Raw genomic sequence first — 259,029 nt, forward strand, 5'->3', positions numbered from 1 at the left:
CACCTGAGTCTCCCAGATCAGATTCTCACATTTATGGGTCTCATCAATATCATTCTACAAGTGGCCTTGTCCTTGGACTGTTTCCCTATTGAGACAAACTTCTAGACTTCCTTTGCCCGGATCCACCTTAGTTGTGTTGGGCTTGTGATGTTCTTGGTCTTCAGCAATGTCTGGCTGACCTCTTGGCTTTCCATCTTTTACTTCTTGAAAATTGTGAATTTCACTAATCAAATCCTCTTAATTTTCAAAATGCTAATTTTAAAGGTTTTACCAAATCTCGTTGTGGTGTCTATTGGGGCCTCCTTTACTTTGGCTCTCCTGTCATTTTGGAACATTTACCCTGTAATAAAGTCATCAGGTAACTTTACCAACAATCTGACCAATGGAGGAGGCTTCATATCGGTAACATCTGGACACCTGATTTTGGGGGGGTGTTTTACCGCTCGTAGTGACTCGTATCCCTATAGTTTTGACTCTGAGTTCCCTCTGGAGACACATAAAAAGACTGGAACAGAATAAGCTGGACTTTTGTCATCCTTGAACACAAACCCATGTGATGGCATCCAGGACCGTGGTGCTTCTAGTGTGTCTACACACCCATCTGCTTATAGCAGCAATTTATCAATTATCCAAAAATTTCAATTTTTATGATTTTTTGATTTTCTTGTTTTGGTGATTTACTCTTTTCTACCCGGCAGCACAAGCTCTTGTTATTATAACAGGTAGTTCCAAACTGAGAGGAGCATTCATCCCCAGGTGTCCTCCCTGAAAGCACACTCAACTTTCATGGACCATAACATCTTCAGAACATTATCATAGTCATAACATAACCACCATGTTCTACATAGAGCACAATCCTCTCTGAGTCTACTTCGAGAGTCATTGCCCTTAAGAGGCTACTAATAGTCATTTGCAGACCATGAGGAGCTTTTGAAGTCGTCTTGGTACCAGATCTTAGTCAGAGCCATTGATCTTCTTAAAATAGAAGCTGGATGTGTAATGTACAGTGTAGAAAGGTCAATGACTTTGACCCTGCCCTCTAATGATGATGAGGTGACTCTCGTTCCAATTTCCATAGTTTTATGTAAATGTGTAACTGAAGCTCGGCAGATATTTGCATTTGTCCCAGTCCAAGCACCGAGCTGCTCACTTCCAGAAGACACAAAGCTCTTGGCATCATGGCTGCTCCAGAACTCATCTTCTTGATTGTTGGCGTAACCATTGAATTTATGGTGGGAATGGCCTTAAATAGTCATATTCTGCTTGTTTATATAGGAAACCTAAGAAATGGACTCCCTTTGGGTGTGTCGGAGAAGGTCCACATCATCAAGGCTCTACTAAACATCTCTCAGCTCTTCATAATAACCACACAAACGATCATCTATGCTTTTTGGTCTCATCTGTTCTTTGTTAATGAAAGTTTCCACTGGATGATGATGGTGAATATGGTCTTGACCTCTTATAGTTATTGGCTGATGGCTTTTCTCTGTGTCTATTACTGCACCAATATCACCAACTTAGGTCACCAGACCTTGGTTTGGCTGAGGAACAGTCTCTCATCTTACCAGCATCTTATCCTTATTGGTTCAGGATTTGGCTCAGTTGCCATAAGTTTTCCAGTATTTTGGTATTCTAGTATAATTCCTGCCACAAACACAACATATCAGTCCATGATGATTCAGGGCATTAGTCAAAATATCATATACAAAACTATAATCTACATCCTGAGCTGCTTCCTACCCTTCACTATAGCTTTCATCTCCACCATCATCTCCTCTTGGTCTCTTATAAATCACATGTGGACAATGAGACAGAATAATAAGGGATTTACACGTTCCAAATTCCGGACTCAGATTAAGGCTACGAGAACCATGATCCTGTTTCTCGTCACTTGTGTCATCTACAATGTGATACAAATGTTCTTCTTCACCATTACAAGTATCTATCGGGTCACGGTAATACTGATGTGGTTGGTAATCATATTGTATCCGATATCAGAAGCCACCATCATCATCCAAAGTAGCAGCAAGCTAAGGAAGACCCTTCCTGGAGAAATATGTGGTAGGAAACGACGGAGCGTCGAGACTAAGACCTAGAATCTTCTGGTGATTCATCTAGCACGGAGGCTTAAAAAGAAATTTTACAAAATGTAACCCAATTCCTACTGTAAAATGTAAATAAACTTTCCTTTAATTGAGAAGGTTATGAAGCTTGATTGCTTGGTGGAGCATCAGAATCCTGAAGTTGGCCAGAAAATTATTTTTAATTGGGTTTGCCTAAGTTTGGGGGTCCTACTGTTCCCCTCTTGTTGAGCATGGATCCGGCCATTCCATCCAGTGTGTATGGGAGTTCTGGAAATAACCAAAGACATCACTTACTCATTTAAGATGCACAATCAACCTGCCCCTCCATCAATACATGGGAAACGGACATGGAAAATGGACCCCCTGATAACGGTGTAGAAGACTAATAAATCTGGGCCAACCCCATGGAGATTCATGCAGAAGCTGAGGCTTTTATTTTTCCTTGAAATAATGTATGAATGGATATTCCCATATAATGTATAGATGTCATCGTGATATCAGCAGCTGTCCGAGGTATCACTGATCCACTGTGTACAGACAACAGAGCGGCTAATGCACTTTATAACCCTCCCCTGATGATAGCAGCTTATCACATCTTCTGCTGGTAACGCCTCTGGATACTCTTTTTAGGGTTTTACCAGGGCATCCTAGATCTCCTCAGGGGACAGCGTTGGTCCTGCCCATGTAAGACTACAAGGTCTAGGAGTAGAGGTACCCAGTGAGGCCGGTGAGGGTGACCTCTACCTGCTTTGTCGTATCCACCACTGTAGACCGATCCGGATCTTCTGGAACCCAGTAATACTGAACCTTTCCATGCATGTTTTTGTGTGAGCTCATTTATGTTCGACATTTAAATGGCTTTAGTAAATGTTAAGTTTTATGACACCCACTTTTTGATTAAAGTGAACCTATCACCAGGAATAACAGCCAAACAGCACCTTCTGTGATTTATAACTGTTCGTATGATGCTTTTATATTGTTTACTACAGCCAAAAACACTTTTGGCTACAGAAAACTATATAAAAGTATATAAACAACATTAAACTACAGAACAAGGTACAAGGTGCTGTTTGCTGTTGGTGGGGTATATCTGCTGACAGGCTCCCTTCACTATTTGATTTGTTTGGTGATAAGTTCTCCCGTTTCCTGTGAGTTTTGGATAAGTACTTTTTGGCGATACCACTTGTACTTCTGTCTTGTGAGATCACAACATTTTCAGCTGAATGTAATACATATCCCGTCCTGAGATGTCCACCCTATGATGTACGTGTGTCTGTGCATCCTCTCAGTCGTGTCATGAATCATACCCGGTATTATGCTCTTGCATTGGACCATTCATTATGGAATTAGTTCTATAATATTATGGATCCAATACACAAATTCCGCCTTAGATAAGTGTAGACACTGGGGCACATTTACCAAGGGTCCGAACACCACATTTTCGTCGGGTTTCCCGATCTTTTTCACATTTTCCCTGAATGGCCCCGGGTTTTTGGTGCATGCGATCGGATTGTGGCGCATCGGCACCGGCTTGCATGCGACATAAATCGTGGGCCGCCCCGTTGGACAACCCGACTGATTTGGACAAACCGCAGAATTTAAAAAACCAAATTGTGTCGCAATATGGGCACTCACATGCACCGGGAAGAAGATGGTGAACTCCGGGGACCTCAGCGGGGGAAGTGATGGATGCAGGAAATTGGATGCACAATCTTAGTGAATCGTGGCAGCTCCAAATCCTCGTCGGACATTCCGGATCAGCAGTGTCAACGGGACGGGTAAGTAAATGTGCCCCATTATGTTATAATAAAAAGCTTCATATGTTGTCAGTATAAACAATGTAAAGTGTTAATACGGGAATCAATGGAAACAAAAAGGAAAAGAAAAGGATCTTGGTGGAGCCCATTGACCAAAATGGGACCTTTTGTGCGTCTATTGTCAATCAAGTATATTTTTGCAGTGACTGAAGAGGTTACAATGACGATATGAAGACCTCAAATACTACACAAAATAGCAGAAAGTTATGTGGTCAGGGGGGCACCAGCCATGAGGAGTATCGAGCCTCTCGCCTCAGGCAGCACCACCTGGTGTAAGATGGGGGGCAGTATGAGGGGTGCAGTCAGCGGCTACTAGCAGGACCTGACACTTAGCAATATTGTCTCTTCCACCCGACGGGACACTACATGGAGAGACACCTGATATCAATCTAATGGGGGAGCAGAGGGGGCCATTCCATAGCTCGTCTCCGGGAGCAGAGAGTTTAGGGTCACCCCTGCCCCTGGTAAGTATCAGATCTTCCACATTTCATCTCTGAAAACTACAGATTGGACATAGACAGGAATGAGAAAGACTGAGGAGAACCTCAGGGGCCAAACATGGATTTATTACGGGCAAGATTCAGAATATCCGGACATTTTTATTCTATTTATGTTCTTACTTGGTTTCACCAAATTCTTTTTAAGTTTGATCACCATGCCGACATTTTTATCACTTTTTTTTTCTCTTTTTGTAACTTTTCTGGGCACATTGGTGGATTTGCTCGGCAAAGTTTGTTCCTGAGATTTCCAGTGTTGCTGATGTTTTAACTCACAACATTTTGTGTTGGACACATCAGGACTATTTCCCATCAATTCCAGGAGATATGACAATAATTGCTATAAAAATAAGAAAATGTACAAATGTTATAAACTATTTCATTTCTGTTGTTATAAATCTATTTATTGTTCATTCATCGTCATCATCAATGGTGTTTTTCTGCTTTATTAGATTTGTTCTTAGGATCATGTATTTGCTTCTATCTATATCTCTGTTACTCTGTATATACTTTGTTATGTTTTGGGTAATAAAGTTCTTTTAAAAGTCGTTAAAAACTTCTATTAACCTATTTGGAGCTTATTCATCATAAACTATTGGTTACTAGGTAAATACTTGATATCATTCAGTACATAGAAGGAGTTCGCATTACGGAGACTTTGCCCATTACGGCGCCTTGTAGGGGTGAAGACTTAATACTTATCTCCTCCAATAGGGGATTCTGGGAAAATATGCAAATAAGTTTTCCAGGATGGGAAAAGGAAAACCTATTTGCATTTGTTCAGAACAAAAGGACAAACACTTCATGGATTTATGGAAGGAACAATCTGCTCTAGAAAATCTCTTTGGTGGAGCCTGAGGTTAAGGAGAAGATATTTTACACTTTTAAATGCGATACATTCTTGGACATCATAGGAAAACATTGGGAAAAACTGTAGTTACAGAGGATCTTGGGGGAAATTGTAAGACCAAGACTAAGACAATAACAAGAGCCGAGGTGTAGAAGCTTCTGACAGGGACACGGTTTGCCTTATACACATATACACATCACCGGACAGACCCCACATCACCGGACAGACTACACGTCACCGGACAGACCACACATCACCGGACAGACGACACATCACCGGACAGACCACACATCACCGGACAGACCACACGTCACCGGACAGACCACACGTCACCGGACAGACCACACGTCACCGGACAGACCACACGTCACCGGACAGACCACACGTCACCGGACAGACCACACATCACCGGACAGACCACACATCACCGGACAGACCACACATCACCGGACAGACCACACATCACCGGACAGACCACACGTCACCGGACAGACCACACGTCACCGGACAGACCCCACATCACCGGACAGACCCCACATCACCGGACAGACCACACGTCACCGGACAGACCACACGTCACCGGACAGACCCCACATCACCGGACAGACCACACATCACCGGACAGGCCACACGTCACCGGACAGACCCCACATCACCGGACAGACCCCACATCACCGGACAGACCACACATCACCGGACAGACCACACATCACCGGACAGACCACACATCACCGGACAGACCACACATCACCGGACAGACCCCACATCACCGGACAGACCACACATCACCGGACAGACCACACGTCACCGGACAGACCCCACATCACCGGACAGACCACACGTCACCGGACAGACCACACGTCACCGGACAGACCCCACGTCACCGGACAGACCACACATCACCGGACAGACCACACATCACCGGACAGACCACACATCACCGGACAGACCCCACATCACCGGACAGACCACACGTCACCGGACAGACCACACGTCACCGGACAGACCACACGTCACCGGACAGACTACACGTCACCGGACAGACTACACGTCACCGGACAGACCCCACATCACCGGACAGACCACACATCACCGGACAGGCCACACGGACCACACATCACCGGACAGGCCACAGAGATTTAGATATACTGATACAGTTCTACAGTAATGTGCTCATATGTACGTATATATATATATATTATATATATATATATATATATATATATATATATATATATATATATAGATCATGTACATACTAGGCATGCACACCAAAATACACAAATGTATACAGTACTAACACAAGATATACACACAAACATACACCATATATACACACACAGCATACACACAAATACATACAGTACCACACATACCATACACATACACACCATAAAGCATATATAATAATACACACAGCATACACACACAAATAGACCCATACATCATATACAGCATATACACACACCATATACACAAATACACACTCACCATATACACACACACATGCACCCATACAGGATATTGACACATAAAATATATACAAAGACTCTTATACAATATACATACATCACATATACATCCATACATTTATACACACATGTCTATACTCACTATCAGGCAGTCTTCTTATCCCGGGAGGGTCAGAGGCCACAGATCTGACATCATGCAGCCCAGTAGTTGCTGACCACATGGGGGAGACTGCAAGTAGTCGACTTATCTGAGCTGCCGGCCCAGCCCTGTACTGCAGTAGATGTGCACTATATATGTGTGTAGGATAATAGATATAGAATAATTCATCATGGATCAGCTACATGGAATTCCTCCGTAGTAGATGCAAAACCAAGGAGAAGCCACACCCGATGCTTTACATTCAGTTTGACAACACACAAAGCGAGCACCTGCCATCACGTAGGGGAAGACCCTGGAGAACCAGCGCTATGGATCCTCTGTTAGGAGTCAAGCTATTAGTGGGCATCGGTGCTGGAGTATCTGGACTTGTCTTCAATTCATGGATTGTTCACGTCAGCTCTAAAGACTGGAGGGGAGTCTCCCACCTGAGTCCACCGGACCTGATCCTCACCTTCATGGGTCTCATTAATATCACACTGCAGCTTGTCTTGTCTTTGGACATGTCATCAATTCAGACCAAACTTTACTCAACGTATGACCAGATCCACATCCGGTTTCTGGGGCTCTCGATTTTCCTCGTGTCCACCAATGTCTGGCTCACGGCTTGGCTTTCCATCTACTATTGCTTCAGAATTGTACATTTTACAGGTCGAATCCTTTCACTTTGCAAAGTGAGGATTTCTAGATTTTTACCAAATCTCCTTGTGGTGTCTACTGGAGCTTCATTCCTTTTGGGTCTTCTATCATTTTGGAACATTCATCCTGTGAGAGTTGTAGATATTTTTGGAAACTCTGCGCACAATCGCACAATGTCTCGATCTTCTCTCTCGGTATCATCTGCGTACGTCACAGCTGCCTTTGTAGGGAGTATCTTACCACTCATATTGACTCTTATCCCTATAGTATTGACTCTGAGCTCCCTCTGGAGACACATTAAGAGAATGAAAGAGAATAAATCAGCCTCTTGTCATCCTCAGACACAAGCCCACGTGAGGGCGGCCAGGACCATGGGGCTTCTAGTGTCTGTTCACACTTGTCTACTTACAGCAGCAATTTATCAGCTTTCAAGGACATTCAATTTCAATGACGCTGTGATGCTATTTTGTTGGTATATTAGCCTTCTCTATCCCACCCTACAAGCCCTGGTTATCATAACAGGCAACTCTAAACTGAGAGAAGCCATAAAGAACATGTTAAGCCTCGGGTCCTTCAGATGCCACCAGAATGGACCATCATTGCCCGCGTAGCCGTATACAGTAGACTTAGTCATTAGGAGTCAATTATTAGAAATTATTTGCTATTTTTGTTTATGTTTCTCATAGATTCTAAATAATTGTATGACAATCTAAGTTGTGTTGGGAGATGTCGTCATGGAACAGATGGAGAGCCTAAGATTGGAGTCTACTAGATTCCCTTCATACATTCTTACACAAGTTTCTGCCACTTCATCTAGAACCTTTCACCACCTCCGGCGTCTTACATCATATAATATATATTATTCCACCGGGTACAATGTACTTCTGGAATGGGGGGGTCTGGCGCTGAATGTCAGGGTCCTCAAAAATGGACATGGATATTTTCGGAATGGTGATGGCACAAAGAAAATCCCAACTATACCAATGGAGCCGCCCATTCCTATTACAGAGAGTTATAGATGGGGAAGGTGATGATGGCTCGTCCTTGATGGGATGTTGCCTGAATAGCACAAGGTTTACCGTGCTTGGTCATCACGACAGGACCATTACAGCTGCTACAAAGCCAGAAATACATTTAGAATCTCTGTTCTTTCTCCAAAATTGTCCATAAAGAGATTTACATCCATTGATCATAAAGTCAGGATCCAGTATAAACTACGTATCCCGATCCAGTGTATGTGGGCTGGTTGATCACGAATGACCTTCTGGGCACAAGGTTGTCGATATGTTATGTGCACAACTTATCCCACATGCAAATTTCCTGTTTTTGTAGCGTTTCGCTGTGTAATCCCTCAGTACATAAAGTTATGAATGTAAATCTGTAGACAAGAAGGCACCAAGTACAATAAGAGAAACAAATGAACCATTTGCATGGAGCTTAAGTGAGCATAAATTATAGTCATCCTCTACGAGTCATCCTCATCACAACCCATATAAGGCAGAAATCTGCAGGACATAGGACTCAGTTCTCCAGTTGAGCAGTAAGTTAGTGAGTTTTGTTGCTGGAGTCCTCGGGGTCAGATGTGACTCATGGATTGTGGGTAATCCGGAAGTACTGGAGACAAGGAGTCCACCTGAGGGGAGTTTACATTTGTCCACATCAGTCACATCTCCACATCAGTCACATCTCCACACCAGTCACATGTCCACATCAGTCACATCTCCACACCAGTAATATCTCCACATCAGTCACATCTCCACACCAGTCACATGTCCACATCAGTCACATCTCCACACCAGTCACATCTCCGCACCAGTAATATCTCCACATCAGTCACATCTCCACACCAGTCACATGTCCACATCAGTCACATCTCCACACCAGTCACATGTCCACATCAGTCACATCTCCACACCAGTCACATCTCCGCACCAGTAATATCTCCACATCAGTCACATCTCCACACCAGTCACATGTCCACATCAGTCACATCTCCACACCAGTCACATCTCCGCACCAGTAATATCTCCACATCAGTCACATCTCCACACCAGTCACATCTCCACATCAGTCACATCTCCACACCAGTCACATCTCCGCACCAGTAATATCTCCACACCAGTCACATGTCCACATCAGTCACATCTCCACACCAGTCACATCTCCGCACCAGTAATATCTCCACATCAGTCACATCTCCACACCAGTCACATGTCCACATCAGTCACATCTCCACACCAGTCACATGTCCACATCAGTCACATCTCCACACCAGTCACATCTCCGCACCAGTAATATCTCCACATCAGTCACATCTCCACACCAGTCACATGTCCACATCAGTCACATCTCCACACCAGTCACATCTCCGCACCAGTAATATCTCCACATCAGTCACATCTCCACACCAGTCACATCTCCACATCAGTCACATCTCCACACCAGTCACATCTCCGCACCAGTAATATCTCCACATCAGTCACATCTCCACACCAGTCACATGTCCACATCAGTCACATCTCCACACCAGTCACATCTCCGCACCAGTAATATCTCCACATCAGTCACATCTCCACACCAGTCACATGTCCACATCAGTCACATCTCCACACCAGTCACATCTCCGCACCAGTAATATCTCCACATCAGTCACATCTCCACATCAGTCACATCTCAGCACCAGTCATATCTCCACATCAGTCACATCTCCACACCAGTCACATGTCCACATCAGTCACATCTCCACACCAGTCACATGTCCACATCAGTCACATCTCCACACCAGTCACATCTCCGCACCAGTAATATCTCCACATCAGTCACATCTCCACACCAGTCACATGTCCACATCAGTCACATCTCCACATCAGTCACATCTCAGCACCAGTCATATCTCCACATCAGTCACATCTCCACACCAGTCACATGTCCACATTGGTCACGTGGCCACAACAGTCACGTGAAATACTATAAAAACTATGTTGCTCTGTTTTTTCCTTTATAAGCCGAGGTTTTTCAGCACAAAATGTGTGCTCAAAAACCCTAACTCGGCTTATACTTGAGTCAAAACTTACCTTTCCGACGTCACCCGTAGGTCCTATGCTTGTTTCGATGATCTGGTGCAGCCTCGGGTCCTTCGGATCCTCTTTGGGTTCTTCTGCTCCTCTTCGGCTCCTCTTCGGGAAGTTCCGCTCCTCTTCGGGTACCGGCAGCTCACAAACAATAACGTTCGCAAGCCGAAGAATCCGAAGAGGATCGAAGGACCCAAGGCAGCACGGAGCATCGGAGACAGAAGAAGACCTACGTGGCAGGCAGTATACTACAGGGGCTGGGCAGACTATATAGTACAGGGGGCTGGCTGGCTATATACTAGGAGACTGTGAACATTTCTAGAATGTGGCTTCTCTCTATGTTGTGAGGAGATCATTACATTTTGTGGATTATGTAATGTTGTGTTGGTATTTTACAGTTTTTTACCTACATTACAAGCCCTCATGATAATAACCGGCAATTCAAAATAGAAAAAAGCCACCAGAGGTTTATTGAGGCGATGGAGGTACCCGGGGCATCGAGCTTTTTGTAAATCTATCACTGATCATTTGAATACCAGAAGCATTTAAAGAGTTCACACGTTGCTTTTTCTACCTTCTATCTTGTTTTATATGTTGGAGGGAGCAACAGGAGCGGCTAATGAACACATTTCTAATGTAAGGAGTGAGGTTGAGGGTTGAAGGACCTCCTTGGTCGAGGAGAGCTCTAGAAATTGTTGGAATATATCAGGGGATTATAATAGATTTTGCGAAGGGTCTCCTGGAGACAGAAGAAGAAAACTGAGTGCTCCCGAAACTCGCGGAAAGTTCTCTTCTTCTATTTGAACCCGTGATAACTCTGGAATCCTTTATGAAAATCATGGAAATGTCCTGTGCTGCGGTGTAATCCCTTATTGTAATAAGGAGACAATACAAATCAGGAGACCAGAAGGTTCAAGGAAAAACGTCAAGAGAAACAAATGAACTGGTTTGCATGGAGCTACATGGACCATAAGGTCATAGTCGTCCTGCACAAGCCACTTGTCCTGATCCATTGAGAGCAGAATGAAGATTACGGATGAATCCGTTCTTTTTCCAATAACCATGTTAGTAAGTTTTGTTGCTGGAGTCCTGGGGGTCGGATGTAACTCATGGATTGTGTGGGTGAACCTGAGGGACTGGAGACGAGGAGTCCACCTAAGCCTCCCTGACCAGATCCTCAGCTTCATGGCTCTGCTGAATGCTGTGATGCAGAATCTGTTCTGCTTCGATGTCTCCTGCCTCACTACGGGGTATTATGATAAATTCCACCCGATTCATCTCAAAGTCGTGAGCATCTTAATTTTCCTTGTTTCCTGTAACCTTTGGTTCACCGCTTGGCTCTCCGTCTACTATTACATGAGAATTGTCAGTTTCTCTGGAGGCCTCCTCTTGGCTTTGAAGATGAGGATATCTGACCTTCTCCCGAAGCTCCTGGTGATGTCCATTGCTGAATCTTTCATAGTTGGTCTTCTATCGTCCTTGAACATTTACCCTGAAATAACTGGAGAAACTATTGGAAACGCCACCTACAATTATACAGTAGAAATTCCCTACATTGTAATAAAATCTCCATTTCTCATCACAGCAGGTCTGGGGGGTTTCGTCACCTTCACATTGACTCTGCTTTCTATAGGACTGACTCTGTGCTCACTGTGGAGACACGTGAAGAGGATGAACACCAGTGATGGAAGCTTCTCCAATGTACAGGCCCACATAACAGCGGTCAGGACCATGGTCCTCCTGGTCACCCTGCACACGGCCTTTAGCGCAGCTTCTTTCTATATTGTGGAAAAAACCTTCATTGCAGGTGATTACTTAACGTTATTCTGTTGGTATTTTATCATTATTTATCCAAAATGTCAAGCGCTGGTGATGATAACCGGTAACTCAAAGCTGAAAAAGGCCACCAGAGGTTTCCTGAGGCCGGGAGGTACTGGCTGCACCCCACGCCTCACGAGTCCATCACTGATGAACGAGAAACCAAAGGTGTAAAGAATAAATGACTTATTGTAATTATTTGGCCTTATAATGTTACACAAAACTGCTGTACATGACACACAAGGTGTAAGAAAGACCGCACTATTCTTCATGTGATACAAATTTCTGCGCTGAACAGCGAGCGGCTGACGTCATGGTGCGTGCGACGGAGCCGATGCCAGAGCATCAGTGGCTAGAAGAGGACCTGCCAGAGCGGCGTCGGAGGGTGAGTACACTTTTTTTTTGGTTGGGGAGTGGCAGGTGCTGCTATACACTGGGGTATGGGGCAGGGGCTGATGGCTATATACTAGAGCAGAGGTAGGGAACCTATGGCTCGGGAGCCAGATGTGGCTCTTTTGTTGGCTGCATCTGGCTCTCAGGCAGATCTTTAATAAATAGTGATGGCTGCTGTGTCTCTTAGGCTGATCACTGGACACAGGCAGCGATGTTACCGCTGCCAACGTCCTTTGCGCAACCCAGGTGCCATCGCTGCCCTAATGGGGAGCTGGCTGCAGGGAGTGCTGGGAAGTGAATATTCGTTTTTTTTGGTTTTTTTTTTTGCTGTGGCTACCTATCTACTGGGAGGCTTGTGGTGGGTGTCAGGATTTGGAGTAGTAAGCCCCTGGACCACCGCGGATGATGATATAAGCAGACACCTTGGACTGGAATCAAAGTGGCAGCAGAGCACGCTGCAAAGCAGGATGGTCTTGCTACAGCGTGGTACAATCAGGTCATTCCACAGGTGCAACTTGTCCACGGTGGCAGCCAAGGTCAAGATACAGGATCTCTAGGCAGCCTCGTGGTCACAAACAGGCAGACTGTCAAGGCAGGTGGCAATGATGCGAGGTCGGGGACGGTCAGGAGGTCAGGGCTGGCAGCGAAAGAGCAGAATCAGGAACAGGTCCAAGGTCACAACGGGAGGTCAATAATTGGGAAGGAAACACTGTGGAAAGCTTCCACAAAGGCATGAAGAACTAAGATCTAGCAGTGAATGCTGGGAGCCACCGTCTTTATAGGATCCTGGGAAGTGGGTAGCGACAATCAGTGCGAGCTGGCCCTTTAAATCTGTGGGTGCCGGCGTGCTGGCCAGCCGGGATGGGAGCTGGAACGTGGAGAAGTGAGTGAGTTCGGAAAGGAGAGGGGCCACAGAGAGGGGCACGGGTGTCCCTTCGATCCGAGAAGTAGATTGCAGGGGGACCCTTGACACTGAGACTACCAATCTACTGGGGGGCATGTGCATATTGTACGGCTCTTACGGAATAACATTTTAAAATATGTGGTGTTAATGGCTCTCTCAGTCAAGAAGGTTCCTGGCCCCTGTACTAGAGGCAGGAGAAATGGGCTATATACTGGGGGGCAGGGGCTACAAGCTTTATGCTGGGAGCAGGGGCTGCAGGCTATATACTGGGGGGCAGAGGCTACAAGCTTTATGCTAGGAGCAGGGGCTGCAGGCTATATACTGGGGGGCAGGGGCTACAGGCTTTATGCTGGGAGCAGGGGCTGCAGGCTATATACTGGGGGGCAGAGGCTACAGGCTTTATGCTGGGAGCAGGGGCTGCAGGCTATATACTGGGGGGCAGAGGCTACAGGCTATATACTGGGGTGCAGTGGCTGCAGGCTATATACCAGAGGCAGGAGAAATGGGCTATATACTGGGGGGCAGGGGCTACAGGCTATATACTGGGGGGCAGAGGCTACAGGCTATATACTGGGGTGCAGTTGCTGCAGGCTATATACTAGAGGCAGGAGAAATGGGCGATATACTGGGGGGGGGGCGGGGGCTACAGGCTATATACTGGGGGGCAGGGCTGCAGGCTATATACTGGGGGTTATAGAAAGCAGGCTATATACTGGGGGTTATGGAAAGCAGGCTATATACTGGGGTGCAGTGGCTGCAGGCTATATACTGGGGGGCAGGGGAAGCAGGCTATATACTGGGGTGCAGTGGCTGCAGGCTATATACTGGGGGGCAGGGGAAGCAGGCTATATACTGGGGGGAAGGGGCTGCAGGCTATATACTGGGGTGCAGTGGCTGCAGGCTATATACTGGGGGTCAGGGGCTGCAGGCTATATACTGGGGTGCAGTGGCTGCAGGCTATATACTGGGGTGCAGTGGCTGCAGGCTATATACTGGGGGGCAGGGAAAGCAGGCTGTATACTGGGGGACAGGGCCTGCAGGTTATATACTGGGGGGCAGGGAAAGCACGCTGTATACTGGGGGGCAGGGTTAGCAAGCTATATACTGGGGGGCAGGGCCTGCAGGCTATATATTGGGGGCAGGGGAAGCAGGCTATATACTGGGGGCAGGGGCTGCAGGCTATATACTAGAGGCAGGAGAAATGGGCTATATACTGGGGGGACAGCGGCTATAGGCTATATACTGGGGTTATGGAAAGCAGGAGAAAGAGGAGGAAGATGAATAAATCGGAGGTCCGTAGACTTCTGTAAGGACACTAGGACCATTGTGTCTCCAGTGTCCGTTTACCCAGCCGGCATTTAGCAACTTTCAAAAATCTTCCATTTTGGGGCCATTTTCATGTCATTTTGTTGGTATTTTATTCTTTTTCCTCTATTTTACGTCTTTATTACCGGCGCCTGAAGCCTTTGTAGAATTACGTGTCACGTGTGGAAAGTGGATGAATTTTCAACATTATAAACTTTACAATAAAGAGAAAGTGATTGAGGACCCGGCACCTTATTGATGTAGGATTTGCCCTCTTTAGATTTTTTAGGAACTGGAAAGGTCTTGAGCTAAATGGAGCGACAGCGTCTCTTGTACCTCATCTCCAGGGGAAGAGGTAGATCAGTGTTTAAGAAGTCAGAATACTGTATATACTCAAGTATAAGCCGACCCAAGTATAAGCCGACGCCCCTAATTTTACCACAAAAACCCGGTAAAACCGGGTAAATTTTTTTTACTCGAGTATAAGCCGAGTTTGGGTTTTCAGCACATTTTTTTGTGCTGAAAAACTAGGCTTATACTCGAGTATATATGGTAACTAAATATCATGTAAATCCCAAATATACTTTTACAGCCGTTCGGAGATTGTGAATGCAAATAAGTAACACAAATGAAGTGGTTTGCATGGAGCTTCAGGACCATAAATCTTGGTCATCTTCCTCGAGCCGCTTGTCCTGATCCATTTACGTTGGGAATCCACAGAAAATAGAAGAATGTACGACGCAGTTGTGATGCTCATCTGCACGTTAGCGAGTTTTGTTGCTGAAGTCCTGGGGGTCGGATGTAACTCATGGATTGTGTGGGTGAACCTGAGGGACTGGAGACGAGGAGTCCACCTAAGCCTCCCTGACCAGATCCTCAGCTTCATGGCTCTGCTAAATGCTGTGATGCAGAATCTGTTCTGCATCGATGTCTCCTGCCTCACTATGGGGTATTATGACAGTTTTAATCCCATTCGTATAAAAATAATATGTGGATTCGTTTTCCTTGTTTCCTGTAATATTTGGTTCACCGCTTGGCTCTCCGTCTACTATTACATGAGAATTGTCAGTTTCTCTGGAGGCCTCCTCTTGGCTTTGAAGACGAGGATATCTGACCTTCTCCCGAAGCTCCTGGTGATGTCCATTGCTGTATCTTTAATTTTTGCTCTTCCATCATTCTGGAACATTTATCCAGAAATCCATCAGAAAAATTTTGGAAATGCCACCTACAATTATACAGTGGAAATTCGCTCCATTGTTATAACATCTCCATATCTGATAACATCAATCCTGGGGGGTACAATCACACTTACATTAACTCTGCTTTCTATAGGGCTGACTCTGTGCTCACTGTGCCGACACGTGAAGACGATGAGCATCGGTATCGGTAGCTCTTCTCGTCCTCAGACTCAGGCCCATATAACAGCGGTCAGGACCATGGTCCTCCTGGTGACCGTGTACTCCGTCTACAATGTGGCTTCTCTGATAGTTGTGATGAGATCGTTCAATTTTCAGGATTATGTCGTTTTGTGTTGCTGGTATGTTACACTCGTTTACCCGACATTACAAGCCCTCGTGATGATAACCGGTAACGCAAAACTGAAAAAAGCCACCAGAGGTTTATTGAGGTCTGGAGGTGCCCAGTGCTCCAAGCTTCTGGTGAGTCCATCAATAATCAATAACTTATCACATCAGTAAAGAATAAATTATAAATCACCCTTTGACGATGGACGTTCCTCTATGGTCTTCACGATCATCTTTTATGCTGTGTAATTACTGTATCATTATCTACAAAGTCTTATTGGCTGGAATTACAAAGACTAGGATAGGATCTTCTTCAGATTGGGGGACATTTACTATGCCATGTATTCTGGAGGGCAAGGCATGTAAAAAGCCAAGTTTCCGTAATGTTTTTTGGTTTTCTATGACGCATGACGCTCTTTCAGAGATTTCGGCACTACAGGGTCGGGGCATGGACACCCCGGTCCACTATACTGAACATAGTCTCCACCAGGAGACCAGAAGAGACTTCATGTGATATCTCCATCAGTTCTGACCTCATTTCATTCTGGTGGCAGAGCCCAGATTATCTCACGCATCTTGTGGACATTTACCAAGACCAAAGGTCGGACGGCCCTGATGACTTCTGCACTACGAGTTTAGGTTCTTTTCATGATAGAATTTTAATACATGAATATTAAGTCGATCCTGATCGCCCACTGACAAAAGACGAGAAGAGAACAGATGAGTGGGATTAGTTTTTTAGGTTTGGGTCCAGGATTCAGGTGCAGGAGGTGCCACCGATCAGGCAAAATGACGCCTCTAGCTCGTAGCCGCGGTGGTGAGAGGTTACATGTCTATAAGGTTTTCTTTGTCTGAAAATTCCTTTTATTAGAAAGTGGATAATATTACATGAATAAAAAAGATACTTTTGACCCAATTTTACATATTCTGAGCACTGGTCCTTTCAGAATACGGAAACATTGTTATATCAATAGTTGAACAGTTCTAGTGAGTTGGTAAAAAGTAAAAAAAAAGACAATGGAACATTGAGGGAGAAAAGGGACTAGAGGTTGAATTTTTGGATAACGTTGATCGAGGAGGAAGCACGGGTCCAGAAATGTTATATTTCAGATCTGGTGGGAGGAGTTTCCTCTACGCAGGAGGATTGGTGGAGGAGAACAGAGGGAAAACATCTTCTGACTAGACCTCCACGACCAGTAGACGTTGGCGGTCACTGAAAGATATTTTACACTTTAGCAGTGTCTCAACATTTTAACATTTACAAGGTTTTAATTTTAGGACATTTCTTTCTGTTCCTGATAAAACATTTTGGAGAAGGGCTGGAACAGGAGGGAACAGAAATGGGGAAGTTTTGTTAATTTTTTAGACACACAAAGTGGTGATAAATCCCCCCCCCCCCAATAACTTTACTTTTGGCCAAAATTGGAAACAGAGTTCAGTAGGCGGCTGCTCTTCCCATTATCTTTGTGCCCATCCAGCTCCTGCCTTTGGGTGACTGTAAGTTACACGTCTCATATATTTATTGCACATGAGATTTCAGATGTTTCCTATTAAATAACATTTATTTCAAAAGGGAAGAAATTTAAAAAAGACAAGATCTAAGACAAGTTAATATATTCGGGTCTTTTACCCCAAACTTGTAGAAACATTCATTTCCTTGTTGTGTTAATCACGAGTTTTTCTATGACCCAAAGAATTCACAGGGGGTCATTTATCATATTTATCAAATTTTCTTGCTGCAGCGAGTGGTCAGACACAGGGACAGGAGCACCCCACGCCGGTCCAGTCCCCGGGGGCCACGACCACCCCCTGGCTGGCCGCTCCCTTTCCTAATGCTGTGAAGGGGGCAGATTGGGGAAAATAATTGCAAGTGCCACAATAAGTTATAATCTAGCATTAGCGATTATTCCAGGGCTTAAGAAGTTATGGTCCATGCTAAACCAAGGCCAGACACATTTTTGGAATCGGTACAGTCAGGGTAACGCACACCTGTATCTCACGAGGTTCTCACAGTCTTGGACACAGAGATATAAATATCTCTGAATGGGAACATAGCAAGCAGATCATGTAATGAGATACAAAGAGACCAGAACCCTGACCCAATGGCTTTCCATTGGGAAGCTAGAACTCCTCCATGGTCCTGGACCTGATACCAGGTAGGAGGGTCCCGAGAGCCCTCCTATGGGTGCGCAGGGGTGTGTCTGCACCTATTATAATTAGAGCACCCCTTGTGCCCATCGTCTTTTGCCTGGGAAACGATTCACCATCTGAGTGCAGGAAGGATCATCAAGTGTGGACTATCTGCTTCCATTAGGCCCACACAAGGTAACTAACCTGCTACATGCTGATACTTGTCAAGCGACACATTTTTTTTTTTTTAAATACTGTGGTTTTTCAGAATCAGTCGGGTTTTCCAACGGCCACACACCACGATTTCCGTCGCATGCAACCTGGCGCCAATGTGACACAATCCGATCACGTGTGCCAAAAACCCGGGGCAATTCGGCGCAAACCGGTAATTTTCGGGAAACCCGACGAAAAAGAGCGATTCGGGTTTCGTAGTAAATGAGCCCCATCGGGGCAGATTTATCAACTTTGTCACAGTTTGCATTAAAAAAAAAACTTTCTTAAATGTTTTTTGCCACATTTACCAAGAGTTTAAGAAAGTTTTTAGATGCAAAAATTAGGCACTTGAGTTTTGGCGCATTTTTCTGGTGTTAACTAAGGCAACTAATATGTGCGGCATTTTAATCTGGTAGCAGTAAGTCATGTGGTTTTGGAGAACTCAGAAATCTATTAGCCGCCCTGATACAGTATGTGGCCTCCTGCCAGTCAGGGCTTCATTAGAAGCTGGAGTAAACATGTTACTCAATGCCCATGAGCAGCAATAAAGCTCCAGCTGAATAGTGTGACCAATACTATAGAAACTACTGAAGCTGTAATCTATAGACACAGGAGGAAAGTCCAGAAGTCAGAGCTGATCCTCCGTCACTATAACAAACCTTTCTCCATGTGTGAGACTTATAGACGTCCCATTACCGAGGCGACCAACGCCCTCAATTATTGCTAAACAAAGGATCAACCATGGTAAGACCAGAATGTAACGTCAGATCTTTCTAGTAAAAAAAAAAAATTCTATAAAAGATAACAATAGTAACACTGATAAAAATAACCGAAATAATATAATCCCAGTTATTTCCATTCCCCCCCCCCATATTATATACAAAATGTACAAAAGTCAAACAATTGACTCATCTGCTGGTGCAGCCTCATTCACCCCCATTAGCGCCCTCCTCCCGATATAGAGAGGAACAAATAATAATATCAGAAATCACACCGGCAAATCACCCCCAAAAATACTTCCACAATAATATAAGGAAATAACAATAATGATAAAGATATAACTACATTGAATTACGAGTATTGGGAAATCTCTACTTGGTAGGTTATTTTTCAAACTTTACAAGATGGGGCTAACGTGCCCCAAGGCAGTGGTGGCAAACCTATGGCACTGGTGCCAGAGGTGGCACTCGGAGCCATTTCCGTGGGCACTCAGACCATCACCTCAGGACAGAGTTCACCAAATCCACCATGTCCCAGGCAACTTAGGAGATGCTGCTCTCAGCGCTATATTTAAAGCGACACTTCATTGGCTGTTAGGAACTGCGGGAAAAGTGAGAAGGTGATGACAGAACTGCAATACCTTTGGAGGTCCTCCTGCTGGACCCACCATTCTTCCTTTACAGAGACCCTGCAGAGAAGCTACAATGAGAGTCTGAATTTGCCCACCTTCTTTCAACTGTATTAGTGGCCTCAGGGGCCGATACGATTGAAAGATGTGGAAGAAAAGGTAGCAATAAGTTACTGCCTTAAATTCCATGTTGGCACTTCACGGTAATTAAGTGGATTTTGGTTGTAGTTTGGGCACTCTGGGGCAGATTTACTTACCCAGCCCATTCGCGATCCAGCGGCGCGCTCTCTGCGGTGGATTCGGGTCCGGACGGAATTTATTAAGGTAGTTCCTGCGCTGTCCACCAGGTGCCGCTGATGCGCTGAAGTTCCCTGGAACGCACTGGAATACACCGATCCGGGCTTAGTGAAGGTAAGTGCAATTTTCGCGACACATTTTTTTGAAAAAATGCGGCGTTTTTTAAAAATCCGTCGGGTTTTCGTTTGGCCACGCCCCCCCCCCCAGATTTCCGTTGTGTGCATGCCAGCGCCGATGCGCCACAATCCGATCGTGTGCTCCAAAATCCCGGGGCACTACAGGGAAAATCGGCGCAAATTGGAAATATTCGGGTAACACGTCGGGAAAATGCGAATCAGGCCCTTAGTAAATGACCCCCAACGTCTCCAAAAGGTTCCCATCACTCCTAAGGCACCATAACCAAGAAGTAAAACTTAACCTTTATTAGTATTAAATTAATAGGCGATGAACAAAATTTGTGATTTACACAGGGTTGCATCAATGCCACGTGTAAGCGTATCCCAGTACTGCTTACCGGATTCGCCAGACTGGGTGTCATATGTATCACACATGTGTTATTGGGGCAGACTGTAGTTGTGGATGATAGATTTCGAGTGTCAGGTGAGGCTCCTATATGGGTTAGATATATCTTTGCTATGCAGGTAAATGTGCAGTTCGCACCTCCTGCTCAGATCAACAGGGTTTTTCCACCATATTGCCCACGTGGGTTCCTGGGGAGATCTTTTATTTACACTGTAACTCTGCGTGGGACCTTATGGTATGACCCAATATTTGAGATTTCAACTGTGGAACTTAAAGAATGGTGGGTAGATGATCCCCAATCGCCCTATCAACAAAATGGACTGCTTTGTCAGCGCCTAAGGCTGGTGCCACACGTATCGCTTTGTCAGCGCCTAAGAGGTGGTACCGCCTTGTCTTACATCACCCTGCATGTACTGATTATCCATAGTCCCAGTCGTCTCATACACCTGAAGGATGCATTCACACCACACCCTGCTAATTAAATCTTGCTACCAAAGCCCCCCAACATGTTTCGCCGAGTACACGGCTTCATCAGGGGTAACGGGCTTAGCTAATTAATCCATGCATCGACGCACGCGCAAGCAGGGAGAGGACGAGATACACCGGAATCTACGCGCGGTGAACTCCGTGCATGCGCACCAGGGGTGGACGCAGGCGCAGCAGACATAGATACAGGACGCACGGGAACCAATCACAACTAGGGGGAAGTACCCAAACGGAAATGATGATTGGAGGAGCTACACAGACACGCCCACAGAGTGACGTCACGATTAAGCCTTTAAAAGGCTCATAGACGCCATCCGGAGCTGCATTTGCCCCGAAACCCTGAGGACGCCACGCTAGGTGGTGAAACATGAGGGGGGGAAGGGGGGGCGACGTTAGGTTTTAGCACAGAGACAGAGGGGAGCCGAACAAAGTCAGCTCAGGATCTTATACGGAGAACCAATACACAAAACAGGTTGTATAGGGAGACGAGGGGAAACCAGCAGGTAAAAGATACCGCACATGAATCTGCCCTACCCCAATCCGAAATCTTCCCCCAACCTACTAATATCCTCCAGTTTGAATGCTGACCAGAATGATAGATTGCAATACTAACCAAGACATCTTGAAAGGAATGCGATAGATCAAGAGACCAAAATCAAAACAGGCTAACCTCCGCTCTCTGATAATTGGCTAACCTCCACTCTCTGATAATTGGCTAACCTTCGCTCTCTGATAATTGGCTAACCTCCACTCTCTGATAATTGGCTAACCTCCGCTCTCTGATAATTGGCTAACCTCCGCTCTCTGATAATTGGCTATCCTCCGCTCTCTGATAATTGGCTATCCTCCGCTCTCTGATAATTGGCTATCCTCCGCTCTCTGATCATTGGGTAACCTCCGCTCTCTGATCATTGGCTAACCTCCGCTCTCTGATAATTGGCTATCCTCCGCTCTCTGATAATTGGCTATCCTCCGCTCTCTGATAATTGGCTATCCTCCGCTCTCTGATCATTGGGTAACCTCCGCTCTCTGATCATTGGCTAACCTCCGCTCTCTGATAATTGGCTAACCTCCGCTCTCTGATAATTGGCTAACCTCCGCTCTCTGATAATTGGCTAACCTCCGCTCTCTGATAATTGGCTAACCTCCGCTCTCTGATAATTGGCTAACCTCCGCTCTCTGATAATTGGCTAACCTCCGCTCTCTGATAATTGGCTAACCTCCGCTCTCTGATAATTGGCTAACCTCCGCTCTCTGATAATTGGCTAACCTCCGCTCTCTGATAATTGGCTAACCTCCGCTCTCTGATAATTGGCTAACCTCCGCTCTCTGATAATTGGCTAACCTCCGCTCTCTGATAATTGGCTAACCTCCGCTCTCTGATAATTGGCTAACCTCCGCTCTCTGATAATTGGCTAACCTCCGCTCTCTGATAATTGGCTAACCTCCGCTCTCTGATAATTGGCTAACCTCCGCTCTCTGATAATTGGGTAACCTCCGCTCTCTGATAATTGGGTAACCTCCGCTCTCTGAAATTGGCTAACCTCCGCTCTCTGATAATTGGCTAACCTCCGCTCTCGGATAATTGGCTAACCTCCGCTCTCTGATAATTGGCTAACCTCCGCTCTCGGATAATTGGCTAACCTCCGCTCTCGGATAATTGGCTAACCTCCGCTCTCTGATAATTGGCTAACCTCCACTCTCTGATAATTGGCTAACCTCCGCTCTCTGATAATTGGCTAACCTCCGCTCTCTGATAATTGGCTAACCTCCGCTCTCTGATAATTGGCTAACCTCCGCTCTCTGATAATTGGCTAACCTCCGCTCTCTGATAATTGGCTAACCTCCGCTCTCTGATAATTGGCTAACCTCCGCTCTCTGATAATTGGCTAACCTCCGCTCTCTGATAATTGGCTAACCTCCGCTCTCTGATAATTGGCTAACCTCCGCTCTCTGATAATTGGGTAACCTCCGCTCTCTGATAATTGGGTAACCTCCGCTCTCTGATAATTGGGTAACCTCCGCTCTCTGAAATTGGCTAACCTCCGCTCTCTGATAATTGGGTAACCTCCGCTCTCTGATAATTGGCTAACCTCCGCTCTCTGATAATTGGCTAACCTCCGCTCTCTGATAATTGGCTAACCTCCGCTCTCTGATAATTGGCTAACCTCCGCTCTCTGATAATTGGGTAACCTCCGCTCTCTGATAATTGGGTAACCTCCGCTCACTGAAATTGGCTAACCTCCGCTCTCTGATAATTGGCTAACCTCCGCTCTCGGATAATTGGCTAACCTCCGCTCTCGGATAATTGGCTAACCTCCACTCTCTGATAATTGGCTAACCTCCGCTCTCTGATAATTGGCTAACCTCCGCTCTCTGATAATTGGCTAACCTCCGCTCTCTGATAATTGGCTAACCTCCGCTCTCTGATAACCGAAATTCCAGCACAGTGAGGAGCTGTACCCTATATACAGCACAGTGAGGAGCTGTACCCTATATACAGCACAGGGAGGAGCTGTACCCTACATACAGCCCAGGGAGGAGCTTTACCCTATAAACAGCACAGTGAGGAGCTGTACCCCTATATACAGCACAGTGAGGAGCTGTACCCTATATACAGCACAGTGAGGAGCTGTACCCTATATACAGCACAGTGAGGAGCTGTACCCTATAAACAGCACAGGGAGGAGCCGCACCCTATATACAGCACAGGGAGGAGCTGTACCCTTTATACAGCACCAGGAGGAGCTGTACCCTATATAAAGCACAGTGAGGAGCTGTACCCTATATACAGCACAGTGAGGAGCTGTACCCTATATAGAACACAGTGAGGAGCTGTACCCTATATACAGCACAGTGAAGAGCTGTATCCTATATACAGCACAGTGAGGAGCTGTACACTATATACAGCACAGGGAGGAGCTGTACCCCTATATACAGCACAGTGAGGAGCTGTAACCCTATATACAGCACAGTGAGGAGCTGTACCCTATATACAGCACAGGGAGGAGCTGTACCCTATATACAGCGCAGTGAGGAGCTGTACCCCTATATACAGTGCAGGGATGATCTGTACACTATATACAGCACAGGGAGGAGCTGTACCCTATATACAGCACGGTGAGGAGATGTACCCTATATACAGCACAGTGAGTAGATGTACCCTATATATAGCACCGGGAGGAGCTGTACCCTATATACAGCACAGTGAGGAGATGTACCCTATATACAGCACAGGGAGGAGCTGTACACTATACACAGCACAGTGAGGAGCTGTACCCTATATACAGCACAGTGACAAGCTGTACCCTATATACAGCACAGGGAGGAGCTGTACCCTATATACAGCACAGTGACAAGCTGTACCCTATATACAGCACAGGGAGGAGCTGTACCCTATATACAGCACAGTGACAAGCTGTACCCTATATACAGCACAGTGAGGAGCTGTACCCTATATACAGCCCAGTGAGGAGCTGTACCCTATATACAGCACAGAGAGGAGCTGTACCCTATATACAGCACAGTGAGAAGCTGTACCCTATATACAGCACAGTGAGGAGCTGCACCCTATATACAGCACAGGGAGGAGCTGTACCCTATATACAGCACAGGGAGGAGCTGCACCCTATATACAGCACAGGGAGGAGCTGTACCCTATATACAGCACAGGGAGGAGCTGTACCCTATATACAGCACAGTGAGTAGCTGTACCCTATATACAGCACAGGGAGGAGCTGTACCCTATATACAGCACAGTGAGGAGCTGTACCCTTTATACAGCACAGAGAGGAGCTGTACCCTATATACAGCACAGGGAGGAGCTGTACCCTATATACAGCACAGTGACAAGCTGTACCCTATATACAGCACAGTGAGGAGCTGTACCCTATATACAGCACAGTGAGGAGCTGTACCCTATATACAGCACAGGGAGGAGCTGTACCCTATATACAGCACAGTGAGAAGCTGTACCCTATATACAGCACAGTGAGGAGCTGCACCCTATATACAGCACAGGGAGGAGCTGTACCCTTTATACAGCAGCGGGAGGAGCTGTACCCTATATACAGCACAGGGAGGAGCTGTACCCTTTATACAGCAGCGGGAGGAGCTGTACCCTATATAGAGCACAGGGAGTAGCTGTACCCTATATACAGCACAGTGAGGAGCTGTACCCTATATACAGCACAGGGAGGAGCTGCACCCTATATACAGCAGCGGGAGGAGCTTAACCCTATATACAGCACAGGGAGGAGCTGTACCCTTTATACAGCAGCGGGAGGAGCTGTACCCTATATAGAGCACAGGGAGTAGCTGTACCCTATATACAGCACAGTGAGGAGCTGTACCCTATATACAGCACAGGGAGGAGCTGCACCTTATATACAGCACAGGGAGGAGCTACACCCTATATACAGCACAGGGAGGAGCTACACCCTATATACAGCACAGGGAGGAGCTACACCCTATATACAGCACAGGGAGGAGCTTCACCCTATATACAGCACAGTGACAAGCTGTACCCTATATACAGCACAGTGAGGAGCTGTACCCTATATACAGCACAGTGAGGAGCTGTACCCTATATACAGCACAGGGAGGAGCTGTACCCTATATACAGCACAGTGAGGAGCTGCACCCTATATACAGCACAGGGAGGAGCTGTACCCTTTATACAGCAGCGGGAGGAGCTGTACCCTATATAGAGCACAGGGAGTAGCTGTACCCTATATACAGCACAGTGAGGAGCTGTACCCTATATACAGCACAGGGAGGAGCTGCACCCTATATACAGCAGCGGGAGGAGCTGTACCCTATATACAGCACAGGGAGGAGCTGTACCCTTTATACAGCAGCGGGAGGAGCTGTACCCTATATAGAGCACAGGGAGTAGCTGTACCCTATATACAGCACAGTGAGGAGCTGTACCCTATATACAGCACAGGGAAAAGCTGCACCCTATATACAGCACAGGGAGTAGCTGTACCCTATATACAGCACAGTGAGGAGCTGTACCCTATATACAGCACAGGGAGGAGCTGCACCCTATATACAGCACAGGGAGGAGCTGTGCCCTATATACAGCACAGAGAGGAGCTATACCCTATATACAGCACAGGGAGGAGCTGTACCCTATAAACAGCACAGGGAGGTTCTGCACCCTATATACAGCACAGGGAGGAGCTGTACCCTATATACAGCACAGTGAGGAGCTGTACCCTTTATACAGCACAGAGAGGAGCTGTACCCTATATACAGCACAGGGAGGAGCTGTACCCTATATACAGCACAGTGACAAGCTGTACCCTATATACAGCACAGTGAGGAGCTGTACCCTATATACAGCACAGTGAGGAGCTGTACCCTATATACAGCACAGGGAGGAGCTGTACCCTATATACAGCACAGTGAGAAGCTGTACCCTATATACAGCACAGTGAGGAGCTGCACCCTATATACAGCACAGGGAGGAGCTGTACCCTTTATACAGCAGCGGGAGGAGCTGCACCCTATATACAGCAGCGGGAGGAGCTGTACCCTATATACAGCACAGGGAGGAGCTGTACCCTTTATACAGCAGCGGGAGGAGCTGTACCCTATATAGAGCACAGGGAGTAGCTGTACCCTATATACAGCACAGTGAGGAGCTGTACCCTATATACAGCACAGGGAGGAGCTACACCCTATATACAGCACAGGGAGGAGCTACACCCTATATACAGCACAGGGAGGAGCTACACCCTATATACAGCACAGTGACAAGCTGTACCCTATATACAGCACAGTGAGGAGCTGTACCCTATATACAGCACAGTGAGGAGCTGTACCCTATATACAGCACAGGGAGGAGCTGTACCCTATATACAGCACAGTGAGAAGCTGTACCCTATATACAGCACAGTGAGGAGCTGCACCCTATATACAGCACAGGGAGGAGCTGCACCCTATATACAGCAGCGGGAGGAGCTGTACCCTATATACAGCACAGGGAGGAGCTGTACCCTTTATACAGCAGCGGGAGGAGCTGTACCCTATATAGAGCACAGGGAGTAGCTGTACCCTATATACAGCACAGTGAGGAGCTGTACCCTATATACAGCACAGGGAGGAGCTGCACCTTATATACAGCACAGGGAGGAGCTACACCCTATATACAGCACAGGGAGGAGCTGCACCCTGTATACAGCACAGGGAGGAGCTATACCCTATATAGAGCACAGGGAGTAGCTGTACCCTATATACAGCACAGGGAAAAGCTGCACCCTATATACAGCACAGGGAGTAGCTGTACCCTATATACAGCACAGTGAGGAGCTGTACCCTATATACAGCACAGGGAGGAGCTGCACCCTATATACAGCACAGGGAGGAGCTGTGCCCTATATACAGCACAGGGAGGAGCTGCACCCTATATACAGCACAGTGAGGAGCTGTACCCCTATATACAGCACAGAGAGGAGCTGTACCCTATATACAGCACAGTGAGGAGCTGTAGCCCTATATACAGCACAGTGAGGAGCTGTACCCTATATGCAGCACAGGGATGAGCTGTACCCTATATACAGCACAGGGAGGAGCTGTACCCTATATACAGCACAGTGAGGAGCTGTACCATATATACAGCACAGGGAGGAGCTGTACCCTATATACAGCACAGGGAGGAGCTGCACCCTATATACAGCACAGGGAGGAGCTACACTCTATATACAGCACAGGGAGGAGCTGTACCCTATAAACAGCACAGGGAGCAGCTGTACCCTATATACAGCACAGGGAGGAGCTGCACCTTATATACAGCACAGGGAGGAGCTGTAGCCCTATATACAGCACAGTGAGGAGCTGTACCCTATATACAGCACAGTGAGGAGCTGTACCCTATATACAGCACAGGGAGGAGCTGTACCCTATATACAGCACAGGGAGGAGCTGCACCCTATATACAGCACAGGGAGGAGCTGCACCCTATATACAGCACAGGGAGGAGCTGCACCTTATATACAGCACAGAGAGGAGCTGCACCATGTATACAGCACAGGGAGGAGCTGTACCCTATAAACAGCACAGGGAGGGACTGTACCCTATATACAGCACAGGGAGGAGCTGTACCCTATATACAGCACAGGGAGGTTCTGCACCCTATATACAGCACAGTGAGGAGCTGTACCCCTATATACAGCACAGAGAGGAGCTGTACCCTATATACAGCACAGTGAGGAGCTGTAGCCCTATATACAGTACAGTGAGGAGCTGTACCCTATATACAGCACCGGGAGGAGCTGTACCCTATATACAGCACAGTGAGGAGCTGTTCCCTATATAGAGTACAGTGAGGAGCTGTACCCTATATACAGCACAGTGAGGAGCTGCACCCTATATACAGCACAGTGAGGAGCTGTACCCTATATACAGCACAGGGAGGAGCTGTACCCTATATACAGCACAGTGAGGAGCTGTACCCTATATACAGCACAGTGAGGAGATGTACCCTATATACAGCACAGGGAGGAGCTGTACCCTATATACAGTACAGTGAGGAGCTGTACCCTATATACAGCACAGTGAGGAGCTGTACCCCTATATACAGCACAGGGAGGAGCTGCACCATATATACAGCACAGGGAGTAGCTGTACCCTATATACAGCACAGTGAGGAGCTGTACCCTATATACAGCACAGAGAGGTTCTGCACCCTATATACAGCACAGTGAGGAGCTTTACCCTATATACAGCACAGAGAGGTTCTGCACCCTATATACAGCACAGGGAGGAGCTGTACCCTATATACAGCACAGTGAGTAGCTGTACCCTATATACAGCACAGTGAGTAGCTGTACCCTATATACAGCACAGGGAGGAGCTGTACCCTATATACAGCACAGTGAGGAGCTGTACCCTATATACAGCACAGTGAGGAGCTGTACCCTATATACAGCACAGTGAGTAGCTGTACCCTATATACAGCACAGTGAGTAGCTGTACCCTATATACAGCACAGTGAGTAGCTGCGCCCTATATACAGCACAGGGAGGAGCTGCACCCTATATACAGCACAGGGATGATCTGTACACTATATACAGCAAAGTGAGTAGCCACACCCTATATACAGCACAGGGAGGAGCTGCACCCTATATACAGCACAGGGAGGAGCTGTACCCTATATACAGCAAAGTGAGTAGCCACACCCTATATACAGCACAGGGAGGAGCTGCGCCCTATATACAGCACAGGGAGGAGCTGCACCCTATATACAGCACAGGGATGATCTGTACACTATATACAGCAAAGTGAGTAGCCACACCCTATATACAGCACAGGGAGGAGCTGCACCCTATATACAGCACAGGGAGGAGCTGTACCCTATATAAAGCACAGGGAGGAGCTGTACCCTATATACAGCACAGGGAGGAGCTGTACCCTATATACAGCACAGTGAGGAGCTGTACCCTATATACAGCACAGTGAGTAGCTGTACCCTATATACAGCACAGTGAGTAGCTGTACCCTATATACAGCACAGGGAGGAGCTGTACCCTATATACAGCACAGGGAGGAGCTGTACCCTATATACAGCACAGGGATGATCTGTACACTATATACAGCAAAGTGAGTAGCCGCACCCTATATACAGCACAGGGAGGAGCTGTACCCTATATACAGCACAGTGAGTAGCTGTACCCTATATACAGCACAGTGAGTAGCTGTACCCTATATATAGCACAGGGAGTAGCTGTACCCTATATACAGCACAGTGAGGAGCTGTACCCTATATACAGCACAGTGAGGAGCTGTACCCTATATACAGCACAGTGAGGAGCTGTACCCTATATACAGCACAGTGAGGAGCTGTACCCTATATACAGCACAGTGAGGAGCTGTACCCTATATACAGCACAGGGAGGAGCTGTACCCTATATACAGCACAGTGAGGAGCTGTACCCTATATACAGCACAGGGAGGAGCTACACCCTATATACAGCACAGGGAGGAGCTACACCCTATATACAGCACAGGGAGGAGCTACACCCTATATACAGCACAGGGAGGTGATGCCCCTGTTTGTCTTTCACTTATTCATTTACAGAGGAAATTGTGATTTTGTCTTTCATTAAATGAGAAGGGAAAACAATTTTTCCCACGTGTCTATAAGATGATCTGTGTTTTTTCTTTTGTTTTTTATTCTCTTTTCTTCTCCTCTATTTATCCTGATCACCGAGTTACAGGAAAGGAACCGCACCCGAATGTCGTCATAAACCTGAAAGTGAAAGGACAGAAAGAAGACAAAGCTCAGCCTTATATACAGACACCTAGAGAGGAAAGAGGTAGGTACTTCCACTGCACAGTACTACTTCTCCTGTATATATATACAGTGCACAGTACTACTTCTCCTGTATATATATACAGTGCACAGTACTACTTCTCCTGTATATATATACAGTGCACAGTACTACTTCTCCTGTATATATACACTGCACAGTACTACTTCTCCTGTATATATACAGTGCACAGTACTACTTCTCCTGTATATATACAGTGCACAGTACTACTTCTCCTGTATATATATACAGTGCACAGTACTACTTCTCCTGTATATATACAGTGCACAGTACTACTTCTCCTGTATATATATACAGTGCACAGTACTACTTCTCCTGTATATATACACAGTGCACAGTACTACTTCTCCTGTATATATATGGACAGTGCACAGTACTACCTCTCCTGTATATATACAGTGCACAGTACTACTTCTCCTGTATATATACAGTGCACAGTACTACTTCTCCTGTATATATACAGTGCACAGTACTACTTCTCCTGTATATATACAGTGCACAGTACTACTTCTCCTGTATATATACAGTGCACAGTACTACTTCTCCTGTATATATACAGTGCACAGTACTACTTCTCCTGTATATATAGTGCACAGTACTACTTCTCCTGTATATATACAGTGCACAGTACTACTTCTCCTGTATATATATGGACAGTGCACAGTACTACTTCTCCTGTATATATACAGTGCACAGTACTACTTCTCCTGTATATATAGTGCACAGTACTACTTCTCCTGTATATATACAGTGCACAGTACTACTTCTCCTGTATATATACAGTGTACAGTACTACTTCTCCTGTATATATACAGTGCACAGTACTACTTCTCCTGTATATATATACAGTGCACAGTACTACTTCTCCTGTATATATACACTGCACAGTACTACTTCTCCTGTATATATATACAGTGCACAGTACTACTTCTCCTGTATATATACAGTGCACAGTACTACTTCTCCTGTATATATATATATATATATATATATATATATATATATATATATATATACAGTGCACAGTACTACTTCTCCTGTATATATATACAGTGCACAGAACTACTTCTCCTGTATATATATATATATATATATACAGTGCACAGTACTACTTCTCCTGTATATATATATACAGTGCACAGTACTACTTCTCCTGTATATATATATACAATGCACAGTACTACTTCTCCTGTATATATACAGTGCACAGTACTACTTCTCCTGTATATATACAGTGCACAGTACTACTTCTCCTGTATATATACAGTGCACAGTACTACTTCTCCTGTATATATATACAGTGCACAGTACTACTTCTCCTGTATATATACAGTGCACAGTACTACTTCTCCTGTATATATACAGTGCACAGTACTACTTCTCCTGTATATATATACAGTGCACAGTACTACTTCTCCTGTATATATATATACAGTGCACAGTACTACTTCTCCTGTATATATATATACAGTGCACAGTACTACTTTTCCTGTATATATATATATATATATATATATATATATATATATATACAGTGCACAGTACTACTTCTCCTGTATATATACAGTGCACAGTACTACGTCTCCTGTATATATATATACAGTGCACAGTACTACTTCTCCTGTATATATACAGTGCACAGTACTACTTCTCCTGTATATATATACAGTGCACAGTACTACTTCTCCTGTATATATATATACAGTGCACAGTACTACTTCTCCTGTATATATATATACAGTGCACAGTACTACTTTTCCTGTATATATATATATATATATATATATATATATATATATATATATATACAGTGCACAGTACTACTTCTCCTGTATATATACAGTGCACAGTACTACGTCTCCTGTATATATATATACAGTGCACAGTACTACTTCTCCTGTATATATACAGTGCACAGTACTACTTCTCCTGTATATATACAGTGCACAGTACTACTTCCCCTGTATATATATACAGTGCACAGTACTACTTCTCCTGTATATATACAGTGCACAGTACTACTTCTCCTGTATATATACAGTGCACAGTACTACTTCTCCTGTATATATACAGTGCACAGTACTACTTCTCCTGTGTATATATATACAGTGCACAGTACTACTTCTCCTGTATATATACAGTGCACAGTACTACTTCTCCTGTATATATATATACAGTGCACAGTACTACTTCTCCTGTATATATACAGTGCACAGTACTACTTCTCCTGTATATATACAGTGCACAGTAATACTTCTCCTGTATATATGCAGTGCACAGTACTACTTCTCCTGTGTATATATACAGTGCACAGTACTACTTCTCCTGTATATATATACAGTGCACAGTACTACTTCTCCTGTATATATACAGTGCACAGTACTTCTTCTCCTGTATATATATATACAGTGCACAGTACTACTTCTCCTGTATATATACAGTGCACAGTACCACTTCTCCTGTATATATACAGTGCACAGTACTACTTCTCCTGTATATATAAAATGCACAGTACTACTTCTCCTGTGTATATACAGTGCACAGTGCTACTTCTCCTGTATATATATACAGTGCACAGTACTACTTCTCCTGTATATATACAGTGCACAGTACTACTTCTCCTGTATATATATGGACAGTGCACAGTACCACTTCTCCTGTATATATACAGTGCACAGTACTACTTCTCCTGTATATATATACAGTGCACAGTACTACTTCTCCTGTATATATACAGTGCACAGTACTACTTCTCCTGTATATATACAGTGCACAGTACTACTTCTCCTGTATATATATACAGTGCACAGTACTACTTCTCCTGTATATATATACAGTGCACAGTACTACTTCTCCTGTATATATATATATATATACAGTGCACAGTACTACTTCTCCTGTATATATACAGTGCACAGTACTACTTCTCCTGTATATATAAACACTGCACAGTACTACTTCTCCTGTATATATACAGTGCACAGTACTACTTCTCCTGTATATATATACAGTGCACAGTACTACTTCTCCTGTATATATACACAGTGCACAGTACTACTTCTCCTGTATATATATATACAGTGCACAGTACTACTTCTCCTGTATATATACAGTGCACAGTACTACTTCTCCTGTATATATACAGGGCACAGTACTACTTCTCCTGTATATATATACAGTGCACAGTACTACTTCTCCTGTATATATATACAGTGCACAGTACTACTTCTCCTGTATATATACAGTGCACAGTACTACTTCTCCTGTATATATACAGTGCACAGTACTACTTCTCCTGTATATATACAGTGCACAGTACTACTTCTCCTGTATATATATATACAGTGCACAGTACTACTTCTCCTGTATATATGGGCAGTGCACAGTACTACTTCTCCTGTATATATACAGTGCACAGTACTACTTCTCCTGTATATATATACAGTGCACAGTACTACTTCTCCTGTATATATATATACAGTGCACAGTACTACTTCTCCTGTATATATACAGTGCACAGTACTACTTCTCCTGTATATATATACAGTGCACAGTACTACTTCTCCTGTATATATACAGTGCACAGTACTACTTCTCCTGTATATATATACAGTGCACAGTACTACTTCTCCTGTATATATACAGTGCACAGTACTACTTCTCCTGTATATATATATACAGTGCACAGTACTACTTCTCCTGTATATATACAGTGCACAGTACTACTTCTCCTGTATATATACAGTGCACAGTACTACTTCTCCTGTATATATACAGTGCACAGTACTACTTCTCCTGTATATATACAGTGCACAGTACTACTTCTCCTGTATATATACAGTGCACAGTACTACTTCTCCTGTATATATATACAGTGCACAGTACTACTTCTCCTGTATATATACAGTGCACAGTACTACTTCTCCTGTATATATACAGTGCACAGTACTACTTCTCCTGTATATATACAGTGCACAGTACTACTTCTCCTGTATATATACAGTGCACAGTACTACTTCTCCTGTATATATACAGTGCACAGTACTACTTCTCCTGTATATATACAGTGCACAGTACTACTTCTCCTGTATATATATATGGACAGTGCACAGTACTACTTCTCCTGTAAATATATACAGTGCACAGTACTACTTCTCCTGTATATATACAGTGCACAGTACTACTTCTCCTGTATATATGGACAGTGCACAGTACAACTTCTCCTGTATATATATACAGTGCACATTACTACTTCTCCTGTATATATACAGTGCACAGTACTACTTCTCCTGTATATATGGACAGTGCACAGTACAACTTCTCCTGTATATATATACAGTGCACAGTACTACTTCTCCTGTATATATACAGTGCACAGTACTACTTCTCCTGTATATATACAGTGCACAGTACTACTTCTCCTGTATATATACAGTGCACAGTACTACTTCTCCTGTATATATAGAGTGCACAGTACTACTTCTCCTGTATATATACAGTGCACAGTACTACTTCTCCTGTATATATACAGTGCACAGTACTACTTCTCCTGTATATATATACAGTGCACAGTACTACTTCTCCTGTATATATATACAGTGCACAGTACTACTTCTCCTGTGTATATATATATATATGGGCAGTGCACAGTACTACTTCTCCTGTATATATATACAGTGCACAGTACTACTTCTCCTGTATATATATACAGTGCACAGTACTACTTCTCCTGTATATATACAGTGCACAGTACTACTTCTCCTGTATATATACAGTGCACAGTACTACTTCTCCTGTATATATACAGTGCACAGTACTACTTCTCCTGTATATATATACAGTGCACAGTACTACTTCTCCTGTATATATACAGTGCACAGTACTACTTCTCCTGTATATATACAGTGCACAGTACTACTTCTCCTGTATATATGGGCAGTGCACAGTACTACTTCTCCTGTATATATATACAGTGCACAGTACTACTTCTCCTGTATATATACAGTGCACAGTACTACTTCTCCTGTGTATATGGGCAGTGCACAGTACTACTTCTCCTGTATATATATACAGTGCACAGTACTACTTCTCCTGTATATATACAGTGCACAGTACTACTTCTCCTGTATATATATGGACAGTGCACAGTACAACTTCTCCTGTATATATATACAGTGCACAGTACTACTTCTCCTGTATATATATATACAGTGCACAGTACTACTTCTCCTGTATATATACAGTGCACAGTACTTCTTCTCCTGTATATATATATACAGTGCACAGTACTACTTCTCCTGTATATATACAGTGCACAGTACCACTTCTCCTGTATATATACAGTGCACAGTACTACTTCTCCTGTATATATAAAATGCACAGTACTACTTCTCCTGTGTATATACAGTGCACAGTACTACTTCTCCTGTATATATACAGTGCACAGTACTACTTCTCCTGTAACTCTTTTATTTTATATGAAAGTATAAAACATAACATAAATCATCAAAGTCAACAGAAACAATCGCTGGTCCAGCCGACACCTCGCACCTCGCACCTCACGCCTCACACTGACACAATACACATAATAATAACAGAAAACATCCCTCACCGGGATCATAACAGAAACTAAAAACTGACCCTGCCGGTCCACTGCCAGGAAAATGCAACACAAATAAACCAGTAATAAGCAATATAATATATACAATAAGCATAACGAAAATCAACAATGACGACAACATAATTTTTTTTTTTTTTTTTCATTTTGCTAATTTTTTTTTAAATTTTTTTTTTAAATTTTTTTCCCCCTCCTCCTCCCCATTAGCACCCCCCCCTCCACACCCCAAGTCCCAGTGTCCATTGTCCATAGTCCATAGGGTCCGACATACTCACCCCCCCCACCCCACCTAACACCCCCCTACTATCACATAACTATCACAAAAAATATATGTTAATTAATGATAATATAAAACACAACAATTCAAAAACTACACAAATTATCATTATTATTCCCACAAAGCCCAAGTTCGGCGCCTGCAAGCCCCACATCTACCGGATCCTCAAAACAAAACAAAAATCTGCAGTGTCAGCATCAGCCCAACACCAGGAGCGGAGACGACAGACTAAGGGACACTAAAGGAGAACCCCCTCCAAAAGAGAGAGGCCCTCCCCGTGCCCAGCCTCTCATACTCCAGAGAGCGCACCTTCACCAGGTCACCCAGAATGTTCCTAACCACCTCATCCACCGGGAGGGTTTTATTCTGAGCTGATACTAAGCACCGTGCGTTCCACGTGTGGTACCTGACCACTAGGCTAGCTAGAAATAAAGTGCATCGGTCCCGGCCACCCAGGCCTCTGAATGCTCCATAGGCCCACTCCGCATAGGAGAGACCGGCCAACCCGGGCCAATGGATGGAAGCACCCACCCGGTTGTACACCTCTCTGTTAAAAGGACAATGAAGCAGGAAGTGGTCCATGCTCTCCAGCAGACCACCGCACTCCTCCTGGGGACAACCCCTTTCCTCAGAGCTCCTGTTCTTCAAATTGTCCCTCACACACAGCTTTCCATGGAAGCAGCGCCAAGCCAAGTCCCAAAACTTCAAGGGGATCCTGATGGAATTCAAAAGTCTCAAACCCACCCCCAGATCCCGACTTGGGCAATCCCTGAGGGCCAGGGGCTTCTGGAAACGGGCAAACAGAACCCTCTTGTCAAGGAGTTTCCTCGACATGGTCCTGATCTCCCACATTCCCAGACCCCACCGGCGAATCACCTTCAGAACCGGGGTAGCGTAAGCCGGAAGATGCCCATGCGGTGCGTGAAGATCCTTCACTCGCCCTCCTGTCTCCCATTCCTGGAAGAAAGGCCTAAACCATCCCCTACAGGAATATACCCACGGAAGAAGTCCTCTCTTTCCAGGGGTTTGCTACATTGATCTTAAGAAAGGTATTCACTAGGAACACCACAGGGTTGACCATACACAACCCTCCTTGTCTCCTCGTGCGGTAAGTAACCTCCCTCCTGACTAGGTTCAGCCTATTCCCCCATAACAGCTGGAAGAACAGACTGTAGACCCGAGCCCCCTGGCCGAATTCGATGCCGAGAACTTTGGCAGAGTCCTGGGGCCCTGGAAAAGTGTCCGAGAGATCAAAGCCTGGATCCCCCTCTCCCAGCCAGAGACTCTCACACTTATCCCGGTTGATCTTGGACCCAGAAGCCTCCGAGTAGCGGTCAACCTCCGACATCACCCATTGCGCCTCCCCTCTCGAGGACACAAAAACAGTGACATCATCGGCATACGCTACCACCCTTAGAGTGGCTTCCGGTGCCGCCTGGTCCATCCCGACTCCCACCAACGGCCCACGATCAACCCTCCTAAGGAATGGGTCAATCGCGAACACGTATAGAAGTGGGCTCAGAGGACAACCCTGGCGAACACCAGACCCGACCTCAAAAGAGCGGCCAATCCAACCGTTCACAAGCGGGAAACTCTCTGCCCCTGCGTACAAAACCTTTAGCCAATTGACAAACTCCCCCGGCAGGCCATACCTCAGAAGGACAGACCAGAGGTACTCGTGGTTAACCCGATCAAACGCTTTTGCCTGGTCCAAGGAAAGCAAGTACCCCTTCCAGTTACCAGCCCTGCCCTGCTCCACTGCCTCCCGAACACAGAGCACAGCACTAAATGTACTGCGGCCTGGAACAGAGCAGTGCTGGGTCCCCGAAAGGAGCCGCGGTGCAAACTGCACCAGCCGATTAAACAGTACCTTTGCCAAAACCTTTCTGTCCGTATTGAGAAGTGCTATGGGACGCCAGTTCTCAATACGAGATCGGTCCTTACTAGAGATGAGCGAACATGCTCGTCTGAGCTTGATGCTCGTTCGAGCATTAGCGTACTCGAAACTGCTCGTTGCTCGGACGAATACTTCGCCCGCTCGAGAAAATGGCATCTCCCGCCGTTTTGCTTTTTGGCGGCCAGAAACAGAGCCAATCACAAGCCAGGAGACTCTGCACTCCACCCAGCATGACGTGGTACCCTTACACGTGGATAGCAGTGGTTGGCTGGCCAGATCAGGTGACCCTGGGATAGACTAGCCGCTGGCCGCGCTGCTCGGATCATTCTGTGTCTGGATGCCGCTAGGGAGAGAGCTGCTGCTGGTCAGGGAAAGCGTTAGGGTGTTCTATTAGCTTACTGTTAGGCAGGAGTGATTCTCAAAGAACCCAACAGCCCTTCTTAGGGCTACAATAACGTTCTACTTTTTTTTTTTTTTTATTTGCAGCTAGTACCATATTGTGAGGAATTTGCAGGGGGACTTGCTACCGTTGTGTTTAGCTCTTAGTGACACGCATATCCACCTCAAACACCAAAGTGGGAAAATTTATTAGGGGTTGGATTTCAATTAGGCACAGTCTGCCAGTTTCTTTTTATTTTACGTTTATTTTTTGATAACTCAGCGTCATCTCATCTGGCATAGCAGTGTGGTTTCATAGTTGGCTAGAAAATAGCCATAGGAGAATCCAAACGGCTTACTTAGGCCTACAATAGCGTTATATATTTTATTTCTGGTTGATCTGCTGGTGGCTGGCCTTGCTGTAGTGCATCTACTACCATATTGTGAGCAATTTGTAGTGAGACTTGCGACCGCTGTGTTTTGCGCTTAGTGACGCACATATCCATCGCAAAGACCGAAGTGGGACAATTTATTAGGGGTTGGATTTCAATTAGGCACAGTCTGCCATTTACTTTTTATTTTACGTTTATTTTTTCATAACTCAGCGTCATCTCATCTGGCATAGCAGTGTGCTTTCATAGTTGGCTAGAAAATAGCCATAGCAATAGGTTAGCATCGTTTGGTTTAAAAAACTAAAAAACACAAAAAAAAAAACAAAAAAAAAACACAAAAAAAAGTTTAAAAAAAATTAAAGTTATAACTTTCATTTTCAAAATGTTTAACCCGAGGGTTAGGGGTAGAGGACAAGGGCGGGGACGTGGGCGTCCAACTACTGCAGGGGTCAGAGGCCGTGGTCCTGGGCGGGGTGAGACACCACCTGCTGATGAGGGAGCAGGGGAACGCCGCAGAGCTACACTCCCTAGGTTCATGTCTGAAGTTACTGGGACTCGTGGTAGAGCACTGTTGAGGCCAGAACAGTGCGAACAGGTGATGTCGTGGATTGCTGACAATGCTTCGAGCAATTTGTCCACCACCAGTCAGTCTTCCACGCAGTCCACCCATGTCACCGAAATCGCCACTCCTCCAGCTCCTGCACCTCAGCCTCCTCCCCCCCAGTCTGCCCCCTCCCAGGAAAATTTGGCATTTGAACCGGCATACTCTGAGGAACTGTTTTCTGGACCCTTCCCACAGTCACAAACCACTTGTCCGGTTGCTGCTGAGCAATTTTCCGATGCCCAGGTTTTCCACCAGTCACAGTCTGTGGGTGATGATGACCTTCTTGACGTAGTGGAAGTGTGTAAAGAGGTGTCCGACGATGAGGAGACACGGTTGTCAGACAGTGGGGAAGTTGTTGTCAGGGCAGGAAGTCCGAGGGGGGAGCAGACTGAGGGATCGGAGGATGATGAGGTGACAGACCCAAGCTGGGTTGAGAGGCCGGGTGAACACAGTGCTTCTGAGACGGAGGAGAGTCCTCGACCTGAACAGGTTGGAAGAGGCAGTGGTGGGGCCAGACGGAGAGGCAGGGCCAGAGCTGGTGCATCAGCGCCACTGTCAACTAGTGAAGCTCCCGTGGTGAGGGCTCTTGCGGCGAGGGCTAGATCTTCAGAAGTGTGGAGGTTCTTTAAGGAAACACCGGATGACCGACGGACTGTGGTGTGCAACATTTGCCAAACCAGGCTCAGCAGGGGTTCCACCACTACTAGCTTAACTACCACCAGTATGCGCAGGCATATGAATGCTAAGCACCCCACTCAGTGGCAACAAGCCCGTTCACCTCCGGCCGTGCACACCACTGCTCCTTCCCCTGTGTCAGCTGCTAGTCAGCCCCCTGCCCAGGACCCTGGCACAAAAACCCCATCGTCGCCTCCACGATCCTCCACAGCATCCACCAGCGTTCAGCTCTCCATACCCCAGACGCTGGAGCGGAAACGCAAATATAGTGCAACCCACCCGCACGCCCAAGCCCTTAATGTGCACATCTCCAGATTGCTTAGCCTGGAGATGCTGCCCTATAGGCTAGTAGAGACCGAGGCCTTTCGCAACCTCATGGCGGCGGCCGCCCCTCGGTATTCGGTCCCCAGCCGCCACTACTTTTCCCGATGTGCCGTCCCAGCCCTGCACCAGCACGTGTCAGACAACATCATCCGTGCCCTGACCAACGCCGTTTCTGACAAGGTCCACCTGACCACGGACACGTGGACGAGTGCTGCCGGGCAGGGCCACTATATATCGCTGACGGCACATTGGGTTAACTTGGTGGAGGCTGGGACCGAGTCTGACCCTGCGGCTGGTCATATACTGCCGACGCCGAGGATTCAGGTCTTTCAGGCCTACTATGCCTCCTCCTCCTCCCACCCCTCCTCCACCTCCTCCTCCGAACTACCATCCGTGGGCATGGCGCCATCAGTCGCTAGCTCTAGGCACAGCAGCAGTGCCGTCGCTAAGCGACAGCAGGCGGTGCTCAAACTGCTGAGCCTAGGCGATAAAAGGCACACCGCCCAAGAACTATTACAGGGCATCACGGCGCAGACTGATCTGTGGCTGGCACCGCTGAACCTAAAGCCAGGCATGGTTGTGTGTGACAACGGCCGTAACCTGGTGGCGGCTCTGCAACTCGGCAGACTGACACATGTGCCATGCCTGGCCCATGTGTTAAATCTGATAGTTCAGCGTTTCCTCAAGACATACCCCAATCTGTCTGATTTGCTCACGAAGGTGCGCCGCATCTGTGCGCATTTCAGGAAGTCCAGCACAGATGCTGCCACTCTCAGGGCAGCGCAGCGCCGCCTCCAACTGCCCGCTCACCGACTGTTGTGCGACGTGCCCACGAGGTGGAATTCAACATTAACCATGTTATCCAGAGTTTACCAGCAGCGCAGAGCGATTGTAGACTGCCAGATGTCAACTTCCACCAGAACTGGTAGTCAGGTCAGTCAGCTTCCTCAAGTCTACAATGAGGAGTGGACGTGGATGTCTGATATCTGTCAGGTGCTGAGTAACTTCGAGGAGTCAACACAGATGGTCAGTGGCGATGCCGCCATCATCAGCCTCACCATCCCGCTGCTTGGCCTGTTGAAAAACTCTCTGATCAGCATGAAGTTGGAAGCTTTGCGCTCGTCACAAGAGACGGGGGAAGAAGATTCCCTTGTTGATAGCCAAAGCACCCTCAGGTCTGTTTCTCAGGAGGAGGTGGAGGAGGAGGTGGAGGAGGATGAGGAGGAAGAGGAGGAGAATGTTGGCGAGACACAAGAGGGGACCATTGTTCAGTCCTTCACTGTTCAGCATGTATGGGCAGAAGAAGAGGAGTTGGAGGAGTTGGAGGAGGAGGAAATGGACAGTCAGGCCAGTGAGGGGAGTGAATTCTTGCGCGTTGGGACTCTGGCGCATATGGCAGATTTCATGCTAGGCTGCCTATCCCGTGACCCTCGCGTTCAAAGAATTTATTCCAGCACCGATTACTGGGTATTCACTCTCCTGGACCCACGGTACAAGCAAAATCTTTCCACTCTCATCCCTGCAGAGGAAAGGAGTGTGAGAATGCATGAATACCAGCAGGCCCTGGTGCACAAGCTGAAACAGTATTTCCCTTCTGACAGCGCTAGCAGCAGAGTGCGTAGTTCTGCGGGACAAGTAGCGAGGGAGAGTAGGCGAGCAGGCAGCTTGTCCAGCACTGGCAAGGGTACGCTTTACAAGGCTTTTGCCAGCTTTATGTCACCCCAGCAAGACACTGTCACCTGTCCCCAGTCTTGGCAGAGTAGGGCTGATCTTTACAGAAAGATGGAGAGGGAGTACGTAGCTGACCATACCATCGTCCTAAATGATCACACAGCTCCCTACAACTACTGGGTTTCAAAGCTGGACATGTGGCACGAACTGGCACTGTACGCCTTGGAGGTTCTTGCCTGCCCTGCCGCTAGCATCTTGTCCGAGCGGGTTTTCAGTGCAGCTGGTGGCATCATCACCGATAAGCGTACACGCCTGTTGACTGACAGCGCTGACAGGCTGACGCTTATTAAGATGAATAAAGCCTGGATTTCTCATAATTTCCAATCCCCACCAGGTGAAGGAAGCTCAACCTGAATAATTTATGCACTCCTCCTCCTCATTTTCCTCCTTCTCCTCCTCTTTGTACACTAAAGCAGAGGAAACTGGCTATTTTTTGACAGGGCTCACTGTCTCTAGCTATAGTACTCTATGCATTTAATTTTTCTGGAGGGCCACCTACCCGGTCCTCTGTTTTAAACAATTTTTGGGAGTGCCACATACAGGCACTCAATCTATTTCATTTTTCTGGAGGGCCACCTACCTGCTCCTCTGGTTTGAAAACTTTTTTGGACTGCCACATACAGGCACTCAATCTATTTCATTTTTCTGGAGGGCCACCTACCTGCTCCTCTGGTTTGAAAACTTTTTTGGACTGCCACATACAGGCACTATCCAAATTAAATTGTCTCCATAGCAGCCTCCACACGTTGTCTCCATTGCTACCTCCAAAAGTCGTCCATATAGCTGCCTCCATACATCGTCCCCTTATCAAACGAGGTGTGTCAGGCAGAAATTTGGGTTGTTTTCTTGGATTCCACATCAAAGTTGTTAACTTTGTCGCCACCCTGCTGTGTTATCCACAAAATATACTGGCAAACTTTTATGATTAACCGATATTATTTCAGCGCTTCTTGCGCATCTGTTTACATTCCCCTCACCCGCCATATCCCAAACTTATAAGAACGCTACTACACTTGGTGGAGGCTGGGACCGAGTCTGACCCTGGGGCTGGTCATATACTGCCGACGCCGAGGATTGCGGGGCCTACCTCGGTCCAGGTCTCAAAGGCCTACTATACCTCCTCCTCCTCCCACCCCTCTTCCACCTCCTCCTCCTCCGAATTACCATCCGTGGGCATGGCGCCATCAGTCGGTAGCTCTAGGCACAGCAGCAGTGCCGTCGCTAAGCGACAGCAGGCGGTGCTCAAACTGCTGAGCCTAGGCGATAAAAGGCATACACCGCCCAAGAGCTATTACAGGGCATTCCACATCAAACTTGTTAACTTTGTCGCCACCCTGCTGTGTAATCCACAAAATATACTGCCAAACTTTTACCATTTACCGATATTATTTGAGTGCTTCTTGCGCATCTGTTTACATTCCCCTCACCCGCCATATCCCAAACTTATAAGAACGCTACTACACTTGATCTTATACAAAAGGTTCTTAGAAGTGCTGTTTGGGGAGTAGCCTAGAGACAGGGGCTTGGATTGGCGAAAGCTCATCTGGCAGCGGAGCGCCAGCTCCATCCCAAGATCCAACTAACATAGTTTTAACTGCAGCACCTTTAATCTACTACTAGTTCACTGCCTCCATACATGGTCCCCTTATCAAACGAGCTGTGTCAGGCAGAATTTTCAGGTGTTTCACCACATACATAGTGGAACTCGGCGCGTCTGTCGCCGCCATGCTGGAGACCTGCAGTTGCAATCATAGAAGCGCAATATGGATGCCCCATAGTGTCGCTCTTAATAATGGAAGTCCTCTCCATGGCTGCCTCCAAATGTCGTCCCCTTATCAAACGAGCTGTGTCAGGCTCATTTTTCGGGTGTTTCACCAGATACGTTATGGAACTTGGTCACTATATCGCCACCATGCTGTGTTATCGACTAAATATACCGTCAACCTTTTGTTCACAGAGGAAATAATTTCAGCGCTTCTTGCTCACCTCCTTTGGTTCCTCTCTGCCACCCATTGGTTTGAAGCCTGAGTCCATTTAGGGTATGTCGCCATGACACTTTCTAGCCTGCCGCTGCTGCCGCTGCCTCTGCATGCCGTCCCCTATAGTGTCAGGGTCAATTATTGGATGTTTTAGATGCTATCTAACTTAATTCTGTCACTCTGTCATGGCCATGCTGTTGCCCATAATTTTGGCATAATGGTGCGTTTAAGCAGCCTCAGAGGCATCCATGCATGCTGCCCCTGCTGTTTCCTGTCCATTTCCGTGGTGTTTCCATCCTTTTCTGAGGTTTCCAGGTGTTTGGCCAAGGTTCCCTGTGCAGAGCCTTGGTCCCCTTGAAAAATGCTCGAGTCGCCCATTGACTTCAATGGGGCTCGTTATTCGAGACGAGCACTCGAGCATCAGGAAAAGTTCGTCTCGAATAACGAGTACCCGAGCATTTTAGTGCTCGCTCATCTCTAGTCCTTACCCTTTGACAGAATGATCAGGGCAGACCTCCTCATTGACTTCGGCAGAGCGCCCGAGCAAAGACACTCATTGAATACCTCAGTCAAGAGGGGAACCAAGGCGTCCTTAAAGGTCTTATAAAACTCGGATGTTAAGCCATCCGGACCTGGCGATTTCTTGAGGGCGAGCCCTTCAATCGCCAGGCTGACTTCCTCTTCCCTGATCATCTCTGTCAAAACATCAAGAGAGGGGTCTACTCCTGGCTCAGGGACAGTTTCTGCCAGGAAAGCCGACATCACATCCCGATCTAGATCCTTCCTGCCGAAGAGGTGTGAGTAGAAGGATCTGACGACCTCCAGGATCCCTGATCTGGACCTTTTCAGGGACCCCGTACTGTCCACCAGTCCTGTGACAACTTTACTACTCACTGACATCTTGCAGTTTCTGTAAGGGTCGGGTGAGCGGTACTTCCCGTAATCCCTCTCAAAAACCAAAGATGCGTGTCTATCGTACTGACACCTCTTCAGCAAGGATTTCACTCTGGAGATGTCCTCACGACTACCTCCAGTCGAGACGAGATGCTTGAGTTTCCTCCTCAGGCCCTGATACAGGCGGTACCTGTCCAGGCTCCTGAGGCTCGAGAGCTGGCGGAAGAATCTCGCCACCCTTTTCTTGAGCATCTCCCACCACTCTGACTTACTGCTACAAAGGCCCAGCAATGGTACCTGGCTCTGAAGAAAGTCCTCAAACGATTGTCTTATCTCTGCTTCTTCCAGGAGAGACGAATTGAGCTTCCAGTAGCCTCTTCCCATCCGGGGGGTCTCTGTAACATTCAGAGAAAACAAAATTAGACAGTGGTCGGAGAACTCCACCTCAACAACGGACACTGCTGAAGAAATGGCTTCCTCCTTTAAATAAAACCTGTCTATTCTAGACCTGCAGCTACCCCTATAATAGGTGAACCCCGTGTGGCCTGGGGTGTGCCGGATGTGGACATCCACCAGGCGAGCCTCACTAGCTATGCTATTAAATGCTACGCTATCATAAGTCAGCGTGTCTATGGAACCTCCCCTATCTTGGAGCCTTGTGACAGCATTAAAGTCTCCTCCAAAGACCACCTGCCGACTTGTAAAAAGGTAGGGCTTGATCCTCATAAAGAGACACTTTCTACTCCAGCAAGACTGGGGACCATAGATATTAATAAGACGAAGTTCTTGTCCCTTCATGAGGACATCCAGGATCAGGCACCTCCCCATTTCTAACTCAATAACCCGTCGGCATTCTACCGGTGCGGTAAAAAGTACCGCCACTCCGCTATACGGCTCGGCCGCAAGAGACCAATAGGAAGGCCCGTGTCTCCATTCACTCTTAGCTTTATACACGGCCGCCAAATCTGGCAGCCTGGTCTCCTGCATAAATAAAATGTCGGCTTCAACGCGGCCGAGGAAATCAAAGGCCGCAAATCTAGCCGCATCAGACTTAATGCTGGCGACATTAATGGACGCCAACGTCAACGGAGTGGGTGCCGCCATCAAGAGTGATTGAGTTAGACGGCTTTCTTTTTCCCACCCCCCTCCTTACCACCGTCTTACGAGGAGCAACCTCTACGCTTTAGGGAGACAGACATATCCATTGCCCCCTTGGTCACCACACCGTCAGACTCATCGTCCCCATCAGCAGACTCTGGGCCAGTTTCCCCCCTCGAGGACCTTTCATCCTCCGAGGAGGGAGACTCGGTGCCCCGCACAGGACCTACCGCCACTGACTCCAGATCCTTACCCCCTACCTCCTCTTCCGAAGAGGAGATATCCTTGAGGGCTTGGAAACGGTTTGAGAGAACAATCAAAGGGGAGATGGTTTGGCCTTCCTTTGAAGCGGCTGCAGCTTTTACAGTTTTGCGTTTTTTCTTTTTGGCACCCTTCTTACGTTTTTCATTTAGCCACCTCCTATTGTCCTCATCCATACTCTCATAAAGAGAGGAACCAGTGGTGATGGCCTCTTCCTCTTTCTCCAGCCTCCTGACCTCTTCCTCCAAGTCCTGTTCCCCCAGGGCCTCAGCTGCGGCCGCACTTGTCTCAGGAACAGGGCTATGGCTCACCCCAGCAGCCTGGGGCTCCCCAAGCTCTCTGCTCCTTCGACGGCCTTCAAGTCGCCTCAACTTAGAAGGCGGCATGGTTTTGCCTTTCTTCCTTGGCCCCTCTGCCCCTTCAGCCCTAGCAGAACCCTCCACAGCAGGAGCAACACCTCGGCTCTCTCCCACTGGGGCTCCGACTATATTGGGAAAGGAGCGAGGGCAGCGACTGAACGGGTGACCAAGCTCACCACACAGATGACACCTGATCTGCTCACAGTTTGCGGCAAGATGACCAACCCCACCGCACAATGCGCACTTCTGCACATGGCAGTTGGCGCTAAAGTGCGTGGGATCACCGCATCTGTGGCAGACCTTTGGCTGCCCCTGGTAAAAGATCAGGATTCTGTCCCTCCCCAAGAAAGCTGAGGAGGGAATGTGGGTGACTGTGCCTCCTGAACGCCTCAACTTAACCATGAAGGTCCAGGCTCCTGACCAGATGCCAAACTCATCCAAGTTCTTTTTAGGAACTGCCACCACTTCGCCATACCTGTTCAACCAGGTCATAATATCCATGCATGAAAGTGACTCATTACATGTTAAAACGGTCACTCTCTTGACCTCATTTTGACAGGACACCGCTTGCACAGCGAAATCCCGCCAGCCGGGCTCATTGCGCTTAAGCTCATAATTCGACCAAAAGAGCTCAAGGCCCTCCGGCCGAACAAAGCTGATGTTAAAAATGGGGGTGCCATAGGGATGTATCAAGGCAAAGATGTCAACTGCCTTGAAGTTCATCTTCAGAAGGAGCTCTACTACTTTTGCCCTTGGAGGGCACGCATCACTGCCTCTCCAGCGAAGACGAACCACATTCCTACGAGTCCCCACTGGCCCGGCTGTCGGGAGAGACCACACAGTGTCTCCCCCTCTTTCCTCTCGGAAGGCTGACAGGCCAAACCTGTCTATCCAGAAGGATAAATCAACCTCCTGGAGGGCCTCCAGGAGGCGCCGTTGCAACATGCCGTCCCCAAAGTCTGGTGATGGGGAGAATACACCAGCAGCCCCAGCAGTGACACTCGCATAACTGCGCGCCTGAGATGCCGCCACCGGGGGGGCAGATGGACCAGCCCCCACTGACCCTACAGACCCACCACCTACAACAACATTACCACTACCACCACCATTCACACCACTATTCACACTACAAGATGGTACACTAGCTTCCACACACACAGTGGCTGGACCAGCTGCAGTCTTTGCCGCAGGGGATAGGACCATCTCCCCAGGACAGGCGGCCGACCCCTGGCTTGAGACAGTCCCATCCAGTCCAGCGTCCTTTTTTTCTCCTCCAGGAGGATCGGGTCCCTTTGCCCCAACTGCCCCATCACACAGCGGCAACCGCTTAGCAGCTGCCACAGGTTCCAGGGCAGCCGGAGCACTCACAGCGGGCTCTAGTGCCAGGCCGCCCCCCCTCTCACTGAGGGACGGACCTGAACACCAGAACCAGAACATGCCTTGCCTGCCACCGGGCCGCCCTCACTGTTCGGCCTCATTGCCAATGTCTGCCCCACGCCACCTTTGCTACCACAAGCAGAGATGACGTCCGTTGCCATTAGCGATGCCACAGGTTTTATCTTCCCACTCCCTTGCTCAGGGTCCACAACAGAACTCGAGCTGGGGCGGGAAGTGGGACTCGCACAACGGGCTTTCCCTGCCGCTGGCGGGGGGTGCACAGGGTGGGGTACATATACAAGTCTCACCTCCTCTCTGGCCGAGATCTTCTTAGCCTTGGTCTTTATTTTCATCTCCGGTCCCAGATCATCACCAAACGCCATGTTCTCCATATGGACCGGAGACTCGAGGAGGCAAATCTGCGCCATAAGCCTCCCACCCTGGCCGCTGGTGTCATCTTCCCCCTCACCAGCAGAGCTGGAGTCTGATGGTAGAGCCACCTGCTCTGCAGAGGGCCCGCTGTACGGAGTCTGCTGATGTTGCTGCAGACTATCAGATGGACACTGCTGATGTTCTGGTGCAGTCTCTTCCACCTCCTCCTCATCCATCTGCGACTGGAGGCCCCTCAGTCTCTGGGTTTTCTCCTCCTCCATGGCCCAGAACCGGTCATCATTCTCTAGCTTCACTCTGAAGGGGCCGCTGTGCTGCAGGATGATGGTCTTCCTTCCCTCCAGAGAGTTGATGTTATTTCTCAGCCGCTTTACAATCTCCGCTAGCTCCACCTTGCTGGTCCTGGTCGCAGTCGCCATCTTGGCCCGGGTCTCTCGCAGCTCCTCCCGGAGCCGCCACAAGGTCTTACTGGCTTCCTCATACTCACGGAGGTTCTCCACAATGCGGGTGCTGTAGGTGACATCAGGCTCCCGGGCCTTGCGCACCCACCAATCCTGGTCACCCCCGTGAGTACTTAGCTGTGAGGCTGCTCCAGAAGGAGCGATGCAGGATGTTTCCACCTCACCTCCACCTGGGGCCTTTCGGCGTCCTCTGCTCTCTGGCTGCGACCCGCGTGGAGCTGCACTGCTGCGACTCCGCTCCGATCTCCGCACCGCTGGCTTGGCCGGTTGCTGCGTCTCTCCAGCTCCCGCCGGCCTAGTCCAGGAACTGGAGGCCTTGGACTGGCATCCGCTGCTCATTCCCAGGACCTGCACTCTCCCTGGGGAGAAAATACAGGCCCTGGCTGGTCTGGGTTCTGCTGGATCTCACAAACACAGAGCACCTGAGCTTCAAACAGGACCACACCCACACGCTGACCACTTCCTTCTCCTGTATAGGTGGACAGTGCACAGTACTACTTGTCCTGTATATATACAGTGCACAGTACTACTTCTCCTGTATATATACAGTGCACAGTACTACTTCTCCTGTATATATACAGTGCACAGTACTACTTCTCCTGTATATATATACAGTGCACAGTACTACTTCTCCTGTATATATGTACAGTGCACAGTACTACTTCTCCTGTATATATGGGCAGTGCACAGCACTACTTCTCCTGTATATATGTACAGTGCACAGTACTACTTCTCCTGTATATATGGGCAGTGCACAGTACTACTTCTCCTGTATATATGGGCAGTGCACATTACTACTTCTCCTGTATATATGGGCAGTGCACAGTACTACTTCTCCTGTATATATGGGCAGTGCACAGTACTACTTCTCCTGTATATATACAGTGCACAGTACTACTTCTCCTGTATATATACAGTGCACAGTACTACTTCTCCTGTATATATGGGCAGTGCACAGTACTACTTCTCATGTATTTATACAGTGCACAGTACTACTTCTCCTGTATATATGGGCAGTGCACAGTACTACTTCTCCTGTATATATGTACAGTGCACAGTACTACTTCTCCTGTATATATGGGCAGTGCACAGTACTACTTCTCCTGTATATATGGGCAGTGCACAGTACTACTTCTCTTCCCCTTTGTGGTGGGTCTGATTCTCTGGATCTTATTCCTGATGTTTTCCTTCTATCAGTTGCGTTTTGTTCCCGTTACATTTGGAGATGGATCTTCCCGTGTGTCTGATCGAGGGCAGAACAGATGGAAAACTTCAGGTTAATGCAGAAGCCATCGGGATCTTGTCCAGGATCCGGCAGCCGGTGGTGGTGGTGGCCATTGTGGGTCTCTATAGGACAGGGAAGTCCTACCTCATGAACAAGCTGGCCGGATCTCAGAAAGGTGAGACATCTGCCACATCCCCCACCGGGGCCTTTTCTTGGGGCCTGGAGGCAGCCGGGGCCCAGAATACCGGAGTGGCTGGCGGTTGTGGCACCCTGATGTCACAGTGCTTGGTATGGGGGACTGGAGGGCTGTCCTACGGCCTGGCAGCTCTCCAGCAGGTGGTGTGTGCAAGAAATATGGAGGGAGAGGCTGTGGTACTGGTTCCCCCTGGGGCAACCCCAAGTGTCTGTAGGATGAGCCCCTGGGTAATGGATGGGGAGCCCGTGGTTGTAACAGCCATATACAGGGATCAAACAGAGGCAATGTTGTGCAAATCAACTTACAGTTTTTTATTGAACAAAGGGCAACAGCCAAACACGATTAACAGCAGATTCTTTAGCTGGAAGAGTCTTGGAGAGTTGGTCCACAGGAAGGTTATATGCAGCCCGGTAGAAGCTTCAGGCTGGGCAGCTGCAGATGGAACTTAGTGGTGGAGCTCAGTTCTGGGTTTATGTCTCCAGACTTGCCCAAGGTGACCGGCAGAAGGCCTGAGGTACTTAAAGGTCCTGGAATTAGGACAGTGGCTGTGGAGACAGATCATGAGGTCTGGTCCTGTCTGCAGACTCTTATGCTCTGAACAGAGAGCTAGGACAGACCATGTGCTTCCGGCCAGCGGGGGTTTATATACTCACTGGTCAGGTGGTAGCATCTCTCCAATCACCTTCCAGCTTGCATTGCAAGAACATCATTGGATAATCACATATTAACAAATGTTAACTGTCGCCTTACCAGGCAGTAGCTACAACTGCTTATTACGCAATATTCAAAGTTCTAGAAACACCCAAGAGGGTTCATGACTCCCCACTAACAGCTGCTGACCCGGAGAGGGCGCTATTCACAACTACCAGCCTGCCCATGCATTGACAGTGGTGTTGCACATCTATAATATACAGAGGGAGCAGGTCCAGGGCCGTCATGTATCACATTATACAATACAATAAAACTTTATTGATCCTTGTGGATATATTATGATATTATATAAGCTCAGTTTTGCTACATTATGTTACAGGTTTTGCTGTTGGCTCAACAGTACAAGCTCAGACCAGGGGCATCTGGATGCGATGTCTTCCTCATCCTACCAAGGAGGGTCTCACTCTGGTCCTGCTGGACACAGAAGGTCTGGGAGATGTGGAGAAGGTCAGTTAATAAAAGGAGAGGTGACATTTTTTGCAGCACGGCCAAAATGAGGGGGGGGGGGGGGGGAGCTTCACACCCTCGTCTGAAAAAAGAGCAGGAATAGGACCTTATCTATATCTCGTAGCTCGATCAGTTATTGTGAGACACATTGGCCTCGTCTAATAGAAGCCACAGTAGCTGATATAGTCACTGCACCTCTGCTGCCGCCACGTGTGTGCCGATGCGATGATGATGCTCTACGTCCTATTGCACCAGGTCACATACAGGTTCTGACCTTTGGCCTGAGCACTATGTGTTCCTGCACGGATGGATGTGAGGACATCAACATCTCCTCTAGCACTTTACTGAAAACTACTTTACTGAAAGAGATGGTGAGTAGAGGAACAGAGAAATATTGGCAAAATTAAGAGTCATACTTGTTTTTGTGCTCAGTTTCCAGATGTAGCCCATAGAGCAGTACATCGATAGCACAAAGCTCAGCACATTGATAGCCCTTAGATGAGGAAAACATTAGACCATAAGCCAAGCCATCGCATTGATAGCCTATAGCCCAGCACAGGAAAAGCCCAAAGACCAACACATTGACAGCCTGTAGATCACTAAAATTGACCAATGGCCAGCACATCGACAGCTAACATACCAGTACATTGATAGCCCATAGACCAGCATATCGACAGCCCATATACCAGCACATTGATAGCCCATAGGCCAGCACATCAATAAGCCAGTGTCACGGGTGCTCCCGCGATCCCTGTCACGGATCGCGGGTGCATCCGTGCTCCTGCATGTGCCCCCGCTGCTGCCCGGTGTCTCTTACCTCTCCCGGCTCCTGCGCTTCCTCGGACTGCCGTGCGCGCGCGTCCCCGCCTCCTAGGGCGCGCGCGCGGCTCCGGCCGAAAATTTAAAGGGCCAGCGCACCGCTAATTGGTGCACTGGCTGAACACCTCACCTTTAAGAATCTGCCTCTTCCTGTGTTCCTTGCCGGATCTTTGTGCCTCATAGCCTTAGAGAAAGCTTACTAGCGATTATTCCTGCGTTCCTGTGTATTCCTGCGTTCCTGTGTATTCCTGCGTTCCTGTGTATTCCTGTGTGTTCCCGCTCCTGAGTCCTGTGTTGCCGTGTTACCTGAGTTCCTCCGTGTTGCTGTGTTCCGTGTGCCTGTGTTCCCGTTCCCACCCGCCTGGACCTCCTGTTGCTGACCCCGGACTTGGACCTGACCTTGCATCTCTGCCGCCTGCCCTGACCCTGTGCCTGGACCTGTCTACGAGATTGTCATCCGCTAAGGTACCTCGACCTCGGCTGCCACCGTGGGCTAGTCACACCTGGGAACGACCTAGTGGTATCCTGCCGCAGCAAGTCCAACCCGCTTTGCGGCGGGCTCTGGTGAATACCAGGTGCCGCTAGGCTCCGGTTCCGGGTGTTGGCTAGTTACATCTCCCGCGGTGGTCCAGAGGATCCACTGATCCTAACAGTAAGATCCGGCCATGGATCCCGCCGAGGCTTCTTCTCCCAGTCAGCCTGATCTCGCCACCATCGTGATCCATCAGTCCCGGCAGATTGCAGCACAGCGGAATCAGCTAGAGCAAGTCACCGCCATGCTACAACAACTACTTGCTACCCAACATCAGCAACAGTCTCCAGAAGCGGCCGCTGCGACCCCTGCTTCCCCGGCTTATCATCCTGCTGCTGAACCCAGGCTACGCCTCTCTTTGCCCGGCAAGTATGATGGAGATCCTAAGATGTGCAGGGGCTTCATCACCCAGTGCTCCTTGCACATAGAACTCATGCCGTTGCAATTTGCCACAGAGCGGTCCAAGGTGGCATTTGTCCTCAGCCTTCTTTCTGGGAAAGCCCTGGCCTGGGCTACTCCGCTTTGGGACAGAGATGACCCGGTTGTGTCTAGCCTCACTGCGTTTCTGTCAGAGTTCCGGTCTGTCTTCGAGGAACCAGCACGAGCCTCCTCTGCAGAGTCTGCATTGTTGAACTTGCGTCAGGGCAACTCATCGGTGGGAGAGTACGCAGTTCAATTCCGCACCCTGGCTTCAGAACTGGCTTGGAACGATGCAGCCCTCATCGCTACATTTAAGAAAGGGCTCTCTGCGCAGGTCAAGGACGCACTGGCAGCTCGGGATCTTCCATCTACTCTGAGTGACCTCATCACCTTGGCCACTCGAATTGATGTCCGGTTTAAGGAGCGAGCTGAGGAACTACGATCTGAGTATCCCCAAGGCCGTGTTAGACGCATCCCTCGCCTGGCGCCAGTCTTCCAAAGGCCGCTCCAGGTCCCGCCTGAATCTTCTGTTGAGGAACCCATGCAGGTTGACCGAACCCGGCTCACTCTACAAGAGCGTTCCAGACGACGTCAGGAGAACTTGTGCATGTATTGTGCCAGCCCACAGCACTTCGTCGGGGCTTGCCCTGTACGTCCCCAACGCCCGGGAAACGCCAGCACCTAGGCTTCTCAGGAGAAGCGTCCCTAGGTGTGAATAAAGCTTCTCCACGCTTGATTCTCCCTGTACTCCTCAGCATTGGCACCGGCACTCCGGTCCAGGTTTCTGCTTTCCTGGATTCGGGCTCCACAGCGAACTTTGTAGATGCTGCACTGGTCGCCCTGCATCACTTCCCGGTGGTTCGTCTTGAGAAGCCCTTGTCCATTGCCTCAGTCAGTGGCCAGATTCTCTCCGTGCCTATCTGGTTTCGCACTGAACCCCTGCTCCTTCAAGTTGGTGCATTGCATAAAGAGAGACTCTCCTTTTTTGTGCTGCCACAGTGCACTTCCACTCTCCTGCTGGGTCTCCCCTGGTTGCAGCATCATGCCCCTGTTCTGGACTGGTCTTCTGGAGAGATTCTCCGTTGGGGTCCGGATTGCCCCTCACGCTGCATGACGGTTCCACATCCGCTTCCTGTCAGGACTGCTACCTTGTCTCCCAAGCCCCTGGAGGGACTTCCAGCTCCGTACCGGGACTTTGCAGACGTGTTTTCTAAAAAACAAGCCGAGATCCTTCCTCCACATCGTCCCTATGATTGCCCCATTGATCTGCTGCCTGGATCTTCTCCACCACGGGGTCGTGTGTATCCGCTCTCGGTTCCTGAGACTGCCGCTATGTCGGAATATGTTAAAGAAAATCTGCAAAGAGGTTTCATCCGCAAATCCTCCTCACCAGCTGGCGCTGGTTTCTTTTTTGTCACAAAGAAAGATGGCTCTCTCCGCCCCTGTATAGACTATCGCGGTCTTAACAAGGTCACCGTTAAGAACCGCTATCCTTTGCCGCTTATCACGGAGCTATTTGATCGTCTGCGGGGTGCAAGAATTTTTTCCAAATTGGATCTTCGTGGGGCCTACAACCTTATCCGCATCAGGAAGGGTGACGAGTGGAAGACCGCCTTTAACACCCGTGATGGGCATTTTGAATATCTAGTTATGCCCTTCGGACTTTGTAATGCACCAGCAGTTTTCCAGGAGTTTGTAAATGATATTTTCCGGGACTTATTGTACAGTTGTGTCGTGGTGTACCTGGACGACATCCTTGTGTATTCTGCCAATCTGGAGTCCCACCAGTCTCATGTACGGGAGGTTCTCAGCCCCCTCAGGACAAACCACCTCTATGCCAAGCTGGAGAAGTGCCACTTTCATCAGAGGAGCCTTCCATTCCTCGGCTACATAATTTCTGATAGGGGTTTGCAAATGGATCCTGCCAAGTTATCTGCGGTTCTTCAGTGGCCACGCCCAGTGGGACTGCGAGCTATACAAAGATTTCTGGGCTTTGCTAATTATTATAGGCAATTTATCCCACACTTCTCATCTCTGGTCGTGCCGATGGTGGCGCTTACGAAAAAAGGTGCTAATCCCCGTGTCTGGCCACCAGCAGCAGAAGAAGCCTTCACGAAATTAAAAACTGCTTTTTCCTCCACTTCAGTCCTTACCCGACCGGATACTGAAAAGCCGTTCCTGGTGGAGGTTGATGCCTCCTCCGTGGGTGCTGGGGCAGTCCTTACCCAGAAGGGTCCCAGGGGACGAACACTCACTTGTGGTTTCTTCTCCAAAACCTTCTCCTCCGCGGAGAGAAATTATTCCATTGGAGATCGGGAGCTTCTAGCCATCAAGCTGGCTTTGGAAGAGTGGCGTCATCTGCTGGAGGGAGCCCGATTTCCAGTCAGCATTTTCACGGACCACAAAAACCTTCAGTACCTTCAGACGGCTCAGCGTTTGAATCCTCGTCAAGCCCGGTGGTCCCTCTTCTTTTCTCGCTTTGACTTCCGAATCCATTTTCGCCCTGCAGAGAAAAATATCAAGGCTGACGCCTTGTCCCGTGCTTCTGATGTTATGGGGGAGGACTCTGCTCCTAGGCATATTGTTCCTCCACAGAGACTTGTGCTTGCCGCGCCGGTGGACCTCCGGCAGCTGCCTCCCGGCAAGACTTATGTGCGACCTGGTCTCCGAAAGAGGATTCTGACCTGGGGACATTCTTCTCGTGTGGCTGGGCACCCTGGGGTGCAGCGCTCTGTGGCCTTAATTTCCCGATTCTACTGGTGGCCTGATTTGGTCAAGGACGTTCGGGATTTTGTGGGTTCCTGTGCCTCTTGTGCCCGCAACAAGCCTTCACGACTTAAACCTGCTGGTCTTCTGTTGCCGTTACCCGTGCCTACCAGCCCATGGTCTCATGTGGCTATGGACTTTGTTACGGATCTACCGCCATCTTCTGGCAACACCGTTATCTGGGTGGTGACTGACCGCTTTTCGAAGATGTCTCACTTTGTCCCTCTACCAGGTTTGCCTTCTGCTCCACGTCTCGCCAGCCTCTTCTTCCAGCATATTTTCCGGCTTCATGGTCTCCCTCAGCACATCGTCTCAGATCGAGGAGTTCAGTTTGTGTTCAAATTCTGGAGATCTTTGTGCAACCAGTTGCAGGTGAACTTGGACTTCTCTTCTGCCTATCACCCACAGACTAACGGCCAAGTGGAGAGGGTGAATCAGACTCTAGGTTGCTATCTCCGCCATTTCGTCTCTGCCCGACAGGACGACTGGGTATCTCTTCTACCATGGGCGGAGTTCCCTTACAATTCCTTGGACTCCACTTCTGCCGGTTCTGCTCCCTTTTTTATTAACTATGGACTGCATCCTCGGCCTCCTCTTCCGTTACCTACGTCTGCAGATGTTCCTGCTGTGGAGGACCTGGTACGTGATCTGAAAGCCATCTGGGAGCAAGTCCACACCTCATTGTTCCGAGCTACAGCCCAGACCAAGCGTCAAGCAGACAAAAGACGCCGACCATTCCCTGTTTTAGCTCCTGGTGACAAGGTTTGGCTGTCCGCCAAGTATGTTCGGCTGAAGATCCCGAGCTATAAATTGGGACCTCGGTTCTTGGGTCCATTTGAAATTCTCGGCCGCATCAACCCGGTGGCTTACAAGTTGCGTCTGCCTCCCAGCATGCGCATTCCTAATTCTTTCCACGTTTCTCTCCTTAAGCCAGTTATCTTCAACCGCTTCAACCGACAAATTACTCCTCCTCCGGCACCACAAGCTGATTCCACCGATGTCTTCGAGGTGAAAGAGATCCTGGATACTAAGACTGTGAGAGGTAGACGGTTGTTTCTGGTAGACTGGAAAGGATTTGGTCCTGAGGAGAGATCCTGGGAGCCAGAGGATAACATCCTGGACAAGAGCCTGCTCCAACGTTTTCTCAGGCCCAAGAAGAGAGGGAGGCTGAAGGGGGGGGGGGGGTACTGTCACGGGCGCTCCCGCGATCCCTGTCACGGATCGCGGGCGCGTCCGTGCTCCGGCATGTGTCCCCGCTGCTGCCCGGTGTCTCTTACCTCTCCCGGCTCCTGCGCTTCCTCGGACTGCCGTGCGCGCGCGCGGCTCCGGCCGAAAATTTAAAGGGCCAGCGCACCGCTAATTGGTGCACTGGCTGAACACCTCACCTTTAAGAATCTGCCTCTTCCTGTGTTCCTTGCCGGATCTTTGTGCCTCATAGCCTTAGAGAAAGCTTACTAGCGATTATTCCTGCGTTCCTGTGTATTCCTGCGTTCTTGTGTATTCCTGCGTTCCTGTGTATTCCTGTGTGTTCCCGCTCCTGAGTCCTGTGTTGCCGTGTTACCTGAGTTCCTCCGTGTTGCTGTGTTCCGTGTGCCTGTGTTCCCGTTCCCACCCGCCTGGACCTCCTGTTGCTGACCCCGGACTTGGACCTGACGTTGCATCTCTGCCGCCTGCCCTGACCCTGTGCCTGGACCTGTCTACGAGATTGTCATCCGCTAAAGTACCTCGACCTCGGCTGCCACCGTGGGCTAGTCACACCTGGGAACGACCTAGTGGTATCCTGCCGCAGCAAGTCCAACCTGCTTTGCGGCGGGCTCCGGTGAATACCAGGTGCCGCTAGGCTCCGGTTCCGGGTGTTGGCTAGTTACATCTCCCGCGGTGGTCCAGAGGATCCACTGATCCTAACAGCCAGATCTTATTGATAACCTGTATGAAAGGAAAACTATAGCCCAAAGACACAAAGGCAAATTCATAGCCCATAGACCAGCACATCGACAGCCCATAGACCAGCACATCAACAGCATATAGACCAACACATCGACAGCCCATAGACCAGCGCATCGACAGCCCATAGACCAACACATCGACAGTCAACAGACTAACACATCAACAGCCCATAGACCAAAACATCGACAGCCCATAGACCGGCACACCGACAGCTCATAGACCAACACATGGACAGTCAACAGACTAACACATCGACAGCCCATAGACCAGCACATCGACAGCCCATAGACCAACACATCGACAGTCAACAGACTAACACATCGACAGCTCATAGACCAACACATCGACAGCCCATAGACCGGCACACCGACAGCTCATAGACCAACACATGGACAGTCAACAGACTAACACATCGACAGCCCATAGACCAGCACATCGACAGCCCATAGACCAACACATCGACAGTCAACAGACTAACACATCGACAGCTCATAGACCAACACATCGACAGCCCATAGATCAGCGCAATGACAGCCCATAGACCAGCACATCGACAGCCCATAGACCAGCACATCGACAGCCCATAGACCAACGCATCGACAGTCAACAGACTAACACATCGACAGCCCATTGACCAGCGCATCAACAGCCCATAGACCAGCGCATCAACAGCCCATAGACCAGCACATCGACAGCCCATAGACCAGCACATCGACAGCCCATAGACCAGCGCATCAACAGCCCATAGACCAACGCATCGACAGTCAACAGACTAACACATCGACAGCCCATAGACCAGCACATCGACAGCCCACAGACCAACACATCGACAGCCCATAGACCAGCACATCGACAGCCCATAGACCAACACATCGACAGTCAACAGACTAACACATCGACAGCTCAAAGAGCAACACATTGACAGCCCATACACCAACACATTGACAGCCCATAAAGCAGCACAACAACAGCCCATAGACCAACACATCGACAGCCCATAGACCAGCACATCGACAGCCCATAGACCAGCACATCGACAGCCCATAGACCAGCACATCGACAGCCCATAACCAGCACATCAATAGCCCATAGACCAGCACATCGACAGCCCATAGACTAGCACATCGACAGCCCATAGATCGGCACATCGACAGCCCATAGACAAGCCCACCAACAGCCCATAGACCAACACATTCAAAGGCCATAGACAAGCACATCGACAGCCCATAGACCGGCACATCGACAGCCCATAGACCAGTACATCGACAGCACATAGACCAGCACATCGACAGCCCGTAGACTAGCACATCGACAGCCCGTGGACTAGCACATCGACAGCCCGTAGACCAGCACATCGACAGCCCATAGACCAGCACATCGACAGCCCATAGACCAGCACATCGACAGCCCATAGACCAGCACATCGACAGCCCATAGACCAGCACATCAATAGCCCATAGACCAGCACATCGACAGCCCATAGACCAGCACATCGACAGCCCATAGACCACTACATCAACAGCCCATAGACCGGCACATCAACAGCCCATAGACCAACCCATCAACAGCCCATAGACCAACCCATCAACAGCCCATAGACCAGCCCATCAACAGCCCATAGACCAGCCCATCAATAGCCCATAGACCAACCCATCAACAGCCCATAGACCGGCACATCTACAGCCCATAGACCAGCGCATCAATAGCCCATAGAGTGGCACATCAGCAGCCCATAGACCAGCACATCAATAGCCCATAGACCAGCCCATCAACAGCCCATAGACCGGCAAATCAATAGCCCATAGACCAGCACATCAACAGCCCATAAACCGGCACATCAATAGTCCATAGACCGGCACTTCAATAGCCCATAGACAGGCACATCGATAGCCCATAGACCAGCACATCAATAGCCCATAGACCAGCACATCTACAGCCCATAGACCAGGACATCGACAGCCCATAGACTAGCACATCGACAACCCATAGACCAACACATGGACAGTCAACAGACTAACACATCGACAGCCCATAGACCAGCGCATCAACAGCCCGTAGACCAGCGCATCGACAGCCCATAGACTAACACATCGACAGCCCATACACCAGCACATCGACAGCCCATAGACCAGCATATCGACAGCCCATACACCAGCACATTAATAGCCAATAGGCCAGCACATCAATAAGCCATATCTCATTGATAACTTGTATGAAAGGAAAACTATAGCCCAAAGACACAAAGGCACATTCATAGACCATAGACCAGCACATCGACAGCCCATAGACCAGCACATGGACAGCCCATAGACCAGCACATCGACAGCCCATAGACCAGCACATCGACAGCCCATAGACCAGCACATCGAGAGCCCATAGACCAGCACATCGACAGCCCATAGACTAGCACATCGACAGCCCATAGATCGGCACATCGACAGCCCATAGACAAGCCCACCAACAGCCCATAGACTAACACATTCACAGCCCATAGACAAGCACATCGACAGCCCATAGACAAGCACATCGACAGCTCATAGACCAACACATCGACAGCCCATAGAGCAGAAATACAACAGCCCATAGACCTACACATCGACAGCCCATAGACCAGTACATCGACAGCACATAGACCAGCACATCGACAGCCCATAGACCAGCGCATCGACAGCCCATAGACTAACACAACGACAGCCCATAGAGCAGAACTACAACAGCCCATAGACCTACACATCGACAGCCCATAGACCAGTACATCGACAGCACATAGACCAGTACATCGACAGCACATAGACCAGCGCATCGACAGTCCATAGACTAACACATCTACAGCCCATACACCAGCACATCGACAGCCCATAGACCAGCATATCGACAGCCCATATACCAGCACATTAATAGCCAATAGGCCAGCACATCAAAAAGCCATATCTCATTGATAACTTGTATGAAAGGATAACTATAGCCCAAAGACACAAAGGCACATTCATAGACCATAGACCAGCACATCGACGGCCCATAGACCAGCACATCGACAGCCCATAGACCAGCACATCGACAGCCCATAGACTAGCACATCGACAGCCCATAGACCAGCACATCGACAGCCCATAGATCTGCACATCGACAGCCCATAGACAAGCCCACCAACAGCCCATTGACCAACACATTCACAGCCCATAGACAAACACATCGACAGCCCATAGACAGGCACATCGACAGCTCATAGACCAACACATCGACAGCCCATAGAGCAGAACTACAACAGCCCATAGACCTACACATCGACAGCCCATAGATTATTACATCGTCAGCACATAGACCAGCACATCGACAGCCCGTAGACTAGCACATCGACAGCCCTTGGACTAGCACATCGACAGCCCATAGACCGGCACATCGACAGCTCATAGACCAACACATCGACAGCCCATAGAGCAGAACTACAACAGCCCATAGACCTACACATCGACAGCCCATAGACCAGTACATCGACAGCACATAGACCAGCACATCGACAGCCCATAGACTAGCACATCGACAGCCCGTGGACTAGCACATCCACAGCCAGTAGACCAGCACATCGACAGCCCATAGACCAGCACATCGACAGCCCATAGACCAGCACATCGACTGCCCCTAGACGAGCACATCAATAGCCCATAGACCAGCACATCAATAGCCCATAGACCAGCACATCGACAGCCCATAGACCAGCACATCGACAGCCCATTGACCACTACATCAACAGCCCATAGACCGGCACATCAACAGCCCATAGACCAACCCATCAACAGCCCATAGACCAACCCATCAACAGCCCATAGACCAGCCCATCAACAGCCCATAGACCAGCCCATCAATAGTCCATAGACCAACCCATCAACAGCCCATAGACCGGCACATCAACAGCCCATAGACCAGCCCATCAATAGCCCATTGACCAACCCACCAACAGCCCATAGACCAGTCAATTAATAGCCCATAGACCAGCCCATTAATAGCCCATAGACCAACCCATCAACAGCCCATAGACCGGCACATCAACAGCCCATAGACCAGCACATCAATAGCCCATAGAGCGGCACATCAGCAGCCCATAGACCAGCACATCAATAGCCCATAGACCAGCCCATCAACAGCCCATAGACCGGCACATCAATAGCCCATAGACCAGCCCATCAATAGCCCATAGACCAACCAATCAACAGCCCATAGACTGGCACATCAACAGCCCATAGACCAGCCCATCAATCGCCCATAGACCACTACATCAACAGCCCATAGACCGGCACATCAACAGCCCATAGACCAACCCATCAACAGCCCATATAATTAAACCATCAACAGCCCATAGACCAGCCCATCAACAGCCCATAGACCAGCCCATCAATAGCCCATAGACCAACCCATCAACAGCCCATAGACCGGCACATCAACAGCCCATAGACCAGCCCATCAATAGCTTGTTGACCAACCCATCAACAGCCCATAGACCGGCACTTCAACAGCCCATAGACCAGCACATCAATAGCCCATAGAGCGGCACATCAGCAGCCCATAGACCAGCACATCAATAGCCCATAGACCAGCCCATCAACAGCCCATAGACCGGCACATCAATAGCCCATAGACCAGCACATCAACAGCCCATAAACCAGCACATCAATAGTCCATAGACCGGCACTTCAATAGCCCATAGACAGGCACATCGATAGCCCATAGACCAGCACATCAATAGCCCATAGACCAGCACATCTACAGCCCATAGACCAGGACATCGACAGCCCATAGACTACCACATCGACAGCCCATAGACCAGCGCATCAACAGCCCGTAGACCAGCGCATCGACAGCCCATAGACTAACACATCGACAGCCCATACACCAACACATTGACAGCCCATAGAGCAGCACAACAACAGCCCATAGACCAGCACATCGACAGCCCATAGACCAGCACATCGACAGCCCATAGACCAGCATATCGACAGCCCATATACCAGCACATTAATAGCCAATAAGCCAGCACATCAATAAGCCATATCTCATTGATAACTTGTATGATAGGAAAACTATAGCCCAAAGACACAAAGGCACATTCATAGACCATAGACCAGCACATCGACAGCCCATAGACCAGCACATCAATAGCCCATAGACCAGCACATCGACAACCCATAGACTAGCACATCGACAGCCCATAGATCGGCACATCGACAGCCCATAGACAAGCCCACCAACAGCCCATAGACCAACACATTCACAGCCCATAGACAAGAACATCGACAGCCCATAGACCAGTACATCGACAGCACATAGACCAGCACATCGACAGCCCGTAGACTAGCACATCGACAGCCCGTGGACTAGCACATCGACAGCCCATAGACCGGCACATCGACAGCTCATAGACCAACACATCGACAGCCCATAGAGCAGAACTACAACAGCCCATAGACCAGTACATCGACAGCACATAGACCAGCACATCGACAGCCCATAGACTAGCACATCGACAGCCCGTGGACTAGCACATCGACAGCCCGTAGACCAGCACATCGACAGCCCATAGACCAGCACATCGACAGCCCATAGACCAGCACATCGACAGCCCATAGACCAGAACATCAATATCCCATAGACCAGCACATCGACAGCCCATAGACCAACACATCGACAGCCCATAGACCACTACATCAACAGCCCATAGACCGGCACATCAACAGCCCATAGACCAACCCATCAACAGCCCATATACCAACCCATCAACAGCCCATAGACCAGCCCATCAACAGCCCATAGACCAGCCCATCAATAGCCCATAGACCAACCCATCAACAGCCCATAGACCGGCACATCAACAGCCCATAGACCAGCCCATCAATAGCCCATTGACCAACCCATCAACAGCCCATAGACCAGTCAATCAATAGCCCATAGACCAACCCATCAACAGCCCATAGACCGGCACATCAATAGTCCATAGACCGGCACTTCAATAGCCCATAGACCAGCACATCAACAGCCCATAGACCGGCACATCAATAGTCAATAGACCGGCACTTCAATAGCCCATAGACCAGCACATCAACAGCCCATAGACCGGCACATCAATAGTCCATAGACCGGCACTTCAATAGCCCATAGACCAGCACATCAACAGCCCATAGACCGGCACATCAATAGTCCATAGACCGGCACTTCAATAGCCCATAGACAGGCACATCGATAGCCCATAGAACAGCACAACAATAGCCCATAGACCAGCGCATCGACAGCCCATAGACCAACACATCGACAGTCAACAGACTAAAACATCGACAGCCCATAGACCAGCGCATCGACAGCCCATAGACCAACACATCGACAGTCAACAGACTAAAACATCGACAGCCCATAGACCAGCGCATCAACAGCCCATAGACCAGCGCATCGACAGCCCATATACTAACACATCGACAGCCCATACACCAACACATTGACAGCCCATAGAGCAGCACAACAACACCCCATAGACCAGCACATCGACAGCCCATAGACCAGCACATCGACAGCCCATAGACCAGCACATCGACAACCCATAGACCAGCACATCGACAGCCCATAGACCAGCATATCGACAGCCCATATACCAGCACATTAATAGCCAATAGGCCAGCACATCAATAAGCCATATCTCATTGATAACTTGTATGAAAGGAAAACTATAGCCCAAAGACACAAAGGCACATTCATAGACCATAGACCAGCACATCGACAGCCCATAGACCAGCACATCGACAGCCCATAGACCACTACATCAACAGCCCATAGACCGGCACATCAACAGCCCATAGACCATCCCTTCAACAGCCCATAGACCAACCCATCAACAGCCCATAGACCAGCCCATCAATAGCCCATAGACCAACCCATCAACAGCCCATAGACATGGCACATCAACAGCCCATAGACCAGCCCATCAATAGCCCATACACCAACCCATCAACAGCCCATAGACCAACCCATCAACAGCCCGTAGACCAGCACATCAACAGCCCATGGACCAGCCCATCAATAGCCCATAGACCAACCCATCAACAACCCATAGGCCAGCCCATCAACAGCCCATAGACCAGCACATCAACAGCCCATAGACTAGCCCATCAAGAGCCCATAGACCAACCCATCAACAGCCCATAGACCAGCCCATCAATAGCCCATAGAACAACCCATCAAGAGCCCATAGACCTGCACATCAACAGCCCATAGACCAGCACATCAATAGCCCATAGGCCAGCACATCGACAGCCCATAGACCAGCACATCAATAGCCCATAGACCAGCCCATCAATAGCCCATAGACCAACCCATCAACAGCCCATAGACCAACTTATCAATAGCCCATAGACCAACCCATCGACAGCCCATAGACCGGCACATCGACAGCCCATAGACCAGCGCATCGACAGCCCATAGACCAAAGCATCGACAGTCAACAGACTAACACATCGACAGCCCATAGACCAGCACATCGACAGCCCAGAGACCAGCACATCGACAGCCCATAGACCAACACATTGACAGTCAACAGATTAACACATCGACAGCCCATAGACCAGCGCATCGACAGCCCATAGACCAATACATCGACAGCCCATAGACCAGCGCATCGACAGCCCATAGACCAGCACATCGACTGCCCATAGACCAGCACATTGACAGCCCATAGACCACCACATCGACAGCCCATAGACCGGCACATCAACAGCCCATAGGCCGGCACATCGACAGCCCATAGACCGGCACATTAATAGCCAATAGGCCAGCACATCAATAAGCCATATCTCATTGATAACTTGTATGAAAGGAAAACTATAGCCCAAAGACACAAAGGCACATTCATAGCCCATAGACCAGCACATCGACAGCCCATAGACCAGCACATCGACAGTCAACACACTAACACATCGACAGCCCATAGACCAACACATCGACAGCCCATAGACCAGCGCATCGACAGCCCATAGACCAACACATCGACAGTCAACAGACTAGCACATCAACAGCCCATAGACCAACACATCGAGCTCACATAGACCGGCACATCGACAGCCCATAGACCAACATATTGACAGTCAACAGACTAACACATCGACAGCCCATAGACCAACACATCGACAGCCCATAGACCAACACATCGACAGTCAACAGACTAACACATCGACAGCTCAAAGACCAACACATTGACAGCCCATACACCAACACATTGACAGCCCATAGAGCAGCACAACAACAGCCCATAGACCAACACATCGACAGCACATAGACCAGCACATCGACAGCCCATAGACCAGCACATCGACAGCCCATAGACCAGCACATCGACAGCCCATAGACCAGCACATCGACAGCCCATAGACCAGCACATCGACAGCCCATAGACCAGCACATCGACAGCCCATAGACCAGCACATCGACAGCCCATAGACCAGCACATCAATAGCCCATAGACCAGCACATCGACAGCCCATAGACCAGCACATCGACAGCCCATAGACCAGCACATCAATAGCCCATAGACCAGCACATCGACAGCCCATAGACTAGCACATCGACAGCCCATAGATCGGCACATCGACAGCCCATAGACAAGCCCACCAACAGCCCATAGACCAACACATTCACAGCCCATAGACAAGCACATCGACAGCCCATAGACCGGCACATCGACAGCTCATAGACCAACACATCGACAGCCCATAGAGCAGAACTACAACAGCCCATAGACCAGCACATCGACAGCCCATAGACCAGTACATCGACAGCACATAGATCAGCACATCGACAGCCCGTAGACTAGCACATCGACAGCCCGTGGACTAGCACATCGACAGCCCGTAGACAAGCACATCGACAGCCCATAGACCAGCACATCGACAGCCCATAGACCAGCACATCGACAGCCCATAGACCAGCACATCAATAGCCCATAAACCAGCACATCGACAGCCCATAGACCAGCACATCGACAGCCCATGGACCACTACATCAACAGCCCATAGACCGGCACATCAAAAGCCCATAGACCAACCCATCAACAGCCCATAGACCAACCCATACACAGCCCATAGACCAGCCCATCAACAGCCCATAGACCAGCCCATCAACAGCCCATAGACCAGCCCATCAATAGCCCATAGACCAACCCATCAACAGCCCATAGACCGACACATCAACAGCCCATAGACCAGCCCATATATAGCCCATTGACCAACCCATCAACAGCCCATAGACCAGTCAATCAATAGCCCATAGACCAACCCATCAACAGCCCATAGACCGGCACATCAACAGATCATAGACCAGCACATCAACAGCCCATAGACCAGCCCATCAATAGCCCATAGATCAACCCATCAACAGCCCATAGACCAGCACATCAACAGCCCATAGACCAGCACATCAACAGCCCATAGACCAGCCCATTAATAGCCCATAGACCAACCCATCAACAGCCCATAGACCGGCACATCAACAGCCATTAGACCAGCACATCAATAGCCCATAGAGCGGCACATCAGCAACCCATAGACCAGCACATCAATAGCCCATAGACCAGCCCTTCAACAGCCCATAGACCGGCACATCAATAGCCCATAGACCAGCACATCGACAGCCCATAGACCAGCACATCAATAGTCCATAAACCCGCACTTCAATAGCCCATAGACAGGCACATCGATAGCCCATAGACCAGCCCATCAACAGCCCATAGACCAGCCCATCAAAAGCCCATAGACCCACCCATCAACAGCCCATAGACCGACACATCAACAGGCCATAGACCAGCCCATATATAGCCCATTGACCAACCCATCAACAGCCCATAGACCAGTCAATCAATAGCCCATAGACCAACCCATCAACAGCCCATAGACCGGCACATCAACAGATCATAGACCAGCACATCAACAGCCCATAGACCAGCCCATCAATAGCCCATAGATCAACCCATCAACAGCCCATAGACCAGCACATCAACAGCCCATAGACCAGCACATCAACAGCCCATAGACCAGCCCATTAATAGCCCATAGACCAACCCATCAACAGCCCATAGACCGGCACATCAACAGCCATTAGACCAGCACATCAATAGCCCATAGAGCGGCACATCAGCAACCCATAGACCAGCACATCGACAGCCCATAGACTAGCACATCGACAGCCCGTGGGCTAGCACATCGACAGCCCGTAGACCAGCACATCGACAGCCCATAGACCAGCACATCGACAGCCCATAGACCAGCACATCGACAGCCCATAGACCAGCACATCAATAGCCCATAGACCAGCACATCAATAGCCCATAGACCAGCCCATCAACAGTTCATAGACCGGCACATCAATAGTCCATAGACCGGCACTTCAATAGCCCATAGACCAGCACATCAACAGCCCATAGACCGGCACATCAATAGTCCATAGACCGGCACTTCAATAGCCCATAGACCAGCGCATCGACAGCCCATAGACCAACACATCGACAGTCAACAGACTAAAACATCGACATCCCATAGACCAGCGCATCAACAGCCCATAGACCAGCGCATCGACAGCCCATAGACCAGCGCATCAACAACCCATAGACCAGCACATCGACAGCCCATAGACCAGCATCTCGACAGCCCATATACCAGCACATTAATAGCCAATAGGCCAGCACATCAATAAGCCATATCTCATTGATAACTTGTATGAAAGGAAAAATATAGCCCAAAGACACAAAGGCACATTCATAGACCATAGACCAGCACATCGACAGCCCATAGACCAGCACATCGACAGCCCATAGACCAGCACATAGACAGCCCATAGACCACTACATCAACAGCCCATAGACCGGCACATCAACATCCCATAGACCAACCCATCAATAGCCCATAGACCAACCCATCAACAGCCCTAAGACGAGCCCATCAATAGCCCATAGACCAACCCATCAACAGCCCATAGACCGGCACATCAACAGCCCATAGACCAGCCCATCATTAGCCCATAGACTAACCCATCAACAGCCCTTAGACCAGCCCATCAATAGCCCATAGACCAACCCATCAACAGCCCATAGACCGGCACATCAACAGCCCATAGACCAGCCCATCATTAGCCCATAGACCAACCCATCAACAGCCCATAGACCAGCCAATCAATAGCCCATAGACCAACCCATCAACAGCCCATAGACCGGCACATCAACAGCCCATAGACCAGCACACCAACAGCCCATAGACCAGCCCATCAATAGCCCATAGACCAACCCATCAACAGCCAATAGGCCAGCCCATCAACAGCCCATAGACAAGCACATCGACAGCCCATAGACCGGCACATCGACAGGTCATAGACCAAAACATTGACAGCCCATAGAGCAGAACTACAAAAGCCTATAGACCTACACATCGACAGCCCATAGACCAGTACATCGACAGAACATAGACCAGCACATCGACAGCCCGTAGACTAGCACATAGACAGCCCGTAGACCAGCACATCGACAGCACATAAACCAGCACATCGACAGCCCATAGACAAGCAAATCGACAGCCCATAGATCAGCACATCGACAGCCCATTGACCAGCACATCGACAGCCCATAGACCAGCACATCGACAGCCCATAGACCACTACATCAACAGCCCATAGACCAATACATCGACAGCCCATAGATCAGCGCATCGACAGCCCATAGACCTGCGCATCGACTGCCCATAGACCAGCACATTGACAGCCCATAGACCAGCACATCGACAGCCCATAGACCAGCACATCGACAACCCATAGACCAGCACATCGACAGCCCATAGACCAGCACATCAATAGCCCATAGACCAGCACATCGACAGCCCATAGACTAGCACATCGACAGCCCATAGATCGGCACATCGACAGCCCATAGACAAGCCCACCAACAGCCCATAGACCAACACATTCACAGCCCATAGACAAGCACATCGACAGCCCATAGACCAGCACATCGACAGTCAACAGACTAAAACATCGACAGCCCATAGACCAACACATCGACAGCCCATAGACCAGCGCATCGACAGCCCATAGACCAACACATCGACAGTCAACAGACTAACACATCGACAGCTCAAAGAGCAACACATTGACAGCCCATACACCAACACATTTACAGCCCATAGAGAAGCACAACAACAGCCCATAGACCAACACATCGACAGCCCATAGACCAGCACATCGACAGCCCATAGACCAGCACATCGACAGCCCATAGACCAGCACATCGACAGCCCATAGACCAGCACATCGACAGCCCATAGACCAGCACATCAATAGCCCATAGACCAGCACATCGACAGCCCATAGACTAGCACATCGACAGCCCATAGACTAGCACATCGACAGCCCATAGATCGGCACATCGACAGCCCATAGACAAGCCCACCAACAGCCCATAGACCAACACATTCACAGCCGATAGACAAGCACATCGACAGCCCATAGACCGGCACATCGACAGCTCATAGACCAACACATCGACAGCCCATAGAGCAGAACTACAACAGCCCATAGACCTACACATTGACAGCCCATAGACCAGTACATCGACAGCACATAGATCAGCACATCGACAGCCCATAGACAAGCCCACCAACAGCCCATAGACCAACACATTCACAGCCGATAGACAAGCACATCGACAGCCCATAGACCGGCACATCGACAGCTCATAGACCAACACATCGACAGCCCATAGAGCAGAACTACAACAGCCCATAGACCTACACATTGACAGCCCATAGACCAGTACATCGACAGCACATAGACCAGCACATCGACAGCCTGTAGACTAGCACATCGACAGCCCGTGGACTAGCACATTGACAGCCCGTAGACCAGCACATCGACAGCCCATAGACCAGCTCATCGACAGCCCATGGACCAGCACATCGTCAGCCCATAGACCAGCACATCAATAGCCCATAGACCAGCACATCGACAGCCCATAGACCAGCACATCGACAGCCCATGGACCACTAAATCAACAGACCATAGACTGGTACATCAACAGCCCATAGACCAACCCATCAACAGCCCATAGACCGGCACATCAACAGCCCATAGACCAGCCCATCAATAGCCCATTGACCAACCCATCAACAGCCCATAGACCAGTCAATCAATAGCCCATAGACCAACCCATCAACAGCCCATAGACCAACCCATCAACAGCCCATAGACCAGCACATCAACAGCCCATAGACCAGCACTTCAACAGCCCATAGACCAGCCCATCAATAGCCCATAGACCAACCCATCAACAGCCCATAGACCGGCACATCAACAGCCCATAGACCAGCACATCAATAGCCCATAGAGCGGCACATCAGCAACCCATAGACCAGCACATCAATAGCCCATAGACTAGCCCATCAACAGCCAATAGACCGGCACATCAATAGCCCATCGACCAGCACATCAACAGCCCATAGACCGGCACATCAATAGTCCATAGACCCGCACTTCAATAGCCCATAGACAGGCACATCGATAGCCCATAGACCAGCACATCAATAGCCCATAGACCAGCACATCTACAGCCCATAGACCAGGACATCGACAGCCCATAGACTAGCACATCGACAGCCCATAGACCAACACATCGACAGTCAACAGACTAACACATCGACAGCCCATAGACCAGCGCATCAACAGCCCGTAGACCAGCGCATCGACAGCCCATAGACTAACACATCGACAGCCCATACACCAACAAATTGACAGCCCATAGAGCAGCACAACAACAGCCCATAGACCAGCACATCGACAGCCCATAGACTAGCACATCGACAGCCCATAGACCAGCATATCGACAGCCCATATACCAGCACATTAATAGCCAATAGGCCAGCGCATCAATAGGACATATCTCATTGATAACTTGTATGAAAGGAAAACTATAGCCCAAAGACACAAAGGCACATTCATAGACCATAGACCAGCACATCGACAGCCCATAGACCAGCACATCAACAGCCCATAGACCAGCACATCGACAGCCCATAGACTAGCACATCGACAGCCCATAGATCGGCACATCGACAGCCCATAGACAAGCCCACCGGCACAAGCCCAGCAGCCCAGCAGCCCATAGACCGGCACATCTACAGTTCATAGACCAACACATCGACAGCACATAGACCAGTACATCGACAGCACATAGACCAGCACATCGGCAGCCCATAGACCAGCACATCGACAGCCCATAGACCAGCACATCGACAGCCCATAGACCAGCACATCAATAGCCCATGGACCTGCACATCAATAGCCCATAGACAAGAACATCGACAGCCCATAGACCAGCACATCGACAGCCCATAGACCACTACATCAACAGCCCATGCACTGGCACATCAACAGCCCATAGACCAACCCATCAACAGCCCATAGACCAACCCATCAACAGCCCATAGACCAGTCCATCAATAGCCCATAGACCAGCCTATCAATAGCCCATAGACCAACCCATCAACAGCCCATAGACCGGCACATCAATAGCCCATAGACAAGCACATCGACAGCCCATAGACCAGCACATCGACAGCCCATAGACCACTACATCAACAGCCCATACACCGGCACATCAACAGCCCATAGACCAACCCATCAACAGCCCATAGACCAACCCATCAACAGTCCATAGACCAGTCCATCAATAGCCCATAGACCAGCCCATCAATAGCTCATAGACCAACCCATCAACAGTCCATAGACCAGCCCATCAATAGCCCATAGACCAACCATCAACAGCCCATAGACCGGCACATCAACAGCCCATAGACCAGCACATCAATAGCCCATAGAGCGGCACATCAGCAGCCCATAGACCAGCACATCAATAGCCCATAGACCAGCCCATCAACAGCCCATAGACCGGCACATCAATAGCCCATAGACCAGCACATATACAGCCCATAGACCAGGACATCGACAGCCCATAGACTAGCACATCGACAGCCCATAGACCAACACATCGACAGTCAACAGACTAAAATATCGACAGCCCATAGACCAGCGCATCAACAGCCCATAGACCAGCGCATCGACTGCCCATAGACTAACACATCGACAGCCCATACACCAACACATTGACAGCCCATAGAGCAGCACAACAACAGCCCTTTGACCCGCACATCGACAAACCATAGACCAGCACATCGACAGCCCATAGACCAGCACATCGACAAACCATAGACCAGCACATCGACAGCCCATAGACCAGCATATCGTCAGCCCATATACCAGCACATTAATAACCAATAGGCCAGCACATCAATAAGCCATATCTCATTAATAACTTGTATAAAAGGAAAACTATAGCCCAAAGACACAAAGGCACATTTCATAGACCATAGACCAGCACATCGACAGCACATAGACCAGCACATCGACAGCCCATAGACCAGCACATCGACAGCCCATAGACCAGCACATCGACAGCCCATAGACCACTACATCAACAGCCCATAGACCGGCACATCAACAGCCCATAGACCAACCCATCAATAGCCCATAGACCAACCCATCAACAGCCCATAGACCAGCCCATCAATAGCCCATAGACCAACCCATCAACAGCCCATAGACCGGCACATCAACAGCCCATAGACCAGCCCATCAATAGCCCATAGACCAACCCATCAAAAGCCCATAGACCAGCCAATCAATAGCCCATAGACCAACCCATCAACAGCCCATAGACTGGCACATCAACAGCCTATAGACCAGCACACCAACAGCCCAAAGACCAGCCCATCAATATCCCATAGACCAACCCATCAACAGCCCATAGGCCAGCCCATCAACAGCCCATAGACAAGCACATCGACAGCCCATAGACCGGCACATCGACAGCTCATAGACCAACACATCGACAGCACATAGACCAGCACATCGACAGCCCGTAGACTAGCACATGGACAGCCCGTAGACCAGCACATCGACAGCAGATAAACCAGCACATCGACAGCCCATAGACCAGCACATCGACAGCCCATAGATCAGCACATCGACAGCCCATAGACCAGCACATCGACAGCCCATTGACCAGCACATCGACATCCCATAGACCACTACATCAACAGCCCATAGACAGGCACATCAACAGCCCATAGACCAACCCATCAACAGCCCATAGACCAACCCATCAACAGCCCATAGACCAGCCCATCAATAGCCCATAGACCAACCCATCAACAGCCCATAGACCGGCACATCAACAGCACATAGACCAGCCCATCAATAGCCCATACACCAACCCATCAACAGCCCATAGACCAACCCATCAACAGCCCATAGACCAGCACATCAACAGCCCATAGACCAGCCCATCAATAGCCCATAGACCAACCCATCAACAGCCCATAGACCAGCCAATCAATAGCCCATAGACCAACCCATCAACAGCCCATAGACCTGCACATCGATAGCCCATAGACCAGCACATCAATAGCCCATAGACCAGCCCATTAATAACCCATAGACCAACCCATCAACAGCCCATAGACCGGCACATCAACAGCCCATAGACCAACCCATCAATAGCCCATAGACCAACCCATCAACAGCCCATAAACCAGCACATCAACAGCCCATAGACCAGCACACCAACAGCCCATAGACCAGCCCATCAATAGCCCATAGGCCAGCACATCGACAGCCCATAGACCAGCACATCAACAGCCCATAGAACAGCACATCAATAGCCCATAGACCAGCACATCTACAGCCCATAGACCAGCACATCTACAGCCCATAGACTAACACATTGACAGTCCATACACCAACACATTGACAGCCCATAGACCAGCACATCTACAGCCCATAGACTAACACATTGACAGTCCATACACCAAAACATTGACAGCCCATAGACCAGCACATTGACAGCCCATAGACTAGCACATCTATAGCCCATAGACCAGCACATCTACAGCCCATAGACCAGCACATCTACAGCCCATAGACCGGCACATCAATAGCCCATAGACCGGCACATCAATAGCCCATAGACCGGCACATCAACAGCCCATAGATCAGCACATCTACAGCCCATAGACTAACACATCGACAGCCCAAATCTATAGTCCTTAGACAAGCACAATAGCCCATAGAGCTTTAGACTTTTGGAGGGACAGGCCACGTGTTATTTCCAGGTTTGTCTTCTGAATATAATGACTGGTTCCTCACTGTCTTCAAGCTGTGGTTGATATTTTAAAGTCCAGTAAAATTCTGACGTTTCAGGGAGATAAGAAGAGCGACACGTGGATCTTCTGCCTGGCCGTCCTGCTGAGCAGCGCCCTGGTCTACAACAGCAAAAACGTCATTGATGAATACGCCATCGAGAAGCTGCAGTATCCTTATAAAGTAACCCTTCTTTTTGCTGTTTTTGTGTCTTAGATTCATGTTTGAGGTTCGGAGGACGACATTGTCAACACAATTCTTTTTTTTAATTTAATGGTTTAAAATGATGTAAAGGGGACATGTTATACTCCATCAGTGCTACACGTATCCAAGACATCTATGGTTTCCAAATGGACTGGATGACTTTATTTATTGGAAATTATCTATATATTATCTTATTAACATCTAATTGAGGAAGTTTATGTATGATCAGTCCAGAGCTTAACATTAACCACTTCACCTCTGACCATCTATAGATGTCTGGAGGGGGGGGGGGGGGCTGTGGGCTGGTATTATTGGGTGGAAAAGCCCGAAAGCCGAGGGCTCTCTCACACCAGTAACATCAGGCTGCTGCTGCTTTATTATAACGGCGGACCGCTCTCAAAGCGCATTCATGAGGGAGCGGGTTTGGGGGCGGCATGATGCGTGGCGGTCACCACTGGCCTATGGAATGAGTGGGGTGGTCCGGGAAGGAGGAGGCACCTCGGACGCCCCCCTCATGAATACATCGGATCGCTTTGAGAGCAGTCCGGTATTATTACTATTCAGCGCCACAGTGTTAGTTAGCGTTATCGGAGGTTTTGGATAACGCTATCACTGTAACACGGCTGCGTTTGTTTTAGCTGCTTACTTTAGTAACATCTCCTAGTGCACTTTTTCAGTGCACTCTTTAACCATCTGTAGACGACCGTGTACTGTTGTGTTCAGAGTTATTTCCAGTGGATACTGAGGTGAGTGTAACAGGCTTAGTATTAGCATTTTTCTTCAGCTAACACTTAGCCCTGACCTTAGTAATGCCAATTATTACTATGGTGAGAAACTATTAATGAGGTGAAATTCAAGTTAAATAGAGACATAATTTTGATAGGAACATATTTTAATAGAATAAAAGTTCCCAAAACATTCTGGTGAACCATATTATTAAAAAAAAAAAAAAAATCCTGATCATGCATCTAATAGGCTGCAATCCACCATATGCCGGGATCTGAAACAGATACAAGGTGAAACAAAAAGATCAATAAAACAAAAAAACAAACATAAATATTATTATCACCTTCTCCCGGGATCAGATCTGCTCTCATTTAGTCACATCCTGGGGGTTTTGGCAAAAGGCATTTACATGACTTCTATGAGCACTAGAAGTGCCTACAGCAGCAGTAACACTAGATATGACCCTGAATGCAGGTCCTGCTGATTGTAGGGGCACAGGACACGACTGCTGCACAGAGCTCCTGCCCCACACCCAGTGGTGAAGCTAGGAGAGACAGGGCCCCCTAGCAGGCTACTGCATGGGGTCCCCCGTTCCACATATTAGTATACTCACACATATAAATACACTTGTGCATATACACATACATACAGTGCCATATGCAACATACTCACATACAGTGTATGCAGACATCACAGAAACTTCATATATACATCACAGTATATGTTATATACATATTATGCTGGACATGTGCAGTACAATATAGATATAATGGTGCACATCCTCCATTCTTTATTGTGTCAGGTCGCATGACTGGGCCCCCTTGCACTGCGGGCCCCATAGAGGCTGCTAGGGCTGCTACCGCTGTAGTTATGCCCCTGCCCACACCAGCCAAAGCACTTAAACATCAATGGTGTGGTGTAGCTTGGTGCCCGACTTTTTCCATCTCACCAGGTGCTGATGGGTCCCAGGACAGTGATAAGGGGGTTGATGTTCGCCCCTTTTTCTCTGGTGTTGGCGCCATCTATTTGACAGCATTATTTCTAAGGTGAATTTCAAGTTAAAAGAAACACAATCCAGGAAAACCATTTTATTTATAAAAAATCCTGAAGACGACAAAGTCCATCATATCCGATGGAGTCCAACACATACAAGGCTCTGCTAAGGGGAAAACATTTGAATGCTTGGAGGCTCCTGCAATTTATCAATAGGGTAAACACATATAGAATTTCTTATTTCTCATTTTTGAAGCCCAAACTGGAGGTGGATAGGAAAGATGACTAATGTAACACTGCTTCTACTTGACCCTCTATTAGTTTTTGCCTATGAGACACTTGGCCTTTTAACCCTTAATTGACTTGTGCAGTTATGTGGCTGAATTGGCTGAACTCATTAAAGTGCAGTCTGGAGACGATGACATTGATGAAGCAGAGTATTCCAGACACTTCCCCATCTTCATATGGGCCTTGAGAGACGTCATGTTAAAGCTAGAGCACAACGGGAAGCCAATCACTGAGGATGAATATCTGGAGGACGCCATGACCCTAAAGAAAGGTAATAATGATGATGAGAATACAAAAATCAGCATGGAGGGATTTTCTCCACCGAAAAAAAAACAGACCATAAGCTACAATAGACTAAGCCCAATCATTGAGGTATAGAATAACCTGTGACATCATCTATTGTCAGTAGTGATGTAATGATGGGTCAGTCTTAACTATATAGAGGTAATTGTACAGGGAGGGGGAGGAGATAAGCTGTGACATCATCTATTGTCAGTAGTGATGTAATGATGGGTCAGTCTTATCTATATAGAGGTAATTGTACAGGGAGGGGGAGGAGATAAGCTGTGACATCATCTATTGTCAGTAGTGATGTAATGATGGGTCAGTGTTATCTATATAGAGGTCATTGTACAGGGAGGGGGAGGAGATAAGCTGTGACATCATCTATTGTCAGTAGTGATGTAATGATGGGTCAGTGTTATCTATATAGAGGTCATTGTACAGGGAGGGGGAGGAGATAAGCTGTGACATCATCTATTGTCAGTAGTGATGTAATGATGGGTCAGTTTTATCTATATAGAGGTCATTATACAGGGAGGGGGAGGAGATAAGCTGTGACATCATCTAAAGTCAGTAGTGATGTAATGATGGGTCAGTGTTATCTATATAGAGGTCATTGTACAGGGAGGGGGAGGAGGAGATAAGCTGTGACATCATCGATTGTCAGTAGTGATGTAATGATGTGTCAGTTTTATCTATATAGAGGTCATTATACAGGGAGGGGGAGGAGATAAGCTGTGACATCATCTATTGTCAGTAGTGATGTAATGATGGGTCAGTGTTATCTATATAGAGGTCATTGTACAGGGAGGAGGAGATAAGCTGTGACATCATCTATTGTCAGTAGTGATTTAATGATGTGTCAGTGTTATCTATATAGAGGTAATTGTACAGGGAGGGGGAGGAGATAAGCTGTGACATCATCTATTGTCAGTAGTGATGTAGTGATGGGTCAGTGTTATCTATATAGAGGTCATTGTACAGGGAGGGGGAGGAGATAAGCTGTGACATCATCTATTGTCAGTAGTGATATAGTGATGGGTCAGTGTTATCTATATAGAGGTCATTGTACAGGGAGGGGGGGAGGAGATACGCTGTGACATAATCTATTGTCAGTAGTGATGTAATGATGGGTCAGTGTTATCTATATAGAGGTCATTGTACAGGGAGGAGGAGGAGATAAGCTGTGACATCATCTAAAGTCAGTAGTGATGTAATGATGGGTCAGTTTTATCTATATAGGGGTCATTGTACAGGAAGGGGGAGGGGATAAGCTGTGACATCATCTATTGTCAGTAGTGATGTAATGATGGGTCAGTGATATCTATATAGAGGTCATTGTACAGGGAGGAGGAGATAAGCTGTGACATCATCTATTGTCAGTAGTGATGTAATGATGGATCAGTCTTATCTATATATAGGTCATTGTACAGGGAGGAGGAGGAGATAAGCTGTGACATCATCTATTGTCAGTAGTGATGTAATGATGGGTCAGTGCTATCTATATAGAGGTCATTGTACAGGAAGGGGAGGAGATAAGCTGTGACATCATCTATTGTCAGTAGTGATGCAATGATGGGTCAGTGTTATCTATATAGAGGTCATTGTACAGAAAGGGGGAGGAGATAAGCTGTGACATCATCTATTGTCAGTAGTGATGTAATGATGGGTCAGTGTTATCTATATAGAGGTCATTGTACGGGGAGGGGGAGCAGATAAGCTGTGACATCATCTATTGTCAGAAGTGATGTAATGATGGGTCAGTGTTATCAATATAGAGGTCATTGTACAGGGAGGAGGAGGAGATAAGCTGTGACATCATCTATTGTCAGGAGTGATGTATTGATGGGTCAGTGTTATCTATATAGAGGTCATTGTACAGGGAGGAGGAGGAGATAAGCTGTGACATCATCTATTGTCAGGAGTGATGTATTGATGGGTCAGTGTTATCTATATAGAGGTCATTGTACAGGGAGGAGGAGGAGATAAGCTGTGACATCATCTATTGTCAGCAGTGATGTAATGATGGGTCAGTGTTATCTATTTAGAGGTCATTGTACAGGGAGGAGGAGGAGATAAGCTGTGACATCATCTATAGTCAGTAGTGATGTAATGATGTGTCAGTGTTATCTATATAGAGGTCATTGTGCAGGGAGGAGGAGGAGATAAGCTGTGACATCATCTATTGTTAGTAGTGATGTAATGATGGGTCAGTGTTATCTATATAGAGGTCATTGTACAGGAGGGGAAGAGATAAGCTGTGGTATCATCTATTGTCAGGAGTGATGTAATGATGGGTCAGTGTTATCTATATAGAGGTCATTGTACGGGGAGGGGGAGGAGATAAGCTGTGACATCATCTATTGTCAGTAGTGATGTAATGATGGGTCAGTGTTATCTATATAGAGGACATTGTACAGGGAGGGGGAGGATATAAGCTGTGACATCATCTATTGTCAGTAGTGATGTAATGATATGTCAGTTTTATCTATATAGAGGTCATTATACAGGGAGGGGGAGGAGATAAGCTGTGACATCATCTATTGTCAGTAGTGATGTAATGATTGGTCAGTGTTATCTATATAGAGATCATTGTACAGGGGGGGGGGATAAGCTGTGACATCATCTATTGTCAGTAGTGATGTAATGATGGGTCAGTGTTATTTATATAGAGATCATTGTACAGGGGGGGGGGATAAGCTGTGACATCATCTATTGTCAGTATTGATGTAATGATGGGTCAGTGTTATCTATATAGAGGTCATTGTACAGGGGGGGGGGGTAAGCTGTGACATCATCTATTGTCAGTAGTGATGTAATGATGGGTCAGTGTTATCTATATAGAGGTCATTGTACAGGGGGGGGGGAGGGGATAAGCTGTGACACCATCTATTGTCAGTAGTGATGTAATGATGGGTCAGTGTTATCTATATAGAGGACATTGTACAGGGAGGGGGAGGAGATAAGCTGTTACATCATCTATTGTCAGTTGTGATGTAATGATGGGTCAGTGTTATCTATATAGAGGACATTGTACAGGGAGGGGGAGGAGATAAGCTTTGACATCATCTATTGTCAGTAGTGATGTAATGATGGGTCAGTGTTATCTATATAGAGGTCATAGTACAGGGGGGGGAGGGGATAAGCTGTGACACCATCTATTGTCAGTAGTGATGTAATGATGGGTCAGTGTTATCTATATAGAGGACATTGTACAGGGAGGGGGAGGAGATAAGCTGTTACATCATCTATTGTCAGTAGTGATGTAATGATGGGTCAGTGTTATCTATATAGAGGACATTGTACAGGGAGGGGGAGGAGATAAGCTGTGACATCATCTATTGTCAGTAGTGATGTAATGATGTGTCAGTTTTATCTATATAGAGGTCATTATACAGGGAGGGGGAGGAGATAAGCTGTGACATCATCTATTGTCAGTAGTGATGTAATGATGGGTCAGTGTTATCTATATAGAGGTCATTGTACAGGGAGAAGGAGATAAGCTGTGACATAATCTATTGTCAGAAGTGATGTAGTGATGGGTCAGTGTTATCTATATAGAGGTCATTGTACAGGGAGGGGGGGTGGAGATAAGCTGTGACATCATCTATTGTCAGGAGTGATGTAATGATGGGTCAGTGTTATCTATATAGAGGTTATTGTACGGGGAGGGGGAGGAGATAAGCTGTGACATCATCTAAAGTCAGTAGTGATGTAATGATGGGTCAGTGTTATCTATATAGAGGACATTGTACAGGGAATGGGGGGAGGAGATAAGCTGTGGCATCATCTATTGTCAGTAGTGATGTAATGATGGGTCAGTGTTATCTATATAGAGGTCATTGTACAGGGAGGGAGAGGAGATAAGCTGTGACATCATCTATTGTCAGTAGTGATGTAATGATGTTTCAGTTTTATCTATATAGAGGTCATTATACAGGGAGGGGGAAGAGATAAGCTGTGACATCATCTATTGTTAGTAGTGATGTAATGATGGGTCAGTGTTATCTATATAGAGGTCATTGTACAGGAGGGGAAGAGATAAGCTGTGGTATCATCTATTGTCAGGAGTGATGTAATGATGGGTCAGTGTTATCTATATAGAGGTCATTGTACAGGGAGGAGGAGGAGATAAGCTGTGACATCATCTATTGTCAGTAGTGATGTAATGATGGGTCAGTGTTATCTATATAGAGGTCATTGTGCAGGGAGGGGGAGGAGATAAGCTGTGACATCATCTATTGTCAGTAGTGATGTAATGATGTTTCAGTTTTATCTATATAGAGGTCATTATACAGGGAGGGGGAGGAGATAAGCTGTGACATCATCTATTGTCAGTAGTGATGTAATGATGGGTCAGTGTTATCTATATAGAGGTCATTGTACAGGGAGTAGGAGATAAGCTGTGACATCATCTATTGTCAGTAGTGATGTAATGATGGGTCAGTGTTATCTATATAGAGGACAATGTACAGGGAATGGGGGGAGGAGATAAGCTGTGACATCATCTATTGTCAGTAGTGATGTAATGATGGGTCAGTGTTATCTATATAGAGGTCATTGTACAGGGAGTAGGAGATAAGCTGTGACATCATCTATTGTCAGTAGTGATGTAATGATGGGTCAGTGTTATCTATATAGAGGACAATGTACAGGGAATGGGGGGGAGGAGATAAGCTGTGACATCATCTATTGTCAGTAGTGATGTAATGATGTGTCAGTTTATCTATATAGAGGTCATTATACAGGGAGGGGGAGGATATAAGCTGTGACATCATCTATTGTCAGTAGTGATGTAATGATGGGTCAGTGTTATCTATATAAAGGTTATTGTACGGCGAGGGGGAGGAGATAAGCTGTGACATCATCTATTGTCAGTAGTGATGTAGTGATGGGTCAGTGTTATCTATATAGAGGTCATTGTACAGGGAGAAGGGGTGGAGATAAGCTTTGACATCAACTATTGTCAGTAGTGATGTAATGATGGGTCAGTGTTATCTATATAGAGGTCATTGTACAGGGAGGGGGAGGAGATGAGCTGTGACATCATCTATTGTCAGTAGTGATGTAGTGATGGGTCAGTGTTATCTATATAGAGGTCATTGTACAGGGAGGGGGAGGGGATAAGCTGTGACATCATCTATTGTTAGTTGTGATGTAATGATGGGTCAGTGTTATCTATATAGAGGTCATTGTACAGGAGGGGAAGAGATAAGCTGTGGTATCATCTATTGTCAGGAGTGATGTAATGATGGGTCAGTGTTATCTATATAGAGGTCATTGTACGGGGAGGGGGAGGAGATAAGCTGTGATATCATCTATTGTCAGTAGTGATGTAATGATGGGTCAGTGTTATCTATATAGAGGTCATTGTACAGGGAGGAGGAGGAGATAAGCTGTGACATCATCTATTGTCAGGAGTGATGTAATGATGGGTCAGTGTTATCTATATAGAGGTCATTGTACAGGAGGGGAAGAGATAAGCTGTGGTATCATCTATTGTCAGGAGTAATGTAATGATGGGTCAGTGTTATCTATATAGAGGTCATTGTACGGGGAGGGGGAAGAGATAAGCTGTGACATCATCTATTGTCAGTAGTGATGTAATGATGGGTCAGTGTTATCTATATAGAGGTCATTGTACAGGGAGGAGGAGGAGATAAGCTGTGACATCATCTATTGTCAGGAGTGATGTATTGATGGGTCAGTGTTATCTATATAGAGGTCATTGTACAGGGAGGAGGAGGAGATAAGCTGTGACATCATCTATTGTCAGCAGTGATGTAATGATGGGTCAGTGTTATCTATATAGAGGTCATTGTACAGGGAGGAGGAGGAGATAAGCTGTGACATCATCTATAGTCAGTAGTGATGTAATGATGTGTCAGTGTTATCTATATAGAGGTCATTGTACAGGAGGGGAAGAGATAAGCTGTGGTATCATCTATTGTCAGGAGTGATGTAATGATGGGTCAGTGTTATCTATATAGAGGTCATTGTACGGGGAGGGGGAAGAGATAAGCTGTGACATCATCTATTGTTAGTAGTGATGTAATGATGGGTCAGTGTTATCTATATAGAGGTCATTGTACAGGAGGGGAAGAGATAAGCTGTGGTATCATCTATTGTCAGGAGTGATGTAATGATGGGTCAGTGTTATCTATATAGAGGTCATTGTACAGGGAGGAGGAGGAGATAAGCTGTGACATCATCTATTGTCAGCAGTGATGTAATGATGGGTCAGTGTTATCTATATAGAGGTCATTGTACAGGGAGGAGGAGGAGATAAGCTGTGACATCATCTATAGTCAGTAGTGATGTAATGATGTGTCAGTGTTATCTATATAGAGGTCATTGTGCAGGGAGGAGGAGGAGATAAGCTGTGACATCATCTATTGTTAGTAGTGATGTAATGATGGGTCAGTGTTATCTATATAGAGGTCATTGTACAGGAGGGGAAGAGATAAGCTGTGGTATCATCTATTGTCAGGAGTGATGTAATGATGGGTCAGTGTTATCTATATAGAGGTCATTGTACGGGGAGGGGGAGGAGATAAGCTGTGACATCATCTATTGTCAGTAGTGATGTAATGATGGGTCAGTGTTATCTATATAGAGGACATTGTACAGGGAGGGGGAGGATATAAGCTGTGACATCATCTATTGTCAGTAGTGATGTAATGATATGTCAGTTTTATCTATATAGAGGTCATTATACAGGGAGGGGGAGGAGATATGCTGTGACATCATCTATTGTCAGTAGTGATGTAATGATTGGTCAGTGTTATCTATATAGAGGTCATTGTACAGGGAGTAGGAGATAAGCTGTGACATCATCTATTGTCAGTAGTGATGTAATGATGGGTCAGTGTTATCTATATAGAGATCATTGTACAGGGGGGGGGGATAAGCTGTGACATCATCTATTGTCAGTAGTGATGTAATGATGGGTCAGTGTTATCTATATAGAGATCATTGTACAGGGGGGGGGATAAGCTGTGACATCATCTATTGTCAGTATTGATGTAATGATGGGTCAGTGTTATCTATATAGAGGTCATTGTACAAGGGGGGGGGGGGGGTAAGCTGTGACATCATCTATTGTCAGTAGTGATGTAATGATGGGTCAGTGTTATCTATATAGAGGTCATTGTACAGGGGGGGGGGAGGGGATAAGCTGTGACACCATCTATTGTCAGTAGTGATGTAATGATGGGTCAGTGTTATCTATATAGAGGACATTGTACAGGGAGGGGGAGGAGATAAGCTGTTACATCATCTATTGTCAGTTGTGATGTAATGATGGGTCAGTGTTATCTATATAGAGGACATTGTACAGGGAGGGGGAGGAGATAAGCTTTGACATCATCTATTGTCAGTAGTGATGTAATGATGGGTCAGTGTTATCTATATAGAGGTCATAGTACAGGGGGGGGAGGGGATAAGCTGTGACACCATCTATTGTCAGTAGTGATGTAATGATGGGTCAGTGTTATCTATATAGAGGACATTGTACAGGGAGGGGGAGGAGATAAGCTGTTACATCATCTATTGTCAGTAGTGATGTAATGATGGGTCAGTGTTATCTATATAGAGGACATTGTACAGGGAGGGGGAGGAGATAAGCTGTGACATCATCTATTGTCAGTAGTGATGTAATGATGTGTCAGTTTTATCTATATAGAGGTCATTATACAGGGAGGGGGAGGAGATAAGCTGTGACATCATCTATTGTCAGTAGTGATGTAATGATGGGTCAGTGTTATCTATATAGAGGTCATTGTACAGGGAGAAGGAGATAAGCTGTGACATAATCTATTGTCAGAAGTGATGTAGTGATGGGTCAGTGTTATCTATATAGAGGTCATTGTACAGGGAGGGGGGTGGAGATAAGCTGTGACATCATCTATTGTCAGGAGTGATGTAATGATGGGTCAGTGTTATCTATATAGAGGTTATTGTACGGGGAGGGGGAGGAGATAAGCTGTGACATCATCTAAAGTCAGTAGTGATGTAATGATGGGTCAGTGTTATCTATATAGAGGACATTGTACAGGGAATGGGGGGAGGAGATAAGCTGTGGCATCATCTATTGTCAGTAGTGATGTAATGATGGGTCAGTGTTATCTATATAGAGGTCATTGTACAGGGAGGGAGAGGAGATAAGCTGTGACATCATCTATTGTCAGTAGTGATGTAATGATGTTTCAGTTTTATCTATATAGAGGTCATTATACAGGGAGGGGGAGGAGATAAGCTGTGACATCATCTATTGTCAGTAGTGATGTAATGATGGGTCAGTGTTATCTATATAGAGGTCATTGTGCAGGGAGGGGGAGGAGATAAGCTGTGACATCATCTATTGTCAGTAGTGATGTAATGATGTTTCAGTTTTATCTATTTAGAGGTCATTATACAGGGAGGGGGAGGAGATAAGCTGTGACATCATCTATTGTCAGTAGTGATGTAATGATGGGTCAGTGTTATCTATATAGAGGTCATTGTACAGGGAGTAGGAGATAAGCTGTGACATCATCTATTGTCAGTAGTGATGTAATGATGGGTCAGTGTTATCTATATAGAGGACAATGTACAGGGAATGGGGGGAGGAGATAAGCTGTGACATCATCTATTGTCAGTAGTGATGTAATGATGGGTCAGTGTTATCTATATAGAGGTCATTGTACAGGGAGTAGGAGATAAGCTGTGACATCATCTATTGTCAGTAGTGATGTAATGATGGGTCAGTGTTATCTATATAGAGGACAATGTACAGGGAATGGGGGGGAGGAGATAAGCTGTGACATCATCTATTGTCAGTAGTGATGTAATGATGTGTCAGTTTATCTATATAGAGGTCATTATACAGGGAGGGGGAGGATATAAGCTGTGACATCATCTATTGTCAGTAGTGATGTAATGATGGGTCAGTGTTATCTATATAAAGGTTATTGTACGGCGAGGGGGAGGAGATAAGCTGTGACATCATCTATTGTCAGTAGTGATGTAGTGATGGGTCAGTGTTATCTATATAGAGGTCATTGTACAGGGAGAAGGGGTGGAGATAAGCTTTGACATCAACTATTGTCAGTAGTGATTTAATGATGGGTCAGTGTTATCTATATAGAGGTCATTGTACAGGGAGGGGGAGGAGATGAGCTGTGACATCATCTATTGTCAGTAGTGATGTAGTGATGGGTCAGTGTTATCTATATAGAGGTCATTGTACAGGGAGGGGGAGGGGATAAGCTGTGACATCATCTATTGTTAGTTGTGATGTAATGATGGGTCAGTGTTATCTATATAGAGGTCATTGTACAGGAGGGGAAGAGATAAGCTGTGGTATCATCTATTGTCAGGAGTGATGTAATGATGGGTCAGTGTTATCTATATAGAGGTCATTGTACGGGGAGGGGGAGGAGATAAGCTGTGATATCATCTATTGTCAGTAGTGATGTAATGATGGGTCAGTGTTATCTATATAGAGGTCATTGTACAGGGAGGAGGAGGAGATAAGCTGTGACATCATCTATTGTCAGGAGTGATGTAATGATGGGTCAGTGTTATCTATATAGAGGTCATTGTACAGGAGGGGAAGAGATAAGCTGTGGTATCATCTATTGTCAGGAGTAATGTAATGATGGGTCAGTGTTATCTATATAGAGGTCATTGTACGGGGAGGGGGAAGAGATAAGCTGTGACATCATCTATTGTCAGTAGTGATGTAATGATGGGTCAGTGTTATCTATATAGAGGTCATTGTACAGGGAGGAGGAGGAGATAAGCTGTGACATCATCTATTGTCAGGAGTGATGTATTGATGGGTCAGTGTTATCTATATAGAGGTCATTGTACAGGGAGGAGGAGGAGATAAGCTGTGACATCATCTATTGTCAGCAGTGATGTAATGATGGGTCAGTGTTATCTATATAGAGGTCATTGTACAGGGAGGAGGAGGAGATAAGCTGTGACATCATCTATAGTCAGTAGTGATGTAATGATGTGTCAGTGTTATCTATATAGAGGTCATTGTACAGGAGGGGAAGAGATAAGCTGTGGTATCATCTATTGTCAGGAGTGATGTAATGATGGGTCAGTGTTATCTATATAGAGGTCATTGTACGGGGAGGGGGAAGAGATAAGCTGTGACATCATCTATTGTTAGTAGTGATGTAATGATGGGTCAGTGTTATCTATATAGAGGTCATTGTACAGGAGGGGAAGAGATAAGCTGTGGTATCATCTATTGTCAGGAGTGATGTAATGATGGGTCAGTGTTATCTATATAGAGGTCATTGTACGGGGAGGGGGAGGAGATAAGCTGTGACATCATCTATTGTCAGTAGTGATGTAATGATGGGTCAGTGTTATCTATATAGAGGACATTGTACAGGGAGGGGGAGGATATAAGCTGTGACATCATCTATTGTCAGTAGTGATGTAATGATATGTCAGTTTTATCTATATAGAGGTCATTATACAGGGAGGGGGAGGAGATAAGCTGTGACATCATCTATTGTCAGTAGTGATGTAATGATAGGTCAGTGTTATCTATATAGAGGTCATTGTACAGGGAGTAGGAGATAAGCTGTGACATCATCTATTGTCAGTAGTGATGTAATGATGGGTCAGTGTTATCTATATAGAGGTCATTGTACAGGGGGGGGGGAGGGGATAAGCTGTGACACCATCTATTGTCAGTAGTGATGTAATGATGGGTCAGTGTTATCTATATAGAGGTTATTGTACGGGGAGGGGGAGGAGATAAGCTGTGACATCATCTATTGTCAGTAGTGATGTAATGATGGGTCAGTGTTATCTATATAGAGGACATTGTACAGGGAGGGGGAGGAGATAAGCTGTTACATCATCTATTGTCAGTAGTGATGTAATGATGGGTCAGTGTTATCTATATAGAGGACATTGTACAGGCAGGGGGAGGAGATAAGCTGTGACATCATCTATTGTCAGTAGTGATGTAATGATGTGTCAGTTTTATCTATATAGAGGTCATTATACAGGGAGGGGGAGGAGATAAGCTGTGACATCATCTATTGTCAGTAGTGATGTAATGATGGGTCAGTGTTATCTATATAGAGGTCATTGTACAGGGAGAAGGAGATAAGCTGTGACATAATCTATTGTCAGAAGTGATGTAGTGATGGGTCAGTGTTATCTATATAGAGGTCATTGTACAGGGAGGGGGGGTGGAGATAAGCTGTGACATCATCTATTGTCAGGAGTGATGTAATGATGGGTCAGTGTTATCTATATAGAGGTTATTGTACGGGGAGGGGGAGGAGATAAGCTGTGACATCATCTAAAGTCAGTAGTGATGTAATGATGGGTCAGTGTTATCTATATAGAGGACATTGTACAGGGAATGGGGGGAGGAGATAAGCTGTGACATCATCTATTGTCAGTAGTGATGTAATGATGGGTCAGTGTTATCTATATAGAGGTCATTGTACAGGGAGGGAGAGGAGATAAGCTGTGACATCATCTATTGTCAGTAGTGATGTAATGATGGGTCAGTGTTATCTATATAGAGGTCATTGTGCAGGGAGGGGGAGGAGATAAGCTGTGACATCATCTATTGTCAGTAGTGATGTAATGATGTTTCAGTTTTATCTATATAGAGGTCAATATACAGGGAGGAAGAGGAGATAAGCTGTGACATCATCTATTGTCAGTAGTGATGTAATGATGGGTCAGTGTTATCTATATAGAGGTCATTGTACAGGGAGTAGGAGATAAGCTGTGACATCATCTATTGTCAGTAGTGATGTAATGATGTGTCAGTTTATCTATATAGAGGTCATTATACAGGGAGGGGGAGGATATAAGCTGTGACATCATCTATTGTCAGTAGTGATGTAATGATGGGTCAGTGTTATCTATATAAAGGTTATTGTACGGGGAGGGGGAGGAGATAAGCTGTGACATCATCTAAAGTCAGTAGTGATGTAATGATGGGTCAGTGTTATCTATATAGAGGACATTGTACAGGGAATGGGGGGAGGAGATAAGCTGTGACATCATCTATTGTCAGTAGTGATGTAATGATGTGTCAGTTTATCTATATAGAGGTCATTATACAGGGAGGGGAAGGATATAAGCTGTGACATCATCTATTGTCAGTAGTGATGTAATGATGGGTCAGTGTTATCTATATAAAGGTTATTGTACGGGGAGGGGGAGGAGATAAGCTGTGACATCATCTAAAGTCAGTAGTGATGTAATGATGGGTCAGTGTTATCTATATAGAGGACATTGTACAGGGAATGGGGGGAGGAGATAAGCTGTGACATCATCTATTGTCAGTAGTGATGTAATGATGTTTCAGTTTTATCTATATAGAGGTCATTATACAGGGAGGGGGAGGAGATAAGCTGTGACATCATCTATTGTCAGTAGTGATGTAATGATGTGTCAGTGTTATCTATATAGAGGTCATTGTACAGGGAGTAGGAGATAAGCTGTGACATCATCTATTGTCAGGAGTGATGTAATGATGGGTCAGTGTTATCTATATAAAGGTCATTGTACAGGGAGGAGGAGATAAGCTGTGACATCATCTATTGTCAGTAGTGATGTAATGATGGGTCAGTGTTATCTATATAGAGGTCATTGTACAGGGAGAAGGGGTGGAGATAAGCTTTGACATTACCTATTGTCAGTAGTGATGTAATGACGGGTCAGTGTTATCTATATAGAGGTCATTGTACAGGGAGGGGGAGGAGATGAGCTGTGACATCATCTATTGTCAGTAGTGATGTAGTGATGGGTCAGTGTTATCTATATAGAGGTCATTGTACAGGGAGGGGGAGGGGATAAGCTGTGACATCATCTATTGTTAGTTGTGATGTAATGATGGGTCAGTGTTATCTATATAGAGGTCATTGTACAGGAGGGGAAGAGATAAGCTGTGGTATCATCTATTGTCAGGAGTGATGTAATGATGGGTCAGTGTTATCTATATAGAGGTCATTGTACGGGTAGGGGGAAGAGATAAGCTGTGATATCATCTATTGTCAGTAGTGATGTAATGATGGGTCAGTGTTATCTATATAGAGGTCATTGTACAGGGAGGAGGAGGAGATAAGCTGTGACATCATCTATTGTCAGGAGTGATGTAATGATGGGTCAGTGTTATCTATATAGAGGTCATTGTACAGGAGGGGAAGAGATAAGCTGTGGTATCATCTATTGTCAGGAGTGATGTAATGATGGGTCAGTGTTATCTATATAGAGGTCATTGTACAGGGGGGGGGATAAGCTGTGACATCATCTAAAGTCAGTAGTGATGTAATGATGGGTCAGTGTTATCTATATAGAGGTCATTGTACAGGAGGGGAAGAGATAAGCTGTGGTATCATCTATTGTCAGGAGTGATGTAATGATGGGTCAGTGTTATCTATATAGAGGTCATTGTACAGGGAGTAGGAGATAAGCTGTGACATCATCTATTGTTAGTTGTGATGTAATGATGGGTCAGTGTTATCTATATAGAGGTCATTGTACAGGAGGGGAAGAGATAAGCTGTGACATCATCTATTGTCAGCAGTGATGTAATGATGGGTCAGTGTTATCTATATAGAGGTCATTGTACAGGGAGGAGGAGGAGATAAGCTGTGGTATCATCTATTGTCAGGAGTGATGTAATGATGGGTCAGTGTTATCTATATAGAGGTCATTGTATAGGGAATGGGGGGAGGAGATAAGCTGTGACATCATCTATTGTCAGTAGTGATGTAATGATGGGTCAGTGTTATCTATATAGAAGTCATTGTACAGGGAGGGAGAGGAGATAAGCTGTGACATCATCTATCGTCAGTAGTGATGTAATGATGGGTCAGTGTTATCTATATAGAGGTCATTGTACAGGGGGGGGGAGGGGATAAGCTGTGACACCATCTATTGTCAGTAGTGATGTAATGATGGGTCAGTGTTATCTATATAGAGGACATTGTACAGGAAGGGGTAGGAGATAAGCTGTGACATCATCTATTGTCAGTAGTGATGTAATGATGGGTCAGTGTTATCTATATAGAGGTCATTGTACAGGGAGGGGGAGGAGATAAGCTGTTACATCATCTATTGTCAGTAGTGATGTAATGATGGGTCAGTGTTATCTATATAGAGGACATTGTACAGGGAGGGGGAGGAGATAAGCTGTGACATCATCTATTGTCAGTAGTGATGTAATGATGTGTCAGTTTTATCTATATAGAGGTCATTATACAGGGAGGGGGAGGAGATAAGCTGTGACATCATCTATTGTCAGTAGTGATGTAATGATGGGTCAGTGTTATCTATATAGAGGTCATTGTACAGGGAGAAGGAGATAAGCTGTGACATAATCTATTGTCAGAAGTGATGTAGTGATGGGTCAGTGTTATCTATATAGAGGTCATTGTACAGGGAGGGGGGGTGGAGATAAGCTGTGACATCATCTATTGTCAGGAGTGATGTAATGATGGGTCAGTGTTATCTATATAGAGGTTATTGTACGGGGAGGGGGAGGAGATAAGCTGTGACATCATCTAAAGTCAGTAGTGATGTAATGATGGGTCAGTGTTATCTATATAGAGGTCATTGTACAGGGAGGGAGAGGAGATAAGCTGTGACATCATCTATTGTCAGTAGTGATGTAATGATGTTTCAGTTTTATCTATATAGAGGTCATTATACAGGGAGGGGGAGGAGATAAGCTGTGACATCATCTATTGTCAGTATTGATGTAATGATGGGTCAGTGTTATCTATATAGAGGTCATTGTACAGGGAGTAGGAGATAAGCTGTGACATCATCTATTGTCAGTAGTGATGTAATGATGGGTCAGTGTTATCTATATAGAGGACATTGTACAGGGAATGGGGGGAGGAGATAAGCTGTGACATCATCTATTGTCAGTAGTGATGTAATGATGTGTCAGTTTATCTATATAGAGGTCATTATAAAGGGAGGGGGAGGATATAAGCTGTGACATCATCTATTGTCAGTAGTGATGTAATGATGGGTCAGTGTTATCTATATAGAGGTCATTGTACAGGGAGAAGGAGATAAGCTGTGACATAATCTATTGTCAGAAGTGATGTAGTGATGGGTCAGTGTTATCTATATAGAGGTCATTGTACAGGGAGGGGGGGTGGAGATAAGCTGTGACATCATCTATTGTCAGGAGTGATGTAATGATGGGTCAGTGTTATCTATATAGAGGTTATTGTACGGGGAGGGGGAGGAGATAAGCTGTGACATCATCTAAAGTCAGTAGTGATGTAATGATGGGTCAGTGTTATCTATATAGAGGTCATTGTACAGGGAGGGAGAGGAGATAAGCTGTGACATCATCTATTGTCAGTAGTGATGTAATGATGGGTCAGTGTTATCTATATAGAGGTCATTGTGCAGGGAGGGGGAGGAGATAAGCTGTGACATCATCTATTGTCAGTAGTGATGTAATGATGTTTCAGTTTTATCTATATAGAGGTCATTATACAGGGAGGGGGAGGAGATAAGCTGTGACATCAACTATTGTCAGTAGTGATGTAATGATGGGTCAGTGTTATCTATATAGAGGTCATTGTACAGGGAGTAGGAGATAAGCTGTAACATCATCTATTGTCAGTAGTGATGTAATGATGGGTCAGTGTTATCTATATAGAGGACATTGTACAGGGAATGGGGGGAGGAGATAAGCTGTGACATCATCTATTGTCAGTAGTGATGTAATGATGTGTCAGTTTATCTATATAGAGGTCATTATACAGGGAGGGGGAGGTTATAAGCTGTGACATCATCTATTGTCAGTAGTGATGTAATGATGGGTCAGTGTTATCTATATAAAGGTTATTGTTCGGGGAGGGAGGGAGATAAGCTGTGACATCATCTAAAGTCAGTAGTGATGTAATGATGGGTCAGTGTTATCTATATAGAGGACATTGTACAGGGAATGGGGGGAGGAGATAAGCTGTGACATCATCTATTGTCAGTAGTGATGTAATGATGTTTCAGTTTTATCTATATAGAGGTCATTATACAGGGAGGGGGAGGAAATAAGCTGTGACATCATCTATTGTCAGTAGTGATGTAATGATGGGTCAGTGTTATCTATATAGAGGTCATTGTACAGGGAGTAGGAGATAAGCTGTGACATCATCTATTGTCAGTAGTGATGTAATGATGGGTCAGTGTTATCTATATAGAGGACATTGTACAGGGAATGGGGGGAGGAGATAAGCTGTGACATCATCTATTGTCAGTAGTGATGTAATGATGTGTCAGTTTATCTATATAGAGGTCATTGTACAGGGAGGGGGAGGAGATAAGCTGTGACATCATCTATTGTCAGTAGTGATGTAATGATGGGTCAGTGTTATCTATATAGAGGTCATTATAAAGGGAGGGGGAGGATATAAGCTGTGACATCATCTATTGTCAGTAGTGATGTAATGATGGGTCAGTGTTATCTTTATAAAGGTCATTGTACAGGGAGGAGGAGATAAGCTGTGACATCATCTATTGTCAGTAGTGATGTAGTGATGGGTCAGTGTTATCTATATAGAGGTCATTGTACAGGGAGAAGGGGTGGAGATAAGCTTTGACATCACCTATTGTCAGTAGTGATGTAATGATGGGTCAGTGTTATCTATATAGAGGTCATTGTACAGGGAGGGGGAGGAGATGAGCTGTGACATCATCTATTGTCAGTAGTGATGTAGTGATGGGTCAGTGTTATCTATATAGAGGTCATTGTACAGGGAGGGGGAGGGGATAAGCTGTGACATCATCTATTGTTAGTAGTGATGTAATGATGGGTCAGTGTTATCTATATAGAGGTCATTGTACAGGAGGGGAAGAGATAAGCTGTGGTATCATCTATTGTCAGGATTGATGTAATGATGGGTCAGTGTTATCTATATAGAGGTCATTGTACGGGGAGGGGGAAGAGATAAGCTGTGACATCATCTATTGTCAGTAGTGATGTAATGATGGGTCAGTGTTATCTATATAGAGGTCATTGTACAGGGAGGAGGAGGAGATAAGCTGTGACATCATCTATTGTCAGGAGTGATGTAATGATGGGTCAGTGTTATCTATATAGAGGTCATTGTACAGGGAGGAGGAGGAGATAAGCTGTGACATCATCTATTGTCAGCAGTGATGTAATGATGGGTCAGTGTTATCTATATAGAGGTCATTGTACAGGGAGGAGGAGGAGATAAGCTGTGACATCATCTATAGTCAGTAGTGATGTAATGATGTGTCAGTGTTATCTATATAGAGGTCATTGTACAGGGAGGAGGAGGAGATAAGCTGTGGTATCATCTATTGTCAGGAGTGATGTAATGATGGGTCAGTGTTATCTATATAGAGGTCATTGTACGGGGAGGGGGAGGAGATAAGCTGTGACATCATCTATTGTCAGTAGTGATGTAATGATGGGTCAGTGTTATCTATATAGAGGACATTGTACAGGGAGGGGGAGGAGATAAGCTGTGACATCATCTATTGTCAGTAGTGAAGTAATGATATGTCAGTTTTATCTATATAGAGGTCATTATACAGGGAGGGGGAGGAGATAAGCTGTGACATCATCTATTGTCAGTAGTGATGTAATGATGGGTCAGTGTTATCTATATAGAGGTCATTGTACAGGGAGTAGGAGATAAGCTGTGACATCATCTATTGTTAGTTGTGATGTAATGATGGGTCAGTGTTATCTATATAGAGGTCATTGTACAGGAGGGGAAGAGATAAGCTGTGACATCATCTATTGTCAGCAGTGATGTAATGATGGGTCAGTGTTATCTATATAGAGGTCATTGTACAGGGAGGAGGAGGAGATAAGCTGTGGTATCATCTATTGTCAGGAGTGATGTAATGATGGGTCAGTGTTATCTATATAGAGGTCATTGTACGGGGAGGGGGAGGAGATAAGCTGTGACATCATCTATTGTCAGTAGTGATGTAATGATGGGTCAGTGTTATCTATATAGAGGTCATTGTACAGGGAGGAGGAGGAGATAAGCTGTGACATCATCTATTGTCAGGAGTGATGTAATGATGGGTCAGTGTTATCTATATAGAGGTCATTGTACAGGGAGAAGGAGGAGATAAGCTATGACATCATCTATTGTCAGCAGTGATGTAATGATGGGTCAGTGTTATCTATATAGAGGTCATTGTACAGGGAGGGGGAGGAGATAAGCTGTGACATCATCTATAGTCAGTAGTGATGTAATGATGTGTCAGTGTTATCTATATAGAGGTCATTGTACAGGGAGGAGGAGGAGATAAGCTGTGACATCATCTATTGTTAGTAGTGATGTAATGATGGGTCAGTGTTATCTATATAGAGGTCATTGTACAGGAGGGGAAGAGATAAGCTGTTGCATCATCTATTGTCAGGAGTGATGTAATGATGGGTCAGTGTTATCTATATAGAGGTCATTGTACGGGGAGGGGGAGGAGATAAGCTGTGACATCATCTATTGTCAGTAGTGATGTAATGATGGGTCAGTGTTATCTATATAGAGGTCATTGTACAGGGAGGGGGATAAGCTGTGACACCATCTATTGTCAGTAGTGATGTAATGATGGGTCAGTGTTATCTATATAGAGATCATTGTACAGGGGGGGGGATAAGCTGTGACACCATCTATTGTCAGTAGTGATGTAATGATGGGTCAGTGTTATCTATATAGAGGACATTGTACAGAGAGGGGGAGGAGATAAGATGTGACATCATCTATTGTCAGTAGTAATGTAATGATATGTCAGTTTTATCTATATAGAGGTCATTGTACAGGAGGAGATAAGCTGTGACATCATCTATTGTCAGTAGTGATGTAATGATGGGTCATTGTTATCTATATAGAGGTCATTGTACAGGGAGGGGGAGGAGATAAGCTGTGACATCATCTATTGTCAGTAGTGATGTAATGATGGGTCAGTGTTATCTATATAGAGGTCATTGTACAGGGAGGGGGAGGAGGAGATAAGCTGTGACATCATCTATTGTCAGTAGTGATGTAATGATGGGTCAGTGTTATCTATATAGAGGACATTGTACAGGGAATGGGGGGAGGAGATAAGCTGTGACATCATCTATTGTCAGTAGTGATGTAATGATGGGTCAGTGTTATCTATATAGAGGTCATTGTGCAGGGAGGGGGAGGAGATAAGCTGTGATATCTTCTATTGTCAGTAGTGATGTAGTGATGGGTCAGTGTTATCTATATAGAGGTCATTGTACAGGGAGGAGGAGATAAGCTGTGACATCATCTATTGTCAGTAGTGATGTAGTGATGGGTCAGTGTTATCTATATAGAGGTAATTGTACAGGGAGTGGGGGTGGAGATGAGCTGTGACATCATCTATTGTCAGTAGTGATGTAGTGATGGGTCAGTGTTATCTATATAGAGGTAATTGTACAGGGAGGAGGAGGAGATAAGCTGTGACATCATCTATTGTCAGTAGTGATGTAGTGATGGGTCAGTGTTATTTATATAGAGGTCATTGAACAGGGAGGGGGGGTGGAGATAAGCTGTGACATCATCTATTGTCAGTAGTGATGTAGTGATGGGTCAGTGTTATTTATATAGAGGTCATTGTACAGGGAGGGGGGGTGGAGATAAGCTGTGACATCACCTATTGTCAGTAGTGATGTAATGATGGGTCAGTGTTATCTATATAGAGGTCATTGTACAGGGAGGGGGAGGAGATATGCTGTGACATCATCTATTGTCAGTAGTGATGTAATGATGGGTCAGTGTTATCTATATAGAGGTCATTGTACAGGGAGGGGGAGGGGATAAGCTGTGACATCATCTATTGTTAGTTGTGATGTAATGATGGGTCAGTGTTATCTATATAGAGGTCATTGTACAGGAGGGGGAGGAGGAGATAAGCTGTGACATCATCTATTGTCAGTAGTGATGTTATGATGGGTCAGTGTTATCTATATAGAGGTCATTGTACAGGGAGGAGGTGGAGATAAGCTGTGACATCATCTATTGTCAGGAGTGATGTAATGATGGGTCAGTGTTATCTATATAGAGGTCATTGTACAGGGAGGAGGAGGAGATAAGCTGTGACATCATCTATTGTCAGCAGTGATGTAATGATGGGTCAGTGTTATCTATATAGAGGTCATTGTACAGGGAGGAGGTGGAGATAAGCTGTGACATAATCTATAGTCAGTAGTGATGTAATGATGTGTCAGTGTTATCTATATAGAGGTCATTGTACAGGGAGGAGGTGGAGATAAGCTGTGACATCATCTATTGTCAGTAGTGATGTCATGATGGGTCAGTGTTATCTACATAGAGATCATTGTACAGGGGGGGGGGTAAGCTGTGACACCATCTATTGTCAGTAGTGATGTAATGATGGGTCAGTGTTATCTATATAGAGATCATTGTACAGGGGGGGGGAGGGGATAAGCTGTGAAACCATCTATTGTCAGTAGTGATGTAATGATGGGTCAGTGTTATCTATATAGAGGACATTGTACAGGGAGGGGGAGGAGATAAGCTGTTACATCATCTATTGTCAGTAGTGATGTAATGATGGGTCAGTGTTATCTATATAGAGGACATTGTACAGGGAGGGGGAGGAGATAAGCTGTGATATCTATTGTCAGTAGTAATGTAATGATGTTTCAGTTTTATCTATATAGAGGTCATTGTAAAGGGAGTAGGAGATAAGCTGTGACATCATCTATTGTCAGTAGTGATGTAATGATGGGTCAGTGTCCTTGCAGGACCCTAATGATTTATTAAATGTATGCACGTTACTTGACATTTCAGGATCCTGTTTAGAGACTCTGGAGACGACGGAAGTCCCTAGCTTTAAGGGTGGTGTCCCGTCGACATTTTGCCCACCCCTCATCACGGGCTCCCCTATTGACATCTTCTACAGAAAGGTATTAGAGGATGTCAAAGCACTGGTATATCCCGAGCTCCCCCCGAACTTGTCCGCGGGTGAACGTAAAGCCCTGTTGTGGCTTAAGTCCCAAGGGGACTTGGTGATAAAGCCCGCGGACAAGGGCGGTAATATAGTTCTCATGACACGTAATCAGTACATTCAGGAAGCCATGAGACAATTAGGAGATGAAAACACATATCAAAGGCTTACTAGTAATCCCACGTTTAAATATCTTGGCCAGCTACGTACATTTCTGAGACAAAGTGTTGAGAACAAAATTATTAATGAAAATACTGCTAAAAAGCTTCTACCATTACACCCTAGGTACCCGACATGGTATTGTTTACCGAAGGTTCACAAAACCCTCGAAAATCCCCCCGGCCGCCCGATAGTGGCAGGGATAGGGTCGTTGTCTGAACCTTTGTCCAAATATTTGGACTGGCTGTTGCGCCCCCTCCTTTCCAGTATTCCTTCGTACCTTAAGGATACCAACTCTTTCCTAAAAGTACTCAAATCCATTACCTGGCAGGAAAATTACCACCTAGCCTCGATAGACGTCGAGAGTCTCTACACCCGGATCCCTCAAGATCTGGGTGTGGAGAGTGTACGCGACGTCCTACGTAATGCACAACAAAGTGAGGACTATATTAAATTTGTATGTGAAGGGTTAACCTTTATCCTAAAACACAACGCATTTATGTTCAATGGGAAATGGTTTGTCCAAAAGACCGGCACGGCAATGGGCACCCCTGTGGCGTGTACCTTTGCTAACATTTTTTTGGCAGTTTTTGAGAGCAAATACATTTTTTCCCTGCAGAACCCCTTTGCTAAATGCATTGTGACACTGTTCAGATATGTGGACGATATTTTTCTAATTTGGGATGGGTTGGAATCAGATTTTTTCAAATTTGTGTCTTTTCTTAATGACACCAATGTAATGAATATGCGGTTTACTGCTGTGTTTGGAGGGGACTCTCTGGAGTTCCTAGATGTAAAAGTAGCAGTTAAAGATGGAATACTCACCACTTCAGCTTTCAGAAAGCCTACGGCGACCAACTCTCTCCTCCATTTCAGGAGCTTTCACCCCCACCACACTAAAGAAGGTTTACCCTACAGCCAATTTTTACGCTTGAGAAGGATAAACAGTGAGGTGGGAGGTTTTGAAATTCAGGCTGCTGAGTTGAAGCAGAGACTAATGAACCGTGGCTACCCTGTCCCACTGATAGAACAAGCCTTAGCTAAAGCAAAGGAAACTCCGGTCAACACAATTAGTAGCTATCACAGGAAAACTCGTGGATATAAAAGAAGTAGCAATGAGGAGCGTATAGCATTTGCGTTCGAGTTTAGCCCACACGAGAGGGCAGTTCGGACTGCTATACACAGGAATTGGAGAATTTTAGAATTAGACGAACAACTCATTGAAGTCACTAAACAGAAACCATTAGTCACCTTTAGACGTAGTCCCTCCATTAGAACTGAATTAGTGTCCAGCCACTTACCTGTTCCCACCAACACCTGGCTGGAAAAACATATTCCGATTGGGAACTTCAAATGCGGCACATGTAACTTTTGTCGTTTCAATTTACAAATTGATAATGTAAAACTGGCAGGTTTCAATCACAGAGTTCAGTCCTTCATAAATTGTAGATCGACCTTCGTAGTGTATGTAATACTATGTCCATGTCAATTTTTCTACATTGGAAAGACTATCAGAAATCTATTTATTAGGTTCCGCGAGCACCTCAATTCCATTGGTACTGGAAAAGGCTGCCCCCGGTTAATTAATCACATTAGAGAGGAACATGGGGGGAACCCTAATGTATTAAGATTTATGGGACTGGAAAGAATAGACGTAGATGCCCGGGGAGGCGATCGTCAAAAATACTTACTCCAACGAGAAGGGAGATTGATTCTAAGATATAATGCACTAGGTCCGATGGGACTGAACGACAGGAATGACATGAGCGTCTTTTTATAAGGCATTCTTGTTTTATGAATTCGTCTTTTGCACGGCATTATAAGTGACCGTATGTACCCTAGATGTATCTATACCCTGCTGTACATCTATGGTTTGATTGGTCTATGCCCTTTTTCTTCTCTTCTTCTCCCTCCCTCCCTCCCCCCTTGCTCTGTCTAAATTTCTAGCTAACATGCTTAACCATTTGTCTTCTTTCCAGGTAATTTTTGTATCATTGTTGTATGGACATATATCTGGATCTATGCTTCTAATCCCTTTTTCACTCCTTAACTCATGTAGCACATGTTTAAGATGCTTTTCTGCTTTGTAGTGTACCAGATATTTTAATGTAAACTGCACGGCGTTTGTATTTGTGCGCATCATTGCCTATGTGCGCCCTAGACACTCGCCATATGTTTTTTAATTGCATTGTTTGATGTTGCCTAGCCAACGCGAGTCGAGGGCGGGTATTTTACCCGGACCCTTAGATCTCGCGAGGTGTGAGGCTTGAGAAAGCGCTTTTGCGCGAAACGGCCCGTCGCCTAGCAGTGGCGTGCATCACTCCTGTCCTGTGTTCGTCCGAATAAAAGATTTCTACGTTGCACATACCGGTGAGTGCCGTGTTTTCACCTTTCTTGAGACATTTTCATTCAGTGTATATTGGCACGTGCACCTCCGGGGAGCAGCGAGTACATGTCAGTTCTCACTCTGGGACGCTCCTGAGTCTGAAGGCTGTGTGGAGAAGGTGGTGCCGGCCTTATCATCCTCCTTGCCTATGGTTTGTTATCTATATAGAGGTCATTATACAGGGAGGGGGAGGAGGAGATAAGCTGTGACATCATCTAAAGTCAGTAGTGATGTAATGATGGGTCAGTGTTATCTATATAGAGGTCATTGTAAAGGGAGTAGGAGATAAGCTGTGACATCATCTAAAGTCTGTAGTGATGTAATGATGGGTCAGTGTTATCTATATATAGGTCATTGTACAGGGAGGGGGAGGAGGAGATAAGCTGTGACATCATCTAAAGTCAGTAGTGATGTAATGATGGGTCAGTGTTATCTATATAGAGGACATTGTACAGGGAATGGGGGGAGGAGATAAGCTGTGACATCATCTATTGTCAGTAGTGATGTAATGATGGGTCAGTGTTATCTATATAGAGGTCATTGTACAGGGAGGGAGAGGAGATAAGCTGTGACATCATCTATTGTCAGTAGTGATGTAATGATGGGTCAGTGTTATCTATATAGAGGTCATTGTGCAGGGAGGGGGAGGAGATAAGCTGTGACATCATCTATTGTCAGTAGTGATGTAATGATGGGTCAGTGTTATCTATATAGAGGTCATTGTACAGGGGGGGGGGGAAGAGGATAAGCTGTGACATCATCTATTGTTAGTAGTGATGTAATGATGGGTCAGTGTTATCTATATAGAGGTCATTGTACAGGAGGGGAAGAGATAAGCTGTGGTATCATCTATTGTCAGGAGTGATGTAATGATGGGTCAGTGTTATCTCTATAGAGGTCATTGTACGGAGAGGGGGAGGAGATAAGCTGTGACATCATCTATTGTCAGTAGTGAAGTAATGATGGGTCAGTGTTATCTACATAGAGGTCATTGTACAGGGAGGGGGAGGAGATAAGCTGTGACATCATCTATTGTCAGTAGTGATGTAGTGATGGGTCAGTGTTATTTATATAGAGGTCATTGTACAGGGAGGGGGGGTGGAGATAAGCTGTGACATCATCTATTGTCAGTAGTGATGTAGTGATGGGTCAGTGTTATTTATATAGAGGTCATTGTACAGGGAGGGGGGGTGGAGATAAGCTGTGACATCACCTATTGTCAGTAGTGATGTAATGATGGGTCAGTGTTATCTATATAGAGATCATTGTACAGGGAGGGGGAGGAGATAAGCTGTGACATCATCTATTGTCAGTAGTGATGTAATGATGGGTCAGTGTTATCTATATAGAGGTCATTGTACAGGGAGGGGGAGGAGATAAGCTGTGACATCATCTATTGTCAGTAGTGATGTAATGATGGGTCAGTGTTATCTATATAGAGGTCATTGTACAGGGAGGGGGAGGAGATGAGCTGTGACATCATCTATTGTCAGTAGTGATGTAATGATGGGTCAGTGTTATCTATATAGAGGTCATTGTACAGGGAGGGGGAGGAGATAAGCTGTGACATCATCTATTGTCAGTAGTGATGTAATGATGGGTCAGTGTTATCTATATAGAGGTCATTGTACAGGGAGGAGGAGGAGATAAGCTGTGACATCATCTAATGTCAGTAGTGATGTAATGATGGGTCAGTGTTATCTATATAGAGGTCATTGTACAGGGAGGAGGTGGAGATAAGCTGTAACATCATCTATAGTCTGTAGTGATGTAATGATGTGTCAGTGTTATCTATATAGAGGTCATTGTACAGGGAGGAGGTGGAGATAAGCTGTGACATCATCTATAGTCAGTAGTGATGTAATGATGGGTCAGTGTTATCTATATAGAGGTCATTGTACAGGAGGGGTAGAGATAAGCTGTGGTATCATCTATTGTCAGGAGTGATGTAATGATGGGTCAGTGTTATCTATATAGAGGTCATTGTACGGGGAGGGGGAGGAGATAAGCTGTGACATCATCTATTGTCAGTAGTGATGTAATGATGGGTCAGTGTCATCTATATAGAGGTCATTGTACAGGGAAGGGTAGGAGATAAGCTGTGGCATCATCTATTGTCAGTAGTGATGTCATGATGGGTCAGTGTTATCTATATAGAGATCATTGTACAGGGGGGGGATAAGCTGTGACACCATCTATTGTCAGTAGTGATGTAATGATGGGTCAGTGTTATCTATATAGAGATCATTGTACAGGAGGGGGGGAGGGGATAAGCTGTGAAACCATCTATTGTCAGTAGTGATGTAATGATGGGTCAGTGTTATCTATATAGAGGACATTGTAAAGGGAGGGGGAGGAGATAAGCTGTTACATCATCTATTGTCAGTAGTGATGTAATGATGGGTCAGTGTTATCTATATAGAGGACATTGTACAGGGAGAGGGAGGGGATAAGCTGTGACATCATCTATTGTCAGTAGTCATGTACTGATGTTTCAGTTTTATCTATATAGAGGTCATTATACAGGGAGGGGGAGTAGATAAGCTGTGACATCATCTATTGTCAGTAGTGATGTAATGATGGGTCAGTGTTATCTATATAGAGGTCATTGTACAGGGAATAGGAGATAAGCTGTGACATCATCTATTGTCAGTAGTGATGTAATGATGGGTCAGTGTTATCTATATAGAGGTCATTATACAGGGAGGGGGAGGAGGAGATAAGCTGTGACATCATCTAAAGTCAGTAGTGATGTAATGATGGGTCAGTGTTATCTATATATAGGTCATTGTACAGGGAGGGGGAGGAGGAGATAAGCTGTGACATCATCTAAAGTCAGTAGTGATGTAATGATGGGTCAGTGTTATCTATATAGAGGACATTGTACAGGGAATGGGAGGAGGAGATAAGCTGTGACATCATCTATTGTCAGTAGTGATGTAATACTGGGTCAGTGTTATCTATATAGAGGTCATTGTAAAGGGAGGGAGAGGAGATAAGCTGTGACATCATCTATTGTCAGTAGTGATGCAATGATGGGTCAGTGTTATCTATATAGAGGTCATTGTGCAGGGAGGGGGAGGGGATAAGCTGTGACATCATCTATTGTTAGTAGTGATGTAATGATGGGTCAGTGTTATCTATATAGAGGTCATTGTACAGGAGGGGAAGAGATAAGCTGTGGTATCATCTATTGTCAGGAGTGATGTAATGATGGGTCAGTGTTATCTATATAGAGGTCATTGTACGGGGAGGGGGAGGAGATAAGCTGTGACATCATCTATTGTCAGTAGTGATGTAATGATGGGTCAGTGTTATCTATATAGAGGTCATTGTAAAGGGAGGGGGAGGAGATAAGCTGTGACATCATCTATTGTCAGTAGTGATGTAGTGATGGGTCAGTGTTATTTATAAAGAGGTCATTGTACAGGGAGGGGGGGTGGAGATAAGCTGTAACATCATCTATTGTCAGTAGTGATGTAGTGATGGGTCAGTGTTATTTATATAGAGGTCATTGTACAGGGAGGGGGGGTGGAGATAAACTGTGACATCACCTATTGTCATTAGTGATGTAATGATGGGTCAGTGTTATCTATATAGAGGTCATTGTACAGGGAGGGGAGGAGATAAGCTGTGACATCATCTATTGTCAGCAGTGATGTAATGATGGGTCAGTGTTATCTATATAGAGGTCATTGTACAGGGAGGGGGAGGAGATAAGCTGTGACATCATCTATTGTCAGGAGTGATGTATTGATGGGTCAGTGTTATCTATATAGAGGTCATTGTACAGGGAGGGGAAGGAGATGAGCTGTGACATCATCTATTGTCAGTAGTGATGTAATGATGGGTCAGTGTTATCTATATAGAGGTCATTGTACAGGGAGGGGGAGGGGATAAGCTGTGACATCATCTATTGTTAGTTGTGATGTAATGATGGGTCAGTGTTATCTATATAGAGGTCATTGTACAGGGAGGGGGGGGGATAAGCTGTGACATCATCTATTGTCAGTAGTGATGTAATGATGGGTCTGTGTTATCTATATAGAGGTCATTGTACAGGGAGGAGGAGGAGATAAGCTGTGACATCATCTATTGTCAGGAGTGATGTAATGATGGGTCAGTGTTATCTATATAGAGGTCATTGTACAGGGAGGAGGAGGAGATAAGCTGTGACATCATCTATTGTCAGCAGTGATGTAATGATGGGTCAGTGTTATCTATATAGAGGTCATTGTACAGGGAGGAGGTGGAGATAAGCTGTGACATCATCTATAGTCAGTAGTGATGTAATGATGTGTCAGTGTTATCTATATAGAGGTCATATACAGGGAGGAGGTGGAGATAAGCTGTGACATCATCTATTGTCAGCAGTGATGTAATGATGGGTCAGTGTTATCTATATAGAGGTCATTGTACAGGGAGGAGGTGGAGATAAGCTGTGACATCATCTATAGTCAGTAGTGATGTAATGATGTGTCAGTGTTATCTATATAGAGGTCATATAAAGGGAGGAGGTGGAGATAAGCTGTGACATCATCTATAGTCAGTAGTGATGTAATGATGGGTCAGTGTTATCTAAATAGAGGTCATTGTACAGGAGGGGAAGAGATAAGCTGTGGTATCATCTATTGTCAGGAGTGATGTAATGATGGGTCAGTGTTATCTATATAGAGGTCATTGTACGGGGAGGGGGAGGAGATAAGCTGTGACATCATCTATTGTCAGTAGTGATGTAATGATGGGTCAGTGTTATCTATATAGAGGTCATTGTACAGGGAGGGGGAGGAGATAAGCTGTGACATCATCTATTGTCAGTAGTGATGTCATGATGGGTCAGTGTTATCTATATAGAGATCATTGTACAGGGGGGGGGGGGATAAGCTGTGACACCATCTATTGTCAGTAGTGATGTAATGATGGGTCAGTGTTATCTATATAGAGGACATTGTACAGGGAGGGGGAGGAGATAAGCTGTGACATCATCTATTGTCAGTAGTAATGTAATGATGTTTCAGTTTTATCTATATAGAGGTCATTATACAGGGAGGGGGAGGAGATAAGCTGTGACATCATCTATTGTCAGTAGTGATGTAATGATGGGTCAGTGTTATCTATATAGAGGTCATTGTACAGGGAGGGGGGGAGGAGATACGCTGTGACATCATCTATTGTCAGTAGTGATGTAATGATGGGTCAGTGTTATCTATATAGAGGTCATTGTACAGGGAGGGGGAGGAGATAAGCTGTGACATCATCTATTGTCAGTAGTGATGTAATGATGGGTCAGTGTTATCTATAAAGAGGTCATTATACAGGGAGGGGGAGGAGGAGATAAGCTGTGACATCATCTAAAGTCAGTAGTGATGTAATGATGGGTCAGTGTTATCTATATAGAGGACATTGTACAAGGAATGGCGGGAGGAGATAAGCTGTGACATCATCTAAAGTCAGTAGTGATGTAATAATGGGTCAGTGTTATCTATATAGAGGACATTGTACAAGGAATGGCGGGAGGAGATAAGCTGTGACATCATCTATTGTCAGTAGTGATGTAATGATGGGTCAGTGTTATCTATATAGAGGTCATTGTACAGGGAGGGAGAGGAGATAAGCTGTGACATCATCTATTGTCAGTAGTGATGTAATGATTGGTCAGTGTTATCCATATAGAGGTCATTGTGCAGGGAGGGGGAGGAGATAAGCTGTGACATCATCTATTGTCAGTAGTGATGTAATGATGGGTCAGTGTTATCTATATAGAGGTCATTGTACAGGGGGGGAGGGGATAAGCTGTGACACCATCTATTGTCAGTAGTGATGTAATGATGGGTCAGTGTTATCTATATAGAGGTCATTGTACAGGGAGGAGGAGATAAGCTGTGACATCATCTGTTGTCAGTAGTGATGTAGTGATGGGTCAGTGTTATCTATATAGAGGTCATTGTACAGGGAGGGGGGTGGAGATAAGCTGTGACATCATCTATTGTCAGTAGTGATGTAATGATGGGTCAGTGTTATCTATTTAGAGGTCATTATACAGGGAGGGGGAGGAGATGAGCTGTGACATCATCTATTGTCAGTAGTGATGTAGTGATGGGTCAGTGTTATCTATATAGAGGTCATTGTACAGGGAGGGGGGTGGAGATAAGCTGTGACATCATCTATTGTCAGTAGTGATGTAATGATGGGTCAGTGTTATCTATTTAGAGGTCATTATACAGGGAGGGGGAGGAGATGAGCTGTGACATCATCTATTGTCAGTAGTGATGTAATGATGGGTCAGTGTTATCTATATAGAGGTCATTGTACAGGGAGGGGAGGAGATAAGCTGTGACATCATCTATTGTCAGTAGTGATGTAATGATGGGTCAGTGTTATCTATATAGAGGTCATTGTACAGGGGGGGGGGGAGGAAATTAGCTGTGACATCATCTATTGTCAGTAGTGATGTAATGATGTGTCAGTGTTATCTATATAGAGATCATTGTACAAGGATGAGGAGGAGATAAGCTGTGGTATCATCTATTGTTAGTAGTGATGTAATGATGGGTCAGTGTTATCTATATAGAGGTCATTGTACATGAGGGGAAGAGATAAGCTGTGGTATCATCTATTGTCAGGAGTGATGTAATGATGGGTCAGTGTTATCTATATATAGGTCATTGTACAGGGAGGGGGAGGAGATAAGCTGTGACATCATCTATTGTCAGTAGTGATGTCATGATGGGTCAGTGTTATCTATATAGAGATCATTGTACAGGGAGGGGGAGGAGATAAGCTGTGACATCATCTATTGTCAGTAGTGATGTAATGATGGGTTTGTGTTATCTATATAGAGGTCATTGTACAGGGAGGGGGAGGAGATAAGCTGTGACATCATCTATTGTCAGCAGTGATGTAATGATGGGTCAGTGTTATCTACATAGAGGTCATTGTACAGGGAGAAGGAGGAGATTAGCTGTGACATCATCTATTGTCAGTAGTGATGTAATGATGTGTCAGTGTTATCTATATAGAGGTCATTGTACAGGAGGGGAAGAGATAAGCTGTGACATCATCTATTGTCAGTAGTGATATAGTGATGGGTCAGTGTTATCTATATAGAGGTCATTGTACAGGAGGGGGAGGAGATAAGCTGTAACATCATCTATTGTCAGTAGTGATGTAATGATAGGTCAGTGTTATCTATATAAAGGTCATTGTACAGGGAGGGGGAGGAGATAAGCTGTGACATCATCTATTGTCAGTAGTGATGTAATGATAGGTCAGTGTTATCTATATAGAGGTCATTGTATGGGGAGGGGGAGGAGATAAGCTGTGGTATCATCTATTGTCAGCATTGATGTAATGATGGGTCAGTGTTATCTATATAGAGGTCATTGTACAGGGGGGGGGGAGGAGATTAGCTGTGACATCATCTATTGTCAGTAGTGATGTAATGATGTGTCAGTGTTATCTATATAGAGGTCATTGTACAGGGAGGGGGAGGAGATGAGATGTGACATCATCTATTGTCAGTAGTGATGTAATGATGGGTCAGTGTTATCTATATAGAGGTCATTGTACAGGGAGGGGGAGGAGATGAGATGTGACATCATCTATTGTCAGTAGTGATGTAATGATGGGTCAGTGTTATCTATATAGAGGTCATTGTACAGGGAGGAGGAGGAGATAAGCTGTGGTATCATCTATTGTCAGGAGTGATGTAATGATGGGTCAGTGTTATCTATATAGAGTTCATTGTACAGGAGGGGAAGAGATAAGCTGTGGTATCATCTATTGTCAGGAGTGATGTAATGATGGGTCAGTGTTATCTATATAGAGGTCATTGTACGGGGAGGGGGAGGAGATAAGCTGTGACATCATCTATTGTCAGTAGTGATGTCATGATGGGTCAGTGTTATCTATATAGAGGTCATTGTACAGGGAGGGGGAGGAGATAAGCTGTGACATCATCTATTGTCAGTAGTGATGTAATAATGGGTTTGTGTTATCTATATAGAGGTCATTGTACAGGGAGGGGGAGGAGATAAGCTGTGACATCATCTATTGTCAGTAGTGATGTAATGAGGGGTCAGTGTTATCTATAGAGCAACTGGTTGTGTCTATGGTTATATGTATACAGTTTTTAGCCCTAACCCCCCTCCCCCCCAGTGGTTACTCCCAGAACTGGTGGGTTCTATGTGGCTCTAGCCAAGAGAAATTGGAAGTTACTCGGTATAGTGAGGAGGACTCTCTGTTGGAGATATTTTCTTTCTTGCAAATTAGGAAACTCACAGAAAACCTTAGAGACGGTCAATAAACACAACAAGTACAAGGACTGCATCCGCATGTATTTTAAGACCCGCAAGTGCTTCATGTTTGACCTACCTTCCGGGGATAAGAACGTTTTCCAGAACATGGACAAAGTGTCTGAAGATCAACTAAATCAGGACTTTCTCAAGAACGTAAAGAAATTCTGTGACTACATTTACAATAAAGCTGAAGTCAAGTGTGTGGACGATATTCATCAAGTGACCGGGGAAAGTGAGTATCTGCTCAATGTGTGAGCCTGGTTTGAGATTGCCTAGATGTAGATTGTGGATGTGTGACCTGTTCATTGCTCCTAGTTCTGGCCAACCTGGTGACCATGTACACTGAGGCCATCTGCTCCTCCAATGCTGCCTGCGTAGAAGACGTGGTGACCAACGTATCCGTAGTGGAGAACACAAGGGCTGTGGAGGAGGCCACACAATATTATGTCGAGAAGATGAAAGAAGAAGTCATATTCCCCACCGAGACCCTGGTGCAGATCATAGAGATCAGTGAGGAGTGTGAGAAGGAGGCGCTGAAGATATTCATGAAAAGATCCTTCAAGGACAATAAACGCCATTTCCTTAAAAAATTCATGGTAAGTCGTCATAACAAACTGAGACAGATGTACATAGACTACATTTTACACGTACACAGCTAATGACAGGTTCCCATATATCCCTTTTAACAGACTACTTTTAGCTAAAAATTGTTTCCCCAACATCCCCAGAAAATCAACTTTATGTTATATAACCTGGCATCAGAGTGGACATGTCCTACTTCACTGTCCCCTACCATCTTCTACTCCCCATGCCATATGCTCCCTACCATTCATCACTTCATGGCATGTGACTAGGGTGATGTCATTACCCACTAACATCTACCCCATGTATCTATCAGATCACATGAAATCACAGCAGCCTCCATGGAGGATGGGAAGGAATAGAGGTCCATGGAGGCTGCTGTGATTTCACGTGATCTGATAGATACATGGGGTAGATGTTAATGTTAGTGGGTAAAGGACCTTAGATAACATCACCCTGGTCACATGACATGAAGTGCTCAATGATGTTTTGGAGCTCTTACTCAATGTTGCAGCAAGTCATTGTGTAAGACATTTCAAGCAGTTTTTCCTAACCCTAATAATATGTAAAATGAGCTTTATGTTTGTAGTTGAATATTGGCAGACGGCCCCTAAGTACTAGTTCTATGCAGCAGCATTTCCTGGCAGTGAGACCTGTCAATCAGGAACAAGTAGGTGGGGCAATGCAAATAACATTTAATGTGCAGGACTCCATTATTACCATTGGACTCACATCAGGTTAGTTACATACATGTAAGTTTACAAACAGCGCAGCCAAGGAGAGGAACCATTTAGGGATGAGAGCGACGCTTCTTACTCATAGTTATTTATGTCATATTTATTTGGGGAGGGTTAAGTTAGATGGTTCCCTTTAAGGTTCATGACTCGTCAATTAGGAGACTGTGATGATGATTGATCTGGTGATTGGTCGATCTTTCTCTCCATCTGATGAAGTCTCAAAGTCCCTTGCACCCCGTGGCCTCTTCTCCAACTATTCTCTTGTCATTCTTATAAGACATCTACCACCAGGATGAAAGACTATATTCAAATGAGCCTCAGGGGTTTCAGGCTCCATTAACACCCATGGAGCCCCTCAGGCTCATTTGCATACAGTACTTGATTCTAGTGGTAGATGCCTTTTAGGTTTCACAAGTCAATGTAAATGTTCACTCTGACTCATGTGTTGAGTTGATGGGACATAGTGACCCTACTAGATGCTGGTCGTGTCCCTCAGAAAGCCTGAGAGGGTGAACCCTACAAGATCTGCTCTGCACTGATTCTCCAGCTCGGTCTCTGACATATAGTAACCTAATGGTGATATTACCGGGGCCTCGTCAGATCATGTTTGTCCATTTATCAACAGAAAAACATTGACCAGAAAAAAAGTGAATTCTTTGAGAAGAACGACGCGGAGTCTCGTAAACATTGTGAGAAATTGATCAAGAAACTTTCCAAAGACCTTAAGAAATCTTTGAAAGAAGACTCGTACCTAAGATCTGGTGGATACAAGATGTTTACCGATGAAATGGAAGGCATAGAAGAGAAATACAAGAACGAGCCCAGGAAGGGAACGAAGGTGGGACATACGTGATAGGACGGGATGTGTAATCCCAAATAACGAGCTATAATCCAGGTCTAAGAACAAATCCCAGTGTCCCAATGGTCGGGTCTATTGACCTCGCAGCACTGAGGCCGACCAAGGGCCACATCTCAATAGATTTGGTAATAAAAATGGTTGAACCAAGTTTGGACACCAAGTAGCATCTGACTACTCGGACCCCCACCAATTAAATGAGTGAAACCCCAAAGATCCTGGGAACAGGGTCCCATTCCCACTAATGGGTAGAGCAGAAATGGTAGGGTCATCAACAGGGTTATGAGGGTCTAGATAATAGGTCTGCACATCTGTAGGGGGCATCTGCAGGTCTGCACGTCTGTAGGGGGCATCTGCAGGTCTTCACGTCTGTAGGGGGCATCTGCAGGTCTGCACGTCTGTAGGGGGCATCTGCAGGTCTGCACGTCTGTAGGGGGCATCTGCAGGTCTGCACGTCTGTAGGGGGCATCTGCAGGTCTGCACGTCTGTAGGGGGCATCTGCAGGTCTGCACGTCTGTAGGGGGCATCTGCAGGTCTGCACGTCTGTAGGGGGCATCTGCAGGTCTGCACGTCTGTAGGGGGCATCTGCAGGTCTGCACGTCTGTAGGGGGCATCTGCAGGTCTGCACGTCTGTAGGGGGCATCTGCAGGTCTGCACGTCTGTAGGGGGCATCTGCAGGTCTGCACGTCTGTAGGGGGCATCTGCAGGTCTGCACGTCTGTAGGGGGCATCTGCAGGTCTGCACGTCTGTAGGGGGCATCTGCAGGTCTGCACGTCTGTAGGGGGCATCTGCAGGTCTGCACGTCTGTAGGGGGCATCTGCAGGTCTGCACGTCTGTAGGGGGCATCTGCAGGTCTGCACGTCTGTAGGGGGCATCTGCAGGTCTGCACGTCTGTAGGGGGCATCTGCAGGTCTGCACGTCTGTAGGGGGCATCTGCAGGTCTGCACGTCTGTAGGGGGCATCTGCAGGTCTGCACGTCTGTAGGGGGCATCTGCAGGTCTACACGTCTGTAGGGGGCATCTGCAGGTCTACACGTCTGTAGGGGGCATCTGCAGGTCTACACGTCTGTAGGGGGCATCTGCAGGTCTACACGTCTGTAGGGGGCATCTGCAGGTCTACACGTCTGTAGGGGGCATCTGCAGGTCTACACGTCTGTAGGGGGCATCTGCAGGTCTACACGTCTGTAGGGGGCATCTGCAGGTCTACACGTCTGTAGGGGGCATCTGCAGGTCTACACGTCTGTAGGGGGCATCTGCAGGTCTACACGTCTGTAGGGGGCATCTGCAGGTCTACACGTCTGTAGGGGGCATCTGCAGGTCTACACGTCTGTAGGGGGCATCTGCAGGTCTACACGTCTGTAGGGGGCATCTGCAGGTCTACACGTCTGTAGGGGGCATCTGCAGGTCTACACGTCTGTAGGGGGCATCTGCAGGTCTACACGTCTGTAGGGGGCATCTGCAGGTCTACACGTCTGTAGGGGGCATCTGCAGGTCTACACGTCTGTAGGGGGCATCTGCAGGTCTACACGTCTGTAGGGGGCATCTGCAGGTCTACACGTCTGTAGGGGGCATCTGCAGGTCTACACGTCTGTAGGGGGCATCTGCAGGTCTACACGTCTGTAGGGGGCATCTGCAGGTCTACACGTCTGTAGGGGGCATCTGCAGGTCTACACGTCTGTAGGGGGCATCTGCAGGTCTACACGTCTGTAGGGGGCATCTGCAGGTCTACACGTCTGTAGGGGGCATCTGCAGGTCTACACGTCTGTAGGGGGCATCTGCAGGTCTACACGTCTGTAGGGGGCATCTGCAGGTCTACACGTCTGTAGGGGGCATCTGCAGGTCTACACGTCTGTAGGGGGCATCTGCAGGTCTACACGTCTGTAGGGGGCATCTGCAGGTCTACACGTCTGTAGGGGGCATCTGCAGGTCTACACGTCTGTAGGGGGCATCTGCAGGTCTACACGTCTGTAGGGGGCATCTGCAGGTCTACACGTCTGTAGGGGGCATCTGCAGGTCTACACGTCTGTAGGGGGCATCTGCAGGTCTACACGTCTGTAGGGGGCATCTGCAGGTCTACACGTCTGTAGGGGGCATCTGCAGGTCTACACGTCTGTAGGGGGCATCTGCAGGTCTACACGTCTGTAGGGGGCATCTGCAGGTCTACACGTCTGTAGGGGGCATCTGCAGGTCTACACGTCTGTAGGGGGCATCTGCAGGTCTACACGTCTGTAGGGGGCATCTGCAGGTCTACACGTCTGTAGGGGGCATCTGCAGGTCTACACGTCTGTAGGGGGCATCTGCAGGTCTACACGTCTGTAGGGGGCATCTGCAGGTCTACACGTCTGTAGGGGGCATCTGCAGGTCTACACGTCTGTAGGGGGCATCTGCAGGTCTACACGTCTGTAGGGGGCATCTGCAGGTCTACACGTCTGTAGGGGGCATCTGCAGGTCTACACGTCTGTAGGGGGCATCTGCAGGTCTACACGTCTGTAGGGGGCATCTGCAGGTCTACACGTCTGTAGGGGGCATCTGCAGGTCTACACGTCTGTAGGGGGCATCTGCAGGTCTACACGTCTGTAGGGGGCATCTGCAGGTCTACACGTCTGTAGGGGGCATCTGCAGGTCTACACGTCTGTAGGGGGCATCTGCAGGTCTACACGTCTGTAGGGGGCATCTGCAGGTCTACACGTCTGTAGGGGGCATCTGCAGGTCTACACGTCTGTAGGGGGCATCTGCAGGTCTACACGTCTGTAGGGGGCATCTGCAGGTCTACACGTCTGTAGGGGGCATCTGCAGGTCTACACGTCTGTAGGGGGCATCTGCACTTTTTATTTTAAAACACTTTAAATGTTTTTTAGGCTATGGAAGTTTTTCAGGAGTTTAAGAAATCTAAAACCAAGAAAGCCATAAAAATCATGAAAAAGGATGAAGCTCTTAGTCATCAGCAGAAGAAACTGGAAGGTAAGTGGACAAGATATAAAAATAAGTCTAGTGGATTCTTTTTCCACTCATCTGGTTATTAACCGTGTACTCAAAAAGTGATGTGATATTTATATGTATCTATAGATACCATTATTATGTATATAGTAGGACGGGATGGTCTCCATGGTGACTGTTTCATGATACATGAAGATTATTTTTGGTCATTATTTCTTTTCTTTCGTTCATTAGAAGAGAAAAAGAAAACAGAATTACTGGATGTAGAGAAAATAATGAAGAAATGTATAGAATCTGCAGAGATTGAAAAAAAGGAGCTTGAAAAGAAGATCAAGGAGAAAAGCTTTAAGGAAATTGTGAAGATGGAGGGAAATCAGAGGCGTTTACGTCAGGACAAACTTCAGACTGTCATCAGGTCCATGGAACGAGTAAGTTATGTAAGGCACAGTACAGTGGACCTCCGTCTCCACGCGCCCCGTCTCCACGCGCCCCGTCTCCACGCGCCCCGTCTCCACGCGCCCCGTCTCCACGCGCCCCGTCTCCACGCGCCCCGTCTCCACGCGCTCCGTCTCCACGCGCTCCGTCTCCACGCGCTCCGTCTCCACATGCCCCGTCTCCACGCGCTCCGTCTCCACATGCCCCGTCTCCAGTTATTCCATCTCCACACGCTCCGTCTCCAGATATTCCAACCACCCTCCTACATGACACCCAGTATCTCAGGACGTATGATGAGGTCTAGATAGTGGAGTGTGGGGAGATCTCTATCTGGTTCGATCTGGTCCACTATAGAATTGGAAGCCTATCTAGAAATGTTGATCTCCTCAAGCTCCACACGAATACAAATTACATAGTAAAGAATTATTTTTTTGTAAAGTTCCATGGATCCGGCACATCAGAACCTGATGAAATGTCTAAGTGAGGAAACATCTTTTCTCTGCTTCTTCTGCCCCTACATTTACACTTTGACCCATTGCCCTTGTTCTGTTGGGGTCTTGGATTAGTGTTCCTCATGTCTCTAATGGTTGGTCCTGAGACAAGTCCACTGGACCGGCACAGCTTCTGGGGTTATGTGTGTTGTAGGCTCCAGGTCTTAATCTCTATTTGGTGACACCAATGGACCACTATGAATCTCACTGTGTTCTGGGCAGAACCCAGGGCCGGTTTATGACAAAGTGGGGCCCTGGGCAGAACTAAAAGAGGGGTCTTTAAATAAAACTATTTTATGAGCAGCCACAGTCAGTAAGAGGCTCCTTATTAATTCACAATAATAACAGGTTGTAGTTACTCCTAGTAGTAGGTAAGTATCTGTAATATGGGGCTGGAGGAGAATGTTATAGGATATGGACCGATGAAAGGGAGACGGAGGATAGAAGATAAAGATGAAAAAATGAAATAGATTTATAGATGCAGGAATATAAAGTAGATTATATAAAGGTAGCGAGATAGATGGATATGAGAGAAAGATACAGTAGAAGAGAGAGAGAGAAGATTGATAGATACAGTAACTATCCATAGATAGGGATAACGTGAGATGTATAAATGGTTAGATAGACAGATTATAGATTCAACCAAGGGGTATTAAAGGAGCAATACACCCTCTGCACACATGCAGGGGGCCCCTTTAGAACACGGGCCCTGGGCAAATGCCAAGTTTGCCGCCCCCTAATGCCGGCCCTGACAGAACCAGCTTTACCAGGCTGACTGCAGCACAGTGCAGGAACACAAACTACCCAATCACAATGAGTAAAAGTCATTTAGTTATCTATAAACATCTATATTTCTCTTAGTCTAGGATTGTCAGGGGGGAACCTAAACTGCCTGAGGTGCTCCCTCCACCACATCCAATACTAATCTAGCAGTTTTTTTAGTGTGCTGACATCAGGGGGGAAGAGACACGATTGGTAAGCATCAGGTCCTGCTTTGTAGCAGATAACAGTGCCCTCCCCTGATGCTGCCCCCCATGTTACTGCAGGTGGTGCCGCCTGAGGCAAAAGGCTCAACTCACCTCACGGCTGGTGCACCCCTGATAATTGTCGTCCTCCATATTCTCTGTAATTGCTTCTGGTTGTGTAACTCTGCGCTTTCTTCCTCTCCTCAGGAGCGGGACACGTATAATTCTCAGGGTTTCATGGAATACGGCAGGAAGTCCCAGACGTTTATCGACAAACTGGAAAAAAAGAAAGTGGCAATATTCGCTGTTGCCTGGGTGGTTCTCCTGGGACTGGCAATCGGCGTTATGGTTGTCCGTCCTACGGCAGCCCCAATGGTGGCGACTGTCATTGCAGCAGGGGTCGGATTATTGACTGGGTGATTGTAAGAAGTCAAGACCAATCCCACACTGTGCATGGACGGACCTCCGGCTGCCTCATCCCTTACCCCTCTCTTTACACCTTCCCACCCTTCTCCCTCTGGAAGACTCCCCCCCCCCCATCTCTTCCTTCCCCTCCAAGATCTTTTCCTAACCAGTTCAAATTATAAATATGACTATTCGTGTCATATGATGTTTCGCACTTGCACTACTATTATTGTAATTCTAATATACGGCTATTGATACTTATTGATTCATTGCACTTCATTGTTCTCTATGTTATTCTGTTGCTTAATAAAATCCTTTGAATGGAAAGAAATTCCTCTCTGTAATACGAGTACAAAATATAAGGAGTATAACAGCCGTATAATAACTACACTATGATATATACTGCATATAACACCCGTATAATAACCACACTATGATATATACTGCATATAACACCCGTATAATAACCACACTATGATATATACTGCATATAACACCCGTATAATAACCACACTATGATATGTACTGCATATAACACCCGTATAATAACTACACTATGATATGTACTGCATATAACACCCGTATAATAACCACACTATGATATGTACTGCATATAACACCCGTATAATAACTACACTATGATATGTACTGCATATAACACCCGTATAATAACCACACTATGATATGTACTGCATATAACACCCGTATAATAACCACACTATGATATGTACTGCATATAACACCCGTATAATAACTACACTATGATATGTACTGCATATAACAGCCGTATAATAACCACACTATGATATGTACTGCATATAACACCCGTATAATAACTACACTATGATATATACTGCATATAACACCCGTATAATAACCACACTATGATATGTATGTCACGGATGTCCCTGCGATTTATGTCCCAGATCGCAGGCACACCCGTGGCCCTCTCCGTGGTGGCACGACCCCCGGCCCTCACTTCTCCATGCTCCTGCTTCTTCCTTGTCCGGTCAGCGCATACATCCCTGCTCCCTATGGCGCGTGCGCCGGCTCTTCTGATTGGCGCTGGCCACTTCTAGGTTTTCCATAAAGGCCGGCTTCTCCCATCAAGCCCCGCTGGATCTTGAGCTACCTGCCTTAGAGAAAACTTCCCATGCGTGCAGGGCCGGTTCTAGACAAAGTGGGGCCCTGGGCAAAACTAAAAGTGGGGCCCCAAAATAAAACTATTTTAAGACCAGTCACAATCAGTAAGAGACACCCCCCCCCCCCCCCCCGCCCAGTATGGTAAAACATACTGTAATTTTGGAGAATTTTAGGAGATAGATGATAAGGAGATTGATGGGCAGCATGGTGGCTCAGTGGTTAGCACTACAGCCTTGCAGCGCTGGTCAACATCTGCAAAGAGTTTTTATATTCTCTCTGTGTCTGCGTGGGTTTCCTCCGGGTCCTCTGGTTTCCTCCCACACTCCAAAAAATTACTGGTAGGTTGATTACACTGAGGCCCATTGGGGAGAGGGACTGATATTTTCTGAAAGCAGACACTTGCCCCATTTTCAAAATTGCATCAAAGAGTTTATAGACAAAGGCGCTTTCATGCAACTTTGATTCGAACTGAAACATTTTACAAAAAAATACTTAAAATTTGACTTTGATGGCAACAAATGTGCTCCAAACAGAAACTATTTACCTTCACATCTCCTAAATGTAATAGATGGACATGTGTAGAGTTCACAAATGTCCCACATTGATCTGTTCACATAAATAATCCACATAATATCACTAAAACTGTAATAACTAGATATCTTTTTTCAGCTAGAAATTTTTACACAGTCACAACCTGCAAAATATAGCAATAAAACAGAATAAAAAGTAAAGGCGCCATAAAACCTATAGAATTTTGAAAGCAGACAACCAGGAGATGCATTTGGCAATTAACATTCAAAATTTCCTCTAAAATCTGTACAAATCCAGATACTTATATAAAGAAAATACTTTCCTAAGACAGTAAGATGTGAGGAGATGATACAGACCCCACACCAATGTATTCACCAAAATATGCAGCAAAGGGAACTGCAGAAAATTCACACAGATGTATCATTGTCTGTTCCTTACACAATGGTCACCCAAATAAATAACTATATATCCATTAACCAAGCTAATGAGATAATAAAAGTCACTATTAGATGTGCGCCATTGTATTAGCCGCACAATAACAGAACCCTCCGCGCTTCATAAGAAAGAGAGTGAGAACGTCATAACATGGGTGTAAATAATGGAGGATGGTGAGAGATAAAAACTTTATTCCAGGACATGTGTGTGTTTTTGGTGTTACATATAACTTTATGGACATGTTCTGGGTCGCGGTATTAATATATAATAGCGACATTAGGCGAAGAGGATCGAATGTGCATCATATCAGTCAATTTTCCCAACAAAAAAAAACTATCACAAAGTAAAAGGGAATAAGAGAGAAAGTGTGTTCTCAGATAGTTCTGGATGGAGAAGGGTTAAAAACATAAACATTAGTTGATATTATTCCTTCTCAAAATGTAGTAACATATAAAGTGAATATTTCCATCATCTGTGAGGTGCAGCAGCTCCTGTGTGCAGCAAACTCTCCCTACAGTCTGATGGCTAAAAATCTAGAGGGGGCTACATTCAGGGGGCTGTATCTCTGGCTCTGTGACACATAGAACCTCACTTCTTTTTTCCTATGCAAGAAGAGAGTCTCCTCTTTTATATGAATCTAAATTTGTGTTACAAAATTTTAGGAAAACGGAGATATTAACTGTTGAACTGCCGTTGGGAGTGATTTTATATATTAAAATGGCACCTGATATTCTCACTTTAAACCTGAATATCTCTGGATCCAGAGCACCTAGAAAAACAATTCAAGATTCATTTGAAAGAAGAGATTCTTCCCTGGTGGCACCTAGTCACAGCTAGACCATCCTGCTTTGCGGTGGGCTCTGGTGAAGACCGGCTGCCACTTAGATTCCGATCCCAGATGTCAGCTAGTGTCATCGTCCGCAGTGGTGCAGGGGGCTCCAAACACAGCCCCCCATCCCCCACTCTGCAGAGTGACTGATGAAGGATCCAATCTGAAACCTGCTGCAGCTTTCACTCAGAGCATAGCATAGTGGAGGGACTGTGGTGTAGCACAGAGTACAGCAGTGTGAGGACAGACCCTCATTGCATTTGACTGTACAGATAGAGAAAAAGAAAACACAGCGCAGGCAATGTATACAATTCAATGATGGTTAGCAATCTAGAGAAATGTTGTGGTCACAGAGACGGTTTGGTCATGGAAGCTGCTGCAATTGACCTTTTATCCGAGACTGGCAGGTGTCGGATCATATGTTCAGGGAAGAGATGAAAAAACGATAAGGTCTTGTGATTCGCTGCTTGGTGAGTTCAGATTTTTATTTTTATTTTAGAAACATGTACAGGGTGGACCGTTCCCTTCCTCAGGTCCGATATTATATTCTGAAAGAATATTTCACATAAAATTGTGTAAGAGCAACAGTACAATAAATACATAGTATTAAAATCTGGTATAAAGTGTCTTTCAATATAGTGAATATAAAAAAAGGTGATAAATACATAATTAGAAATGGTATAACGATAAAACATGACATTAATTCATATCCCGATAAAAATTCATATAACGATAAATATCAAAGTATATACAAAAGTAGCTATAGCCATGTAGTCAAGACATGAGGCACAAGTATAGTGACAATGCAGAAGATTCAGGAAATTCAGGTGGCAGTGATGAGATTACACACGGTTTCTGGTTGATATACATTCATAGATAGTAACAGTATATAAATTCATAAGGAGCCACGGTGAATAGATTAATTAAATTCATAAGGGATAGCAAAAAATAGATTGGAGTCACCCACCCTCAGTATGGTAGACGTAAAAATAGTAGACACTTCTGTTCCAGTGGTAGAATAGAGGATGACAGGAGCTGTGGAGAATTATAAAAGATGTGTAAATAGATAATGGAGGGTGTTTAGAATGCCTAGTCCAAGGGGCAAGTTATCGTTACCTGCCTACTTAGGGTTCTGATGTCGTCTGGGGAAATTGAGGATGCCTAGAAGGTAGGTAGGAAGGATTAGATGCCGATTGATGGTATCGTCCTGAAGAATGATAGGTATAAGATGAAAGTACTTACAGCGCGTGATGTGTAGGTAAGCGCGCGGCAGTTCAGCTGGAACGCTGTATGTAGCGCTCGTGTCGGCATCCAAGAGTTAAATGCCGGCGGGAGGCTAAACTGCGCATTCGTGGCAAGTTGGCGCATGCGCGGAGTGATGATGAGACAGATGAGATTTCATGAGGAAAGTGAAGATGAGCTGGACAGACTGCGCATGCGGGAAGTGTCTGCACCCGTGTGGAGCATGAATGAGATGAAAAAGGAGAAGGCTATGATTGGAGCAATGGTGAATACTAACGAGGCTATATTAGGAATCGTGTGTAAATAATAAAATGGATCCATGTGTATGAATGTATGAGGCAGACAAAAGCAAACATATGTAGACACATGGGCGATGTGTGGAATGTACATACCCACACAAATGTATGTGTATATATATATATAGACCACACATATGTACAAATGGCTGCTATACACGTTCCAGCGATTCGTTGAGCCCATATGGGCACATGGTATTTAATTTAAAAATCCAAAAGTTTCCTCTCTTAATAAGTTGAGATAAGCGGTCAGGGTGATCATTAGGAATTCTTTCAATGGGGATTAGGCTGAGTGAACCTATGTCATTGTTGTGGTGTTGATGGCAATGACGAGAAACGCTATGAAGTTGGCAGCCATTCTTAATTTTACACCTGTGTGTATTGATTCTCTCCCTAAGGGTTTGGGTTGTCCTGCCTACGTATTGAAGCGGACAGGGACACTGAAAGAGATAAATGACAAAGTAAGATGAACCGTTCATGAAAGTGGAGGTATGAAATGTTTCGCCCGTGGCTGAGGAACGAAAGTCTCGGACACGGTGTGAGATGAGGTCGCATGTCATGCAGCGGCTGTTGTTGCATCTGTAGCTTCCTCTGAGGTTTGGAAATAAAGAGGTAGTGGGACGGAAAGTCTTCTTATTTTTCTGACCCAGCTTAGTTGGAGGCAATATAGTTTTTAGAGTAGGGGCTCTTCTGTACGTGAGTTGCGGTTTGGTTGGGAGGATTTTCTCCAGATGTGGATCTTTAAGGAGAATGGCCCAATGCTTGTTTAGTATGGTTTTTATAGTACTATGATCCGACGTGTATGTGGTGAGAAAATTGGGTGCCTTTTCGTTCACCATGTCGTTCTTCTTTTTGGGTAACAGGCACTCCTTCTGGGACAGGCACTTGGTTTTGTTGTAGGCGTCCTTTAGGATGTTCTTGGGGTATCCTTTTTCTCGGAACCGTTTGTGGAGAATTAGGGATTGTTCTTCAAAGGTGTTGTCACTAGTGCAGTTACGTCTAATTCGTTTAAATTGACTGTAGGGGACGTTTGTGAGCCAGCTCTTGAAATGAGCACTATCAAATTCCAAGAAACTGTTCACGTCCACTTTCTTGAAGTAGGTACAAGTGGAGAGGCCATTCCCCTGTTCGTTAACCGATATCAACAGATATAAGAATTCAATCTGGATAGGGGAGAAGTTCAAAGTGACGGCAATGCCCCAGGAGTTGGAGTTGATATCCTGGACAAAATCTGAAATATCTTGTTCGTGGCCGTCCCAAATGATAAAGAGATCATCTATGTATCTCCTAAACAGTTTGATCTTATCAGCGTATTTGGCAATACTGGTAATATGAGTGGCCGAGAATTCGCCCAAATAGATGTTAGCATAACTAGGTGCGAATCGGGTGCCCATTGCCATCCCGCGTATTTGGTGGAATAATTCCTTTTGGAATGCGAATACATTATGTTCAAGGATGAAAGAGATGGATTGTATAAGGAAATTTATCTGTAGTGGTGGAAGATTTGGGTCACGTTCTAAGGTTTTCCGAACAGCTTCAACTCTGAGTTCATGCGTAATATTAGTGTAGAGTGAGGTCACGTCAAGAGTAAGGAGTTTCATAGAGGGCTCCCATACGAAGCCCTCTAGTTCTTGAATAAGTTGAGAAGAATCCCTCAAATATGTTGGTAGACTCTTCAAAAGCATACCTCCAAATCGCATACAAAATACATCAAACCCCATGAGCACACTACGTTACTACACTACAAGAAACACGTAACCAAGATACACGTAGAAAAGAACAGACGCAAAAATCCACCACCTGGCCCAAACCTAACCCTAGCAAGGACAAGGTCTTCCACAATCAAAACCATAAACCTAAGAGTGGTAACCACTCTCCATCTAGGGAATCAAGTACCACGACACCTACCCTGAAAATAAAGGACCCACCCCTAAATCGCCCCTTCCCAGTTCAGGCATCTACTCAAAATGATTCAGAGAACAATAGATCACCACCCCTAGAGGATTCCATCTCTACCAATAACAGATTTGACATCCTAACCATTCATGAAGATCCAGAAGAACCTTCTATATTGGAACTGGAAACCATCAACCCGGATGGAGCTTCGGAAACACTATCCAATAGTTTGTTACCGTCTTTTTTTAGACCTTCCCTCACAACAAGAGGAGCCTCCACCTCAGAAAACTGAGCTAGTTCTACCAATACTCAAGAGTCCGAAGAGCACCTTTACCATCTTCTCTCAATGCCCCACGAGAACAAAAAGAAAAGAAGGACCAGAGGGAAGAGAAGCGGGATCAAACGCCACAAAAAAGAAAAACCAACAAGAGAACCTTTAAAATCAATTAAAATTTTTAACCTATCAAACCACTCTAACTAATGAACAATTATCCCTCCTTGGTAAAGGCCTCTCTTTCTGAACTTCTACGAACACGAAAGAATTCGATCTATTCTTAGATCTAAATACCTATATTCGAAAACTCACCCTGAAACGCCATTTTTCTGTAAATCAAGCAAAGAGTAAAGTGGAACGGGACACCACCGAGGACCCATTCATTCACACATCTTTACGCCCACCCTCCAAATTTTATCCTACCCAGAGCAGAGGGCCTCATATTGACACCTTCTCCATGGTTGCCTCTGAATTCAGGACTTTGAAGAAACCTACCAACAGAAAAATAAACCTGTCCTGGTCAGAAAGAACTGCACTAAAGGAGCTGAAGAATAACGAAAAGCTAACCATAAAACCGGCAGATAAGGGCGGAGGGACGGTACTACTGAATAGAAGAGACTACCTCGAAGAGAGCCACAGAATTTTGTCCGACCGAGAGTATTACCAGCCACTGACCTCCGATCCCAGCCCACAACAACGGGAGTCTTTGAAAACTTTTATTATGGAAGCCTCTGAGAAAGGCATTCTGACGAATCATGAAAGGGACTTCATCCTCCCGACCAACCAAAGAATGGCCCTATTCTATTACCTTCCCAAGGTGCATAAGAACCCCAGCCACCCACCGGGCCGACCCATTATATCGGGAGTCAACTCCCTGACATGCAATCTGTCTGAATATGTAGACGTTTTTCTTCAAACATATGTGAAGAGTCTACCAACATATTTGAGGGATTCTTCTCAACTTATTCAAGAACTAGAGGGCTTCGTATGGGAGCCCTCTATGAAACTCCTTACTCTTGACGTGACCTCACTCTACAGTAATATTACGCATGAACTCAGAGTTGAAGCTGTTCGGAAAACCTTAGAACGTGACCCAAATCTTCCACCACTACAGATAAATTTCCTTATACAATCCATCTCTTTTATCCTTGAACATAATGTATTCGCATTCCAAAAGGAATTATTCCACCAAATACGCGGGACGGCAATGGGCACCCGATTCGCACCTAGTTGTGCTAACATCTATATGGGCGAATTCTCGGCCACTCATATTACCAGTATTGCCAAATACGCTGATAAGATCAAACTGTTTAGGAGATACATAGATGATCTCTTTATCATTTGGGACGGCCACGAACAAGATATTTCAGATTTTGTCCAGGATATCAACTCCAACTCCTGGGGCATTGCCGTCACTTTGAACTTCTCCCCTATCCAGATTGACAACAGCGGAGCCATAGGCGAAGCAGGAACATGACGGTGGTAAGGGGGGACCTATATCGACTGAATTTAGATGATAGTATTGCGGTAAGATGATGGTCCTTGTTAAAAGAACAGAGTGGGTGGGATAGTGTAGTGATGTAAGAGCAGAGTGGGTGGTGTATAGTGTAGTGATGTAAGAACAGAGTAGGTGGTGTATAGTGTAGTGATGTAAGAACAGAGTAGGTGGTGTATAGTGTAGTGATGTAAGAACAGAGTAGGTGGTGTATAGTGTAGTGATGTAAGAACAGAGTGGGTGGGATAGTGTAGTGATGTAAGAACAGAGTAGGTGGTGTATAGTGTAGTGATGTAAGAACAGAGTAGGTGGGATAGTGTAGTGATGTAAGAGCAGAGTAGGTGGGATAGTGTAGTGATGTAAGAACAGAGTGGGTGGGATAGTGTAGTGATGTAAGAACAGAGTAGGTGGGATAGTGTAGTGATGTAAGAGCAGAGTAGGTGGGATAGTGTAGTAATGTAAGAACAGAGTGGGTGGTGTATAGTGTAGTGATGTAAGAGCAGAGTGGGTGGGATAGTGTAGTGATGTAAGAACAGAGTAGGTGGTGTATAGTGTAGTGATGTAAGAACAGAGTGGGTGGGATAGTGTAGTGATGTAAGAACAGAGTGGGTGGGATAGTGTAGTAATGTAAGAACAGAGTGGGTGGGATAGTGTAGTGATGTAAGAACAGAGTGGGTGGTGTATAGTGTAGTGATGTAAGAACAGAGTAGGTGGTGTATAGTGTAGTGATGTAAGAGCAGAGTGGGTGGGATAGTGTAGTGATGTAAGAACAGAGTGGGTGGGATAGTTAAGTGATGTAAGAACAGAGTAGGTGGGATAGTGTAGTGATGTAAGAACAGAGTAGGTGGGATAGTGTAGTGATGTAAGAACAGAGTGGGTGGGATAGTGTAGTGATGTAAGAACAGAGTGGGTGGGATAGTGTAGTGATGTAAGAACAGAGTAGCTGGGATAGTGTAGTGATGTAAGAGCAGAGTAGGTGGGATAGTGTAGTGATGTAAGAGCAGAGTAGGTGATGTATAGTGTAGTGATGTAAGAACAGAGTGGGTGGGATAGTGTAGTGATGTAAGAACAGAGTGGGTGGGATAGTGTAGTGATGTAAGAACAGAGTGGGTGGGATAGTGTAGTGATGTAAGAACAGAGTGGGTGGGATAGTGTAGTGATGTAAGAACAGAGTGGGTGGGATAGTGTAGTGATGTAAGAACAGAGTAGGTGGGATAGTGTAGTGATGTAAGAACAGAGTGGGTGGGATAGTGTAGTGATGTAAGAACAGAGTGGGTGGGATAGTGTAGTGATGTAAGAACAGAGTGGGTGGGATAGTGTAGTGATGTAAGAACAGAGTAGGTGGGATAGTGTAGTGATGTAAGAACAGAGTGGGTGGGATAGTGTAGTGATGTAAGAACAGAGTGGGTGGGATAGTGTAGTGATGTAAGAACAGAGTGGGTGGGATAGTGTAGTGATGTAAGAACAGAGTAGGTGGGATAGTGTAGTGATGTAAGAACATAGTGGGTGGGATAGTGTAGTGATGTAAGAACAGAGTAGGTGGGATAGTGTAGTGATGTAAGAGCAGAGTAGGTGGGATAGTGTAGTGATGTAAGAGCAGAGTAGGTGGGATAGTGTAGTAATGTAAGAACAGAGTGGGTGGTGTATAGTGTAGTGATGTAAGAGCAGAGTGGGTGGGATAGTGTAGTGATGTAAGAACAGAGTAGGTGGTGTATAGTGTAGTGATGTAAGAACAGAGTGGGTGGGATAGTGTAGTGATGTAAGAACAGAGTGGGTGGGATAGTGTAGTAATGTAAGAACAGAGTGGGTGGTGTATAGTGTAGTGATGTAAGAACAGAGTGGGTGGGATAGTGTAGTGATGTGAGAACAGAGTGGGTGGGATAGTGTAGTGATGTAAGAACAGAGTAGGTGGTGTATAGTGTAGTGATGTAAGAACAGAGTGGGTGGGATAGTGTAGTGATGTAAGAACAGAGTAGGTGGTGTATAGTGTAGTGATGTAAGAGCAGAGTGGGTGGGATAGTGTAGTGATGTAAGAACAGAGTGGGTGGGATAGTGTAGTGATGTAAGAACAGAGTAGGTGGGATAGTGTAGTGATGTAAGAACAGAGTGGGTGGGATAGTGTAGTGATGTAAGAACAGAGTGGGTGGGATAGTGTAGTGATGTAAGAACAGAGTGGGTGGGATAGTGTAGTGATGTAAGAACAGAGTAGGTGGTGTATAGTGTAGTGATGTAAGAACAGAGTGGGTGGGATAGTGTAGTAATGTAAGAACAGAGTGGGTGGTGTATAGTGTAGTGATGTAAGAACAGAGTGGGTGGGATAGTGTAGTGATGTGAGAACAGAGTGGGTGGGATAGTGTAGTGATGTAAGAACAGAGTAGGTGGTGTATAGTGTAGTGATGTAAGAACAGAGTGGGTGGGATAGTGTAGTGATGTAAGAACAGAGTAGGTGGTGTATAGTGTAGTGATGTAAGAGCAGAGTGGGTGGGATAGTGTAGTGATGTAAGAACAGAGTGGGTGGGATAGTGTAGTGATGTAAGAACAGAGTAGGTGGGATAGTGTAGTGATGTAAGAACAGAGTGGGTGGGATAGTGTAGTGATGTAAGAACAGAGTGGGTGGGATAGTGTAGTGATGTAAGAACAGAGTGGGTGGTGTATAGTGTAGTGATGTAAGAGCAGAGTAGGTGGGATAGTGTAGTGATGTAAGAACAGAGTGGGTGGGATAGTGTAGTGATGTAAGAACAGAGTGGGTGGGATAGTGTAGTGATGTAAGAACAGAGTGGGTGGGATAGTGTAGTGATGTAAGAACAGAGTAGGTGGTGTATAGTGTAGTGATGTAAGAACAGAGTGGGTGGGATAGTGTAGTGATGTAAGAACAGAGTAGGTGGGATAGTGTAGTGATGTAAGAGCAGAGTAGGTGGGATAGTGTAGTGATGTAAGAACAGAGTAGGTGGTGTATAGTGTAGTGATGTAAGAACAGAGTGGGTGGGATAGTGTAGTGATGTAAGAACAGAGTGGGTGGGATAGTGTAGTGATGTAAGAACAGAGTGGGTGGGATAGTGTAGTGATGTAAGAACAGAGTGGGTGGGATAGTGTAGTGATGTAAGAACAGAGTGGGTGGGATAGTGTAGTGATGTAAGAGCAGAGTAGGTGGGATAGTGTAGTAATGTAAGAACAGAGTGGGTGGGATAGTGTAGTGATGTAAGTACAGAGTAGGTGGGATAGTGTAGTGATGTAAGAACAGAGTGGGTGGGATAGTGTAGTGATGTAAGAACAGAGTAGGTGGTGTATAGTGTAGTGATGTAAGAACAGAGTGGGTGGGATAGTGTAGTGATGTAAGAACAGAGTGGGTGGGATAGTGTAGTGATGTAAGAACAGAGTGGGTGGGATAGTGTAGTGATGTAAGAACAGAGTAGGTGGTGTATAGTGTAGTGATGTAAGAACAGAGTGGGTGGGATAGTGTAGTGATGTAAGAGCAGAGTGGGTGGTGTATAGTGTAGTGATGTAAGAGCAGAGTGGGTGGTGTATAGTGTAGTGATGTAAGAACAGAGTAGGTGGGATAGTGTAGTGATGTAAGAACAGAGTAGGTGGGATAGTGTAGTAATGTAAGAACAGAGTAGGTGGTGTATAGTGTAGTGATGTAAGAACAGAGTGGGTGGGATAGTGTAGTGATGTAAGAACAGAGTGGGTGGGATAGTGTAGTGATGTAAGAACAGAGTGGGTGGGATAGTGTAGTGATGTAAGAACAGAGTGGGTGGGATAGTGTAGTGATGTAAGAACAGAGTGGGTGGGATAGTGTAGTGATGTAAGAACAGAGTAGGTGGTGTATAGTGTAGTGATGTAAGAACAGAGTGGGTGGGATAGTGTAGTGATGTAAGAACAGAGTGGGTGGGATAGTGTAGTGATGTAAGAACAGAGTGGGTGGGATAGTGTAGTGATGTAAGAACAGAGTGGGTGGTGTATAGTGTAGTGATGTAAGAACAGAGTAGGTGGTGTATAGTGTAGTGATGTAAGAACAGAGTGGGTGGGATAGTGTAGTGATGTAAGAGCAGAGTGGGTGGGATAGTGTAGTGATGTAAGAACAGAGTGGGTGGGATAGTGTAGTGATGTAAGAACAGAGTGGGTGGGATAGTGTAGTGATGTAAGAACATAGTGGGTGGGATAGTGTAGTGATGTAAGTACAGAGTGGGTGGGATAGTGTAGTGATGTAAGAACAGAGTGGGTGGGATAGTGTAGTGATGTAAGAACAGAGTGGGTGGGATAGTGTAGTGATGTAAGAACAGAGTGGGTGGTGTATAGTGTAGTGATGTAAGAACATAGTGGGTGGGATAGTGTAGTGATGTAAGAGGGGAGGGGCTCAGGAGGAGATGTCACTTCCTGTCCTGTATCTCTCTCTCTCTTTCTCTCTCTAGAAGCACAGAAGGAAACATGTCCCTCCCACCCGCCCTTTACTATCATTAATTTACAACTGGTTATTTACCAATTACATGTATAATTCTATGAAAATGATTGTCTGTTTGTTTTTTGAACTTTGACACTGTTTATCTTGTATCATGTAAATTTCTTAATTGACTGTTGATGAGATGAAGTTGGTGTTATCCTCCTAAGCCCAGAGGAAGGGCGATCCTTCAGCCATGGTTCCCTAGAGGTTTCCTCCACAGGGGGTTTTTCCTCTCCTGAGCGCTGTGGGATGACTCTTTGTGAGTCGGAGGTTGCACATATTTAAAGTTTCTGCCTGGAGATTAAAAATTCTCAATATTATGCTCCTGGCTTTAAAATGGAAGAAGAAAGAAATATCTAAATAAAAATGTAGATATAAAATTAAAAACAAATAAATAAAAGAATATGTATTTAAAAAAAAAAAAAAATAGAATGGGAGTCAAGGTTTGGCATTTTGTTATCTGTCGCAGCTTTTATTTTGCGGTGGAGGAGTCAGGTGGAAGGTGCAGGCAAGTTATTGGTGGACTAATTTAACTTATAGAGGATGTAAAAGCTCATGGTGGTGAACAGCCTGAGCTTTGGAAGTGGCCAGCCTCAAGGCTCTGGTAATGGTAAAAGCAGCCAGGGGCGGGCACGGTGGTGAAGCACACAATGGATAATCTTCACCAGGGTCATTGGTGCCCTTAAAGTGTACTGGCTCTGCTAGAATGGCAAGCCAGAGCGTGCCGCCCCCCTTTGTTGATGTCTGGCCGGGTGCTGTATGTCAGGCAGCTTTAGATTGGGGTATTGGGGAATCCCACCCCTAGCATGTCACCTGACTCCTCCTCTGATTGTTTTATTCCTGTGATTCAAATAAAGCTGTGGCCATTTCACCCATTACATTATGTGGTTGTGTATTTTTTCCATACACCGTGTTTTTCTCTTGTCTAAACTGTTATAAAATAAAGTGGGGGCCCATCCCATATCCACACGTCATGAATTCTTATATCTGTTGATATCGGTTAACGAACAGGGGAATGGCCTCTCCACTTGTACCTACTTCAAGAAAGTGGACGTGAACAGTTTCTTGGAATTTGATAGTGCTCATTTCAAGAGCTGGCTCACAAACGTCCCCTACAGTCAATTTAAACGAATTAGACGTAACTGCACTAGTGACAACACCTTTGAAGAACAATCCCTAATTCTCCACAAACGGTTCCGAGAAAAAGGATACCCCAAGAACATCCTAAAGGACGCCTACAACAAAACCAAGTGCCTGTCCCAGAAGGAGTGCCTGTTACCCAAAAAGAAGAACGACATGGTGAACGAAAAGGCACCCAATTTTCTCACCACATACACGTCGGATCATAGTACTATAAAAACCATACTAAACAAGCATTGGGCCATTCTCCTTAAAGATCCACATCTGGAGAAAATCCTCCCAACCAAACCGCAACTCACGTACAGAAGAGCCCCTACTCTAAAAACTATATTGCCTCCAACTAAGCTGGGTCAGAAAAATAAGAAGACTTTCCGTCCCACTACCTCTTTATTTCCAAACCTCAGAGGAAGCTACAGATGCAACAACAGCCGCTGCATGACATGCGACCTCATCTCACACCGTGTCCGAGACTTTCGTTCCTCAGCCACGGGCGAAACATTTCATACCTCCACTTTCATGAACGGTTCATCTTACTTTGTCATTTATCTCTTTCAGTGTCCCTGTCCGCTTCAATACGTAGGCAGGACAACCCAAACCCTTAGGGAGAGAATCAATACACACAGGTGTAAAATTAAGAATGGCTGCCAACTTCATAGCGTTTCTCGTCATTGCCATCAACACCACAACAATGACATAGGTTCACTCAGCCTAATCCCCATTGAAAGAATTCCTAATGATCACCCTGACCGCTTATCTCAACTTATTAAGAGAGGAAACTTTTGGATTTTTAAATTAAATACCATGTGCCCATATGGGCTCAACGAATCGCTGGAACGTGTATAGCAGCCATTTGTACATATGTGTGGTCTATATACATTCCACACATCGCCCATGTGTCTACATATGTTTGCTTTTGTCTGCCTCATACATTCATACACATGGATCCATTTTATTATTTACACACGATTCCTAATATAGCCTCGTTAGTATTCACCATTGCTCCAATCATAGCCTTCTCCTTTTTCATCTCATTCATGCTCCACACGGGTGCAGACACTTCCCGCATGCGCAGTCTGTCCAGCTCATCTGCACTTTCCTCATGAAATCTCATCTGTCTCATCATCACTCCGCGCATGCGCCAACTTGCCACGAATGCGCAGTTTAGCCTCCCGCCGGCATTTAACTCTTGGATGCCGACACGAGCGCTACATACAGCGTTCCAGCTGAACTGCCGCGCGCTTACCTACACATCACGCGCTGTAAGTACTTTCATCTTATACCTATCATTCTTCAGGACGATACCATCAATCGGCATCTAATCCTTCCTACCTACCTTCTAGGCATCCTCAATTTCCCCAGACGACATCAGAACCCTAAGTAGGCAGGTAACGATAACTTGCCCCTTGGACTAGGCATTCTAAACACCCTCCATTATCTATTTACACATCTTTTATAATTCTCCACAGCTCCTGTCATCCTCTATTCTACCACTGGAACAGAAGTGTCTACTATTTTTACGTCTACCATACTGAGGGTGGGTGACTCCAATCTATTTTTTGCTATCCCTTATGAATTTAATTAATCTATTCACCGTGGCTCCTTATGAATTTATATACTGTTACTATCTATGAATGTATATCAACCAGAAACCGTGTGTAATCTCATCACTACCACCTGAATTTCCTGAATCTTCTGCATTGTCACTATACTTGTGCCTCATGTCTTGACTACATGGCTATAGCTACTTTTGTATATACTTTGATATTTATCGTTATATGAATTTTTATCGGGATATGAATTAATGTCATGTTTTATCGTTATACCATTTCTAATTATGTATTTATCACCTTTTTTTATATTCACTATATTGAAAGACACTTTATACCAGATTTTAATACTATGTATTTATTGTACTGTTGCTCTTACACAATTTTATGTGAAATATTCTTTCAGAATATAATATCGGACCTGAGGAAGGGAACGGTCCACCCTGTACATGTTTCTAAAATAAAAATCTGAACTCACCAAGCAGCGAATCACAAGACCTTATCGTTTTTTCATCTCTTCCCTCATTCCATTTGCCGTCCTGGATTAATGGTTTTGTTTCCTAACAAGAGGCGGCGGAGGATCAGGTTGTCCCGGACTCCTCCCTGGCGCTGGGGCAGGACTGCACCTTTATATGTATTTGGCCTTCTTCCCCTTTAGATCTTCCCTCATCCGTTATCTGGAGGTTACTGATTACACTAAATATTCCAAAGAGACAGAAACGAAACTTATAAAACCTGCAGAATGCGAAGGACAGAAATAGAAAGTGAAAGTTCTGGAAGGTTTTGGGGGAGGGAAAGCTGCAGAGTCTCCATCACTGAGGCTTGTGCCGGACCGGACCTCTGCTCCTTCATACTGACCCGGAGGCTCGGGGGGCAGTGAGGACCCTCACAAGGTAAGACCAGGCTGGAGGCTCAGGGGGCAGGAGGCTCAGGGGGGCAGTGAGGACCCACACAAGGTAAGACCAGGCTGGAGGCTCAGGGGGCAGGAGGCTCGGGGGGCAGTGAAGACCCTCAGAAGGTAAGACCAGGCTGGAGGCTCAGGGGGCAGGAGGCTCAGGGGGGCAGTGAGGACCCTCACAAGGTAAGACCAGGCTGGAGGCTCAGGGGGCAGGAGGCTCAGGGGGGCAGTGAGGACCCTCACAAGGTAAGACCAGGCTAGAGGCTCAGGGGGCAGGAGGCTCAGGGGGGCAGTGAGGACCCTCACAAGGTAAGACCAGGCTGGAGGCTCAGGGGGCAGGAGGCTTGGGGGGCAGGAGGCTCGGGGGGCAGTGAGGACCCTCAGAAGGAAAGACCAGGCTGGAGGCTCAGGGGGCAGGAGGCTCGGGGGGCGGTGAGGACCCTCAAAAGGTAAGACGAGACTGGAGAGACCTAGAAACTTTCTACCCCCTAGAATCTGCCATCAGATCCACATCTCACACATCATGTAATGCCCCACCTTCTATTACACGGGGTAATTTATGGTGGTCTCACACTGCTATATGCAGGGCAGATACAGGGCAAATATAAAGAGGGCAGCTAGATATAGGGGAGCAGATACAGGTCAAATACATACAGGAGGGGTAAAGAACGTGTACAGGGCAAATGCAGGGCAGATACATACAGGAGGGGTAAAGGACGTGTACAGGGCAAATGCAGGGCAGATACATACAGGAGGGGTAAAGGACGTGTACAGGGCAAGTGCGGGGCAGATACATACAGGAGGGGTAAAGGACGTGTACAGGGCAGATACATACAGGAGAGGTAAAGAACGTGTACAGGGCAAATGCAGGGCAGATACATACAGGAGGGGTAAAGGACGTGTACAGGGCAGATACATACAGGAGGGGTAAAGGACGTGTACAGGGCAAATGCAGGGCAGATACATACAGGAGGGGTAAAGGACGTGTACAGGGCAGATACATACAGGAGGGGTAAAGGACGTGTACAGGGCAGATACATACAGGAGGGGTAAAGGACGTGTACAGGGCAGATACATACAGGAGGGGTAAAGGACGTGTGCAGGGCAGATACATACAGGAGGGGTAAAGGACGTGTGCAGGGCATATACATACAGGAGGGGTAAAGGACGTGTACAGGGCAAGTGCAGGGCATATACATACAGGAGGGGTAAAGGACGTGTACAGGGCAAGTGCAGGGCATATACATACAGGAGGGGTACAGGAGGGGTAAAGGACGTGTGCGGGGCAGATACATACAGGAGGGGTAAAGGACGTGTACGGGGCAGATACATACAGGAGGGGTAAAGGACGTGTACAGGGCAGATACATACAGGAGGGGTAAAGGACGTGTACAGGGCAGATACATACAGGAGGGGTAAAGGACGTGTACAGGGCAGATACATACAGGAGGGGTAAAGGACGTGTACAGGGCAGATACATACAGGAGGGGTAAAGGACGTGTACAGGGCAGATACATACAGGAGGGGTAAAGGACGTGTACAGGGCAAGTGCAGGGCAGATACATACAGGAGGGGTAAAGGACGTGTACAGGGCAAGTGCAGGGCAGATACATACAGGAGGGGTAAAGGACGTGTACAGGGCAGATACATACAGGAGGGGTAAAGGACGTGTACAGGGCAGATACATACAGGAGGGGTAAAGGACGTGTACAGGGCAGATACATACAGGAGGGGTAAAGGACGTGTACAGGGCAGATACATACAGGAGGGGTAAAGGACGTGTACAGGGCAAGTGCAGGGCAGATACATACAGGAGGGGTAAAGAACGTGTACAGGGCAAGTGCAGGGCATATACATACAGGAGGGGTAAAGGACGTGTACAGGGCAAGTGCAGGGCATATACATACAGGAGGGGTAAAGGACGTGTACAGGGCAAGTGCAGGGCATATACATACAGGAGGGGTAAAGGACGTGTACAGGGCAAGTGCGGGGCAGATACATACAGGAGGGGTAAAGGACGTGTACAGGGCAAGTGCAGGACAGATACATACAGGAGGGGTAAAGAACGTGTACAGGGCAGATCCATACAGGAGGGGTAAAGGACGTGTACAGGGCAAGTGCAGGGCAGATCCATACAGGAGGGGTAAAGGACGTGTACAGGGCAAGTGCAGGGCAGATACATACAGGAGGGGTAAAGGACGTGTACAGGGCAAGTGCAGGGCAGATACATACAGGAGGGGTAAAGGACGTGTACAGGGCAAGTGCAGGGCAGATACATACAGGAGGGGTAAAGAACGTGTACAGGGCAAGTACAGGGCAAGTGCAGGGCATATACATACAGGAGGGGTAAAGGACGTGTACAGGGCAAGTACAGGGCAGATACATACAGGAGGGGTAAAGGACGTGTACAGGGCAAGTACAGGGCAAGTGCAGGGCATATACATACAGGAGGGGTAAAGGACGTGTACAGGGCAAGTACAGGGCAAGTGCAGGGCAGATACATACAGGAGGGGTAAAGGACGTGTAAAGGGCAAGTGCGGGGCAAATACATACAGGAAGGGTAAAGGACGTGTACAGGGCAAGTGCGGGGCAGATACATACAGGAGGGGTAAAGGACGTGTACAGGGCAAGTGCGGGGCAGATACATACAGGAGGGGTAAAGAATGTGTACAGGGCAAGTGCGGGGCAGATACATACAGGAGGGGTAAAGGATGTGTACAGGGCAAGTGCGGGGCAGATACATACAGGAGGGGTAAAGGACGTGTACAGGGCAAGTGCAGGGCAAGTGCGGGGCAGATACATACAGGAGGGGTAAAGAACGTGTACAGGGCAAGTGCAGGGCAGATACATACAGGAGGGGTAAAGGACGTGTACAGGGCAAGTGCAGGGCAGATACATACAGGAGGGGTAAAGAACGTGTACAGGGCAAGTGCAGGGCAGATACATACAGGAGGGGTAAAGGACGTGTACAGGGCAAGTGCAGGGCAGATACATACAGGAGGGGTAAAGAACGTGTACAGGGCAAGTGCTGGGCAGATACATACAGGAGGGGTAAAGGACGTGTACAGGGCAAATGCAGGGCAGATACATACAGGAGGGGTAAAGGACGTGTACAGGGCAAGTGCGGGGCAGATACATACAGGAGGGGTAAAGGACGTGTACAGGGCAAATACATACAGGAGGGGTAAAGGACGTGTACAGGGCAAGTGCAGGGCAGATACATACAGGAGGGGTAAAGGACGTGTACAGGGCAAGTGCAGGGCAGATACATACAGGAGGGGTAAAGAACGTGTACAGGGCAAGTACAGGGCAAGTGCAGGGCAGATACATACAGGAGGGGAAAAGGACGTGTACAGGGCAAGTGCGGGGCAAATACATACAGGAGGGGTAAAGGACGGGTACAGGGCAAGTACAGGGCAGATACATACAGGAGGGTTAAAGGACGTGTACAGGGCAGATACATACAGGAGGGTTAAAGGACGTGTACAGGGCAAATACATACAGGAGGGTTAAAGGACGTGTACAGGGCAGATACATACAGGAGGGTTAAAGGACGTGTACAGGGCAAATACATACAGGAGGGGTAAAGGACGTGTACAGGGCAGATACATACAGGAGGGGTAAAGGACGTGTACAGGGCAAATGCAGGGCAGATACATACAGGAGGGGTAAAGGACGTGTACAGGGCAAGTGCAGGGCAGATACATACAGGAGGGGTAAAGGACGTGTACAGGGCAAGTGCAGGGCAGATACATACAGGAGGGGTAAAGGACGTGTACAGGGCAAGTGCAGGGCAGATACATACAGGAGGGGTAAAGGACGTGTACAGGGCAAGTACAGGGCAGATACATACAGGAGGGGTAAAGGACATGTACAGGGCAAGTGCAGGGCAGATACATACAGGAGGGGTAAAGGACGTGTACAGGGCAAGTGCAGGGCAGATACATACAGGAGGGGTAAAGGACGGGTACAGGGCAAATACATACAGGAGGGGTAAAGGACGTGTACAGGGCGGGTACAGGACGGGTTTCCTCCTCTCGTGGCCACCAGGAAGGTTTTGGTCTGATACCTCTGGATGTGATCACCTCCAGGCTCCACCTGGTTACCGGGACCTACCATCGCCCTCAGACAGATGTTTGATGCATTTCTCTATATGTAATGGTCAATGAGCGGGAACGTCCTAGTGGTAGGGATTTATTACCTCATAGGTGTCAGGGAGATCCCCACCGATCACGTGGCTCCACACCTCCGAGGATGAATTGTGAGAAGTTATTACAGAGTATCCAGAAGTATCCGACACCGAGGAGATAATGTCCAGTCTCAGGGGAATCTATATATATATATATAGCTCCATTATGGGACTGTTATACTGGTAATGGCTCCATTATGGGACTGTTATACTGGTAATGGCTCCATTATGGGACTGTTATACTGGTAATGGCTCCATTATGGGACTGTTATACTGGTAATGGCTCCATTATGGGACTGTTATACTGGTAATGGCTCCATTATGGGACTGTTATACTGGTAATGGCTCCATTATGGGACTGTTATACTGGTAATGGCTCCATTATGGGACTGTTATACTGGTAATGGCTCCATTATGGGACTGTTATACTGGTAATGGCTCCATTATGGGACTGTTATACTGGTAATGGCTCCATTATGGGACTGTTATACTGGTAATGGCTCCATTATGGGACTGTTATACTGGTAATGGCTCCATTATGGGACTGTTATACTGGTAATGGCTCCATTATGGGACTGTTATACTGGTAATGGCTCCATTATGGGACTGTTATACTGGTAATGGCTCCATTATGGGACTGTTATACTGGTAATGGCTCCATTATGGGACTGTTATACTGGTAATGGCTCCATTATGGGACTGTTATACTGGTAATGGCTCCATTATGGGACTGTTATACTGGTAATGGCTCCATTATGGGACTGTTATACTGGTTATAGCTGCATTATGTGGCTGTTATACTGGTTATAGCTGCATTATGTGGCTGTTATACTGGTTATAGCTGCATTATGTGGCTGTTATACTGGTTATAGCTGCATTATGTGGCTGTTATACTGGTTATAGGATGAGGGGAGGACACAAGAGCTTACAGTCTATGAGGATGAGGAGGGACACAAGAACGTACAGTCTATGAGGATGAGGAGGGACACAAGAACGTACAGTCTATGAGGATGAAGGGGTGACACAAGAGCTTACAGTCTATGAGGATGAGGGGGTGACACAAGAGCTTACAGTCTATGAGGATGAGGGGGTGACACAAGAGCTTACAGTCTATGAGGATGAGGGGGTGACACAAGAGCTTACAGTCTATGAGGATGAGGGGGTGACACAAGAGCTTACAGTCTATGAGGATGAGGGGGTGACACAAGAGCTTACAGTCTATGAGGATGAGGGGGTGACACAAGAGCTTACAGTCTATGAGGATAGTGTGTGTAGTGTAATATAATATATATATATATATATATATATATATATAGTGTTTATATCAGTTTTATGTATATATAATGTTTGTGTTGGAAGGGATTTGGTCCACGATCTTGGAATCCTGGAGTAGACGGGCACAGGTCACAGGTCACACTGTGTGATTTGGGTACAACTGACCTCAGGCATTTTTATTCGGTAAAAAAACAAAACATCAAAATAAAGCCTAAGCCTCTCCGGCACCTACCATACACAGAAGCACCTACCATACACAGAAGCACCTACCATACACAGAAGCACCTACCATACACAGAAGCACCTACCATACACAGAAGCACCTACCATACACAGAAGCACCTACCATACACAGAAGCACCTACCATACACAGAAGCACCTACCATACACAGAAGCACCTACCATACACAGAAGCACCTACCATACACAGAAGCACCTACCATACACAGAAGCACCTACCATACACAGAAGCACCTACCTCACCAGCTGCCTCGGCTCCGCAGGTCTTTGGCGCGTCTCTTTGTGGAGCCAATGTGGGACGTCTGCACCAGGTACTTATTAAGGACTTCCAGCTGCTGCTAATTAAACCTGTCAGACCCAACTTTCCCAGCTCAGTGTCTTCTACTTCTGCTTTTCCTTGGACAAAGTGCACATTTCAAGGCTGTGTTTACACGATGCGTTGCGTTTTTTGCTCCGTTTCTGACGCATTCCAAAGGCTGGTATCGTGATCACATGATGAGGTTATATTGGGGCACATTTACTAAGGGTCCGAACGCCCAAATTTTCCAGATTTGCCCTGAATTGCCCCGGGTTTTTGGTGCATGCGATTGGATTGTGGCGCATCGGTGCCGGCTTGCATGCGACACAAATCGGGGGGTGTGGCTGTCGGACAACCCGACTCATTCGGACACAAATTTAAAAAGCAAATTGTGTCACAAGATCTAGCACTCACATGCACCGGGAAGAAGCAGGTGAACTCCGGCGGACCTGCAGGAACTCGCACACACGATCTTAGTGAATCGCACCGGACCAGAATCCTCGTCGGACATTCCGAATCGGCGACGGGTAAGTAGATGTGCCTTTTTGGGGCTCATTTACTTACCTGGTCCAGTTGCGATCCTGTGGCGCGTTCTCCGAGGATTCGGTTTCTGCCGGGAGTCACTTAGGTCGTGCGCCCGATGTCCACCAGGTGTCGCTGCTGCGCTGAAGTCCGGCGGAGTTCACCTTCTCTTCGGTGCATGTAAGTGCGTGTCAAGCACACAAATTCTTTATTGAGGGCGCGTTCACACGTTGTATTTTGCTTGCGTTTTCATTGCGTTTGGAACGCATATACAACAGCTGATGTGAGGTAATTTGCCTAATTACATTACCGTTTACGTTTGTAAACGCAATGTTAACGCATGCGTTAACAAAACGCATGCGTTAACATCGCGTTTACGATGCGTTTTGTTAACACATGCGTTAACAGTGATTAAATTAGGCAAATCACCTCTCCTCAGCTGTTGTATATGCGTTTCAAACGCAATGAAAACGCAGGTCAAAACGCAACGTGTGAACGCGCCCTCAATACCGGGTTTTTTCTGAATCCGTCGGGTTCTCCGACGGCCACGCCCCGTGATTTCCATTGCGTGCAAGCCAGCGTGGATGCAACACAATTGCGTGCGCCAAAAACCCGGGGCAATTCAGGGAAAAATTGGCACAAATTGGTAATATTCGGGAAGCCCGGCTCTTCAGCCCCTTAGTAAATGAGCCCCATTGTGTTTGACGAAATGCAGTGGAAACGCAATGAAACCTGAAGTGTTTGATCCAGGCTGAAGCCTTTTGAATGCACCAAAAAGCGCAATGCAATGTGTGAACGCAGCTTAAGTGGCAACTACCCTGCCGCAGGGCGGATTCCCACGTGGCGTTTTTTTTGTCGCATTTAGAAACGCACCTAAAACGCAAGTGGGAGGGGGTTTGGCTTGTTCTTTGCCTGTTCTTTGTATACCAATGGGATAAATCTTCCATCTTCCATAAGTCCGGTGTGGGATGTCGTGAGCTTAAGGGGCGATTGTATCTCCCTATATACCATATACAACTCATGTGGCCATTTTATGCTCTTTTACGTTTTTATCTGTACAATGGGAGGCGCAATCCTCTTGTTTGTTTCCTTATATTTTTTTGGTCTAGTAAATAGAAAAGAAAAAAATATCTTTCCCAAACAAAGTCTGTGTAGAAATCCGAACATTCGGCATCATGGGAAATCTGATGCTAACTAAAAAATTCCATCACATAATAATAACTCAGGAGGAGAGAGTCATTCAGGATGTAGAAATTTTAGAAGGTTTAGAAACTATAAAATTTCTGGGAAATCTCTGAGCTCCTTGTCTTATCCTAATTTCCTATGTCTTACTTTATCTTGACCATTAGCCCCTCCAATCCTTTCAGTACCACTCAGTATATATGTAGTATACAGATGATAGTTGACGCCACAGGACTCCTTTATCCCTGTTAGGCTGGATTCACACGACCGGTGCCCGCCGTACTTGGGCGCACGGCAGTGCGCGGGGATAGGAGGAGGGGGAGAGCGCTGCTCACCCCCGCCCCTCTCTATAGGGATACATGGCGCACGACATGTCCTATTTTTTCACAGGGTACGGAGCGGTACGGTGCCGTACGTGTGCTGCACCGTACCGCTTCCATAGGGCTCCGCGCGCCCATTGCTGTCTATGGGGGACGTATATTGGCTGTATATACGTCCCCCTTGCAGCAGTGTGAATGCAGCCTTATCCTTATGTCTTCTTGTTTTTTACTGTGTAACATTTCTTGAACTATCTGTAGGCTCGTGATCGGGCACCATGTACAAAACTATCTTCTACGGGATTAATAAAGTTGTTTCATTTTGATTCCTCTCAGCCTCCGTAGCTGCTCCAGCGCCCAGACGCCCCTAATAACCCTCCATAGAGACTCTATAACTAATGTGGCGGACACGGATCTATATCTACTGTTAATTCATGAGTTTTTGTGTCCTTATAGAAATATTTCTGCTTATAATATCCATTCTTATGTATTTCTATATTTATGTTGTTTTAACTCATATTTTATCTGTAATTTGCATTGCACGGACCTTCCACTGGAAGCTTTTATCTCCGTATATATGGTTTGTATTTGTACCGACAGGTTTTATCGGTTGGCCATCTCAGCGCCGTCCCCAATGTCCTACAAGCCAACCTGAAGAAAGAAATAGGGACATAAATAAAACCATCCTGGATATATATATGGTGGATCTCCAGAGATCAGCGAGAATAAAGATTGAGAAGATCAAGAATCCCCAAAGAAAGAAATGGAGGAGGAACATAACGCAGAACTAAACTCATACCCTGAGACCAGCATTGGTGAAGAAGCCACCAATGACATCCCCAACGTCCCTACAAGCCAACATGAAGAAAGTCAATCAATCCATGACGGACATGACGGAAGCGCAACTCCAGGCAGTGCGGTCGAGTCTACTCTGGAACACGCTCTCTCTGTGTCTACATATTCCAGCGACTCTCACAGAATGGACCTTCCTGGTAAAATGGAAGATATCTCAAAAAATCGATTTACTGGATCTCTAGAGGTCGGTGACCCTAAAGATTTGAGACATGAGAATTCTCAGAACATCCATGAAGGTGACACAAAGACTAAACTAAATATAAATAGTGAACCCCAGAATTCTGAGGATTATGATGATGATGACAGAATGGACATCTCTATCTGCCCAACATCTCAGACAGAAAGTAGCGAAACACAAGAAGATGATGATGAAATGGAAATCTCCATCAGCCCAACATCTCAGGATGAAGTTGAGGAGATATCCAAAGCCGATGATAGAGAGGAAATATCTGATGTTATAATAAATATAAGAAGCCAAAGCACAAAGTCTTCGAAGGACGATAGAACTGATGACTCCGAAAACTCAACATCTCAGATTAAAATAGAACAAGATTTCAGTGACAAGAACCAGAACCCAACGTCTAAAGAAGATGAAGCTGAAATCCCAATGACCTCAACATCTCCACCAGCTGAACCTTCAGGAGACAACCTCATCACCAGGCCAACGAAGAAGGCCGACAAAGACGGGGCAAACACAGGCCATCCAGGGTAAGCTCTGAAGGTCACCACTCTTCTTGACCTCACGTCGTTCCATCTTCTGGTCCTAATATGTAGTTTACCACAAAATTATTCAAAACTGATATTTTTATTTCTAGAGCCTCAGTGATTTCTCCGGAGGAGGCCGTGAGTTACATTCGAAGATGTAGGAAGGAGATCACGGCCGCTCTACAGAAGGACATCAAGGACTTTCTGGATGAATGCGATTCCCGGGACATTATCACTCAAGAAGAATATTTTAAAGTGGATAATTTAGGAGATGAGAAGGATAAAGCACGAGCCCTGGTGAACCTGATACTTCAGAAGGGTGGAGAGGCTTGTAGAGCGTTCCTTCAATGCGTGCAACTAAACCAGGGTAAGAAGAGAAATCTCACTAGACCTTCTTGATGTATTCTCCAGGGGTGTTGCTCGGGTGGTAAAAGATCCGGGGCACGGGCCCCAATGCATGTGTATGGCACTATAAGTAATGCCCCTCCTGTACATAACCCCCTCACATGTGGTTGTGCCAATAACAAGGTTACTTCTGGTATATACAGCTCCAGACACACGGGAGGAGTCCCTGCTGGTTACATCTAGTGCCTGCAGGTGACGCGTCCTCCAGCGCCTCCATTAGGCATCACCACGTCTTATGTTCCTCATTGTGCATACATGTTTGTTCCCTGCTGTTATCCGGCTGCTGCACCTAACAATCTCCCCCAAATACTGTAACGCCGCGTTCACACGTCTGTCTTGCATTTAAACAAAACCAGGTGCTCGTTACCGATGACATGGGAGATCAAACCGAGGCCTGTCCAGGTGGCACGTGTGAACGTGCCCCAAGAAATGTACCCCACACAGTTACCCCCAGTCCCTACACAACCCACCAGTAATGTCCCCACACAGCCCTCCGGTAATGTCCTCACACAGCCCCCCAGTAATGTTCCCACACAGCCCCCCAGTAATGTCCTCACACATCCCCCCCAGTAATGTCCCCACACAGCCCCCCAGTAATGTCCACCGCACAGCCCCCAAGTAAGTAATTTGCCCAACAATCCCCCAGTGAGTAATGTGCCCACACAGCCCCCCAGTAATGTTCCCCGCACAGTCCCCTAGAAAATAATGTGCCCACACAGTTACCCCCCATGTTTTACCCCTTTCCTTAGCTGCTATTATGTTTCCTCCTCACCTCACAGATGCAGCTCTGTGCACTGCTTTCCATTGCAGGTCAGGTGATCATGACATCATCACAGGTCCTGCAGCCTCTGGGAGTCTTATTCTCCTGGAGGATAGGACCTGCAGGGGAAAGCAGTGAGTGCACATTATTCTCATCACGATCTGTGTCCTGTGTCCTTAGAGAGAGAGAGGAGGATGCTCAGGTAGCAGGACAAATGTCCTGCTGACACGGGGAGATCTGGGGCACGAGCCCTATATCTATTGACCCAGCGATGTCCATGCTGCAGTGTATTATCCTCTGTATGTTACACCGTATCTGAAGGTCGTCCTATATCACAGACACGGAGGCCATAGAAGCTGTCCACACCCTGGGGTGACTTTGTGGGGGCCGATGGAGAAGAAGCCTTTTTCCTTTAAAAATGTTATGGTCTTTAATGACCGCAGGATATAAGAGGTTAAATAGCCTGGATCGCATCTTCCTGTAATCTAAGCCATTAGAGCAGGAACCCGATGAGCACCACAAAAACGAGCAACTACAAGGGCCCCCGAGCTGCAGGACGAGGAGACCCCACAGGAGGTCACTGAGGGGTCCCGGTTATGGCCGAGATATTTTCCTACTCCTCTTCCTCCGGTTGTTGTTGTTAGATTCTTTTCTTTTTTCATAGATGAAAAGTTTCTCTGTTTCTTGTTGTTAGAAGAGGAAAATATTCCGGAAGTGAAGAAAAGTGACACAAAGGAAACACAAGAGGAAAATCCTGACAAAGGTAACAAAAAGCCCAAAAACACAGAAGGTGGAAACTTCTCCCATTCCTGTGGATTATTCCGCCCAATATCCCAAAAAAAACGGGAGGGAAAAAGCTAAATGTTTTTCTATTCCATAGACAAATTTTCTACTAAAGACTCTGAAGAAATCCAATTATCCGGGGAAAATCCGAGGGACGAATCCAAGGAAAAAGGTAATTTATGGTTTAGATGTAAGAAGGAGGAGGAGGAAAGAGAACGGAGGGATCAGTGCAGGGACTGGTACAGACTGGAGGGATCAGTGCAGGGACTGGTACAGACACTGGAGAGATCAGTGCAGGGACTGGTACAGACTGGAGGGATCAGTGCAGGGACTGGTACAGACACTGGAGGGATCAGTGCAGGGACTGGTAGACACTAAAGGGATCAGTGCAGGGACTCGTACAGACTGGAGGGATCAGTGCAGGGACTGGTAGAGACTGGAGGGATCAGTGCAGGAACTGGTACAGACTGGAGGGATCAGTGCAGGGACTGGTAGACACTGGAGGGATCTGTGCAGGGACTGGTAGAGACTGGAGGGATCAGTGCAGGGACTGGTAGAGACTGGAGGGATCAGTGCAGGGACTGGTACAGACTGGAGGGATCAGTGCAGGGACTGGTGCAGACTGGAGGGATCAGTGCAGGGACTGGTACAGACTGTAGGGATCAGTGCAGTGACTGGTACAGACTGGAGGGATCAGTGAATGGACTGGTACAGACTGGAGGGATCAGTGCAGGGACTGGTAGAGACTGGAGGGATCAGTGAAGGGACTGGTACAGACTGGAGGGATCAGTGCAGGGACTGGTAGAGACTGGAGGGATCAGTGCAGGGACTGGTAGAGACTGGAGGGATCAGTGCAGTGACTGGGACAGACTGGAGGGATCAGTGCAGGGACTGGTACAGACTGGAGGGATCAGTGAATGTACTGGTACAGACTGGAGGGATCAGTTCAGGGACTGGTAGAGACTGGAGGGATCAGTGCAGGAACTGGTACAGACTGGAGGGATCAGTGCAGGGACTGGTAGACACTGGAGGGATCTGTGCAGGGACTGGTAGAGACTGGAGGGATCAGTGCAGGGACTGGTAGAGACTGGAGGGATCAGTGCAGGGACTGGTACAGACTGGAGGGATCAGTGAATGGACTGGTACAGACTGGAGGGATCAGTGAATGGACTGGTACAGATTGGAAGGATCAATGCTGGGATTGGTACAGACTGGAGGGATCAGTGAGTGGACTGGGACAGACTGGAGGGATCAGTGCAGGGACTGGTACAGACTGGAGGGATCAGTGCAGGGACTGGTACAGACTGGAGGGATCAGTTCAGGGACTGGTACAGACTGGAGGGATTAGTGCAGGGACTGGTACAGACTGGAGGGATCAGTGCAGGGACTGGTACAGAGTGGAGGGATCAGTGTAGGGACTGGTACAGACTGGAGGGATCAGTGTAGGGACTGGTACAGACTGGAGGGATCAGTGCAGTGACTGGTACAGACTGGAGGGATCAGTGAATGGACTGGTACAGACTGGAGGGATCAGTGCAGGGACTGGTAGAGACTGGAGGGATCAGTGAAGGGACTGGTACAGACTGGAGGGATCAGTGCAGGGACTGGTAGAGACTGGAGGGATCAGTGCAGGGACTGGTAGAGACTGGAGGGATCAGTGCAGTGACTGGTACAGACTGGAGGGATCAGTGAATGTACTGGTACAGACTGGAGGGATCAGTGAATGTACTGGTAGAGACTGAAGGGATCAGTGGAGGGACTGGTACAGACTGGAGGGATCAGTGCAGGGACTGGTAGAGGACAATTGAAGCAACATTGGCCCGGAAGCAAAAAAAAATGCATTTCATTCTGTTCTGGAAAATCAGCAGATTCCTATGGAATCTACAAATCAGTAAATCGATTTGCTCATCTGTAATCTGTAGGGATCAGCATTGCCCTGCAGCCCCGTACAGGCAGATTCTGCCTCTGATATTGATCCGTTACATGGATGAAGTCTATAACTTACATATTATTTATACTCCACAGATAAAAGAATGTGTTTCCAGGAACTTCTCAAGAAGATTGAATTTGAGGGTCACCAGATTTCCAAGCTGACCTTAAATCACGTTCTTGGCATTGGAGCTGAATGCTTGGCACCAGATGATTCTCCGAGGAGACATGGGGCTTGGTATTTTATAAGAAAGTTGATGATGTTACACGAGGAGGCGAGAAATATCAGTACGATAGGGGACAGAGTGGAAAGGAGCAGAGGCGAGCACTTCCTCCAGGACACGGACAGTGACATGTCAGAAGATATCCACCCTCTAGACTTACAGTGCGCCATCTTCCATTGCTCCGATCATTTCCTGCAGCAGGAGATGACGTCTAAGATGTCCATGTGCCAGTTTTCTGTTCCTCTGCTGCTGCCGGCCAGCGATGGTCCAGACTGCACCTTTATGCTTTGGGTAATGAGGAATATTGTAAAGAAATGGAGACCTCAATCCCTGGCCGAGAGCAAAGGATTTCGAGAAGAACACCTAGTGAAGATCTCTATGCCAACCTTTTCTTTCGTAAGATTAGGAAGATGCAGACTCTCGAAGTCTAAGATTCTAAACCAAATCCTAAGTACAACACAACATGTCCAAGACGTATTTGTTCATAGAGACATGGAAGGTGGAAATGTGGAAAGGACCATATCGTTGGGGCTGGTGGAGATGTCTTGGTATTTCCCTGCTGGTAAGGGCGTCTTTACTGAGCCTGTTGCCTTTACAAACCTTCGTGGGGAGTTAGAGAACAACGTGAAGCCGTTCAGCTTTCTGGCAGAGATTTCTTCCATTGTTGTAATCTTTGCTGCCGCTATTGATAAAACTCAATGTGAATTATTACTTAAATATAAAAAACCCACCACCAGGTATCTATTCATTATCGCCCCCGAAGAGCGAAAGAGTAAAATAGAAATGGCAGAGATGCTGGAATCGGTGATGACCATGACCGGAACGGAGATGGACAATGTCTTAGTCATAGCAAAGACCACAAATGAAGCAACAACTGTGAAGAAGATTCGTTCAGCTCTGCTCACATTGAAGGAGGAAACCTTAACTGTCCTCAGTATAGAAGACATGGCCCAGAAGGCGAGGGAGCACGGGATCTGCGTGGACGAAAGTGCAGAACAATGCAAGGCGGCGGAAAGGAAAGCCAAAGCGATAACAGAGGAGATTCATGACGTAGTCCAGTATAAAAAGAGAACAATGATACTCCAAGACGAACTTCTCAAAGACCTAGCGAGGGAAGAAAAGGAACTTTGTCAGATGAAACAACAACACAATAAAAATGGGGAAAAATACAAATCTGAGCTGAGAAGAAAATGCGATGACATCAGGAGGGAACAGCGGGAATGCGAAATGCCAACAGGGATCATTCATTTTATAGAAGGGATTGGGACCACAAATCGAGCTGAAAAGTTTTATTTTTTAAGCTGGTTAAAATATTATTTGGACTTAGCAGCAAGGAAAACCCTCCCATCTCTACAGGAGCAATATAAAGAGTTGTATTCCAAGGCCAAAGACTCCCAAGAGCTGAGAGAAATCGATCAGAGGATTTCAGACAGTTCGTTGGGAGTTGAGCACTTCATCAGAGAAGTGTCTCAGTTTTATGAAGTTTGGAAGTTTTTTGGGCCGAATAATAATGTGAGGCATGTAGAATGCAACTACCTGCCTGAAACAGCAGCTGATCTTCTGCTGGATGGCTACCCACTAGAGCTCATCGATGGCGATGCATCTAGGATCCCAGTACATTGGGTAACAGATGTTCTCAACCAAGTGAACTCCAAGACAAATGGAAGAAGTAGAATAAGGGTGATCACTGTGCTGGGAGTGCAGAGTACGGGGAAGTCCACCCTTCTGAACACCATGTTTGGTCTACAGTTCCCTGTGGCCAGTGGACGATGCACACGAGGAGCCTTCATGACCCTTATAAAAGTGAAGGAAAACTTTCATAAAGATTTAGGCTGTGAATTCCTCCTGGTGATTGACACTGAAGGGTTGAAAGCTCCTGAGTTGGATTCTCTGGAGGGAAGCTATGAACATGACAATGAGTTGGCCACGCTCGTGGTTGGGTTGAGTGACATCACAGTAATCAATATGGCCATGGAGAATATGACAGAAATGAAGGATATTTTACAGATAGTGGTCCATGCATTCCTTCGGATGAAGGAAATTGGAAAAAAACCCAATTGCCAGTTTGTTCATCAAAATGTGAGTGATGTGTCTGCTCCTGTGATGAACATGAGAGACAGGAACAAGCTGCTGGAACAACTCAATGAAATGACCAAAACTGTGGCCACCATGGAGAAGAAGCCTCAATACAAGCTCTTTTGTGATGTCATGGAATATGATTCCGAGCAGCACCACTGGTACATCCCAAGTCTATGGCAAGGCGTTCCACCAATGGCTCCTGTCAGCGTCGGATACAGTGAGCACATTGATGAATTGAAACAAAATTTACTCAAATTGATCAAACAAAACCAAAAAAGGGCACAGACTATCCCGGAATTCATTAAGTGGATGGAAGACCTATGGAATGCAGTCAAACACGAGAACTTTATCTTCAGCTTCAGAAATAGTCTTGTCGCCAGCGCCTATAACAAACTCTCCATGAAATATTCTGAATTAGGATGGAAATTCGAAAAATTGGTCCATGAATGGTTCATCAATACTGAAACCATTATTAAGAACCAGTCTGAGGAGACTCTAGAAGACAAAGGCACTCAATGTTGTACTAGGCTAGAAAACATTGTTTCAAAGGAGCAGAATAAGCTGATAACATGGGTGGAAGAATATTATAAGCAAGACAAGGATTGTGCTCATCTCATACGATACAAAGGAGACTTCATAAACAGCGCAAAGATGCTCGGGCAGAGCCTTAAAATGTCCTCGTATGACAAATACAACAATGCAATGCAGATGAAAAAGCAGCAGCTGAAAATCAATGAAGTATGTAGTCAGTACATCAAGGAGATCGAAGGCAAAGTATCCGGCCTCATGGAGGAGTGCAGGAAGAAGAGAAATCAGCTGGGCCAAGCAGAATTGAAGGAGGCCTTTGAGAACATGTGGCAAGATACAGTCAATGGATTGGGGGCGAAACCTCTCACAAAACGTGATATCGAGAAGGACATGCTCCTGGAGCTCACTAAGTCTATGAGAGACAAGGGATCGGCAGTCAATGAAAAACTTAATCATATAAAGCACTTGCCAAGACCTGAGGAAAAGCAATCTGGAGGAAGAGTGTCAGCAGTGAGGACATTCTTTAAAGGTGCCTATAGATGGTGGAAAGGAAGTCCCAAGCACGAGTACAGGTTTCAACCTGTGCTACAGAAATGCTGCAAATATTCTAAAAAACAAGCAGCGAGAGATGGCGATTACGACAACACCTACTGTAAAAGTCTTCTGAACATGATTGATGACAATCTTAAAGAGGAGCTCAATATCACAGCTGAACAGGAACTGGACATCAAAACGAAAATTCTTGGGCGAGCCGTCGTCTACTTCCAGGAGATGCATGATAACTTCAGGAGAAAGAATGACCCGTCCTCGCAGCTGGAGACATTGAAATCTGATTACTTTAAGACCTTCATGAATGTCTTCGAAGAGAAGAACGAAAGCCTGAATCTTTCCAAACGCATCTGCGACATTTGTCTAAAACCGGCAATCACCGATCACATCATCCGTAATCTGGGCGTCGAGCTCGTCGATGACATCTTACAGTCCAAAGGATCTGAAACGTACACCTCTCGGACCTTCTTCCAGTACTATGTCCTTCTCACTCTTCTGGAAGCCAACGACCTTCAAAACTATGTAGAATATTCCAGAGACTATAAAGAGTTTGTAAAAAACTGGATACTGAATTACATTAAAGAAAAATACCATAACCTCGGCACCATAGAACGTAAGATCCTGGCAGGGATCACAAAGAAGATCCGAGATCTGCTCAACAACCCAGAGATGTGGGACCATTCCAGCAATGTTCAGGATTTCCTTCTTGACTTTCAGGAGGAATTGAGCAGTGATCTGGTGTTACCGCAGGAGAAAATGAAGGCAATTGTTTTCAAAAACTCTGCAAACAAAGAGGAATTTATTAGTAACTTGAACAACTTCCTGAATGACACAGAAGAAGAAATCAAATCAGAACTGGATGGTCTGGATATGGATGATATACTTTCCAAAGTCACAGTGAATCCCCAGGAGGAACTGTTCAAGAAGGTGTTTGGATGCGGAAAGCAGTGTCCATTCTGCAAGGTCCCGTGTGAAGCCGGAGGTGAAGACCACAAGGAACATTTTGCATCCGTCCACCGACCCCAAGGATTAGGACGGTACCGGTGGATAACATCATCTGTTCTTTGTCATGACATATGCACCACCTGCGTCAATGGAAATGGTTCCTTCATAAATAGAGATACAAAAGACCAACCTCATCCCTTCAAGAATTATAGAGATTATTATCCTGACTGGAAAATTCAGCCGGATCCCAGCATCGAAGCCTCTGATTACTGGAAATTTATTCTGAAAGAGTTCAATAAACAATTTGCAGATGAGTATGAGGCAAAACCAGCTGAATACCCCGAGGAATGGAACCATCTGACCAAGGAGATGGCAAAGGAAAGTCTCAAGAAGACCTTCAATATGTAGCGATGGACGAACAGGAACAGGGAACCTTGTGGCCACGCCCATTGTGCGCCAAAATGCTCATTGGCATATAAATAAAATGGAAGAATTGCACATTCATAACGCAGGACACTTCACCTACAGGGAAGTAGCTACAGTTTATACGTGACCCAGGAGCTGACAGGTTCCCTTTAGGGCTGAGACCATGTGGAGGTCACCAGATGATGCGACACACATTGTAAATCACTAAAACAACAGAAATGAAAGGTCATCCTCATACAATACACAAAGTATAGAAAAGAGCAAAATAAATGAGGCTTTGCCATAACTTTATGAAGCGCCATTCCTCGTCCTTCGTCATTGCTATAGAGATCATCATCCGCCATACAGTCTTATTACACTGCCAGCTCATCCATGTACAAGACTCTACCAGTGTGTGAACATGTGTCTGACAGTTTCTACTCTTCCTACATGGGGAGACTTTTCGGAACGCTCATGCCCCCCTGTGTCATTCTCTGCCATGCTCCGAGGGGGGGTCATTTATCTGTGGTCAATAAGCTGAAATCACAAGACACGGGGATGAGAGATCTAATAACATTGATTATCACCCCCCCCCCCCCAAAAAAAAGAAGTTGAATGCCCAGCCCCGGCACCATGAACTTGTACTCATTGATAACTAATATACTGTATGTTACCCGGGCGTCTGAATAACTTTGTGTTTTATCTTATGATTTTCGTTTTTTCTTCTGATTTATTATAGTGATTTTTTCCCTTTAATATTCTGATATGATACAAGAATCTTCTCAGTACAGACACTCAGCCTCCTGCTCCTGAGATACGGGGTCTCTGGGTTATGTTGGATACTCTGTATCCCATAGAAGTGTATGGGGGTATGACCTGTGAGGGCTCACCCTCAACGACTCATCTATGGGGCTCTCTGATATGTATAAACGGGCCCCCAAACATAATATAATATTGACCTTTATGGCCCCCAACTAGTATAATGCCCCATTCTGTAGCTTTCCTTGTTCCCCAGCAGTCCTGCTCCCTCCTCTTCCCGGGGCTCTGAGGAGGAGTAGAGGGCAGGACCAGCCAGTGGAGGAGCTACCTGCGCTGTAGAGCGTAGCAGAGACGTGTGGAGGTATCATGAGCTGATACCTCCTGGTCCCTGCTGTGCTCCCTAGTGTGTTGGGGCAGGGACGAGGGGACGCACCAGGACATTCTCCCAACAGCACGGAATGGCAGGACATCTAAAAACTGTGACTGTCCCGCCGAATATTGGACGGTTGGAGTTGTGAATAATCTGTAGAACCTCTGGATTTCTGTATATGTATCATGTATATCATCAGCTGAGCACATAAATCATGTATCATTACTTCTCCTTACTGTATTTGCACAATATTTAGTAAATTCACTTTGATTTCACAGATTGACAGGTTTTGTGTTCTTATTTTCCGCCATCCATGGAGTCATCACATGTCGTGTAAAACCTTCCCCCTCATCGGAGAAGACGCGTCAGCACAACCCAACTCCTCAGTGTCTGAGATTCTCTCTCCTGATCGATCGGATTCTAGGAGTAATTAGAGTCCACATTGAGATATCCAAAGTGATATTATACAGACAGTCCCAGGGTTACGTACGAGATATGTTCTGTAGGTTTGTCCGTACGTTGTATTTGTATGTAAGTTGGAACAGGCGGATTTTGTTAGTGTAAATCCAGACAAAATAGGATTTTGAACAATTTGCGTTGTCACAGAAACAAGGATTTCTGCAGAGCTTCATTGCAGAGACATCACAGGAGGTCAGAGGGCAGAGGGGGCGCCTGTAACTAGGGGTCGCCTGTATATATACAGTATATATTTTTTAGTAAAACCAACAAGTTCACTTCCATTTTATGATTATTCACTTTTGAACAAAAATTTTCCTGATTAAAGCTCAAGACGCAACGGGGGGGGGGGGGGGGGCGTGGCCGGCAGCGCATGGAGTAAGTCGCATACTTGCTGAGCTCCGTGTGCAGGGACCCAGAAGCGGCACAAAGCAGCAACTCACCGTAAAAAGTGACTCCTGAACGATCACCCAGCAAAAAAAAGAACGGGACCGGCAAAATTGACGGAATTCTTCCCCACCACGCGCTCACAAGATGGCGGCCGCGGCACTCGCGCTGGAACAGCAGCCTCGCAACAGGTACAATCCCCGACCTCATCATCCCACTCCTCGCCAGAATACTCTCCTGCTCTCAGCAACCCAGCTCTGTTACACTCCTTTATTAACACGGAGGCTATATCTCCAGCTAACAGCCCCAGACAACAGGCTACTCAGCAAAGCTTAGCCTCTCCAGCACATATTCCACAGCAAGGGACAAGCAATCCAGCAGCCACGTTCTCCCCTGCAGGAAGGCCCTTATCAGAGGACCTACTCAAAGCTTTACTCAGGGATTTACACTCATCGCTTCAGCGGGACATACAGTCTGCTCTATCTGTTTTTCAAAAGGAATGTGGTGAACTGGGGGAACGAACAGCACATGTGGAGACGAAAATGGCGGAGTTTACAGAGGCACACAACGAGCTGGTGGACGCAAATAATGCACTAGAGGAGGAGGTGAGAGATTTGCGCCTAAAAATGGCGGACATAGAAGATCGTTCCAGGAGGAACAATGTGAGGTTCAGGGCTATACCAGAATCGGTTCAGCAGGAGGCATTAGAGGAATTTTTGACAGATCTCTTTGTGACTTTATTACCTGATGCAACTCAGTCAGAACTATTAATTGACAGAGTACATCGTCTTCCTAAGGCAAAATCTCTTCCACAATCAGTACCTAGAGATGTGATTGCAAGGTTACACTTCTTCCATTTTAAAGAAAAATTGATGAAGAAAGCAAGAAATCCCGAAGAGTTACCTGAAAGATTCAAGGGTATTTCATTATTTGCAGATCTATCAGCCGTCACTTTGGCCAGGAGGCGGGAGTTTCAAGAAGCGGCTAAAATTTTACGTGCACATAATATCTCTTATAGATGGGGATTCCCGGTCAAATTAATCATACAGAAAGACGGAAGGAGTGTGATAGCGTCCTCACCGAAAAAACTACAGGAGCTACTACAAGAATGGAAATTGACATCGGAGGGAGAACTCTCTGCATCTGCAAGACCAACTACAGCGCCATCTCGCCTGGAAAAAGAGTGTAAAACGTCTTCTTTTCTCTTAGTTTACTTATTTTTGCACTCCAATACTATCTAGGTGGGTGCAAATGGAACCCTGGGTTCTGCACGGTACTGCTAGATTTAAATGTATCTGGCAAACACGTTAAGTGCCGTCATTGAACCCCTGACAGGGGTTTGGAGTAATGCTAATGTTGTGACATACGTCACTATGTTGTTTCTTTTATTCCAGGTTTTTTCCCCTTTGTTTTATGCAGGCATAGAAATTCATAGTACATTTACTTGTAAAATATGGGTATATATGCAATCTTTTTACAACAGTATGTATGTAAGCGGGTATTCACAATTTTACCATGGTACTAAAAATAACTTCAGACCTATTTCACTTAACTCATGAAGAATATTACTTAGACGTGTGGCGTTTACAGCACCCGACAGAAAGGGATTATTCCTTCTTCTCCCACCCACACAAAGGGTATTCCCGCATTGATTTATTCTTATCCGATCACAATCTATTTGGTAGAGTTAAAACATCAAAAATTGGAGTGATAAGTTGGACGGACCATGCACCTGTTTATTTGGAGATAGAAGAAAAATATGACAAACCTAGCTCCAGAGTATGGCGTCTAAATAATTTTCTCTTACGTCCACCTAAACTTCAGAAGAGCACAATAAATAGCTTGAAAGAATTCTTTCAAACTAATAACGTCGATAATATCTCTCCAGAATTGCTATGGTGCTCGCATAAGATGTTTATGAGAGGTCATTTTAAAGGACTAGCAGCAGCAAATAACAAAGCGAATACAGAGAAAAAATTACATGTTATGGCTGGCTTATCACTGCTGCATGCCTTAAATAAGAATAAGTATTGTCCCCATAGAGAAGGGATGATAAAAGAATTACAAGTGCAATTATCGCATTTAGAATCCCATAAATATGAAAAAGCCCTACAAAAAATGAGAGCCACCCACTACTCGCTGGGTAATAAAGCCAGTAAAATTCTGGCACATCAATTAAAAAAGAGAGAAACAAAAAATAGAATAGCATTTTTGCTCGACTCAAAAAATGAAAAGGTGCATGATCCCCAGAAGATAACAGAGGAAATGGCTATATATTACTCTGCATTGTATCATTTAGAAAATGACGAAACAACCAAACAACCTAGATCATTTTTAGATAATATAGAACTACCCACTCTGTCTCAAGAACAATCCCAACTATTGGCTAACCCTATTTCTGATAAAGAAATTATTAAAGCAATTAAGTCACTTAAAAATAATAAGGCTCCAGGGCCTGATGGCCTAACGAATGAGTACTACAAGACTCATATTGAAATTATAGTTCCACACTTGACAAAAGTATTCAATTCTATCCAATGTTCAGGCACGATACCTAAGGAGATGTTACTTGCAGCTATCTCAACACTTCCCAAGCCGGGAAAAACCCCAGATAAGCCATCAAACTTCCGCCCTATATCACTCCTTAATACGGATCTCAAATTATATTCAAAAATACTGGCCGAAAGGTTGGCCGTCCTATTGCCGAGACTCATACACAAAGATCAAGTGGGTTTCGTTAGGGGGAGGGTCTCCTCTGATGGCACAAGGCGATTTATAGATCTGATCAACTGTGTAGAGCGGACTCGGGCGCCTTCTCTGCTTCTCTCATTGGATGCAGAGAAGGCGTTCGATAGAGTACACTGGGGGTACTTAAAAGAGGTTTTGGTGAAATTTGGATTTTTACCTGAAGCATTGAAGAGTATTATGGCATTATACACTGTACCTAATGCATATGTAACCATGTCTGGATATTCCTCTACCCCATTTGACATTACAAATGGGACCCGTCAAGGGTGCCCATTATCGCCATTAATCTTTACCCTAATGATGGAGCCACTAGCAGAGACTATAAGAACATCATCAGAAATCAATGGGATTAAAATAGGAACAGTGGACCATAAAATAGGCTTATTTGCTGATGACGTCATAATATCAATCACACAACCCAAAGATTCGATAAAACAGGTATATGCAATACTTCAAAATTTCAGTAATATATCCTACTACAAACTTAACGCTAATAAATCAACAATCCTAGGAATAAATATAGACAATAGAACCACTGAAGAACTTAAGTCAAGTTATCCATTCACCTGGGCTGATGACCATATTTCATATTTGGGTGTACAATTGACATACCCAATTTCAAAATTACTTCAACACAATTATACCCCCCTTTTAGATCAAGTAAAATCGGACTTGGCGCTATATGCAAAAGCTTATGTGTCGTGGGTAGGAAGGGTAGCTGCGGTAAAGATGATGGTCCTCCCCAAAATCACATATCTTTTCAGAAATGTACCAATTCAACTCACCAAAACATATCTGCTTAAACTCCAGAGACTAATAAACACGTATATATGGGGAGAAAGCAGACCCAGAATAGCCGCAGAAGTTTTATATAGACCGCAATTAAAAGGCGGGTTAGGTCTCCCACGTATTACAAGTTATTATGAAGCTGCTATATTAGACCAAGCGAGACAGTGGTTTTTCCCCTTCACAAATAAACATTGGACACAAATAGAAAACCATGCATCACATAAAAAGAGTGTTTCAGTGGCACTCTGGGAAAAGGCTATCAATCGTTCCCCTTTTCACAGCCCCTTAGCCACAGTACAGGCTGGGTGTCAACAATGGGGAAAATATTCCAGAGATTCTAATTTATTACAATTAAAAGTGGGAGACCTTACATGTGAGACAGCGTCTCAATTGATAGAAAACTTAGATTTGCAAAATTGGATAAAAAATGGTATCCACAAAATAGCAGACATATGGGATAAAGGACACTTAATGGCTTTTGCAGATATTAGCAAAAAATTTAGTATTCCTAAACAGGACTTCTACTAGTATTTAAGACTGAGACATTTCATCTCAGGAATTCCCACAAATATGAAAGATTCAAAAACAGCTTTCGAAAGGATGTTTATGAACCCTGAAAAAAGTACCAAGGGTATCACAATAGCATATAGAGCTATAGAAGAAATATCACTAACACACACATTTAAATGTTTGGAGAAATGGCAAGAAGACTTAGGGCTAAATATTGAAGAGGAAACCTGGAATGTAATGTTTAGACTAACCTCCTCTCTCTCCAAATGTACACTACATATGGAAACTAGAAGAAAAATATTATATAGATGGTATTATACCCCCGGTATTATACCCCCGGCAAAGATATTTCCAAACAGCTCTAGTTTATGCTGGAGGTGCCAGGTGGAATATGGAGACATAGTACATATATTTTGGAAGTGCTCTGTGATTCAGAGGTTGTGGAGACAGGTTGAAAATTTATTAGCAGAGGTCTTAAAAACCCCTGTTAAATTAACACCAGAATTGTCCCTCCTGGGTATAGGGCTGTCAGATTACTCACTAGAAGAACAAAACATTATATTTCATATATCAACTACAGTAATTACTATTATAGCCTCACTATGGAAATCCCCAAAAATCCCAATTTTTTCTGAAATAACTAGAAGAGTAAATACAATATGTAATCTTGAAAAAACAATGGCATACACAAATGACACACAAAAGAAATATTATGCTAGATGGGAGCCATGGAGGAAATCTATTTTCTACAAGGCCACGAATGAGGAAATCCCTATTTTAGAAAATAGTTGAAATATGCCAACAGTTAAGTGTATTGTAAAAATGTAAATTTATATATTCACCTGATATATAAAACTACTGGGTATACATATTACATATTCATTATATACCCTAAATAAAACTGTAAATGCTAGGAATGAGAAAAATTCACTTTTAAAAATACAGATTTGCCTGCGATTGGTTTGTTGTTAGAAGTTAAATCCCTAGGTTATTTTCGTTTATGAAGAGACTAAAAATAAATAATTGAATGTATGTTACTCCATTTGTACAACTTATACAAAAATGTGGAAAATAGAGTCTGTATGGATAGTAGCATATCTGCGTATATGCAAAGTGCTGGATAATCTGTATATTCATGCGGACTTGAATAAAGAAGCTTTAAAAAAAAAAAAAGCTCAAGACGCAACAACACAACAGGACGTACAAGATGAATCCACGGAATATTCCGCAATGTGATACTGCAAGATTTACTCTACAGAAAAACATAAGTAGTCCAGCTCTCCAAAAAAGAGGGGAAAGGGTTAAAGAACTACATTTTAATGTTAAAAAGACTTTGCAACAGAAAAAAACACAGGGACAAAATCCAAAAAGGCACAAAAACTATAAACAAAAAGCATAAAGTGGGGCGTTTCGGGTTATAATATTGTAAGTCCTTGGTTTTGCCATAATACCTGACGTCTAGTTGTCCTACTTTATAATAAATGGAGGTTCTCATGTGGAGCGGATGATCGGGTGAAGGCGTATGATGGGCGGAGACACAGAAACACGTGAGACATCACAGGATCCTACTCAGGTAAATGGATAAAATTACATCTTCTCTGAAGTTCAGATACTTTGGATCTCGTGTGTCCGGGGTGAAGATCCATAAAGCCTTTGGTTCAGAGGATCTTTTCCAGTCTCCGCCTCTGACCGGACGAGTTACATATTCGACAGCGACCACTGACAGGTTTCTGATAGATCCTGAATGTTTTTCTTTGAAATGTTTTGGGGCCTCCGACAGATTTTGGTGCTTTTTACAGTGTTGGGATCGGCCGCAGCGATGTGATCACTGTACGAGTTTTCAGTGATACATCCGAGATATTGTAACCGGCAACTGGAGCAGCCAATCACGTGCCCTACATGTGCAGGATTACATGAAGGACTTGGTATTATAGTTAATTCTGGTTGTCAGGATCAGGGATAGTGGACCCCCTGGACCACCGCGGAAGATGATGGAAGCCGACACCTGGGAGCGGAGTCTAAGTGGCACCCGGTTTTCACCAAAGCCGCCACGATGCGGGTTGGTCTTGCTGCAGCGTGACTTTGCCCGTGGTGGCGGCCAAGACGAGGTACAGAGTCAGCAGGCAAAATCGTAGTCGTAGTCAGGCAGAAGGTCAGGACAGGCAGCACGGGATCAGAGTCGGGACGTAGCGGTAGATCAGGGCAGGCGGCAAAGATCAAAGTCAGGAGGTCACAAAGGGAGTAACACAGGCAGAGAGGTCCAGCTTTCTCAGAGGCACAAAGATCCGGCGGGGAGTGGCCAACAATTAAAGGTGTGCTGCCCTTTAAATCTATGGGAACCGGCCCTGGTGCCCTAGGAGGTGGGGACACGCGCCGGTCCGCCAGAGCTGAAGCAGAAGCGAGGGCAGGTGAGTCGGGCCGCTGGGAAGATGGGGACCGGAGGGGAGCATGGGTGAGTCTGCCACAGGAGAAGTGGTTTACAGGAGCACCCGTGACACTGGTTACTGCACAGATTGCGGCGATTTCCCCCACATTTCTGAGTTGTTGTTTGTTGCGATCTGACAACGTGTTTGGGGCTCGTAACTGACCTGAAGAAGTGGCCTCAGGAGCTCCAGTGTAGATGCCATTTATTTTAATGTCGTTGAGAGGGTTGTCCTGGCATCAAATTGGTGAGTACTTTTTATTGATGTGGGTGATATTGATGACCCCATTAGTACTAGAATATCTTGTTCCAGACACCCTGGTCTGTCCCTCGTTCTACACCTTTTCAAAATCCCACAAAAACAAAGCCACTTTTCACCTTCCTGACACGGCACATTTTTCCAAATCTTCCCTATAACTAGAACTTTATAAGAACTTCACTAGAACTTTACTAGAACTTCACTAGAAATTCACTAGAACTTTAATAGAACTTCACTAGAACTTCTTTAGAACTTCATTAGAACTTTATTAGAACTTTATTAGAACTTCATTAGAACTTCACTAGAACTTCACTAGAACTTCATTAGAACTTCACTAGAACTTTATTAGAACTTCACTAGAACTTCCCTAGAACTTTATTAGAACTTTATTAGAACTTCATTTGAGCTTCACTAGAACTTCATTTGAACTTCACTAGAACTTTATTAGAACCTTATTAGAACATCACTAGAACTTCACTAGAACTTCATTAGAACTTCATTAGAACTTTATTAGAACTTCAATTGAACTTCACTAGAACTTCATTAGAACTTTAATAGAACTTCACTAGAACTTCACTAGAACTTCACTAGAACTTCACTAGAACTTCATTAGAACTTCATTAGAACTTTATAAGAACTTCACTAGATCTTCATTAGAACTTTAAAAGAACTTCACTAGAACTTCATTAGAACTTAATTAGAACTTTATTAGAACTTCACTAGAACTTCCCTAGAACTTTATTAGAACTTTATTAGAACTTCATTTGAACTTCACTAGAACTTCACTAGAACTTCATTTGAACTTCACTAGAACTTTATTAGAACATCAATAGAACTTCACTAGAACTTCATTAGAACTTCATTAGAACTTTATTAGAACTTCAATTGAACTTCACTAGAACTTCACTAGAACTTCATTAGAACTTCATTAGAACTTTATTAGAACTTCAATTGAACTTCACTAGAACTTCATTAGAACTTTAATAGAACTTCACTAGAACTTCACTAGAACTTTAATAGAACTTCACTAGAACTTCACTAGAACTTCATTAGAACTTCATTAGAACTTTATAAGAACTTCACTAGATCTTCATTAGAACTTTAAAAGAACTTCACTAGAACTTCATTAGAACTTAATTAGAACTTTATTAGAACTTCACTAGAACTTCCCTAGAACTTTATTAGAACTTTATTAGAACTTCATTTGAACTTCACTAGAACTTCATTTGAACTTCACTAGAACTTTATTAGAACATCACTAGAACTTCACTAGAACTTCATTAGAACTTCATTAGAACTTTATTAGAACTTCAATTGAACTTCACTAGAACTTCACTAGAACTTCATTAGAACTTTAATAGAACTTCACTAGAACTTCACTAGAACTTTAATAGAACTTCACTAGAACTTCACTAGAACTTTAATAGAACTTCACTAGAACTTCACTAGAACTTCATTAGAACTTCATTAGAACTTTATTAGAACTTCATTTGAACTTCACTAGAACTTCATTTGAACTTCACTAGAACTTCACTAGAACTTCACTAGAACTTCACTAGAACTTCATTAGAACTTCATTAGAACTTTATAAGATCTTCACTAGATCTTCATTAGAACTTTAAAAGAACTTCACTAGAACTTCATTAGAACTTAATTAGAACTTTATTAGAACTTCACTAGAACTTCCCTAGAACTTTATTAGAACTTTATTAGAACTTCATTTGAACTTCACTAGAACTTCATTTGAACTTCACTAGAACTTTATTAGAACACCACTAGAACTTCACTAGAACTTCATTAGAACTTCATTAGAACTTCATTAGAACTTTATTAGAACTTCAATTGAACTTCACTAGAACTTCACTAGAACTTCATTAGAACTTTAATAGAAATTTATTAGAACTTCATTTGAACTTCACTAGAACTTCACTAGAACTTCACTAGAACTTCACTAGAACTTCATTAGAACTTTAATAGAACTTCACTAGAACTTCACTAGAACTTCATTAGAACTTCATTAGAAATTTATTAGAACTTCATTTGAACTTCACTAGAACTTCACTAGAACTTCATTAGAACTTCATTAGAAATTTATTAGAACTTCATTTGAACTTTCCTAGAACTTCACTAGAACTTCACTAGAACTTCACTAGAACTTCACTAGAACTTTAATAGAACTTCACTAGAACTTCACTAGAATGTTAATAGAACTTCACTAGAACTTCATTAGAAATTCATTTGAACTTCACTAGAACTTCATTAGAACTTCTTTAGAACTTTATTAGAACTTCATTAGAACTTTAATAGAACTTCACTAAAACTTCGATAGAACTTCACTAGAACTTCACTAGAACTTCACTAGAACTTCATTGGAAATTCATTAGAACATCATTAGAACTTCAGTAGAACTTCACTAGAACTTCACTAGAACTTTATTAGAACTTCATTCGAACTTTAATAGAACTTCACTAGAACTTCACTAGAACTTCATTAGAACTTTAATAGAACTGCACTAGAACTTTATTAGAACTTTATTAGAACTTCCCTAGAACTTCACTAGAACTTTATTAAAACTTCACTAGAACTTCACTAGAACTTCCCTAGAACTTTATTAGAACTTTATTAGAACTTCATTAAAACTTCATTAGAACTTAATTTGAACTTCACTAGAACTTCACTAGAACTTCATTAGAACTTTAATAGAACTTCACTAGAACTTTAATAGAACTTCACTAGAACTTCTTTAGAACTTCATTAGAACTTTATCAGAATGTCAGTAGAACTTCACTAGAACTTCATTAGAACTTTATAAGAACTTCACTAGAACTTCATTAGTACTTAATTAGAACTTTATTAGAACTTTATTAGAACTTCACTAGAACTTCACTAGAACTTCACTAGAACTTTATTAGAACTTTATAAGAACTTCACTAGATCTTCATTAGAACTTTAAAAGAACTTCACTAGAACTTCATTAGAACTTAATTAGAACTTTATTAGAACTTCACTAGAACTTCCCTAGAACTTTATTAGAACTTTATTAGAACTTCATTTGAACTTCACTAGAACTTCATTTGAACTTCACTAGAACTTTATTAGAACACCACTAGAACTTCACTAGAACTTCATTAGAACTTCATTAGAACTTTATTAGAACTTCAATTGAACTTCACTAGAACTTCACTAGAACTTCATTAGAACTTTAATAGAAATTTATTAGAACTTCATTTGAACTTCACTAGAACTTCACTAGAACTTCACTAGAACTTCACTAGAACTTCATTAGAACTTTAATAGAACTTCACTAGAACTTCACTAGAACTTCATTAGAACTTCATTAGAAATTTATTAGAACTTCATTTGAACTTCACTAGAACTTCACTAGAACTTCATTAGAACTTCATTAGAAATTTATTAGAACTTCATTTGAACTTTCCTAGAACTTCACTAGAACTTCACTAGAACTTCACTAGAACTTCACTAGAACTTTAATAGAACTTCACTAGAACTTCACTAGAATGTTAATAGAACTTCACTAGAACTTCATTAGAAATTCATTTGAACTTCACTAGAACTTCATTAGAACTTCTTTAGAACTTTATTAGAACTTCATTAGAACTTTAATAGAACTTCACTAAAACTTCGATAGAACTTCACTAGAACTTCACTAGAACTTCACTAGAACTTCATTGGAAATTCATTAGAACATCATTAGAACTTCAGTAGAACTTCACTAGAACTTCACTAGAACTTTATTAGAACTTCATTCGAACTTTAATAGAACTTCACTAGAACTTCACTAGAACTTCATTAGAACTTTAATAGAACTGCACTAGAACTTTATTAGAACTTTATTAGAACTTCCCTAGAACTTCACTAGAACTTTATTAAAACTTCACTAGAACTTCACTAGAACTTCCCTAGAACTTTATTAGAACTTTATTAGAACTTCATTAAAACTTCATTAGAACTTAATTTGAACTTCACTAGAACTTCACTAGAACTTCATTAGAACTTTAATAGAACTTCACTAGAACTTTAATAGAACTTCACTAGAACTTCTTTAGAACTTCATTAGAACTTTATCAGAATGTCAGTAGAACTTCACTAGAACTTCATTAGAACTTTATAAGAACTTCACTAGAACTTCATTAGTACTTAATTAGAACTTTATTAGAACTTTATTAGAACTTCACTAGAACTTCACTAGAACTTCACTAGAACTTCATTAGAACTTCACTAGAACTTTATTAGAACTTCACTAGAACTTTCCTAGAACTTCCCTAGAACTTTATTAGAACTTTATTAGAACTTCATTTGAACTTCACTAGAACTTCACTAGAACTTCATTAGAACTTCATTAGAACATCACTAGAACTTTACTAGAACTTCATTAGAACTTCATTAGAACTTTATTAGAACTTCAATTGAACTTCACTAGAACTTCACTAGAACTCTATTAGAACTTTAATAGAACTTCATTTGAACTTCACTAGAACTTAACTAGAACTTCACTAGAACTTCACTAGAACTTCATTAGAACTTCACTAGAACTTCATTAGAACTTCATTAGAACTTCATTGGAACTTCATTTGAACTTCACTAGAACTTCACTAGAACTTCATTAGAACTTTAATAGAACTTCACTAGAACTTCACTAGAACTTCATTAGAACTTCATTAGAACTTTATTAGAACTTCATTTGAACTTCACTAGAACTTCACTAGAACTTCACTAGAACTTCACTAGAACTTCACTAGAACTTCATTAGAACTTTAATAGAACTTCACTAGAACTTTATTAGAACATCACTAGAACTTCACTAGAACTTCATTAGAACTTCATTAGAAATTTATTAGAACTTCATTTGAACTTCACTAGAACTTTACTAGAACTTCATTAGAACTTCATTAGAACTTCATTAGAAATTTATTAGAACTTCATTTGAACTTCCCTAGAACTTCCCTAGAACTTCACTAGAACTTCACTAGAACTTCACTAGAACTTTAATAGAACTTCACTAGAACTTCACTAGAACTTCACTAGAACATTAATAGAACTTCACTAGAACTTCATTAGAAATTCATTTGAACTTCACTAGAACTTCATTAGAACTTCTTTAGAACTTTATTAGAACTTCATTAGAACTTTAATAGAACTTCACTAAAACTTCGATAGAACTTCACTAGAACTTCACTAGAACTTCACTAGAACTTCACTAGAACTTCATTGGAAATTCATTAGAACATCATTAGAACTTCACTAGAACTTCACTAGAACTTTATTAGAACTTCATTAGAACTTTAATAGAACTTCACTTGAACTTCGCTAGAACTTCACTAGAACTTCATTAGAACTTTAATAGAACTTCACTAGAACTTCATTAGAACTTCATTAGAATTTTATTGGAATTTCATTTGAACTTCACTAGAACTTCACTAGAACTTCATTAGAACTTTAATAGAACTTCACTAGAACTTTAATAGAACTACACTAGAACTTTAATAGAACTTCACTAGAACTTCATTAGAACTTCATTAGAACTTCATTTGAACTTCAATAGAACTTTACTAGAACTTAATTTGAACTTCACTAGAACTTCACTAGAACTTCACTAGAACTTCACTAGAACTTCACTAGAACTTCATTAGAACTTCATCAGAACTTTATTAGAACTTCATTTGAACTTCACTAGAACGTCACTAGAACTTTAATAGAACTTCACTAGAACTTCACTAGAACTTCACTAGAACTTCACTACAAGTTTACTACTGAAGTTCTAGTGAATTTCTAATGAAGTTCTAGTGAAGTTCTAATGAAGATCTAGTGAAGTTCTAATGAAGATCTAGTAAAGTTCTAGTGAAGTTCTAGTGAAGTTCTATTAAAGTTCTAATGAAGTTCTAGTGAAGTTCTAGTGAAGTTCTAATGAAGATCTAGTGAAGTTCTATTAAAGTTCTAATGAAGTTCTAGTGAAGTTCTAATGAAGATCTAGTGAAGTTCTAATGAAGTTCTAGTGAAGTTCTAGTGAAGTTCTAGTGAAGTTCTATTAAAGTTCTAATGAAGTTCTAGTGAAGTTCTAGTGAAGTTCTATTAAAGTTCTAATGAAGTTCTAGTGAAGTTCTAGTGAAGTTCTAGTGAAGTTCTATTAAAGTTCTAATGAAGTTCTAGCGAAGTTCTAGTGAAGTTCAAATGAAGTTCTAATAAAGTTCTAATGAAGTTTTAATAAAGTTCTAGTGAAGTTCTAGGGAAGTTTTATTGAAGTTCTAGGGAAGTTCTAGTGAAATACTAATAATGTTCTAATGAATTTCCAATGAAGTTCTAGTGAAGTTCTAGTGACGTTCTAGTGACGTTCTAATAATGTTCTAAAGAAGTTCTAATAAAGTTCTAGTGAAGTTCTAATGAAGTTCTAGTGAAGTTCTATTAAAGTTCTAGTGAAGTTCTAGTGAAGTTCTATTAAAGTTCTAGTGAAGTTCTATTAAAGTTCTAATGAAGTTCTAGTGAAGTTCTAGTGAGGTTCTAATGAAGTTCTAGTGAAAATCTAGTGAAGTTCCAATGAAGTTCTAGTGAAGTTCTAGTGAAGTTCTAGTGAAGTTCTAATAAAGTTCTAATAAACTTCTAATGAAGATCTAGTGAATTTCTAATGACGTTCTAATGAATTTCTAGTGAAGTTCTAATGAAGTTCTAGTGAAGTTCTAGTGAAGTTCAAATGAAGTTCTAGTGAAGTTCTAGTGCAGTTCAAATGAAGTTCTAATAAAGATAAAGTTCTAGTGAAGTTCTAGTGATGTTCTAATAAAGTTCTAATGAAGTTCTAGTGAAGTTTTAGTGACGTTTTAATAGAACTTCACTAGAACTTCACTAGAACTTCACTAGAACTTCACTAGAACTTCATTGGAAATTCATTAGAACATCATTAGAACTTCAGTAGAACTTCACTAGAACTTCACTAGAACTTTATTAGAACTTCATTCGAACTTTAATAGAACTTCACTAGAACTTCACTAGAACTTCATTAGAACTTTAATAGAACTGCACTAGAACTTTATTAGAACTTTATTAGAACTTCCCTAGAACTTCACTAGAACTTTATTAAAACTTCACTAGAACTTCACTAGAACTTCCCTAGAACTTTATTAGAACTTTATTAGAACTTCATTAAAACTTCATTAGAACTTAATTTGAACTTCACTAGAACTTCACTAGAACTTCATTAGAACTTTAATAGAACTTCACTAGAACTTTAATAGAACTTCACTAGAACTTCTTTAGAACTTCATTAGAACTTTATCAGAATGTCAGTAGAACTTCACTAGAACTTCATTAGAACTTTATAAGAACTTCACTAGAACTTCATTAGTACTTAATTAGAACTTTATTAGAACTTTATTAGAACTTCACTAGAACTTCACTAGAACTTCACTAGAACTTCACTAGAACTTCATTAGAACTTCACTAGAACTTTATTAGAACTTCACTAGAACTTTCCTAGAACTTCCCTAGAACTTTATTAGAACTTCATTTGAACTTCACTAGAACTTCACTAGAACTTCATTAGAACTTCATTAGAACATCACTAGAACTTTACTAGAACTTCATTAGAACTTCATTAGAACTTTATTAGAACTTCAATTGAACTTCACTAGAACTTCACTAGAACTCTATTAGAACTTTAATAGAACTTCATTTGAACTTCACTAGAACTTAACTAGAACTTCACTAGAACTTCACTAGAACTTCATTAGAACTTCACTAGAACTTCATTAGAACTTCATTAGAACTTCATTGGAACTTCATTTGAACTTCACTAGAACTTAGAACTTTAATAGAACTTCACTAGAACTTCACTAGAACTTCATTAGAACTTCATTAGAACTTTATTAGAACTTCATTTGAACTTCACTAGAACTTCACTAGAACTTCACTAGAACTTCACTAGAACTTCACTAGAACTTCATTAGAACTTTAATAGAACTTCACTAGAACTTTATTAGAACATCACTAGAACTTCACTAGAACTTCATTAGAACTTCATTAGAAATTTATTAGAACTTCATTTGAACTTCACTAGAACTTTACTAGAACTTCATTAGAACTTCATTAGAACTTCATTAGAAATTTATTAGAACTTCATTTGAACTTCCCTAGAACTTCCCTAGAACTTCACTAGAACTTCACTAGAACTTCACTAGAACTTTAATAGAACTTCACTAGAACTTCACTAGAACTTCACTAGAACATTAATAGAACTTCACTAGAACTTCATTAGAAATTCATTTGAACTTCACTAGAACTTCATTAGAACTTCTTTAGAACTTTATTAGAACTTCATTAGAACTTTAATAGAACTTCACTAAAACTTCGATAGAACTTCACTAGAACTTCACTAGAACTTCACTAGAACTTCACTAGAACTTCATTGGAAATTCATTAGAACATCATTAGAACTTCACTAGAACTTCACTAGAACTTTATTAGAACTTCATTAGAACTTTAATAGAACTTCACTTGAACTTCGCTAGAACTTCACTAGAACTTCATTAGAACTTTAATAGAACTTCACTAGAACTTCATTAGAACTTCATTAGAATTTTATTGGAATTTCATTTGAACTTCACTAGAACTTCACTAGAACTTCATTAGAACTTTAATAGAACTTCACTAGAACTTTAATAGAACTACACTAGAACTTTAATAGAACTTCACTAGAACTTCATTAGAACTTCATTAGAACTTCATTTGAACTTCAATAGAACTTTACTAGAACTTAATTTGAACTTCACTAGAACTTCACTAGAACTTCACTAGAACTTCACTAGAACTTCACTAGAACTTCATTAGAACTTCATCAGAACTTTATTAGAACTTCATTTGAACTTCACTAGAACGTCACTAGAACTTTAATAGAACTTCACTAGAACTTCACTAGAACTTCACTAGAACTTCACTACAAGTTTACTACTGAAGTTCTAGTGAATTTCTAATGAAGTTCTAGTGAAGTTCTAATGAAGATCTAGTGAAGTTCTAATGAAGATCTAGTAAAGTTCTAGTGAAGTTCTAGTGAAGTTCTATTAAAGTTCTAATGAAGTTCTAGTGAAGTTCTAGTGAAGTTCTAATGAAGATCTAGTGAAGTTCTATTAAAGTTCTAATGAAGTTCTAGTGAAGTTCTAATGAAGATCTAGTGAAGTTCTAATGAAGTTCTAGTGAAGTTCTAGTGAAGTTCTAGTGAAGTTCTATTAAAGTTCTAATGAAGTTCTAGTGAAGTTCTAGTGAAGTTCTATTAAAGTTCTAATGAAGTTCTAGTGAAGTTCTAGTGAAGTTCTAGTGAAGTTCTATTAAAGTTCTAATGAAGTTCTAGCGAAGTTCTAGTGAAGTTCAAATGAAGTTCTAATAAAGTTCTAATGAAGTTTTAATAAAGTTCTAGTGAAGTTCTAGGGAAGTTTTATTGAAGTTCTAGGGAAGTTCTAGTGAAATACTAATAATGTTCTAATGAATTTCCAATGAAGTTCTAGTGAAGTTCTAGTGACGTTCTAGTGACGTTCTAATAATGTTCTAAAGAAGTTCTAATAAAGTTCTAGTGAAGTTCTAATGAAGTTCTAGTGAAGTTCTATTAAAGTTCTAGTGAAGTTCTAGTGAAGTTCTATTAAAGTTCTAGTGAAGTTCTATTAAAGTTCTAATGAAGTTCTAGTGAAGTTCTAGTGAAGTTCTAGTGAGGTTCTAATGAAGTTCTAGTGAAAATCTAGTGAAGTTCCAATGAAGTTCTAGTGAAGTTCTAGTGAAGTTCTAGTGAAGTTCTAATAAAGTTCTAATAAACTTCTAATGAAGATCTAGTGAATTTCTAATGACGTTCTAATGAATTTCTAGTGAAGTTCTAATGAAGTTCTAGTGAAGTTCTAGTGAAGTTCAAATGAAGTTCTAGTGAAGTTCTAGTGCAGTTCAAATGAAGTTCTAATAAAGATAAAGTTCTAGTGAAGTTCTAGTGATGTTCTAATAAAGTTCTAATGAAGTTCTAGTGAAGTTTTAGTGACGTTTTAATAGAACTTCACTAGAACTTCACTAGAACTTCACTAGAACTTCACTAGAACTTCACTAGAACTTCATTAGAACTTCACTAGATTTTCACTAGAACTTCATTAGAACTTCATTAGATATTCACTAGATCTTCATTAGAACTTTATTAGAACTTTATTAGAACTTCACTAGAACTTCATTAGAACTTCACTAGAACTTCACTAGAACTTCATTAGAACTTCACTAGATTTTCACTGGAACTTCATTAGTACTTCACTAGATCTTCATTAGAACTTCACTAGAACTTCACTAGAACTTCACTAGAACTTCACTAGAACTTAACTAGAACTTCATTAGAACTTCATTAGATTTTCACTAGAACTTCATTAGAACTTCACTAGATCTTCATTAGAACTTCACTAGAACTTCACTAGAACTTCATTAGAACTTCATTAGAACTTCATTAGAACTTTATTAGAACTTCATTTGAACTTCACTAGAACTTCACTAGAACTTCATTTGAACTTCACTAGAACTTCATTTGAACTTCACTAGAACTTCACTAGAACTTCACTAGAACTTCACTAGAACTTCACTAGAACTCCACTAGAACTTCACTAGAACTTCATTAGAACTTTAATAGAACTTTAATAGAACTTCACTAGAACTTTAATAGAACTTCATTAGAACTTTAATAGACCTTCACTAGAACTTCATTAGAACTTCATTAGAACTTTATTAGAACTTCATTTGAACTTCACTAGAACTTCATTTGAACTTCACTAGAACTTCATTTGAACTTCACTAGAACTTCACTAGAACTTCACTAGAACTCCACTAGAACTTCACTAGAACTTCATTAGAACTTTAATAGAACTTTAATAGAACTTCACTAGAACTTTAATAGAACTTCATTAGAACTTTAATAGACCTTCACTAGAACTTCATTAGAACTTCATTAGAACTTTATTAGAACTTCATTTGAACTTCACTAGAACTTCACTAGAACTTCATTTGAACTTCACTAGAACTTTACTAGAACTTCACTAGAACTTCATTAGAACTTCATTAGAACTTCATTAGAACTTTATTAGAACTTCATTTGAACTTCACTAGAACTTCACTAGAACTTTAATAGAACTTCACTAAAACTTCACTAGAACTTCACTAGAACTTCATTAGAACTTCATTAGAACTTCACTACAAGTTTAATAGAACTTCACTAGAACTTCACTAGATCTTCATTAGAACTTCACTAGAACTTCATTAGAATTTCATTAGATATTCACTAGATCTTCATTAGAACTTTATTAGAACTTTATTAGAACTTCATTAGAACTTCATTAGAACTTCACTAGATTTTCACTAGAACTTCATTAGTACTTCACTAGAACTTTATTAGAACTTCACTAGAACTTCACTAGAACTTCACTAGAACTTCACTAGAACTTCATTAGAACTTCACTAGATTTTCACTAGAACTTCATTAGAACTTCACTAGAACTTCGCTAGAACTTCATTAGAACTTCGTTAGAACTTTATTAGAACTTCATTTGAACTTCACTAGAACTTCATTTGAACTTCACTAGAACTTCACTAGAACTTCACTAGAAGTTCACTAGAACTTCATTAGAACTTTAATAGAACTTCACTAGAACTTTAATAGATCTTCATTAGAACTTTAATAGACCTTCACTAGAACTTCATTAGAACTTCATTAGAACTTCACTAGAACTTCACTAGAACTTCATTAGAACTTCATTAGAACTTCACTACAAGTTTAACCCCTTAGCGCTCTGCGCCGTAGCTGTACTGCGCTGAGTCCCGCGAATAGCGCTCAGCGCAGTACAGCTACTGCGCAGAGACGATGCCGGTTCAGCGCTGTACAGCAGCCGAACCGGCATCGTTAGCCGCGGGATTTCAACGGTAATCTACCGTTGACATTCCCTTCTAACACCTGCGGTCGGAGTGGGCTCCGATCGCGGGTGTTTAACCCGTTAAATTCCGCGGGCAACGCGACCGCGGCATTTAACATGCCTTCTGGGGGTCTTTACCCCACGATCGGCCCCCCCCGCACCGTTTTCGGGGGGGGCGATCGCTGTTTTGGCACCTCTGGGGTCCGATCGGGACCCCAGAGAAGCCTGGAGGGTTTACCTTTAAGATGGCGTCTGTGACGTCATCTTAAAGGCAAAGTGTCAGCCTATGCATCTGCATAGGCTGGCACTGATAATACCCTGCAATACATTAGTATTGCAGAGTATTATCAAGAACAAGCAATCAGATGGTTGCTTGTTCATATCCCATGGTGGATCATGTAAAAAATGTAAAAAAAAATGTTTTTCAATAAAAAATTACTTTATAAATCACTAAAAATGCCCATAAGCCCCAAAACATATAAAGAGACATATAACGCTCAAAAAAGTCTAAATCATAACACAAACCCCACATATATAGTATCACCGCGTCCGTAACAATCCATAGAATAAAACGAAATAACTATTGAACCCATAAGATGAACGCCGTAAAAAAAAAACGTTAAAAACCCGCCAAAAATTATGATTTTTACCTATTATATCCCACTAAAAATGCAATAAAAAGTGATCAACAAAACATTTGTACTCCAGGATGATATTGTTGCAAAGAACAAAATGTCCCGCAAAAAACAAGCCATCGACCAGCTCTGTAGCCAAAAACGTAACAATGTTATGCCACTTGGAAGACAGCGATGCAAAAATGATAGATTTTTCCCCACATTAGGGTTTTATTTGGTAAATTTAGTAAAACATAAGAAAAAATATTCATGTCTGGTATCCCCGTAATCGTATCAACCCATAGAATAAAGATAACAGGATTATTAGGCTATACGGTGAACACAAAAAAAAAAAAAGTAAAAAATCCAGTACAGAATTGATGCTTTTCTACTCATGACCTCAAAAAAAGTTCCAAAATTTTCAACAATAGGTGATACCAACCCCAAAATGGCAACACTGGAAAAAGCATCTCGTCCCGCAAAAAAAATGCCATCACATGACCCAAATAACGGAAAAGCGAAAATTTTATAGCCTTCAAAAGGGGGCAACCAGAAAACTAAAATCCTGGCAGCTGCAGGGTGCTCCTTCCCTTCTGCGCCTCGCTGTGTGCCCATAAAACAAGTAACGGTCACATGTGGGGGGTCTCTGTACTCGGGAGAAATTGTAGAACAAATTTTATGGTGAGTTTTCTCTTTTTATCTTTTGGAAATGTGTAAATTTTAGGGCTAAATGAACGTATAACCGACAAAATTTTACCATTCTAAATTTCACCGCCATTTTGATTCAATTACTATGAAGATCTCAAGGGGTTAACAATCTTTGTAAATGCTGTTTCTGATAGTTTGAGGGGTGCAGATTTGAAAATGGGTTGGTTATATAGGGGGGGGGGGGTTTTGTTGCTAAATATGTAAAATTTGATTTCAAACAGTATTTATCCCCAAAATAGTCAATTCCGAAAATACGGAAAATCGCTATTCGATTTGTAGGCCGCGTGACGTCAAAATAAATTATCCAAACATTTCAAAAATTATGAAAATGTAAAGTAGACAAATGGGAAATGTTATTCTGCAAGTTATTTAGGTGGTAAATCTATCTGCCTGAAAACGCGGTGATTTAGAATTTCGAAAATGGCAAATTTTTCTAAAAATTCATCATTTTTTTCTTTTTTTTGTAAATAAACGCAAAACTTATCTGCCAAAATTTACCACTAAAATGAAGTACAACATGTGGGGAAAAAACAATCTCAGAATCGCTTTGATAAGTAACAGCGTTCAAAAGTTATTACCACAGGAAGAGACACTGGTCAAATTTCAAAAAAAAGTTGCGAGCCTTAACCTGCAAACAGGCTGCGTCCTTAAGGGGTTAATAGAACTTCACTAGAACTTCACTAGAACTTCACTAGAACTTCATAAGAACTTCATCAGAATTTTATTAGAACTTCACTAGAACTTCACTAAAACTTCATTAGAACTTCATTAGAACTTCATTAGAACTTCACTACAAGTTTAATAGAACTTCACTAGAGTTTCACTAGAACTTCACTAGTTCTTTATTAGAACTTCACTAAAACTTCATTAGAACTTCATTAGAACTTCATTAGATATTCACTAGATTTTCACTAGAACTTCACTAGATTTTCACTAGAACTTCATTAGAACTTTATTAGAACTTTATTAGAACTTCATTTGAACTTCACTAGAACTTCATGAGAACTTTAATAGAACTTCACTAGAACTTAATTAGAACTTTAATAGAACTTCATTAGAACTTCACTAGATTTTCACTAGAACTTCGTTAGAACTTCACTAGAACTTCATTAGAACTTCACTAGATTTTCACTAGAACTTCACTAGAACTTCACTAGAACTTAAATAGAACTTCACTAGAACTTCATTAGAACTTCACTAGAACTTTCTTAGAACGTCACTAGAACTTCACTAGAACTTCACTAGAACTTCACTAGAACTTCACTAGATTTTCATTAGAACTTCACTAGATCTTCATTAGAACTTCACTAGAACTTCACTAGAACTTCAATAGAATTTTATTAGAACTTTATTAGAACTTCATTTGAATTTCACTAGAAATTTATTAGAACTTCCCTAGAACTTCATTAGAACTTCCCTAGAACTTCACTAGAGCTTCACTAGAACTTCACTAGAACTTCACTAGAACTTTATTAGAACTTCATTTGAACTTCACTAGAACTTCATTAGAACTTTAATAGAACTTCACTAGAACTTTAATAGAACTTCACTAGAACTTCACTAGAACTTTAATAGAACTTCACTAGAACTTCATTAGAACTTCACTAGAACTTCACTAGAACTTCATTAGAACTTCATTAAAACTTCACTAGAACTTCACTAGAACTTCACTAGAACTTCACTAGAACTTCATTAGAACTTCATTAAAACTTCACTAGAACTTCACTAGAACTTCACTAGAACTTCATTAAAACTTCACTAAAACTTCATTAGAACTTCACTGGAACTTTTAAACGCTTTAACATATCCAAGTGGTTTTGAAATTGTTTTCTTGTGACACTTTTGGTGTTATGTTTTGCATTTATTTATGAAAAAAAGTGTAAGAGTGTAAGCTCTTGTGATCAGGGCCCTCACTCCTCCTGTGTCCTCCTCTATCTCCTCATAGAGTGTAAGCTCTTGTGATCAGGGCCCTCACTCCTCCTGTGTCCTCTATCTCCTCATAGAGTGTAAGCTCTTGTGATCAGGACCCTCACTCCTCCTGTGTCCTCTCTATCTCCTCATAGAGTGTAAGCTCTTGTGATCAGGGCCCTCACTCCTCCTGTGTCCTCCTCTATCTCCTCATAGAGTGTAAGCTCTTGTGATCAGGGCCCTCACTCCTCCTGTGTCCTCTCTATCTCCTCATAGAGTGTAAGCTCTTGTGATCAGGACCCTCACTCCTCCTGTGTCTCCTCTATCTCCTCATAGAGTGTAAGCTCTTGTGATCAGGGCCCTCACTCCTCCTGTGTCCTCTCTATCTCCTCATAGAGTGTAAGCTCCTGTGATCAGGACCCTCACTCCTCCTGTGTCCCCTCTATCTCCTCATAGAGTGTAAGCTCTTGTGATCAGGACCCTCCCTCCTCCTGTGTCCTCTCTATCTCCTCATAGAGTGTAAGCTCTTGTGATCAGGGCCCTCCCTCCTCCTGTGTCTCCTCTATCTCCTCATAGAGTGTAAGCTCTTGTGATCAGGGCCCTCACTCCTCCTGTGTCCTCTCTATCTCCTCATAGAGTGTAAGCTCTTGTGATCAGGATCCTCACTCCCCCTGTGTCCCCTCTATCTCCTCATAGAGTGTAAGCTCTTGTGATCAGGACCCTCACTCCTCCTGTGTCTCCTCTATCTCCTCATAGAGTGTAAGCTCTTGTGATCAGGACCCTCACTCCTTCTGTCTCCTCTATCTCCTCATAGAGTGTAAGCTCTTGTGATCAGGGCCCTCACTCCTCCTGTGTCCTCTATCTCCTCATAGAGTGTAAGCTCTTGTGATCAGGACCCTCACTCCTCCTGTGTCCCCTCTATCTCCTCATAGAGTGTAAGCTCTTGTGATCAGGACCCTCACTCCTCCTGTGTCCTCTATCTCCTCATAGAGTGTAAGCTCTTGTGATCAGGACCCTCACTCCTCCTGTGTCCTCTCTATCTCCTCATAGAGTGTAAGCTCTTGTGATCAGGGCCCTCCCTCCTCCTGTGTCTCCTCTATCTCCTCATAGAGTGTAAGCTCTTGTGATCAGGGCCCTCACTCCTCCTGTGTCCTCTCTATCTCCTCATAGAGTGTAAGCTCTTGTGATCAGGACCCTCACTCCTCCTGTGTCTCCTCTATCTCCTCATAGAGTGTAAGCTCTTGTGATCAGGACCCTCACTCCTTCTGTCTCCTCTATCTCCTCATAGAGTGTAAGCTCTTGTGATCAGGGCCCTCACTCCTCCTGTGTCCTCTATCTCCTCATAGAGTGTAAGCTCTTGTGATCAGGACCCTCACTCCTCCTGTGTCCCCTCTATCTCCTCATAGAGTGTAAGCTCTTGTGATCAGGACCCTCACTCCCCCTGTGTCTCCTCTATCTCCTCATAGAGTGTAAGCTCCTGTGATCAGGACCCTCACTCCCCCTGTGTCCCCTCTATCTCCTCATAGAGTGTAAGCTCTTGTGATTAGGACCCTCACTCCTCCTGTGTCTCCTCTATCTCCTCATAGAGTGTAAGCTCTTGTGATTAGGACCCTCACTCCTCCTGTGTCTCCTCTATCTCCTCATAGAGTGTAAGCTCTTGTGATCAGGGCCCTCACTCCTCCTGTGTCCTCTCTATCTCCTCATAGAGTGTAAGCTCTTGTGATCAGGACCCTCACTCCTCCTGTGTCCTCTCTATCTCCTCATAGAGTGTAAGCTCTTGTGATCAGGACCCTCACTCCTCCTGTGTCCTCTCTATCTCCTCATAGAGTGTAAGCTCTTGTGATCAGGACCCTCCCTCCTCCTGTGTCCCCTCTATCTCCTCATAGAGTGTAAGCTCTTGTGATCAGGGCCCTCACACCCCCTGTGTCCTCTCTATCTCCTCATAGAGTGTAAGCTCTTGTGATCAGGACCCTCACTCCCCCTGTGTCCCCTCTATCTCCTCATAGAGTGTAAGCTCTTGTGATCAGGACCCTCACTCCTCCTGTGTCCTCTCTATCTCCTCATAGAGTGTAAGCTCTTGTGATCAGGATGCTCACTCCTCCTGTGTCCTCTCTACCTCCTCATAGAGTGTAAGCTCTTGTGATCAGGACCCTCACTCCTCCTGTGTCTTCTCTACCTCCTCATAGAGTGTAAGCTCTTGTGATAAGGGCCCTCACTCCTCCTGTGTCCCCTCTATCTCCTCATAGAGTGTAAGCTCTTGTGATCAGGATGCTCACTCCTCCTGTGTCCTCTCTATCTCCTCATAGAGTGTAAGCTCTTGTGCTCAGGACCCTCACTTTTCCTGTCTCCTATCTCTTCATAGAGTGTAAGCTCTTGTGATCAGGACCCTCACTCCTCCTGTGTCCTCTCTATCTCCTCATAGAGTGTAAGCTCTTGTGATCAGGGTCCTCACTACTCCTGTGTCCCCTCTATCTCCTCATAGAGTGTAAGCTCTTGTGCTCAGGACCCTCACTCCTCCTGTGTCCTATCTCTTCATAGAGTGTAAGCTCTTGTGATCAGGACCCTCACTCCTCCTGTGTCTCCTCTATCTCCTCATAGAGTGTAAGCTCCTGTGATCAGGACCCTCACTCCTCCTGTGTCCTCTATCTCCTCATAGAGTGTAAGCTCCTGTGATCAGGACCCTCACTCCTCCTGTGTCCTCTCTATCTCCTCATGGAGTGTAAGCTCTTGTGATCAGGACCCTCACTCCTCCTGTGTCCCATCTCCTCATAGAGTGTAAGCTCTTGTGATCAGGACCCTCCCTCCTCCTGTGTCCCCTCTATCTCCTCATAGAGTGTAAGCTCTTGTGATCAGGACCCTCCCTCCTCCTGTGTCCTCTCTATCTCCTCATAGAGTGTAAGCTCTTGTGATCAGGACCCTCACTCCTCCTGTATCCCCTCTATCTCCTCATAGAGTGTAAGCTCTTGTGATCAGGATCCTCACTCCTCCTGTGTCCTCTCTATCTCCTCATAGAGTGTAAGCTCCTGTGATCAGGACCCTCACTCCTCCTGTGTCCCCTCTATCTCCTCATAGAGTGTAAGCTCTTGTGATCAGGACCCTCACTCCTCCTGTGTCCCATCTCCTCATAGAGTGTAAGCTCTTGTGATCAGGACCCTCCCTCCTCCTGTGTCCCCTCTATCTCCTCATAGAGTGTAAGCTCTTGTGCTCAGGACCCTCACTCCTCCTGTGTCCTATCTCTTCATAGAGTGTAAGCTCTTGTGATCAGGACCCTCACTCCTCCTGTGTCTCCTCTATCTCCTCATAGAGTGTAAGCTCTTGTGATCAGGACCCTCACTCCTTCTGTGTCCCCTCTATCTCCTCATATAGTGTAAGCTCCTGTGATCAGGACCCTCACTCCTCCTGTGTCCCCTCTATCTCCTCATAGAGTGTAAGCTCTTGTGATCAGGACCCTCACTCCTCCTGTGTCCCCTCTATCTCCTCATAGAGTGTAAGCTCTTGTGATCAGGACCCTCACTCCTCCTGTGTCCCATCTCCTCATAGAGTGTAAGCTCTTGTGATCAGGACCCTCCCTCCTCCTGTGTCCCCTCTATCTCCTCATAGAGTGTAAGCTCTTGTGATCAGGACCCTCACTCCTCCTGTGCCCCCCTCTATCTCCTCAGAGTGTAAGCTCTTGTGATCAGGATCCTCACTCCTCCTGTGTCCTCTCTATCTCCTCATAGAGTGTAAGCTCTTGTGATCAGGACCCTCACTCCTCCTGTGTCCCCCTCTATCTCCTCATAGAGTGTAAGCTCTTGTGATCAGGATCCTCACTCCTCCTGTGTCCTCTCTATCTCCTCATAGAGTGTAAGCTCTTGTGATCAGGACCCTCACTCCTCCTGTGTCCCCTCTATCTCCTCATAGAGTGTAAGCTCTTGTGATCAGGGCCCTCACTCCCCCTGTGTCCTCTCTATCTCCTCATAGAGTGTAAGCTCTTGTGATCAGGACCCTCACTCCTTCTGTCTCCTCTATCTCCTCATAGAGTGTAAGCTCTTGTGATCAGGACCCTCACTCCTTCTGTGTCCCCTCTATCTCCTCATAGAGTGTAAGCTCTTGTGATCAGGGCCCTCACTCCTCCTGTGTCCTCTCTATCTCCTCATAGAGTGTAAGCTCTTGTGATCAGGGCCCTCACTCCTCCTGTGTCCTCTCTATCTCCTCATAGAGTGTAAGCTCTTGTGATCAGGGCCCTCCCTCCTCCTGTGTCCTCTCTATCTCCTCATAGAGTGTAAGCTCTTGTGATCAGGACCCTCACTCCTCCTGTGTCTCCTCTATCTCCTCATAGAGTGTAAGCTCTTGTGATCAGGACCCTCACTCCTCCTGTGTCCCCCTCTATCTCCTCATAGAGTGTAAGCTCTTGTGATCAGGGCCCTCACTCCCCCTGTGTCCTCTCTATCTCCTCATAGAGTGTAAGCTCTTGTGATCAGGACCCTCACTCCTCCTGTGTCCTCTCTATCATCTCATAGAGTGTAAGCTCTTGTGATCAGGGCCCTCACTCCCCCTGTGTCCTCTCTATCTCCTCATAGAGTGTAAGCTCTTGTGATCAGGACCCTTACTCCTCCTGTGTCTCCTCTATCTCCTCATAGAGTGTAAGCTCTTGTGATCAGGGCCCTCACTCCTCCTGTGTCCTCTATCTCCTCATAGAGTGTAAGCTTTTGTGATCAGGACCCTCACTCCTCCTGTGTCTCCTCTATCTCCTCATAGAGTGTAAGCTCTTGTGATCAGGGCCCTCACTCCTCCTGTGTCCTCTCTATCTCCTCATAGAGTGTAAGCTCTTGTGATCAGGGCCCTCACTCCTCCTGTGTCCTCTATCTCCTCATAGAGTGTAAGCTCTTGTGATCAGGACCCTCACTCCTCCTGTGTCCCCTTCCATCTCCTCATAGAGTGTAAGCTCTTGTGATCAGGGCCCTCACTCCTCCTGTGTCCCCTCTATCTCCTCATAGAGTGTAAGCTCTTGTGATCAGGGCCCTCACTCCTCCTGTGTCCCCTCTATCTCCTCATAGAGTGTAAGCTCTTGTGATCAGGGCCCTCACTCCTCCTGTGTCCCTCTATCTACTCATAGAGTGTAAGCTCTTGTGATCAGGACCCTCACTCCTCCTGTGTCTCCTCTATCTCCTCATAGAGTGTAAGCTCTTGTGATCAGGACCCTCACTCCTCCTGTGTCCTCTCTATCTCCTCATAGAGTGTAAGCTCTTGTGATCAGGGCCCTCACTCCTCCTGTGTCCTCTATCTCCTCATAGAGTGTAAGCTCTTGTGATCAGGGCCCTCACTCCTCCTGTGTCCTCTATCTCCTCATAGAGTGTAAGCTCTTGTGATCAGGACCCTCACTCCTCCTGTGTCCTCTCTATCTCCTCATAGAGTGTAAGCTCTTGTGCTCAGGACCCTCACTCCTCCTGTGTCCCCTCTATCTCCTCATAGAGTGTAAGCTCTTGTGATCAGGACCCTCACTCCTCCTGTGTCCCCTCTATCTCCTCATAGAGTGTAAGCTCTTGTGATCAGGGCCCTCACTCCTCCTGTGTCCTCTATCTCCTCATAGAGTGTAAGCTCTTGTGATCAGGGCCCTCACTCCTCCTGTGTCCTCTATCTCCTCATAGAGTGTAAGCTCTTGTGATCAGGACCCTCACTCCTCCTGTGTCCTCTCTATCTCCTCATAGAGTGTAAGCTCTTGTGCTCAGGACCCTCACTCCTCCTGTGTCCCCTCTATCTCCTCATAGAGTGTAAGCTCTTGTGATCAGGACCCTCACTCCTCCTGTGTCCCCTCTATCTCCTCATAGAGTGTAAGCTCTTGTGCTCAGGACCCTCACTCCTCCTGTGTCCTCTATCTCCTCATAGAGTGTAAGCTCTTGTGATCAGGACCCTCCCTCCTCCTGTGTCCCCTCTATCTCCTCATAGAGTGTAAGCTCTTGTGATCAGGACCCTCCCTCCTCCTGTGTCCCCTCTATCTCCTCATAGAGTGTAAGCTCTTGTGATCAGGACCCTCACTCCTCCTGTGTCCTCTCTATCTCCTCATAGAGTGTAAGCTCTTGTGATCAGGACCCTCACTCCTCCTGTGTCTCCTCTATCTTCTCATAGAGTGTAAGCTCTTGTGATCAGGGCCCTCACTCCTCCTGTGTCTCCTCTATCTCCTCATAGAGTGTAAGCTCTTGTGATCAGGGTCCTCACTCCTCCTGTGTCCTCTATCTCCTCATAGAGTGTAAGCTCTTGTAATCAGGACCCTCACTCCTCCTGTCTCCTCTATCTCCTCATAGAGTGTAAGCTCTTGTGATCAGGACCCTCACTCCTCCTGTGTCCCCTCTATCTCCTCATAGAGTGTAAGCTCTTGTGATCAGGACCCTCACTCCTCCTGTGTCCTCTATCTCCTCATAGAGTGTAAGCTCTTGTGATCAGGACCCTCACTCCTCCTGTGTCCTCTCTATCTCATCATAGAGTGTAAGCTCTTGTGATCAGGACCCTCACTCCTCCTGTGTCCCCTCTATCTCCTCATAGAGTGTAAGCTCTTGTGACCAGGACCCTTACTCCTCCTGTGTCCTCTCTATCTCCTCATAGAGTGTAAGCTCTTGTGATCAGGACCCTTACTCCTCCTGTGTCCCCCTCTATCTCCTCATAGAGTGTAAGCTCTTGTGACCAGGACCCTCACTCCTCCTGTGTCCTCTCTATCTCCTCATAGAGTGTAAGCTCTTGTGATCAGGACCCTTACTCCTCCTGTGTCCCCTCTATCTCCTCATAGAGTGTAAGCTTTTGTGATCAGGACCCTCACTCCTCCTGTGTCCTCTATCTCCTCATAGAGTGTAAGCTCTTGTGATCAGGACCCTCACTCCTCCTGTGTCCCATCTCCTCATAGAGTGTAAGCTCTTGTGATCAGGACCCTCCCTCCTCCTGTGTCCCCTCTATCTCCTCATAGAGTGTAAGCTCTTGTGATCAGGACCCTCCCTCCTCCTGTGTCCTCTCTATCTCCTCATAGAGTGTAAGCTCTTGTGATCAGGACCCTCACTCCTCCTGTGTCCCCTCTATCTCCTCATAGAGTGTAAGCTCTTGTGATCAGGATCCTCACTCCTCCTGTGTCCTCTCTATCTCCTCATAGAGTGTAAGCTCCTGTGATCAGGACCCTCACTCCTCCTGTGTCCTCTATCTCCTCATAGAGTGTAAGCTCTTGTGATCAGGACCCTCACTCCTCCTGTGTCCCATCTCCTCATAGAGTGTAAGCTCTTGTGATCAGGACCCTCCCTCCTCCTGTGTCCCCTCTATCTCCTCATAGAGTGTAAGCTCTTGTGCTCAGGACCCTCACTCCTCCTGTGTCCTATCTCTTCATAGAGTGTAAGCTCTTGTGATCAGGACCCTCACTCCTCCTGTGTCTCCTCTATCTCCTCATAGAGTGTAAGCTCTTGTGATCAGGATCCTCACTCCCCCTGTGTCCCCTCTATCTCCTCATAGAGTGTAAGCTCTTGTGATCAGGACCCTCACTCCTCCTGTGTCCCCTCTATCTCCTCATATAGTGTAAGCTCCTGTGATCAGGACCCTCACTCCTCCTGTGTCCTCTCTATCTCCTCATAGAGTGTAAGCTCTTGTGATCAGGACCCTCACTCCTCCTGTGTCCTCTCTCTCCTCATAGAGTGTAAGCTCTTGTGATCAGGACCCTCACTCCTCCTGTCCCCCCTCTATCTCCTCATAGAGTGTAAGCTCTTGTGATCAGGACCCTCACTCCTCCTGTGTCCCCTCTATCTCCTCATAGAGTGTAAGCTCTTGTGATCAGGGCCCTCACTCCTCCTGTGTCCTCTATCTCCTCATAGAGTGTAAGCTCTTGTGATCAGGACCCTCACTCCTCCTGTGTCCTCTATCTCCTCATAGAGTGTAAGCTCTTGTGATCAGGACCCTCACTCCTCCTGTGTCCCCTCTATCTCCTCATAGAGTGTAAGCTCTTGTGATCAGGACCCTCACTCCTCCTGTGTCCCCTCTATCTCCTCATAGAGTGTAAGCTCTTGTGATCAGGACCCTCACTCCTCCTGTGTCCCCTCTATCTCCTCATAGAGTGTAAGCTCTTGTGATCAGGACCCTCACTCCTCCTGTGTCCCATCTCCTCATAGAGTGTAAGCTCTTGTGATCAGGACCCTCCCTCCTCCTGTGTCCCCTCTATCTCCTCATAGAGTGTAAGCTCTTGTGATCAGGACCCTCACTCCTCCTGTGCCCCCCTCTATCTCCTCAGAGTGTAAGCTCTTGTGATCAGGATCCTCACTCCTCCTGTGTCCTCTCTATCTCCTCATAGAGTGTAAGCTCTTGTGATCAGGACCCTCACTCCTCCTGTGTCCTCTCTATCTCCTCATAGAGTGTAAGCTCTTGTGATCAGGATCCTCACTCCTCCTGTGTCCCCTCTATCTCCTCATAGAGTGTAAGCTCTTGTGATCAGGATCCTCACTCCTCCTGTGTCCCCTCTATCTCCTCATAGAGTGTAAGCTCTTGTGATCAGGACCCTCACTCCTCCTGTGTCCTCTCTATCTCCTCATAGAGTGTAAGCTCTTGTGATCAGGGCCCTCACTCCCCCTGTGTCCTCTCTATCTCCTCATAGAGTGTAAGCTCTTGTGATCAGGACCCTCACTCCTCCTGTGTCTCCTCTATCTCCTCATAGAGTGTAAGCTCTTGTGATCAGGACCCTCACTCCTCCTGTGTCCCCTCTATCTCCTCATAGAGTGTAAGCTCTTGTGATCAGGACCCTTACTCCTTCTGTGTCCTCTCTATCTCCTCATAGAGTGTAAGCTCTTGTGATCAGGACCCTCACTCCTCCTGTGTCCCCTCTATCTCCTCATAGAGTGTAAGCTCTTGTGATCAGGACCCTCACTCCTTCTGTCTCCTCTATCTCCTCATAGAGTGTAAGCTCTTGTGATCAGGACCCTCACTCCTCCTGTGTCCCCTCTATCTCCTCATAGAGTGTAAGCTCTTGTGATCAGGGCCCTCACTCCCCCTGTGTCCTCTCTATCTCCTCATAGAGTGTAAGCTCTTGTGATCAGGACCCTCACTCCTCCTGTGTCCTCTCTATCTCCTCATAGAGTGTAAGCTCTTGTGATCAGGACCCTCACTCCTCCTGTGTCCCCTCTATCTCCTCATAGAGTGTAAGCTCTTGTGATCAGGACCCTCACTCCTCCTGTGTCCTCTCTATCTCCTCATAGAGTGTAAGCTCTTGTGATCAGGGCCCTCACTCCTCCTGTGTCCTCTATCTCCTCATACAGTGTAAGCTCTTGTGATCAGGACCCTCACTCCTCCTGTGTCCCCCTCTATCTCCTCATAGAGTGTAAGCTCTTGTGATCAGGACCCTTACTCCTCCTGTGTCCTCTCTATCTCCTCATAGAGTGTAAGCTCTTGTGATCAGGACCCTTACTCCTCCTGTGTCCTCTCTATCACCTCATAGAGTGTAAGCTCTTGTGATCAGGGCCCTCACTCCCCCTGTGTCCTCTATCTACTCATAGAGTGTAAGCTCTTGTGATCAGGACCCTCACTCCTCCTGTGTCCTCTCTATCTCCTCATAGAGTGCAAGCTCTTGTGATCAGGACCCTCACTCCTCCTGTGTCCCCTTCCATCTCCTCATAGAGTGTAAGCTCTTGTGATCAGGACCCTCACTCCTCCTGTGTCCTCTCTATCTCCTCATAGAGTGTAAGCTCTTGTGATCAGGACCCTCACTCCTCCTGTGTCCCCTCTATCTCCTCATAGAGTGTAAGCTCTTGTGATCAGGACCCTCACTCCTCCTGTGTCTCCTCTATCTCCTCATAGAGTGTAAGCTCTTGTGATCAGGGCCCTCACTCCTCCTGTGTCTCCTCTATCTCCTCATAGAGTGTAAGCTCTTGTGATCAGGACCCTCACTCCTCCTGTGTCCCCTCTATCTCCTCATAGAGTGTAAGCTCTTGTGATCAGGACCCTCCCTCCTCCTGTGTCCCTCTATCTCCTCATAGAGTGCAAGGTCTTGTGATCAGGACCCTCACTCCTCCTGTGTCCCCTCTATCTCCTCATAGAGTGTAAGCTCTTGTGATCAGGACCCTCACTCCTCCTGTGTCCTCTCTATCTCCTCATAGAGTGTAAGCTCTTGTGATCAGGACCCTCACTCCTCCTGTGTCCTCTCTATCTCCTCATAGAGTGTAAGCTCTTGTGATCAGGACCCTCACTCCTCCTGTGTCTCCTCTATCTCCTCATAGAGTGTAAGCTCTTGTGATCAGGACCCTCCCTCCTCCTGTGTCCCCTCTATCTCCTCATAGAGTGTAAGCTCTTGTGATCAGGACCCTCCCTCCTCCTGTGTCCCTTCTATCTCCTCATAGAGTGTAAGCTCTTGTGATCAGGACCCTCACTCCTCCTGTGTCCTCTCTATCTCCTCATAGAGTGTAAGCTCTTGTGATCAGGACCCTCACTCCTCCTGTGTCCTCTCTATCTCCTCATAGAGTGTAAGCTCTTGTGATCAGGACCCTCACTCCTCCTGTGTCCTCTCTATCTCCTCATAGAGTGTAAGCTCTTGTGATCAGGACCCTCACTCCTCCTGTGTCCCCTCTATCTCCTCATAGAGTGTAAGCTCTTGTGATCAGGACCCTCACTCCTCCTGTGTCCTCTCTATCTCCTCATAGAGTGTAAGCTCTTGTGATCAGGACCCTCACTCCTCCTGTGTCCTCTCTATCTCCTCATAGAGTGTAAGCTCTTGTGATCAGGACCCTCACTCCTCCTGTGTCCTCTCTATCTCCTCATAGAGTGTAAGCTCTTGTGATCAGGACCCTCACTCCTCCTGTGTCCCATCTCCTCATAGAGTGTAAGCTCTTGTGATCAGGACCCTCACTCCCCCTGTGTCCTCTATCTCCTCATAGAGTGTAAGCTCTTGTGATCAGGGCCCTCACTCCTCCTGTGTCCTCTATCTCCTCATAGAGTGTAAGCTCTTGTGATCAGGACCCTCACTCCTCCTGTGTCCTCTCTATCTCCTCATAGAGTGTAAGCTCTTGTGATCAGGATCCTCACTCCTCCTGTGTCCTCTCTATCTCCTCATAGAGTGTAAGCTTTTGTGATCAGGACCCTCACTCCTCCTGTGTCCCCTCTATCTCCTCATAGAGTGTAAGCTCTTGTGATCAGGACCCTCACTCCTCCTGTGTCCCCTCTATCTCCTCATAGAGTGTAAGCTCTTGTGATCAGGACCCTCACTCCTCCTGTGTCCCATCTCCTCATAGAGTGTAAGCTCTTGTGATCAGGACCCTCACTCCTCCTGTGCCCCCCTCTATCTCCTCAGAGTGTAAGCTCTTGTGATCAGGATCCTCACTCCTCCTGTGTCCCCTCTATCTCCTCATAGAGTGTAAGCTCTTGTGATCAGGACCCTCACTCCTTCTGTCTCCTCTATCTCCTCATAGAGTGTAAGCTCTTGTGATCAGGACCCTCACTCCTCCTGTGTCCCTCTATCTACTCATAGAGTGTAAGCTCTTGTGATCAGGGCCCTCACTCCTCCTGTGTCTCCTCTATCTCCTCATAGAGTGTAAGCTCTTGTGATCAGGACCCTCACTCCTCCTGTGTCCTCTCTATCTCCTCATAGAGTGTAAGCTCTTGTGATCAGGACCCTCACTCCTCCTGTGTCCCCCTCTATCTCCTCATAGAGTGTAAGCTCTTGTGATCAGGACCCTCACTCCTCCTGTGTCCCCTCTATCTCCTCATAGAGTGTAAGCTCTTGTGCTCAGGACCCTCACTCCTCCTGTGTCCCCTCTATCTCCTCATAGAGTGTAAGCTCTTGTGATCAGGACCCTCACTCCTCCTGTGTCTCCTCTATCTCCTCATAGAGTTAAGCTCTTGTGATCAGGACCCTCACTCCTCCTGTGTCCTCTCTATCTCCTCATAGAGTGTAAGCTCTTGTGATCAGGACCCTCACTCCTCCTGTGTCCCCTCTATCTCCTCATAGAGTGTAAGCTCTTGTGATCAGGACCCTCCCTCCTCCTGTGTCCCCTCTATCTCCTCATAGAGTGTAAGCTCTTGTGATCAGGACCCTCCCTCCTCCTGTGTCCCCTCTATCTCCTCATAGAGTGTAAGCTCTTGTGATCAGGACCCTCACTCCTCCTGTGTCCCCTCTATCTCCTCATAGAGTGTAAGCTCTTGTGATCAGGACCCTCACTCCTCCTGTGTCCTCTATCTCCTCATAGAGTGTAAGCTCTTGTGATCAGGACCCTCCCTCCTCCTGTGTCCCCTCTATCTCCTCATAGAGTGCAAGCTCTTGTGATCAGGACCCTTACTCCTCCTGTGTCCCCCTCTATCTCCTCATAGAGTGTAAGCTCTTGTGATCAGGACCCTCACTCCTCCTGTGTCCTCTCTATCTCCTCATAGAGTGTAAGCTCTTGTGATCAGGGCCCTCACTCCTCCTGTGTCTCCTCTATCTCCTCATAGAGTGTAAGCTCTTGTGATCAGGACCCTCACTCCTCCTGTGTCCTCTCTATCTCCTCATAGAGTGTAAGCTCTTGTGATCAGGACCCTCACTCCTCCTGTGTCCTCTCTATCTCCTCATAGAGTGTAAGCTCTTGTGATCAGGACCCTCACTCCTCCTGTGTCCTCTCTATCTCCTCATAGAGTGTAAGCTCTTGTGATCAGGACCCTCACTCCTCCTGTGTCTCCTCTATCTCCTCATAGAGTGTAAGCTCTTGTGATCAGGACCCTCACTCCTCCTGTGTCCTCTATCTCCTCATAGAGTGTAAGCTCTTGTGATCAGGACCCTCACTCCTCCTGTGTCTCCTCTATCTCCTCATAGAGTGTAAGCTCTTGTGATCAGGACCCTCACTCCTCCTGTGTCCTCTCTATCTCCTCATAGAGTGTAAGCTTTTGTGATCAGGGCCCTCCCTCCTCCTGTGTCCTCTCTATCATCTCATAGAGTGTAAGCTCTTGTGATCAGGACCCTCACTCCTCCTGTTTCCCCTCTATCTCCTCATAGAGTGTAAGCTCTTGTGATCAGGGTCCTCACTCCTCCTGTGTCTCCTCTATCTCCTCATAGAGTGCAAGCTCTTGTGATCAGGACCCTCACTCCTCCTGTGTCTCCTCTATCTCCTCATAGAGTGTAAGCTCTTGTGCTCAGGACCGTCACTCCTCCTGTGTCCTCTCTATCTCCTCATAGAGTGTAAGCTCTTGTGATCAGGACCCTCCCTCCTCCTGTCTCCTCTATCTCCTCATAGAGTGTAAGCTCTTGTGATCAGGGCCCTCACTCCTCCTGTGTCTCCTCTATCTCCTCATAGAGTGTAAGCTCTTGTGATCAGGACCCTCACTCCTCCTGTGTCTCCTCTATCTCCTCATAGAGTGTAAGCTCTTGTGATCAGGATCCTCACTCCCCCTGTGTCTCCTCTATCTCCTCATAGAGTGTAAGCTCTTGTGATCAGGACCCTCACTCCTCCTGTGTCCTCTATCTCCTCATAGAGTGTAAGCTCTTGTGATCAGGACCCTCACTCCTCCTGTGTCTCCTCTATCTCCTCATAGAGTGTAAGCTCTTGTGATCAGGACCCTCACTCCTCCTGTGTCCTCTCTATCTCCTCATAGAGTGTAAGCTTTTGTGATCAGGGCCCTCCCTCCTCCTGTGTCCTCTCTATCATCTCATAGAGTGTAAGCTCTTGTGATCAGGACCCTCACTCCTCCTGTTTCCCCTCTATCTCCTCATAGAGTGTAAGCTCTTGTGATCAGGGTCCTCACTCCTCCTGTGTCCTCTCTATCTCCTCATAGAGTGTAAGCTCTTGTGATCAGGACCCTCACTCCTCCTGTGTCTCCTCTATCTCCTCATAGAGTGTAAGCTCTTGTGATCAGGACCCTCACTCCTCCTGTGTCTCCTCTATCTCCTCATAGAGTGTAAGCTCTTGTGATCAGGATCCTCACTCCCCCTGTGTCTCCTCTATCTCCTCATAGAGTGTAAGCTCTTGTGATCAGGACCCTCACTCCTCCTGTGTCCCCTCTATCTCCTCATAGAGTGCAAGCTCTTGTGATCAGGACCCTCACTCCTCCTGTGTCTCCTCTATCTCCTCATAGAGTGTAAGCTCTTGTGATCTGGACCCTCACTCCCCCTGTGTCCCCTCTATCTCCTCATAGAGTGTAAGCTCTTGTGATCAGGACCCTCACTCCTCCTGTGTCCCCCTCTATCTCCTCATAGAGTGTAAGCTCTTGTGATCAGGACCCTCACTCCTCCTGTGTCCTCTCTATCTCCTCATAGAGTGTAAGCTCTTGTGCTCAGGACCCTCACTCTTCCTGTGTCCCCTCTATCTCCTCATAGAGTGTAAGCTCTTGTGATCAGGACCCTCACTCCTTCTGTGTCCTCTCTATCTCCTCATAGAGTGTAAGCTCTTGTGATCAGGACCCTCACTCCTCCTGTGTCCTCTATCTCCTCATAGAGTGTAAGCTCTTGTGCTCAGGACCCTCACTCCTCCTGTGTCCCCTCTATCTCCTCATAGAGTGTAAGCTCTTGTGATCAGGACCCCCACTCCTCCTGTGTCCTCTCTATCTCCTCATAGAGTGTAAGCTCTTGTGATCAGGACCCTCACTCCTCCTGTGTCCCCTCCATCTCCTCATAGAGTGTAAGCTCTTGTGATCAGGACCCTCACTCCTCCTGTGTCCTCTCTATCTCCTCATAGAGTGTAAGCTCTTGTGATCAGGGCCCTCACTCCTCCTGTGTCCCCTCTATCTCCTCATAGAGTGTAAGCTCTTGTGATCAGGACCCTCACTCCTCCTGTGTCCTCTATCTCCTCATAGAGTGTAAGCTCTTGTGATCAGGACCCTCACTCCTCCTGTGTCCTCTCTATCTCCTCATAGAGTGTAAGCTCTTGTGATCAGGACCCTCACTCCTCCTGTGTCCTCTCTATCTCCTCATAGAGTGTAAGCTCTTGTGATCAGGACCCTCACTCCTCCTGTGTCCTCTCTATCTCCTCATAGAGTGTAAGCTCTTGTGATCAGGACCCTCACTCCTCCTGTGTCCTCCATCTCCTCATAGAGTGTAAGCTCTTGTGATCAGGGTCCTCACTCCTCCTGTGTCTCCTCTATCTCCTCATAGAGTGCAAGCTCTTGTGATCAGGACCCTCACTCCCCCTGTGTCTCCTCTATCTCCTCATAGAGTGTAAGCTCTTGTGATCAGGACCCTCACTCCTCCTGTGTCTCCTCTATCATCTCATAGAGTGTAAGCTCTTGTGATCAGGATCCTCACTCCCCCTGTGTCTCCTCTATCTCCTCATAGAGTGTAAGCTCTTGTGATCAGGACCCTCACTCCTCCTGTGTCCCCTCTATCTCCTCATAGAGTGCAAGCTCTTGTGATCAGGACCCTCCCTCCCCCTGTGTCCCCTCTATCTCCTCATAGAGTGTAAGCTCTTGTGATCTGGACCCTCACTCCTCCTGTGTCTCCTCTATCTCCTCATAGAGTGTAAGCTCTTGTGATCAGGATCCTCACTCCCCCTGTGTCCCCTCTATCTCCTCATAGAGTGTAAGCTCTTGTGATCTGGACCCTCACTCCTCCTGTGTCCCCTCTATCTCCTCATAGAGTGTAAGCTCTTGTGATCAGGACCCTCACTCCTCCTGTGTCCCCCTCTATCTCCTCATAGAGTGTAAGCTCTTGTGATCAGGGCCCTCACTCCTCCTGTGTCCTCTATCTCCTCATACAGTGTAAGCTCTTGTGATCAGGACCCTCACTCCTCCTGTGTCCCCCTCTATCTCCTCATAGAGTGTAAGCTCTTGTGATCAGGACCCTTACTCCTCCTGTGTCCCCCTCTATCTCCTCATAGAATGTAAGCTCTTGTGATCAGGTCCCTCACTCCTCCTGTGTCCTCTCTATCTCCTCATAGAGTGCGAGCTCTTGTGATCAGGACCCTCACTCCTCCTGTGTCCCCCTCTATCTCCTCATAGAGTGTAAGCTCTTGTGATCAGGACCCTCACTCCTCCTGTGTCTCCTCTATCTTCTCATAGAGTGTAAGCTCTTGTGATCAGGACCCTCCCTCCTCCTGTGTCTCCTCTATCTCCTCATAGAGTGTAAGCTCTTGTGATCAGGACCCTCCCTCCTCCTGTGTCCTCTATCTCCTCATAGAGTGTAAGCTCTTGTGCTCAGGACCCTCACTCCTCCTGTGTCCCCTCTATCTCCTCATAGAGTGTAAGCTCTTGTGATCAGGACCCTCACTCCTTCTGTGTCCTCTCTATCTCCTCATAGAGTGTAAGCTCTTGTGATCAGGACCCTCACTCCTCCTGTGTCCTCTATCTCCTCATAGAGTGTAAGCTCTTGTGATCAGGACCCTCACTCCTCCTGTGTCCCCTCTATCTCCTCATAGAGTGTAAGCTCTTGTGATCAGGATCCTCACTCCCCCTGTGTCTCCTCTATCTCCTCATAGAGTGTAAGCTCTTGTGATCAGGACCCTCACTCCTTCTGTCTCCTCTATCTCCTCATAGAGTGTAAGCTCTTGTGATCAGGACCCTCACTCCTCCTGTGTCCCCTCTATCTCCTCATAGAGTGTAAGCTCTTGTGATCAGGATCCTCACTCCCCCTGTGTCTCCTCTATCTCCTCATAGAGTGTAAGCTCTTGTGATCAGGACCCTCACTCCTCCTGTGTCCCCTCTATCTCCTCATAGAGTGCAAGCTCTTGTGATCAGGACCCTCACTCCTCCTGTGTCTCCTCTATCTCCTCATAGAGTGTAAGCTCTTGTGATCAGGATCCTCACTCCCCCTGTGTCTCCTCTATCTCCTCATAGAGTGTAAGCTCTTGTGATCAGGACCCTCACTCCTCCTGTGTCCCCTCTATCTCCTCATAGAGTGCAAGCTCTTGTGATCAGGACCCTCACTCCTCCTGTGTCTCCTCTATCTCCTCATAGAGTGTAAGCTCTTGTGATCAGGATCCTCACTCCCCCTGTGTCCCCTCTATCTCCTCATAGAGTGTAAGCTCTTGTGATCTGGACCCTCACTCCTCCTGTGTCCCCTCTATCTCCTCATAGAGTGCAAGCTCTTGTGATCAGGACCCTCACTCCTCCTGTGTCCCCCTCTATCTCCTCATAGAGTGTAAGCTCTTGTGATCAGGGCCCTCACTCCTCCTGTGTCCTCTATCTCCTCATAGAGTGTAAGCTCTTGTGATCAGGACCCTCACTCCTCCTGTGTCCCCCTCTATCTCCTCATAGAGTGTAAGCTCTTGTGATCAGGACCCTTACTCCTCCTGTGTCCCCCTCTATCTCCTCATAGAGTGTAAGCTCTTGTGATCAGGTCCCTCACTCCTCCTGTGTCCTCTCTATCTCCTCATAGAGTGCAAGCTCTTGTGATCAGGACCCTCACTCCTCCTGTGTCCCCCTCTATCTCCTCATAGAGTGTAAGCTCTTGTGATCAGGACCCTCACTCCTCCTGTGTCTCCTCTATCTTCTCATAGAGTGTAAGCTCTTGTGATCAGGACCCTCCCTCCTCCTGTGTCTCCTCTATCTCCTCATAGAGTGTAAGCTCTTGTGATCAGGACCCTCCCTCCTCCTGTGTCCTCTATCTCCTCATAGAGTGTAAGCTCTTGTGCTCAGGACCCTCACTCTTCCTGTGTCCCCTCTATCTCCTCATAGAGTGTAAGCTCTTGTGATCAGGACCCTCACTCCTTCTGTGTCCTCTCTATCTCCTCATAGAGTGTAAGCTCTTGTGATCAGGACCCTCACTCCTCCTGTGTCCTCTATCTCCTCATAGAGTGTAAGCTCTTGTGATCAGGACCCTCACTCCTCCTGTGTCCCCTCTATCTCCTCATAGAGTGTAAGCTCTTGTGATCAGGACCCCCACTCCTCCTGTGTCCTCTCTATCTCCTCATAGAGTGTAAGCTCTTGTGATCAGGACCCTCACTCCTCCTGTGTCCCCTCTATCTCCTCATAGAGTGTAAGCTCTTGTGATCAGGGCCCTCACTCCTCCTGTGTCCCCTCTATCTCCTCATAGAGTGTAAGCTCTTGTGATCAGGACCCTCACTCCTCCTGTGTCCTCTATCTCCTCATAGAGTGTAAGCTCTTGTGATCAGGACCCTCACTCCTCCTGTGTCCCCTCTATCTCCTCATAGAGTGTAAGCTCTTGTGATCAGGGTCCTCACTCCTCCAGTGTCTCCTCTATCTCCTCATAGAGTGCAAGCTCTTGTGATCAGGACCCTCACTCCTCCTGTGTCTCCTCTATCTCCTCATAGAGTGTAAGCTCTTGTGATCAGGACCCTCACTCCTCCTGTGTCTCCTCTATCTCCTCATAGAGTGTAAGCTCTTGTGATCAGGATCCTCACTCCCCCTGTGTCTCCTCTATCTCCTCATAGAGTGTAAGCTCTTGTGATCAGGACCCTCACTCCTCCTGTGTCCCCTCTATCTCCTCATAGAGTGCAAGCTCTTGTGATCAGGACCCTCACTCCTCCTGTGTCTCCTCTATCTCCTCATAGAGTGTAAGCTCTTGTGATCAGGACCCCCACTCCTCCTGTGTCCTCTCTATCTCCTCATAGAGTGTAAGCTCTTGTGATCAGGACCCTCACTCCTCCTGTGTCCCCTCCATCTCCTCATAGAGTGTAAGCTCTTGTGATCAGGACCCTCACTCCTCCTGTGTCCTCTCTATCTCCTCATAGAGTGTAAGCTCTTGTGATCAGGGCCCTCACTCCTCCTGTGTCCCCTCTATCTCCTCATAGAGTGTAAGCTCTTGTGATCAGGACCCTCACTCCTCCTGTGTCCTCTATCTCCTCATAGAGTGTAAGCTCTTGTGATCAGGACCCTCACTCCTCCTGTGTCCTCTCTATCTCCTCATAGAGTGTAAGCTCTTGTGATCAGGACCCTCACTCCTCCTGTGTCCTCTCTATCTCCTCATAGAGTGTAAGTTCTTGTGATCAGGACCCTCACTCCTCCTGTGTCCTCCATCTCCTCATAGAGTGTAAGCTCTTGTGATCAGGGTCCTCACTCCTCCTGTGTCTCCTCTATCTCCTCATAGAGTGCAAGCTCTTGTGATCAGGACCCTCACTCCCCCTGTGTCTCCTCTATCTCCTCATAGAGTGTAAGCTCTTGTGATCAGGACCCTCACTCCTCCTGTGTCTCCTCTATCATCTCATAGAGTGTAAGCTCTTGTGATCAGGATCCTCACTCCCCCTGTGTCTCCTCTATCTCCTCATAGAGTGTAAGCTCTTGTGATCAGGACCCTCACTCCTCCTGTGTCCCCTCTATCTCCTCATAGAGTGCAAGCTCTTGTGATCAGGACCCTCCCTCCCCCTGTGTCCCCTCTATCTCCTCATAGAGTGTAAGCTCTTGTGATCTGGACCCTCACTCCTCCTGTGTCTCCTCTATCTCCTCATAGAGTGTAAGCTCTTGTGATCAGGATCCTCACTCCCCCTGTGTCCCCTCTATCTCCTCATAGAGTGTAAGCTCTTGTGATCAGGACCCTCACTCCTCCTGTGTCCCCTCTATCTCCTCATAGAGTGTAAGCTCTTGTGATCAGGACCCTCACTCCTCCTGTGTCCCCCTCTGACTGTAGGGATTAACAAACCCAAACCTTAAATTTGGTACTTGCCCCTGTACCTTAATAAACCAACCAACCGTCTGGTACTTGACCTTGTACCTTGATAAACCATCCAACCGATTGGCACTTGACCTTGTACCTTGATCAACCATCCAACCGTTTGGTACTTCACCTTGTGCCTTGATCAACCATCCAACCGTTTGGTACTTGACCTTGTACCTTGATAAACCTTCCATCCGTCTGGTACTTGACCTTGTACTTTGATAAATCATCCATCCGTCTGGTACTTGACCGTGTACCTAGACTAACCACCCAACCGTCTGGTACTTGACCGTGTACCTAGACTAACCACCCAACCGTCTGGTACTTGACCGTGTACCTAGACTAACCACCCAACCGTCTGGTACTTGACCGTGTACCTAGACTAACCACCCAACCGTCTGGTACTTGACCGTGTACCTAGACTAACCACCCAACCGTCTGGTACCTGACCGTGTACCTAGACTAACCACCCAACCGTCTGGTACTTGACCGTGTACCTAGACTAACCACCCATCAACAGACTGGGAAACTAAATGTTTGGGTAATGTGGGAAGGCCACAGCGTTTATTAACAACTAAGATAAATTATTAAATAATGTTATAAATTAAAACATTTCCCAACTTGCTAGGCCCGCTTGGCATCTTCAAAATCTTGAGAACCAACTTCGCCCGAAATGGCGGCTGCGTCCCTGCAGCCGGCATGTGGGCATCTTCCAGCGCCTTAGGGCCTGTGTAACTTCCGCCTTCGCTGTGACGTCTGTAGGAAAACAGAAGGAAACAGCCAGAACCAAGGAAGAAAAGCTGAAAAGAAATAATTCTGAGGGCAGGGTGGGAGGGTGACTTCTCGCCTCTTCGGTCCAGGGGGCAGAAGGAAAGAGGGCCCCCCCACGTGCTCTCGGACTTTTTAAAACCACCGGGCGGGTCCTTACCCGCCCCCAAACACCACCTCCTGTGACCTCACACAGGAGGAGTAAAGGGGCAAGCCCCACCAGCCTACCAGAAGGCTTGAAACCACCCCCTACAGTCCTCAGCCCCTTCGCTATTTGCTTTGGGGCTTGTTAGACTGTAGGGATTAACAAACCCAAACCTTAAATTTGGTACTTGCCCCTGTACCTTAATAAACCAACCAACCGTCTGGTACTTGACCTTGTACCTTGATAAACCATCCAACCGATTGGCACTTGACCTTGTACCTTGATCAACCATCCAACCGTTTGGTACTTCACCTTGTGCCTTGATCAACCATCCAACCGTTTGGTACTTGACCTTGTACCTTGATAAACCTTCCATCCGTCTGGTACTTGACCTTGTACTTTGATAAATCATCCATCCGTCTGGTACTTGACCGTGTACCTAGACTAACCACCCAACCGTCTGGTACTTGACCGTGTACCTAGACTAACCACCCAACCGTCTGGTACTTGACCGTGTACCTAGACTAACCACCCAACCGTCTGGTACTTGACCGTGTACCTAGACTAACCACCCAACCGTCTGGTACTTGACCGTGTACCTAGACTAACCACCCAACCGTCTGGTACCTGACCGTGTACCTAGACTAACCACCCAACCGTCTGGTACTTGACCGTGTACCTAGACTAACCACCCATCAACAGACTGGGAAACTAAATGTTTGGGTAATGTGGGAAGGCCACAGCGTTTATTAACAACTAAGATAAATTATTAAATAATGTTATAAATTAAAACATTTCCCAACTTGCTAGGCCCGCTTGGCATCTTCAAAATCTTGAGAACCAACTTCGCCCGAAATGGCGGCTGCGTCCCTGCAGCCGGCATGTGGGCATCTTCCAGCGCCTTAGGGCCTGTGTAACTTCCGCCACGGAGCAGCCTCCTCCCTCCTAACACCGGCTGCGACCCCCCACACAGACCAAGGCCATGGCCTTCTCAGCCAGCTCCTGCAGGCCGAGAAGGAAAATATTCACCTCAATGGAATTGAGATGGACCCCGTCGCATAATAAGAGATGGCGGTTATCCCCTGCAGATTCTCATAATAAGAGATGGTGGTTATCCCCCGCAGATTCTCATGCCTATGCAGCACTCCTCCCAGGGACACCATGTATTTTTGATAATCAGGACTTTCCTTGCTCTCCTTAAGGCAGCTGTGAATAGGATGCCTGACCCATTAACTGCTCGAAGACATGCCTGCAAAATCCACAAGACTTCCTTCAAGGGACTAGTTATCCGGGGTGAGATGTGCCTTTTTACGCAACCCAGGATTATCCTTTACCGACTTTAAGTTACTGCATTTACCCAAAACCAGGGACCGAGACCGCAAAAGCTCACAACTAGTTATGGAAAGTTTTGGACACTTCCATCTTTCTCTGCACTAAGTCAACCGCCCCATCAAAGGAGACGTACGTAACCGCCACCACCTCCTATATAGCGTCATTGACCGAGGGACCTTTGGGAAAAGACAGGTGGAAGATTAGTCTGAACGTTCCGGGCTCCTTTTGGGAACTAAGCCTGGCGGTTCTATAAGGGACCGGCCGTCCTACCGGGGAAACCTAAGCCTGGCGGTTCTATAAGGAACCGGCCATCCTACCCGGGGAAACCTCATTCCCGACCTTCTCCAGTGCTAATACTGGATTGAATGAAATTAAACTACCACATTAATCAACATTGCGGTGGGCGGGGGGCTATCCTGATGAAGTGGATGGGGGGAGAAGTGCCTTTTGTGCTGCCCAGGATTATCCTTCACTGACATTAACCCCTTAACGCCGAAGCCACTTTTCACCTTCCTGACACGGGCCAGTTTTTGAAATCTGCCCTGTGTCACTACACGTGGTTATAACTTGGAAGCTTTAACATATTCAAGTGATTTTAAAATTGTTTTCTCGTGACACTTTGTACTTTATGTTAGTTTCAAAATTTTGGTGGTATGTTTTGCATTTAATTAGGAGAAATTCAGATATTTGGAGAAAATTTTTGAAAAATTCTCAATTATTTGGTGAAACCTTAGAAAAATTCTCGATTACCGGACTTCAAAATGTTCTACTTCATCCCATACATAGTCATAACCGCTAAAAACGTAATAACTAACATTCACCGAATGACTAATTTATGTGGACGTGATGCTTTATGCATATTAAATTTTTACAGGATGTTATGGGGCTTTGAACGTTACATGCGATTTTCCATATTTTCATAAAAAACGCAAAATCCTGCTATTGAGGGACCTGCTCAGTTTCAGGTCACTTTGAGAGGTCTAAATAAAAGAAAACCCCATAAATTACCCCATTATAGAAAGGACACCCCTGAATGTATGTGAAACAACTTTTGTGAAACAAAAACGGATGCAATTGAATTTTTTTTTTTTTTTTTTTTTTTTTTTGACTAAATTAATGTGTTTTCAAAATGTACAAATTCAGTGGATAAAATGGCAAAACGCTCCATGCATTTTAATCCCCAATCCCTTCTGCGTATAACAATCCCCCCTATGTGGTGGTGACCGCTGTATGGGCACACGCCAGGGCATGGGGGGGGGGGGAGCTGCGCCATTCACCGCAGATTATGCATTGTCACTTTTTTTTTTTTTTTTTTGGACAAATAAGGGCTTATTCTTTGCGTCATGAGATGCACTTTACAAATACTTCCTTTTAGTGGGTCATTAGCTTATTGATGAGATTTGATTAACTCTTGAATGTATGGGTGAAAGAAAAATTGTCAATTTTGGTTCCCTTTCTCTTTCTATTTATTGGAGGTCGTACACCGTACACTAAAAATACTATATTATCTTTATTCTATATGTCACTACGATTACGTTAATACCTATGTATATAGTTTTTTTTTTTTTTTTTTTTTTTTTGTTTTTTGTTTTTACAATTTTACTGAATGAACTAAAATCGAGGAAATCTCATTTGTTTTTGCATCGCCATCTTTTCGGAGACGTAACTTTAATATTTTTTGTTGACAGAGCGAGTTTAGGGCTTATTTTTACGTGTTGAGTTGTTCTTTTCAAGTGATACCATTTTGGCGCTCAATTTTTTATTTTTTTTTTTTTTTTAAATATGTTTTTATTAAATGTATTAACTCTTATCACTTTTACAGGTACGCCTGATCAAGCGATCCACTGATCGCTTGTTAAAGCTATTGTTCACCACACACAGTGTAATACCGATATATTAGACTGCGCATGCACGGACCCGGCTCCTGGAAAGCGGATCGCACAGCCCCGGGCACTGGCATTCCCGGGGCTGCGATCCCTAAATGTGTTACCCTGTCCTGCGTTAGCTAAATTCCCTAATCCCACAGGTGTATCCTGACTGGCTTGTAATTGTGTGAGTAGTGATCTAATGGACGTGATGACCTCTGTGTTCTTGTGTGATGAGATAATGGATGTGATGACCTCTGTTCTTGTGTGATGAGGCAATGGACGTGATGACCTCTGTGTTCTTGTGTGAGGAGGTAATGGCCGACCACGAGGGGAGGCCACTGAACTCACCGGATGAAGTCTTCGCTGGTGGAGCTGACGTGTCCTGATGAGAAGACTGTGCCTTGTCTTGTTCAGATGGTTGGTGATGTTCGGAAGCTGAAGTGATGCGTTGAGGTGGTTGCTTGATGATGTCAGAGCTGCGAGGTGGAGCTTGAGAGCCTTGGCTGCCATGACGGGATGACCTCTGGGACTGCAGTGGCTGTAGATGAGCTGAAGATCTGTTTTCGGATTCCTGGCGAGTTGTTGGATGCTCTGATGTCCGCCTGGAGCGCTTGGTCAGGCGGTGAGGGAAGTCTCTGTACGGGTGCGGGTGTGTGAGTGCGCCACCTCGTGACCACTGGAACCCGGTGACGATGGGCTGCTGTAGTGTCTGCGACGTCCTCCGTGATGATGATGGCGGCTGCGGCCTGGTGAGAGGAGCTCAGAGCCAGTATCGGCAGCCCGCCTGCGGTATGGCCTCTGGGAGTCCATCCTGCTGGGATGTTGCTGCTCCTAGGACGAGGATCTGTTGCTCCGGTCTCTGTGGTGCCCAGGGATCCAGAGCTGTGGTGTTGGCTGTGCCGGGGGAGAGGGGGGGGAGAGCCTGGGGCTGGCTGGGGAGTAGGCCCGAGGCCTGAGATGGGGCCTAGGGCTGTCAGGGGAGTAGGCCCGAGGCCTGGGATGGGGCTTGGGGCTGTCTGGGGAGTAGGCCCGGGGCCTGGGGCTGTCTGGGGAGTAGGCCCGAGGCCTAGGGCTGTCTGGGGAGGAGGGCCTAGGCCTTCGGTCGGCTGTAGGGAAGGCCCGAAGCCTGGTGGGCGGCCCGGGGCTGGCTGGAGTACAGGCCCGAAGCCTGCCGGGAGGCCCTGGCTTGTGAGCCGAGTAGGCCTGAAGCCTGCCGCGGGTGAAAGGGGGGGGGCCTGTGCGCTGTCGGAATGGCAGGGGGAGAGCCGGCCCCGCGACAGAGAGGAGCAGGAGGAGGATCGGTATCGGGGGGGTCGCCTGGGCACGCAGTAGGCCCGGACCATAGCGTGGCCGGGCCTGGAGGCCACAGGCATCGGATGGTGCCGGGGTGAGCTGAACGGCAGGGGGAGCGGGATCGCGTGCGCCGCGGAGGTGAGGTGGGGGGGGGCGGCCGATGCCGGCCGGGTGCTCAGAAAGCCGCGCCACGCGGCTGGAAGAAACTTCAGGCTGGGGCCTGGTCTGAAGGTAAGGGGACCGGAGCTGTGTGCAGGGGGTGGGGGAGCGCTGGCTGAGCGGGTCGCAGAGCTGGGGTGCGGGGCAGGTGAGGGGGCAGAGCGATGGGGTGCGGGGCAGGTGAGCTGGCAGCAGCGCTGGGGTGCGGGGCAGGTGAGGGGGCAGGAGAGATGGGGTGCGGGGCAGGTGAGCTGGCAGCAGCGCTGGGGTGCGGGGCAGGTGAGCTGGCAGCAGCGCTGGGGTGCGGGGGAGGGGATGCAACGCGCTTACCCCTTGCATTCTTCTCCGCAGGGATACCCCGACGATCCTCTGGAGCAGATGGTGTCCCACGTGGTCCGGGCGACGCCATCTTCTTCTGGCCCGGGCCGCGCTTCCTGGCTGGTGCTGGAGATCCTGGGCTCAGGCGGACAGGAGGCCTGATCTTCCTCACGGGACGTCCTCCATCTTCTGCCAGCTGCTCCCGTGGAGGAGGTAAGGAGCACTGGGTGGGTGGTGGTGACAGGGTGGCGGGCCGCCGGGCGGGGGTGGTGGCTGTACCCTCCTGGGTGTAAGCCACTGCAGCGGGTTTCGATCCAGGGAGATGGGTGTCCCCTTCAGGGACGTCCGCTTCTTGAACCGACCCCGCAGCAGGGCGCTGCAGGAGGGTATCCAGCCAGGCTGAACCATCCAGGGCCATGGGTTGAAGCACATGTTCTTCTAGGGAAGCCATGCTGGGTATTTGCAGAGGGGTCTCTGACTTCTCGCCTCTTCGGTCCAGGGGGCAGAAGGAAAGAGGGCCCCCCCACGTGCTCTCGGACTTTTTAAAACCACCGGGCGGGTCCTTACCCGCCCCCAAACACCACCTCCTGTGACCTCACACAGGAGGAGTAAAGGGGCAAGCCCCACCAGCCTACCAGAAGGCTTGAAACCACCCCCTACAGTCCTCAGCCCCTTCGCTATTTGCTTTGGGGCTTGTTAATCTCCTCATAGAGTGTAAGCTCTTGTGATCAGGGCCCTCACTCCTCCTGTGTCCTCTATCTCCTCATACAGTGTAAGCTCTTGTGATCAGGACCCTCACTCCTCCTGTGTCCCCCTCTATCTCCTCATAGAGTGTAAGCTCTTGTGATCAGGACCCTTACTCCTCCTGTGTCCCCCTCTATCTCCTCATAGAATGTAAGCTCTTGTGATCAGGTCCCTCACTCCTCCTGTGTCCTCTCTATCTCCTCATAGAGTGCAAGCTCTTGTGATCAGGACCCTCACTCCTCCTGTGTCCCCCTCTATCTCCTCATAGAGTGTAAGCTCTTGTGATCAGGACCCTCACTCCTCCTGTGTCTCCTCTATCTTCTCATAGAGTGTAAGCTCTTGTGATCAGGACCCTCCCTCCTCCTGTGTCTCCTCTATCTCCTCATAGAGTGTAAGCTCTTGTGATCAGGACCCTCCCTCCTCCTGTGTCCTCTATCTCCTCATAGAGTGTAAGCTCTTGTGATCAGGATCCTCACTCCCCCTGTGTCTCCTCTATCTCCTCATAGAGTGTAAGCTCTTGTGATCAGGACCCTCACTCCTCCTGTGTCCCCTCTATCTCCTCATAGAGTGCAAGCTCTTGTGATCAGGACCCTCACTCCTCCTGTGTCTCCTCTATCTCCTCATAGAGTGTAAGCTCTTGTGATCAGGATCCTCACTCCCCCTGTGTCTCCTCTATCTCCTCATAGAGTGTAAGCTCTTGTGATCAGGACCCTCACTCCTCCTGTGTCCCCTCTATCTCCTCATAGAGTGCAAGCTCTTGTGATCAGGACCCTCACTCCTCCTGTGTCTCCTCTATCTCCTCATAGAGTGTAAGCTCTTGTGATCAGGATCCTCACTCCCCCTGTGTCCCCTCTATCTCCTCATAGAGTGTAAGCTCTTGTGATCTGGACCCTCACTCCTCCTGTGTCCCCTCTATCTCCTCATAGAGTGCAAGCTCTTGTGATCAGGACCCTCACTCCTCCTGTGTCCCCCTCTATCTCCTCATAGAGTGTAAGCTCTTGTGATCAGGGCCCTCACTCCTCCTGTGTCCTCTATCTCCTCATAGAGTGTAAGCTCTTGTGATCAGGACCCTCACTCCTCCTGTGTCCCCCTCTATCTCCTCATAGAGTGTAAGCTCTTGTGATCAGGACCCTTACTCCTCCTGTGTCCCCCTCTATCTCCTCATAGAGTGTAAGCTCTTGTGATCAGGTCCCTCACTCCTCCTGTGTCCTCTCTATCTCCTCATAGAGTGCAAGCTCTTGTGATCAGGACCCTCACTCCTCCTGTGTCCCCCTCTATCTCCTCATAGAGTGTAAGCTCTTGTGATCAGGACCCTCACTCCTCCTGTGTCTCCTCTATCTTCTCATAGAGTGTAAGCTCTTGTGATCAGGACCCTCCCTCCTCCTGTGTCTCCTCTATCTCCTCATAGAGTGTAAGCTCTTGTGATCAGGACCCTCCCTCCTCCTGTGTCCCCTCTATCTCCTCATAGAGTGTAAGCTCTTGTGATCAGGACCCTCACTCCTCCTGTGTCCTCTCTATCTCCTCATAGAGTGTAAGCTCTTGTGATCAGGACCCTCACTCCTCCTGTGTCTCCTCTATCTTCTCATAGAGTGTAAGCTCTTGTGATCAGGGCCCTCACTCCTCCTGTGTCTCCTCTATCTCCTCATAGAGTGTAAGCTCTTGTGATCAGGGTCCTCACTCCTCCTGTGTCCTCTATCTCCTCATAGAGTGTAAGCTCTTGTAATCAGGACCCTCACTCCTCCTGTCTCCTCTATCTCCTCATAGAGTGTAAGCTCTTGTGATCAGGACCCTCACTCCTCCTGTGTCCCCTCTATCTCCTCATAGAGTGTAAGCTCTTGTGATCAGGACCCTCACTCCTCCTGTGTCCTCTATCTCCTCATAGAGTGTAAGCTCTTGTGATCAGGACCCTCACTCCTCCTGTGTCCTCTCTATCTCATCATAGAGTGTAAGCTCTTGTGATCAGGACCCTCACTCCTCCTGTGTCCCCTCTATCTCCTCATAGAGTGTAAGCTCTTGTGACCAGGACCCTTACTCCTCCTGTGTCCTCTCTATCTCCTCATAGAGTGTAAGCTCTTGTGATCAGGACCCTTACTCCTCCTGTGTCCCCCTCTATCTCCTCATAGAGTGTAAGCTCTTGTGACCAGGACCCTCACTCCTCCTGTGTCCTCTCTATCTCCTCATAGAGTGTAAGCTCTTGTGATCAGGACCCTTACTCCTCCTGTGTCCCCTCTATCTCCTCATAGAGTGTAAGCTTTTGTGATCAGGACCCTCACTCCTCCTGTGTCCTCTATCTCCTCATAGAGTGTAAGCTCTTGTGATCAGGACCCTCACTCCTCCTGTGTCCCATCTCCTCATAGAGTGTAAGCTCTTGTGATCAGGACCCTCCCTCCTCCTGTGTCCCCTCTATCTCCTCATAGAGTGTAAGCTCTTGTGATCAGGACCCTCCCTCCTCCTGTGTCCTCTCTATCTCCTCATAGAGTGTAAGCTCTTGTGATCAGGACCCTCACTCCTCCTGTGTCCCCTCTATCTCCTCATAGAGTGTAAGCTCTTGTGATCAGGATCCTCACTCCTCCTGTGTCCTCTCTATCTCCTCATAGAGTGTAAGCTCCTGTGATCAGGACCCTCACTCCTCCTGTGTCCTCTATCTCCTCATAGAGTGTAAGCTCTTGTGATCAGGACCCTCACTCCTCCTGTGTCCCATCTCCTCATAGAGTGTAAGCTCTTGTGATCAGGACCCTCCCTCCTCCTGTGTCCCCTCTATCTCCTCATAGAGTGTAAGCTCTTGTGCTCAGGACCCTCACTCCTCCTGTGTCCTATCTCTTCATAGAGTGTAAGCTCTTGTGATCAGGACCCTCACTCCTCCTGTGTCTCCTCTATCTCCTCATAGAGTGTAAGCTCTTGTGATCAGGACCCTCACTCCTCCTGTGTCCCCTCTATCTCCTCATATAGTGTAAGCTCCTGTGATCAGGACCCTCACTCCTCCTGTGTCCTCTCTATCTCCTCATAGAGTGTAAGCTCTTGTGATCAGGACCCTCACTCCTCCTGTGTCCTCTCTCTCCTCATAGAGTGTAAGCTCTTGTGATCAGGACCCTCACTCCTCCTGTCCCCCCTCTATCTCCTCATAGAGTGTAAGCTCTTGTGATCAGGACCCTCACTCCTCCTGTGTCCCCTCTATCTCCTCATAGAGTGTAAGCTCTTGTGATCAGGGCCCTCACTCCTCCTGTGTCCTCTATCTCCTCATAGAGTGTAAGCTCTTGTGATCAGGACCCTCACTCCTCCTGTGTCCTCTATCTCCTCATAGAGTGTAAGCTCTTGTGATCAGGACCCTCACTCCTCCTGTGTCCCCTCTATCTCCTCATAGAGTGTAAGCTCTTGTGATCAGGACCCTCACTCCTCCTGTGTCCCCTCTATCTCCTCATAGAGTGTAAGCTCTTGTGATCAGGACCCTCACTCCTCCTGTGTCCCCTCTATCTCCTCATAGAGTGTAAGCTCTTGTGATCAGGACCCTCACTCCTCCTGTGTCCCATCTCCTCATAGAGTGTAAGCTCTTGTGATCAGGACCCTCCCTCCTCCTGTGTCCCCTCTATCTCCTCATAGAGTGTAAGCTCTTGTGATCAGGACCCTCACTCCTCCTGTGCCCCCCTCTATCTCCTCAGAGTGTAAGCTCTTGTGATCAGGATCCTCACTCCTCCTGTGTCCTCTCTATCTCCTCATAGAGTGTAAGCTCTTGTGATCAGGACCCTCACTCCTCCTGTGTCCTCTCTATCTCCTCATAGAGTGTAAGCTCTTGTGATCAGGATCCTCACTCCTCCTGTGTCCCCTCTATCTCCTCATAGAGTGTAAGCTCTTGTGATCAGGATCCTCACTCCTCCTGTGTCCCCTCTATCTCCTCATAGAGTGTAAGCTCTTGTGATCAGGACCCTCACTCCTCCTGTGTCCTCTCTATCTCCTCATAGAGTGTAAGCTCTTGTGATCAGGGCCCTCACTCCCCCTGTGTCCTCTCTATCTCCTCATAGAGTGTAAGCTCTTGTGATCAGGACCCTCACTCCTCCTGTGTCTCCTCTATCTCCTCATAGAGTGTAAGCTCTTGTGATCAGGACCCTCACTCCTCCTGTGTCCCCTCTATCTCCTCATAGAGTGTAAGCTCTTGTGATCAGGACCCTTACTCCTTCTGTGTCCTCTCTATCTCCTCATAGAGTGTAAGCTCTTGTGATCAGGACCCTCACTCCTCCTGTGTCCCCTCTATCTCCTCATAGAGTGTAAGCTCTTGTGATCAGGACCCTCACTCCTTCTGTCTCCTCTATCTCCTCATAGAGTGTAAGCTCTTGTGATCAGGACCCTCACTCCTCCTGTGTCCCCTCTATCTCCTCATAGAGTGTAAGCTCTTGTGATCAGGGCCCTCACTCCCCCTGTGTCCTCTCTATCTCCTCATAGAGTGTAAGCTCTTGTGATCAGGACCCTCACTCCTCCTGTGTCCTCTCTATCTCCTCATAGAGTGTAAGCTCTTGTGATCAGGACCCTCACTCCTCCTGTGTCCCCTCTATCTCCTCATAGAGTGTAAGCTCTTGTGATCAGGACCCTCACTCCTCCTGTGTCCTCTCTATCTCCTCATAGAGTGTAAGCTCTTGTGATCAGGGCCCTCACTCCTCCTGTGTCCTCTATCTCCTCATACAGTGTAAGCTCTTGTGATCAGGACCCTCACTCCTCCTGTGTCCCCCTCTATCTCCTCATAGAGTGTAAGCTCTTGTGATCAGGACCCTTACTCCTCCTGTGTCCTCTCTATCTCCTCATAGAGTGTAAGCTCTTGTGATCAGGACCCTTACTCCTCCTGTGTCCTCTCTATCACCTCATAGAGTGTAAGCTCTTGTGATCAGGGCCCTCACTCCCCCTGTGTCCTCTATCTACTCATAGAGTGTAAGCTCTTGTGATCAGGACCCTCACTCCTCCTGTGTCCTCTCTATCTCCTCATAGAGTGCAAGCTCTTGTGATCAGGACCCTCACTCCTCCTGTGTCCCCTTCCATCTCCTCATAGAGTGTAAGCTCTTGTGATCAGGACCCTCACTCCTCCTGTGTCCTCTCTATCTCCTCATAGAGTGTAAGCTCTTGTGATCAGGACCCTCACTCCTCCTGTGTCCCCTCTATCTCCTCATAGAGTGTAAGCTCTTGTGATCAGGACCCTCACTCCTCCTGTGTCTCCTCTATCTCCTCATAGAGTGTAAGCTCTTGTGATCAGGGCCCTCACTCCTCCTGTGTCTCCTCTATCTCCTCATAGAGTGTAAGCTCTTGTGATCAGGACCCTCACTCCTCCTGTGTCCCCTCTATCTCCTCATAGAGTGTAAGCTCTTGTGATCAGGACCCTCCCTCCTCCTGTGTCTCTCTATCTCCTCATAGAGTGCAAGGTCTTGTGATCAGGACCCTCACTCCTCCTGTGTCCCCTCTATCTCCTCATAGAGTGTAAGCTCTTGTGATCAGGACCCTCACTCCTCCTGTGTCCTCTCTATCTCCTCATAGAGTGTAAGCTCTTGTGATCAGGACCCTCACTCCTCCTGTGTCCTCTCTATCTCCTCATAGAGTGTAAGCTCTTGTGATCAGGACCCTCACTCCTCCTGTGTCTCCTCTATCTCCTCATAGAGTGTAAGCTCTTGTGATCAGGACCCTCCCTCCTCCTGTGTCCCCTCTATCTCCTCATAGAGTGTAAGCTCTTGTGATCAGGACCCTCCCTCCTCCTGTGTCCCTTCTATCTCCTCATAGAGTGTAAGCTCTTGTGATCAGGACCCTCACTCCTCCTGTGTCCTCTCTATCTCCTCATAGAGTGTAAGCTCTTGTGATCAGGACCCTCACTCCTCCTGTGTCCTCTCTATCTCCTCATAGAGTGTAAGCTCTTGTGATCAGGACCCTCACTCCTCCTGTGTCCTCTCTATCTCCTCATAGAGTGTAAGCTCTTGTGATCAGGACCCTCACTCCTCCTGTGTCCCCTCTATCTCCTCATAGAGTGTAAGCTCTTGTGATCAGGACCCTCACTCCTCCTGTGTCCTCTCTATCTCCTCATAGAGTGTAAGCTCTTGTGATCAGGACCCTCACTCCTCCTGTGTCCTCTCTATCTCCTCATAGAGTGTAAGCTCTTGTGATCAGGACCCTCACTCCCCCTGTGTCCCCTCTATCTCCTCATAGAGTGTAAGCTCTTGTGATCAGGACCCTCACTCCTCCTGTGTCCTCTCTATCTCCTCATAGAGTGTAAGCTCTTGTGATCAGGGCCCTCACTCCTCCTGTGTCCTCTATCTCCTCATAGAGTGTAAGCTCTTGTGATCAGGACCCTCACTCCTCCTGTGTCCTCTCTATCTCCTCATAGAGTGTAAGCTCTTGTGATCAGGATCCTCACTCCTCCTGTGTCCTCTCTATCTCCTCATAGAGTGTAAGCTTTTGTGATCAGGACCCTCACTCCTCCTGTGTCCCCTCTATCTCCTCATAGAGTGTAAGCTCTTGTGATCAGGACCCTCACTCCTCCTGTGTCCCCTCTATCTCCTCATAGAGTGTAAGCTCTTGTGATCAGGACCCTCACTCCTCCTGTGTCCCATCTCCTCATAGAGTGTAAGCTCTTGTGATCAGGACCCTCACTCCTCCTGTGCCCCCCTCTATCTCCTCAGAGTGTAAGCTCTTGTGATCAGGATCCTCACTCCTCCTGTGTCCCCTCTATCTCCTCATAGAGTGTAAGCTCTTGTGATCAGGACCCTCACTCCTTCTGTCTCCTCTATCTCCTCATAGAGTGTAAGCTCTTGTGATCAGGACCCTCACTCCTCCTGTGTCCCTCTATCTACTCATAGAGTGTAAGCTCTTGTGATCAGGGCCCTCACTCCTCCTGTGTCTCCTCTATCTCCTCATAGAGTGTAAGCTCTTGTGATCAGGACCCTCACTCCTCCTGTGTCCTCTCTATCTCCTCATAGAGTGTAAGCTCTTGTGATCAGGACCCTCACTCCTCCTGTGTCCCCCTCTATCTCCTCATAGAGTGTAAGCTCTTGTGATCAGGACCCTCACTCCTCCTGTGTCCCCTCTATCTCCTCATAGAGTGTAAGCTCTTGTGCTCAGGACCCTCACTCCTCCTGTGTCCCCTCTATCTCCTCATAGAGTGTAAGCTCTTGTGATCAGGACCCTCACTCCTCCTGTGTCTCCTCTATCTCCTCATAGAGTTAAGCTCTTGTGATCAGGACCCTCACTCCTCCTGTGTCCTCTCTATCTCCTCATAGAGTGTAAGCTCTTGTGATCAGGACCCTCACTCCTCCTGTGTCCCCTCTATCTCCTCATAGAGTGTAAGCTCTTGTGATCAGGACCCTCCCTCCTCCTGTGTCCCCTCTATCTCCTCATAGAGTGTAAGCTCTTGTGATCAGGACCCTCCCTCCTCCTGTGTCCCCTCTATCTCCTCATAGAGTGTAAGCTCTTGTGATCAGGACCCTCACTCCTCCTGTGTCCCCTCTATCTCCTCATAGAGTGTAAGCTCTTGTGATCAGGACCCTCACTCCTCCTGTGTCCTCTATCTCCTCATAGAGTGTAAGCTCTTGTGATCAGGACCCTCCCTCCTCCTGTGTCCCCTCTATCTCCTCATAGAGTGCAAGCTCTTGTGATCAGGACCCTTACTCCTCCTGTGTCCCCCTCTATCTCCTCATAGAGTGTAAGCTCTTGTGATCAGGACCCTCACTCCTCCTGTGTCCTCTCTATCTCCTCATAGAGTGTAAGCTCTTGTGATCAGGGCCCTCACTCCTCCTGTGTCTCCTCTATCTCCTCATAGAGTGTAAGCTCTTGTGATCAGGACCCTCACTCCTCCTGTGTCCTCTCTATCTCCTCATAGAGTGTAAGCTCTTGTGATCAGGACCCTCACTCCTCCTGTGTCCTCTCTATCTCCTCATAGAGTGTAAGCTCTTGTGATCAGGACCCTCACTCCTCCTGTGTCCTCTCTATCTCCTCATAGAGTGTAAGCTCTTGTGATCAGGACCCTCACTCCTCCTGTGTCTCCTCTATCTCCTCATAGAGTGTAAGCTCTTGTGATCAGGACCCTCACTCCTCCTGTGTCCTCTATCTCCTCATAGAGTGTAAGCTCTTGTGATCAGGACCCTCACTCCTCCTGTGTCTCCTCTATCTCCTCATAGAGTGTAAGCTCTTGTGATCAGGACCCTCACTCCTCCTGTGTCCTCTCTATCTCCTCATAGAGTGTAAGCTTTTGTGATCAGGGCCCTCCCTCCTCCTGTGTCCTCTCTATCATCTCATAGAGTGTAAGCTCTTGTGATCAGGACCCTCACTCCTCCTGTTTCCCCTCTATCTCCTCATAGAGTGTAAGCTCTTGTGATCAGGGTCCTCACTCCTCCTGTGTCTCCTCTATCTCCTCATAGAGTGCAAGCTCTTGTGATCAGGACCCTCACTCCTCCTGTGTCTCCTCTATCTCCTCATAGAGTGTAAGCTCTTGTGCTCAGGACCGTCACTCCTCCTGTGTCCTCTCTATCTCCTCATAGAGTGTAAGCTCTTGTGATCAGGACCCTCCCTCCTCCTGTCTCCTCTATCTCCTCATAGAGTGTAAGCTCTTGTGATCAGGGCCCTCACTCCTCCTGTGTCTCCTCTATCTCCTCATAGAGTGTAAGCTCTTGTGATCAGGACCCTCACTCCTCCTGTGTCTCCTCTATCTCCTCATAGAGTGCAAGCTCTTGTGATCAGGATCCTCACTCCCCCTGTGTCTCCTCTATCTCCTCATAGAGTGTAAGCTCTTGTGATCAGGACCCTCACTCCTCCTGTGTCCTCTATCTCCTCATAGAGTGTAAGCTCTTGTGATCAGGACCCTCACTCCTCCTGTGTCTCCTCTATCTCCTCATAGAGTGTAAGCTCTTGTGATCAGGACCCTCACTCCTCCTGTGTCCTCTCTATCTCCTCATAGAGTGTAAGCTTTTGTGATCAGGGCCCTCCCTCCTCCTGTGTCCTCTCTATCATCTCATAGAGTGTAAGCTCTTGTGATCAGGACCCTCACTCCTCCTGTTTCCCCTCTATCTCCTCATAGAGTGTAAGCTCTTGTGATCAGGGTCCTCACTCCTCCTGTGTCCTCTCTATCTCCTCATAGAGTGTAAGCTCTTGTGATCAGGACCCTCACTCCTCCTGTGTCTCCTCTATCTCCTCATAGAGTGTAAGCTCTTGTGATCAGGACCCTCACTCCTCCTGTGTCTCCTCTATCTCCTCATAGAGTGTAAGCTCTTGTGATCAGGATCCTCACTCCCCCTGTGTCTCCTCTATCTCCTCATAGAGTGTAAGCTCTTGTGATCAGGACCCTCACTCCTCCTGTGTCCCCTCTATCTCCTCATAGAGTGCAAGCTCTTGTGATCAGGACCCTCACTCCTCCTGTGTCTCCTCTATCTCCTCATAGAGTGTAAGCTCTTGTGATCTGGACCCTCACTCCCCCTGTGTCCCCTCTATCTCCTCATAGAGTGTAAGCTCTTGTGATCAGGACCCTCACTCCTCCTGTGTCCCCCTCTATCTCCTCATAGAGTGTAAGCTCTTGTGATCAGGACCCTCACTCCTCCTGTGTCCTCTCTATCTCCTCATAGAGTGTAAGCTCTTGTGCTCAGGACCCTCACTCTTCCTGTGTCCCCTCTATCTCCTCATAGAGTGTAAGCTCTTGTGATCAGGACCCTCACTCCTTCTGTGTCCTCTCTATCTCCTCATAGAGTGTAAGCTCTTGTGATCAGGACCCTCACTCCTCCTGTGTCCTCTATCTCCTCATAGAGTGTAAGCTCTTGTGCTCAGGACCCTCACTCCTCCTGTGTCCCCTCTATCTCCTCATAGAGTGTAAGCTCTTGTGATCAGGACCCCCACTCCTCCTGTGTCCTCTCTATCTCCTCATAGAGTGTAAGCTCTTGTGATCAGGACCCTCACTCCTCCTGTGTCCCCTCCATCTCCTCATAGAGTGTAAGCTCTTGTGATCAGGACCCTCACTCCTCCTGTGTCCTCTCTATCTCCTCATAGAGTGTAAGCTCTTGTGATCAGGGCCCTCACTCCTCCTGTGTCCCCTCTATCTCCTCATAGAGTGTAAGCTCTTGTGATCAGGACCCTCACTCCTCCTGTGTCCTCTCTATCTCCTCATAGAGTGTAAGCTCTTGTGATCAGGATCCTCACTCCTCCTGTGTCCTCTCTATCTCCTCATAGAGTGTAAGCTTTTGTGATCAGGACCCTCACTCCTCCTGTGTCCCCTCTATCTCCTCATAGAGTGTAAGCTCTTGTGATCAGGACCCTCACTCCTCCTGTGTCCCCTCTATCTCCTCATAGAGTGTAAGCTCTTGTGATCAGGACCCTCACTCCTCCTGTGTCCCATCTCCTCATAGAGTGTAAGCTCTTGTGATCAGGACCCTCACTCCTCCTGTGCCCCCCTCTATCTCCTCAGAGTGTAAGCTCTTGTGATCAGGATCCTCACTCCTCCTGTGTCCCCTCTATCTCCTCATAGAGTGTAAGCTCTTGTGATCAGGACCCTCACTCCTTCTGTCTCCTCTATCTCCTCATAGAGTGTAAGCTCTTGTGATCAGGACCCTCACTCCTCCTGTGTCCCTCTATCTACTCATAGAGTGTAAGCTCTTGTGATCAGGGCCCTCACTCCTCCTGTGTCTCCTCTATCTCCTCATAGAGTGTAAGCTCTTGTGATCAGGACCCTCACTCCTCCTGTGTCCTCTCTATCTCCTCATAGAGTGTAAGCTCTTGTGATCAGGACCCTCACTCCTCCTGTGTCCCCCTCTATCTCCTCATAGAGTGTAAGCTCTTGTGATCAGGACCCTCACTCCTCCTGTGTCCCCTCTATCTCCTCATAGAGTGTAAGCTCTTGTGCTCAGGACCCTCACTCCTCCTGTGTCCCCTCTATCTCCTCATAGAGTGTAAGCTCTTGTGATCAGGACCCTCACTCCTCCTGTGTCTCCTCTATCTCCTCATAGAGTTAAGCTCTTGTGATCAGGACCCTCACTCCTCCTGTGTCCTCTCTATCTCCTCATAGAGTGTAAGCTCTTGTGATCAGGACCCTCACTCCTCCTGTGTCCCCTCTATCTCCTCATAGAGTGTAAGCTCTTGTGATCAGGACCCTCCCTCCTCCTGTGTCCCCTCTATCTCCTCATAGAGTGTAAGCTCTTGTGATCAGGACCCTCCCTCCTCCTGTGTCCCCTCTATCTCCTCATAGAGTGTAAGCTCTTGTGATCAGGACCCTCACTCCTCCTGTGTCCCCTCTATCTCCTCATAGAGTGTAAGCTCTTGTGATCAGGACCCTCACTCCTCCTGTGTCCTCTATCTCCTCATAGAGTGTAAGCTCTTGTGATCAGGACCCTCCCTCCTCCTGTGTCCCCTCTATCTCCTCATAGAGTGCAAGCTCTTGTGATCAGGACCCTTACTCCTCCTGTGTCCCCCTCTATCTCCTCATAGAGTGTAAGCTCTTGTGATCAGGACCCTCACTCCTCCTGTGTCCTCTCTATCTCCTCATAGAGTGTAAGCTCTTGTGATCAGGGCCCTCACTCCTCCTGTGTCTCCTCTATCTCCTCATAGAGTGTAAGCTCTTGTGATCAGGACCCTCACTCCTCCTGTGTCCTCTCTATCTCCTCATAGAGTGTAAGCTCTTGTGATCAGGACCCTCACTCCTCCTGTGTCCTCTCTATCTCCTCATAGAGTGTAAGCTCTTGTGATCAGGACCCTCACTCCTCCTGTGTCCTCTCTATCTCCTCATAGAGTGTAAGCTCTTGTGATCAGGACCCTCACTCCTCCTGTGTCTCCTCTATCTCCTCATAGAGTGTAAGCTCTTGTGATCAGGACCCTCACTCCTCCTGTGTCCTCTATCTCCTCATAGAGTGTAAGCTCTTGTGATCAGGACCCTCACTCCTCCTGTGTCTCCTCTATCTCCTCATAGAGTGTAAGCTCTTGTGATCAGGACCCTCACTCCTCCTGTGTCCTCTCTATCTCCTCATAGAGTGTAAGCTTTTGTGATCAGGGCCCTCCCTCCTCCTGTGTCCTCTCTATCATCTCATAGAGTGTAAGCTCTTGTGATCAGGACCCTCACTCCTCCTGTTTCCCCTCTATCTCCTCATAGAGTGTAAGCTCTTGTGATCAGGGTCCTCACTCCTCCTGTGTCTCCTCTATCTCCTCATAGAGTGCAAGCTCTTGTGATCAGGACCCTCACTCCTCCTGTGTCTCCTCTATCTCCTCATAGAGTGTAAGCTCTTGTGCTCAGGACCGTCACTCCTCCTGTGTCCTCTCTATCTCCTCATAGAGTGTAAGCTCTTGTGATCAGGACCCTTACTCCTCCTGTGTCCCCCTCTATCTCCTCATAGAATGTAAGCTCTTGTGATCAGGTCCCTCACTCCTCCTGTGTCCTCTCTATCTCCTCATAGAGTGTAAGCTCTTGTGATCAGGGCCCTCACTCCTCCTGTGTCCCCTCTATCTCCTCATAGAGTGTAAGCTCTTGTGATCAGGACCCTCACTCCTCCTGTGTCCCCTCTATCTCCTCATAGAGTGTAAGCTCTTGTGATCAGGACCCTCACTCCTCCTGTGTCTCCTCTATCTCCTCATAGAGTGTAAGCTCTTGTGATCAGGACCCTCACTCCTCCTGTGTCCTCTCTATCTCCTCATAGAGTGTAAGCTCTTGTGATCAGGACCCTCCCTCCTCCTGTCTCCTCTATCTCCTCATAGAGTGTAAGCTCTTGTGATCAGGGCCCTCACTCCTCCTGTGTCTCCTCTATCTCCTCATAGAGTGTAAGCTCTTGTGATCAGGACCCTCACTCCTCCTGTGTCTCCTCTATCTCCTCATAGAGTGTAAGCTCTTGTGATCAGGATCCTCACTCCCCCTGTGTCTCCTCTATCTCCTCATAGAGTGTAAGCTCTTGTGATCAGGACCCTCACTCCTCCTGTGTCCTCTATCTCCTCATAGAGTGTAAGCTCTTGTGATCAGGACCCTCACTCCTCCTGTGTCTCCTCTATCTCCTCATAGAGTGTAAGCTCTTGTGATCAGGACCCTCACTCCTCCTGTGTCCTCTCTATCTCCTCATAGAGTGTAAGCTTTTGTGATCAGGGCCCTCCCTCCTCCTGTGTCCTCTCTATCATCTCATAGAGTGTAAGCTCTTGTGATCAGGACCCTCACTCCTCCTGTTTCCCCTCTATCTCCTCATAGAGTGTAAGCTCTTGTGATCAGGGTCCTCACTCCTCCTGTGTCCTCTCTATCTCCTCATAGAGTGTAAGCTCTTGTGATCAGGACCCTCACTCCTCCTGTGTCTCCTCTATCTCCTCATAGAGTGTAAGCTCTTGTGATCAGGACCCTCACTCCTCCTGTGTCTCCTCTATCTCCTCATAGAGTGTAAGCTCTTGTGATCAGGATCCTCACTCCCCCTGTGTCTCCTCTATCTCCTCATAGAGTGTAAGCTCTTGTGATCAGGACCCTCACTCCTCCTGTGTCCCCTCTATCTCCTCATAGAGTGCAAGCTCTTGTGATCAGGACCCTCACTCCTCCTGTGTCTCCTCTATCTCCTCATAGAGTGTAAGCTCTTGTGATCTGGACCCTCACTCCCCCTGTGTCCCCTCTATCTCCTCATAGAGTGTAAGCTCTTGTGATCAGGACCCTCACTCCTCCTGTGTCCCCCTCTATCTCCTCATAGAGTGTAAGCTCTTGTGATCAGGACCCTCACTCCTCCTGTGTCCTCTCTATCTCCTCATAGAGTGTAAGCTCTTGTGCTCAGGACCCTCACTCTTCCTGTGTCCCCTCTATCTCCTCATAGAGTGTAAGCTCTTGTGATCAGGACCCTCACTCCTTCTGTGTCCTCTCTATCTCCTCATAGAGTGTAAGCTCTTGTGATCAGGACCCTCACTCCTCCTGTGTCCTCTATCTCCTCATAGAGTGTAAGCTCTTGTGCTCAGGACCCTCACTCCTCCTGTGTCCCCTCTATCTCCTCATAGAGTGTAAGCTCTTGTGATCAGGACCCCCACTCCTCCTGTGTCCTCTCTATCTCCTCATAGAGTGTAAGCTCTTGTGATCAGGACCCTCACTCCTCCTGTGTCCCCTCCATCTCCTCATAGAGTGTAAGCTCTTGTGATCAGGACCCTCACTCCTCCTGTGTCCTCTCTATCTCCTCATAGAGTGTAAGCTCTTGTGATCAGGGCCCTCACTCCTCCTGTGTCCCCTCTATCTCCTCATAGAGTGTAAGCTCTTGTGATCAGGACCCTCACTCCTCCTGTGTCCTCTATCTCCTCATAGAGTGTAAGCTCTTGTGATCAGGACCCTCACTCCTCCTGTGTCCTCTCTATCTCCTCATAGAGTGTAAGCTCTTGTGATCAGGACCCTCACTCCTCCTGTGTCCTCTCTATCTCCTCATAGAGTGTAAGCTCTTGTGATCAGGACCCTCACTCCTCCTGTGTCCTCTCTATCTCCTCATAGAGTGTAAGCTCTTGTGATCAGGACCCTCACTCCTCCTGTGTCCTCCATCTCCTCATAGAGTGTAAGCTCTTGTGATCAGGGTCCTCACTCCTCCTGTGTCTCCTCTATCTCCTCATAGAGTGCAAGCTCTTGTGATCAGGACCCTCACTCCCCCTGTGTCTCCTCTATCTCCTCATAGAGTGTAAGCTCTTGTGATCAGGACCCTCACTCCTCCTGTGTCTCCTCTATCATCTCATAGAGTGTAAGCTCTTGTGATCAGGATCCTCACTCCCCCTGTGTCTCCTCTATCTCCTCATAGAGTGTAAGCTCTTGTGATCAGGACCCTCACTCCTCCTGTGTCCCCTCTATCTCCTCATAGAGTGCAAGCTCTTGTGATCAGGACCCTCCCTCCCCCTGTGTCCCCTCTATCTCCTCATAGAGTGTAAGCTCTTGTGATCTGGACCCTCACTCCTCCTGTGTCTCCTCTATCTCCTCATAGAGTGTAAGCTCTTGTGATCAGGATCCTCACTCCCCCTGTGTCCCCTCTATCTCCTCATAGAGTGTAAGCTCTTGTGATCTGGACCCTCACTCCTCCTGTGTCCCCTCTATCTCCTCATAGAGTGTAAGCTCTTGTGATCAGGACCCTCACTCCTCCTGTGTCCCCCTCTATCTCCTCATAGAGTGTAAGCTCTTGTGATCAGGGCCCTCACTCCTCCTGTGTCCTCTATCTCCTCATACAGTGTAAGCTCTTGTGATCAGGACCCTCACTCCTCCTGTGTCCCCCTCTATCTCCTCATAGAGTGTAAGCTCTTGTGATCAGGACCCTTACTCCTCCTGTGTCCCCCTCTATCTCCTCATAGAATGTAAGCTCTTGTGATCAGGTCCCTCACTCCTCCTGTGTCCTCTCTATCTCCTCATAGAGTGCGAGCTCTTGTGATCAGGACCCTCACTCCTCCTGTGTCCCCCTCTATCTCCTCATAGAGTGTAAGCTCTTGTGATCAGGACCCTCACTCCTCCTGTGTCTCCTCTATCTTCTCATAGAGTGTAAGCTCTTGTGATCAGGACCCTCCCTCCTCCTGTGTCTCCTCTATCTCCTCATAGAGTGTAAGCTCTTGTGATCAGGACCCTCCCTCCTCCTGTGTCCTCTATCTCCTCATAGAGTGTAAGCTCTTGTGCTCAGGACCCTCACTCCTCCTGTGTCCCCTCTATCTCCTCATAGAGTGTAAGCTCTTGTGATCAGGACCCTCACTCCTTCTGTGTCCTCTCTATCTCCTCATAGAGTGTAAGCTCTTGTGATCAGGACCCTCACTCCTCCTGTGTCCTCTATCTCCTCATAGAGTGTAAGCTCTTGTGATCAGGACCCTCACTCCTCCTGTGTCCCCTCTATCTCCTCATAGAGTGTAAGCTCTTGTGATCAGGATCCTCACTCCCCCTGTGTCTCCTCTATCTCCTCATAGAGTGTAAGCTCTTGTGATCAGGACCCTCACTCCTTCTGTCTCCTCTATCTCCTCATAGAGTGTAAGCTCTTGTGATCAGGACCCTCACTCCTCCTGTGTCCCCTCTATCTCCTCATAGAGTGTAAGCTCTTGTGATCAGGATCCTCACTCCCCCTGTGTCTCCTCTATCTCCTCATAGAGTGTAAGCTCTTGTGATCAGGACCCTCACTCCTCCTGTGTCCCCTCTATCTCCTCATAGAGTGCAAGCTCTTGTGATCAGGACCCTCACTCCTCCTGTGTCTCCTCTATCTCCTCATAGAGTGTAAGCTCTTGTGATCAGGATCCTCACTCCCCCTGTGTCTCCTCTATCTCCTCATAGAGTGTAAGCTCTTGTGATCAGGACCCTCACTCCTCCTGTGTCCCCTCTATCTCCTCATAGAGTGCAAGCTCTTGTGATCAGGACCCTCACTCCTCCTGTGTCTCCTCTATCTCCTCATAGAGTGTAAGCTCTTGTGATCAGGATCCTCACTCCCCCTGTGTCCCCTCTATCTCCTCATAGAGTGTAAGCTCTTGTGATCTGGACCCTCACTCCTCCTGTGTCCCCTCTATCTCCTCATAGAGTGCAAGCTCTTGTGATCAGGACCCTCACTCCTCCTGTGTCCCCCTCTATCTCCTCATAGAGTGTAAGCTCTTGTGATCAGGGCCCTCACTCCTCCTGTGTCCTCTATCTCCTCATAGAGTGTAAGCTCTTGTGATCAGGACCCTCACTCCTCCTGTGTCCCCCTCTATCTCCTCATAGAGTGTAAGCTCTTGTGATCAGGACCCTTACTCCTCCTGTGTCCCCCTCTATCTCCTCATAGAGTGTAAGCTCTTGTGATCAGGTCCCTCACTCCTCCTGTGTCCTCTCTATCTCCTCATAGAGTGCAAGCTCTTGTGATCAGGACCCTCACTCCTCCTGTGTCCCCCTCTATCTCCTCATAGAGTGTAAGCTCTTGTGATCAGGACCCTCACTCCTCCTGTGTCTCCTCTATCTTCTCATAGAGTGTAAGCTCTTGTGATCAGGACCCTCCCTCCTCCTGTGTCTCCTCTATCTCCTCATAGAGTGTAAGCTCTTGTGATCAGGACCCTCCCTCCTCCTGTGTCCTCTATCTCCTCATAGAGTGTAAGCTCTTGTGCTCAGGACCCTCACTCTTCCTGTGTCCCCTCTATCTCCTCATAGAGTGTAAGCTCTTGTGATCAGGACCCTCACTCCTTCTGTGTCCTCTCTATCTCCTCATAGAGTGTAAGCTCTTGTGATCAGGACCCTCACTCCTCCTGTGTCCTCTATCTCCTCATAGAGTGTAAGCTCTTGTGATCAGGACCCTCACTCCTCCTGTGTCCCCTCTATCTCCTCATAGAGTGTAAGCTCTTGTGATCAGGACCCCCACTCCTCCTGTGTCCTCTCTATCTCCTCATAGAGTGTAAGCTCTTGTGATCAGGACCCTCACTCCTCCTGTGTCCCCTCTATCTCCTCATAGAGTGTAAGCTCTTGTGATCAGGGCCCTCACTCCTCCTGTGTCCCCTCTATCTCCTCATAGAGTGTAAGCTCTTGTGATCAGGACCCTCACTCCTCCTGTGTCCTCTATCTCCTCATAGAGTGTAAGCTCTTGTGATCAGGACCCTCACTCCTCCTGTGTCCCCTCTATCTCCTCATAGAGTGTAAGCTCTTGTGATCAGGGTCCTCACTCCTCCAGTGTCTCCTCTATCTCCTCATAGAGTGCAAGCTCTTGTGATCAGGACCCTCACTCCTCCTGTGTCTCCTCTATCTCCTCATAGAGTGTAAGCTCTTGTGATCAGGACCCTCACTCCTCCTGTGTCTCCTCTATCTCCTCATAGAGTGTAAGCTCTTGTGATCAGGATCCTCACTCCCCCTGTGTCTCCTCTATCTCCTCATAGAGTGTAAGCTCTTGTGATCAGGACCCTCACTCCTCCTGTGTCCCCTCTATCTCCTCATAGAGTGCAAGCTCTTGTGATCAGGACCCTCACTCCTCCTGTGTCTCCTCTATCTCCTCATAGAGTGTAAGCTCTTGTGATCAGGACCCCCACTCCTCCTGTGTCCTCTCTATCTCCTCATAGAGTGTAAGCTCTTGTGATCAGGACCCTCACTCCTCCTGTGTCCCCTCCATCTCCTCATAGAGTGTAAGCTCTTGTGATCAGGACCCTCACTCCTCCTGTGTCCTCTCTATCTCCTCATAGAGTGTAAGCTCTTGTGATCAGGGCCCTCACTCCTCCTGTGTCCCCTCTATCTCCTCATAGAGTGTAAGCTCTTGTGATCAGGACCCTCACTCCTCCTGTGTCCTCTATCTCCTCATAGAGTGTAAGCTCTTGTGATCAGGACCCTCACTCCTCCTGTGTCCTCTCTATCTCCTCATAGAGTGTAAGCTCTTGTGATCAGGACCCTCACTCCTCCTGTGTCCTCTCTATCTCCTCATAGAGTGTAAGTTCTTGTGATCAGGACCCTCACTCCTCCTGTGTCCTCCATCTCCTCATAGAGTGTAAGCTCTTGTGATCAGGGTCCTCACTCCTCCTGTGTCTCCTCTATCTCCTCATAGAGTGCAAGCTCTTGTGATCAGGACCCTCACTCCCCCTGTGTCTCCTCTATCTCCTCATAGAGTGTAAGCTCTTGTGATCAGGACCCTCACTCCTCCTGTGTCTCCTCTATCATCTCATAGAGTGTAAGCTCTTGTGATCAGGATCCTCACTCCCCCTGTGTCTCCTCTATCTCCTCATAGAGTGTAAGCTCTTGTGATCAGGACCCTCACTCCTCCTGTGTCCCCTCTATCTCCTCATAGAGTGCAAGCTCTTGTGATCAGGACCCTCCCTCCCCCTGTGTCCCCTCTATCTCCTCATAGAGTGTAAGCTCTTGTGATCTGGACCCTCACTCCTCCTGTGTCTCCTCTATCTCCTCATAGAGTGTAAGCTCTTGTGATCAGGATCCTCACTCCCCCTGTGTCCCCTCTATCTCCTCATAGAGTGTAAGCTCTTGTGATCAGGACCCTCACTCCTCCTGTGTCCCCTCTATCTCCTCATAGAGTGTAAGCTCTTGTGATCAGGACCCTCACTCCTCCTGTGTCCCCCTCTATCTCCTCATAGAGTGTAAGCTCTTGTGATCAGGACCCTCACTCCTCCTGTGTCCCCTCTATCTCCTCATAGAGTGTAAGCTCTTGTGATCAGGGCCCTCACTCCTCCTGTGTCCTCTATCTCCTCATACAGTGTAAGCTCTTGTGATCAGGACCCTCACTCCTCCTGTGTCCCCCTCTATCTCCTCATAGAGTGTAAGCTCTTGTGATCAGGACCCTTACTCCTCCTGTGTCCCCCTCTATCTCCTCATAGAATGTAAGCTCTTGTGATCAGGTCCCTCACTCCTCCTGTGTCCTCTCTATCTCCTCATAGAGTGCAAGCTCTTGTGATCAGGACCCTCACTCCTCCTGTGTCCCCCTCTATCTCCTCATAGAGTGTAAGCTCTTGTGATCAGGACCCTCACTCCTCCTGTGTCTCCTCTATCTTTTCATAGAGTGTAAGCTCTTGTGATCAGGACCCTCCCTCCTCCTGTGTCTCCTCTATCTCCTCATAGAGTGTAAGCTCTTGTGATCAGGACCCTCCCTCCTCCTGTGTCCTCTATCTCCTCATAGAGTGTAAGCTCTTGTGATCAGGATCCTCACTCCCCCTGTGTCTCCTCTATCTCCTCATAGAGTGTAAGCTCTTGTGATCAGGACCCTCACTCCTCCTGTGTCCCCTCTATCTCCTCATAGAGTGCAAGCTCTTGTGATCAGGACCCTCACTCCTCCTGTGTCTCCTCTATCTCCTCATAGAGTGTAAGCTCTTGTGATCAGGATCCTCACTCCCCCTGTGTCTCCTCTATCTCCTCATAGAGTGTAAGCTCTTGTGATCAGGACCCTCACTCCTCCTGTGTCCCCTCTATCTCCTCATAGAGTGCAAGCTCTTGTGATCAGGACCCTCACTCCTCCTGTGTCTCCTCTATCTCCTCATAGAGTGTAAGCTCTTGTGATCAGGATCCTCACTCCCCCTGTGTCCCCTCTATCTCCTCATAGAGTGTAAGCTCTTGTGATCTGGACCCTCACTCCTCCTGTGTCCCCTCTATCTCCTCATAGAGTGCAAGCTCTTGTGATCAGGACCCTCACTCCTCCTGTGTCCCCCTCTATCTCCTCATAGAGTGTAAGCTCTTGTGATCAGGGCCCTCACTCCTCCTGTGTCCTCTATCTCCTCATAGAGTGTAAGCTCTTGTGATCAGGACCCTCACTCCTCCTGTGTCCCCCTCTATCTCCTCATAGAGTGTAAGCTCTTGTGATCAGGACCCTTACTCCTCCTGTGTCCCCCTCTATCTCCTCATAGAGTGTAAGCTCTTGTGATCAGGTCCCTCACTCCTCCTGTGTCCTCTCTATCTCCTCATAGAGTGCAAGCTCTTGTGATCAGGACCCTCACTCCTCCTGTGTCCCCCTCTATCTCCTCATAGAGTGTAAGCTCTTGTGATCAGGACCCTCACTCCTCCTGTGTCTCCTCTATCTTCTCATAGAGTGTAAGCTCTTGTGATCAGGACCCTCCCTCCTCCTGTGTCTCCTCTATCTCCTCATAGAGTGTAAGCTCTTGTGATCAGGACCCTCCCTCCTCCTGTGTCCCCTCTATCTCCTCATAGAGTGTAAGCTCTTGTGATCAGGACCCTCACTCCTCCTGTGTCCTCTATCTCCTCATAGAGTGTAAGCTCTTGTGATCAGGACCCTCCCTCCTCCTGTGTCCTCTCTATCTCCTCATAGAGTGTAAGCTCTTGTGATCAGGACCCTCACTCCTCCTGTGTCCTCTCTATCTCCTCATAGAGTGTAAGCTCTTGTGATCAGGACCCTCACTCCTCCTGTGTCTCCTCTATCTTCTCATAGAGTGTAAGCTCTTGTGATCAGGGCCCTCACTCCTCCTGTGTCTCCTCTATCTCCTCATAGAGTGTAAGCTCTTGTGATCAGGGTCCTCACTCCTCCTGTGTCCTCTATCTCCTCATAGAGTGTAAGCTCTTGTAATCAGGACCCTCACTCCTCCTGTCTCCTCTATCTCCTCATAGAGTGTAAGCTCTTGTGATCAGGACCCTCACTCCTCCTGTGTCCCCTCTATCTCCTCATAGAGTGTAAGCTCTTGTGATCAGGACCCTCACTCCTCCTGTGTCCTCTATCTCCTCATAGAGTGTAAGCTCTTGTGATCAGGACCCTCACTCCTCCTGTGTCCTCTCTATCTCATCATAGAGTGTAAGCTCTTGTGATCAGGACCCTCACTCCTCCTGTGTCCCCTCTATCTCCTCATAGAGTGTAAGCTCTTGTGACCAGGACCCTTACTCCTCCTGTGTCCTCTCTATCTCCTCATAGAGTGTAAGCTCTTGTGATCAGGACCCTTACTCCTCCTGTGTCCCCCTCTATCTCCTCATAGAGTGTAAGCTCTTGTGACCAGGACCCTCACTCCTCCTGTGTCCTCTCTATCTCCTCATAGAGTGTAAGCTCTTGTGATCAGGACCCTTACTCCTCCTGTGTCCCCTCTATCTCCTCATAGAGTGTAAGCTTTTGTGATCAGGACCCTCACTCCTCCTGTGTCCTCTATCTCCTCATAGAGTGTAAGCTCTTGTGATCAGGACCCTCACTCCTCCTGTGTCCCATCTCCTCATAGAGTGTAAGCTCTTGTGATCAGGACCCTCCCTCCTCCTGTGTCCCCTCTATCTCCTCATAGAGTGTAAGCTCTTGTGATCAGGACCCTCCCTCCTCCTGTGTCCTCTCTATCTCCTCATAGAGTGTAAGCTCTTGTGATCAGGACCCTCACTCCTCCTGTGTCCCCTCTATCTCCTCATAGAGTGTAAGCTCTTGTGATCAGGATCCTCACTCCTCCTGTGTCCTCTCTATCTCCTCATAGAGTGTAAGCTCCTGTGATCAGGACCCTCACTCCTCCTGTGTCCTCTATCTCCTCATAGAGTGTAAGCTCTTGTGATCAGGACCCTCACTCCTCCTGTGTCCCATCTCCTCATAGAGTGTAAGCTCTTGTGATCAGGACCCTCCCTCCTCCTGTGTCCCCTCTATCTCCTCATAGAGTGTAAGCTCTTGTGCTCAGGACCCTCACTCCTCCTGTGTCCTATCTCTTCATAGAGTGTAAGCTCTTGTGATCAGGACCCTCACTCCTCCTGTGTCTCCTCTATCTCCTCATAGAGTGTAAGCTCTTGTGATCAGGACCCTCACTCCTCCTGTGTCCCCTCTATCTCCTCATATAGTGTAAGCTCCTGTGATCAGGACCCTCACTCCTCCTGTGTCCTCTCTATCTCCTCATAGAGTGTAAGCTCTTGTGATCAGGACCCTCACTCCTCCTGTGTCCTCTCTCTCCTCATAGAGTGTAAGCTCTTGTGATCAGGACCCTCACTCCTCCTGTCCCCCCTCTATCTCCTCATAGAGTGTAAGCTCTTGTGATCAGGACCCTCACTCCTCCTGTGTCCCCTCTATCTCCTCATAGAGTGTAAGCTCTTGTGATCAGGGCCCTCACTCCTCCTGTGTCCTCTATCTCCTCATAGAGTGTAAGCTCTTGTGATCAGGACCCTCACTCCTCCTGTGTCCTCTATCTCCTCATAGAGTGTAAGCTCTTGTGATCAGGACCCTCACTCCTCCTGTGTCCCCTCTATCTCCTCATAGAGTGTAAGCTCTTGTGATCAGGACCCTCACTCCTCCTGTGTCCCCTCTATCTCCTCATAGAGTGTAAGCTCTTGTGATCAGGACCCTCACTCCTCCTGTGTCCCCTCTATCTCCTCATAGAGTGTAAGCTCTTGTGATCAGGACCCTCACTCCTCCTGTGTCCCATCTCCTCATAGAGTGTAAGCTCTTGTGATCAGGACCCTCCCTCCTCCTGTGTCCCCTCTATCTCCTCATAGAGTGTAAGCTCTTGTGATCAGGACCCTCACTCCTCCTGTGCCCCCCTCTATCTCCTCAGAGTGTAAGCTCTTGTGATCAGGATCCTCACTCCTCCTGTGTCCTCTCTATCTCCTCATAGAGTGTAAGCTCTTGTGATCAGGACCCTCACTCCTCCTGTGTCCTCTCTATCTCCTCATAGAGTGTAAGCTCTTGTGATCAGGATCCTCACTCCTCCTGTGTCCCCTCTATCTCCTCATAGAGTGTAAGCTCTTGTGATCAGGATCCTCACTCCTCCTGTGTCCCCTCTATCTCCTCATAGAGTGTAAGCTCTTGTGATCAGGACCCTCACTCCTCCTGTGTCCTCTCTATCTCCTCATAGAGTGTAAGCTCTTGTGATCAGGGCCCTCACTCCCCCTGTGTCCTCTCTATCTCCTCATAGAGTGTAAGCTCTTGTGATCAGGACCCTCACTCCTCCTGTGTCTCCTCTATCTCCTCATAGAGTGTAAGCTCTTGTGATCAGGACCCTCACTCCTCCTGTGTCCCCTCTATCTCCTCATAGAGTGTAAGCTCTTGTGATCAGGACCCTTACTCCTTCTGTGTCCTCTCTATCTCCTCATAGAGTGTAAGCTCTTGTGATCAGGACCCTCACTCCTCCTGTGTCCCCTCTATCTCCTCATAGAGTGTAAGCTCTTGTGATCAGGACCCTCACTCCTTCTGTCTCCTCTATCTCCTCATAGAGTGTAAGCTCTTGTGATCAGGACCCTCACTCCTCCTGTGTCCCCTCTATCTCCTCATAGAGTGTAAGCTCTTGTGATCAGGGCCCTCACTCCCCCTGTGTCCTCTCTATCTCCTCATAGAGTGTAAGCTCTTGTGATCAGGACCCTCACTCCTCCTGTGTCCTCTCTATCTCCTCATAGAGTGTAAGCTCTTGTGATCAGGACCCTCACTCCTCCTGTGTCCCCTCTATCTCCTCATAGAGTGTAAGCTCTTGTGATCAGGACCCTCACTCCTCCTGTGTCCTCTCTATCTCCTCATAGAGTGTAAGCTCTTGTGATCAGGACCCTCACTCCTCCTGTGTCCTCTCTATCTCCTCATAGAGTGTAAGCTCTTGTGATCAGGGCCCTCACTCCTCCTGTGTCCTCTATCTCCTCATACAGTGTAAGCTCTTGTGATCAGGACCCTCACTCCTCCTGTGTCCCCCTCTATCTCCTCATAGAGTGTAAGCTCTTGTGATCAGGACCCTTACTCCTCCTGTGTCCTCTCTATCTCCTCATAGAGTGTAAGCTCTTGTGATCAGGACCCTTACTCCTCCTGTGTCCTCTCTATCACCTCATAGAGTGTAAGCTCTTGTGATCAGGGCCCTCACTCCCCCTGTGTCCTCTATCTACTCATAGAGTGTAAGCTCTTGTGATCAGGACCCTCACTCCTCCTGTGTCCTCTCTATCTCCTCATAGAGTGCAAGCTCTTGTGATCAGGACCCTCACTCCTCCTGTGTCCCCTTCCATCTCCTCATAGAGTGTAAGCTCTTGTGATCAGGACCCTCACTCCTCCTGTGTCCTCTCTATCTCCTCATAGAGTGTAAGCTCTTGTGATCAGGACCCTCACTCCTCCTGTGTCCCCTCTATCTCCTCATAGAGTGTAAGCTCTTGTGATCAGGACCCTCACTCCTCCTGTGTCTCCTCTATCTCCTCATAGAGTGTAAGCTCTTGTGATCAGGGCCCTCACTCCTCCTGTGTCTCCTCTATCTCCTCATAGAGTGTAAGCTCTTGTGATCAGGACCCTCACTCCTCCTGTGTCCCCTCTATCTCCTCATAGAGTGTAAGCTCTTGTGATCAGGACCCTCCCTCCTCCTGTGTCCCTCTATCTCCTCATAGAGTGCAAGGTCTTGTGATCAGGACCCTCACTCCTCCTGTGTCCCCTCTATCTCCTCATAGAGTGTAAGCTCTTGTGATCAGGACCCTCACTCCTCCTGTGTCCTCTCTATCTCCTCATAGAGTGTAAGCTCTTGTGATCAGGACCCTCACTCCTCCTGTGTCCTCTCTATCTCCTCATAGAGTGTAAGCTCTTGTGATCAGGACCCTCACTCCTCCTGTGTCTCCTCTATCTCCTCATAGAGTGTAAGCTCTTGTGATCAGGACCCTCCCTCCTCCTGTGTCCCCTCTATCTCCTCATAGAGTGTAAGCTCTTGTGATCAGGACCCTCCCTCCTCCTGTGTCCCTTCTATCTCCTCATAGAGTGTAAGCTCTTGTGATCAGGACCCTCACTCCTCCTGTGTCCTCTCTATCTCCTCATAGAGTGTAAGCTCTTGTGATCAGGACCCTCACTCCTCCTGTGTCCTCTCTATCTCCTCATAGAGTGTAAGCTCTTGTGATCAGGACCCTCACTCCTCCTGTGTCCTCTCTATCTCCTCATAGAGTGTAAGCTCTTGTGATCAGGACCCTCACTCCTCCTGTGTCCCCTCTATCTCCTCATAGAGTGTAAGCTCTTGTGATCAGGACCCTCACTCCTCCTGTGTCCTCTCTATCTCCTCATAGAGTGTAAGCTCTTGTGATCAGGACCCTCACTCCTCCTGTGTCCTCTCTATCTCCTCATAGAGTGTAAGCTCTTGTGATCAGGACCCTCACTCCCCCTGTGTCCCCTCTATCTCCTCATAGAGTGTAAGCTCTTGTGATCAGGACCCTCACTCCTCCTGTGTCCTCTCTATCTCCTCATAGAGTGTAAGCTCTTGTGATCAGGGCCCTCACTCCTCCTGTGTCCTCTATCTCCTCATAGAGTGTAAGCTCTTGTGATCAGGACCCTCACTCCTCCTGTGTCCTCTCTATCTCCTCATAGAGTGTAAGCTCTTGTGATCAGGATCCTCACTCCTCCTGTGTCCTCTCTATCTCCTCATAGAGTGTAAGCTTTTGTGATCAGGACCCTCACTCCTCCTGTGTCCCCTCTATCTCCTCATAGAGTGTAAGCTCTTGTGATCAGGACCCTCACTCCTCCTGTGTCCCCTCTATCTCCTCATAGAGTGTAAGCTCTTGTGATCAGGACCCTCACTCCTCCTGTGTCCCATCTCCTCATAGAGTGTAAGCTCTTGTGATCAGGACCCTCACTCCTCCTGTGCCCCCCTCTATCTCCTCAGAGTGTAAGCTCTTGTGATCAGGATCCTCACTCCTCCTGTGTCCCCTCTATCTCCTCATAGAGTGTAAGCTCTTGTGATCAGGACCCTCACTCCTTCTGTCTCCTCTATCTCCTCATAGAGTGTAAGCTCTTGTGATCAGGACCCTCACTCCTCCTGTGTCCCTCTATCTACTCATAGAGTGTAAGCTCTTGTGATCAGGGCCCTCACTCCTCCTGTGTCTCCTCTATCTCCTCATAGAGTGTAAGCTCTTGTGATCAGGACCCTCACTCCTCCTGTGTCCTCTCTATCTCCTCATAGAGTGTAAGCTCTTGTGATCAGGACCCTCACTCCTCCTGTGTCCCCCTCTATCTCCTCATAGAGTGTAAGCTCTTGTGATCAGGACCCTCACTCCTCCTGTGTCCCCTCTATCTCCTCATAGAGTGTAAGCTCTTGTGCTCAGGACCCTCACTCCTCCTGTGTCCCCTCTATCTCCTCATAGAGTGTAAGCTCTTGTGATCAGGACCCTCACTCCTCCTGTGTCTCCTCTATCTCCTCATAGAGTTAAGCTCTTGTGATCAGGACCCTCACTCCTCCTGTGTCCTCTCTATCTCCTCATAGAGTGTAAGCTCTTGTGATCAGGACCCTCACTCCTCCTGTGTCCCCTCTATCTCCTCATAGAGTGTAAGCTCTTGTGATCAGGACCCTCCCTCCTCCTGTGTCCCCTCTATCTCCTCATAGAGTGTAAGCTCTTGTGATCAGGACCCTCCCTCCTCCTGTGTCCCCTCTATCTCCTCATAGAGTGTAAGCTCTTGTGATCAGGACCCTCACTCCTCCTGTGTCCCCTCTATCTCCTCATAGAGTGTAAGCTCTTGTGATCAGGACCCTCACTCCTCCTGTGTCCTCTATCTCCTCATAGAGTGTAAGCTCTTGTGATCAGGACCCTCCCTCCTCCTGTGTCCCCTCTATCTCCTCATAGAGTGCAAGCTCTTGTGATCAGGACCCTTACTCCTCCTGTGTCCCCCTCTATCTCCTCATAGAGTGTAAGCTCTTGTGATCAGGACCCTCACTCCTCCTGTGTCCTCTCTATCTCCTCATAGAGTGTAAGCTCTTGTGATCAGGGCCCTCACTCCTCCTGTGTCTCCTCTATCTCCTCATAGAGTGTAAGCTCTTGTGATCAGGACCCTCACTCCTCCTGTGTCCTCTCTATCTCCTCATAGAGTGTAAGCTCTTGTGATCAGGACCCTCACTCCTCCTGTGTCCTCTCTATCTCCTCATAGAGTGTAAGCTCTTGTGATCAGGACCCTCACTCCTCCTGTGTCCTCTCTATCTCCTCATAGAGTGTAAGCTCTTGTGATCAGGACCCTCACTCCTCCTGTGTCTCCTCTATCTCCTCATAGAGTGTAAGCTCTTGTGATCAGGACCCTCACTCCTCCTGTGTCCTCTATCTCCTCATAGAGTGTAAGCTCTTGTGATCAGGACCCTCACTCCTCCTGTGTCTCCTCTATCTCCTCATAGAGTGTAAGCTCTTGTGATCAGGACCCTCACTCCTCCTGTGTCCTCTCTATCTCCTCATAGAGTGTAAGCTTTTGTGATCAGGGCCCTCCCTCCTCCTGTGTCCTCTCTATCATCTCATAGAGTGTAAGCTCTTGTGATCAGGACCCTCACTCCTCCTGTTTCCCCTCTATCTCCTCATAGAGTGTAAGCTCTTGTGATCAGGGTCCTCACTCCTCCTGTGTCTCCTCTATCTCCTCATAGAGTGCAAGCTCTTGTGATCAGGACCCTCACTCCTCCTGTGTCTCCTCTATCTCCTCATAGAGTGTAAGCTCTTGTGCTCAGGACCGTCACTCCTCCTGTGTCCTCTCTATCTCCTCATAGAGTGTAAGCTCTTGTGATCAGGACCCTCCCTCCTCCTGTCTCCTCTATCTCCTCATAGAGTGTAAGCTCTTGTGATCAGGGCCCTCACTCCTCCTGTGTCTCCTCTATCTCCTCATAGAGTGTAAGCTCTTGTGATCAGGACCCTCACTCCTCCTGTGTCTCCTCTATCTCCTCATAGAGTGTAAGCTCTTGTGATCAGGATCCTCACTCCCCCTGTGTCTCCTCTATCTCCTCATAGAGTGTAAGCTCTTGTGATCAGGACCCTCACTCCTCCTGTGTCCTCTATCTCCTCATAGAGTGTAAGCTCTTGTGATCAGGACCCTCACTCCTCCTGTGTCTCCTCTATCTCCTCATAGAGTGTAAGCTCTTGTGATCAGGACCCTCACTCCTCCTGTGTCCTCTCTATCTCCTCATAGAGTGTAAGCTTTTGTGATCAGGGCCCTCCCTCCTCCTGTGTCCTCTCTATCATCTCATAGAGTGTAAGCTCTTGTGATCAGGACCCTCACTCCTCCTGTTTCCCCTCTATCTCCTCATAGAGTGTAAGCTCTTGTGATCAGGGTCCTCACTCCTCCTGTGTCCTCTCTATCTCCTCATAGAGTGTAAGCTCTTGTGATCAGGACCCTCACTCCTCCTGTGTCTCCTCTATCTCCTCATAGAGTGTAAGCTCTTGTGATCAGGACCCTCACTCCTCCTGTGTCTCCTCTATCTCCTCATAGAGTGTAAGCTCTTGTGATCAGGATCCTCACTCCCCCTGTGTCTCCTCTATCTCCTCATAGAGTGTAAGCTCTTGTGATCAGGACCCTCACTCCTCCTGTGTCCCCTCTATCTCCTCATAGAGTGCAAGCTCTTGTGATCAGGACCCTCACTCCTCCTGTGTCTCCTCTATCTCCTCATAGAGTGTAAGCTCTTGTGATCTGGACCCTCACTCCCCCTGTGTCCCCTCTATCTCCTCATAGAGTGTAAGCTCTTGTGATCAGGACCCTCACTCCTCCTGTGTCCCCCTCTATCTCCTCATAGAGTGTAAGCTCTTGTGATCAGGACCCTCACTCCTCCTGTGTCCTCTCTATCTCCTCATAGAGTGTAAGCTCTTGTGCTCAGGACCCTCACTCTTCCTGTGTCCCCTCTATCTCCTCATAGAGTGTAAGCTCTTGTGATCAGGACCCTCACTCCTTCTGTGTCCTCTCTATCTCCTCATAGAGTGTAAGCTCTTGTGATCAGGACCCTCACTCCTCCTGTGTCCTCTATCTCCTCATAGAGTGTAAGCTCTTGTGCTCAGGACCCTCACTCCTCCTGTGTCCCCTCTATCTCCTCATAGAGTGTAAGCTCTTGTGATCAGGACCCCCACTCCTCCTGTGTCCTCTCTATCTCCTCATAGAGTGTAAGCTCTTGTGATCAGGACCCTCACTCCTCCTGTGTCCCCTCCATCTCCTCATAGAGTGTAAGCTCTTGTGATCAGGACCCTCACTCCTCCTGTGTCCTCTCTATCTCCTCATAGAGTGTAAGCTCTTGTGATCAGGGCCCTCACTCCTCCTGTGTCCCCTCTATCTCCTCATAGAGTGTAAGCTCTTGTGATCAGGACCCTCACTCCTCCTGTGTCCTCTATCTCCTCATAGAGTGTAAGCTCTTGTGATCAGGACCCTCACTCCTCCTGTGTCCTCTCTATCTCCTCATAGAGTGTAAGCTCTTGTGATCAGGACCCTCACTCCTCCTGTGTCCTCTCTATCTCCTCATAGAGTGTAAGCTCTTGTGATCAGGACCCTCACTCCTCCTGTGTCCTCTCTATCTCCTCATAGAGTGTAAGCTCTTGTGATCAGGACCCTCACTCCTCCTGTGTCCTCCATCTCCTCATAGAGTGTAAGCTCTTGTGATCAGGGTCCTCACTCCTCCTGTGTCTCCTCTATCTCCTCATAGAGTGCAAGCTCTTGTGATCAGGACCCTCACTCCCCCTGTGTCTCCTCTATCTCCTCATAGAGTGTAAGCTCTTGTGATCAGGACCCTCACTCCTCCTGTGTCTCCTCTATCATCTCATAGAGTGTAAGCTCTTGTGATCAGGATCCTCACTCCCCCTGTGTCTCCTCTATCTCCTCATAGAGTGTAAGCTCTTGTGATCAGGACCCTCACTCCTCCTGTGTCCCCTCTATCTCCTCATAGAGTGCAAGCTCTTGTGATCAGGACCCTCCCTCCCCCTGTGTCCCCTCTATCTCCTCATAGAGTGTAAGCTCTTGTGATCTGGACCCTCACTCCTCCTGTGTCTCCTCTATCTCCTCATAGAGTGTAAGCTCTTGTGATCAGGATCCTCACTCCCCCTGTGTCCCCTCTATCTCCTCATAGAGTGTAAGCTCTTGTGATCTGGACCCTCACTCCTCCTGTGTCCCCTCTATCTCCTCATAGAGTGTAAGCTCTTGTGATCAGGACCCTCACTCCTCCTGTGTCCCCCTCTATCTCCTCATAGAGTGTAAGCTCTTGTGATCAGGGCCCTCACTCCTCCTGTGTCCTCTATCTCCTCATACAGTGTAAGCTCTTGTGATCAGGACCCTCACTCCTCCTGTGTCCCCCTCTATCTCCTCATAGAGTGTAAGCTCTTGTGATCAGGACCCTTACTCCTCCTGTGTCCCCCTCTATCTCCTCATAGAATGTAAGCTCTTGTGATCAGGTCCCTCACTCCTCCTGTGTCCTCTCTATCTCCTCATAGAGTGCGAGCTCTTGTGATCAGGACCCTCACTCCTCCTGTGTCCCCCTCTATCTCCTCATAGAGTGTAAGCTCTTGTGATCAGGACCCTCACTCCTCCTGTGTCTCCTCTATCTTCTCATAGAGTGTAAGCTCTTGTGATCAGGACCCTCCCTCCTCCTGTGTCTCCTCTATCTCCTCATAGAGTGTAAGCTCTTGTGATCAGGACCCTCCCTCCTCCTGTGTCCTCTATCTCCTCATAGAGTGTAAGCTCTTGTGCTCAGGACCCTCACTCCTCCTGTGTCCCCTCTATCTCCTCATAGAGTGTAAGCTCTTGTGATCAGGACCCTCACTCCTTCTGTGTCCTCTCTATCTCCTCATAGAGTGTAAGCTCTTGTGATCAGGACCCTCACTCCTCCTGTGTCCTCTATCTCCTCATAGAGTGTAAGCTCTTGTGATCAGGACCCTCACTCCTCCTGTGTCCCCTCTATCTCCTCATAGAGTGTAAGCTCTTGTGATCAGGATCCTCACTCCCCCTGTGTCTCCTCTATCTCCTCATAGAGTGTAAGCTCTTGTGATCAGGACCCTCACTCCTTCTGTCTCCTCTATCTCCTCATAGAGTGTAAGCTCTTGTGATCAGGACCCTCACTCCTCCTGTGTCCCCTCTATCTCCTCATAGAGTGTAAGCTCTTGTGATCAGGATCCTCACTCCCCCTGTGTCTCCTCTATCTCCTCATAGAGTGTAAGCTCTTGTGATCAGGACCCTCACTCCTCCTGTGTCCCCTCTATCTCCTCATAGAGTGCAAGCTCTTGTGATCAGGACCCTCACTCCTCCTGTGTCTCCTCTATCTCCTCATAGAGTGTAAGCTCTTGTGATCAGGATCCTCACTCCCCCTGTGTCTCCTCTATCTCCTCATAGAGTGTAAGCTCTTGTGATCAGGACCCTCACTCCTCCTGTGTCCCCTCTATCTCCTCATAGAGTGCAAGCTCTTGTGATCAGGACCCTCACTCCTCCTGTGTCTCCTCTATCTCCTCATAGAGTGTAAGCTCTTGTGATCAGGATCCTCACTCCCCCTGTGTCCCCTCTATCTCCTCATAGAGTGTAAGCTCTTGTGATCTGGACCCTCACTCCTCCTGTGTCCCCTCTATCTCCTCATAGAGTGCAAGCTCTTGTGATCAGGACCCTCACTCCTCCTGTGTCCCCCTCTATCTCCTCATAGAGTGTAAGCTCTTGTGATCAGGGCCCTCACTCCTCCTGTGTCCTCTATCTCCTCATAGAGTGTAAGCTCTTGTGATCAGGACCCTCACTCCTCCTGTGTCCCCCTCTATCTCCTCATAGAGTGTAAGCTCTTGTGATCAGGACCCTTACTCCTCCTGTGTCCCCCTCTATCTCCTCATAGAGTGTAAGCTCTTGTGATCAGGTCCCTCACTCCTCCTGTGTCCTCTCTATCTCCTCATAGAGTGCAAGCTCTTGTGATCAGGACCCTCACTCCTCCTGTGTCCCCCTCTATCTCCTCATAGAGTGTAAGCTCTTGTGATCAGGACCCTCACTCCTCCTGTGTCTCCTCTATCTTCTCATAGAGTGTAAGCTCTTGTGATCAGGACCCTCCCTCCTCCTGTGTCTCCTCTATCTCCTCATAGAGTGTAAGCTCTTGTGATCAGGACCCTCCCTCCTCCTGTGTCCTCTATCTCCTCATAGAGTGTAAGCTCTTGTGCTCAGGACCCTCACTCTTCCTGTGTCCCCTCTATCTCCTCATAGAGTGTAAGCTCTTGTGATCAGGACCCTCACTCCTTCTGTGTCCTCTCTATCTCCTCATAGAGTGTAAGCTCTTGTGATCAGGACCCTCACTCCTCCTGTGTCCTCTATCTCCTCATAGAGTGTAAGCTCTTGTGATCAGGACCCTCACTCCTCCTGTGTCCCCTCTATCTCCTCATAGAGTGTAAGCTCTTGTGATCAGGACCCCCACTCCTCCTGTGTCCTCTCTATCTCCTCATAGAGTGTAAGCTCTTGTGATCAGGACCCTCACTCCTCCTGTGTCCCCTCTATCTCCTCATAGAGTGTAAGCTCTTGTGATCAGGGCCCTCACTCCTCCTGTGTCCCCTCTATCTCCTCATAGAGTGTAAGCTCTTGTGATCAGGACCCTCACTCCTCCTGTGTCCTCTATCTCCTCATAGAGTGTAAGCTCTTGTGATCAGGACCCTCACTCCTCCTGTGTCCCCTCTATCTCCTCATAGAGTGTAAGCTCTTGTGATCAGGGTCCTCACTCCTCCAGTGTCTCCTCTATCTCCTCATAGAGTGCAAGCTCTTGTGATCAGGACCCTCACTCCTCCTGTGTCTCCTCTATCTCCTCATAGAGTGTAAGCTCTTGTGATCAGGACCCTCACTCCTCCTGTGTCTCCTCTATCTCCTCATAGAGTGTAAGCTCTTGTGATCAGGATCCTCACTCCCCCTGTGTCTCCTCTATCTCCTCATAGAGTGTAAGCTCTTGTGATCAGGACCCTCACTCCTCCTGTGTCCCCTCTATCTCCTCATAGAGTGCAAGCTCTTGTGATCAGGACCCTCACTCCTCCTGTGTCTCCTCTATCTCCTCATAGAGTGTAAGCTCTTGTGATCAGGACCCCCACTCCTCCTGTGTCCTCTCTATCTCCTCATAGAGTGTAAGCTCTTGTGATCAGGACCCTCACTCCTCCTGTGTCCCCTCCATCTCCTCATAGAGTGTAAGCTCTTGTGATCAGGACCCTCACTCCTCCTGTGTCCTCTCTATCTCCTCATAGAGTGTAAGCTCTTGTGATCAGGGCCCTCACTCCTCCTGTGTCCCCTCTATCTCCTCATAGAGTGTAAGCTCTTGTGATCAGGACCCTCACTCCTCCTGTGTCCTCTATCTCCTCATAGAGTGTAAGCTCTTGTGATCAGGACCCTCACTCCTCCTGTGTCCTCTCTATCTCCTCATAGAGTGTAAGCTCTTGTGATCAGGACCCTCACTCCTCCTGTGTCCTCTCTATCTCCTCATAGAGTGTAAGTTCTTGTGATCAGGACCCTCACTCCTCCTGTGTCCTCCATCTCCTCATAGAGTGTAAGCTCTTGTGATCAGGGTCCTCACTCCTCCTGTGTCTCCTCTATCTCCTCATAGAGTGCAAGCTCTTGTGATCAGGACCCTCACTCCCCCTGTGTCTCCTCTATCTCCTCATAGAGTGTAAGCTCTTGTGATCAGGACCCTCACTCCTCCTGTGTCTCCTCTATCATCTCATAGAGTGTAAGCTCTTGTGATCAGGATCCTCACTCCCCCTGTGTCTCCTCTATCTCCTCATAGAGTGTAAGCTCTTGTGATCAGGACCCTCACTCCTCCTGTGTCCCCTCTATCTCCTCATAGAGTGCAAGCTCTTGTGATCAGGACCCTCCCTCCCCCTGTGTCCCCTCTATCTCCTCATAGAGTGTAAGCTCTTGTGATCTGGACCCTCACTCCTCCTGTGTCTCCTCTATCTCCTCATAGAGTGTAAGCTCTTGTGATCAGGATCCTCACTCCCCCTGTGTCCCCTCTATCTCCTCATAGAGTGTAAGCTCTTGTGATCAGGACCCTCACTCCTCCTGTGTCCCCTCTATCTCCTCATAGAGTGTAAGCTCTTGTGATCAGGACCCTCACTCCTCCTGTGTCCCCCTCTATCTCCTCATAGAGTGTAAGCTCTTGTGATCAGGGCCCTCACTCCTCCTGTGTCCTCTATCTCCTCATACAGTGTAAGCTCTTGTGATCAGGACCCTCACTCCTCCTGTGTCCCCCTCTATCTCCTCATAGAGTGTAAGCTCTTGTGATCAGGACCCTTACTCCTCCTGTGTCCCCCTCTATCTCCTCATAGAATGTAAGCTCTTGTGATCAGGTCCCTCACTCCTCCTGTGTCCTCTCTATCTCCTCATAGAGTGCAAGCTCTTGTGATCAGGACCCTCACTCCTCCTGTGTCCCCCTCTATCTCCTCATAGAGTGTAAGCTCTTGTGATCAGGACCCTCACTCCTCCTGTGTCTCCTCTATCTTCTCATAGAGTGTAAGCTCTTGTGATCAGGACCCTCCCTCCTCCTGTGTCTCCTCTATCTCCTCATAGAGTGTAAGCTCTTGTGATCAGGACCCTCCCTCCTCCTGTGTCCTCTATCTCCTCATAGAGTGTAAGCTCTTGTGATCAGGATCCTCACTCCCCCTGTGTCTCCTCTATCTCCTCATAGAGTGTAAGCTCTTGTGATCAGGACCCTCACTCCTCCTGTGTCCCCTCTATCTCCTCATAGAGTGCAAGCTCTTGTGATCAGGACCCTCACTCCTCCTGTGTCTCCTCTATCTCCTCATAGAGTGTAAGCTCTTGTGATCAGGATCCTCACTCCCCCTGTGTCTCCTCTATCTCCTCATAGAGTGTAAGCTCTTGTGATCAGGACCCTCACTCCTCCTGTGTCCCCTCTATCTCCTCATAGAGTGCAAGCTCTTGTGATCAGGACCCTCACTCCTCCTGTGTCTCCTCTATCTCCTCATAGAGTGTAAGCTCTTGTGATCAGGATCCTCACTCCCCCTGTGTCCCCTCTATCTCCTCATAGAGTGTAAGCTCTTGTGATCTGGACCCTCACTCCTCCTGTGTCCCCTCTATCTCCTCATAGAGTGCAAGCTCTTGTGATCAGGACCCTCACTCCTCCTGTGTCCCCCTCTATCTCCTCATAGAGTGTAAGCTCTTGTGATCAGGGCCCTCACTCCTCCTGTGTCCTCTATCTCCTCATAGAGTGTAAGCTCTTGTGATCAGGACCCTCACTCCTCCTGTGTCCCCCTCTATCTCCTCATAGAGTGTAAGCTCTTGTGATCAGGACCCTTACTCCTCCTGTGTCCCCCTCTATCTCCTCATAGAGTGTAAGCTCTTGTGATCAGGTCCCTCACTCCTCCTGTGTCCTCTCTATCTCCTCATAGAGTGCAAGCTCTTGTGATCAGGACCCTCACTCCTCCTGTGTCCCCCTCTATCTCCTCATAGAGTGTAAGCTCTTGTGATCAGGACCCTCACTCCTCCTGTGTCTCCTCTATCTTCTCATAGAGTGTAAGCTCTTGTGATCAGGACCCTCCCTCCTCCTGTGTCTCCTCTATCTCCTCATAGAGTGTAAGCTCTTGTGATCAGGACCCTCCCTCCTCCTGTGTCCTCTATCTCCTCATAGAGTGTAAGCTCTTGTGCTCAGGACCCTCACTCTTCCTGTGTCCCCTCTATCTCCTCATAGAGTGTAAGCTCTTGTGATCAGGACCCTCACTCCTTCTGTGTCCTCTCTATCTCCTCATAGAGTGTAAGCTCTTGTGATCAGGACCCTCACTCCTCCTGTGTCCTCTATCTCCTCATAGAGTGTAAGCTCTTGTGATCAGGACCCTCACTCCTCCTGTGTCCCCTCTATCTCCTCATAGAGTGTAAGCTCTTGTGATCAGGACCCCCACTCCTCCTGTGTCCTCTCTATCTCCTCATAGAGTGTAAGCTCTTGTGATCAGGACCCTCACTCCTCCTGTGTCCCCTCTATCTCCTCATAGAGTGTAAGCTCTTGTGATCAGGGCCCTCACTCCTCCTGTGTCCCCTCTATCTCCTCATAGAGTGTAAGCTCTTGTGATCAGGACCCTCACTCCTCCTGTGTCCTCTATCTCCTCATAGAGTGTAAGCTCTTGTGATCAGGACCCTCACTCCTCCTGTGTCCCCTCTATCTCCTCATAGAGTGTAAGCTCTTGTGATCAGGGTCCTCACTCCTCCAGTGTCTCCTCTATCTCCTCATAGAGTGCAAGCTCTTGTGATCAGGACCCTCACTCCTCCTGTGTCTCCTCTATCTCCTCATAGAGTGTAAGCTCTTGTGATCAGGACCCTCACTCCTCCTGTGTCTCCTCTATCTCCTCATAGAGTGTAAGCTCTTGTGATCAGGACCCTCACTCCTCCTGTGTCTCCTCTATCTCCTCATAGAGTGTAAGCTCTTGTGATCAGGACCCTCACTCCTCCTGTGTCCCCTCTATCTCCTCATAGAGTGCAAGCTCTTGTGATCAGGACCCTCACTCCTCCTGTGTCTCCTCTATCTCCTCATAGAGTGTAAGCTCTTGTGATCAGGATCCTCACTCCCCCTGTGTCCCCTCTATCTCCTCATAGAGTGTAAGCTCTTGTGATCTGGACCCTCACTCCTTCTGTTTCCTCTCTATCTCCTCATAGAGTGTAAGCTCTTGTGATCAGGACCCTCGCTCCTCCTGTGTCCTCTATCTCCTCATAGAGTGTAAGCTCTTGTGCTCAGGACCCTCACTCCTCCTGTGTCCCCTCTATCTCCTCATAGAGTGTAAGCTCTTGTGATCAGGACCCTCACTCCTCCTGTGTCCCCTCTATCTCCTCATAGAGTGTAAGCTCTTGTGATCAGGACCCCCACTCCTCCTGTGTCCTCTCTATCTCCTCATAGAGTGTAAGCTCTTGTGATCAGGACCCTCACTCCTCCTGTGTCCCCTCTATCTCCTCATAGAGTGTAAGCTCTTGTGATCAGGGCCCTCACTCCTCCTGTGTCCCCTCTATCTCCTCATAGAGTGTAAGCTCTTGTGATCAGGACCCTCACTCCTCCTGTGTCCTCTATCTCCTCATAGAGTGTAAGCTCTTGTGATCTGGACCCTCACTCCTCCTGTGTCTCCTCTATCTCCTCATAGAGTGTAAGCTCTTGTGATCAGGACCCTCACTCCTCCTGTGTCCTCTATCTCCTCATAGAGTGTAAGCTCTTGTGATCAGGACCCTCACTCCTCCTGTGTCTCCTCTATCTCCTCATAGAGTGTAAGCTCTTGTGATCAGGACCCTCACTCCTCCTGTGTCTCCTCTATCTCCTCATAGAGTGTAAGCTCTTGTGATCAGGACCCTCACTCCTTCTGTCTCCTCTATCTCCTCATAGAGTGTAAGCTCTTGTGATCAGGACCCTCACTCCCCCTGTGTCCCCTCTATCTCCTCATAGAGTGTAAGCTCTTGTGATCAGGACCCTCACTCCTCCTGTGTCCTCTCTATCTCCTCATAGAGTGTAAGCTCTTGTGATCAGGACCCTCACTCCTCCTGTGTCTCCTCTATCTCCTCATAGAGTGTAAGCTCTTGTGATCAGGACCCTCGCTCCTCCTGTGTCCCCTCTATATCCTCATAGAGTGTAAGCTCTTGTGATCAGGACCCTCACTCCTCCTGTGTCCCATCTCCTCATAGAGTGTAAGCTCTTGTGATCAGGGCCCTCACTTCTCCTGTGTCCTCTCTATGCGCTTCTTGCGCATCTGTTTACATTCCCCTCACCCGCCATATCCTAAACTTATAAGAACGCTACTACACTTGATCTTATACAAAAGGTTCTTAGAAGTGCTGTTTGGGGAGTAGCCTAGAGACAGGGGCTTGGATTGGCGAAAGCTCGCCTGGCAGCGGAGCGCCAGCTCCATCCCAAGATCCAACTAACATAGTTTTAACTGCAGCACCTTTAATCTACTACTAGTTCACTGCCTCCATACATGGTCCCCTTATCAAACGAGCTGTGTCAGGCAGAATTTTGGGTTGTTTTCATGGCTTCCATGTTAACTTTGTCGCCACCCTGCTGTGTAATCCACAAAATATACTGGCAAACTTTTATCATGTAGCGATATTATTTGAGCGCTTCTTGCTCACCTCCTTTGGTTCCTCTCTGCCACCCATTGGTTTGAAGCCTGAGTCCATTTAGAGTATGTCGCCATGCCACTCTCTAGCCTGCTGCTGCTGCCGCTGCCTCTGCATGCCGTCCCCTATAGTGTCAGGGTCAATTATTGCATGTTTTAGATGCTATCTAGCTTCATTCTGTCACTCTGTCATGGCCATGCTGTTGCCCATAATTTTGGCATAATGGTGCGATTAGGCAGCCTCAGAGGCATCCATGCATGCTGCCCCTGCTGTTTCCTGTCCATTTCCGTGGTGTTTCCATCCTTTTCTGAGGTTCCCAGGTGTTTGGCCAAGCTTCCCTGTGCAGAGCCTTGGTCCCCTTGAAAAATGCTCGAGTCTCCCATTGACTTCAATGGGGTTCGTTATTCGAGACGAGCACTCGAGCATCGGGAAAAGTTCGTCTCGAATAACGAGTACCCGAGCATTTTAGTGTTCGCTCATCTCTAAAAGTGATTCTTCAGAGATTCATCAGATGACGGTAATATTTTGTAAACTGCTCATTACTATGCTACTATATTTATAATATTTAACTTGGCACTTATGCACTTTCTTTGCTCCAACATTATTTGATTTTTTGATGTGTCTCTTATCTAATTGTCTATTGGAGCTCTGTCAGTATATTGCTGTCCTACTATATGCTCTACTCTGCCCGGTACACAGTATCTGTATTGTCAAGCTTTCATAGCTTTTTTAGTGTTTTTAACATGTATATTATTCAATAAAGTTTTTCTTGTCCTATATACACATCTTCTTTCTTTTTTCGTTGTAAACGATATCCTGCATGTGTCGCTTCCCTGCTCAGGTCCCTGGAGTTCACCTTCTTCTTCCTGGTGCATGTAAGTGCATTGTCCGTGTATAATGCGCTGTGCGGGGAGTCACTAAGATCCTGCGCTCGATATCCTGCATGTGTCGCTTCCCTGCTCAGGTCCCTGGAGTTCACCTTCTTCTTCCTGGTGCATGTAAGTGCATTGTCCGTGTATAATGCGCTGTGCGGGGAGTCACTAAGATCCTGCACCTGATATCCTGCATGTGTCACTTCCCCGCTCAGGTCCCCGGAGTTCACCTTCTTCTTCCTGGTGCATGTAAGTGCATTGTCCGTGTATAATGCGCTGTGCGGGGAGTCACTGAGATCCTGCGCCCGATATCCTGCATGTGTCACTTCCCCGCTCAGGTCCCTGGAGTTCACCTTCTTCTTCCTGGTGCATGTAAGTGCATTGTCCGTGTATAATGCACTGTGCGGGGAGTCACTAATATCCTGCCCCGATATCCTGCATGTGTCTCTTCCCCGCTCAGGTCCCCGGAGTTCACCTTCTTCCTGGTGCATGTAAGTGCATTGTCCGTGTATAATGCGCTGTGCGGGGAGTCACTAAGATCCTGCGCCCGATATCCTGCATGTGTTGCTTCCCCGCTCAGGTCCCCGGAGTTCACCTTCTTCTTTCTGGTGCATGTAAGTGCATTGTCCGTGTATAATGCGCTGTGCGGGGAGTCACTAACATCCTGTGCCCAATATCCTGCATGTGTCGCTTCCCCGCTCAGGTCCCTGGAGTTCACCTTCTTCTTCCTGGTGCATGTAAGTGCATTGTCCGTGTATAATGTGCTGTGCAGGGAGTCACTAAGATCCTGTGCCCGATATCCTGCATGTGTCACTTCCCCGCTCAGGTCCCTGGAGTTCACCTTCTTCTTCCTGGTGCATGTAAGTGCATTGTCCGTGTATAATGCGCTGTGCGGGGAGTCACTAAGATCGTGCCCCCGATATCCTGCATGTGTCGCTTCCCCGCTCAGGTCCCTGGAGTTCACCTTCTTCTTCCTGGTGCATGTAAGTGCATTGTCCGTGTATAATGCGCTGTGCAGGGAGTCACTAAGATCCTGCCCCCGATATCCTGCATGTGTCGCTTCCCCGCTCAGGTCCCCGGAGTTCACCTTCTTCTTCCTGGTGCATGTAAGTGCATTGTCCGTGTATAATGCGCTGTGCAGGGAGTCACTAAGATCCTGCGCCCGATATCCTGCATGTGTCGCTTCCCTGCTCAGGTCCCCGGAGTTCACCTTCTTCTTCCTGGTGCATGTAAGTGCATTGTCCGTGTATAATGCGCTGTGCGGGGAGTCACTAAGATCCTGCGCCCGATATCCTGCATGTGTCGCTTCTCCGCTCAGGTCCCTGGAGTTCACCTTCTTCTTCCTGGTGCATGTAAGTGCATTGTCCGTGTATAATGCGCTGTGCGGGGAGTCACTAGATCCTGCACCCGATATCCTGCATGTGTCGCTTCTCCGCTCAGGTCCCCGGAGTTCACCTTCTTCTTCCTGGTGCATGTAAGTGCATTGTCCGTGTATAATGCGCTGTGCGGGGAGTCACTAAGATCCTGCGCCCGGATATCCTGCATGTGTCGCTTCCCCGCTCAGGTCCCAGGAGTTCACCTTCTTCTTCCTGGTGCATGAAAGTGCATTGTCCGTGTATAATGCGCTGTGCAGGGAGTCACTAAGATCGTGTCCCGATATCCTGCATGTATCGATTCCCCTCTCAGGTCCCCGGAGTTCACCTTCTTCTTCCTGGTGCATGTAAGTGCATTGTCCGTGTATAATGCGCTGTGCGGGGAGTCACTAAGATCGTGCGCCTGATATCCTGCATGTGTCGCTTCCCCGCTCAGGTCCCCGGAGTACACCTTCTTCTTCCTGGTGCATGTAAGTGCATTGTCCGTGTATAATGCGCTGTGCGGGGATTCACTAAGATCCTGCCCCGATATCCTGCATGTGTCGCTTCCCCGCTCAGGTCCCCGGAGTTCACCTTCTTCTTCCTGGTGCATGTAAGTGCATTGTCCGTGTATAATGCAATGTGCGGGGAGTCACTAAGATCCTGCACCCGATATCCTGCATGTGTCGCTTCCCCGCTCAGGTCCCTGGAGTTCACCTTCTTCTTCCTGGTGCATGTAAGTGCATTGTCCGTGTATAATGCGCTGTGTGGGGAGTCACTAAGATCCTGCGTCCGATATCCTGCATGTGTCACTTCCCTGCTCAGGTCCCCGGAGTTCACCTTCTTCTTCCTGGTGCATGTAAGTGCATTGTCCGTGTATAATGCGCTGTGCGGGGAGTCACTAAGATCCTGTGCCCGATATCCTGCATGTGTCACTTCCCCGCTCAGGTCCCTGGAGTTCACCTTCTTCTTCCTGGTGCATGTAAGAGCATTGTCCGTGTATAATGCGCTGTGCAGGGAGTCACTAAGATCGTGCACCTGATATCCTGCTTGTGTCGCTTCCCCGCTCAGGTCCCTGGAGTTCACCTTCTTCTTCCTGGTGCATGTAAGTGCATTGTTCGTGTATAATGCGCTGTGCGGGGAGTCACTAAGATCCTGCCCCGATATCCTGCATGTGTCACTTCCCCGCTCAGGTCCCCGGAGTTCACCTTCTTCTTCCTGGTGCATGTAAGTGCATTGTCCGTGTATAATGCGCTGTGCGGGGAGTCACTAAGATTCTGCGCCCGATATCCTGCATGTGTCACTTCCCCGCTCAGGTCCCCGGAGTTCACCTTCTTCTTCCTGGTGCATGTATGTGCATTGTCTGTGTATAATGCGCTGTGCAGGGAGTCACTAAGATCCTGCGCCCGATATCCTGCATGTGTCGCTTCCCCGCTCAGGTCCCTTGAGTTCACCTTCTTCTTCTTCCTGGTGCATGTAAGTGCATTGTCCGTGTATAATGTGCTGTGCGGAGAGTCACGAAGATCGTGCACCCGATATCCTGCATGTGTCGCTTCCCCGCTCAGGTCCCCGGAGTTCACCTTCTTCTTCCTGGTGCATGTAAGTGCATTGTCCGTGTATAATGCGCTGTGCGGGGAGTCACTAAGATCCTGTGCCCGATATCCTGCATGTGTCTCTTCCCTGCTCAGGTCCCTGGAGTTCACCTTCTTCTTCCTGGTGCATGTAAGTGCATTGTCCGTGTATAATGCACTGTGCGGGGAGTCACTAAGATCATGCACCCAATATCCTGCATGTGTCGCTTCCCCGCTCAGGTCCCCGGAGTTCACCTTCTTCTTCCTGGTGCATGTAAGTGCATTGTCCGTGTATAATGTGCTGTGCGGGGAGTCAATAAGATCGTGCGTCCGATATCCTGCATGTGTCACTTCCCCGCTCAGGTCCCCGGAGTTCACCTTCTTCTTCCTGGTGCATGTAAGTGCATTGTCCGTGTATAATGCGCTGTGCAGGGAGTCACAAAGATCCTGCGTCCGATATCCTGCATGTGTCACTTCCCCGCTCAGGTCCCTGGAGTTCACCTTCTTCTTCCTGGTGCATGTAAGTGCATTGTCCGTGTATAATGCGCTGTGCAGGGAGTCACTAAGATCCTGCACCTTATATCCTGCATGTGTCGCTTCCCCGCTCAGGTCCCTGGAGTTCACCTTCTTCTTCCTGGTGTATGTAAGTGCATTGTCCGTGTATAATGTGCTGTGCGGGGAGTCACTAAGATCGTGCGCCCGATATCCTGCATGTGTCACTTCCCCGCTCAGGTCCCTGGAGTTCACCTTCTTCTTCCAGGTGCATGTAAGTGCATTGTCCGTGTATAATGTGCTGTGCGGGGAGTCACTAAGATCCTGCCCCGATATCCTGCATGTGTCGCTTCCCCGCTCAGGTCCCTGGAGTTCACCTTCTTCCTGGTGCATGTAAGTGCATTGTCCGTGTATAATGCGCTGTGCGGGGAGTCACTAAGATTGTGCGCCCGATATCCTGCATGTGTCGCTTCCCCGCTCAGGTCCCTGGAGTTCACCTTCTTCTTCCTGGTGCATGTAAGTGCATTTTCCGTGTATAATGCGCTGTGCGAGGAGTCACTAAGATCCTGCCCCCGATATCCTGCATGTGTGGCTTCCCCGCTCAGGTCCCTGGAGTTCACCTTCTTCTTCCAGGTGCATGTAAGTGCATTGTCCGTGTATAATGCGCTGTGCGGGGAGTCACTAAGATCCTGCCCCCGATATCCTGCATGTGTCACTTCCCCGCTCAGGTCCCTGGAGTTCACCTTCTTCTTCCAGGTGCATGTAAGTGCATTGTCCGTGTATAATGCGCTGTGCGGGGAGTCACTAAGATCCTGCCCCCAATATCCTGCATGTGTCGCTTCCCCGCTCAGGTCCCCGGAGTTCACCTTCTTCCTGGTGCATGTAAGTGCATTGTCTGTGTATAATGCGCTGTGCGGGGAGTCACTAAGATTGTGCGCCCGATATCCTGCATGTATCGCTTCCCCGCTCAGGTCCCTGGAGTTCACCTTCTTCTTCCTGGTGCATGTAAGTGCATTGTCCGTGTATAATGTGCTGTGCGGGGAGTCAGTAAGATCATGCGCCCGATATCCTGCATGTGTCGCTTCCCCGCTCAGGTCCCTGGAGTTCACCTCCTTCTTCCTGGTGCATGTAACTGCATTGTCCGTGTATAATGTGCTGTGCAGGGAGTCACTAAGATCCTGCGCCCGATATCCTGCATGTGTTGCTTCCCCACTCAGGTCCCCGGAGTTCACCTTCTTCTTCCCGGTGCATGTAAGTGCATTGTCCGTGTATAATGCACTGTGCGGGGAGTCACTAAGATCCTGCGCCCGGATATCCTGCATGTGTCGCTTCCCCGCTCAGGTCCCAGGAGTTCACCTTCTTCTTCCTGGTGCATGAAAGTGCATTGTCCGTGTATAATGCGCTGTGCGGGGAGTCACTAAGATCGTGCACCTGATATCCTGCATGTGTCGCTTCCCCGCTCAGGTCCCCGGAGTTCACCTTCTTCTTCCTGGTGCATGTAAGTGCATTGTCCGTGTATAATGCGCTGTGTGGGGAGTCACTAAGATCCTGCGTCCGATATCCTGCATGTGTCACTTCCCCGCTCAGGTCCCTGGAGTTCACCTTCTTCTTCCTGGTGCATGTAAGTGCATTGTCCGTGTATAATGCGCTGTGTGGGGAGTCACTAAGATCCTGCGTCCGATATCCTGCATGTGTAGCTTCCCCGCTCAGGTCCCTGGAGTTCACCTTCTTCTTCCTGGTGCAAGTAAGTGCATTGTCCGTGTATAATGTGCTGTGCGGGGAGTCACGAAGATCGTGCGCCCGATATCCTGCTTGTGTCGCTTCCCCGCTCAGGTCCCTGGAGTTCACCTTCTTCTTCCTGGTGCATGTAAGTGCATTGTTCGTGTATAATGCGCTGTGCGGGGAGTCACTAAGATCATGCACCCAATATCCTGCATGTGTCACTTCCCCGCTCAGGTCCCCGGAGTTCACCTTCTTCTTCCTGGTGCATGTAAGTGCATTGTCCGTGTAAATTGCGCTGTGCAGGGAGTCACTAAGATCCTGCGCCCGATATCCTGCATGTGTCACTTCCCCGCTCAGGTCCCTGGAGTTCACCTTCTTCTTCCTGGTGCATGTAAGTGCATTGTCCGTGTATAATGTGCTGTGCGGGGAGTCACTAAGATCCTGCACCTTATATCCTGCATGTGTCACTTCCCCGCTCAGGTCCCTGGAGTTCATCTTCTTCTTCCTGGTGCATGTAAGTGCATTGTCCGTGTATGATGCGCTGTGCGGGGAGTCACTAAGATCCTGCGCCCGATATCCTGCATGTGTCGCTTCCCTGCTCAGGTCCCCGGAGTTCACCTTCTTCTTCCTGGTGCATGTAAGTGCATTGTCCGTGTATAATGCGCTGTGCAGGGAGTCACTAAGCTCGTGCACCCGATATCCTGCATGTGTCACTTCCCCGCTCAGGTCCCCGGAGTTCACCTTCTTCTTCCTGGTGCATGTAAGTGCATTGTCCGTGTATAATGCACTGTGCGGGGAGTCACTAAGATTCTGTGCCCGATATCCTGCATGTGTTGCTTCCCCGCTCAGGTCCCCGGAGTTCACCTTCTTCTTCCTGGTGCATGTAAGTGCATTGTCCGTGTATAATGTGCTGTGCGGGGATTCACTAAGATCCTGCCCCGATATCCTGCATGTGTCGCTTCCCCGCTCAGGTCCCTGGAGTTCACCTTCTTCTTCCTGGTGCATGTAAGTGCATTGTCCGTGTATAATGCGCTGTGTGGGGAGTCACTAAGATCCTGCGTCCGATATCCTGCATGTGTCACTTCCCCGCTCAGGTCCCTGGAGTTCACCTTCTTCTTCCTGGTGCAAGTAAGTGCATTGTCCGTGTATAATGTGCTGTGCGGGGAGTCACGAAGATCATGCACCCGATTTCCTGCTTGTGTCGCTTCCCCGCTCAGGTCCCTGGAGTTCACCTTCTTCTTCCTGGTGCATGTAAGTGCATTGTCTGTGTATAATGTGCTGTGTGGGGAGTCACTAAGATCGTGCGCCCGATATCCTGCATGTGTCACTTCCCCGCTCAGGTCCCCGGAGTTCACCTTCTTCTTCCTGGTGCATGTAAGTGCATTGTCCGTGTATAATGCGCTGTGCGGGGAGTCACTAAGATCGTGCACCCGATATCCTGCATGTGTCGCTTCCCCGCTCAGGTCCCTGGAGTTCACCTTCTTCTTCCTGGTGCATGTAAGTGCATTGTCCGTGTAAATTGCGCTGTGCGGGGAGTCACTAAGATCCTGCGCCCGATATCCTGCATGTGTCACTTCCCCGCTCAGGTCCCTGGAGTTCACCTTCTTCTTCCTGGTGCATGTAAGTGCATTGTCCGTGTATAATTCGCTGTGCGGGGAGTCACTAAGATCCTGCGCCCGATATCCTGCATGTGTCACTTCCCCGCTCAGGTCCCTGGAGTTCACCTTCTTCTTCCTGGTGCATGTAAGTGCATTGTCCGTGTATGATGCGCTGTGCAGGGAGTCACTAAGATCCTGCACCTTATATCCTGCATGTGTCACTTCCCCGCTCAGGTCCCTGGAGTTCATCTTCTTCTTCCTGGTGCATGTAAGTGCATTGTCCGTGTATGATGCGCTGTGCAGGGAGTCACTAAGCTCGTGCACCCGATATCCTGCATGTGTCACTTCCCCGCTCAGGTCCCCGGAGTTCACCTTCTTCTTCCTGGTGCATGTAAGTGCATTGTCCGTGTATAATGCGCTGTGCGGGGAGTCACTAAGATCCTGCACCTTATATCCTGCATGTGTCACTTCCCCGCTCAGGTCCCTGGAGTTCACCTTCTTCTTCCTGGTGCATGTAAGTGCATTGTCCGTGTATAATGCGCTGTGCGGGGAGTCACTAAGATCCTGTGCCCGATATCCTGCATGTGTCACTTCCCCGCTCAGGTCCCTGGAGTTCACCTTCTTCTTCCTGGTGCATGTAAGTGCATTGTCCGTGTATGATGCGCTGTGCAGGGAGTCACTAAGATCCTGCACCTTATATCCTGCATGTGTCACTTCCCCGCTCAGGTCCCTGGAGTTCATCTTCTTCTTCCTGGTGCATGTAAGTGCATTGTCCGTGTATAATGCGCTGTGCAGGGAGTCACTAAGATCCTGTGCCCGATATCCTGCATGTGTCACTTCCCCGCTCAGGTCCCCGGAGTTCACCTTCTTCTTCCTGGTGCATGTAAGTGCATTGTCCGTGTATAATGCGCTGTGTGGGGAGTCACTAAGATCCTGCGCCCGATATCCTGCATGTGTCACTTCCCCGCTCAGGTCCCTGGAGTTCACCTTCTTCTTCCTGGTGCATGTAAGTGCATTGTCCGTGTATAATGTGCTGTGTGGGGAGTCACTAAGATCCTGCGCCCGATATCCTGCATGTGTCACTTCCCCGCTCAGGTCCCCGGAGTTCACCTCCTTCTTCCTGGTGCATGTAAGTGCATTGTCCGTGTATAATGCACTGTGCGGGGAGTCACTAATATCCTGCCCCGATATCCTGCATGTGTCGCTTCCCCGCTCAGGTCCCCGGAGTTCACCTTCTTCTTCCTGGTGCATGTAAGTGCATTGTCCGTGTATAATGCGCTGTGCGGGGAGTCACTAAGATCCTGTGCCCGATATCCTGCATGTGTCTCTTCCCTGCTCAGGTCCCTGGAGTTCACCTTCTTCTTCCTGGTGCATGTAAGTGCATTGTCCGTGTATAATGCACTGTGCGGGGAGTCACTAAGATCATGCACCCAATATCCTGCATGTGTCGCTTCCCCGCTCAGGTCCCCGGAGTTCACCTTCTTCTTCCTGGTGCATGTAAGTGCATTGTCCGTGTATAATGTGCTGTGCGGGGAGTCAATAAGATCGTGCGTCCGATATCCTGCATGTGTCACTTCCCCGCTCAGGTCCCCGGAGTTCACCTTCTTCTTCCTGGTGCATGTAAGTGCATTGTCCGTGTATAATGCGCTGTGCAGGGAGTCACAAAGATCCTGCGTCCGATATCCTGCATGTGTCACTTCCCCGCTCAGGTCCCTGGAGTTCACCTTCTTCTTCCTGGTGCATGTAAGTGCATTGTCCGTGTATAATGTGCTGTGCGGGGAGTCACTAAGATCGTGCACCCGATATCCTGCATGTGTCACTTCCCCGCTCAGGTCCCTGGAGTTCACCTTCTTCTTCCTGGTGCATGTAAGTGCATTGTCCGTGTATAATGCGCTGTGCGGGGAGTCACTAAGATCCTGCACCTTATATCCTGCATGTGTCGCTTCCCCGCTCAGGTCCCTGGAGTTCACCTTCTTCTTCCTGGTGTATGTAAGTGCATTGTCCGTGTATAATGTGCTGTGCGGGGAGTCACTAAGATCGTGCGCCCGATATCCTGCATGTGTCACTTCCCCGCTCAGGTCCCTGGAGTTCACCTTCTTCTTCCAGGTGCATGTAAGTGCATTGTCCGTGTATAATGTGCTGTGCGGGGAGTCACTAAGATCCTGCCCCGATATCCTGCATGTGTCGCTTCCCCGCTCAGGTCCCTGGAGTTCACCTTCTTCCTGGTGCATGTAAGTGCATTGTCCGTGTATAATGCGCTGTGCGGGGAGTCACTAAGATTGTGCGCCCGATATCCTGCATGTGTCGCTTCCCCGCTCAGGTCCCTGGAGTTCACCTTCTTCTTCCTGGTGCATGTAAGTGCATTTTCCGTGTATAATGCGCTGTGCGAGGAGTCACTAAGATCCTGCCCCCGATATCCTGCATGTGTGGCTTCCCCGCTCAGGTCCCTGGAGTTCACCTTCTTCTTCCAGGTGCATGTAAGTGCATTGTCCGTGTATAATGCGCTGTGCGGGGAGTCACTAAGATCCTGCCCCCGATATCCTGCATGTGTCACTTCCCCGCTCAGGTCCCTGGAGTTCACCTTCTTCTTCCAGGTGCATGTAAGTGCATTGTCCGTGTATAATGCGCTGTGCGGGGAGTCACTAAGATCCTGCCCCCAATATCCTGCATGTGTCGCTTCCCCGCTCAGGTCCCCGGAGTTCACCTTCTTCCTGGTGCATGTAAGTGCATTGTCTGTGTATAATGCGCTGTGCGGGGAGTCACTAAGATTGTGCGCCCGATATCCTGCATGTATCGCTTCCCCGCTCAGGTCCCTGGAGTTCACCTTCTTCTTCCTGGTGCATGTAAGTGCATTGTCCGTGTATAATGTGCTGTGCGGGGAGTCAGTAAGATCATGCGCCCGATATCCTGCATGTGTCGCTTCCCCGCTCAGGTCCCTGGAGTTCACCTCCTTCTTCCTGGTGCATGTAACTGCATTGTCCGTGTATAATGTGCTGTGCAGGGAGTCACTAAGATCCTGCGCCCGATATCCTGCATGTGTTGCTTCCCCACTCAGGTCCCCGGAGTTCACCTTCTTCTTCCCGGTGCATGTAAGTGCATTGTCCGTGTATAATGCACTGTGCGGGGAGTCACTAAGATCCTGCGCCCGGATATCCTGCATGTGTCGCTTCCCCGCTCAGGTCCCAGGAGTTCACCTTCTTCTTCCTGGTGCATGAAAGTGCATTGTCCGTGTATAATGCGCTGTGCGGGGAGTCACTAAGATCGTGCACCTGATATCCTGCATGTGTCGCTTCCCCGCTCAGGTCCCCGGAGTTCACCTTCTTCTTCCTGGTGCATGTAAGTGCATTGTCCGTGTATAATGCGCTGTGCGGGGATTCACTAAGATCCTGCCCCGATATCCTGCATGTGTCGCTTCCCCGCTCAGGTCCCTGGAGTTCACCTTCTTCTTCCTGGTGCATGTAAGTGCATTGTCCGTGTATAATGCGCTGTGTGGGGAGTCACTAAGATCCTGCGTCCGATATCCTGCATGTGTCACTTCCCCGCTCAGGTCCCTGGAGTTCACCTTCTTCTTCCTGGTGCAAGTAAGTGCATTGTCCGTGTATAATGTGCTGTGCGGGGAGTCACGAAGATCGTGCGCCCGATATCCTGCTTGTGTCGCTTCCCCGCTCAGGTCCCTGGAGTTCACCTTCTTCTTCCTGGTGCATGTAAGTGCATTGTTCGTGTATAATGCGCTGTGCGGGGAGTCACTAAGATCATGCACCCAATATCCTGCATGTGTCACTTCCCCGCTCAGGTCCCTGGAGTTCACCTTCTTCTTCCTGGTGCATGTAAGTGCATTGTCCGTGTAAATTGCGCTGTGCAGGGAGTCACTAAGATCCTGCGCCCGATATCCTGCATGTGTCACTTCCCCGCTCAGGTCCCTGGAGTTCACCTTCTTCTTCCTGGTGCATGTAAGTGCATTGTCCGTGTATAATGTGCTGTGCGGGGAGTCACTAAGATCCTGCACCTTATATCCTGCATGTGTCACTTCCCCGCTCAGGTCCCTGGAGTTCATCTTCTTCTTCCTGGTGCATGTAAGTGCATTGTCCGTGTATGATGCGCTGTGCAGGGAGTCACTAAGCTCGTGCACCCGATATCCTGCATGTGTCACTTCCCCGCTCAGGTCCCCGGAGTTCACCTTCTTCTTCCTGGTGCATGTAAGTGCATTGTCCGTGTATAATGCGCTGTGCGGGGATTCACTAAGATCCTGCCCCGATATCCTGCATGTGTCGCTTCCCCGCTCAGGTCCCTGGAGTTCACCTTCTTCTTCCTGGTGCATGTAAGTGCATTGTCCGTGTATAATGCGCTGTGTGGGGAGTCACTAAGATCCTGCGTCCGATATCCTGCATGTGTCACTTCCCCGCTCAGGTCCCTGGAGTTCACCTTCTTCTTCCTGGTGCAAGTAAGTGCATTGTCCGTGTATAATGTGCTGTGCGGGGAGTCACGAAGATCATGCACCCGATTTCCTGCTTGTGTCGCTTCCCCGCTCAGGTCCCTGGAGTTCACCTTCTTCTTCCTGGTGCATGTAAGTGCATTGTCTGTGTATAATGTGCTGTGTGGGGAGTCACTAAGATCCTGCACCCGATATCCTGCATGTGTCGCTTCCCCGCTCAGATCCCTGGAGTTCACCTTCTTCTTCCTGGTGCATGTAAGTGCATTGTCCGTGTATAATGCGCTGTGCAGGGAGTCACTAAGATCATGCACCCAATATCCTGCATGTGTCACTTCCCCGCTCAGGTCCCCGGAGTTCACCTTCTTCTTCCTGGTGCATGTAAGTGCATTGTCCGTGTAAATTGCGCTGTGCGGGGAGTCACTAAGATCCTGCGCCCGATATCCTGCATGTGTCACTTCCCCGCTCAGGTCCCTGGAGTTCACCTTCTTCTTCCTGGTGCATGTAAGTGCATTGTCCGTGTATAATGTGCTGTGCGGGGAGTCACTAAGATCCTGCGCCCGATATCCTGCATGTGTCACTTCCCCGCTCAGGTCCCTGGAGTTCACCTTCTTCTTCCTGGTGCATGTAAGTGCATTGTCCGTGTATGATGCGCTGTGCAGGGAGTCACTAAGATCCTGCACCTTATATCCTGCATGTGTCACTTCCCCGCTCAGGTCCCTGGAGTTCATCTTCTTCTTCCTGGTGCATGTAAGTGCATTGTCCGTGTATGATGCGCTGTGCGGGGAGTCACTAAGATCGTGCCCCCGATATCCTGCATGTGTCACTTCCCCGCTCAGGTCCCCGGAGTTCACCTTCTTCTTCCTGGTGCATGTAAGTGCATTGTCCGTGTATAATGCGCTGTGCGGGGAGTCACTAAGATCCTGCACCTTATATCCTGCATGTGTCACTTCCCCGCTCAGGTCCCTGGAGTTCACCTTCTTCTTCCTGGTGCATGTAAGTGCATTGTCCGTGTATAATGCGCTGTGCGGGGAGTCACTAAGATCCTGTGCCCGATATCCTGCATGTGTCACTTCCCCGCTCAGGTCCCTGGAGTTCACCTTCTTCTTCCTGGTGCATGTAAGTGCATTGTCCGTGTATGATGCGCTGTGCAGGGAGTCACTAAGATCCTGCACCTTATATCCTGCATGTGTCACTTCCCCGCTCAGGTCCCTGGAGTTCATCTTCTTCTTCCTGGTGCATGTAAGTGCATTGTCCGTGTATAATGCGCTGTGCAGGGAGTCACTAAGATCCTGTGCCCGATATCCTGCATGTGTCACTTCCCCGCTCAGGTCCCCGGAGTTCACCTTCTTCTTCCTGGTGCATGTAAGTGCATTGTCCGTGTATAATGCGCTGTGCAGGGAGTCACTAAGATCCTGCGCCCGATATCCTGCATGTGTCACTTCCCCGCTCAGGTCCCTGGAGTTCACCTTCTTCTTCCTGGTGCATGTAAGTGCATTGTCCGTGTATAATGTGCTGTGTGGGGAGTCACTAAGATCCTGCGCCCGATATCCTGCATGTGTCACTTCCCCGCTCAGGTCCCCGGAGTTCACCTCCTTCTTCCTGGTGCATGTAAGTGCATTGTCCGTGTATAATGCACTGTGCGGGGAGTCACTAATATCCTGCCCCGATATCCTGCATGTGTCGCTTCCCCGCTCAGGTCCCCGGAGTTCACCTTCTTCTTCCTGGTGCATGTAAGTGCATTGTCCGTGTATAATGTGCTGTGTGGGGAGTCATTAAGATCCTGTGCCCGATATCCTGCATGTGTCACTTCCCCGCTCAGGTCCCCGGAGTTCACCTTCTTCTTCCTGGTGCATGTAAGTGCATTGTCCGTGTATAATGTGCTGTGTGGGGAGTCACTAAGATCCTGCGCCCGATATCCTGCATGTGTCACTTCCCCGCTCAGGTCCCTGGAGTTCATCTTCTTCTTCCTGGTGCATGTAAGTGCATTGTCCGTGTATGATGCGCTGTGCAGGGAGTCACTAAGCTCGTGCACCCGATATCCTGCATGTGTCACTTCCCCGCTCAGGTCCCCGGAGTTCACCTTCTTCTTCCTGGTGCATGTAAGTGCATTGTCCGTGTATAATGCGCTGTGCGGGGATTCACTAAGATCCTGCCCCGATATCCTGCATGTGTCACTTCCCCGCTCAGGTCCCCGGAGTTCACCTTCTTCTTCCTGGTGCATGTAAGTGCATTGTCTGTGTATAATGCGCTGTGTGGGGAGTCACTAAGATCCTGCGTCCGATATCCTGCATGTGTCACTTCCCCGCTCAGGTCCCTGGAGTTCACCTTCTTCTTCCTGGTGCAAGTAAGTGCATTGTCCGTGTATAATGTGCTGTGCGGGGAGTCACGAAGATCATGCACCCGATTTCCTGCTTGTGTCGCTTCCCCGCTCAGGTCCCTGGAGTTCACCTTCTTCTTCCTGGTGCATGTAAGTGCATTGTCTGTGTATAATGTGCTGTGTGGGGAGTCACTAAGATCATGCACCCAATATCCTGCATGTGTCACTTCCCCGCTCAGGTCCCCGGAGTTCACCTTCTTCTTCCTGGTGCATGTAAGTGCATTGTCCGTGTAAATTGCGCTGTGCGGGGAGTCACTAAGATCCTGCGCCCGATATCCTGCATGTGTCACTTCCCCGCTCAGGTCCCTGGAGTTCACCTTCTTCTTCCTGGTGCATGTAAGTGCATTGTCCGTGTATAATGTGCTGTGCGGGGAGTCACTAAGATCCTGCGCCCGATATCCTGCATGTGTCACTTCCCCGCTCAGGTCCCTGGAGTTCACCTTCTTCTTCCTGGTGCATGTAAGTGCATTGTCCGTGTATGATGCGCTGTGCAGGGAGTCACTAAGATCCTGCACCTTATATCCTGCATGTGTCACTTCCCCGCTCAGGTCCCTGGAGTTCATCTTCTTCTTCCTGGTGCATGTAAGTGCATTGTCCGTGTATGATGCGCTGTGCAGGGAGTCACTAAGCTCGTGCACCCGATATCCTGCATGTGTCACTTCCCCGCTCAGGTCCCCGGAGTTCACCTTCTTCTTCCTGGTGCATGTAAGTGCATTGTCCGTGTATAATGCGCTGTGCGGGGAGTCACTAAGATCCTGCACCTTATATCCTGCATGTGTCACTTCCCCGCTCAGGTCCCTGGAGTTCACCTTCTTCTTCCTGGTGCATGTAAGTGCATTGTCCGTGTATAATGCGCTGTGCGGGGAGTCACTAAGATCCTGTGCCCGATATCCTGCATGTGTCACTTCCCCGCTCAGGTCCCTGGAGTTCACCTTCTTCTTCCTGGTGCATGTAAGTGCATTGTCCGTGTATGATGCGCTGTGCAGGGAGTCACTAAGATCCTGCACCTTATATCCTGCATGTGTCACTTCCCCGCTCAGGTCCCTGGAGTTCATCTTCTTCTTCCTGGTGCATGTAAGTGCATTGTCCGTGTATAATGCGCTGTGCAGGGAGTCACTAAGATCCTGTGCCCGATATCCTGCATGTGTCACTTCCCCGCTCAGGTCCCCGGAGTTCACCTTCTTCTTCCTGGTGCATGTAAGTGCATTGTCCGTGTATAATGCGCTGTGCAGGGAGTCACTAAGATCCTGCGCCCGATATCCTGCATGTGTCACTTCCCCGCTCAGGTCCCTGGAGTTCACCTTCTTCTTCCTGGTGCATGTAAGTGCATTGTCCGTGTATAATGTGCTGTGTGGGGAGTCACTAAGATCCTGCGCCCGATATCCTGCATGTGTCACTTCCCCGCTCAGGTCCCCGGAGTTCACCTCCTTCTTCCTGGTGCATGTAAGTGCATTGTCCGTGTATAATGCACTGTGCGGGGAGTCACTAATATCCTGCCCCGATATCCTGCATGTGTCGCTTCCCCGCTCAGGTCCCCGGAGTTCACCTTCTTCTTCCTGGTGCATGTAAGTGCATTGTCCGTGTATAATGTGCTGTGTGGGGAGTCATTAAGATCCTGTGCCCGATATCCTGCATGTGTCACTTCCCCGCTCAGGTCCCCGGAGTTCACCTTCTTCTTCCTGGTGCATGTAAGTGCATTGTCCGTGTATAATGTGCTGTGTGGGGAGTCACTAAGATCCTGCGCCCGATATCCTGCATGTGTCACTTCCCCGCTCAGGTCCCCGGAGTTCACCTCCTTCTTCCTGGTGCATGTAAGTGCATTGTCCGTGTATAATGCACTGTGCGGGGAGTCACTAATATCCTGCCCCGATATCCTGCATGTGTCGCTTCCCCGCTCAGGTCCCTGGAGTTCACCTTCTTCTTCCTGGTGCATGTAAGTGCATTGTCCGTGTATAATGCGCTGTGCGGGGAGTCACTAAGATCATGCACCCGATATCCTGCATGTGTCGCTTCCCCGCTCAGGTCCCTGGAGTTCACCTTCTTCTTCCTGGTGCATGTAAGTGCATTGTCCGTGTATAATGCGCTGTGCGGGGAGTCACTAAGATCGTGCGCCCGATATCCTGCATGTGTCACTTCCCCGCTCAGGTCCCTGGAGTTCACCTTCTTCTTCCTGGTGCATGTAAGTGCATTGTCCGTGTATAATGCGCTGTGCGGGGATTCACTAAGATCGTGCACCCGATATCCTGCATGTGTCGCTTCCCAGCTCAGGTCCCTGGGGTTCACCTTCTTCTTCCTGGTGCATGTAAGTGCATTGTCCGTGTATAATGCGCTGTGCGGGGAGTCACTAAGATCCTGCGCCTGATATCCTGCATGTGTCACTTCCCCGCTGAGGTCCCCGGAGTTCACCTTCTTCTTCCTGGTGCATGTAAGTGCATTGTCCGTGTATAATGCGCTGTGCGGGGAGTCACTAAGATCATGCGCCCAATATCCTGCATGTATCGCTTCCCCACTCAGGTCCCTGGAGTTCACCTTCTTCTTCCTGGTGCATGTAAGTGCATTGTCCGTGTATAATGTGCTGTGCGGGGAGTCACTAAGATCATGCCCCAGATATCCTGCATGTGTCGCTTCCCCACTCAGGTCCCCGGAGTTCACCTTCTTCTTCCTGGTGCATGTAAGTGCATTGTCTGTGTATAATGCGCTGTGGGGGGTGTCACTAAGATCATGCACCCGATATCCTGCATGTGTCGCTTCCCCACTCAGGTCCCCGGAGTTCACCTTCTTCTTCCTGGTGCATGTAAGTGCATTGTCCGTGTATAATGCGCTGTGCAGGGAGTCACTAAGATCCTGCGCCCGATATCCTGCATGTGTCGCTTCCCCGCTCAGGTCCCCGGAGTTCACCTTCTTCTTCCTGGTGCATGTAAGTGCATTGTCCGTGTATAATGCGCTGTGCGGGGAGTCACTAAGATTGTGCACCCGATATCCTGCATGTGTCGCTTCCCCACTCAGGTCCCTGGAGTTCACCTTCTTCTTCCTGGTGCATGTAAGTGCATTGTCCGTGTATAATGCGCTGTGCGGGGAGTCACTAAGATCCTGCCCCCAATATCCTGCATGTGTCGCTTCCCCGCTCAGGTCCCTGGAGTTCACCTTCTTCTTCCTGGTGCATGTAAGTGCATTGTCTGTGTATAATGCGCTGTGCGGGGAGTCACTAAGATCCTACGGCCGATATCCTGCATGTGTCACTTCCCCGCTCAGGTCCCTGGAGTTCACCTTCTTCTTCCTGGTGCATGTAAGTGCATTGTCTGTGTATAATGCGCTGTGCGGGGAGTCACTAAGATCCTACGGCCGATATCCTGCATGTGTCACTTCCCGGCTCAGGTCCCTGGAGTTCACCTTCTTCTTCCTGGTGCATGTAAGTGCATTGTCCGTTTATAATGCGCTGTGCGGGGAGTCACTAAGATCCTGCACCTGATATCCTGCATGTGTCGCTTCCCCACTCAGGTCCCCGGAGTTCACCTTCTTCTTCCTGGTGCATGTAAGTGCATCGTCTGTGTATAATGCGCTGTGCGGGGAGTCACTAAGATCATGCACCCGATATCCTGCATGTGTCACTTCCCCGCTCAGGTCCCTGGCGTTCACCTTCTTCTTCCTGGTGCATGTAAGTGCATTGTCCGTGTATAATGCGCTGTGCGGGGAGTCACTAAGATCATGCGCCTGATATCCTGCATGTGTCGCTTCCCCGCTCAGGTCCCTGGAGTTCAACTTCTTCTTCCTTGTGCATGTAAGTGCATTGTTCGTGTATAATGCGCTGTGCGGGGAGTCACTAAGATCCTGCGCCCGATATCCTGCATGTGTCACTTCCCCGCTCAGGTCCCTGGAGTTCACCTTCTTCTTCCTGGTGCATGTAAGTGCATTGTCCGTGTATAATGCGCTGTGCGGGGAGTCACTAAGATCCTGCACCTGATATCCTGCATGTGTCGCTTCCCCACTCAGGTCCCCGGAGTTCACCTTCTTCTTCCTGGTGCATGTAAGTGCATTGTCTGTGTATAATGCGCTGTGCGGGGAGTCACTAAGATCATGCACCCGATATCCTGCATGTGTCACTTCCCCGCTCAGGTCCCCGGCGTTCACCTTCTTCTTCCTGGTGCATGTAAGTGCATTGTCCGTGTATAATGCGCTGTGCGGGGAGTCACTAAGATCATGCGCCTTATATCCTGCATGTGTCGCTTCCCCGCTCAGGTCCCTGGAGTTCAACTTCTTCTTCCTGGTGCATGTAAGTGCATTGTTCATGTATAATGCGCTGTGCGGGGAGTCACAAAGATCCTGCACCAGATATCCTGCATGTGTTGCTTCCCCGCTCAGGTCCCCGGAGTTCACCTTCTTCTTCCTGGTGCATGTTAGTGCATTGCTTGCGACACAATTTGAATGGGAAATTCTGCACTCAGTCTGAATCAGTCGGATCGTCCGACGGCCCACCCTTGATTTCTGTCGCATGAAAGCAGCGCAGCTGCGCCACAATCCAATCGCGTGCGACACAATCCCCTGCTACATTGGGGCAGATTTACTTACCCGGTCCATTCGCGATCCAGCGGCACGTTCTCTGCGGTGGATTCGGGTCTTCCGATAGTTCCTCCAACGTCGAT

At 47.0% G+C, this 259,029-nt stretch overlaps 5 protein-coding genes and 1 long non-coding RNA gene across 7 annotated transcripts; 5 read left to right on the forward strand and 1 right to left on the reverse strand.

The window, feature by feature from the left end:
* The first annotated feature begins 7,062 nt into the window (after positions 1-7,062).
* Positions 7,063-8,127, forward strand: LOC140075680 (taste receptor type 2 member 40-like). Its single transcript, XM_072121852.1, has one exon. The coding sequence runs from the start codon at positions 7,063-7,065 to the stop codon at positions 8,125-8,127; it is 1,065 nt and encodes a 354-aa protein (XP_071977953.1).
* Positions 8,128-11,610: 3,483 nt separating this feature from the next.
* Positions 11,611-12,579, forward strand: LOC140075681 (taste receptor type 2 member 140-like). Its single transcript, XM_072121853.1, has one exon. The coding sequence runs from the start codon at positions 11,611-11,613 to the stop codon at positions 12,577-12,579; it is 969 nt and encodes a 322-aa protein (XP_071977954.1).
* Positions 12,580-15,738: 3,159 nt separating this feature from the next.
* LOC140075683 (taste receptor type 2 member 4-like) lies at positions 15,739-16,704 on the forward strand. Its single transcript, XM_072121855.1, has one exon. It carries the CDS (start codon positions 15,739-15,741, stop codon positions 16,702-16,704), a length of 966 nt encoding a protein of 321 aa, XP_071977956.1.
* Positions 16,705-30,748: 14,044 nt separating this feature from the next.
* Positions 30,749-117,949, forward strand: LOC140076266 (guanylate-binding protein 1-like). The gene is made up of 11 exons (XM_072122815.1): positions 30,749-30,849; positions 50,776-50,978; positions 52,030-52,157; positions 75,964-76,073; positions 78,198-78,385; positions 110,186-110,443; positions 110,527-110,807; positions 112,156-112,368; positions 115,244-115,346; positions 115,557-115,750; positions 117,421-117,949. The coding sequence occupies exons 2-11, from the start codon at positions 50,804-50,806 to the stop codon at positions 117,631-117,633; spliced, it is 1,863 nt and encodes a 620-aa protein (XP_071978916.1). The 5' UTR covers positions 30,749-30,849; positions 50,776-50,803; the 3' UTR covers positions 117,634-117,949.
* Positions 78,236-139,794, reverse strand: LOC140076277 (uncharacterized). Its single transcript, XR_011849539.1, has 3 exons — positions 139,726-139,794; positions 117,328-117,489; positions 78,236-78,375 (listed from the first exon to the last, which is right to left on the reverse strand). It is a non-coding gene; the product is annotated as an uncharacterized lncRNA (long non-coding RNA).
* Positions 133,559-153,366, forward strand: LOC140076262 (interferon-induced very large GTPase 1-like). 2 transcript variants are annotated; one of them, XM_072122803.1, is made up of 6 exons: positions 133,559-133,777; positions 142,407-143,369; positions 143,477-143,733; positions 145,196-145,294; positions 145,412-145,486; positions 147,340-153,366. In XM_072122803.1, exons 2-6 carry the CDS (start codon positions 142,570-142,572, stop codon positions 151,974-151,976), a joined length of 5,868 nt encoding a protein of 1,955 aa, XP_071978904.1. In that variant the 5' UTR covers positions 133,559-133,777; positions 142,407-142,569; the 3' UTR covers positions 151,977-153,366. The 2 variants fall into 2 exon arrangements, with proteins under 2 accessions (XP_071978904.1, XP_071978905.1); XM_072122804.1 differs by having other exon boundaries at positions 145,226-145,294.
* The last annotated feature ends 105,663 nt before the right edge of the window (positions 153,367-259,029 follow it).

The sequence above is a fragment of the Engystomops pustulosus genome, chromosome 8 (genome assembly GCF_040894005.1).
Source record: "Engystomops pustulosus chromosome 8, aEngPut4.maternal, whole genome shotgun sequence".
Taxonomy (NCBI): domain Eukaryota; kingdom Metazoa; phylum Chordata; class Amphibia; order Anura; family Leptodactylidae; genus Engystomops; species Engystomops pustulosus.

Coding starts and splice junctions, on each gene's coding strand:
- LOC140075680 (XM_072121852.1), top strand. CDS start 7,063: ATGGAATTCCTCCGTAGTAGATGCAAAACCAAGGAGAAGCCACACCCG.
- LOC140076262 (XM_072122803.1), top strand. CDS start 142,570: ATGGAGGAGGAACATAACGCAGAACTAAACTCATACCCTGAGACCAGC. Junction 145,295..145,411: donor AGAGGAAAATCCTGACAAAG/GTAACAAAAAGC, acceptor TCTATTCCATAG/ACAAATTTTCTACTAAAGAC. Junction 145,487..147,339: donor GGACGAATCCAAGGAAAAAG/GTAATTTATGGT, acceptor TATACTCCACAG/ATAAAAGAATGTGTTTCCAG.
- LOC140075683 (XM_072121855.1), top strand. CDS start 15,739: ATGTACGACGCAGTTGTGATGCTCATCTGCACGTTAGCGAGTTTTGTT.
- LOC140075681 (XM_072121853.1), top strand. CDS start 11,611: ATGAAGATTACGGATGAATCCGTTCTTTTTCCAATAACCATGTTAGTA.
- LOC140076266 (XM_072122815.1), top strand. CDS start 50,804: ATGGATCTTCCCGTGTGTCTGATCGAGGGCAGAACAGATGGAAAACTT. Junction 50,979..52,029: donor GCTGGCCGGATCTCAGAAAG/GTGAGACATCTG, acceptor ATTATGTTACAG/GTTTTGCTGTTGGCTCAACA. Junction 115,751..117,420: donor TCATCAGGTCCATGGAACGA/GTAAGTTATGTA, acceptor TCCTCTCCTCAG/GAGCGGGACACGTATAATTC.